Source organism: Epinephelus fuscoguttatus, linkage group LG5, assembly GCF_011397635.1.
Source record: "Epinephelus fuscoguttatus linkage group LG5, E.fuscoguttatus.final_Chr_v1".
Lineage (NCBI taxonomy): Eukaryota > Metazoa > Chordata > Actinopteri > Perciformes > Serranidae > Epinephelus > Epinephelus fuscoguttatus.
This window is the reverse complement of record NC_064756.1, coordinates 37,058,494-37,346,832: the sequence shown is the minus strand read 5'-3', so window position 1 is coordinate 37,346,832 and position 288,339 is coordinate 37,058,494. Positions and strand designations below refer to the sequence as shown.

At 40.8% G+C, this 288,339-nt stretch overlaps 3 protein-coding genes across 5 annotated transcripts; 2 read left to right on the top strand and 1 right to left on the bottom strand.

The window, feature by feature from the left end:
• Window positions 1-1,521: 1,521 nt before the first annotated feature.
• On the top strand, window positions 1,522-91,681 carry tyw1 (tRNA-yW synthesizing protein 1 homolog (S. cerevisiae)). Its single transcript, XM_049577520.1, has 16 exons — window positions 1,522-1,656; window positions 1,904-2,031; window positions 3,260-3,388; window positions 3,920-4,021; window positions 6,458-6,652; window positions 6,962-7,252; window positions 10,137-10,259; window positions 21,674-21,806; window positions 26,601-26,653; window positions 26,737-26,855; window positions 30,471-30,580; window positions 41,091-41,268; window positions 46,251-46,386; window positions 57,764-57,874; window positions 76,818-76,985; window positions 88,403-91,681. Exons 1-16 carry the CDS (start codon window positions 1,593-1,595, stop codon window positions 88,622-88,624), a joined length of 2,262 nt encoding a protein of 753 aa, XP_049433477.1. The 5' UTR covers window positions 1,522-1,592; the 3' UTR covers window positions 88,625-91,681.
• Window positions 91,682-122,841: 31,160 nt separating this feature from the next.
• LOC125889489 (calcium-binding protein 8-like) lies at window positions 122,842-230,185 on the top strand. 3 transcript variants are annotated; one of them, XM_049577527.1, is made up of 6 exons: window positions 122,842-123,481; window positions 142,642-142,763; window positions 160,270-160,413; window positions 170,841-170,953; window positions 218,254-218,410; window positions 218,550-219,798. In XM_049577527.1, the coding sequence occupies exons 2-6, from the start codon at window positions 142,649-142,651 to the stop codon at window positions 218,711-218,713; spliced, it is 693 nt and encodes a 230-aa protein (XP_049433484.1). In that variant the 5' UTR covers window positions 122,842-123,481; window positions 142,642-142,648; the 3' UTR covers window positions 218,714-219,798. The 3 variants fall into 3 exon arrangements, with proteins under 3 accessions (XP_049433484.1, XP_049433483.1, XP_049433482.1); XM_049577526.1 differs by lacking the exons at window positions 122,842-123,481; window positions 218,550-219,798 and adding exons at window positions 124,767-125,152; window positions 227,633-230,185; XM_049577525.1 differs by lacking the exon at window positions 122,842-123,481 and adding an exon at window positions 124,767-125,152.
• An 11,630-nt stretch (window positions 230,186-241,815) lies between these two features.
• galnt17 (polypeptide N-acetylgalactosaminyltransferase 17) lies at window positions 241,816-284,840 on the bottom strand. Its single transcript, XM_049577522.1, has 12 exons — window positions 284,160-284,840; window positions 283,675-284,032; window positions 281,855-282,038; window positions 277,360-277,526; window positions 261,671-261,845; window positions 258,009-258,206; window positions 256,436-256,553; window positions 254,627-254,812; window positions 254,143-254,280; window positions 253,017-253,112; window positions 251,458-251,619; window positions 241,816-243,043 (listed from the first exon to the last, which is right to left on the bottom strand). The coding sequence occupies exons 2-12, from the start codon at window positions 283,913-283,915 to the stop codon at window positions 242,909-242,911; spliced, it is 1,800 nt and encodes a 599-aa protein (XP_049433479.1). The 5' UTR covers window positions 283,916-284,032; window positions 284,160-284,840; the 3' UTR covers window positions 241,816-242,908.
• Between the last annotated feature and the right edge of the window lie 3,499 nt (window positions 284,841-288,339).

Sequence of the window (288,339 nt, the reverse complement as noted above, 5' to 3'; positions counted from 1 at the left end):
GAAGTACAACTGCCCCAACATCTCCACTGCCCCAGCACTCAGCTTCCAAAGCTTTCACTCAAGACCTCCTTTGAGTACTGATCAGGCCAGGTCTGGTACACAGTGTTCGTACTAAGTGCATTCGAGCCTGGGTGACCCTGACCCTGATGAAGGCCACAAGTAAGACCACGTTGGTGTTGTAGTAAAGTTGTAAAGGAGTTTCGACGTCTCCAGGTCCCTGATGTGAAAGCCCTATTAGAAGAATGAGTGCTATTAGAGCTCATATCATAAACATTCATTTGGTTTGTCTTTGTTTTGCAGGAAGTCATTTGTAGCGTAACAGTAACAGGCAGTGTGCTTTGCTTTATCATGTGGTGTTTTATAATGCAGCCTTATTATAACTACAGTTTTCTGTTTTTTCTTCTTCTTCTTCTTAAAAGATATAGATGTAAAACCCAGTCCAAAAGGCACCACTCAGGACCTGATCTGTGGATGATATATTGTCATCTTCATCTCTTTCCGTAGACATTCCAGAGACTACAGTTTGGAAATATTATTTATTTCATTTCCATCCATTTCTTTGGCAAGCTGAAATGCACCAAGATTATTTGAGCCTAGGTCACATTATATTTGTATTACCTAAGTATTTGTATTTTTATTGTGATCATAATCATTGTGGAGATTTTTTTTCCTCTCTTTTTTTGCACAAAGTTTTGTCTATTTTCTTTTATCACATTGTCGTGATGATATTATTATTATTATTAATAATAATAATAGTAGTATTACAATTTCTTAATTCCTTTTAGTTCTTTTAGTTTTACTTCTTGTAAAGTCTCAGGGTCAGTCAGTTCAACAAAAGGCTGGCTGCACAAGATCTTCAATAACGTTTTAATGTTAGAAATAAATATACACAAATACACAATATAAAATGTTTTTCTTATTATTTTTAGATTCAAAGGAAATATGAGCTCCTCAGAAATGACCCCCAGCCATATGCTCTCCTGTCACAATACTATTGCTGTGGCCACATAGTATACAAACTCTTAATAAATAAATAAATAAATAAATAAATGAATCCCTGACTTAACATTTTGTACAGTGTACAGACCTTGAAATGACAGCCCCAAGGGACAGGTGTTCTTTATATATATATATATATATATATATATATATATATACTGACACATCTTTTGAGACATATTATTGAAATGGGTATCTATGTGTTATTTGTATTTAAAGTTAATATTAGATCAATATTAAATTCAAAATTAAGCTGGGTTAAATGTCCAAAATCAGGCCTAGGGACATAGAAATATAGCAAAATTCACACGAAAAAACGAGTCAGTCATTTGATTTTCTTTTGTTTGTGATAAATAAAAAAAATCATAAACGTTTTGTTTTTATTTTTGAAGCAGAAAGGGACATAACGCTCACGGTAGCTGAAAGGACTATTAGAAATGAACACTGGAGGGCAGCAGTACGCCATTGTAGCGTGTGGTCTGCCGAAAGAAGAGAAAGAACTACACTTCCCAGCATGCTTATCGGCCAAACAATATGGTTGCACACAGCTTTAGATTCTGAGGACTGTGTCTTATAACTCACCATTTATAACAATGCTGAGTTTCTGTGTGATAGTTTTGCTTTGCATTACTCGTGTGTCTACCACGGATACTAAAGGTGAGCTTTTTTAAAATGTAACGGTACAGGAAACTCACTTTTATCATGTGCGTAACATTGCTAGCTAGTATGCTAGCAAACCGCAGTTGATTTGCTGCAGGTGACCTGAGGTTAGGTCCCTGCTGCCCCTTGCCTGTTGCTGCGTTAGGATTAGGAGGGTTGCGCTGCAGTTGTACACGTAGTGATTTTAGACAAGTTTTCTTATTCGTTTCACTTGAGTGACACTGGATGTGTTTTCTCCCCCCAGTCTCTAAAAATGCATACAGTCCCAGTGAGAGCTATCTCATGTCGATATGGCACAACAGGCTGTACTTATATTCAGCTGCTGCTCTCGTCTTTGGAGTCTGGTTCTCCCTGAAGGTGGCACTGAAGAGGGTGAGTTCTTGTGTGTGGTCGTACACATGCTGCCACATTTGTATTTCTAAATGTGCTGATTTGTGTGCTGATCTGTGTAAAGCTGTTCACTGTTCATGTTTTCAAACATTAGAGATCCCTTTCCTTGCATGAAGCTCTACATGCAAAGATCACCTGCCATTGATTGGTTTTTGTGTACACGATCAGTCTCAAAATTAAACCACTGACGGATGAAGTGAATAACATTGATCATCTTGCTGCAGTACAACGTCCTGCTGGGTCCTGACATTCATGTGGATGCCACTTGACATGCACCACCCACCAAAACACTGCTGCAGACCAAGTACCCCCCTCATGGCAGTGGCACTCCTCAATAGCAGTGGCCTCCCCAGCTGGACGATGCATAATGTCACACGACAAAAAATGTTCAGGAATGGCCCAAAGAACGTGACAAAGAGTTCAAGGCATCGACCTGGCCTCAAAATACTCCAGATCACAATCTGATTGAGCATCTGTGGGATGTGTTGGTACCCTGATTTGTATTGGGGCCTCCTTGGATCAGACTTGGCTCTGACCTTTCGAAGACATGGACAATGGACATAAGACCTCTGGGGGTGTCTGGCACCAGGGTGTTAGTGGCCCGACCTGCCCAACCAGATTTTGAGTTGGTGAATATGACGTCCAGGGCGATGCCTCGAGCTCTTTGTCGTGCAGGCCATTTTTGAACAGTTTTTACAGGTTAGCATGGTGCATTGTCCTGCCGTTGTCATGAGTGGTGCACTTACCAGTGTCTGTAACATTGTTTTGGTGGGTGGAGCATGTCAGGTGGCATCCACATGAATGTCAGGACCCAAGGTGTCCAGCAGAACTTTGTATTTTAACAAGATGACCCTTGTTACTCACTTCACCTGTCACTGGTTTTAATGTTTTTGCAAATTGATGTAAATCTCTGCTTGGGCTGGTTCATTCTTATCTGTGTACATTAATCTGTAATTACCAAAATAAATATGCATTGGTCTGCATTCTCCCAATATTCTACAGATGTTGGTCCCCAAGGTTTAAAAAAGTTTATTTTTTGTACTGTATTTGAACTGGGTGTTGTGCTTGCCCATTTGTGGCAGTTTTACTTGTCTGCTTGTGTTAATTGTTGTAACGATGTTTGTGCTGTCCTCCTGTTCAGGTCGCTCCTAAAAAAGGGATTTTTGAATAAAGGATATTTACATCTCGTCTTCCTCTGTATACTTTTCAGAAAAGCTTTTCCAAAGATCTAAGGCCGTGGGTCTACAAAGCTGTGAAGAGCAATGACAGCCACAGAGATGCTGTGGTTCACGTGTCAGGGGTTAAAATCTTCTATGGCTCTCAAACTGGAACAGCAAAGGTGAACATCCTCACTGGCTCATGACATTAACGTATAGACAAGTTGAAGCTATAATACGATGATACGGACCTACAGTGTTGATGATATTCTACCTCACTGCTTTCTGTAAACAGGAGTACATACATTTTATAACACAGTCAAGTGCAACTGTGCCCCAAACTGTGGTCTCCAGTATAACCACAGAATTTAATCAATCTCTGATACAGTCCCAACAAAATATAAAAATGATAACTTTAAACCCTTGAACCCTTGAAAATGTATTATCAACCCCACTGTATTAATAATCCATACTGGTAACCTGTCTTCTTCACAGAAGTTTCCCTCAGGATGAATACAGTTTTATCTTAACAAAACCAGGATTTAATTCTGAGTTATTTCACAGGTGGGCCTTGAGTGCAAACCTGTGCAAACCAATAATTCACTCATAATCAAAAGTGAGATTCCAGTCATTGATCAGTTCAAGACAGACTGGGAGCTCACATGATAATTGTACCATTCTGAGATGTCTCTATGTTTTTTGTATTCGTTCAGGGCTTTGCAAACGAGCTGTCAGAGGAGGTGAAGGCTTTGGGTATACCAGCGGAGGTGATTGACATCAAAGACTACGATCCAGATGATCAACTTATTGAAGAGGTAGGCCAGCCCAAAGAAAGGACGCTTTGTCAGAAACATACAAAGTCCTTAATAACTTCATATAATTCTCAGAGTTTCTGCAGGTCCTTTAAATGTGTTAAATTCATTTTTATAAATATCAGTCTGTAAAATCGTTAATTTTTGAATTTGTTTTGAGGTTTTAACTGCCACAAACATACAACATTTTGTAAAAATGAGTCAGGCTCTTCTGCATGAAGTCCACATTTCTGATGTTACGAATCTTTAAACTCACCACTGAACTGAATGCTGTCCTTTTACTTTATACTTGCACTTACCTGTTAGCAAAATGTATATTAACCTAACTCACCCTAATAACCATATTCCTGCCTAAAACCTGTGGACCACACAGGGTACGTTCACATGCACACTAATATTCCACTATTATTCCCAATATGACAATATTCAGAATTTGATGCAGCATATCCTGTTTGGATATTACAAAATAGGCTTTATTCTGAGCGAAGCATTTTCCAATTGAGACCTGGGATTTGTTGGTAGCACAGTCGGAATATATGAGTCTCAACTGGGGGTTTTATCGCAGTTTGGGACACACCGCATCTTGTCTGTTTACAGTCAGCTCTGGGGGTTGTACACAAACCAACTCACTAATACTTGATAAGGCTGTAGATGCATGCCCAAAAGAAAACATTTCTGGTCACAAGGAGAAATACACCTACTTTTAAAGATTGTAATAGACTCCGATATCAGCAGGTTTTTGGATTTGTTCAAATATTGTTATGCTGACATTTTTAAGAGGGTGGCTGAAGGAATGAAAGAGGGAGGCTGTGTTCACATGGTCGAACAAGCCCGCTACTGCTGGAAACCTTTGCAAACACCCTGGGACAAGGGACAGCCATTCCACTTTTCCCTGTTTTGACAAAAATGTTATGACACATTAATCTGAGTATGCACGGCTGCATGTAAACGAGAATATTAGTGGAATATTTATTTTCAATAGCTATGTCAACAGCTTAGTAGGAATATTGTCTTTTTTTAAAAATAAGGGCAAAAACTGGAATATTTTTTTGCAGGTAAACTTTCTCATATATATACTCCTGCCTTTATACTTAGCTTCCGTCTTAAATTTGGTAAAAAAAAAAAATTATCATAAAAAGCATTAAATTTAAGTGTCTGATACCTGTAGTGACCCTGATTATTATTATTATTATTGTTATTATTATTATTGTTACAGCCTGCTGTGTATGATAAGAAGTGTCTCTGTTAATTAGATCTCTGAAATATAATATCTGGCAAGACTTAAGCAGACCAAAATTAATCAGTGTAAAATAAATTATAACAATGCTTTTTTTCACTGAAAGCTTGACAACAAACAATACAGTAAGCATCACGTTCTGTATTGTTCCTGCTCAGCTTTCCCTTCACTTTTTGCACTGTTTTGATTCTTCACACTGCTGGCACAGAGGACAAATGTGTTAGACGAGTCCTGCTCAGCTGATGAAAGATATTTCGACAGTGTTCCCCTTTTATTTTGTGGGCACAGGAACCGTGAAGTGCATTGAGAGATGAATATGAGATTGAACACAGCAGGAGAGAAAATAGCTGTTTATTCAACAGGACAGCGATGAGACATCTCTACAGGAGAAATGGCCGCAGGCATCAGTCACTCCCTAGATGCAGCTGATCCTTGACTATCAGTCAAGAATACATTATTTGTTGGACAGGCCCTGTTTACACAAGGAGATGATGTGTACTTCCTTCAGATTTAATCTATGTTGATTTTCTGCTGTCCTTCGTATGAAATTTTAGTCTTGGAGATGAGTCAGGGGAATCAATTTTGTGTAATCTTTCATCAGACAGCTTCGAAAAGAAGTAATTGGGAAAAATGCGTATTTTTGCAACCTGTCTTTCCTCTTCTTCTTTCCTGCCTTAATTACTATTAAAATGTCTTAAATCAGTCTGTCAAAAGTCTTAAAAATGCTAAAACATGGGAAGTAGGATTTTATGAACTATTTCTTTCTGATGTTGCATTGTAAATTATTAAAATAATTGGTAACCTCTATTTTTTTTAAATACAATTTAAAAAAAAATGCCTCTCACATTGACCTTGCTCTGATCAAGATAGCAGAACCAACAACACTCAGTAAGCTGTCACTGTACCCTGGATGTGGATATGGGGAAGTGCACATTCAGTGGAAATTATGTATTAAACCACATTTCACAGTATGGCTGAAACCGGTGGAGGAAACTCATACAAGCCTCAGTGTATTTCATAAGAAACACTTTTCAATGTCAGTTCGATGGAAGTCAAGTCAGGGAAGTCCCGTGTGCAGTGTGAGACAAAACAATGTTGTCAATGTTGTAATCTTACTGATCTTAAGCTGTAGGAACTTTGCTGCAGTTACGAATACCCTAACCCTATGAAATGCACTGATGTCATTGTTTCTCTCTATTTAGTGCATCAACAAGTCAGTCTGTGTGTTTCTTGTGGCCACCTACACTGACGGACAGCCCACAGAGAACGCCGAGTGGTTCTGCAAGTGGTTAGAGGAGGCATCCACTGACTTCAGATATGGGAAGACCTACCTCAAAGGCCTACGATACGCAGTGTTTGGCCTTGGCAACTCTGTTTATGTCGGCCACTATAATACAGTAAGAAATGGATTCCATAATAAAGGTCCAGTGTATAGGATTTAGGGGGGATATATTAGCAGAAATAGAATGTAATATAATAAGTATGTTTTCTTTAGTGTATAATCACCTGAAAATAAGAATTATTGTGTTTTTTTGTTACCTGAGAATGAGCTGTTTATATCCAAATAATATAGTGAAAGATGAGTTATTCAATGAACATCCAAAGGTTGACAGCTGTAGCATCCGGTAACTATTACAGAAGCTAAGAAGAGCCAGACTGTATTTGTTGAAACCCTATTTATCCGTACTTTCTTTTTGCCTCACCAGGTGGGTAAAAACTTTGACAAGTGGCTTTGGATGCTGAGTGGCAAGAGAATTATGACCAGGGGAGAGGGTGACTGTAATGTGGTGAAGAGCCGTAATGGCAGCATCCAGGCAGACTTCCTGGCCTGGAAGGTCAAGTTCCTGATCCGCCTACAAGCTTTGGCCAAGGGCGAGAAGAAGAGCTGCAGCGGCAACTGCAAGACTGGAGGCTCGTGTAAGAACAAGAGGAAAGAAGGACAGGAGCAGAAGGAGAAGGAGGAGGAGAAGACAGCTCTGCAGGGTAACAGCTCTGAGGTAATGACAGAAAAGTTTATTTCACCATTAAATTTTTGATGACATACTGTGAACATTCTTATTTTGGGGCAATAGATTGACACATAGAATCTGTCCAGTTGAACGACAGGGGTTAATGACCTGCTGGTGTCAAGCATTTGTCCTGCTGATGTGTCCTCGAGCAAAAAGCTGAATGCCTAGCAGCAGCCTGGAGCAGTGTTCTGGACTACGATGATTATTTCTTTATAATAGGGAACTATAGATCACACATTATATCTCGAATTATGACATATCAAGACATAGGCATTGTTGATCTCGTTAAACTAAACATAAACACAGTTTTTTGGCACAGTGTTGTGATCAACTTGACAGGGGCACAATGACCAAAGATCAAAATGTTAAACTAGTAAAGTCCATAACTGTTACATCACAGGTCAGAGAGACAGGTGGTGTTTTTCCATACATGTGCACTGGCTTTGCCCAATTCAGTTTGACTTGGCGTGTCAGCCCAGCTCAGCAGGGATTTGCATCTCCATTACAACAGGGCTATGTGCTTGGAGATTTAACTTAACTGATAATGTGCTTGTCTTGAGTGATGACATTCAAAAGCAGCGGGATGATCCACGGCTTAAGTCCCCCGTTATTTTGCTGTGTGTGTTTTCCAGCACACAGCACGGCAGGTAAAAGAAGTTTACCTGTTGGAGGTGTGCTGTTTGCAGAGGTGTAGTAAGAGCCTGTTGTCTGCTGCTCCTAATATAACATCTCACTGTGGCTGTTTCTAATTGTACTCTTCCTCCCTGCTGTGTCAGTAGACTTGTTTTTATTAAGGAAGTGCTGCTAACAAAGCTCAGCTTATTCCCGAATTAACACATTTCATTTCCTATACATTCCTAAGCAGGGAAGCAGCAAAATAAATGAAAATGTTGAGATCACATCAGCAGTAACTTAAAGGGATAGTGCACCCAAAAATGAAAATTCAGCCATTATCTACTCACCCATATGCTGATGGAGGCTCAGGTGAAGTTTTAGAGTCCTCACAACACTTGGGGAGATCCAAGGGGAGAGGAGGTAGCAACACAACTCCACCTAATGGCACCCCAGATTCAAATGTCCAAAAATACATAATTGAAACCACAAAATATCTCCATACTGCTCGTCCGTAGTGATCCAAGTGTCCTGAAGCCCTGACATAAAAAAATGTTTTGAAAAACTTTATTTGAGCTCTGTTTTTAGCCTTACTGTAGCCTGCAGCTCTAACTGCCTCCTGTGCACTGCGTTCACATGTGCGCGCTTGCGCGAGACCGTGAAACATGGGCACCACGTTCATGTGTGTTCACGTGCTTTCGCTGGTCTCGCGCCGTCAGCCTCCATTAGGTGGAATTGTGTTGCTACTCCCTCTCCCCTTGGATCTCCATAAGTGTTGTGAGGATTCTAAAACTTCACCTGAGCCTCCCTCAGCATATGGGTGAGTAGATAATGGCTGAATTTTTGGGTGCACTATCCCTTTAACATGACTCCTATACAGCTGAAAGCGAACATGAAACAGTAAAATTAAGCAGATATCTGAGGTACAAACAGGGACGCTGGAGAGATACCAAACTCCAAAGAACAGAGATTCAGTTAGAAGGTACAAGAAAACTGAGAGATGAATACACACAGACTTTTAAAAATGTCTTTATCTCTGGTCTCCTGCACGCACAGACATATTTTCAGTCTCGTTAACACGCACTTGTATTAGCGGGAAAAGTGGGTCGTCAGGGGTTGGCTGCAGGCGAGATGTCACCGCTGCCTGCTTGAAGGCAGTCAGCGCACAGTTGCCCTGACTCCGGAGATGGTCCATCTCGGGCACTGGCATGGCTCTTATAATAGGAGGCTGAAGTGGGCTGACTGGGCTAACTGCCTCCTGTTGCTCTCCAGCAATGTGATTAAAATCTGATAAGGACTCTGACAGACAAGTGTTACTCTCAGATTATCAGGTCCTTATTTAGTACCACTGATGTCTTTCATTTCCAAGGGAAGGCATGGTGTTATAAATGTTCTGCACATGAAATGTGTCATCACTGTCAGTGCTGTCCATCATGTCAAAATATAAAAATAGCACTTTTTTTCACCACCAATCACAGAAATTACACATTTGACAAGAGAGGCAGGTGTGAGCCCGGCTGTGGCTCAGGAAGTAGAGCAGGTTTTCCGCCGATTCCAGTGTTTGGCGGTTTGATCACCAACTCCTCTTGTCCATATGTGAAAGTGTTTCTGGAAGGACACTGAACCCCAAATTGGTGTGTGAATGTGGGTGAATGGGTGATGAGAGGCAACAGTTGTAAAGCCTTATATATTTATTTACCATTTACAAACACATCCATAAATCTCAGACACAGATGAGCAGTTGTCATGGTAGCAGGCACCTCAGAGCCAACTCTAGCTGAGACTTCGTCACCTCTGTCTGCAACATTGATTCCGCACAGCAGAGGTGACATTCAACCGGAACCAAGAGTGGCTGAGAACTGTGCTGAGGGGACCATCATCGTGATTTATCTTCCCACTGTACCACTGCATTTTACCCTGATGCTTCACGTGGGCAGAAGCTTAAACACTGGGCACGCGTTGTGATAAATCCTCTTAAACCCCATTAACATGTACATGGTTTTCTTATTTAATCAGGCAGCCCAAGAGGAGATAAGGATGTGCAATAAATGTGTTCCAAATGGGCTCCCTTGCTTAATCAGGGACAAGTTTTTAATTGATAATGAGCTGGAACATAGGTGTGTTTCTCAACATTGGAGGATCATTTGCAGTTTCCACTCGATCATATGTTTCACCATGTCCTCGACTTATTTTCTTTTAGTAAAAATGTTATTTTATTAACCATATTTTGGGGTTTCTGTTGTCGTCTTTCTGGTTTCAGGACGATCTAATGGAGTCCAGCAGTGATGAAGAAGAGTCTGGTCTGCAAGACGAGAAAAAAGCAGGTTCAATGGTTGACATGGAGGATCTGGGCAACATCATGAACAGTGCCAAGAAAGCAAAGGTCAGACTCTGTTTATCACCACTGTTGCACCACTTTTAGTCATGCAAACACATCTTTTTCAGTTAGCCTATAGCTTGTCCTCTATAGCTAAGAAGCTGATGATAATTTCGGTTACTTTATTCCACCTTTTCGTCGCTTCAGAAAACCATGATCGCTCAGGCAACACTACAGAGAGAAATGAAATAATGAAAGTGAGCATTTAGAAATATTGTACTTGTAAATGTGAGTTAGATTTACAATACTTAGCTGCCTGCGTTACAATATTAAAGTAAGTTTTTCATTGAATTGTTTGAAGCTGGACCTCCAGTCATCATCCAGCAAGTTTATTTCCAGTGTTTCCCCTCTGAGGTCTATGAGCGGGCGCCATCATGGCATTAAGCTTCCACCACCTTAGTCCAATCCAAGTGTGTTGAGTAAGGAGAAAAAGTGGTGTCATTGAAGAGAAGTGGCAGATGGGTTGATAGACACCAGACCCCGGCAGGCGAGAAGTGGAGGCTTGCGTAAGAGCGAGGACGCCCACTTCACAGATTTGTGAGGAACGAGTGACTCAAAAGAAGCAGAAAAGATGAGGAGGAAGAGTCATTATCAGTCTCCTTTGTAGGCTGTGGAGTAAGGGCTATGGTAAAGATGTGAGCTGTGAGGGTGAAGGCAGTGGAAGGAAAAGCCACGGAGGTACTCGGTGTACCTGTGCTTTGATGTATATCATGGTGGAGGAGTCACTCGTGTGTGTCGCTAAAGCCTTCCAGAGAGAATGATGGCGATTGTTGCTGCTGCAGGTTCACTGTCTGATGTAATGGAAAAACCGCAAACAAACTTGATCTTGATTTGAAATTTAAATCATTTTGTGTTCCCATAGAAAATTAAGTTTTCGTTTCTGCTCTTTACTTTGTGTCTATTTTGGCTGCATGTCTACATAAGCATGTTTTTGTCAGCTTTGGAGATGCAGCGTGTTTTTTAAGGCTCAAGAGAGGGCTGAAGCACATAGGGAGAAAAGACAGACCCGCTGGTCTGTGCGGCTCCATGAGAGGAAACATACATTAATATATGTACAGCACATTAACACATTTCTCCTCCATTGTTGTTGTTGTTCTGCGATGTGACGGTTGGTCTTTGTGTATTTGTCCCAGCTCTCCTCCACTGTCATTGGACACCAAAGTAAAAAGTGACAGTGAAGGCTGCAGTGTTTTACTCAAAGTTGAACATTTTTCACCTCTCCTCCGCCATAAAAAAAACTCCAAACACACAGCGTACAGCACAGAATATACACTCACATGTAATGAATGTCCCCTTACTTTAAACCACAGACCACTTTTAAATGATCTCTGCCTGCATTTTGTTTAGCTCTAAAGTCTGACATTGTAATATTTGATCTTCATTTTACCTTCAATCAGTGTCTTTTTCCCACTTTCTCCTCACAGCAGTGGTGGCACCGCATTGACATTGTACCATTACTATAGTCAGTAACATTACGCATAGATTTTAGGACATGGCTGTTTCTCAAACCAAAAAATTGATAAGCTGTTCCTCTCTTTCCTCCACCTGAAACAGACATTTCAACTGCAGTCAGTGTTTTATTATTAACATACAATTGAATTTTCCATAAAAGAAAAGTTACAAAAATGTTTGCACATGCTGTCAATTGTAATTCTAAGAAAAAAAGAAAATCTGAATCGGCAGGTCAGACTTTTTAGATTATTGGAAATCAAAATCGACTGAGAAAATTGCAATCAGTGCATCTATTCTTCTTCTTTGTTCTCATGAAAGCATATTGCTTTAAATAATATTGTGCTAACAGTGGTGGACTGCAGGAGGAGTTTCCATGTCTCACGCAGACACAAACAACAGATTCTCCCAGGCTGATCCCTTCTCTTGTGACATGAATAATACAGTATATTGTGTGTAAACTCTATGAGGGTTGGACAGGCCTTTTTGTAAGCCCTACATAAATGTGTTTTATATGTCAAGGCTGGGAAAGTTAAAGAGGCATCAGTGGATGACGTGATGAGCCTGAGAGACTCAGTTCTTTTAGTTAAGACTGCCACAGTGGAGCAAACCTGTTTTTAAAATTTCACGAGGTATTTTAATTTAGTTTTATGACGAAGCCATTTGTTCCTATTGCCATTCTTTGCCCTGAGGATACTCCTATTTATATCGTCTTAGATATTGTCTTAGATTGTGGATATTGTAATATGTAAGTGTGTTGTCTTTTCCTGGTTACAAAGGCTGCATTACAATAAAGTGGAGGTATTGGGTCAAAATATCCTGATATTTAATTATCTTCATATCATTCAGCCCTGTTTTTGGTGGCCAAACGCAAAGAAGAACACTGACTTCCATTTCACCTGCTGCAGAGTATTCTAATGGTAATTAGTCTAACTTGTCATGTAACAGTTGAGTATAATTATTTGCTGGGATATCATCACACTTGCTGTTTGTCTTTTGGAACAAATTAGTGTTGTTTTTGCATAATTTGGTCACACAGAGCAGGCAGTCAAAGATGTAATTAGCTTGTAGATTAAACATTTTTCCACTGCCAAGAGACTCCAAGTATTTGGACAAGCTGCAAATTAGGTGTGATCAAGGAAATTCCCTCAACTGGAATATGTTAGTCGCTCATTTACAGCGCAGAGCCAGCTGAGGTCCAGAACTTTAACATCTGTTTACTATGAATCCCTGAACTTACTTCTCAGGTTATAAAGGCTGAGTAACATTTACTCTCAGTGTTGCAGTATTCCAAAAGGATCTGGAAATGAACCGCACGTGACTGCAGGTGGGAGCACACTTTGGCGGTATTTGACCACTAGGTGATGGCAGAGACTCTCAGTTGTCGGCAGCACACATCTCTAAGTGAACCACTTTAACTCCATGCTATCATTATACTGCCAAAGCTATTTGCATGAATTCTCTGTGCACATCAACAGGATTTATTTTCTCTTTCTGTAACCAAAGTGAAGCTTAATTTTACTGACTATCTGTATTTAAGCACTTTAAATCAGGGTTGTAAAAAGTGAAAGATTGTCCAGGTAGTTTTCTTACACCCGTCAAACAAAAATTCAGAGAAACTAATTATGATTCTCCCTCTATGGTATAGATTACTGGCTTTTACTGCACTGAAGGTTTCTGTAAGTGCTATGTGCTGCTCTCCAGACATTTTGATTTTGATAAAACTAGTGCAGTGCCATTCAAAACAGGCCTGTTTAAAATGGGCCAATTGCTTTTACTACCATTTTACCACTGCATGTACATGTTCAGAGACATGTCACTGGTTGTGTTGCAGATTCTGGTCTTACTTGCAAAATTATAAAAATGAAAATATGATGGTTCACTAATGATCAAAGTATACAGTATTTTATTAGAATCAAAAGCTCCAGCATGAACAGACATGAAGTAAATGAAAGTACATTGTGCTGATAATGGCTCTCTTTCCTTCTTCACTTTAAGTTAAACTTGCAGGACTTTTACTGTGTGGTATTAACAGTTTTACTATAACTGTGTATTTGTACTGCAGAGGAAAACATTGCTCCACTACATTTAGCTGACAGAGACATGTTACTAGTTAGGTTGTGGAGTCAAACACCAGCTAAATACACTAAGGTATTAATTTCCAAATAGGTGTATTAGTTGCGTACTTTACAAAGTTTATTAATATTGAACATGTTGTGAGTCCACATCGCACCATATTCGACACTGCATGCTCTTGGGTCCCCAGCAACACACCTGCCAAGTGTGAAGTAGGTCAGATGAACAGTTTTTGACATATGTGATTTACACAACAGACACAGACAGAGATCCCTTCTTTTGTAGTTAGTTAGATGGACACTGAATAGTTTTCAGATTCAGTATTTTACAAGTTGGCACATTTCCTTACTTGTCATAGAGATTTGTTTACTCAGTATATTTATTTCACATCTACCAGTATTTAATCCCCTAGAACTAGGGATGTCCCTATCAAGTTTTTTTGCCCCTGATCTGAGTCATTGGATATTGAGAACCTGCCGATACCAAGTCCTGATCCGATACTTCTAGTTCCATAGCTGATACACACAGTGCACACATTAAGTACATTAAAGTTATTAAACTCAAGGAGAGGAGAGAGGAGAGGACCTGATGAAAGCTGATGTAAAATAAAGGACCAGATCCTCTATATAGCTCAATATAGCTGATCCCGATCAGTTAAAAAACACCTTGTTCAGCTCCGATTCCGATCTTTGAGATCGGATCAGGACATCTCCACCTAGAACTGCACAAAATATTAGCTTTCAGTAAACATCAGCACATTTCCATTCACTGGCACTAATTACCTCTGCCAAGCAGGTTACATTTTGAATTTGGTTTATTTGTCTATTTATCAGCAAGATTACAGAAAACTACTAGGGCTGCAATGATTAGTCGACTAAGCAATGACTAATAGACTATTAAAATAATCGGTGACTATTTTAGTAGTCGACTAATCGGTTTGAGTCATTTTCCATAGAAAAGTACTGTAAAAGTGCCCCAAATTTAAATCTGCTTATTGCAGCTTCTTATGTTCAGATATTGGCAGCTTTACACACTCTCCCATGACGGTGAACTAAAACCCTTTGGCGTGAGTACAAAACAAGACATTAGATGAAATAATTTTTGGATTTGGGAGAGATAGACCAACATTTTTCAGCATTTTAACACATTTTTCGATAAAATGATTAGTCGACTAATTGAAAAAATAATCAACAGATTAGTTGACAATGAAAACTACAGCCCTAAAAGCTACTGGCCAGATGTTCATGAAACTTGTTGGAACGGTTTTGCATGGGCCAAGGAAGAAGCCATTAAATTTAGCAGCGGATACGAATCACCAGGCGGATAAATGTATTATGTAATGTATTATTTTTCGCTTTCAATAGTATTGCAAGATAGAGCATTTTTCCTTGGTGGAGGTCTGCTCTCGCTGAGTGCGCTTCTAGTGTGTATGTTGAGGCTTTGCTCCTTTAGACCAGCAGTCAGTTTTGATCCTCTTTTCATGGATCCTGACTGATCAGATTGTAGAACATATTCTCTTAAAATTCAGTCCAAGAAGCGTGTAACATTAATTGTTCAAATGTAATATATTCAATAAAGGGATGGTTTTGATGGCTTTTACATCCGAGACTGAGAACACAAATTTCTTACACTGAATAAAATACTTCGTACACAGTACTGATCAGTCAGTCTGTCTTTGTACTTGGCTGTTCAGAGATTATGGGTGTTTTTACTCGCTAATGACTTTCATTGGTTGTGGAATTTAATTCTCTCAAACTTACTGAATTCTAATAAACATCAGTCTCTAATGGAGTTTTAGCTTAAACTTCCTGAAAAGTGTCAGTAGCTGTGTACTTTCTACACTAATCATCTCTCATTTGGATAAGTAAGTTATCCTAAACGAAATGGGTTTTTTTTTTTTTTTGCCATCATGTCTGTTTGTTGAGGCTGAGCCATAAAAAGTAAAAGGCTGTAGAGCTAAATGTAGCACAGATGGATTTGTCTCTCCTGATGTCATCCGCGCTTGTAGCCAGGTGGGAACGAGGATGACTGGATCATTGCTACACTTGATAACGATACATGTTTGCCACAACTGTTTTTCTTCAAGTGCACCCAATGACAGATTGCCATGCATGCTGCGAGTGGCTGCCAGAGTGCAGAGTTTGTGTTGCTCAACCTTAGTCTGTGTCAGTCTTTGGCTGTAGTTCCACTTGTACTCTGCCAAGTGCCATTAAGCTTAGTTTCCATAGTTTCTCTAATTGATTTTGCACAGATGTTCATTGCATTGGCATCTAAACTTTGTCCTGTGAGGTTTCTGTTGATGCCAGAGTGGTCCGTTTCATGCAGTGGGACTGTTGCCAGATGGGAGTTAGTGTGGAACGGATCATTAACCCCAACGGCCACAGAGCTTCCTGGATTTGGTTTTGATGTTTTCAGCTCAGTGTCCAGAGGGAGAAAGCAGAGATGAAGATGCTTCTTTGACTTGTGTAGGATTTAGGGGTATTGAGTGGCAGAAATGGAATATGAAATAATAAGTATGTTTTCATTAGTGTAGAATCACCTAAAAAATAAGAATAGTTGTGCTTTTGTAACCTTACAACGAGCTGTTTTTATCTATATAGGAAGCTGGTCCTTGTCCATAGAGTCCACCAAGTTGCACCGCTGCATTTTAATAGTAGTCCAAAATGGACAAACCAAATACTGGCTCTAGATAGGGCCGTCCGTGTTTAGTGTTGGCCACTGTAGTTAGTACCTGCTCCACAATGAGTAGCATTGGAATAAATACAGATTTTTTAAATAGTGAAACTGTTTTATTCAGTGTTTTTACCGGTTTGAATCAATGGGTCCATTTGTTTTGGATAGGAAGAGACCTCTGTGGATAATTTGGCTCCCAGTAAAAACCTCCTTAACGTCAAGATCAGACAAAAGGTGAGCGCACATTAGCAGGCGCTGAGTGAGTGTACGAGAAACATGCCCACGCAATGTGTATAAAATGCAAATTAAAACAGAATGAAATAACTTGCAAATCCGTTTTAACATATAATTGGGGAAAAAGTATTCAGTACATCAGTTTTTTTCCATTACATTTACTTCCTATGCATCTATTGAAATTTTGAGCAGATACTGGTATTAACACCATAAAACTACACTGATAAAGGTATTTTTCAACATTTCAGTCCATGAAATGATGTGCAATAAAGTGGAACGACACAGGAAAAAAAGTATTTAACATGCAAAGTGAAATTCATTTGATACTTGGAGAAACCTTTGCTTGCATTGCCAGCTTTACTAATTGAATTTCTTCTAGGAATTTTGTCCCATTGTACCACAGACAGACTTTCAAACTTGAAAATTTGGGGGTGCCTGTTTGTGAATCCCGAGAAAGAAATTTCTCTTCCAAAACATCAACAAGTAGTGTCCTTAGTTCCCAAACACTGTCAAAAAAATGTGATGTAACTCCAAGAAGCTGTGTCCCAACTTTTGAGAATGGGTGTGTATTTACAAAAAACAATTATGTTTATTAGTTTGAACCTTAAATATCCTCTTTGCACTGCACTCAATTGAATACAGGTTGAATAAGATATATAAATCATTCCGTTCTCTTTTTTATTTATGTTTTACACAGTGTCCTGCTGTTTCTGGAAATAACACCATCTACATTAAGTGACCAGATAAATACAACAAATAGATAAAACATAAATTACTTCACTTTGAAACAACATTTTTGTCCGTAGTTTTTTCCCTCAAAAAGTTTAACTATCTCATTGGATATTTGATAACATATTTTCCTTAATATCTCTTTGAATGCTTTTTACATTATTGTAATGAATTTGATGAAATAATGAATATAATTAATAACTTAAGGCAGCACTGGGGCAAGGGTAACTTGGTAACAGGTGGACATTATTCCAGTGTATTACACAAATTTAGATCTCAGTTTTTATAGGTTTATCTCTTCATTTTGTTCCCAGTTCCTCTTTTCCATTTTCCACCTGACCCTCTCTTTCCCACATGTCCCGTTACATTTGTTCTGCGATCACCTGCTTGCTCTGTGTGTTATCGCTGCACTGTCCGTCTGCATCGGCCCCATGTTGTGTCATGTTTCCAGAGCACAACACGGTGCTGTGAGATGTCCCAGTTCTGTTAGTCCAGACAGGCCGGGCATGACTGGATGTCTGTGAGCTCTCAAGCGAGGGTGAAAGGGGAGCAGTGGGAACCAGTGACTGGGGCCAGAGGAACGCCAGGGCTGCACGCAAACACCACAGGGACAGATTGTTGCACTGTTGGCTACATGTTGAGAATGCTGTCAGAACCTTGCATGTCACGGATGCAGTAAGTGATGGTGGACATTTGTGCTGGCTGAGAGTGATAAATTTCCTTTTTGAGGTTTAAATTGCAGGCTACAGAATTTTCACCCCCAATTTACATATCTGGCAAACTTAAACAGCAATGTGAGCCACATCCTCCTGATGACTGTACGTCTGAGTGGCTGATGCTTTCCCAGATTGTCTGCTTGTGAGAGTTACTGTACGCCTGCACTGATAACGGGAATAGAGCATGCATTATAGCATCCTTTAAACCACCCAAACCAAAGCAGCACCCCAGATAATTTACAGAAAGATGAATAAAGTTTCCAAATGCCATTCAGCATAATGCCAAATCCTTTTCCACTTGAGTATGAGATATGGGAGGATTCTGACACGGCACAATGGCTTACTCATTCACAGCATACCCTGTCAACAAAGGAGAATCCCAGGGAAAATTTGTCATACCTACGCACACATGGCGTCAGCTGCACAGAGCAGATAGAGCTGCTAGATGGCTACATGGGCTCAGATTCTTCCAGGTGGAAGGTGAAAGTACACCATTGTTAGGTTTGTCAGAAAAAACAGATGGGTTCTGAGCACCTGAGGTCATGCTCAAACATAGGCTCTGCATTTACTCCTCTAGGCGATGTGCAGTCTACTTTTTATGCACATAAAAGATTTATTTCTCTGAAGTTTTTGCTGTAAAAATCTGTGTTAGCGAGCACTTCTCCTTTTCCAAGAGCAATCACCCACCTGACAGGTGTGGCATATCAAGGTGCTGATTAAACAGCATCATTTTGGTGATTGCTGGCACTGAGCTATAAGTTTTTCCCCATTCTTGCATGAGGGACCCAAGCAGCATCGCGTTTATAAAAGACCGGAATATTTCAGTTGACAATCACTGCCATAGACTATGTATAAAGATGGATGACATGATGGCTCCTTAAAAGTGAAGCCAAAATATCATGAATGCTCCCTGGTGGCTGGCTGCAGTATAGGCTGTAAAGCCTGTCCCCGTTATGTTATCTGATTGGACATGAGCCAAACGAAAAACTCAAAGTTCACATCAAATTCATTTTTCTCAAAGCCGGTGTCTGTCAGGTAGCTCTTATCACACTGCTTTATGTTCAAGTGTTGGTTTTAATTTTGGTTTTAATTTGTTATTAGATGCTATAAAAAGGGGATTTGACATCATGATTGACAGCTGCGTGTGTCAGTTGGTACTTGCTATCAGTGGCACTAGGTGCAAATGGTCGGATGGTGGTAGCTCCTTACCAGATAGCGCTTCTGCGCAGACTCTGGCACCATATGTTGTTAATAATGCAAGGTGGCAGCAGCAGTATCGGTGATATTTTGGCTTCATTTTGGATAGTGGAAGGAAGTGGAGGCACATTGTCCAGTGTTGCAGACTCTTGTCTAATAAAAGTAGCTATCTCTAGCTCCAGAAGTCACCGGATGATGTCACACACTCATTTATATATTGGAGACATCATCATGCATTAATGGAAGCATTAAAACTTTGCTGAATTAGATTGAGTAGAAAAATCCTCAACAGAAAATTTGAATGGTATGAGAGCTATGGCACTTAAACTATGTTACTGCACTTTCCCGCACTTCCAATCCAGAGAGCGAGGGCATCAGTGTAACCATAGAAACTCACTACAACTGAACTCCCATGGCCAGCAGTATCTCTTCTTCTCCTGCCTGTCTCATATCTACTGCACAGTACAAGAGGAAGAAAGGGGAGAGAAAGTTTGAGACTCTGGTCGCTCCAAGTAGCATGAATGCTGCAATATATTTCTCACTTTTTCCCTGATGGTTTGAATAAGTTGATAAATTTGTTGCTAGTTGCTTTTTAGAATTAACATCACCTAAAGAGTCTGAAAAGTCTAAATCTAGTGAGAAAGTCGCCAAGTTGGCAACAGTGGCGTTGTCCATCTTAAGAAACTGTCATTGGTGTAAACTGACAGATTGGTTTCAGAATGTGGCAAACTGGTGCTTTGCATGTAGTTGCGAGTTTTAACTCTTCTCGTTGCCAATCTTTGGTCTTAACCAGCCTGAAGACTCAGGAGCATCCAGTGGTAGCATTTAAAACCATGCTGTCAGAGGTCTAGGAGTAGCACCCCAAATCAAGCTGCACAGGAACCAGTGAACTGAAGTCTCATTTCTTCAGGAATGCACACATCCAAACATTCGTCAGCGTTTGCTGACAGAGTATCAGGCCCCTGTGAGTGCTGCTGTGCTGAGGAGGTGACATATAGATCCCTATACGAGCTGAACCGTGGCAGCTACACAGTAATTGGGTGGAGGCGAAGCTGTCACTTATCATTGTTAATCTCAAAGGCACTTCGCCCATCATGCCTTTCTGAAAGTAATACCTGTTCCCATACACTCGGCAGGTTTTCTAGCAGGAGTTAATCAATCTTGTGTTGTATCTGTAAACAGCATTTCTCAAAGATATTTTGATTTGCATACAAATGCTATACTCTGCAGTAATGTAATCTGGGCCTGAAGGAAGTAGTTAATCTTTCAAAGGAATAGGCTACAGCAGCTTTAGCATCAAAACAGCCGTTGTGGTATGAAGTCCAACAATTGTTATGCTGTAGAGCTTGTGTTGCATTTCACTGAGCGCCTGAAGGGCCTTAGACCAAGATTATTCTGTACTGTCCGGACAGGATGATGTCCTTTATTCAAAAGTGATCATGTCATGCAGTGGTTAATAGTTACATCGCACACAAAGTCATACAACGACTGCAGAATCACAACCCGTGATCTTCAGTCATGTCCAACATCAAACACTTTGGAGGAGATGTTTAAAATTTCTTGCTTTTAACTTGGTGCCTTTAAGTTGTAAGCATCAAATCATGTGGCATTCATACTGGCTGATCAAGCTTTTCTGGATGCTGTGTCCTACTGTTAGAATAAAGAAATACATACAATAAATACACTTTAAGTGTCAGGTGACAGTGACAGGTGTGATTAATGGGCAGGTTGCATAGCTTGGGTTGTTTAGATAGTATCCATTAATACGTGGTGATGACAGTGTAGAATGTTTGTGAATTGATGATCGCAAAAAAATATAATCCTCTCTGTTATAGGTTTAATCTTGGTGTCTAGGCAAATGTTAGGTTTGCAAAAAACTTTTTAGGTTGTCCAGAAAGTGATGAGACAACCCAGTGCTTGAGACAACTAGAAAAGATAGTAACTGTCAGTGAATGTCAGTTAAGTAATTAAATTCTCCCACATTCAAAGGTGGTTTTTAATATCACTGTTTGAAGCCTGGAAGCCATATTGTGTCGACATGTTCTGCCCTTGTCTGATGCATATAAAGAATTATGTCTTTAGGAGGGTCGTGTCCTCGTAAAGTAAGTCATTGGCATGTGGTTGGTCTGCGAGTTATTGAATAAATAGATTTTATTATTGGCTGAAACACTTAGTACATTACATTTTTTCTACATGAGCAGTTTTCCTCCCCAACATAAAATTTACAGTTCATGATTTTATAGTCGTGACAGACGCCAGACGCAACACAGCAACAGAGCCTGCTATTTCAGAGATGCCATTATGGTTATAAACAATGAGTGACTCTGAGTTTTGTGTCTGCCACAGAGCAAAGAGGAGAGTGGAGGAGACGGCCAGACGGTGAAGCTGTCCAAGTTGAACGGAGTGAAGAAGATTGAAGATGAAGGGGAAAGCAGAGAGATGATCACCCCTGCCCTCAGAGCAGCGCTGACAAAGCAAGGTGAGGAAAAAGGCGATCTGGATTCAGTCACAAATTATCGCTCTAACACAAAATACAACAAATTAGACACAAGATGAAGATGACTGACACCGCTTCAGTTGGCTGTGAAATTTTATGAGTTGTTGACTTGTGTAAAACTGTGTTGCCATTTCCAAGAGAACATCTGCTGGTGACACTGGGGACTGTGGATAATATATTCATATTATCTAGCTGTACTGCTTTGCATTAAAAAAATCACATTACAGACCAGCTGCTTGTCAGCATATCCTCAACCTTTCTCCTTCCACAAGGGCAGCAAAGTTGTAATTGACTTTAAAACATGACTTACGATCTATGCCATGTTTTAAATTTCGGCAGTAAATCTAACAAACATGCACAAGTTAATGGGGGGAGTCAATTTAGATTTTATTTCTATGAAGTATTCATCTGTTACCAAAGTCAGTGACAGAAATTGTCTCTTCTCAAAGTTGTAATTCTGTCTCAAAAGCTATAATTCATTCCCATGCATGCTGCAGGTGGTTTGAAAGCTACTGTGTTAAGCTAATTAGGAGACTGGATACACCACCCAAATCTGTGTTAAAGACAGAGTTAATAAAAGTAGCTCAGAAGTGTGTCATAGCAAAGCTAATGTTCACTGTTTCATGTAAGAAGCTAAAACACTTAGCTTCTCAGTCCAGGAGGTATAACGGAATAAAAACACAAATATGGATGGTCTGCCCCAGTCTACTAGTTAGCTGATTAGTCACAGTAACTAGCAGACAACTAATCTTTGATATCATATATGCAATTTTACTATTCAATACCAAGTTTCCAGCAGCTTTAAAGAATAGTTCCAAATACGCTGAAAATTATAGATCTTAGAAAGACAGCCAATTTGAATCAGCCAAACCTGCACTGACTTTAAAAACTTTAAAAGTTGGTTAAGAAGATTGCAATCAATTCATCTCTGCTGTTTGTTGACCTCAAATACTGATTATTTTGGCGTACACGCAGAAAAAAGAAACACACTGGAACCTCTTCTTGGATGATGTTAGAGTCAGTCAGCTGCTGGGATTGCATCCTGTGTTCCAGCCTTTTTCTTCAACATTCTGACAGAGAAATTAAAGCTGGTCAGAGGTGCTACATGAGGAGAGGTGTGGTGCCGGGGAATGTGTGTTGTCTAATGGCACCTAATGATGCATTGCAGTCCAATTAGCGTCTCTGCCTCCTCTTGTCCTCAGGGTGCATTCCCAAGAGTCTCACTGCTCTCTCCTCCCACGCCAAAATCTCAACAAAGCTACAATACTCTGAGCTGGTGTCAACATGGTAGTGTTTACAAATTTCCTAATTCAGTCACCTTAAAATACTACAGTTTTTGCCTGTTGTCTCATTTGAGGACCAAACATTTACTCACCAAAATATCTCTGATTACACATGCACAGACAATGATAAAAAATGATGTGAGATTTAAATTTGGATTAAGAATATGTGAAATTATCTAGTCCTGCCTTTGTGAAAGTGGATTTACTGAAGTGGGGCATGGGAATGCCAGTTGGAATGCTTGACATGGAGTATGGCTCAATATTTATGATACTGCACATGGTGTTTGGTAAATGAAGCTACGTGTTGTGTATGCATATGTTCTCTGTGTAGGTGTTGCCTCTCACAAAGCCTCAGAGTGTCAGCTACTGACTCATTAGTTCTGTCTAAAACATTTTACTATTTCTTTCTATTTAGTCCATTTACTAGTATAACACATGCCAGTAACCCCCCACTGTTACTTTACACAACACCCTATAAATAGGACTCTGTGAGCAAGACTTCACTTCATTTGACCAAATGTTGACCTGCTTCATGGTGTTTATGTTGGCAACACTCGGTCCCGGCAGACGGTTTGTTTTATTTGAAATAAAAGAATAAAGGATGAAAGTTTTGGCATTGTTTTAATGATATTGGGTCTTGAAAGGCTGTATTTCCTGAATGGCCTTTTTCTGGCATAACATGGATATACAAGTCACACATCTATTGAAACTCCTGTGAAAAGTCCAAGAAAGTTTTAACATAGTACTCCACATTTAAAGCTCCAGTGTGTAGGATTTAGGGTATATATATATATATATATATATATATATATATGTATTGGAAGAAATGAAATGTAATATAATAATATCTTTTTAGTGTATCATCCCCTGAAAATAAGAATCAATGTCTTATTACCTTAGAATGAGCCGTTTATATCCACACAGGGAGTGGGTCCTTGTCCATGGAGTTTGCCATGTTGCACCACCATGTTTCTACCGTAGCCCAGAACGGACAAACCAAACACTTGCTCTAGCTTGGCCCATATGCGTTTTGTGTATTGCATTTTTGCATTGGCTACTGTAATTTGCAGCCCCTTGACGATGAGCCAAGCGGCATCTGAAAAACACTGATTTATAACGCGAAACTACTTGATCCAGTGTTTTTGCTGATTTTAATCACCTGATTTGTCTGTTTTGGGGAGGAAGACACGTCTGCGGGTAATTCAGCTCCCGGTTAATATCCCTAGAGCAGTGAACACTGAGGGAATTTAAAAAAAATGTATGTTTCTCGCTTCTCCAGACGAGGAGCTGCTCCTCTTCCGGTGAACAGTCAGTTCAGCGTCAGCACTAGCAGCTAACATCCAACACCCAACCGTTAAACCAAACAAACTCTATCCTTAAACCCATTAATAACAGTTGGGTGACGTTAGCTATGTGATGCTAACAGTTAGCCCTGTCACTGTGTGTGTGTGTGTGTGTGGCTGATGGACACTCCCACCTGTCCCCTGGCGTAGAGCTCACACTCCCAGCAGCTGCAATCCATACAGTCTGTGTTGTGGTGAAGCTGGAGCGGTGTATTTGACAGAGTTGGTGGTTCAGCGTTCCAAGATGCCACCAGAACATTCGAAAGTATGGCGATACTACACACCACTCCATTCACATTATTGGTATTGAATGCTCTATTACTTGAATTGGATTCTCTATTGGTATCTGTATCACTTTAAAGGTACTGGTATTAGTACTGGCATCATATTTTCTTAAAACGATACTCAGCCCTAGTAGTGACCGGGTGCCAGTAACCAGCAGGCATCAAGAGACACAGCACCGGCAAAACGCCAAACGAGACCTAGTCTGGGATTGGCTTTTACTTTCACTTTGGCTGGCGAGCATGTTTACAAACTGTAACCGACTATCCCGGATAGTATACCTTTTAATTAGTTTTTCTTCTTTTTGCCTAACAGGCATCACACAGGAGCATACACACACATATATGCATTTGATTAACTGTTTTGTCATCATGCTTTATTGTTTTTGTTATGATTCCTCCTGGCAAAGTGTTTGTTATTTTCCCCTTGTCTCAAGTATTGATGCCTTGCACACTGAAGTACAAGTATTCATAGCACATCTTGTACTTTTTCAGCAGATGCCATTTCTCAGGAATACCAGAGAAAGGAGAAATACAAAGACATTTCTTTTCTTCTCACCATCCACCTCCCCCTCACTTTGGCTCAGTCCTCTCCCCTGACACATTGAAGGACATGGAGGCATTGGAAATCAATTTCCCTAACAAACACAAGAGGGGGAACATTGCTTACATTAAGATCATTAATGGTTAAATAAACTGCCAGTGGGTCCAGTTCTTTACTGTGGTTTCCACAGCCGTCTTGGCCTGGGATTGTATATTGTTATGTGTCTTGCATTTGCTAAGAGCGAGGTTAGAGGAGGACATATGCTAAGTTATTTTCAGGTTGGAAAACAATTTGAAGCTGGTCAGCATGTTTTTGCCCCAAAGAGGAAAAGGCACAACAAACATTTGGTGTTTGGGCAAAACAGAAATTGGATTCTGTGTTGGTGCATTTGTGGTTACAGTGATTTTTCTGCTTAACAAAAGAACACCCTTGATAAATGGCAAGCTTTTTCATTCAGGTGTTAAATCAAAAATGAGTCCTTTCACCATTTAGCTTTTTCTCCTAATATACTCTAAACAGCCTTGATGAATACAATTTGTATTCGAGTCATCTAGCATCAAACCTGAGATCTGTGAAAGCTGTGAGAGCTCACACACACCCTGACACAAATCCCCTGCTGTGTTTCAATTAGATATTCCAACTACAAAGGTTTAACAGCAAAACACATAAGGTTTCAGAATAAAGAGTTCCTACCTGAATTCCATGTCAGGCTGTTTCTCCGCTGCATGGCTTAACCAGAAAGTCTCTTTAAATGTTGAGACTTTAAAAGTGAGCCGATCCTGATTCCCCATAGAAGCAATCCCAATAACATGTTCTGGTATTTCTGGGCAGAATAATTGAAACAGATGAAGGTGTTCTCTTTGACAGACATCACAGAGGAGGATATATAAAAATAAAAAAACAGAGCAGCCTGCCAGGACTCATCCAAGCATGGCCATTCATAGCCAGTGGTATTAGGCTGTGGTAATATAAAAGGATAGAGAGGCTGACTTGTGAAGAAAGTGAACTTGAAGCATTTTATCCTCCTTTTATGCTCAAAGTGAATTTGAAACTACATCCCCTCCTTCCTCCTGCTGACGTGCCCTTGAGTTGCTGCTAGTCACTTTATTGGTGGTGTACAGTGGCAGCAGAGGACTGAAAATGGATATGACTTTGTGAATGTTGACTGGGGCTTTGTTTATGTACCACACAATGAAAGTGTGATCTCCACATTTCTAAGTATCAGTTGTGTGCTGCATTTGACCTATGTGGTCCTGGGTCAAAGAGGTGTTTACTGACTGAGAGCCTCATTCTTCTCTCTTGTTGTCCTTTCTCTTTGTGTGCAGGGTACAAACTGATTGGAAGTCACTCAGGAGTAAAGCTTTGTCGATGGACCAAGGTAATGGAATTCACTTTTCTCAATAAACTTTTTTTGCAACTGAAAGCATGAATCACATTAAAGGTGTTTTCTCTGTTGGTTAGTCTATGTTGCGAGGGAGAGGAGGCTGTTACAAGCACACTTTCTATGGTATTGAGTCCCACCGGTGCATGGAGACTACTCCCAGCCTGGCCTGTGCTAACAAGTGTGTCTTCTGCTGGAGGTATGTACCTGAAGAATAACATGACTGCATGGTTTCAAAGAGACAGACTTTGATTATGGCTCTGATCAGATTGATAGTCTAGTTCTTGACTATCTTAAAGGTGCAGTTTAGGGTCGGGCCACTGTAAAAGTTTGCAAACTGGTTTGATGTTGCGCCAAACCTGGACAGGTATACTACATTTTACCACCAGGTGTCGCACTTGACCCAGCAGCCCCCCCTGAGTGGGATGGAATTAGACTGTATCCTAACCACAAACAAGTGTCCAATATATGCACTGTCATATATCAGCTCTGCGCTCGACTGGAAACATAACCACTTAAAAGATGGATAAGTACTTGCTATCTTTATATCTTTGTATTTTTTAAACAGAGAACACAGATTTTATATTGTGATATTTTCTGGAAAAGACATATAGTATAACCAACAGCAAGTAGGTTGTTATTAGCAATGGTCGTTTACCCGAAATTTACCCGAATTGACCACAGGTATTGAGTACCTCGCTGAAAACGTGTTTGTTCTCAACTGTTTTTTGGTCTAACTCCCATCAATGCCACTTGCTCCCAAAGTGGCTGCTGTTCAATGAAAGTTAACAGGGTTGCTTAAATGGTAGTTTATCAAAGTTATTAGTCCCTCTGCACATCGACCAGAGGCTAGCCTTCCCTGTAAGCCCCAGCTGGTCATCTCTATGGCAGCATTGGCCTTGCAAGGTTCATGGATTTAAAACAGTAGATGGCGTGTTGAGCTGTTTTCAACCCGAGAAGAAATATGTATTTAATCAAATTTGGTACGAGGTGTCACACCAGCGTTAATGTTTTTTCATTTATATCTTTTAGTGTGCATTTCAAAAACAAGTTTAAGTGTGCAGCATCTCTATATTAAATTGTCCACTGCTGTGAATGATCACTGCGTGTCAGGTCCAGGTCAGCACCTCTAACATTATGGTATTTATTGGTATCCATTTTGCTATACTCCTTTACTGATTTTATAAATACTTTAAATCACATTAAAACTGTTGTTAAAGATTATGTTTTTTAAAAGTGCAGCATGTTGCTACTTGAACCATAGTGGAATCTATCACAGGGGAGCAGGGTTCTCAGAGTTTTAATAGCTTTTGAGGGTTATTGCATGCTTAGTTTTTCCTTTTCTTGTTAAACCTAACATGTTTACCTTGTTAGTCAGGATCACTCTCACATTGAGTGATGATCTTTCTGTGGCAAACAAGTTAATGATTTAGGTGCAGAAAGTTAATGGCCAGCATAACTGCGAGGCCTAAAGGTGGACACTGATTCATCACGACATTGGCGAGAGACTGGGCCTTTTACCGCCCTCAAGTTCCATTTGAAAAGGCGACTGTGTTAAGCACTGAAAGGTCGCTGTCAGAATGTGCTGTGGTAAACTGCCTCCCTGTCACCACAGATATGCCAGTTTCCCCTCAGGCAGCTATGTGGGATGACAGGAAGTAAGCAATTTAGGGCACAGATGTATTGTTGCAGCTGCCATCACCATCCACCTCTTTGTAACAACAGGTGGAATGAAATTTGTTGTGCAAGGCAAGAATGTGTGGTGTGAGCGTGTGCATATGCATGCAACAGACTGTCTGACATTTGTAATGCCTGAGAATTTGCTGTTGCACCTAGACATCACACTTAGACAGTCATAAGGTGTTATCAACACCCAAAGGAGGTGTATTTTTTTACAGTATAATGCACTCTTTCACTTTATATGTTTTTATAGTGTGAGAATTTGCGCAGCCCACTTTTAGTCTGATAGGGCTATCACAATAACTGCTGTATTACAAGACAACCACAGGGGATGGCAAGCAACTGCCACAACTGTTTATGTTTTGTCTTTATTTTTCATTGGAGCGCTGCGTATTTACAGTATGCGACAATTCCAGTAGCGATTCAAGGTCCTGAGCGTCCCTTCTGTGCTGAGCGCTGCATGTTTGCCATCATTTCTGGTCGTCTAGGGTAGAAAACATACAAGTTTGGGTACAACATTGCAGCAGCTCATCACTGTCACTTTTTTACCCAGTTGTTCAATCACAGTGGAGGAGGGGTGGGACAAATACCACAAAGACCATCGTCACATTGATAAACAACAATGACATTGGAGGAGAAATTAATACCCACACAGACTGGTGGGTCTGTCTTCTCTCCCATCATGCTTCATCCTTCCCTTATTCGATTTTAAGGTTCTTTTATTAGTTTTTAAATGTCTTAACGGTCTTGGGCCTTCTTACTTATGTCACCTGCTTTTACCATATCAACCCTCGCGGACCCTGAGGTCCTCTGGCACCGGCCTTTTAACCATACCACAAGTTAGGACTAAAACACACGGGGAGGCGGCATTTAATTATTATGGCCCCCGATTGTGGAACAGCCTGCCGGAGAACCTCAGAGCTGCAGAGACTGTTGATGTTTTTAAAAAGAGGCTCAAGACTCATCTTTTTAATCAGGCTTTATCCATCTATTATCTATTTTTTATCATTTTTTATATTCTTACCCTTCCTCTTTTTACATTCTTATCTCATTTAACCTTTATCTTTTGTTATTTTAGTTAGCCTATAGGTTTTAGTTTTGATGCATTTTATGTCTCTATTTTAGATCATTCTTACCTAGCTACTAACTCAATTTTATGAGCTAAATAGCTTTTTGTTGGGTGGGAGGGTTGGGTTTTCTTTTTTCTTTCTGTTTTCTGTTTGGATCTTTGTTATTTTTAACCTCTGTGAGGCACTTTGTGTTACTGTTGTATGAAAAGCACCATATAAATAAAGTTGATTTGATTTGATTTGATATTCCAGAGCAGTACCTACCTTGAGCTGACATTTTTACCTTTGCAGATATTCTGTCATAGCAACTCGATGCAACCAGAACATCTCAGCTGAAAAAATGCTGCACTCCTTATTGCACCTTATTGCCCCCCTGTGTTCTGCATTTAACAATGAATTTGTTTAAAAACTGTCATCTTTGTCATATAAAAAGCAGCAACCTGATGATAACAGTAAAGCTTAAAGCACCAAAATCAGGATAAATGAAGTTATTCACAAAGACAACAAAAAATGGCAGCTGTTGAGCCACGCTTAATCACCGTGGGGGAAATTCCTCCACAGCAACAGCTGTAATTTATTATATTATATTTCTATATATATTTGCACCTTGTTAGAAGGATGCTCATCTGAATCAAGTGAAATGTGTGTTAGACAAATGACCCCAGCTAATAGACTAAATCTGTCTAAATTAGAGTAGTGCCTTGGAGTGATACTGGCTTTGAGTTTGTACCTATGCTTACTTTTGTGCCTGTGCATTCTGTGTGGGCTGGTGCATGCACCTCTTGCGTCCCACCTCTGGGCTCTGATGTCCATTCAAACTTCTGTGGCGTTTGCAGTGCCTTGCATGTAGACACATCTTTCAGGAGGTGCATATCTGCAGCTCTCTGCGAGTCCTGCAAACCACCTCTGCGGCTCTGTTGAAGCTCTGCGCAAGCTTTTTCGCAAGCTTTTCCGCATAAGTTTAAAGCAGGCATAAATGATCAAGCTGTATAGTAGCATTTCTGAGTGGTTGCAGTATGTGTGCTTTTATTCCTTATCTGTTTATCTGTGTGCCCCACTAACAGACACCACACCAACCCTGTGGGCACAGAGTGGCGCTGGAAGATGGACCCTGCTGAGAAAATCCTGCAGGATGCCTTGGAGAAGCACCAGAGCATGATTCGACAGTTCAGAGGTTTGTCCTTTAAGCAGGTCAAACATGAGTATTCTGTCCCGTTCCACCTCTCAGTATAACTCTAGCAGTCTGTCTGGCTATTTGATTATCTATCCATCAGTCACACTGTTGAGTTCACATCATAAACTTTAATCCCTTCCTGTTCCTTGTAGGAATAAACACGGACATATTAGCACACACTTTGCATCTTCATTTTACTGCTCATGACTTCTTGTAATGCTGTGTGTAATGAAGCAGAGTGAAGATCTGATGCTTCGTCTGCTGTTTCATCACATTTTTGCTCTACTTCCTCATCAGTCACTTCCCAACACACACAAACACACACACACAATTTAATTTCCCCATCTGGCACCTCCATTGTGTCAGTGTCACAACTACACTATATTTTCTTAAATCCTATCAACATATGAGCTGTAACGTCACTGAGGGTTCTACAGGATACCAGCTATATTGGAATTATAGTTTATAATGGTTTATAATAAAAGAATTAGCGCTGTAGCCACACTTTTGGGGCTCCAGTATTACTACTTGCAGTAATACTGTTGGCATTTGGGATGTATTTTATCTGGCTGCTACCAGCACTGGCTGAGGATAACTAGTTGGACTCCCAGAGCTCAGTGAAAACCGAATTTAGTGATCATAGTGTAAATATTCCCTCAGCAGATTCTCTCTGAGAGGTTTTGAGGAAAGTTGTCAAAACATGGTGGTGACACTTTTATCAGACATTTATTAAAGCAAACAAGCACTGATTGGAAAAATGTTTGTATTCCAGATGGATTTAAGGGTTGTAAACAAGATCTTCACTGCAGCTTATGTTTATTGTTCTGAAAGATTAATCTAGTTCTATACATTTTTCGGTTTAACAATGAATGATTTAATCTTTGAAATGTCCTGACCGACCTGAGGTGATTACTTACTTACTGATATTTTAAAAGACAGAATTATAAACCACACACATAAACAGCATGAACAGTTGTCACCATCTCAGCAGTGTTGTATTTTGAGCCTCTTTCACGTGAAAGCTGCAGTACAGCAGTACAACAGTAAGCACTGCACTGCCCCAGTCCAAATTACATCCAGTTTTTTGTTACAGGTATGCTGCAAAGTTTCAACACTTACTTTTTGTGACATGGCTGTGGCTGTGCAGCCTGTTGAGATTCAGAACTAATTTATCCTGCAGACCCCTGTCCGCACAGCCAAAGCCACAGACGCACACTCTCACACAAATACACACACCACTTCTGTTAAGCCCAAACTCAATTTGCCAAACTGTCTTCTTTTCAGTTCAGTTGATGCTTTTTGTTTGTTTTTTGTTGTAACTAGTAAAGGACCCAGTACCAACACTTTTCTTTGGAATCCATAGTCTACACTGACCGCCATTGTGGCCTACTTTGAAGAGTTCACCTATAATGCAAAGCTTTTAAAGGAAACCTTGACAATTTGTATCATAACAGTGTTGGTAGTGTGTGTAAATGAACAGTGGCCAGCGCCCAGATCTCACTGCTCATTTCCCAGTGAAAATCATCCGATCAAACAGTAAAACTAGGCAGTGCTAAGTAAATATAAAGTAAGATTGGGTTATTGCATTGTCAACTTAGGCAATATGACGAGTTTATTGTTCAACACAACAATGGATGGTCACAACAGTTGTCCTCAGGAGTCCATGAAAACAGAATGCTATTGAATTATGCTAGGCGTGTTATGAATTCTGTAGCGTATCAAAAACAGGTAACAGCAGACTAACATATGTCTATCACTGTACATAATGACCCATGTAATGTTAGCCCAGGCTGTGTTCACACTACGAGTGACAAAGCAACAGCGTGGCAGCTACATTATACTTGAATCTCCTTTGAAATGCAGCAGAAAAAAAGACTACAAATGTGCCTGTTTGGCGATTCTTGATTAAAGCAAAAGAAAAATGAGAGCCAGAGAATGTGAACAAAGTGATTTGTAAGTTCTGTGGTAAACAAATAGGGACTAAAGATTAAAACACCACAGATTTCAACTCTCATCTTAGAGCTCACCATCCAGCAGAATACACAGATCTGCCCCTGATGGCATCCACAAGGAGCAGCCAGAGAGAAACTCCTACTACTGTATGATGAGCAATAGTGGTGTGCCATACAGTATCATCTCGTTCATAATAATACCGGCATCATTTTAATATGATATGAAAAATTCATATTGTGATACTCGGGAAATTTGACTTGTTGTTACTGTGTAGCTGAAAGCAAAATTATTATTGTTATGTTGATAATGGTGTTATTCAATAAAAATGACCTTACCAGTTGATTCATCTGATATCTCTGTAAAATAGCACTTACTGCCTGTACATTGTGGCCACTTACCGTTATTGCACCTTATGCATCTCTAGTCCATAAATATTTGTGCCTATGTGTGTCTCTCTCCTCAGATATATTTGGACAATAATTTTGTACATTTTTGTTTTCCTTAAAGCAATATTGTCAACAGGGTAATTTTAATATCGCCCAACCCGACTGCATTTTCTGATTCTCTCCTCAAATGTTTTCAGAAACATATTCAGCTTTCTGTGTAACTGTAATAGGAAAACGTTTCTTACCAGCTGGCCGCCGTATTGTTTTCTGTGTCCAAACAGAAGAGCTCGCATAATGGTGTCCACCAGTGAGAGTGTTTATTGATACGGTGTAGCACATTGCATTCTGGTAGTTATAGGTTTTCTACCTACTCTTGAGCCAAACGGAATGCCACACTGATTTTCTCTGTTTTCTCTGGTCATGCAGCACCAATTTCAAAAGTATACAGTACAGGCCAAAAGTTTGGACACACCTTCTCATTCAATGCGTTTTCTTTATTTTCATGACTATTTACATTGTAGATTCTCACTGAAGGCATCAAAACTATGAATGAACACGTGGAGTTATGTACTTAACAAAAAAGGTGAAATAACTGAAAACATGTTTTATATTCTAGTTTCTTCAAAATCGCCACCCTTTGCTCTGATTACTGCTTTGCACACTCTTGGCATTCTCTCCATGAGCTTCAAGAGGTAGTCACCTGAAATGGTTTTCCAACAGTCTTGAAGGAGTTCCCAGAGGTGTTTAGCACTTGTTGGCCCCTTTGCCTTCACTCTGCGGTCCAGCTCACCCCAAACCATCTCGATTGGGTTCAGGTCCGGTGACTGTGGAGGCCAGGTCATCTGCCGCACTCCATCACTCTCCTTCTTGGTCAAATAGCCCTTACACAGCCTGGAGGTGTGTTTGGGGTCATTGTCCTGTTGAAAAATAAATGATCGTCCAACTAAACGCAAACCGGATGGGATGGCATGTCGCTGCAGGATGCTGTGGTAGCCATGCTGGTTCAGTGTGCCTTCAATTTTGAATAAATCCCCAACAGTGTCACCAGCAAAACACCCCCACACCATCACACCTCCTCCTCCATGCTTCACAGTGGGAACCAGGCATGTGGAATCCATCCGTTCACCTTTTCTGCGTCTCACAAAGACACGGCGGTTGGAACCAAAGATCTCAAATTTGGACTCATCAGACCAAAGCACAGATTTCCACTGGTCTAATGTCCATTCCTTGTGTTTCTTGGCCCAAACAAATCTCTTCTGCTTGTTGCCTCTCCTTAGCAGTGGTTTCCTAGCAGCTATTTGACCATGAAGGCCTGATTCGCAGTCTCCTCTTAACAGTTGTTCTAGAGATGGGTCTGCTGCTAGAACTCTGTGTGGCATTCATCTGGTCTCTGATCTGAGCTGCTGTTAACTTGCGATTTCTGAGGCTGGTGACTTGGATGAACTTATCCTCAGAAGCAGAGGTGACTCTTGGTCTTCCTTTCCTGGGTCGGTCCTCATGTGTGCCAGTTTCGTTGTAGCGCTTGATGGTTTTTGCGACTCCACTTGGGGACACATTTAAAGTTTTTGCAATTTTCCGGACTGACTGACCTTCATTTCTTAAAGTAATGATGGCCACTCGTTTTCTTTAGTTAGCTGATTGGTTCTTGCCATAATATGAATTTTAACAGTTGTCCAATAGGGCTGTCGGCTGTGTATTAACCTGACTTCTGCACAACACAACTGATGGTCCCAACCCCATTGATAAAGCAAGAAATTCCACTGATTAACCCTGATAAGGCACACCTGTGAAGTGGAAACCATTTCAGGTGACTACCTCTTGAAGCTCATGGAGAGAATGCCAAGAGTGTGCAAAGCAGTAATCAGAGCAAAGGGTGGCTATTTTGAAGAAACTAGAATATAAAACATGTTTTCAGTTATTTCACCTTTTTTTGTTAAGGACATAACTCCACATGTGTTCATTCATAGTTTTGATGCCCTCAGTGAGAATCTACAATGTAAATAGTTATGAAAATAAAGAAAACGCATTGAGTGAGAAGGTGTGTCCAAACTTTTGGCCTGTACTGTATGTGTCTCTCCACTTTATAGACAGCCCAGTTTTATGAAAAGACCATTTTTTCAGTAGTGAACTTCTTTAAATTTGACAAAATCTACAGAGGGTTGACATCAAAGATTGCCTAGCCGACGTGTATGAGTGTACTTGCAGCCAAAGTATTCTGGGGGCCTGCGACCTCACAGTGAGAAAGCTCCCTCTCTAACCTCAGAAGCCACTGCTGATCCCATTATAAAACAAAGAAGCAATAGTACTCAGGAAATGATATAAATGCCAAATGCTGAAAGCTTTTGAGACATATCTTCTTCAAAGGGCTTCTTTATAGCTAATATCATTCTCAGAGCAGTTATTCATGATGTAGTGTAATGCGTGTCATCACAGAAAATGTAATTTCCTGATGTTATTATAATGGAACAATAGTGCACATAAGCTTATATTGACAATAGGCTGGTTCTTAGTTCACTTAAAGTGAAAATAATGCATTTGTCACAAAAAGGATTACAGTTATGGCGCTTTGTCCGGAAAATAATGAAAAGCCCATTTTCAGATGCTTTTATAAGGCAAAGCTTTGCATTTATAATTAGAAACATACCAGAGCAAAGCACAAGCCTATAGTGTCATTATCATCTATAATTTTCTTTCCAGTTGCACTACAGAATCACATTAGGCAGCCTTCAACTCCATTTACCATTGACAGCGATACGTTTTGTAATGTCTGGCTCAATGAACAATCCAGACAATGCCTCTGAAAACCCACAGTGTGATGAAACAGGTTGGTTTCTGCTGTGATAAAGTGAGGATGTACCGCCTAAAAGGTCTCATCACATGGCTGTTTTCTGCATCATGCAACAGTTTATAATGAGATGTTATTGTCGCCTTTTAAATACATTAAAAAAGCAGTTTTTTGCCCTCACAGCTGTCACTTAAGTTTGTCATGCCCTTCTCTCTGTAAAGACTTCAGAGTGATCTACATCTGAATCCTGCTATCTGAGTGTAGCAATCTAGCCAAGAGGCTCGTAGTAAGAAAATGCATAGAAAATTCAATAGAGTGTTGTGTTAAATGACATTCTTGTCTTCAGGCAGGTGCACAGATGGTGCCCTTTTAACCTCTGACATGAAAAGTGCCCTTTCTGCAAGACATTTTTTCCATTTTCTTTTAATAATTTCTTATTTTAGGTTTTAAATTTGGCCCATGTAATTAGTTCTCAATTGAAAGCCTGTTGTATGCCTGAGAGCTGCATACAACTTAAATTAAAATAATATTTATGTCTCCCCGCCATGGATCTGATAATTCATTCAAACAAATTTGACATGCAGTTTGGTTGTGCATGAACATGCCATGTACAAAGAATGCAGGAGGAGGAGTGCGAAGCTGCAGCCGCTGAATGTGTCTGTTCTCTGAGATTCTTTAATAATATTTAAAGCTTAATTAGAAGATAATTATAAGAATTAGTATGTTACCATTTAAAAAAGAAAGAAGAGGAGAAGAAAATAAGGGGAGGAGGAGAGTGAGTAGACCAGAGGAAAGCAGAATGAACACAGGCCTTCTCTCGTTTGGAGGGTAGATTGGTTGGTTTATTGTTTTATTTATTCAGAGAGCAGTGTAAAGATTTGTTGTTTGTAAATGGCCATATATTGTTTAGACCATTAAAGCATGCACAATGTGGCATTGTTTTCGTTCTTGTTGCCTGTTAAACATAACTAATAAATGTAGAAAGTGAATGTGTAGCAGCTGTGAGGTACATATGGTATTGATCTTGAGACCTCTAAGCTACACACATATTTCCTCTACACATTACTGTGCACAAATGTATTGTACATACTAAGGCCTCAAGAGCCCTTCTGGTGCTGGCAGACATATGGAAACCTGTCAGCAGGGCATACTTTGCAAGGGCATAAACTTTTTTTTGCCGCCTGTGTGCACATCACTTGAGCACTTGTTCCACAAAATGTGTGAGCACGACACTGCTTGTCTATGTTAACCCTTAAAGACCCTGTGTTGAACTCCTCTTGACACAAGATGATGTGCTGGGATATTACACTGTTAGAGATCTTTTTAAACTATTACATTTTTTAGCAGTTGTTTGTTTGTTTGGTTTGTTAATTTTTACATTCATCTTTTCTTAGGATGTAATACAGTATATGCTGTTTGGTTGGCAGTTAATTCTAACTGTCCTGCATGCATTTGCGCTCCAGGCAATATGATAAAATTCACATGAGCCTACATTATGTAGTGCATTTGCATATGTACAGGAAGAAGCTTTGGTGATGTTCTAACTTTCGCAGCTAAGTCAACTTATGAATTAAATATTTTGTCTTGTGATTCTCTTAGTTACAACAACAAAGGACTTTTAATTTTTAAAATGTCTCACTCCAGTCATGCATACTATGCTAAAAACACTACATCCTTCCATCCAAGCCCCCATGTCCTTGTTTGATTTTACCAAGTGAATGCATTGAGGAGGCACCAATCAGTACCACTGGGAAGTGTTCACTGTCTTGTAGAAATTACGTTTGTAAGTTACTAATCTTTCTGAAATATGTTGTTATGGCAATCGCTGCCCACCTATTTTTCCAGACAACATTTCTCTCACTTAACAAAACACTAGACATAGGTAATTGGAGAGGATGCTGGGTGAACAAAGTGCAGGACTTTGACACCAGAACTTTGGGTTTGCACCCAGACCCCTGTTTTAGGTCTAGGCAACAAAAGCACTTTGGTTATGTTAAGGGAAAGATTGTGATTTCAGTTAGATGGTAATAAAAAGACTAATAACGAAAAATACTGCTGTAATCACTATGAATGGATACTGTATTGCAAGGTTGCTTTTACTGGCCACAAACAGCTGAAATTCGTTTTCAGTGAACTTTTGTGACTTGCCACATAAGCTAGTTGGCAACATTTCCTAATTATGTTAAAAGAAAACGGCTGGTAATTGGCTGGTTTTATTTTTCCTTCAAAATGTGCTTGCTGATTTAAATTAGTTGTATATAAACATAATTTCCAGGAGACAGGGCTGTCTAAAGGCCCAGACACACCTAACGGACATCAAGGAAGTAGTATCAATAAAGGCTGACTGTTGTGTTGCCTCACGTCACCAAAAAGTTGCACCTAAACACACCGCAAAGACTACAACCAACTGCCAGCTAAACTGCATGTTCTGTGCCAGTGTGAAAGGAAGTAATTTTAATGTGTATTTGTCATTAAAAAGGGCAACTGGAAGATCTGCAGGATGGATTCAAGACGCTAGTTAACCAGTTTGCACGTTAACACAACCCGATGTTGAACAAACAAATTATATTTACAGTAACATAAACAGTTATAAACCATTTCTGCCAAAGAACTGAATAGCTAACAAGTAATATTTCCTAATATAACAAGTTAGTTTTGATCTCAGGCCCTCTTGACTTTAGCAGTTTGTTTGTTTTCCTCACTTCGGTTTCTCTTTAGTTGCACTGAGCTGAACTTCCAGTCATAGTGATTTCATTCACAGGTTCTGCTGTCTCCGATGTCATTTCAATATGCTGAATCGGCCGGAAAAAGACGAAGGCAGACTAGTGCCAACAGTGCTGGACACACTGCACAAACTAGGGCGACAGATGCTCACTGACTGCCTGACATTGACCAGCGGCTGACCGCTTGGTGTGTCAGGGCCCTAACTCACCATGACCAAATTAAATGGAGAGAAGTGTGTAAAACAGAGGATAAAACCTTATTAACCATCTCCTATAAATCTTGATGTCTAACCAAAGATAATGCAGGTCAAGTCCAGAGGACATTTCACTGTCAGGTGTTTACTTATAGTTGTCTTCCCTTGAATCAATTCTGCAGCTTCTTATACAGTAACAATCTTCATGATAAAGGCTAATGTCCTTGCTGATAGACTTCATTTTTATCTGAGATATTCACTTCAGAAACAGAGAGCCGCCCCCCCCAAATGATAAAAAAAAATGATAAGATCCATTTAATGAGATGTTAGACTCTTAACACACTTGCTGCATCCTCCCAGCTGGTTGATGTGAACAGAGTTAAGTGGGATTTCTCTCGGGGGGACAGTTTGTTGTTTGATAACTTTGCAGCTGTTTCGAGATGCGATTTGTCCTTGAAAGGTGGCACTGAAACACTTGCTTTCAATGGTTCAACCATACAAAATGCTGCAAACTTATCAATAATTCATAGACTGTGTTATAAAGCATATGAAGGCGACATTCCAAAGTTTTATTTAATTAGGATTCAGTGCAAGTACTCTCAAATCAAATGGCATCTGCTGTCGCTTCAGCAGTATCACATTAAATCCCCATGACAGGGTATGAAACTTTCTCCCCCAAAGCTTTACTATTTGTTTATTCCCTGTCTCCATCAAATTCTTGCCATGTCATACAGCACTTACTGCTTTATACTGCCAGAAAAAAAAAAGAAATTATATGATCTGTTTGGCTGTTACTTCACTAGACGCTGTCTGCCTCCCACCCTGTCCTCCAAACCCCAAAAATCAGAAGGCTTCATCCACACTAATATTTCTTTAGCAGAAAGGGTTCGTCATTTTTTGCTGTTTACGTCCAGCATCAACACTACTGCTGTGTTTTCTGTAACCCCTAAAACAGAGACCTTTGAAAACGCTGCTGATCCCGTTTTACTTTTAAAAACAATGACATAGACACACACCTTTGCTTTGCATTTTGGTCTTGTAAGTCACATGTCAAGCAAAACATTAAAGGGATAGTGCACCCAAAAATGAAAAGCGGCTAGCACACCTAATGGCATACGGTGCCCCAGACTAACGTCCAAGAACACAAAATTGAATCCACATAGTATCTCCATACTGCTCATCCGTAGTGATCCAAGTGTGCTGCAGCCACGACATAAAAAGTTGTTTCGAAAAACATCTTATGAACTCTGTTTTAGCCTCACTGTAGCCTGTAGCTCTGACTGCTTCTCCGTGCTCCGTGCTCACGTGTGCGCGCACTCAGGGTGATCGGTGATCTCTGAAGGGCAGCAGTCTCGTCAGTACTGATGTCCAGATTCTCAAGTGCAGGCATCGCCAATTCCCAGTCTGAGCAGCAAAGACTTTCGTCATCCGTTGGCATTGCTTTGCATTTGAAACAACTACACCACCAGGTTTCCAGTGCTCGGCTCCGGTATTCTGCGGCTGGCTGAGGCTCATGAGCTGCGGCGGCTGCTTCGTCCAGTAGCCTGAGTTCCGTCCATATACTCGGGCTCAAACAAACACGGCTCAACAAAGAAATGCTGTTCCTCCTCAATTTCAAAGTCTTCAGACATGTTGGGCTGTCCTTTGCTAAAAGACCGTAGTGCAAATTATCTTTTAGCTCTGTGGTTACATTGTCTCTCCCTGCGGTGCACGTGTCACGTGACGTAAACACGGGTGAGCAAAGCTCATGCTTTGTTGCATGTCACGTTGTTCAACGATTGTACCTTTTATACAGAACAGCAAGGCAGAAAAACAGTGAGACAGTCCTGCCTTTAACAGGCAGTGTAAAAGAGGCTTGAGACTTTGAAGATTCCTTACTCTTAAAGTAATATTTTTGGGTCTGATGCCTATAGGTTAGGTTTGTGCTGTTAAATGTTTGTTCCCATTAATAAGTCGTTTCCTTTTTTATTACTTTTGACTTATAAATCTCAAAGTTTAACAGCAATAGCCTTTTAAACTTTATAACATTTCTTCAAAATAGTCAGGAACTTATGCTGAGTCTATTTTTACAGCCCCCTGTAGTTTGTGCTGATGAATCCACTGAACATCGGAAGAGTCCAAGACCACCCAGTGGAAAAAGAGGAGAGAGGGAGTAGAAGAGAAAGAGACTGGGCTTCAGGCCCGGCTCCCAAAGCTCAAACTTTCAGCATCTCTCTTCTGCTCATTTTTCATGAACACCACACGTCTCTCTTGTGCCTTTTTTTGCTTTATGTAATTACTCAGTTTGACCTCACTTCACAGCCTGACCTCATGCTGTTACTTCCCACAGTTTTTTAACTTGGAGCTGTCTTGATTTGTGCTTCCACATGTCAGGCCACTCATTTTATCGTTGGGAGGCATTCATCAAGTCAAAGGTGGAATCAACAACAAAACTATCATTTATTCATCCACTGACCTCTCTCCCTCCAGGTGTCCCTGGAGTGAAGCCCGAGCGGTACGAGGAGGGCTTGGCAGTCAAGCACTGTGCTCTCTCCCTGGTGGGTGAGCCAATCATGTACCCTGAAATCAACACCTTCGTCCGCCTCCTCCACTCCCACCACATCTCCAGCTTTGTGGTCACCAATGCACAGTTCCCACAGGAAATCAGGTAGGGGCAAAAGGAATCACACAATTGTTTGTGTGGTTGTTCTTGTTTCTCTCTTCTCTCAAAATATACATCCCAGCCTCTCTGTTTTGGCTCATTATGGTTCTGTGGTATATTTTTATTCCCTGCCTTCGCAAGCTCTTCTCTTTGAAGTCCGGGGGGATGAATTGGAAAGTAGGGAGTAGGAGTGTGTCGCAGTAGTTAGGTTCCTTCCTCGCAGGAAGGATCAAAGGTTTACTATCCACGATCATAAGTGCCGTGTGTCCTTTTAACAAGGAGGGCACAACACAATGGAAGAGTTTGTTAGGCTCAGAACACAAAAAAAGTCAGCAGTACATTGTTAAATTAAACTTTCAGTGCTTTGAAACAGAACTCCAACTTTATTAGGAGAAGTTTCAGAAGCAGACTTTTCAAAACCTTTGCAAATCAAACTGAAACTCTGCATAACTTTTGCTGCGTTTACACCGAGCGTCCACACTATTCGGCCCCAGCCTTTTTGAACCCCTAACACGGCGACCTCTGAAAATGCTCCTGAACCGGGTTTAGTTTATGGGGTTGCATTTTAGACTGGACAGGCAGAAATGGAGACATGAAAACAATTACACAATAACCTTCTCTCGCAACCTGAAAGGGTCTCATCAGTCACTCTGTGTCAAGCCAAAACATTAAAGCTAAAATTCTTCTTGTATGGGTACTCCTTTTCTGTTGCCAAGGTTTCCTCCAGTGATGGATAATGCTCCCAGTACTACTACTTTCATCAAGCAGCAACCTCTGGAGCTGAAAAATGAAGCATGGAAAAACTGCAGTTCATACAATGGCCACTTGAGGCTCGCTCTAAAACAGAGTCAATCCCAGAGACCCCCATGTTAAAACACCCAACTTTACAGCAGAAATAAACATGTTTACACCCAGGAAAAAAGAGCAATTTTGGTCTCAATAGCTAATTTCAACATTCATGAAAACTGTACAGAGGGTGAATAGGGTAAAGTTTGGGATATTTAGGGTTGGGGTCGCTTTGAGTGACAGGCCGTCTGCGAGGTGTTGCCACAGTCCATGTGTCAGATCCACCCCTTGCCCCTCCACATGTCCACCCTCTCATCCAATTACAGTTGCTTCTGGCTCCAAAAATCCAAGATGGTGATGGCTGAAATGCCAAACACAAGGATTCAGAACAGAAGTCCACAAACCAATTAGTGACGTTATGGTAACTATGTCCACCATTTTTAACAGTCTGTGGCTTTAATATTTCTCAGGATTTGCTTTTTGCAGCGACTTCTGATCTTCTTTCTGCTGCATTGACCGCCTTATACTCATGTTACTTTGAGCAGCAGTTTCACTTGTTGTTTTATGCAAAGACATCTTTTGTCTTACCTTTTGCCAGCTCAACAGTAGACAGTCTGCTTCCTGTTGACAAAGCCTGTGCTTGAGTGCTGAAACACGTGTTCGCTCTAATGACTTTACAAAGCTTTTACAAAAGGAATGGAGAAATATCTCAACTTCTTACAAAACATAAAACCCAGTTATTTTCAGTGATTGACCTGCAGGTGATGCTGCATGTCAGTTTGACAATGGCTTCTCTAAAATGCTGCATTTTAAATCATAACCCAGCCACAAGAGTTCAGGTCTCCGCATTCTGCATCCATGTGTGTGTGACAGGAGTTCACCACAGGAACAGTTCCTAGAGGCATGTACATTATGCATCTACATTAACTTTATGAAAAATTCATAAAAGGCAATGCCACGTCAGATGGCTTTATGTGCAGCAACACACACACACACATACACACATTCAGGAGGGTTTGTGAGCATCAACATGAAAAGTTTTGTGTACTGAATGACCTCAGAGTGTCATTATTTCCTGCACTACAGCTTCCACTCAGCACTCTGTCAACACAAGAATGTGCCTGCAAACCCCACTGACATCCCTTTGTTTGAAAAATAAAACAAAGCCAAGTACATCCATCACATGTACAGTAAGTATAAAAAGAACTTGCTGAACGTGTTTTTCGGGCAACATTGCCATGTGCTAAAAACAGCATTATGGATCATTTATACTCCCTTTACATACAATAACAGATACGTCCATTGAAACGTTGTAAGCATCACTGCCCTCGTACTTCCATGTGTCCTTTATGTTGGCATCAATAAAGCCAATAGATGACACTTGAGGGCAGAGTCAGATGTTTCAGACAGCAACAGCAGAGGCAATGGTGGTGGAGGTCGTAATAATGGACCTTTTAACGGAGGCAGCGTTGTAGACGGCAGTGACCTGTGAAGCCAATAAATACATCACCACATGTAGACAGAGAATTCTTTTCACTATAATATCAAGTTGTTCCGTTCCGCTTTCGTCGTGTCCTACGGTCATGTCTGTCTTGAACTACGCTACGCTGCCTGCATGATCTCTGGTGGTACTGCTCCATTTCCTAAAAATAATACATATGAAATTGCAAAAATTGTAAAGGAGTGTAATGACATCAGAAGATTTGAGAAAAGTTGAAGAAAAATGGCTGTGTTATGCCTGCCCCGAAAGGTGCATGGTAAGGAGGGACGCAACGCCGGGTTAAAGGAAACAGGAAACAGGGACTTGCGTCAGGGAGTCAGAGAGAAGATAGGCAGAGTAAGAAGCCACTAATATAGACCCAGCCTACACCTTCACAGGTGCCCTCAAACAGTCCTCTGTCATCAGTGAGTGAGTCAGTGAGCTGCACCTGGAACACATAGAGCAGACACACACACAAGCAAAGCAGCCACATAACATGTAACACTCCCTTCCTTAAAATTGCAGCCATACTGGGGTCATCCAAAGGTACATGTGAGAGAGCATCAGCCACAACATTGCCATACCACTTTTTGTGTCAGATTTCTCTTGTGAAGTTTTGGACCATAAGGGCCCAGTGCATCAGCTGTTGATTACTGTTCAACATCCAATTTAGAAACACAGGAGAGGTGTGATCTGTAAAAACTACCACTAACAGTGGAATCAAGCCAACGTAAGCCTCGAAATATTGGAGGACCCAGAGCATTGCTAAGGCTTCATTTTCCAGTGTGCCGTACTTAGGCTGGGCTGCAGGGAACAGACTGGGTGATCAAAGCCAAAGGAACCTCCTTTAGCAATACAGCACCAGCTTCACTACCACTCGCTTCAACCTCCAACTTGAATGGCACTGCAAAGTCTGGAGCCGACAGCACTGGAGAGCTACAGATAAGACTTTGTACAGTGCTGGTATTTTAACTCCCAAATCAAACAAAGTGGGGATAAGGAGGTCTGTCAGAGGGGAGACAATGGAAGTTAAGTTAAGGTAAAACTCTGGATTGTAACTCAAGAAAACGGATGGCAGATACCTCAGCATCTACTGGCCACACTTGGTCTTGACAGACCTGCTCGTTAAGATAAGTGATGGTAGCCTTAGGGAACTCACATTTAGCAAAGTTCAAGGTGAGAGAAGCTTATTGCCAACACTGAATCAGCAGAGTAGACTTCCACATCATTAAGATATGTCTCACAGTTTGCTGCTCCAGACAACATCATCCACATTAGGCGTTAAGAGGAGGCTGGGGCATCGCACCATGACTGTGTACTGCAGGAATAGTCTGGGTGAACAAATGAAGAGCCCCAATTATGTTAAGGCTGGCTTGAAAACCGCAACATAAGGAAGGATGCAGCACTGGGTTAAATGACAAGATTAACTTTTTTTTTTTATTTATCAAACAAAAAGCAGAGTCTTGTGTCAGGGAGTCAGAGAGAAGGTAGGTAGAGTAAGGAGCCACTTGTATAGACCCAGCTTACACCTCCACACAGGTGCTCTCGAACAGTCATCTATCATCAGTGAGTCAGTCAGTGAGCCACACACACACACACACACACACACACACAAGCAGTAACATGACATAGAATGACACGTAAAGCTGTTTGTCACTTGACTTGTTTGTAATAAATAGTTTTCATGTTCAGATGTTTACCTTGGTTTCCGTCACTCTACATGCCCTCTGACCTTACATCTCAAGATGCCTCTCTGTCCAGAAGCCTTGCAGGTTGTCGTCAAGACATTCACTGACACAGGCGATATGTCAGCTAACTTGCCTGTCACAGGCTGACTTGTCATATCCTCATGGAGCAGGTGGATGGCAAGGACAGCCATCACCTTTTTTTTTCTGTCTGCCAGAGCCACCTGGTTGGAGATGAGCTGTTGCAGTGTATTGATTTTCTGTTCCAGTCCTGCTTTTGTGAGAGGGAACTGTTCATTTACTGTAGAAAGAGCTGAATTTCCAAACTTTCTGTCTCATTGCTCATTTGGCTAATTGGTTGTTTTTGTGTCTTTACATAATTGCCTCTCTTGCACAGCAAATATTTTTTATCCTCCATCTAAAGACACATGAAAGGGTAGTGCTCCTCTTGTTTCAGTCATGTAGATGTTTTACACTTTTCTGGTTCTGTTTACTTCCCTGGTGCGTCCTCCGGCTCTTACGGATTGTGCCACAAGTTATGTCTTTCCTTATTTAAAATTGATGAGAAGCAGTGTAAATAAGTAATGTAAATAAGGTAGTTTTTCACAGCTTCCTTGTCGGCTGCCCCCTCATTTTGCCATCATCCGTCTCTGCGATGAATTTGTTACTTAGAGCACAACTAGACTTTATGTTGTTGCATGTGTAATATTGAATGGAAGAAGAAATGTGTACTGAGTGGAGCTGAGCAACAGATACATTATATTCTATATTCAGCCCAAATATTTTCTGCCTTGTCTCACACTAAAGGAGAACAACTGCCTTCCTTCAGAGAGCTGACACAAATACACTTGTGATGTGGGAGTATGTAAAGTTTCATGATATTGAGGGTGACTAACTTGAATGTATTCTTCATATTTTGTTTTATTTTTTTCAAATGCTCCAAAGGTTTGTACTTCACCTCTTATCAGACTCTCTTTCTTTCTCAGACTGGATCATTTTTATCCTCATTAATCCTCTATATTTTCTATCATTTCCAGGAGCCTTGTACCTGTTACCCAGTTGTATGTTAGTGTGGACGCCAGCACCAAAGATAGTCTGAAAAAGATCGACCGACCGCTTTTCAAGGACTTCTGGCCCCGCTTCCTGGACAGCCTCAGGGCCCTGGGAGAGAAGGTAAGCTGCACGCTAAGCTAGTTTGGTTTCCAGTCATCAAGGTCTAACTGTATTTTACTGAATATTTGCGCAGTCAAACTTTCCTGTTCAAATATGGTAAAACAAATATGGTAAAACAAATGCTCTACATTTGCAAAATGCTAAAGCCGTAAATTTATAGCTGAACCACGCAGAGTAGCTGTCATTGCATGTAAACTGGTAAACTTCCCTCCATCTTACCAGCACCCAGATCTCCCTGCTCATCTCTCAGCTCGCTGGCTCTTGGGCTGTTGCTCAAACTACAGATTGTACTTCCACATTTTTGTATGCCCGCCACCACAGACACAAAGAGTACAGAAGTGGATTGAAAGGGAGAGCTGCCCCTAACTCTTTCTTTCTCTCAAACTTTGAACAAAAGGTAAAACTAGGCAGTGCTGATTAAATATAAACCAAGACTCCATGATTCTTTTCTTATTTTCTTTTGCCAGTGTGTCCTGTGTATCAGTCTGTGTTCCTCTCTAAATTCGGAGATTTTGGACCCACATTTGCAGTTTGTAGAGTTTTGAGTCACAGCGTGGATAATTGATAAGTCGATGCGGACAGAGTTGATCTAATCAGATCAGATTGATGGATGAGAGGAGCAGCCGTTTGTGAGTGAAAGCAAACTTTAAGACCTGTGAAAGATCAATATCCGTCCAAGTGGACACTACACACAGTGATCCGTTAAATCCGTTCATGTTCACTGTGCTTCACCGCTGCTCCGTCTGTGCCCAGAGTACTCTGCGTGGGAAGAATGTGACGCAGTGCATAAGCGAACGTTACATATGTGCTATCAGCAGGTTTTAATAATAAAGTTGGATTTGGGCCAAAAGAAGATTTGTGCAGCACCCTGAATGAAGGGTTTGTTTGGTAAATGTGCAGAACCCAGGACAGGAAAGAGCTGACAGTTTTTACTATAAAGATTTTCTGTCATCTCTGTCACTGTTGAGCACATTTGTTTTCCCAGGTCAGAACAGCTAATAACCTCAAGCTTGATCAAGTCTATTTAATTACCTTGCCTTAGTATTTCTGCATCATAAGTACACAAATTGAATGGTGTTTTTTTTTTTTTTTGAGCCTGTAATTAAGTGTAGAACTAATTAGGCTATCCCCTGGAAATTTTGCTAAGCTTCATTACTTGCATTCATTTTACTATATTAATTTGATGGGTATTTTCCTGCTGCTGCTGCTGCTGCTGCTGTTGCTGTTATTATTATCATGCCACTGTTTGTACCCAGCTTCAGAATCAGTGTAACTGAGATTCACAGAGACACGCTCAGACCAGGCGCCCAGCTTTGTTTGAGAGATTGTGTTGTGTATGGTCATTTATAAGTAAATGAAAGATGCAGCACCAGTTTCTTATTCAAAGTGATACTGTGTTTTTGAAGTGGGGCTGTATGAGGTATTAATCTGTAGTCAGTGTATTATATACACTTGGTGGCAGTAGGCACGCTCTCAGTTTAGGGAAACAAAAGGGACTAGCTCCTCAGAAGCTCAGAAAAGTATTTTAGCCACCTAGAAAAAAGGCATACTTTATGTGTAGAGCCAAAAGAAAGGGCTGTCTGACTGCAAGGTAAAATGGTCAAAATATTGTAAATATAGCATCCACTTAGACTGATATTGATCTTTTTAAGCAGGTGTTTTTTAAAGTGGCTAGAATATGTTTTGCTGCTAATCCCCATCCACAGCAGTATGTTGCTGAGGTTCTGTGGTGGTACTACTAACTGCCTCTCCAAACTGCCGTCTACTATATGTGATACACTGATTATAGATGAGTATCTCATGCAACCCCACTTCAAAAAATGAAAACTATCCCTTTAAGAGTTTGTTGGTAGTGAGAAACATTTTACTCATATCTGGGAGTGTAGAGAAACGTTTGGGGAATTGGTGACAGGTAATGTTTTTATATGATTAAACCTTTGAATAGAAAATAAACTTTGTCAGGGGTACAAAGCCGTTCTTAAACTGCTGTCTCACCCTGTCCTGAAAATACACTGAGGCTCCACACCAACTGAAGATCACAACACAAGTTCATTACTTGGTAAACTGTGAACACAAATATGCGGTTGTGGTGATTTTTAACAAAAGTGATCTCTTATCTTCACCTCACTGTCAAACTGTTGAAAGTGACAGATTCTTACCTCCTGTGCAGACTCATCTTTCTTGTTTTGTTTTGCGTGACTCAGAGCAGCTGATAAAAAGCCTGATTGATTCCTCTCAGAAACCACAGATTGAGATGCCCTCTATATTCACTGAATTCCTCTGCCATGACAGCAAGATGCCATAAATGATAGAGAGCACTTTAAGCCTTTAACACTTGACTCAAGTGGGGAAGAGTGGCTTTTTATTGATTCTTGAGACTTTTAACAGTTTGGCTCTATAATGCCACTGCCACCACTGTGGGGATGAAAACATCCAGAGGTGTACGTTTCTATTAAGTGTGTGATCTGTGTCCATGAAAAAGTGTGTGCATTTTGTGAGCAGAGAGGAAGAACATTATCGTAGCCTGCATCTAACCACCAGACCTCTAGTGTGAATTGTTCTCCTGTAAGTGTGTTTCCTAAAAAGCCAAAGTAAGGGAAAAGAAATAGTGTTTGGGTGCAGCGGCAGAGCGACCTTGAGAAAGATGTGGGCTGTGAAGTCTCTCAGAGGGAGCCTTTGTTACACCTATGTGTAATGGGCCGGCTTCCTCTTGTTTAATGCTTTAGCAAACTATGGACAAATTCATTATCACTCTGCTTGAGGCAAATCACTGGCGATGGATCATTGCACTCTGATTGCATCTAGAGCAGCCATTTTCACCCCATGCCAACAAGTTATTATCAGTGTGAGGGAACTGCAGGGGTGGGCAAAATAAGAGGAACATCTCAGCTGAATAAATCAATACGTTCTAATAAATACTACCATGTGGTGTTAAAGGCATACTTTGCTGATTTTCAACCAGGCTTGTATCATAACAGTGTGGGTGGTATGTGTAAATGAACTGTGGGAAACTTCCCTCCATCTTACCAGCACCCAGATCTCCCCACTCACCTCTCAGCTCAAATCTTATTGCATCTCATGTCATCAAGCAGATTTTCGGGGGTCTAGGGCTGCTGCTTGAAATACAGACTGTACTTACTTAGACTCACAAGTCAGTCTTTAGACACTTTGCTTAACTAAAGACTGATGTCTTTCTCCCTGATTTTGTGTTTAGATGGGCGGATACAATTTCAGAGTTTAAAAAAACTCCCTACGTTGCAGAACCAATAGTAAATCTGCAGGGCAGTCCTTCAGTGGCTCGCTGAGCTGTTGTGCTTGTAAACATAGTCCGACTAGAAACACGTGTAGCGGTACAAAATGGCTCAGCTGCGCTCGCAGAAAACGCCGTCAAAGTTAGTGGATATTTGTCGCGTTTGCGGCGAGACATTCTCGCCAACTAAAAGAAACAAACATAATCTTTTACAAGGCCATGACTCATCCGTCCGGCCGGACTATAGAGGGAATCATCTTGTTGTTTACAAATACTTGTTTTCTACCCGGATATATATGTGTATATATATATATATATATATATATAGAGAGAGAGAGAGAGAGAGAGAGAGAGAGAGATAGATATAGATATCTATCTATATATATGTATATATATATATATATATATATATATATATATATGTATGTATGTATGTATGTATGTATGTATGTATGTATGTATATCACATTTTTCACATCACTGTATCACCGTTTAAACTAACCCGATATTTGTAAAGTCTATAAACACAATGATTGAACAAACATTACTCTTTCTAAGCCGTTAGCGGTGTCTGTAATATGTAATAACTCATTAAACAGTCCGTGAAAAAAATATTTTTTCCAGCAGATATCTTAGTTACAACATGATTGACCTAGCAAAGCAGTTTTGTGTTGCTATGTGTGGTATTTATTCAGTTTTGGGAAATCATGATGTCTAGAAAGTGTCAGTGGCTGCAGCTGACAGGGACAGCTAACAGCAGCAGCAAAGCTAACAGGACGTCATCTGTTAAAAGCCACCTGTTGTCGGATACGACATGAAACTACTCCAGTTAGCTCAATCATGTTGTAACTAAGACATCTGCTGGAAATAATATTTTCTTCACGGACGAGCACACGTTTGATAAAACGGAGTTAAATCTCTCGGCATCCATTTTCAAGCTCTCTGTGTGTTTGTTTCCTTGTGGACGAGAAAAGGGGGAGCGCACATTTCCTGCAGGGCGTGTCCTTTTCAAAAATGCAAGAGGCGTTGCTTTGTTACCAGCCGTTTTCGCCGGTGTGTTAAACACACTTTAGAAAGGAGTGTCCCCACTCTATCAGAAGGCGGAGATCTCTGATTGTCTGGTGATGAGACTAGTACTTACTCATTCTTGTATGCTCACCACCATGGACACAAAAAGTATAGAAGCAGATCAAGAGAGAGCTGACCCCTTCTCTCCATCTCTCTCCATCTCTCAAACTCAGACCAAAATCAGATCAAACTGTTAAACTAAGCAGCGCTTAAATATGAACCAGTGTTAATTCTGGTAGCTATTTTAGATTAAGTCTTAGTGTTAAGATGAAAATGCTCATTAGTTTTAGTCACATTTTTTTAATCTTTCATTGTTTTAGTCTAGTTCCAGTCAACAAAAAGTCTTTGCATTTTAGACAAGATGTCTAAATGTGTCTTTAAACTAATCTAATTAGGCTAATACAGGTACCACAAAAAATGAAACCAGGGCGACAGGTTTTATTAAGTGTTGAAATTTCATTTAGGCATAATTTTTTCTACAACTGCAAACAATTTCGACAATTTCTTCAGCAGAGTTTTTAGGATAATTTACAAGTACACACTGGTCATCATTTGAAAAGCTCCAAATCTCAATCTAATTTGAGACAACTACTTCACTGTAAACCCTGACTTATTGATCTCATCTCACCATAAAACTTAATTTTAGTGCAACTTATTTCTAAATTTGTTTGTCTGGAGGTTTAAACTCCTGTCCTCTCACAGTGTCTGTGATTAAAACTGGACTGTTTGAAGGCTGCTTGCTCTGCTGCATTTCAGCAGCTAACAAGAAGAGCTAGCTGCTAACAGCTGCCGCTACAACTAACACACTCCACAATCTATCCAGCAGCTCTTCTATCCAGAGTCAGACACACAGCTGCTTATTAACTGCGGAAGTACAGCTCACAACTCGTGCCAAAGGCTGACGCTGCTCTGGTGTTAACACTTTGCAGACTAGCGAAACATCCTGGCACTGACTATTTACTGGCATTTACCATCACGTTTGTGCTCTGATCTCATTCTGTTCATACAGCATTAGAAAATAATTGCAAGCACGGCCTTTCTCTGCATTATAGTTGAAACATTTCTCTCGAACTTTTTATAAAATAATCTATTTTCTTGTTATCTTTTCATTTTAAATGTCCGATAGCCCACCACAAACATTTTAGTCCCATCTCCTAAGTGAAAAGAAAACATACATTTCATTTTTTTTTTTTCTTTTGGTCAAAGATCTATTTTTATCTTGTCACTGTCTCAGCATCGTCACTGGATAAAAAAAGGTTGTTGACAAACATTTTTCATAGTTTTCTTTATTATAATTAATAGAAATATAAAGGTTTATACACTGTAACTGTAATGCAAGATCCTTTAATACCAGCCAGCAGCCATATTCTTTCTGGACGAACCAGCAGGAGCATTTATTGGTCCAGTGCGCCACATTGCGTTGTGGTAGTTGTGGTAGGTTTGGTAGTTGTGGTAGAGTACTTGCATCTCTCTGCTGCATAGACAGCCCAGTTTTATGAAAGACCATCTTGCCAGCGGTGAAATACTGCTTTAAGTTAGTTTCAATTTCTGTTAGTGCTATGTGAAGTCTGTGGTCATTGTTAAGGGAATTACAATAAGGGAGCCAGTCACATTTGTCTGAATATGTCATGATACATCGTCCTCTATCTCGACTGTAATTACTGACATATAGTGACATTTTTAAAACTACATGAATGGAGAGTAAAGGCCTTTATAGCGTTTGCCATTCTTATAACTCACTATGCCATATATGTAGATGAAAAACCTTCATTCAAACAAACAACCTGTGGACTTCAGACATATCCAACATAGGTTGCTGGTGATCAGTGGTATGTCAGTATCACTGGTTTTCCGCCCTCTTAGTGACTAAAGGGTTAATTCAGTCAGTACAAGGGCAGATGGGTGACAGTAAAGTCCTTCTGGCCCACAAACTGACACTTTTGCCCGCTGGCACATTCACTGCATACTCACTGGAATCTCATTATTTTCGAATACTGCATCACAGCCTGACAGTCAGAGGAGCCATCAATCTCAATAATTACTTTAAAAATTGATGTCAAACAAAGGTCTAATGATAACAACTTGTTCTGGCTCAGCATTCTCATGTGCATACCACATGTTGGACGTGCCGAGGCTGACTCCACATGTACAAGCTCTGCATTGTGAAAATGTCAGTAACATCAATTACATGCACAGATCACAGTCATGTACTATATGGAAACTTTATGCAGCTTCTTTTCTCTGGAATCTATTTCTGTATGGAAATATTATTTATCTTATCAGTTTGTCAGATACAAAGACCTTCTATACAGTACCTAGAGCCAGTCAGAACAACTTGAATATCACATTACCAAGGCATCATGTGTAGTTGGGTGGGAGCTAGATAGAGGCGCCACTCATTTTGCGATTACCGCTGGTAATGCCATCCTGGTGGCGGGATGGCGTAGCTGTGGAAACATGATGCCCACCTGCAGGTCTCCTTCACAGCTGCTTCAGTGTGTAAGCAGCTTAATTTTAAGCTGCAAATGCCCTTTGGCATTGTTAACTACTCTATGTTAGCACCACTAGGCATGCTGACACTGCTAAGGGTGCTAATAGAACTAGTGCAGAGCCACCAGAGCTAGCTAACCAGTGGAGAGTGGTGGGTAGGCACTATGTTTCCACATGTTAAACCAGCTAACCGACTGTCTGTCCCCCACTAGTTCTGAGTGGTGCACAGTGCAGTAAACTGAAGAGTGGCCAAATTAACCTACAGACCGATATGCGTAACCGTTCAGAAATTTTCTTGGCTTGCCTGACAAATGTCAATCAGTGTTTCCCAAAGGCCAAGACAACGTCCTCAAATGTCTGGTTTGGGCCACAAACCAAAGATATCTAGTTTACTGTCACAGAAGAAGAAAGGAGCCAGAGAATATTCACATTTAAGAAGCTGGAATCTGAGATTTTTTCTTCTTAAAAACATACTCAAAGGGATTAATCGATTATGGATTTAGCTGGCGATTAATTTAATAGTTGACAGCTAATTCATTGATTAATCGTATTGATTAATAGCTCTTTTTGACAGCTGTGTCAGAGAGTAAGGATGCACAATATTGAATTTTTTTGCCAATACTCTGATATGCCAATATATAGCAACTCATTTGGCCAATAACCAGTACTGATTTTGACACATCCACTTTTTTCCACAGCACATTTTATTGATGTTCAACTCTCCTCTGTGGTGGAATTAACATCATATTATGCATGCATACTCTTATTGTTATGGCCCACCAACAGATGGAGACATGAAAAAGGATTTTAATGTATGTAAAATTCATTCATTGTGCAAAATAAGGAAAAGCATGTTGTCTGATTCTCATAGTTAATTTTAAAGCCAGTATTGGTTGATATCAATAACATGCCAATATTATCAGCATGTTGGCTGATTCCAGTAGTTGATTTTAAAGCCAATATCGACAGATACCGATGACAGATGACGATTTGAAGCACTATAAAGCAATAGAGGAGGTAGAGGAGTGTGATTTTTTTTTTCTTACAGATTATCTGTCTCATTAAGTGCTGTGTGAATATATTGATAGTTTCAACAAATACGTCAATAATATATGTTTTTTTTTTAATAAAAGTTACCAAATACAGCTTTAACATGATTATAATTTGAACATGTACTTGTGTGTTTGCACATGTACATATCAATGTGACATTATGGTTTGCCCGTATATAGCTCCCTAGTTTCCAAAAATAAACGCACTCTTTCTGTTCCCATCACCCCCCTCTCTCCTGGTCTCTGCTCCATACTGCTAAGTCTCCATTTCATGGTGGGCTCTATCTCCATCCTTCCTCAGCGCTTATCCCTCTCTGTTCTCCTCCACCTGGTCTCCCTGACGGTGCGCTGGGGGATTGATAGAGTTGTGCCTCAGTGTCGGATTTGGAATACAGTCAGCTTGAAATACCTCACCTCCATGCTTCCACTGGCCAATTATCCCCCTCCCTGCTGGGCTGAAAGGACCTAGTGTTACAGATAACCTTCCAGTGAGAGTGGGAGAGAGTGAGGAAGTGAGGGAGGGAGCGCACTCGCTCCTTCCATTGTCAGTCACTTGTTTCTTTGTATAAGGCGTTTCTCATGTCCTCTGTCCTCATCATTCCCCTTCTTTCATCTCCCTGTCTTTCCAAATCTTTTCTTCCTCTCCATCACATTCTCAATAATCCTCTTTCTTCTGCTATACAGCAACAACAATAGCGTGAATCTACACCATTGAACTGTGAGCAGGGCGCTTTCATTACTTTTTTTTTTTTTTTTTTTTTAACCCAGGGAAAGTTCACTGAACATTTATAAAGAGTGATGTCCAGATCAGGTTTTGTTGACCTTGATTCAAATTTGTATATATTTGCAATACATAATGCAATCAAATACATGTTTTCTTACATTTATGTATATTTTCTTAATAACACGATTGCACATTGCAGACACAACATAAAGTAGGCCTACATTAAACGTTTGTGAATTGTAGAAGGGCATAGAGAAAATATAGCCTCGGGTCTTATTATGTTTTTGTCACTGTGGACCTATTATAGCAGCAAGGATGAAATAATTTGCTTCTCTTCAGCTACAGAATGAGCAAAATCCTGAAGTACAAAAGTTCAAATGCAAATCTGAATTATAAAAACAGCACTTGAGTCATCAGGCACCTGCAAATTGTTACGTTTAAATTCAAAGTTCTGCCTACACAGCTTTTTTCCCCACATCCTTACTTAAAGGTGCTGGTTGCTCTTTACTTATACATCTCAACACACAGTTCTCTCCCTTTTCACACGCTGACAATGCTCTGGAGTTCCAGTATTTTGCAGATGAAGGTTGGAACATTTTTGACAGCAAGTGTACCTGCTGTAAACAAAGTAATGGAAATGCAACTGGAGAAGGTGTCATGTAGTAGATACTGTCTCATGAAAAAATGCCGACATCTTCATCCTTCAGATCAGGGAAAACCTCAACATATGCGGCTCTCTTGCAACACAGCAGTTGTTTGAGCATTAATAAACATGCAAACCTTCCCCTAACCTCTCTGTTATCATTCAGATAGAAAGTGGGTGGGTGACAGGACATCTGTGAGCTGCTGTATTGCCAATTGAGGACAGATGTTGGTGTGTGTCCTGACTCGAAATTTTCTTTTGTGGTCTCTTAAATTTTGTTGTGTGTTAGAAATTAAAAGTGTCCTCACAGAAAGATATTAAAACTTGCCTCCTTTGTGCTGTGTTACGGTGCTGGTGGTAGGCTAATCTGTAAAAAACCTTACCGTAAACCGCTGGGTGGGTAAACACTCCAGTTTAAGGTAAAGATCAGAGAGTCAAAGTCTATCAGAGACAGCTAGCGTCCTCTGACGGAGGGTTAGCTTCTATCTATAGAAAGTTCATAGATGTATAATAATAACTAGACAGCGGACCCCAAGATGGCGTTTGTACAGTGTAATGGAGTTGCTTGCCTGGCACATAGGCCAAAAACGTTTCTAACTTCCATTTTGTAATGGTGGTTTATAGGAAAATTCTTTTTGGGCTGCAGGGGATTATTTCATTGCAATACCGCAAATGGCCTCTGGGAAAATCTGGAAGCAAGGCTGAGTGGCGTTCCTGAAGGGCCTGGAACAGTTGAGGTTGTTAGTCTATGCGACAGGTTTAGATGTGCTCCGAAGACAGTTTTAGAATGGTGGTGTATTGTAGTGCAAGCCATATAACAGTAGGTGGATCCCCCTAATGCAGACGTCACAATCACCAGCCAGTCAGGATTGGCGTAATGACATAAATGCTTCTGAGGAATACGCAGAGAGATGAATCCTGTTTTGAGACATTGAAAATAGTCTATGAATGAGAACTGCCTTGGTCGTCCATTAAAAAAGGGATAAGTGCAGAAATTTGAGGATTAGAATTTACAATAAGTTATCAGCACAGCTGTTATAGCTATAGCAAGCAACATTCTCTGAAGCAACAACTAGTGGTAGAGGATAGCATTGTGTTTATTTTTGTTTGTTTGGGTTTTTTTTTTTTTACTTTTTTTATTCCCAAAGTGAACTATAATATGAGCCTCAATCAAGTGTGCTGGGGAGGTTTTCCTTTGCCCTGTTACAGTTGAGACGATGATGAGACCACCTCATCCAAAACAGCAAACATCTAGCTTATGGCAGCACTCACTGTTAAATTCTTTATGTAGTTCAGTCTGTCACAGCGCCCATGAAATTTTGAGAATTCAGTTGTAAAGATGAGACCTTTTACTACAGTAGACATTTAAATTTCCCATAAAAATCTATTTGAAAGTGTTGTACAAATGTGTTGTTGGCTCAGAATCAGATGTGCAGGAGCTGTTGAACACTACTTGCATAAGGTTTTTATGTTCATGATATGTGAACAGTTTGATTAAGAGATAAATGTCCTCATTGAATGTGGTTCTTTTAAAGGTCCAGTGTGTAAGATTTAGGAGGATATATCGGCAGATATTGAATATAATATAATAAGTATATTTTCTTAAGTGTATAATCACCTGAAAATTAGAATCATTGCTTTTTCCTTACCTTAGAATGAGCTGTTCATGTCTACATAGGGAGGGGGTTCTCATTTATGGAGTCCGTCATGTTGCACCACCATGTTCTTACAGCCCAGAACAGACAAACCCAGACACTGGCTCTAGATCTGGCCATTTGTGTTTTCCCATCAGCTATTGTAGTCTGCAGCCTAACAGCCTCGCAGAAACACTGATTTGTAACACGAAACTGCTTTATTCAGTGTTTTTACTGGATTAAATCACCTGGACCATTTATTTTGGTGAGGAGGAATGCAGGTAATTCAATTCCCAGTAAAAAAACCCTCCTGAACAATTAAAACTGAAGGAATTATAAGCAGGAGTTCACACAGTCTCAGCTGGTTGCAGTCCTCACCACTAGATGCCACTAAATCCTACACACTGCTCCTTCAAGAAGAGGAATATAGAAAAAGCAGACCTATATTATTTTAAATAAGCAACATTAATACAACATTATATTTATACCCTCACTTTCCAACCTTTTCCATCATCAGAGACAGAGGACGGTGTACAGACTGACGCTGGTAAAAGCCTGGAATGTGGAGGAGATGCAGGCCTACTCAGAGCTCATTGCTTTGGGCCAGCCGGACTTCATTGAGGTCAAGGTAAGGTTCAGCAGCATGTACTTTCTATCTCCTTGTGTTTTTAGCTTTCCTCTCTCAGTTGGTGTCTTATTTATCAGCAGTTTCATGGTGTAATAATTGTCTTCATACTTGAGCCAGATTCCCTTCTCTTTATTTCTCTATTGGTGTCTGTTTTCGCTTTACTTTTCTGAACTGAGCTTTGATGTGTGCCTGGAGTAAAGCCTCCTAATATCAAAGCCTTTGGCATTTGTGCCTCATTAATGAGTTTTCTGAAAGTAAATGAGCCAGTGGCGCTGGCCACCAGGCTGGTTTTTATAGCAATTGTTCTTCTGGGAGAAAATCTCAGCACATATCTCCTACCACAAACACATTATCTGTGAGCCTAAACGTCTATGAAGTTATGACATTATGTAAGGACTGCCCCTGTCTCAGACATGGAGTGTTACTGTATTCCCAGCTGAAATGAAACAAGTAGAATTAAGTTAACATTTGTATTGTATCAGTTCAACAGCCCGTTTCAATATTTCAAATGAAAGCGAATCAGAAGCATCTTCCTCGCTTGTCTTTCTGGCACTCCACCAATTTATACATCAAGGGAGCAGCCTGCACAAAAAACCTGCTATTCAAACTGAGAACTTTGTGCGAGTCATGTATCATTTCTAACTTTTATTTTATCTAAAATGAAAGAGCCATAACAGATCCTATTTAATATGCTCCCTCTCGCCAAGAGCCAAAAAGACTTTTGTTAGTTATTTAAAGCTTTTATCATTTAAGAACTTCAGGGTCCTTTGCATACAAGCAAATTTATGTTTGTCTAACATTATGAATTATTGACGTTGTCAGTAAATAGTCTGTTCTGTTAGTGTGGCTGATTTTCTGGGTGCTTTTGTTGGTGAGGGATTTAGTTTGTGAGTTTTCCATTAAACTAGTTAGATTACAAGTGACAGAGCTATCTTCTTGACTTAGCTGCTTTAACACCTACCAATTAAGGTCAACATATGTAGCTGTGTTGCAGAAGGGTCATTGTGATGCTTGATTTATACAGTAGTTAGTTGCACTCATACAAAAATGTATTGACCAATATAAATACACTGACCAGAATGACATCTAGTTATTCTGTCCCAAACACAACCACTGCTATTGTGCTAACACCCAGCCTGCAGGATTTATGTTGCCGAATTTTGTCCATCTAAACGTGTGTGCTCTGCATCAACCCTGTCACATTTGGCAGACATAGTATAAATAGTATGGGAAGGGACTCTTGGTGGTGATCTAGCTATGGTTGTCATAGTGACAAACTCGCCTCAGTCTGTGTTCATTATTCAGTGCAACACATCAAGCTATGATCTCAGTAGTAATAACAGTTGTAGTAGTGACAGCTGCTGCAGCCCTCTCTCTTCATGCCTGTCAGTGACAGAGACTGAGATTTTTTAAGGCTGAGTTTAAAGCCCTCATTTTTATTTTGCTCCAACAGTCTTTGATAATTTTGGCCTTCAGAGTGTCTTACACTTTTCTTTTATGATTTTACACTTCTGGGCAGGGCCGCATCCCTCCGAAGTCTTTAGAGATCAGTGTTACTAGAGTATAGAGAGACTAGAGGATTCAAAACCTGCTATTTCCTCTTTAAAAGGTGAAAAGGTTTTGGGGGATTACCTGGGATGACACTTGTGCAAGCAAGTGGCATGCAGCATGATATGACGTATAAAATAGGGAATCAAGTGCAAAAATGAACACATTCATGGCAGCACCTGCACAAGACCTTCCCACAGCTAGTTTAAGTTATCCTCAATAACGGTGAGAGGGTTTTAATACTAACTTATCCTTATCTTTTGTGTCCATCTATATTGACACTGAGATTTGACCCGAATTGGTTGATCGAAGTGCCATAAAGTGATTTAGGTCATGTTGTATTTATTTCTATTTTCACCTCACACACGAGTGTCTTCAGCTTATTTGCCAGTTCATGTGTCGTATGAAATAGATTCTCAAAAAACACCAGTCTAATTTCAGCACTCACACAGTGTGTTGTGGCTTCATGTCCAAAAATAACCTGAAATAATGGCAGAGGACCCAAAAAAAGACCTCTGTGGATAATTCAGCGCCCACTGAATTATCCATAGAGGTCTTTTCCTCTCCAAAATGAACAGACAAGATGATTTAAACCGGTAAAAATACTGAATAAAGCAGTTTCAAGTTAAAAAAATTGCGGTACAGTGCTGTTTGGCTAGTTGAAGAGGGGCTGATAACTACAGTGGCTGATGCAAAACGCAAACATGCAAATCCCAGTTTGGTTTGTAGGTTCTGGGCTACTGTAGAGACATGGAGGACAAGGACTCGCTCCCTATGTAGATACAAACAGCTCATTCTAAGGTAACAAAAACACATAAACTCTGACTTTTAAGTGATTATACACTGAATTTCCTCAGTGTTCACACACTTATTATATGATGTTCAATTTCTGCCAATATTTCCCCCTAAATCCTACACACTGGATATTCTTTATTTTTGCACGTACAACATGTCTTCCCCTTTTTTTAGTCTCTGTTTCCTTTGAACATAAAAACACTTTACTCATAGGGAACTTTTTGTTCTTTGTTTTGGTAATGTATTCTGCCTCCTCACACAAACAACTGAACGTGAATTTGCTGTCTGGTGCAGTTTATCCTGTTCCTTTTAAACAATGCCTGGACTCTATAAAAAAATAGGCCAGCACAATTAATTGTCTCCACCTCAGACAGCAGAGATAAGAGAGAGCCCTGACCTTTGAAGTCAACTAAAGTGAGAGAAAGTGAGGAGGTAAAGAGATTCAGTTGTGCTTTATTTTCATTCCACTGCAGGGGTGCAAGCTAATTGGTGTGAACAGGTGATCTGGTCATTTGTCAGACCTCATCCTGCCTCCTCACACACACACACACACACACACACACACATGAATACACACACACACACACACACACACACATGAATACACACACTGAGGCACACCTCATCTGTTACCTTGTGGGTCCCTTCACATGCATTCTTATCCTAAATGTCCTGCTATAAAAGCAGCAGAACAGGTGAAAGGCTTCCCAGAGACAAAGTCGGTATTCATGAAGCACCTCTGTCCACGTGGGATTACCTCCGTACATCCTCTAATTCATAATCCAGAGCACATCTCATTCCTGCGCTACCCACTAACACAGTTCCATCACTAGCCAGTCTCCACTGGGATCCCACTGCTCCCAGCTATTGCAGTTATTACATTCTTTAACCTTCATTTTTTTCCAGGTTTACTGAGCTGAATGGTCTTTTTCAGCAGCCTGCTCTCAGTTACACAGAATCACACCAGGGAACTGCTCAGCGCAAACAGTCTTATCCAGCAGCAGATAGAGGGCATTTTATTCTGTAAGGTATACTATCCAGGATTTTCCTAAAAACAGTTTATAGACTCACGCAGAGGTAATCCCTCTTAACTATCACTAACAATGAAGTGCGTGGCGGTGCATTTATCTGCAGACACTCTGCCTGTATTTCCTCAGTATGCCACCGCACCAGTGATAGCCGTGGCTGAAGGCATTATGTTTTCGCGTTATCCGTGCATGCGTCCATTCCATTCTTATGAGCCCGACATCTTAAGAATGCCTTGAGGGATAAGGTAAGGTAAGGTAACTTTATTTGTACCCGAAGGTAGATTTGATTCACAGTTTAAGTGATGATTTGGCTTCATCCACACAAATCCACACAAAACAGACAAACAGGTCAAGACACAGTAACATAATAACAATAAAAAGGTAAAGTGTCATCAGTGCGTCAATTCAAAGTGCAGGATTAAAAAGGGCATGTAAAACCATTATAATACCCAAAATATGAATTTTTTTATATCCATATTTGACACAACTGTCCATTTGGACTCAGGGATGAACTCATTAAAATTTGGTGGTTGTAGGTCAATGGTCAAGTTCACTGTGACCTCGTCCGTCTCATTCATGTGAATGTGATATCTCAAGATCACTTTGAGGGAACCTCCTCAAATTTGGCACCAACATCCACTTGAACTCAACGATGACCTGATTAGAATTTGGTTGTCAAAGGTTAAAGTCGCTGTTACCTTTGTGCCATAACTCAAGAATTCACTACACTAATCATGACACAATTTCACAGACATGTGTAATGTGATAAAGTGATTACATTGCTATTTTCAAAAAGTAAAAGGTCAACTTAACTGTGACATCATGATGTTTTGCAAAAACACTTCACTGGCCATTATTCAACATTATAACTCAGGAACAGAAGAGGTTACATTTATTTAGATTCTGAACTAGTTACACTAATCTTGGGTTTAAGCCTTAAAGGTTTAAAGGAGTACTTAACCCTCAAAAAGACCATTTGTAAATCACTAAGTCATCAGTATGTTATCTCAACACATTTGAAATTGTAATAATATTGTATCGTGACTTAGGTATCGTGATAATATCATATTGTGGGGCCTCTGGTGATTCCCAACCCCAGAGACAACACTAGTCTCAATGCACTTGCTTTACATCTGCATCTGAAGCGCCATCATCTCTGAGAGAGAGTGAGAGAGAGAGAATAATGATGAAATTTAATTACAAAAGAACACAATCTCATGAATGTTCCACTGAAAATATGCATTTAATCAGTAGACATTGTTTTTCTGTAAAGCAGCAGGAGCAACTTTTTAATGTACTCTCTGTTTCTATGTTGCTTTCCCTCTGGTGTTGCATCATGGTGCTGCTGATGGTGCAGAAATAAGAGCCCACCACACACTCCAGAATCTGTTATGACCCAACTTACTTTGTTAAAATTGTGCAGGGGCATACAGGACAAGAGGTAATAATGTTGTTGCCTTGAGCAGCCTATTGATTTAACTGTTCACACAGGAGACTTACACTATCTGCAGATAATCAGCTAGCCAACAGTACAGCATTGTAAACGGGGAGGCAGACCTGTGTACGGGTTACATCTGTAACAGGAAACCGATGGAATTGGGAGCCGGCGATGTTTTTATTCCCACAGCTGGGGAAATCACAAGTTCTCACCATTTCGGTATTCCTCTGTTTATCTACAGCAGCTGACGAGGGTGTGTCGTGAGCCTGAGCCGGTGTTTACACTGTAGTAGTAGGTATATATAGGGCTAGTACATCTTTTTCCTCACTAATAATAGCCTACTGGTTCTCTGTTGGAAACAGCCGATGAAGTTTTCGTTAGCCGTTGCTATCCTGCGCACCTGCACGGCGTGGTGATGAACTGTCTAATTGATTTCTGTTGGCGTGCTGTCTTGCCGACTTGCACGGCGGAGTGATACTGGCCAGAAAATAGTCCCAATTGATAGCAAGGTCTGACGTAATGCGGGGATGTTTTAAAATTATTGAAATAGTCTAACAAAACACATGCATACTTTTTTGTAGCTTAAAACCTTTTGATTACGTGTCCCCCGTACATCTTCAGGACTACTTTTTCTCCGGTAAGCTACGGGCCATTTCTCAGAGCAGGAGGCTCGTTGATAGTAGTGACACCGTCACATCAGAGCTACAGATGGTCAGCGTTTCACACAACTTCATGTCCAAAAACCTGAACTATCACTTTAAAAAGCATTTTTTGTTATGTTTTCCTAAATTATCTTTACATCCCGATAGCAATCCATTAATAAAATGCTCTGAAAAGAAAAAAATCTGTAATAAATCAATCATTTCATTTGGGCTGAATGAAATGATTGGATAGCCTACCAGTCAGTCAGAGAGAGGACGTTCCTATTGGCTGCTGTTGCATCTACAAATGTTAATGAACATTCATGTCCCTTTAGTGAAAGCCTGATTTGATGGCAGATAATCCTGCAGAGAAACCTGCTATTCCAGCATTGGCAGCAACTGCCTACACTGCAGAGCAACCCAAAAATGGAGGACAGAGTTATCAAGAAAAGAGTATATAAGAGAGTCTGAAAATAAATTAAATAAAACGAGTAATCAACAAAACATTTCACACCTAAAGGCTCATGGCTGCGACTTCATGATTAGGTTTATATAGCTAACATTAGCTAGAGCCTCCAATCACAGTGTGTCTTCCGCCTCACTCCCCGCCATTACAGACTACCTCACTCGGAGGAGAGTGGACAGCAGCTGCGCAGACTGATCCCCAGTCAGCAGCCATAGCAACACAAACCAAGCCAGTGTAAACCCTAGCTCCAGGGGACTAGAGCTGGGGTTTGTGCTCTGGTCGGACTCCCTGCCACATTAGCAGTTTAATCCCGTGCTGCCACTTGCCACCAACCCGCTGTGACACCCAACACTGGGGGATTTGTGCTGGCCAAATTCAAGCCACCATTGCTTCTGGCTGAAGATCTGTCTCCCAAGCTGCTGGGTTACTGTATGAGGCACATGCATGTGCCCATGGTCATCTGGTGAGAGGGGAGAGCTGCAAGAGAAGGGGGGTGCTTTTAAATTAAGGAACAGATATGTTTTCCTGTAGATTTTTTTTTGTAAGAATTTCTTAGCATTACACAGTTCATCATTGTTTTTTGCACTTAAATCTGACACATATATACACTGTGTATCTGTATCACAGCTCTGTATGCGTGTTACAAATTAACATGTTTTGTGTAATCAAACAACACATTCAGAGGACTGTGCAGCCAGAGTTTGTACATTTCATTTAGAATGAAAACACATCCTTTATTTGGCAACTAGGTGTACAAACCAAATGCATCAAACAGTTGATCACAGAAATGGAGAACCACATTCATTCTAACATTCAGGTGCTCTACAGAAAGACTAAAACTCTCAGCACTGTTAGAAAACTGCAGCACTATGGTGTTTTTCTAACCTATATAATGAGATGAGTGCGCTGTAGCTGTAATGAGGGTTCCTGCAGTGGGAGGGCCGAAACATGTGGTGTGGAAACCACATGTGTGTGTGTGTGTGTGTGGTTCGTGGGTGTTTGTGTGAGGAGGTGCTTTTCATTTCCCCCTAATGAAGTGTTTTTGGGAATGTTGTTGGGCTGCCAGCGTGTTCCCACATTAACACTAACAAGCCAACACTCCCATCAGTCATGTCCCCTGTTGTGCACATAGAGACGCATTATTTGTCTCATCTTATTTTCTTGCCACTTTTCCTACATTGTCCACTCAGTATAATATTTTTGCACCCATTCATAACCCAAACACAAAATGGAAAGCCGTATTATGTCTCTAAGAGATACACGTAAACTAAATACATCAAACTAGATACACCTACATTTGCGACACTACACAGAGGTTTGACTTTGTGCCGCCCGCAGAAGCATTTATTTATTTTCCATTTTGAGTTGGGGATAAGGTTGGACAGTTTGTGGCGCAGAGACACTGGTGACACATAGTGGGCCTCATGAAGGAAGTTATATGCCATCAGATTTTCTGGTCCATTTTATGTCCAGGATTTGCTCTTATTTTGTCAGTTCCCATTCATTTCTGGGATTCACCAATGTTTTCTTATTTTTAATCTTGTATTAGGTAGAGGACATTTTACAAGTGGTTGAAAGGAATATAAAAAATGAATGAATATTACATAATCAAATTTAGATTATTGTGTTATAGAGTAACTATTATAATGAGTTTATAAATTCCATGGGCTAAAGAAATATTGTGCTGACAAGTAGTGAAATGTAGTGTAATCATTGGTAAGAAAATTAATCTGCAACTATTTTGATCATCTTTTACATTATTTTTCATGCAAAATCATTTCATGGTTCCAGCTTCTCAAATATGAGGACTTAGAGAATGGTGCTGCATGAGTACCAGAGTCTGTAATGTAAACTGAGCCCAGTTCTTTTCAACTGGCTGATGCAGTTTGTTGCTGGATAATGCTGCTCTGAGTTGCTGTAAGCGAGAGGCAAGCTGATGATAAGAGAAAAATTAAAAGCACGTCTTGGTGTTTTTGTGATTTTTGAGGTCGTCAGTTGAGCGTGCTAATAAGGCCTCTGTCTTTGCGCTGTCTGAGCCTCTTTTGAAGCTGTAGTTGTAGTTACAGCACTGCTGGGGGCAGAAGGATGCAGCCAGGCTTAGTGAGGTGTCAGTCTGGAAACAAGCTCACAAACCATAGAGGTGTACATTACATCAGCTCAGATACACACAGAGGATGGTGCAAACTTTAGATTCACACAACCAGTAGCAGATAGAAGAATTCATCCTTGTCCGTCCTCAAGTCGAGCCAGTTCCTTCTCTCTCCAAAGATTTTGTTTTCTCTTCGTAATTCTCTTGGAATATTAATTGTTTTAGTGTTTAATTTATGCTCCCTGTCTCTTACGCCATTACACTGTAGTGCAGTGATGCTCAGCTCATCTCCTTTTGTTTCCCTCTGTCTCTCATCTTTTTTCTCTGTGCCTCTTTCCATTCTTCTCATTGTGTTCAAAGCTGCTCCTGCACTCAAATTTGTCATGTGTTGTAAATGTCAAAGCTTTCTTTTCCTGCCATCTGTGCAAAAATGAAATTGAGCAGCTGTGTGACAATTAAAGGATCCCCATCTTTATCTCCTCTCTTTCTTCTCTCTACATTAAGCTAATCTTGCCTACTTACATGGTGTGTTTTATTGCTACTTAAGTAATCAACAACTTGCTTGAAGCAAGTCTTGTCTTCATGATGGGGTTTATGATGTGCTGTTAATGGGTGAAAAACACACACTTCTGGATCTAAGCTGTCCCCTGAGGCTTGGCTGGCTTTTCTATTAAAGATTTTTCGTAGGAGTGTGTATTGATCTACCATTACATGGCATTTCATTATATCAGAGAGCGCAACAGTAACAAGACAGCAGGGAACATTGGATTGGACAGAGATACCCATCAAATCTGTCTGTGAGCACTCACAGACTTTACACAGGAACTGATGTGTTAATATAATTAGGCTCCACTTTGTTCATACACTGCTTCCTTTTATCACAGAAAAAGAGCACAAGGGCAGAACACATCAATTCTTGATATTTTTCTTATGCTCTGGAGGATATAAAAATGGATACCAAAAAGCATACGCACATAAAAAACCTACATGAAAGTCAAAGACACTTTTATTGTCCATCATTAGATTCATCAACAATTATATTAATCAACCAATTACAAGTCATTTATTGCACTGTTGGTTGGACAAAACCAATTTGAGAATGTGACTTTTTTTATTTTACTTTTTTCTTTTGAAATTTCATAGAAAATATGATTGGTAGAAAACTAACTGAAAGATTAATAGGGGTGGAAGAAAATATAATTACCCTTGAGTATTGTGATGTTATGTTTTGTGATACTGTATCTATTCTCAAAAACACAAACTATTGATTTTTCAGTACCGTAAAACCAATCAAACGTAGAGTCCATTTTAGTAGCCAGGTGTGGCTACATGTTTTAAAAATAAATCACATTCTTTGGATGTTTCAAACCTCTTAAAGGTCACTGGGTTGTCGGCTTCCTGCTTGAACTACTTAAGCCACCAGGCTAGTCACACATACAAATATAAATGTTAAAATCTTGATCTCTATGGACATGCTACACATCATTAGCTCGGTTAGATTCTCCATAGGCAAATCCTGTAGTTCATTTTAAGAAAACCATGAACTGAGTGTAATTCAATCAGATTTACAGGCATAGCAAACAAGAGAGATTAAAGAAAAGTGCTGCCTCCCTACCTCTGAAGTAGTCATAATGTTCTGAATATGCGCCCATTCCTCGATTATTTATATTACTTTTTTTTTAAATTTCAATTTAATTTTATATACTTTATAAATCCTCCTGGGAGGAAATTCATTTTTTTCACTCTTTTTGTCATTAACACACAGGTCCGAAAGACACACACATGCACAAACAAGACCCATACACGCACAAAGTACAATTTAAAGCTTTTTTACTTAGATTTTATGCATATGGTGGTGTATTTTCCTAAAATTTGATATTTAAATATTGCAGTATATAGCCTTGCTTACAGTATTGCAATACAATGAATCATAACCCCTGTATCATGATATGTATCATATTGCCAGATTCTTGCCAGTACACAGCCCTAGAGATTAATGTAACATCAGCAACATTAGTTTCAGCTCTGCTCCTTCACAAATGCATGTGATCAGGTGATGGTAGTTGTGGCAAAGTATTTCATATTATCATATCAAACTCTGACCCGGCATTTACCCACAACTCTGGTGGCAATGCTTAACCTACCCGCCTTTATAAATGGTATAAAGTGTTTTATTTCCTCAGAGTCTGACCTTCAGAACAGTAAAATCACAGTAAAATCTCTCTCTAATCCTGACAATCAATTATTTAAGCCGCCTCACTGGCACAGGTAAAGGGTCACTGTCAGGGTGAACTCTTCCTCTCTCTCTCATCTCTCTTGTCTTTCATCTCTAAATTATCTCCTATGTCTCTCTCTCTTATCTCTCTGCCCCGCACTTGCCTTCCTCCCGCCTGTAAGCAGCATAGCGTCCTTCACTGAACAGATGAACCCCTCTGGCTGCTGAGCTTTGGGCAACTTATCAGCTGCAACATCATGAGCTCAGTAATTAGAGCGTCCCAGGACAGACTGGTGACAGTTTGATAAAAGGAGTTGCTCTATCATATTACCAGCTCTCGAATTAGCCCTGACTGAACAAGCATTAGGTCTGTGGGATGGCTTTTCTGGTAATAATAATGTCAACTGTTACATATTCTTATATTTGTATACAGCATGCTTGAGATGTAAAAGAATAGTAATAATCAGACACATGAACAATACATTTAGCAGCTGGGAAAGGCTCAGTTACGACAACTCAGCTCAGGACTTTAAGCATAAATCATTCCAGGTGCAAATTCACAGACATCTTTGTCTTTAGTCTATTTCTAAGGGACTCTAAGGAAAAACTGTTTTGCGAGAGATTACAGGTTGTACAGAAGGGATGTAGAAACTCAAGTCATTTTAATAGAAGTGGGACAAATAGATGTTTGCAAAGTAAGATTTTTAAAAACAATTAAGAAATTCCTTAATGCAGGAATGGTAAACTGCAGGGTCTTCTGTTGGTTTAGTTCAAAGTCTGTCTGATGGGTTTTAATTTAGCTCAAGATGAAAGCGTCATGCCCATGGCCAGAGAGCTAGGAATTAAAATAATCATATTGTGGCAAAATGAAAGCATCTGAAAAGACAACAAAACAGTATTATTCATTTTCTGCAATTGTCGTTAAAGTCTTCTCTTGGAGGGATTTTTGGCATTGAGGCCATTTTTGTCCTCCAGATTATTTATACAGATAAATGACAAGTAAAGCTAGGAAAACCAACATAAAGTGAGCACCACAAGACACAAGAGAAGATCCAGGGCTCCTCAGCAGAGATACTTCAGGTCTCTTGAACTCTACTACAGGGATGGACTCTGTTCTTCCAAAAGATGATGCTGTTGGTGTTGTTAGAGAGCACTTTCCAAAATCTCCATGAGGTGTTAAATGCAGTTGAGGTCTAATTTCTGCATTGGCACGTGATAGTACATGAATTAAATTATTTTTCACACTCATTAAACCATTCAGTGGTCCTTAGGGTTATGTACAGTTCAGATTTGAAGCGATACTGGCACCAGTATCTGGTATTTGGTACTTGTACCCAGCAGAACCTTTTTTCAGTGTCTCACTTTCTCTGCAATAACAGAAAATGTGGCTTTTGAGGGGTGACGTAGTAGACTAAAATGCAAGTCTGCTCCTCTGCTCTTTTCTAATCACACACAGACATGTGTGTGAATATGCATGTCTGCTTGTTTGGCAGTGATACTAGGCTATTACTAAAATAATAGCGAAAAAACATCGAAACCATTGCAACGGATCATTGCTACAGCTCACTGGGAATCTCGACAGAGTGGCCAGCTTCCCTTCTTCAGGGCACTTTTGCCTCCTGTCTGAAATGAAATCCGACGGCTTCGTGGAGCACTGTTGCAGACCCCAGAGCTCCGTGGCATGCTTCCAGGCTTTGGGGTGCTTCATGGCACTTCCACCTATGGTCTTACGTTAAAACCCAGCATTCTCACCCAGACGCGCTCTCATGTACCGACATTTGGCACCAATGGATTTAATGGGAATGGGTACTTGGTAGAACCAATGTTACTCAGTCAGTACCCTTACGAGATCAAAATGTTTTATTGAACTGTAAATCAGTCCGAATAACTTTGTATTGATTTGCAGCGACCTCTCCACTAAGGGGACCAGAAGGAATATACATATATATATTTGTATTAACCTCATACTGAGATGCTGTATTGAGGATGTATTGTGTGTAGTGCACATCATTTAGGCAGCACTCAGATGCCATCATATGCCATTTGAGTGTTTGCATGCATGCATTTTATCAAGATAAAGTGTGGTATTGCATTGGTGTGTGAGTGTGAGTGTGTGTGTGTGTGTGTGTGTGTGTGTGTGTGTGTGTGTGTGTGTGTGTGTGTGTGTGTGTGTATCCATTGCCAGCAGCAGGACCTTTGTTATGGACCCATTAATTATTAGTCCATCATCTTCTGTGGTGCAACACAATCTGTCTGCACAATTTACTCTCCACTGTCCAATTGTTGTCCAATGTGTGATTAATCATCACAGTGTTGCATCAATACCACTTAACCTGCCACCAGAGAGTGAGAGAGAGAGAGAGAGAGAGAGAGAGAGAGAGAGAGAGAGAGAGACAGAGAGAGTTTTGTTCAAACACATGTAGCCAGATGTTGCTCACAGGGAGGGGGCCTTGAGGATCAGCATTTATGATTTCAGTTAAAGATAGATTATTTGTGAACAGGTAGAGGGCTCTCACTCTTTCCCTCCGCTTCTCTCGCACTCTCATAACCTCCTCAGTGATACAGTTCATTCATTCCCTTCGTATATCACAGCGATCTTTTCCCATCTCCTCCTATCGCTCCCTCCTCGTGACTGGCCCATTCCTGGTGATTTATACTGAGTCCCAGATAGTTGATCTTTATTCAGCGGGCCTCCAGGCAAGGCTGATAACACCAAGGTCCCTCATCAATTCTGTGCAGCGCCCCTGCCCTGCCTTGCCCCCCAGCAGCACCCTTTCTCTCTCACAACCCCTAAAGATACAGTTCACTTTCTGTTTGTGTTAAATTTCCAGCGTGCGGTGAATTCACAAGCAGCCCGACCAAATGTATGTGGTTCAATTACTGGAGAAATAGCTGCAGTTCACAACTGGAGGTACAGATCCCCTATGGCTGCTGAGTGGACAGGCTCAAATTGATGCGAATGGCACTCTCGAAATAGCTGGGCCGATGGGAGAAAGAGATCAGTAGTAAGAATGTTTCTTGTGTAACCTGCCACAGAGGACAGCAAGTAAATACGACAAGAGGAGTAAGTCTTCTGTTTTCTAAGATGAACCACTTCTCTCATACTTATAGATTTGTTCTTATTTGATTTCGGAAACTGGCCTCAGCCATCAGACTGGTCAAGGTCTGATGTCTTGCTCCTGGCCAAACATTTGATATTTCATCTTCCCTGGCCATGTGGGTTTTTCAGTGGTCATAACTGTTTAACCTCCCAGAGTTCAGCATCATAAAGATTATTTGCACAAGTCAGAATAGTGTTGAGGGAGGGCTGTTTTATAGCTTCATAAAACAGTTTTAAAGGATAACTTCGGTATTTTTCAACCAGGGCTCTATTTCCCAATGTGTATGTGTGCGTATGATTCATAGGTACAACTCGTTTTAAAATTGGTTCAGTATTGAGGGAGGCGGATGCAACTGGCAGCCGCGAGGTAGATATGGGGGCTAATGCGTCCCGTATAAGTTTGCGCATTAAAAGTGCTTTTTTTTTCGCCACTGATGGGTTCAGATCACCAGTGCTATCTCTGTAAATAGCATACTGAGCGTTTCCCTGACCCTTCACTTCCTCCTGGTTGTGTGTGACGTCATCTCGCGAGAGCTTTGCTTGTTGCCAGAAGAAAACAGGGTACGATATATACGAGGGCAAAGTACACAACAGTAAATGTGCGTCTTGGAGACAATTCTAGGTATCAGTATTACATGCATAAAGACATATTAGTTATACTTACTTGATGGATAGTTGATCATTTGGTCCCTGTGGTTTTGGCCGCCTCCTCCAATTTATTTTGGGCACATGAAAAAAGGTATCCAGCACTGCCCTGTTGATCAGAGGGGGGAAATCCTCTAACGTAGTTACACAGTATTTGGTAGTTTCTGTATCATCCCAGGACACATCGAGACCATGAATATTGGGCAACAGGTCCCACTCGTTGCAACACAGACATTCTTCCTCTGTGGGCATGGAGTCACAGCAAGGAGCACCACCAGTCCTCAGAGATTTGCGTTTGTGCAGCCGCAGCTTCACCCTCGTCTGCTCGTTGGCCCTCTCTCTCTATCCTCGTCTGCTCTTCAATTTGTAGGAGCTCCTTGTCCGTATACTCGGGCTCAAATAAGTGCGGGTGGCCATTGTAATAAAAGTGCTCATCTTCATTCTCGAAATCGGGTAAATATGCAGCCATGATACTGATGCAGTAAAACTCTCAACTGTACTCCGGGACAACCAGCACCAATCTGAGCGGCGCTCAGCATTGCTCCTCTGTTTTCTTCCGGCAACAAGCAAAGCTCTTGCGAGATGACGTCACACACAGCCAGGAGGAAGTGAAGGGTCAGGGAAACGCTTAGTATGCTATTTACAGAGATAGCACTGGTGATCTGAACCGGTCAGTGGCGAAAAAAAAGCACTTTTAATGCGCAAACTTACACGGGACGCATTTGCCCCCATATCTACCTCGTGGCTGCCAGCTGCATCCACCTCCCTCAATACTGAACCAATTTTAAAACGAGTTGTACCTATGAATCATACGCACACATACACATGGGGAAATAGGGCCCAGGTTGAAAAATACCGAAGTTATCCTTTAACACTATCGAAATGATTCAAGTAGGTAAATGAGAGATATGAAATAATAACTACAGCATTTTTTCTGTTTAGTTGACATACAACAACCAGAATTTTAACCAGAGTTATCAGAATAATATCAGCTTATGGGACATATAGTGTCAGAAGAGATCTTTAATTGGTTTCAGTGCTTTTCATCAAAGATTCTTTTTAAGCAAACAATGTTTTTGAGAGCAGCTAATAGTCACAAGAATATGAATACAGTATATGAGCCGTGAAGCTGTAGAGCAGGGGCTGATCATGAATGGCTCACTGGAACAATGGGCTTATGCAGGTATCTTTACATATACAGTACCAGTCCCCTCAGGATTTTTGTGGGCTTTTTTCAGTATTGTTGCAGTCTGAAATGGCTATTTTCACCGCAGCTTTTCTAATAAATTGCAATGCATATTGCAGTGTCTTAGGCTTTTTTGTTTTGTTTTGTGTTTTAAATCAAAGGCAACTTGTTCCAGTGGGGAAAAAACTCTTTTGAGTTTGTGGTTTATATTAATTTATGTTATTATACTAATCTGCATATTTCATTTCACCTTGAGTCTTTCAGCACGTGCGATACAAAGGTGTTTGTCAGTTGATGTTTTTTGTGTTCCATCACAATGTGGCATGCAGTGTGAAACATTTTTAGCCTGCTCTCGTGCAGAACATCAGGGAAGTGTCTTGCACAGTTTGGACTGCTATGATTGGTAACATTTGCGGAAAAACTGTTGGAGAAAACTGCAGGGTCGTGCAGAATTAAGGGAGACTGGTTGAATTTGCATTAATTGTTGCAATCGCGACGTCGCACCATCCTGAAGGGGTTCATTTACAGGGCAGAGCTTTTTGTTTGCTGCTGTTTTTGGTGATTATACCATTACCAAAGACACAGAGGAGAGAACTGCGAAATGCTTGACTTCATTTGTAACAAGCTCACAAACATTTTCTTCCTCAGACATGCTCACACACTCATAAACACGCAGACGGCTGCTCTTGTTTTTCTTCCATGCGATACCTGGGTGAGGATCAGACAGTGTTCCTGGCCGACACTTCAGAGAATTACGGTAGCGCTGTAGCAGCTGCTGCCTTGGCTCTATTACAGCACACTGACACACAGGTGGTGTGTGTGTGTGTTTGTATGAGTATGTGTGCATGTTTGTGTGTATAAAGATTGAAACTTGGTAACAAATGTTGAATCAAGTAAAACAAATTTGACTGATTTAAATTCAGCATGTTTGCACCAAAGGGACATGATAACACAGTGTTACTGAGGATCCTAAACAAAACATTGTACCCGTGCGTTACTTGAGCACAGAGGTTAGAAAACACCTGCAATGCTCCCTGGTCTTTTAGCACACACCATATAACTTTTATAGAGGGCAGCTACAGTGTGTGCATCCTAAAGAACGCCCACCATAGTTCACTAAGGCAGCACTAACTGCAGAAAGAATATTAAATATGCACAAACTCACACATATACACACAACCTTCAAAACTTCTTTTCAGTATGTAGTGCACATACAACCTTTGGGGTTGACCTCAGAATAATATATCTGCTCTTTGCAGACAATGTGGTTCTGTTGACATCATCACACCGTGACCTCCAGCACACACTGGTTTCAGTGTGAAGAGGTCGGGATTAGAGTCAGTACCTCAGTAGTTTGTTGCAGTGTCAGTGGTGATGTGCACATTGCACAGGTCCATTGTGGTGAAGATGGAGCTGAGCTAGCAAAGCTCTCAATTTACCTGTCCATCTACGTTCCATCCTTCACCTGTGGTTTAGAGCTTTGGGTAGTGTCCGAAAGAATGAGATGTAGGATGGCAGGGCTCAGCCTTAGAGATAGGGTGAGAGGCTCAGACATCTGAAGGGAGCTCGGAGTAGAGCCTCTGCTCCTTTGTGTCCAAAAAGGCCAGCCTTGTGTTAGAGGTTTTCCGGACATGCCAAAGTGCTAGGAGGCCCTGGGTTAGACCCAGAACACACTGGAGGGATTATATATCTCACCTGGCCTGAGAATGCCTCAGTATCCCCCAGGAGGAGCTGGAAGGTGTTGCTATAGAGAGTGGTGTCTGGCCTGAAAGTGGTTGAATGGTTGAACAACCATGCAACACTTTGTGGTGACATTTCTCCAGCGCTCTATGATATGATATACCGGACATACTTGGTTTTACCCTCATATAAAACTACTGCTGGTTTAAAAGTCTTAGGAATCATCTTGCAGTTGTGTTAGTAAAGGAACACGCCTGCTGCATGTCATCCCTCTCACTGTTAGGTCAGCTTTACCATCTCGCTCATCGCTCAGCTGTTTAAAGACAAAAATAGGAGAAGGGCTGCTGCTGTGATGCATCTGTGAGAGCCCCTGTCTGGTATTAAAAAGTGCTTTCATTCCAAAAACGTGTGCATCCTCCGCCCACATTTTCCTCATAATTATTGCCCCAAACACTCCTGATATCTTAAGGACACCACTCTGCCTCCCTTGTTTCTCCTTCCAGGTTTGATGGCTCTGAGAAACTACCTGCTCGCAGCTGTACGATATTTTTAGGGTTTGAAACTGAAAAGTCCAAATTCTCTTGACTATGTTGTTGCTCAGGTTAAAAAAAATAGGATGATCAATCTGATAGCTGATGCAGCTCTTGTACTGGAAGGTACTGATTTGGAGCCTGCTGCAGATACCTGCGTTACATACCACATGGACATCGATGACGCTCTCCCTTTATGACTCCCTCACACCTTCCTGCTCTCAGCCCAATTCATCAATAGTTTGTCTCTGCCACAGGGAGCTCTTGTTCTCCCCTCAGTGCTTCTCTTCATTCATTGCTTGTAACCACAGCGCAGATTTGCCACTATTGATCAGAAAACACTCAGCGTCCAGCCTGCTGTTTGATTGATTTTATGGCCAAGACCAGATGGTTTTCCACTTCCTACTTCATTTCTCACACCCGCTGAATGGAAAAATATGTGTCAGCTCCGTCTTACTGGTGATAATCAGCAGTTGTTGCTGTGTATAAAGCCTTTTTGTCAAGTGAACACTCCAGACTACCAGAATGTTTTTTGAAGTAGAAGTAGTTCTTTAATTTCATTACTTTAATTATGTTGCTCACATGAAAGCTTTAGTTTACGTGATCCAATAATTTAGATTAATGAATTCCTGCATTTCATGTGGGAGTCTATTAGTCATTTACCCTCATCATGCTGCAGCACAAGATGCCTTGTTTTTTTTTACCGTAAGGGCAGGTTACGTCAGATTGCAGCCCAAATAATCACCTTGCCAAACTACTTTAGTGTGAGCTGTTATTGACTACCAGTGAGGGTAAAGCCCTCGGTAGAGTGCAGTATGACTCACTGTCAGTCACTGGACATAATTGTTGTGTTTAAACTTCACAGTGTCAAGTAGCAATGACACCAGATACCAAGTCACCAAATTTGTCCAAACATTGAACCAATTTTTATTTTTTAAGTTTGTTTGTAATGCAGTCCTCCCAGGATGTTGTGATGTGGCAATCACAACAATGCAGATACTACCAAACCTTGCAATTTTGTCCAATCACAGCAACTTTAATGCAAATTTGACCAATCATCGCAGTGTCCGGCGAGCTTCACCAGTCCTAACAGACCCTCGCAGCGTCACCAAACTCACCTCCCTGTTTCTAGTGCTGGTGAAGATGCAGACATTTGCTAACATCTCACATTTACAAACTAAATGTTTAGTTAAAGATCTAGCAAGGCAGTTCCCCGATGCTCTGCAAGAAAGTGGGGAAAAATGTTTTGAAGTGCGTGTAACAATGTGGTTGAACACACGCATTTTCTATCACAAAACACACCTGGAGGACAGCTACAACATGTGGTCAACAGCAAGACAAATCACCATGACACAGAATATACTTTTATAGTACACATCTATGTCATTAGATTTTATTATCAAAATGTACTATTATGGTTGCTGTTGCTGTTATCTTTGATTCTAAAAGTTAATGCCAAAAAATATCTATCACTTAAGCCCTAGCCCTCACAGAGATGCTTTCTTCTATGGGTGAATGCACTGTAAAGCCTGTTTTGTGTATGTGTGTGTGTGTTTCTGACTGTGTGCTTTTGTGTGTGCAGGGAGTGACGTACTGTGGGGAAAGCTCTGCCAGCAGTCTGACCATGGCTAATGTGCCCTGGCACCAAGAAGTGGTCGCCTTCGTCCAGCAGCTGGCTGACATGTTGCCTCAGTATGAGATCGCCTGCGAACACGAGCACTCCAACTGTTTGCTCATTGCACACACCAAGGTAGGAAGTCACTCATACATAATTCAACATACCATATCTGCAGCCTGAACCAAATAAACATAGACTTGTTCCCATCACAAGCAAATTCGGCCCATTTATTTATTCTTAATGTGACACAGATTTTTTCAGACCAGTGAGAACACAGAAATCAGATATTTTTCAGTCAGACCTGGGCTACTTTCATACGTGGTCCTAAATCTGATACAAATCTAATCACTGGCCATGCAGCTGCCATCAGCATGGTCACATTGCAAGTCCCGCGTGTTTTTCCCATACAGATATATATTTTACAAGTCCTACTTAACAGAAGGCTGCTATAGCCGTACCACTGCTGTGGTAGGCTATCCCAGTCACCTACCAATAGAGCTCGACTGCCAGACGCTTTCTGACCGGGACAGCTTGCATGAGGTGCTGACAGAGATATTGGAATGTAGCCCTGGACATCCTAAGGTCTGGACTAACTGTTCCTCTGTGAAACCTTGCAAATCGCAACTCAACCACTCCGGACTCCTCTCCCGCATCTACACCTTTCTGCTCAAAAGTACCAGCAATAGCTGCTGATATAGCCATATTTGGCTTTTGCTTTAGTCCTTCTTCGCACCCTCATGCCATTTTTTTGATGGTCTGTAATGGTCTGTCAACGGTATATGAAAAAACCATATACCGTATGAATATTGATGGTTATCATACCAATTACATTGGCTTACCTACAGTATTGGGGATAAAGGCAACTGGACAGATCATCTCCACTGCCATGTGCATCTCTTTTAGCATCTCAACAGGCTGAAAAAATTACAACCTGAACCAAACTGACCCGTGTGAGTTGAAGCCCGAACCCAGCCTGTATGAGATCATCACATAAATTACTGAGACCAAGCCCAACCCCACCAAAAAGCACTAGTCAGTTTCTAATGCCCGGAGCAAACCACTGTGTGGCGGCGCAAGCGATGCGTGTCTCCAGCGGAAAATGGACCAGCTCAGTGGATCGCTGACTCTACACATTATATTTCCCCACCAGAAAAGCTCCCTGCTCCGGCTGGGAGGAAGGACAGAGAGCCAGGACACAGCCTGGCTGCTCCCTCTCCTTCTGGCCCTGCCTGCAGAGCCAGAAGGAGAGGGAGCTGCTGTCCAGTGCTGAAATGGATGAAGCGGTTTAGGAGCTGTTCGGTCAATCAATCAGTATATAATATCTATAATATATATCACATTTTAGATAATAATAACTAAATATATGAAGCACAGAGTGCTCACTTTCTAATATATATTTTTTTTTATTATTATTTTTTAAACAAAATAACAATTCTCCCACAGCCTGAGCCCTGTCCAACCCAATAAATTGGTGCACATTTTCCGGCCAAACCTGGTCCGACCTGTCAGGCTTATTGGGATCCATCAGGTACGGGTTGAGATTGAGAACTCTGATCTTTTGCTAAAGACAAATTCTAAAGTAACGCTCACACTTTGCTCTAGATTTTTGCTTGCTGTCAAGTAAGTTTGCTACTAAATCATTAAGTCAGGCACAAGAAATAGATTTTTGGCCATAGGGGGCTACATTTATACTTTCAGGTCTAATATATAGGCTAGTGGTCTGTTTACCTTCTCTACCTTTTAAGATGAGCCAGAAATCACACAGTAATCACACTAATCAAAAATCGTCTCTGTGTTAAGAGTTACAGACTGTACACTCTAATTTAAGTGCAGGTGCAACAGTCTACTGGATATTTGCAGCATTAGATGCAGCTTACCGACTGTTTTTGTATATTAGCATTTCTAAGTTATCAGCATTATCTGCAGACCCAGTCAGTGGATACCACATTAGCATCCCTTCACACATAATAATGAATAATGTGTACCTGGTGAGCCGCTTTGCATCCGTTGTGATTCTGCAGCAGCTCCTTTGAGACACAAACACACGCATCCTTCATCTCCATTTTCTCTCAAAGTAGCTTTCCAGACAGCTCAGAAAATCACTGCAGGTTCCTGGTTTCTGAATCGGTGTTTTGATTTAGTCTTGTTCTATTATTTATATAATTTATATAATTTAGTCTGCCTTCCTTTTCAAAATATGCAACCATCAGTGTGGTTTATCCTGACGGAGGCTCACCCGCCCCAGAAAGTATCAGTCAGTTGTGGGTTCTGCCAAGGCAACTGTCCGTCAATAATTAATGAATGATGATTAATTGCCATCTTGGCTCTCACTGATAGAGTAGAAACTCAAGCCAGCCAACCAGGCGCCCACACCTCTCTATCACACACATAAACAGTGTGCTAGATGTGTAATCACAGTTTATTTAAGCACCCAAACTCCTTATCCTCCTTTGTTTTTATTTACTGGAGCTTTGTTTTCATGGGACGTGTTACAGATTTATTTACCTCTGTGGTGTCTGTGTTCTCTTTCTGGGGCCCCCAGCGTCTGCAGGGATAACAGGAGAGAGAAAGAAGGCACATGATGTTTATTGTTTATTTCACAAGTTTTCTGCTGCACAGTGAAATGCTTATTTTATGTTTTCACATAAAATGATGCTCAAGTTACTTTTCTGAGGAACAAAAACTTTACAAGAAGCCACAGTTCAGTACAGTCCTGCCTCTGTTATTCAAGATCTCATTACAACAGGACCGGACAGGCGTCATATGATGGCTGGGACAGAGCCATAGTTGAAGAAATCTGGATATTTTGATAACAAAAACAAAACAAAAATAGATAAATGTTTATTTTTTTTTAATTCATTGATAACTTATATGGTGGCTGATATAGTGATTTTTTGAGCTGGAGTGAAAATAGATCTCTCGTGTGTGGACTTTGCACTGATATTATGACGATGCAGTAGGCGATAGAGGAAAGAACGTTTTACTTAAGATGGACGTTTTTTAAAATTATTTAAAATGTAGAGATAACATTTCATTTTAACTGATCATACATTTTCTGCATAAAATAGATCTGAAAAGTGACTTGTTGATAAAGCTGTGACATAAATGTAGTGCAGTAAAAAGAGCAGAAGTAGCAGAAAGTGGAAATACTTAAGCACAGTTCCCCTTAAATTATACAATAATTAATTATAATATTAAACTTATTTGTATCGCACTTTTCAAAACACACAGTGCTTTACAAGACAAGATCAAATGGTACACACAATTAAGACAAAAACAGTAATAACATAAATGAAAACAAATAAAAACACTGAACAAAGGCTAAGACGAGATGTGACCATTGTATAATATAAAAATATCAAAATTAATACAATTGATAAAAGAGGGATAGAAACTAAACCAACAACAGATTAACTGGAAAAGCCGTCCTGTAAAAGTGTGTTTTGAGGAGTGTTTGAAAGGAAGAAAGTGAGTTTGCTAACCAAATGTCCTCAGGTAAGGAGTTCTACCGCTGCAGGGCTCAAACAGAAAAAGCCCAGTTTCCTTTTGTAAAGACAGTCCTACTGTGTGATGATGACGTGGTATTGTCTCTTGGAAGTTGTTAAAAGTCTGGCAGCTGAGTTTTGAACGAGCTGGAGGCGGGAAATGACCTTTTGGCTGAGCCCCAGATACAGGGAATCACAGAAATCCAGATGTAGCGACATTTGAATGATAACGATTAAGGCATTAAAAATTAGTATAAACCTAAATTGTGGTACTTAAGTGAATCAGTTTTTTTCCCCCCCGCTACCATTACCTTGTTGGTGTTCACACACACACACACACACACACACACACACACACTTGCCTAAGACAAAAATGAGTGTAGAAAAGCTAGTTGTTCACTTAATTCCTCACACATTTTCTTCATATCTTTCCCCTTTCTGCTCTCAGTCACGCAGGTCGCAGTATTAGTGCCTGATGCTCTGAAGCCGGCCCCATCTGCCTGTTAACTAATAGCTCTGGCGGAGCCTCCATGAGGAGAATGAACAGCATTTTGCACTCACTTCATCTTTTGAGGCTTTTTAGTAACCACAAAGGCTTTTTTATGAAAAACCAGAGCAGAGGGGCGTCAGTCTCACACACAATATACACCCTCCCCTGTGTGTGTGTGTGTGTGTGTGTGTGTGTGTTTCTTTATGTGACAGCACATGCACATAAACAAGTTTGCTTATGTACAGACATTGTTAAAAACTGTTCAGGGAGAAAATGTTTCAAGGTTATTACTGTGAAATGACAATAAAATCAATTAGAAATAAATTATAATATGGGAGAGATATATGGATAAAATGATGGAAAACTTTTAGTGACAAAATCACTTGCTGCAGAATTAAACATAAAATTGATTATCTTTAGATTTTGATCACCCTGATTATTGTGGCTAACACAGATACTGTTGACTTTCTTTTTATATTTTACAACTTCATTATACACTGCATACACTGTACAGTTTAAACGTTTCTGACCCCATTTTTGAGCTGCACAACTCATTTTAGAGCCAGACTGAATATCAGCTTTGTTGGGTGCCATTGGCCATGCAGTGTACAAAGGAGAGCGCAGACTGCGTAGCTTCTCCCGATCAGACGTTCAGATGAATTTCTGACATGTCAGAAATTTTGGTTGGCCGTCGTCAGGCTCTCACACAGTTGAAGCAGAACCACAAGTCTCCCAGGATCACTGTTTTTATCCCCCTCAATCAATGGTACAGTTTAGCCGATACCCAGCTAGTTTGTCGGTACAGCTAACTGCTCACTTCCGTGTGTGTCTGTGCATGAGCGAGAGGTGACTGAGAGAATGGGGGGAATCAAAATTGGACTGTTCCATCTTGTGCAAATTTGACTTTTAAGCTCTTTTGGGGGCACATGTCTCTACATATGTGAATCATACCTCCGTTAGCAAACAAACTTCTACCTGCCGCAGCACCAGCAGTTTTTAAAACAACCTTTTCTGACAGTTGTCAGTAGGTAGAACAGTCCGTGGGTACCAAGGGACTGTGTTATTGTTTATTTTACACATAAGCCATTTTCTCATATGAACTCCAAACAGCATCCAGGGAATCGGGTCTAGACGATGTCCGCAGTTTCTGTGTCACACGTGTAGCACACAACAGGGGCTGTCTGTGTCAGAAGTGTTCTCACGTACTGGAAATGCTCTGTTCAGTTCAGGCAAGGGGTGGTGCCTTGGCAGAGCGTGCAGGAGGCAGGACATGATGTGGATTACACCGCGGTCATGGTTCATAACTTGATCATAAACAGCAGAGTCTCTTGCTGTTCCTTGAGTTTGTCTGATGATTATGGCTTCAGCGCATACCGACAGAAGGTCCCAAATCTCCTCATCTTTCCAGTTTGATATTTTCGTCGCCGTCAACATGTAAATGACCCTACTTATTCGCCCACAGATTTTTTTTTTTTCTAGTGGCGTGGAGCCTCTTGATAGAAATGTCACAAACACACCCACTTACTCGCTGTGAACTCTCTGGACAATTACCTGCTGTCTGCCGTCACACATGGGCTCAATCAGACGTTACATGTACTCTGTTCTAGAGAGCTGGCAGTATAAAGTCTGTTTTATGTCTGATCCAACTGATTCAAACATTTGCATTCTGACATACAGGTCCTCCAGGTAATGCCTAGATCATTTCAGGTTTGCAGTCCATGTGTGAAAGGGGCTACTCGGTGTGAGCAAATAAGTTGTGAGGTTTGGCTTTATACCGCTGAGGATTTACTCGTAGAGTGAGAGTTGGACTTAAATAACAACATTTCTTAAACAGGCTCAAATAATCATACAGTGTATTTATAAGTTTTATTCTTTTATTTTTGAGCAGTCATGAATAATCCAGCAGAGTTTGGGAACTGAAGGCATTTTTAGGTTCCTCCTGTGAACGGAGAGAGTCTGATGTTTTTCTCTAAAGTGTCTTCAGCGTGGTGAATGTCTCCGTGCAGCACAGTCTCAGCAGGATGAGAATCTAGATGAGGTCCTCCTAGTTTTTGTGTTAACTTACGTAACAGCAGAGTTTAAAATGCATCACAGGAAAGTACATCAGTCTCATTTTGTGTGTGAGTGTGTGTGTGTGTGTGGGGGGTGGGGGGGTGGGGGGGTGCACGCTTACTGCACAGTCTTCTGATCTTCTAGTTCCACTTGGATGATATCACCGTTTGATGTAGTCCTTTAAAAGACATCAGAGCTGTGCCTGTGCATGTGTGTGTGAGAGACAGATCACTCTTTAGCAGCAAGCGATAGATCCTCCCTGCACTGACACATCATCATCATTAGTTTCTTTTTAACCCCTGGGATCTGATGGGCATTTCTCTACCTCTAGTTTTACTTTCTCTGCCAGCATTTTCTCTCTTTTATCTCTCCTCTGTCGTCTCTCCTCCCATTCCCCGATCTTTTATTCGCCTTTATTCTCTGTCCTCTCTCACCCATCTCAGTCCCATTTCTCTCAGAGGACGCTGTAATGAAAACAGCACAGTCACAAATCTCCCAGAGATCCCTCTGAAAGACCTGTTGACTTACAAATCAGGAGACTTGTTGTGTTTGTGAAGTTTAGCCTTTTTGCAGTCAGACATCCTATAAGATGTGTTAATATTTCTTAATTCAGAGATGCTCTTCTAGCTGACATATTATGTCAACTACCCACAGTATCTGCACTTTTGCTGCATTCAAGGCCTGAATGCAGCAAAAGTGCTGAATGCTGCTGCAACCGAATGACATTTTTCGCATTCAATATGACTGCCATTGTTAGCTTCATCAGAAATGGAAATTAAGCCTTAATATAATTTTATCATTTTTAGCATATTACATACTGCATTTATAATAATTAATTAACAAGTGGAACCTGATACAGCATACAACTCAATGTTCATTGTTTAAATCAGCTATGTAAAGGCCCATAGACACCAAATTGGCATCAGCGAACTAGTGGCAACAAAGGCCAACTGTTGCATCGCCCGTGTCTCCACCAAAAAGCCGCACTTGAACAGACTGCAAAGACTGCTGCGTGAGAGCAAATAATTCTTTACCCACAGGCAGTGGAAGTTTTTGCTCATCATTCAGTGAGGGAAACCAGAACACTGACGGGGCGCATTCAAGACGCTAGTTAGCCAGTTAGGACATTAACAACACAACCTGATGGTAAAAGAACAAAGGATATTTACCGTGCACTAGCGAACGGTAACACAATTACAAACTGTTTCTGTGAAAGAGCTCAATGGCAAAAGAAATAATCTCACCTTGTGTAACAAGTTTGATATGATCTCATGCCTTCTTGACTTTAGTGGTTTGTTTGCTCTCCTCACTTTCATTTCCCATCTGCTGAGCTGAACTGCCAATCAGATTTCTGACATTGCCCAGCGACAGACTGAGGGCTCGGTGCGTCAGGGTCCTTGTTGTTGATATTTGGTTTTATTTAGCTGTAACCGCTGCCTGTTGTAGTTTTGCAGCCATTTTTCCAAGTGGAGGAAATTGTAGCGGTCTGAAATTCTCTACTGACTTGTAATTACAACTAGATAGCACCTTTAAGGCTTTTCATCCTTTGACATTTGTCTGGTTACCCTTCTACCTGCACAGCAAGCAGGTATAGCTGCGAGACAACTTCAACCACACGCAACCAGTTCCTTGCTGCGTCCAGCCATCTGTCATCAGCTGAAGTGATGTGTGCATTGAAGATGATGGACTCACTTTAATAGTGCAGCTCTTGTTCAGAGCTGTGTGGGAAACAAAATGCCCAAATTGCTTCACATTTGGAATTGAGCATTCTGTAAATTGCTTGTAGTCAGAGAGGTGTCCAGGCGAGCTACTTTCAACTATTTAAGTTATGGAAATGAGTTCAGATGTACAGAAGTTGTGGAGAAGTTTTAAAGACTTGATTGGCAATAATGTGTGGGGACCCTGGGTTTAGCAAGCCAATATGCAACACAAAATATGTGTCCCTCCCTGCTTAAATATAAGAAGACCGCATTGGCTTAAAAATAATTTGAGTTGCAGTGTGAAGAAAAAATGTATGTATGTATGTATGTATGTATGTATGTATGTTGTGTATTTCTATGAAAACAACAGCAGACACAGACAGGGCGTGCCATCACGAAACAGAAACAGAAAAATAAATATATTTATATGTACATTTCTCACTATAAGGGCTGAGCGAATCTCATATACAGAGCAGATCTCTATAGTAGAAAGAGCATGCAATTTAATTTTCTGAAGACAGAGAAAAGATATGATGGTCTTCCGTCAGTTCTCTGTGAATGTGTATTAAAGTACTGTGCAGCTCATTGGCATGTGCACATACATGACGACACCTCCTGTGGTGCTAAGTGAAGAAGCTGTCCTCAGTGATCCTCAGCAAAGATGCTGTTAGTAAAAACAACAGGCCGTCTTGTTCCCATCTCAGACAGCAAAGCTTTGTTTTGTTGCTTGGAGACTGAAATTGTTTGCCGAGATGCCGGCTGAACAAATATCATCCCTTCTCATTACCAGAAACATTAACTCCCAATAGGTGCTGCTTTCATTTCCCCCTGTTTCTCAGGCCTCATTAGCAATGCAGTGGGTAGCTTCTCTCTAATGACAGAGGCAGGCGCAAGGCGTCTAAAGGCTAACGCTCAAACACTTAATGCTGTGACTTCCTCAATGGGTCATCAGCTCCAGCAGGCAAGTCTTTAACTCAGCAAATAAATGTTTCTCCGTCATGAGTACATTTTCTGTCATTTTGCTGTTTTTCTGAGAAAGTCAGTGATGTAACGCTGGCTCCTTTTTCCCTCCTGTTGTGTGAATTACAGATGTAGAAGCTGTTTGGTTTAAATTTGAAAGAAGCGAGCTGCAGTGCACACACAGGGGTCCGGCCAGAGCAGCCATGAACCTGAAAGAGCTTTTAAGCGCTGAGAGCTAAAAGCACAGCAGCCGTCCCCAGGGACAACTTATCACAGTTTTGCATCCAGTCACAGCTTATCGAAACAAAACCCACGAGTGAGTCAAAGTCATCAAGGAGCAATTTAAAGAGCAGAATTTGCTGCCATAAACAGACTTTAGAGGAAAAGTTGGGTTGTATGTATGCCTTCTTGTCAGTCTTTCCCACCTTTGCAGACAACAAAGGAAACGTGATATTGTATCAGCTGTACAGCTATGCTGCATGCTGGGAAAGTAGAGGTCATAGTCTTCACCCTGTGCACTGGCTTGGGAAAACAAGCAGGATTAGAGAGGCAGAATGATGTTGGAGGCTTTTCCCTCACTGTCAAGCACTCGAGCTGTTTTCTCCCTGTCTGGTCCTTGGTGTGCCTCTCACAAATCAACACACACACACACACACACTCCTCTCAGCTTGTCGCTCTCTTGTTTTCTCTTTAGTAAGACGGATGGCGAGTTGAGTGAAGAAGCAAGAAGTAGTGATTGATAAAAAGAGAAATGAGAGCAGAAGGGAGGAGGTGCAGTTGGTGAATCTGCAACCATTTAAAGAAAAGCTAAACTAACAAAAAGTGGCAGATGTGGAGCAACAAGCTCTTTAATCACAGCTGGTCTTTTTGATCACATCTTTAAATTCTTTGTTGTTTAAATTCACAATACACAACACGCTTCCATGTGGAAAAGTGTTAACTCCCTCAGTGGTTGTCCATTTGTTTCTCTCTGTGTCTGAGCATATGGGTTTGCATCCTTTTGTATGAACTGTACTGTACAGATAACAGAACAATGTGCTTTAACTGTCCCACGATGAGGCCTGTGTGTAAGAGAGATCGTGCCTTTATGGTGGCTGCTGCAAAGCTCTGAAATAGCTCGCCGCTTTCAATCAAATGTTCTTCCTATATTGAGTCTTTTAAGACAAATCATAAGACATACATGTTTTCAATGGCCTTTGGTTGCTCTTAGTGGTTTTAATATTTTAGTATTTTGTAATCTTTTATGTATATAATCTAGATTTCCACTTTTATTATTTTTAAGGTTTTTAGATATAATGTTACTCTGTAATTTGTACTGCTATTTATTGATGTTATTGTTATTTAAATTATAACTACTTTATGTGTGCCATTCACCTGGTACAGCACTTTGGTCAACTCTGGTACTTTTTAAACATGCTATATAGATAAATTTGGTTTTATTTGAACATTTGATATTCTGTAGATTTTGATTGACAGTTTATGTGCAGGACCATTCAAACATTTGTAAATTGAATAATCTAAATTTCAGGCTGTGAAATGATCATGATGTTCCAGAGACAGTTAAAGAGATCTAATTTTCCCACCATGCAACAACAGATGAGTACATGTAATTAGATGGAGGTAATGATGCAGCTCTCTGATTAGAGCATCACAGATGCCAAAATGTAATTTGTTAGATTTATTTGCTGCTAAGGCCCAGACACACCAAACTGACAGCAAAGAACTAGTGGAAATGAAGGCCAACTGATGCCTCACGTCACCTTTGTCTCCGTCAAAAAGTTGCACTTGAACACACTGAAAAGACTGTACCCAACAGCCAACTAGCATGTACGTTCTGCGCTTACGTAACAGGAAATAACTCTCCATGCCAGCAGGAAGCGGTAGTCTGTATCAGAGTGTGGATACCGGAACAGAGCCCGACGAGTCAGAATGCAACACAAGTTCCACTCAGCGTATTTGCTGTGCTGGGCAGCGGCGTGTTTGACTGTGCGTAACTGCAGTTTATTGATGGTCATTTACACACTGTCCATAACAGTAACTATGTCAGGTAACAAACTGCATCGGGCTCGGGTTGGGTTCGGACTTAAAAATCAGAAAGGCTGTCAGGTTTGGGCTGCGCTGTCATCTGTATTTGTTAACTTGGACTCAACTATGAACTGATTAGGTTTTAGGGGACAAAGGTCAAAGTCACTGTGACCTTGCATCTATCCCATTCTCATGAATGCAATATCTCAAGAAGACCTCAATGGAATTTCTTCAAATTTGACACGAATAAGCTGATTAGAATTTGGTGGTTGAAGGTTAAAGATCATGGTCAGTGTGACCTCATAAAACATGCTTTTAGCCATAACTCAAGAATTCCTAGAATAATTATGACAAAACTTCACACAAATGTCTATTAAGATATAATGATGATGTGATGACATTTTATATCCAGAAGTCCAAAGGTTAACTTCACTGTGACATCATAATGCTCTGCTTAAAACACTTTCTGGCCACTACGCAACGTCATATCTCAGGAACAGAGGGCGAAACATTTGGTCAGATACTGATGACTGTATAGATCTTCTGTGTTGCCGGTGAGGAAGATGTATGTAAAGCATCCATGTTTTCACAGACCTGGATGTAAACTGTAAGAGAAATTGACTGGTGCACCGAGGTATACAACTGCGGTGTGGTAATTCTGGTTTTAAAACCAGATTTTTCCAGATATCATAACAGATGTCGTAAAAAGTCTTAATGAATGGCTTCCAGAATCCTGCAGGTTTAAACATACATACATCTGCAAACACCGCTTTGATAGCTGCTGCTCGCTCACCTACCACCCTTGTTTCTTTCTCCCTTCTTTTTGCATGATCTCAGTTCAAGGTGGATGGTGAGTGGTGGACATGGATCGACTACGAGCGATTCCAGGAGCTGGTCCAGGCTTTTGAGGAGAGTGGGGGAAAGCAGAGCTTCTCAGCCTTGGACTACATGGCCAAGACTCCCGGATGGGCTCTGTTCGGAGCAGATGAACAGGGTTTTGATCCCGCTGACACACGGTTCCAACGACGCAACAAAACCAAAGACATTTCAGGATGTTGATAGATGCGAGAGAACGAGAGGCACTGATCGAGTACTGATATCTATAGCAAATATAATTTTACAAATTAGGGTAACTGTTTTTATTACCATCCTCTTTGAGTTTCAAAGTTTCGTGCTGGACAACTTTGTTTCTGTCCCTAGCTGCCCTCATTCTCATATAACCTTCAACTCTCTTCTTGTCTGTCATTACTCTTCAATTTGGATCTTGCGTTTTATTGGCTTGAGCTCTGAGATCAGCCAAAAACTGTCAGAATCAATTACTTTAAACTCACTTTTTAGACATTCCCCTTCACATTTACTTTTAAGCATTTCTTTTGCTTTCTGTATGCACATAGATTTTTGATACTTCACTCTTTTTTTTATTATAAATGTCAATAGCTTTGATCTGTGAAACCATCTGGTAGCACTTGGGGTTTACTCTGTTAAAAGCGAACCTGGGAGTGGTTTCATCATCATCAGTTCTGACATGCATTCTAGTTAAGCAGCTGCACAGCTCAGGTCATGATTAGGATATAAGGAGTAGCGCTTCTCCTCATGTCGTCTGTGGGAGCAACACTTTCCCAGACACCTTTCCTCCTGCTCATTAGGACAGTGGTTGTATTGACTTGATAGTGAGAGACTTGAGAGAGGCATCAAGGCTGCATCTCCACTGGGAGAGTCAGGCTGGTATTGCTCTCTTTGTGTGTGTGTGTGGTTTTTTTCTTTGCACTGTTACACATTCTCAGCAGTATCAGCTTTGTTTTCTTCTGGGCTGGGATGCAAAACAATGTGACAGCTTTTCAGAGAGAGTTCTGTCATTCTGGCAGGTTTACTGTGGGTTTGTGAAAAAAAAAAAAAGTGGCCAATATTTCCAAGAATTAAACATACAAGTAGGGATGCATCGATTCAATAGATTCGGTATCGCCAGATATTCCACTTTTTGACCACCTATTACATTCACTGATGGCAGTGGCTGATGTTTTCCTGTTCCTGGGACGTACCCTGCTACACTGTAAACAACAAATCCTTGTTAAAATTAGCAGGAGGAAAGCTAGTTAGCATTAGCTGTTAGCAGTGGTGACCACAACAAACAGCTCACGGAGGTTGCACTGAGTTGCATTATGATGCGTTAAAGCTCTATTCAGAAAAGAATAAGTGTTTGGCGAAGCTAATATGTAACATTCTCATGATATGTTCAAATGTCATCTTGTATTTTTCTTTTTTTGTTTGTTTGTTTTTTGGCGAGGAACCTGAGTATACACAGCTGTTTGAAAGAGAAATTTGTTGATATTTTCACAGCAGTATGAAATAGATATTAGAGAGGGAATTCTGATATTTTATGTATAGTGAAAAGGCATTTGGAAAAAAAAACAAAAGGAGGGAATTATAACAACAGACTCAAAATAAACAATGACAAGAAAACACTGCTATTGGCTATCTGACAAATTGTTATTTTAAACATCGTTATTGGCCCAGAATGTCCCAATTACTGCATCCCTACATTAGATAATAAAGTTACTTGAGTAACTTTATCATAAATCTGACATTTTGGCTAAGATTGTTACTGCTTTTGCATATTTGAGCTAAACTATGGATTGATGACAGTTCAAAAAGTCACAAGAAATCACAAGTGCATCGCTGTTTTGTACTGCAGTAATGCTTTAACACAGAATTATGACATCGTGTACTCAGACATGTCAAGTCTCCTATCATTATGTCAATACATCTCTCAGATCAAGTTAAACAGACAAAACACAAAGATATATAAACTGTTACTGCACCACACATTTAAAATATTCCTCCACCTCCCAAGTGTATGCTGTCTGATCTACATTCAGACGCCATCCAGGATCAGGTATGAGTATGAAGCAGAGCATCATGGGTGGGGATGTAACTTCATATCGAGTCCAGCCTACCTGAATAAAGCCTTTACTGATACTTTGTTAAATCCACATGTAAAATTCAAGTCACTTATATTTTCTTTTTATTTGAATGTAAATCCAGATGTGAATATTAAGTCCATTTTGATTTGTTTTATTTGAATGTGAATCCAGATGTAAACATTTAAAGGGATACTACAGATCTTTTGAAGTGGGCCTGTATGAGATGCTCATCCACAGTAAATGTATTACCTACAGTAGATGGTGGTCGGCACTTTCCCACTTTGGAGACGTAGGCTGTAGTACCACCAGTAAAGATAAATGCACTGCTATGGACGGGGGCAGCAGCAAAAGTATTTTAGCCACCTAAAAAAATCAATACCAGTTTAAGTGTACATTATGTTTAGAATTTTTTGCCGCCTTATCTTGCTGTCAGATGGGGATGCGTGATGGAGAAATAAAGCCTTCATAGCACTCTCTTCAAAGCCAGACTCCATTGAGAAAAACAGTGATTTAACACTGCTGAACACAGGAGCTGCTGGTCAACTGCTGCCTCCATCAGTTAGTTTGTTTGTGTTATTATGTGACTTTGGTGTTTAAAAACGTTAGTTTGGATTCCCCAAAGTCAGACAGTAACACAGGCTAACTAACTGATGGAATCAGCGGTAGACCAGCAGCTCCTGTGTTCAGCGAGCCAAAAAGACCTTTTTTGACAGTGTGTAGTGGCTTTGAAGATAGCATAGATGTGGAACTTAAGACTTTAAGCAGCTTCCCTGTTGAAACGGGCTGTCTGATGTAAAGGCAAACAGGTGAAAGTACTCTCAATATAGCGTACACTTAAACTTATATTGATTTTTTTTAGGTGGCTAAAATATGTTTTGCTGTTGTCTCCATCCACAGCAATACATTGCTTAGCTTTTCTTATTGGCACTTCTCCAAACTGGAAGCATCTGGAAGCTGACATCTAGTGTATGTAATACACTGACTATGGATAAAAACCTCATACGGCCCCACTTAAAAAAATCAGAACTACCCGTATAAGTCAGTTTTAATTTGTTTTATGTTAATATGAATCCAGATGTAAACGTTTAGGTCCATTTTGATTTGTTTTGTAAGGCCTCAAATGTTGCAGTGACTCCTTGTTGGGAGAAACAGCAGGTGTGGGGATATAGCACTAAAATAAATGTATGTGGAATAATCTGCTTTGTGATTTGTGAATTTCACATGCAGCACACAGACACACAAGTGCATTAAGGCATACTTGTCATACTGTAAATCTGAAAGACATTGTAATGTCATTTTACTTTCTTTTTCTTATTTCTGGCAACAAAGTGGGAAGCTGACATTTTAAGACTAGGATAAATATGGAGAAAGCTTTCTGGGCTGCACTCAGAGGCCAACAGAAGAGCTCTAATTGAACAAGGCTGGAGGCAAAGGTAAAGTTCAAAACTGATACACCAGTACAGTAGCACCCATTGTTCTTTGTAAAGTTTGCTTGGATGTAATTTGTTGTTACTCTTGTAGTTCAGAACTATGAAACTGCAGTAGAGTTAAGTAGTTGTGATTGATGCAAGGCAAAGTCGGTTTTGTTTTCACTACAGTGTAGAATTACAAATCCCACTGAACACTATCTGACACTGTAGAGACGACTTATTTGATTTGAACTATTACATCATAATAGGGTAAGGCACACGAACTGTTCATACTGTAATGGCAATGGCAAGGAATTGTATTAAAGACAGATTTATCAAAAAGAGTCTGACAATAAACAAAACATCATTATCAGCGAAGTGTTTAACAGATGGAGAGAAAATATTGCTAATAGTTTAGCTTCTGCTAACTGGAGCCAAAGGTTCAAGGTGCACATTCGTGTTCATGTTTATGTAACCAATGTTAGCCTCAAATCACAGTGTATCCTCCACCTCACTTCCCGGGGCTGCACCATTATTGTGAGATACAAAAACAATGTGGTTGAACTTGTGTTTTTGATGAGCTGATTTGAAGTAATACTTGGAAGTGACACAGAATGATTTTTCAGTTCTGTTAAAGAGAGCAGAACCAACTTCATGTGCCACTCTGATGAAGAAATAACAGAGAGAGACAGAGTACTAGCATCCCCTACACAGCAAACAGTTACTTAATCATAAGAAATGTTGCTGCACATCATCATCTAACAAATTTAACAAACAGAGGCAGTAATCTGGAAAATCTCAGCAAGGATACAGATGCAAACTGTCCCTCATTGAGCTGAAATTGTCACACATGAGTTTCAGTGATGTGAGATTACACAAAGCGAAAGAGAAAGCACTTTCCTCAGTGGGTAAACCGAAGATGATTGAGGTTGTCAGGTGTGAATTCATGTAATTATAAATATGCAGCAGGGAGGACAATGCTTATAAAAAAACAAGGCTGGGAAAGTTGACGAGTAAAACTCTGATCCTGCAACTGCTATGCCAAAAATAAACAAACACACAAACCCCTCTTGAATAAATAAAGGTTAAAGGAAACTGACTCTGCTAGTTTACAGGAGGTGTATCCAGGTCCCAGCTGTGTAGTGAGATAAATGACAGGAGCAGGTTGCACATCTCGGGAGAGCAAACCTACCTGGAGATGGTAAAAAGGCCCTGGGGGATGATGGGTAATGGTTCTAGTGTTAAGTCATTTGCCTCCATTTATAGATTAAAACTTTTACATGCACAAATTACTTTTGATTATTTTGGTTATAAATTGCTTTGCCCTTATTCCAAAAAAAGACAACATTCCTACTAAGCTGTTTACATGGCTAATGAAAATGAATATTCTACTTATATTCCCATTTATACACAGCTGTGTTTGCTCTGATTAACATGCCCTTACCTGTCGTTGATCATGTCAAAATACAGAAACGTTTTTCACTGGTAGCAGGCTTATGGAATGTTTACCAGTAAGTGTGTTCCTCCTTTGGACCAGAAATGTGGGCTTTTCTTCTGGGCATGTATCTCTACCCTTCAGTAATATCAGCATATCTCACGTGTCATAATCAGAAAATGCTACATTCAGATCAAGGCCTAATTCTGAATATTCAAATGGCATATGCCGTTTACATGACTCGTCTTAAATTAGGAATATTTTCATATCTAGAATAGTAGTGGAATATTTGTGTGCGTGCAAACATACCCACATCACTTCCTGCCCGAGCACCAAAGAACATTGAATTTTGGCGAGTCACCATACTCTTGCACAGGAAAGAAAATGTTTTTAAGTTTGAATTTTTTTCACAGCACCCTTTGACAGAGTTGATAGTGCCTAGTTTTGTTAGTCTTGTAATTTAAAATCTACAAAGATAAATGTTAATGCCTGTCAAATAACCATCCATTGTCAGACAGTACACATAGCAAAACACGTGTGACTATAAAACAAATATTAGCTCATGTGGAGAACATAACAAGGCCCTTCCTCTGCTGTAGATTATTTATGTGATTATGTGTTAAGGGAAGTTTGACATGTTAATGCAGAACATGACAGAAAATGTATTTATGTCCACAGTAGAATGATGAAAATAAGTGTAGGATTTAAACGGCCATTATCCCATGACAGACATATGCAGTCTTGCATGTTTGGGGTGTTTTGAACTTTTGCATCCAGTTAAAGTCACTCTGAGTGCTTTAGCTAAATGACTGAAATATATAAATGATAAATGGGCTCAGTGTTACTACACACAACAATACAAATTTAACTGTACAAGAATAAAACATCCTCAGGGTCAGAAAAATAAAGTTAAACTCAGAGGACAAAGGAGAAAGACAAGGTCATGGCATCACATGTTCTTGGCTTCACTCTATTCCCTGTTATTGTCACATACAGTACGCTGCACTGTCACAGAATACGGCTTTATCATCCACATATTTTTCTGGGTGCACACCACAGTCCCCAGAAGTGTTAGATGAATTTTTCATAATATGAATGCATGCAGTGATAATTTTTGAATGAGGAATTTGTTTTTATCGTCCTCCAGCAATCCTCCCCTAACATCAGAGAGGCAAATAATTAATAATTGAGACCAAGTGAAATTGAAAAGACTACAGTAATTGTTTTTTAACAGAGACAGAGTACATGTTTGTAGGAGGGCTGAGAGAGAACCAGAGAGAGGGGAACGTCAGATTTTTGTTGTCTGTAAATTTGAGTGATTCTCTTCATACAAGTATTCATCACAAGAACATTGCTGAAGGCGAGATTTTTTTTCACCTCAAGGACTGGATCCCGAGGCCCAAGCCCTCTTAATAAGCATTTAGTCAAAACATATGTGAAGCTTAAAACACACACACACTTGGCTGTGCCCAAACAAGGACAGATGGAGACTTAAATGGCTTCACTTCATCCAAAAAGCTTTGTAGCGTAGTTCCTTCACTGAATTTGCTGCCGTGTGAAATGCCATTTAAGAGAAGCGACACAGAAGCGACCGGTACAGTTTGGGACTCCTTAGACTTCATTCTGCTAAACTTAAGGCCCAGACACACCAAGTGACCTCAATGAACTAGCGACAATGAAAGCCCCTGCTGCACTGCCTGACGTCTCCTTGTCTCTGCCACAGAGTTGAAAATGGAAACACCTCAAAGAGCTGATGGCCAACTAGCACATATGGTCTGTGCCTGGATGAGATGAAATAACTCTCCACACCAGCAGACAGAGGAAGTCTACAATCTTTATTTAAAAAGGGAAACCAGCAAACCATCTTGAAGCTAGTTAGCCAGTTAGCACATTAACAACACAATGCAGTGTTGAAATAAGAAAGCATATCTATCATGCACCAGTGATCAGCAGCACAAACCATCAGGAAACTGGTAAAGAGCTCAGTGGCCAAAGAAAAATAATCTTACCTTATGTAACACATTTGTTTTGCTGTCGCCATCACCAATTTAACATGTTGAATCAGCAGGGGGAAAAAAGCTGATGGGGCCGAGGAGGGGCAGTGATGTGGGACATACTGCACCGCCCAAGATGACAGATGCTTACTGATAGCTCAACATTGACTGACAGCTGACCATCAGGCTTGGTGTGTCAGGGCCTTAAGACCTGTTGTCCTCATTTTTGGACACTTTTATGTGCCATCTACTGGTAGCAGTGGTACCTAATCCATGTAAAACTACAGCCGATTCTAAGACAAAAGTGGACAAGATACAAAACCTGATCAAATTTTATGACTGAAATTTGTTTATTTACACTTAATAACGGATGACATGGTGGTGTAGTGGTTAGCACTGACACCTCACCTGGTGGGGGAGCCCTTCTGTGCAGAGTCTGCATGTTCTCCTGGAGTCAGTGTGGATTTTCTCCAGGTAGTCCGGCTTTAAATCGACCGTAGGTGTGAATGTGAGCGTGAATGGTTGTTGGTCTGTGTGTGGCCTGACCAAGGTGTACCCTCCCTCTTGCAGAGTGTGAGCTGGGACAGGCTCCAGCCCCCCGTGACCCTTCACAGGAAAAGCAGTTCAGAAAAATGAATGAATTCTCAATACATAACATTTATAGTTTGAAACTGCATAAAAATCTGACCAATTTTAGCAATAGTGAAAAAGCTTAGACACTGTTAATTAGAAAGTACTCATTTAAGGACTTTGGGACTTTTTTATTGTATCTTCACAGCATTTTAGGCTTTCAGGCATTCAGATAAACAATTTTATACTTTATTACATACTTGTAACCATCAAAAATAAACCCATGACCTGATCATGATCTTTTTTTCAAAAACAACTTCCTGGTAATTGGTAAATACAGTGCTATTTTTTTAAATACTCATCAGGTCCTACTAATCCCAAATAACAAGAAATTAAAAATGCATACCAAGCAAAAGCTAGGGTCTCAGGAGGTTTAAGGTTCAGTATGTAACTTTTTACCAGTGTTAGCTAATTGTATTACTTATGGGTGAACAGGTATAAGGTAACTTAAAAAAATGAGACTTGATGTGACATTGCATGCCTTCTAAGTGTCTTGCCTCTCTTCAGCTCCGTCACACCAGTAACATGTGCCACGGTAGCTAAGAAATGGAGTCTGCTGACGTAAACAACCAGCACTCACCATAACACAGACAGAGGGTCCACAGGCTGTTTCATTTGTTGAGAGCCCCATATCATAAATACAGAATTTAAATTTTAGCTATTCTACATGGTTGCCTTTAACTGACACTGGTAATGTAATTTGCAAATGGTAAGCTACTCAGTATCATGGAGCTAATTGTCCTGATGAAATAAAGGAACATTGCAGATAGTAACATTATTCTAAATATGACTGAAATGCATTTTCTTCTATCAACATGATTACAGCCACTGTAACTGTTTTGACCTGTGTCCAGGTGTTGACTGCAATTATGGATTATCTAAAATGTGCCCAAAATGTACACCTAATATTCTCACACTTTGACACGTTGGGTCAGCCTTGTCATTTGTCATTAAACAGCAGGGTGTCCACTGAGCTCAGAAATGGCCACTGTACTCATAGAGACTTCTAAAAAATGTTGTAGCTGGTGATGCTTTCCCTGCTTTTGTCCCAGAGGCTTTCTCATCCATTTTTAAGCTGCGGGTGGTGTGTACAAGCTTGGAGTCAGCCTGTGATGCTGAGGCTGTGAACAGTTTGTGTGCGAGTCCATGTGTCATGCTGCCTGTCAGCTTCCGCTCTGCGCTCGGACTCGGGGATCATTTGTGTATTTATAACGGCAAGTCTGAATGTGTGCCATAATGAGCCTAAAACTCAAGGGTATGTGAAAGTGATAATGGTTCTTGCACATGGCTGGTAAATGTGTTGGAGGATGTTATCTGTGAGAGTTTGTCAAATAGAGATGGGGGGAAAAGTCTGTTCGCCTGAGTGGAGAGTGTTCACAGACTGCTCTGCGCCAGTAGCAGCTCAAACCATTACGCCATGCCCTTCTTCACCTCAGCTTCTGTGTTTATGTGCATGTGTTTCTCACTGTGTATTCATGTGCATCTGCATGTGTATGTGTGTTCTGTCTGGGCCAGATGTCCAGAGAATCTGGGCTCCAAGCAGTCCTGCAGTCATCAGCTCATCCTGTCAGTGTCCATCTGTAACCCAGCACCCCTCTGGGCTGATGTGGGTGGTCTCCATAACCTGCTCCTGCTGAGCCAAGCCTTTGATATGATCACTGTCAGCAAATGGCTGGGCGCTACTTCAGTATTATTGTTTATTCACTGTCTGTGGGATTGCGCTGTGACGGTGTGATGATACTGTGCATCATTTTCCAAAATTTAGTTATCCAAATTATGATTCCTAGCTAATTTAATTGAAAACCAACATAATTATTATTGTTGTAGTTTCAAAGTAGTTTCAAAGAGATTTCGTAATCATTACAAGGACACATTGTTCATTACACTAAACCTCATCTGGGCGACTGTGGCTCAGAGGCAGAGCGGGTCACCCACTAATCAGAAGATTTGCAGCTCTTTCCTCGGCTCCTCCAGTCTACATGTCAAAGTATCCTTGAGCAATATACTGAACCCCAAATTCTCCCGATGATGCTTCCATCGGTGTGTGAGTGTGTGTATCCGTCTATCTGTGTCTAATCTCACAAACTGCTAGACCGGTCAGCCTTGAGTTTTTTGTGCGCAAAATGCTCAAAGATCTCTCATGGTTACAGTTATTGAATATTGTCAAAAAAAACTGTTTTATTGACTGTTTCATACCGTCACTGACTGTTGACTCCTCACTCCGCTAAACCAGCTGGTGGGATCTGCAAGGTTTCTAGACACCAGCTCAGAGAAAAACAACACACCTTACCATCTGTTGCAGGACACATTTTGGCCTTTGTCATTGCTCAAAAACTGATATCCATAGAAAAATTTGGTTTCATTTTGAAGCTTCAAAGTATCTGTAGATTAATTCTATACCTGATATGTTATAATCCATTAAAGTTAGGCACAATAGTAGATAAATCAGTCCCTGTTTTCGTTGTCTTTGCCACCAATGGAGCCAGGAAGGAAAATTTCAGCAGGTGCAGCTCTCTACAGTCCCATCCTCCACACAGCATCATACCACACAGGAAGCATTTCAGAAACGAAATGTCTTACCTGCCCAGTCTTGTAGACCTGCAGTTTTTGATGATTTGGTAATTTTTTCATGAAATTTGTGCCTCAGCCATAAGTAAGTCAGCTGGCTGTGTAGTTAATGGGTTATTTGGTCTATTTTTGTTGTATTTATTATTGTCATGTCTCCCTTGCTGTAGCCCACAGAGACAGTTAATACAGTTCAATGTCCAGTTATGTGGCGGTTCTGTCAAAAATAGATGAAGCGTGTATTTTTCTTAGCTTCTGGGAGCTTCTGAAACACGTCTGCTGGAATTTAAAGCGTTGTCTTGCGTAGCTACAATCAGCCCTGGCAACCACTTAGCCACCTGGCCTAGTTTTATATGTGATGTCGATGGATGTTGGATTGGTTTTTACATTGACCATTTGATTTATATCAGTATTGGACCACCAATTGTGTTAGTCTTGTGCTAAATGTTAACACCAGTTTCTGCTATATGGGACTTCCCGGGACACATATTTGTTGTTTTTCCTGTGGGCCTCTCAAACAAAACCTGTACGCAGTGAGTTCTCAGCTGGATGCAGTGTGTGTGTTTGTTTGGGTGTATGTCCAGTTTGGTCTACACCTGTGTGAATCAGTGCTTGCTTATGCGTTCAGGTGCCTGTGTGAATTCATATCTCTAGTCCACGATGTCTGAAAAGAGCGACCTACAAACTAGATGAACTGTCCGCATCTACGTGTATTAATGTCTGTGCCTGTACTTTTAGATGCCTGTGTGAATGCTCTCTCTGTCTGCACATGGATGCATTCAGACAAACAGTGATGAGCTTGTCGGCACTCTGTCAAACCAGCAGATTCTAGCGGAGCAGGAGCCAAATGTTAAGCTGCCTCTGCCAAAGAGGAAACTGCTGAAAATGACATCAACAGTCCAAAAATTAGAACACAATGGACACCCTTGTCTAGTGCCACACTGCAGAGACACCAGTCATTGTTTCATTGCATGTGTATGCAGTGGACGCTGCACTCTGCTGTAGCTTTACATTGCATTTCCTTAACGAGCATCTGAAAGTGCTAACATCACAGAATTAGCATTAGCATATTATATTATAGCATATTATATACTGACATATTACAACTTAAACATTTATCATTCGAGTTGAATTCTAGTTTTTTGCAATCCTATTAATATTTTCCTATACAATAATGTAGTAAATAATAGATGTAGTGTAATAACATGCTGTAGTGGAAAGGACGGCTGCCACACCGACAATGTGTTTGTAATCACAATGTCTCTGCTCCAGCTGTATTGCTGCCTCTTTGTCCTGCACCACAATCATTTTTCACGTCACTTGAAGCATCAGTGGAGCTCAGCTGTGGTTACAAGTCAGCAACACAAATGTTCTGTCAACAGACAAACACACCTGACCTCCTACGCTGTGGGAGTTCATTCAATTAATTTTGCTTGCTCACTTTTGTCATTTATCATCTGGTCATAAATGCAACTGGCTCAGAATTGACATTTGGCCCCAGAAGTGTTGGCCTGCGACGTCGTTTTCTGCCTTCAACTGCTGCCTCTGTGTGAGACAGGTGCTGTGGGGAATGACCTTGATTAGCTCATGCTCTGATCCCCTCTTTAAACGACGCGACTCAATTAACCAAATGACCAACTAACGAAGGCATCGCCTCGCATATTGATGCTTTATTTTCGAAGGAGGATTTGCATTCTAATGGCGTAATGAATTCTCGCCTGACAACTGACTGGTGGTAAATCACACAGGAATGTGATGAATCATAGAAAATCTGTCTCAATAATGAGTGTTGAAATGCGTTCGGAGTGCGGAGCGATTAGGAGAGATGTGCTAATTGCCTGCTGTGTGTCCTGGATCATTCTTTCTGTCCTCAGGCTCAGCTGTCATATGGTCTGTTTCACAACTCATTGAATAAAAAGGGACCATGTAAAAGTTTTGCACAATCAAAAGCAATTAAAAAATCACTTTAAAGTCAAAGCCCGTCTCTATTGTCTGTGTATTACCTGCGTAGGAAGGTATCTATTTTTTCTTTGATAACCAAATGTATTCAGATTACTATTTCTCCCATGTGGCTAAACTGACATTATTGATGCTGATCTAATAAAACATCAGATGCAGATGCAGTTGACTTTTGTTTAGGTAAAAAAAAAGCACAAACAATGTAGTACCAATAAAAATAGAAACACCTGCATCACAAGATGCAATACAAAACAATGATCTGAATTACCTGAATTAAAATGAAACATTACAATCCTATATGTTTATATGGCTGTAAGGTTGGGCAGTGAGCATCTGTCGCTTTAGTTTATGTGTTGTTGTGATTTTGATTGTTATTTATTGGGAAATTCAGCATGTTGAATTGGTGTCGGAGATGTCAGAACCCGTCTGTGAATGAAATCACCCTGGCAGTTCAGCTCAGTGCACAAAAATGGAAGTGAGGAAAGCAGACAATCGGGTTGTGTTGCTAATGTGCTAACTGGCTAACTAGCGTCTTGAATCCGTCCTGTCAGACTTCCAATTTACCTTTTTGAATGACAAATGCAGAATACCACGTGCTGGTACGGTGAGTTACTTCCGCTTACGCAGCACCCTGTGTTAGTTGGCTGTTGGCTGTAGTCTTTGCAGTCTGTAGAAATGCAACTTTTTGGCTGAGACATGGGCAATGTGAGGTGATGCAATAGTTGGCCTTCATTACCGGTGTGTTTGGTGTGTCTAGTGTGTCTGGTGTGTCTGGGTCTTAGGTTGTGGTGTTGGTATTTGATTGCACTATAGGAAAAGTTGGAAAGTGGCAGTTTTGTGTACATGTGCTGAAGGAGTTCAGAGAAGATACAGCATGTTTTCACTTTGGCTTCCTTTGCATGATAGACACCAAAAAACAATGGACCAATTTAAACCATCCCTGTGAGGGTGTCACTTGGACATCAGTAGTGAATGTTTATAAGACATGTAAATAAGACTTTCATTTTGAACCCAGTGAGGATGTCATCCGGATGTCAATACTGAATGTTCAAAAGACATCTAAAAAAGGCGTTGCAGTATAATTCTTTCTGGCTCCTCCTTTAACTACTTGTTGATTATGAGTAGTTCAACAGAGTGGTAACCTCTGAGCATTGATGACCACGTTTGAAAATATTTGTAACATAATTGTTGGTTTCCAAAAACCCTTGAAGCTGTAAGTGATGTGTAATTATGTTTCCTTTCTCAATTATAATCTTTTCTTTTTAACTGTAGAAAGCATTAGAATCAAACCACTGAATTTAACATTAGTGTAAAAACAGTCTGTTACATAAGAATTTGTTGGTGTGCACTGGGATCTGGAGAGATGAAACACTTGGAGAGAAAGAGAGGGTCAAAAAAATACAAATGACACCAAGGAACCTAAAGAGGTGAATGAAAACTAAATGAGATAAAGATTGAAAAAGAAATTCACTTCTTAAATGTGAAGATGTTACTGTCCCACAGAGAGTGCATGTGTGTGCATGCGTTCAGCTCCATGGGTATCAGGTGAAGCATATTCTCTTGTAACCTTTATGTCCTGTGGTCTGCAATGCTGCTGAGGCCAACGCGTTGACTGATGAATGAACAGCAGGCAGGTTAGCAGGCAGGAAGCCAGGTCGGTCTGTGAGCTGAATGGCACTGAGCTGATTATGATCTATCACACGGACAGACTGAAATAAAGACCTGTGACACTCAAATCAGCTCTGGGTGAGGGTGTTTTTTTTATTGACCCTGATACTGAAAAACTGTTAAAGCCACTTGTGTGGTACAGGGGCTGTGTGATACACAGATGTGTGATGCTTCCTCCACTTAACCTCTTGTATAAAGTACAACTATGACACAATATGAGTATGTGTGCATGTGCGTATCCATAGCGCCACTGATGAAAGGCTGCTGAAAAAGGAACTGTTTGTTCTGAACATTTTTAGCAACACATCAGTAATCAAAGCTGTTTCCTGGTGCTGGTCAGCTGAGGGGAAATAAAATGAAACACACTTAAATTTCACATGTTCAGGCAGTCAGGATCAGGAATGTGTCATTCTTTTAGTTTAAACCTCCACTGATTGTGAATCAGTGAAAGCATGTTATGGTATATAAAAATGGTTGCTTGTAATGATACACTCATTGTACACTGCATACACAGCACCAAATTGCAGGCTGAGTTTAGTTGGTGACTATCTGGTGAATGCATTCAGCAGCTAAAGAGCCAGATATTTTCTACAGAACGAAAACAGAGCAAAAACAAGAATGAATATAAGGCTTGCGTTCATGATCCATCCATCCTTCTGTTTTCATACCCTAACCCCCAACATACTAACATCATCTGCAAAGAGAAGAGATACAATTCTGAGGTCCCCGAACCGGACTCCTTCCTCCCCCGGCTTCACCCTCAGATCCTGTCCATGAATATTACAAAGAGATCCTGAAACCAGGGACAACCCTGGCAGAGGCCAACACCCACTGAAAATGTGTTTGACTTTGTGTTGAGTATTCGAACACAGCTCTCACTTTGGTTATATAGTTACCAGAAGTGTTTCTGTCCATCTAACGAATGTTTTCCGGTCCTTGTGCAACATTCATCACCTGAACAGAAACACTTCAAATGAATGCTAATGTGTCTGCTGGACGTGCAAAGAGGTGGTTAGGTGTTCTCTAACACTTTCACAATAACAATGAGCCAATCATTTGTCAGGCCTTTGTGTCCATTAGCTTTTTGTGAAGCTCTTCTGCCCCCCACGTTTCATATGTTGGCAGTGTAGTGAGTTTATACTAGATTATTCTACTTCTTGTTGCTATTGTCAATTAAAGCACAACTATAAAACTTTAGCCTTGTGAGCATGCAAAAAGCCATCCATCCATCCATCCATCCATCCATCCATCCATCCATCCATCATCCATCCATCCATCCATCATCCATCCATCCATCCATCCACAGTTTTAGTGCTTATCTGATGCATGTAAAATTGACAGTAGAGTAGCCAAGACTTTCCTTGCCTTTTACCCAGCCATGTCTCACAGCTCCTCCTGGGGATCGCACCCAGACCAGATAGGATTTGTAGTGCCACCGATGCGTTCTGTGTCTGCGCTGGGGGTCTCCTCCCAGTTGAACATGCCCAAATTTCCTTGATCTCCAGCTGTATAAAGTCATAGACGTTTGGGCTAAAGCATATTTACCACTAACATTTATTTTCTCCTGCTGCCTGTGGTTTGGCATGCAGTCTTCTGTACATGATTGAATATATGGATTTCAGAAGGGCTGCCAAGCAGAAAGCCAAGCCTTAGAGTTGAATCACACTCTGCTGATCAATTCAATAAAAAAACAAAATTAAGACATATTCACTGTCACAATTGACTGGGCAATTGTCAACTGAAATCTGACATGTGATGCCACAAAGGTGAAAATGAGCAGGTCATCTGTGTAATGTTGCAATATTGATGCCTCACTGCATTAGAGGTGCAACTGTTATGCAATATATTATAGTTACTGCGGTATACGTGTTGCACATTATGCTATGGATGGGTAGCTGATAGCTGAGAAGACTACACATGGGAATTACCTGCACTCCTGCTCACCTTTTCCTGAACTCATCTGAAACATGCTGAGCTGTGTATTTGCTTTGGTTTGTGGATTGGCAACAGCCCAAAGGGTTTCATTTGAACTGGAAAATATCCTCACAGCTCTCACTCAGGACTTTAACAGGTCTATTTATGTAGGGGAAAAATAGGACAACAAAAACATGGCATAGCAACGATAAGATCCTTCTTGTGGTCCAGAGCAAAGCCTGGTCCAGGTCAGATACGTGTGCTTTAGAAAAGGAATATTAGTATTAATTAGATGAATGGCATCACTAAATAGGCTAACTGGTACACAGTATATATACTAATGTTACTTTGATTAGTAAGCACATAATGTAGACCAGTGTTAAATGTGTGTATTATATGTAAATACTCTGTCATTACCATGCAAATCTGTAAACAGAAAGCGTTAATCTGCAAACAGCAGCAGTCAGCAGAGGGACATTTACTTCAGTCTAGTAGGAGCAAAGTGTTCACTTAATGAATCTGTGTTTAATCTTCAGTGTGCTCTGATGTCAATTTACCTGCATCCTGTTCTTTGTTCTGCCATGATAAAGTTTCATTGGGATCTATGCTTGTCAGCTGATTGTTTTCTAAATGTGTGGCACTGACACTGCCATACACTGCCATACCCTCTAAGATGCAAAATGGTTTAGTCCGCTCCCACACTAAAAGCAGCACGAAACACCAGTACAGAGTCAGAGTGCCCAGTCTTGGAGTTTCTGGCCAGTGTCCTGGAAGGGGTGCCAGTTGGGGACTCCATAGTTCTTCTGGGGGACTTCCACACTCACATGGGCAATGACAGAGAAGCCTGGAGGGAGGTGACTGAGAGGAATGGCTTGCCTGACCTGAATCTGAGTGGTGTTTTGTTATTGGACTTCTGTGCTAGTCATTGATTGGCCATAACAAACACCATGTTCGAGTATAGGGAGGCTCATAAGTGTACCTGGTACCAGAACACCCTCGGCCAAAGATCTATGATTGACTTTGTTTTCGTATCAGCAGACCTGCAGCCATGTGTCTTGGACACTCGGGTGAAGAGAGGAGCAGAGCTGTCAGCTGACAACCACCTGGTGGTGTGTTGGATCAGATGGTGGGGGTGGGTGCCGGACAGACCAGATAAACCCAAATGTGTAGTGAGGGTGAACTGGGAATGTCTGGCTGAGGCCCCTGTCCATGAGGTCTACAATTTCCACCTCTGGAAGAATTCCTTGTGCATCTAGGAGGTTGGGGACATGGAATCCGAGTGGTCCATGTTCAAAGCCTCCATTGTGGAGGTGGTGTATACATATAAATATATATACATATACACTGAACAAAAATATAAACGCAACACTTTTGTTTTTGCTCCCATTTGCTCCCTCAAAGATCTAAAACATTTTCTACACACACAAAAGACCATTTCCCTCAAATATTGTTCACAAATCTGTCTAAATCTGTGTTAGTGAGCACTTCTCCTTTGCCGAGATAATCCATCCCACCTCACAGGTGTGGCATATCAAGATGCTGATTAGACAGCATGAATATTGCACAGGTGTGCCTTAGGCTGGCCACAATAAAAGGCCACTCTGAAATGTGCAGTTTTGCTTTATTGGGGGGGTCAGAAAACCAGTCAGTATCTGGTGTGACCACCATTTGCCTCACGCAGTGCAACACATCTCCTTCGCATAGAGTTGATCAGGTTGTTGATTGTGGCCTGTGGAATGTTGGTCCACTCCTCTTCAATGGCTGCGCGAAGTTGCTGGATATTGGCAGGAACTGGAACATGCTGTCGTATACGCCGATCCAGAGCATCCCAAACATGCTCAATGGGTGACATGTCCAGTGAGTATGCTGGCCATGCAAGAACTGGGATGTTTTCAGCTTCCAGGAATTGTGTACAGATCCTTGCAACATGGGGCCGTGCATTATCATGCTGCAACATGAGGTGACGGTCGTGGATGAATGGCACAACAATGGGCCTCAGGATCTCATCACGGTATCTCTGTACATTCAAAATGCCATCAATAAAATGCATCTGTGTTCGTTGTCCATAACATACGCCTGCCCATACCATAACCCCACCGCCACCATGGGCCACTCGATCCACAGCGTTGACATCAGCAAACCGCTCACCCACACAACGCCACACACGCTGTCTGCCATCTGCCCTGAACAGTGAAAACCGGGATTCATCCGTGAAGAGAACACCTCTCCAACGTGCCAGACACCATCGAATGTGAGCATTTGCCCACTCAAGTTGGTTACGATGACGAACTGCAGTCAGGTCGAGACCCCGATGAGGACGACAAGCATGCAGATGAGCTTCCCTGAGACGGTTTCTGACAGTTTGTGCAGAAATTCTTTGGTTATGCAAACCGATTGTTGCAGCAGCTGTTGATAGTCACTCCCCCCTCTGAAAAAAAAGAACAGTCCCTGAAATGACTCTGTTAAATAAAAAGAATGCCAGAGTGATCATCTTTGTGTGTGTATGTGTGTGTGTGTGTGTGTGTGTGTGTGTGTGTGTACAGTTTGTAGAGATCTGTCAGCCTCTAACACTGTGAAGCTCGTCTCTGCACATGGACTCAGTGTTAAACACATGACCAGTCACAGAGCACACATGCCTCACATGTGGTTGTTGTCCGGAGAAACTCTGTGTACTGTATGTACTGTACGTCTGTGAGCAGAGAGCTTGGCAGAAATATGATTGGTCAAATATAGGAGCGAAAGGATTATGTGATTGTGAGCGCTATTCACCAGGCGTGATGAAAGTAAAGGAAATGTCATTATAGTAAAGGCTCCAGCTGGTGTCAGCAGGCAAAGCTATGTAAGATACCATCGTAATATCCTCTGAAATCATGATTGTTCCAGCAAACGGATGAAGTGGCTGACATTTTCTGCTAAACACATTCTGAGCTCTTGCAACATGTTGAAATGCAACAGCTAATCTCGAAAAACACCTCTTTTGTAGGCTGTGTAATTTAACACAGGATGACGGCCATCACACAGACTAAAAAGCACAGCCTTACTGAAAAATGACCGCAGTGATTGAGGGAGGAAGCATCAAATTTCTTCCGGCTGTTTGGGATTTTTTGTGTGTTAATGGCAGAGAGTGACCTCTGGGGCTCAGCCCAGACTCAGGCAAGAGGATATTTTTATTTTGTAAAAATATACACAATGATTACAGTATCTTTAAGGTAAGGTAATTAATGATCTAATTCAGCCCTCAGTCAGTTCAGTGTAACAGGATAAAGATGGTGTGCCTGCAGATGTCAACTTTTTTCTTAGCACTCTTACTATTTGCAGTCTTTCTACTTTGTATTGCAACTGCTGCACAACAACTTTACTCAGGAAAAGTAAAGTACATTTTATCATATCTCATCTTATCTGGCCCGGACTCACCATACCGACATGAAAGAACTAGCGGCAATGAAGGCTGATTATTGTGCTGCCATACGTCACCTGTGTCTCGGCCAAAAAGTTTAACATGGACACATCGCAATGACTACAGCCAACAGCCAGCTAACATGTATGCTTTGCACCTACATGAGAGCAAATATCTCCCCATAACAGCAGTTGGCAGTAGTCTGATTTTGTCATTTAAGGCTGACCGGTCACCCATCATTCAACATGTTAAATAAGCCTAATGGGGCTAAAGATGGATTGGAAATGTACAACAAAATTTTTTGCCAACACTGGATATCAAACAAAAGCCAGAGACTGGGCTGTATTAAGGATATGTGAACTGTAAATGTATCATTTCCAAGCAGAGGACAGAAGATATATTATCACAGAGACTTACAGTGGAAAGTTTCTCCTCATCTGTGCCGCCACATCACGTCTGCAGCTGTCTGTACCAAAGAGTAGTGTAAAAACAAAGAGCTCTCCCTCTGCAGCAAAATCCGGGGACCAAAACGTCCCCAGAAGTACACTGCACAGCACATTCACTAAAAAAAAAAGAAAAAAAAAAGACTGCTTGACTTGAGGCACTCTCAGCCAGCTGAGGGGTTTCCAACAGAAGATTTGAATCTCTGACTTTAAAAGGGCAGCCCTACGGGACACACTGCAAAAGCCAGGGCGACAGATGCTCACTGATGGCCTGATATTGACCGATGGCTGACAGTCAGCTAGTTAGGGCCCTTGTTATCTTACTGCACTTTTAGGCTTTTATATAAGCACTCTTTATATTTGCATTCTACAAACTTTGTATTACAACCACTGCACAGCAATTTCCCTCAGTAAGTTTTATCTTATCTCATCTTATCTTACAAGATCTTAGCTTATCTTTAATCTCACAAGAGAACACACACAAAACTGCGGGAGGAAAAAAAGGGTGGGGGGAAACCTCATGGGAAGGAAATTCAAAGAAAAGATGGAAAGTGAAATACTAGAAATTCAGAGTTCAGCAGAGGTACAAGTCCAGATTAGATAACAATACTAACCGAATGACTATAATTAAGTAGGATGAAGGTCCATGACACAATCCAACAGCATGTCTGCTCCCAAAATGCTTTAAATGTTGTAAACCAGGGGCTGTACTCACAAAGCTCGAGTTGCTCCTGGTGACAAATTCTAATAAAATTCTTAGAATTATGAGTTTTCTGAGAATTTAAGACTAGTTAAGACTAGGTCCTTGTGAAGATAAAAGGTATTTACAAAGCATCTTAGCCCTTGAGAGAGCGCCTAAGGTAAAAAAAAAAAAATGGTAGGAGTAAAGAGGAGGACTTGTAAGGTGCTTAAGAGTTCTTTAAGCAGACGGGGAAATGGCAGAGAGACAAATAGGTAGGAGAAATATTCTCCAAACACTGAATGACATTGAGAATATTGCTTGCGGTCAATCTCTTTAGACTCACATCTCCCATCCAACGCAACAATGCCAGAAATAAAGTGATCAGATATTTGGCAACTGTAAAAATACAACAGTGCTGCAGTGATGACTTGGCTTTGTCTCTGCCCTCCATCAGCAGTGATCACTAACACTAGGTGTGTTTACATCCACCTCTTTTAATGCACATGTTCAATTTGTGCATTAAAAAACAGCAGAAATATCAAATATTCAAAAAATTTTTCACACTTGGGGGAGGTGGAAAACTTTTTGTACCGATAAAAGGTAAACCAAATTTCAATTTAATTGACATGTACAAAAATAAGGATAACAAGAAACATGTTTCAACATTATACTCAAGTATTCAATCCATTAAGATTGAAGATTGTTCTTTAAACAAACCAAATGTAAAATGTGTACGGGCAGGTGATGTGGGAAGGGGTCTATGCTGGAGGAAATGTGGAGAACAGCTTGCAGACCATTTCCATATATTTTGGAGCTGCCCAGCTATTAAGTGTTACTGGCAAGAGATAATATGGGCAACACAGAACATTGTTGGTGACAGAAGTAATTGCTCATTCACTACAGTCTATTTGGGAAATATTGTAGCTAATGTATTTCTTCATTTATTTTGTGATGTAGGTTCATTAAAAAAAAAAGAGAAAAAATAGAAAATCCATTTGAATTACAGGTTGTAATGCAACAACAAAGGAAAAACAGCAAGGGGGATAAATACTTCGCAAGGCACTGTTGCTAAAATATTAGTTGTTCAAATCTCTATTTCCACTGTTCAGTGTGCTCTCTGTTATTATACATACTTTGTTTTCTTTACAACAATCCTGTTTGTCCTCGAATCCTGTTTGAGGTGCAGCCAGGGGGAGGAAGGGGTCCGGTTTGGGGACCTCAGAATTGCATCTCTGCTTTTTGCAGATGATGCGGTTCTGTTGGCTCCATCACACCGTGACCTCCAGCATGCACTGGGGCATTTTGCAGCCGCGTGTGAAGCAGCTGGAATGAGAGTCAGCACCTCCAAGTCTGAGGCCATGGTTGTCTGTTGGAAACCAGTGGATTGCCCTCTCCGGGTTGGGAGAGAGTTACTGCCTCAAGTGAAGGAGTTCAAGTATCTTGGGGCCTTGCGCACGAGTGAGGGTAGAATGGAGCTTGAGATGGATCAGCGAGTTGGTGCGGCTTCTGCAATGATGCGGGCACTGCGCTGGTCCGTCGTGGTGAAGAGGGAGCTGAGCCAGAAAGCAAACCTTTCGATTTACTGGTCCATCTATGTCCCAACCCTCACCTATGGTCATGAGCTCTGGGTAGTGACCAAAAGAATGAGATTGCGGATACAAGTGGTGGAAATGAGTTTCCTCCATGGGGTGGCTGGGCTCAGCTGTCGAGATAGGGTAAGGAGCTCAAACATCCACAGGAAGCTCGGAGTAGAGCCACTGCTCCTTTGTGTCGAAAGGGGTCAGTTGAGATGGTTTGGGCATCTGACTGGGATGCCTCCTGTGGGCCTCCCACTGGAGGTGTCCCGGGCACGTCCCACTGGTAGGAGTCCTCGGGGCAGACCCAGAATACGCTCGAGGGATTACATATCTTGTCTGGCCTGGGAATGCCTTGGTGTCCCCCAGGAGGAGCTGGAAAGTGTTGCCAGTGAGAGGGATATCTGGAGTGCTTTGCTCGGCCTGCTGCCCCCGTGACCCGGCCCTGGATAAGCGGATGAAAATGGATGGATGTTTTCTTTAGTTTGAGGTTTGACTCGTGCACTATTAATTACGACATCTCATTTTACAGTGGCCCCTGACTGGAGAATTAGTGCCACCCATTGCTTATCACGGTGAACTGAGTGGCTCCTATAATTGCATAACAGTATATGATGTTGCCGAATTTATGAAAATTCAGTTAAACTTTGCGTTAAATTTGGACGGAAACCAAGCTAATTTCAGCACCATAGTCTCATACTGTGACACAGTACATTTAATTTCAACTGGGTGTCCACAGGCTTTTTAAAGACAACCAATCACGTCTTTTAAACAAATGCATCATACCTAACAACAAGGTCAACCACACCTACTCACTAAGGTAAAAGTTTCCATCCCTTCTTTGCTCAGAATTGCTCTGAGAATTTTCCTAAATCACTTCTAAGATAGGACTCCTTGCTCCTTGCTAGGGATTTGAAGGCTTAGTCAGGAGCTCTCTGAGAGTGTCCTCAGAATGTTAGTGAATACGGCCCCTGGAGGCTTTCATCATTTCATTTGTGCACCTTATTTGTGTCATTTCGGTCAGAACACACCTATAGCTGTATGTGTGAACAGCTGAGCCCCAAGGTTTATGCTGCTGCTCTTATTTTTTTGGCACATTATAAAAACAACATTGTCCTTATAAAGGGAATATGTATGAAAGAGGCTTTTGTGACCTTTGCATCTCTGGACTGATGTTGTTGTTTTCCTGTCGATAAGTGACAAGTGAAGAAATAACATCACACTATGAAATAGAAGAAATACTGCACCAGAAAAACTGGCAATATTTTGGACTGAAGTTAAGAAGAACTTTCTTTTCATGTCATTGCCGTGGGCTACTGAAGCAGCAGGAGCAGCTAGACTGATGCTCGGCTGCCTGAGGACACCTTTTTCTTTTCTGAAGCTGCTGAACTGTTGAGTGCATTTTATCTACTGGCTGATACTTTGAGAAATAAACAAAGGAGGTTTGTCGCTAGACAGTAATGTGTGAGGACTGTGTTTCTATAGTCCAATAAAAGAAAAAAAAACAGTCATCTGAATTAATATCTGAATATTTTATCTTCTTGAGGCATGCAATGGAATTTTGAATCATCGTGACAGACAAAATGTCTGGTGCTAATATTGACTTCTGTTGTGGCTGTTGTATATAATTCTCAGTCCAGTATAGTAGTTGTGGTACTGTAGTCAACATGTAAAGATTGCTCCCATTACAACTTTTTTTTACACACATGTGGTGATTTTGTTTTGGTCTGTTCTCTCTCTATATGTCAGTGACACAGACACTACAATTGAAATATTATGGAAGAATCACAGAGCAGGCAGTTTAGAGTCGCCAGCTTTGGACTGTGGGAGGAAACTGACACTGAACACTCTAAACTGTCCATAGGTGTGAATCTTAGTGTGAATGTGTTTGACTGTCTGTGTGTGAAGGACTAGCGACTTGTCCAAGGTGTTCCCTGCCTTTAGCCATTGCATGCTGGGAAAGGCTTTAGCCTCCTTCCACCTTTAATGGGAGCATACAATATTCAGATTGGTGAAGCATGTATTGTTGTAGAAATGTTACTGATCCATATTTAACTCATTTTACTGTTATCTAATTGAAGTGCGGCCTGAGCACCAAGCCTTACGAGGAAGGAATTTAATAAATATAAAAAATGAATCACCTTTTTGAGGGTCTGAACATGCTCAAAAACGCCTGACACTTTGGCAGCTCATGAAAACTGGTGAGAAATGTTATACTGTAGGGGTGTTATGCTTGGGTGAGAAAAAATTACTCAACAGTGCCCCCTAGAATATTTCAACGAAGCAGCTCCTGCAGTATGTTTGACCCGTTTGACCTACAAAAATTGGGAGGCATGTATAAAATCCCCAGAAAAAAGCGAGCAAAATGGCTGGACCCACCTAAAAGCTGTTGTAACTTGACACCACATGGTCATATCTTTTCAAAAATTCATACGTTTGATGACAGCTCAGCCCTGAAGACATCAACAGAGGAATTTTGAATCTTGCTCATAGCACTACGGGCAAACAGAAATTTTTTATATAATGATTTCTTCTTTACCTTCTTTAAACCTCAAATTTACCCGGAAAAGTCACGAGACCTTGATAAAACTCAGAGATGAAGCTTTTCAGTTTTCATCATACACCATTGCCGTGCTGTCACATTATTTGCCGAAAAACAGGAAGCTTGTTTGAGGGGCTAGGGATGCTTGGAAACTCCCGAAACTTGGCATACACATCAGACGTCCTCAAATGTGTTATCTGACGTGATTTTTTTTGCTTTGGTTTGCCAAGGGGGCTCGGTAGCGCCCCCTAGATAAGTTTAATGAAGCAGCCCCCTTGGTGAAATGAAGACTTACAAAATAAAAGTCTCTTGGAGCATGCCCTAAACCCAACAGGATGTCAGCCATTTTGAATTTACTTTTCATTTTTAGGCCTTTTTATTTGCAATTTCAAAACACTTGGAGTACATGGAGCATCATAGTTTGATGTTTAGGGCCACTGACGCAGTGTCAGTATTTGACAAGTCGAGCATGAGAATTTGTTCATCGCCAAACTCCTAGATTTTTGCATGCTCTGGGGCATGGATGCATAAAGAGCAGTGGATACAGCATTGGAGGAGGGACCTTATTCATTCCTATCAAAAATGCTCAGTGGTGCCTTAGTGGATAGAGCAGGCGCCCCATGTACAAGGCTGTTGCCGCAGTAGCCCGGGTTCGACTCCAGCCTGTGGCCCTTTGCTGCATTTCATTCTCTCTCTCTCTCTCTCTCTCTCTCTCTCTCCCCCTTTCATACTTAGCTTTCCTATTGATTAAAGGCTAAAATGCCCCCCCAAAAAAATCTTTAAAAAAAGAAGTTAAAAATAGCTCAATGGTCCATGAAGCCAGATATGTTGCTCTAATGATGGCACTGCTTCCACATCACTGGGCCCATAGAGCAGGCGTACTAGAGACTTCTACTGGCCAAGCCAGTTACTTCTGGTGATTAATACAGTAGTGTGGTTCCTCTAGTCTTTCCAAATCTTATGATCAAATTCTTCATTTAGCAGGGGTTGTGATGCTCAAAACAAACATCCACCGATTTACAGGTGTCGCTTTTCCAATTTAAGTCTATGGTTGAAAAGTTTTTGGTGCCCAGTGCATCATGTGACAGACCTGGAAGCTGTAACTGCATTGTTTGGCCACTACTAACATTGACTTACAAGTCTGCAGCACGGGCGGCACGGTGGTGTGGTGGTTAGCACTCTCGCCTCACAGCAAGAGGGTTGCTGGTTCGATCCCGGGCGTGGGAGCCCTTCTGTGCGGAGTTTGCAAGTTCTCCCTGTGTCAGCGTGGGTTCTCTCCGGGCACTCCGGCTTCCTCCCACAGTCCAAAGACATGCAGATTGGGGATTAGGTTAATTGATAACTCTAAATTGTCCATAGGTGTGAATGTGAGCGTGAGTGGTTGTTTGTCTCTATGTGTCAGCCCTGCGATAGTCTGGCAACCTGTCCAGGGTGTACCCTGCCTCTCCAGCCCCCCCTGTGACCCTCAAGAGGATGAAGCAGTTAGAAGATGAATGAATGAATGAAGTCTGCAGCACTTCCAGGGGCTTAGTCAAAATGGATAAGCTTGCATTATATCATACACCAGCATGAGCATTTATTGGCCTGGTGTAGAGTATTATTAGTAGTAGTACCAGTAGTATTCTGGTAGTTGTTTTCTACCTCTTAAGCAAAAGCGAATGCCACAGCCCTGTTTTCTCTGTTTTCTGTGGTCATGTGGCACCAGTTTCTAAGGTATTTGTATCTTTCTACTGCATAGACATCCCTTTTTAAAAAAAAATTCCAGCAGTAAAATACTTCTTTATGGCTTCCTTTTACTTCAGAAGGTAATATTCCAATGTACGTACATGTGGTAGCCAGGATCACAGCTTTGACAATTATCATTTAATGATCACTGTGTGTCACAGTGGTGTTGGTTCAGTTTTTAAAAGGAGATCCCTCCGTTTGTCCCCTACAGAGATTTTCAGCAGCCAGAAGCTTTGTGGTCCTCAGCAGCTGTCAGGCGGTATTAGTGACGACTTTAATGTCATTGCAGCAAATCCAGAACAGACTTATTGACTCATTAGATTCCCTTTTGAAAAAGTTTGATGAAGCCACAGCAGGAACAGAGACACTGTGAGTCATTCCATCAAGAACACACACACACACATACATCAGACATGCAGTCACACTCACACGTGCACATAACACACGGCTCATGGTGATGAGCTTTCAGAGGCTGAACTGGTGGAGGAACTGAGCACAGATTGGATCTGTGATACATGGTGTGTACTGTATGTGTGTAGAGGTCTGGATGAAAGGAAGAGATTAGAATAGCTCACAGTGTTCCTGGCATGAAACACATATGAAACCCAAACCTGTTTAAACTGCTTAGACTGGAATTTATTTCAGTGTTTTTTTCTCTTAATGCATTTATTGAAAGGTTTGTCTACTGTCTCCTTAACTGACTATAGTTATGTACCTTATTATGTATTAGTATTTATTGTGGAAAACATAACATCATTATAACCATTTACAAATGAAGGCAATCCTGATTTAAAAGAGTGTTTTAGTCATGTTCGACACACAGAACCTCCTGTCCTTTAGCCTCCTGGAACAAACCACACAGCTGCTGGGTAGATCTAAACAGTAGCATGGTTGAACAGAAAGCATTTCAAAGTTACAGATGGTTCCTGCCAAAAATACTTTATGTACATATGCTCTCATAATAGCACGAGGGTCACATGACTAAATCAACCTGCGTGTAAATAATAGGCCTGTGTGATTGGAACCTACAATCAGGCAAATCAGTGTGTTTTTTTTCTCCCACTGTATGCTCTGATTACAGTGCACAGTACACTGTAAAAATGTAAGTGTTATATAAACAGTAAGATAAAATGCACATGGTGGATTTACAGTACACTAAGCACAGAAGTCTTACAGCATCAGAACAATGTGTGTCTGGAACGTTTATATCTCTCTTCGCTTCTATTTCTTGCATCATGCGTTACAAGCTTTACAAGGCAGGGATTGTTTTAGCCTTGGCTTCTACTTCCTCTACATACTGCACACAGAGTTTTTTGGTTTCAACCCAACCCAGTTGTCACAAGAAGTGTTGGCATTGTACGTTTCTGCCAACTACAGACACAGTATGTAGCCGATACGGAGAGAGTTAATGTTTCAGTAATGCTGTGGTTAAAGGTCCAGTGTGTAGCATTTAGTGAGATATAATGACAGAAACTGAATATAATATAATAAATATGTTTTCATTATAGTATAATAACCTGACAATAAAAAGTGTTTTTGTTACCTTAGAATGATCTGTTTATACCTACAAAGGGAGCAGGTCCTCATGGAGTCCATCATGTTTCTACAGTAGCCCAGAATGAATGAACCAAACTTTGACTCTAAATAGGGCCATTCACATTTTCGACCCCTGTAGTTAGCAGCCCCTCCATGATGAACCTGAACCTGATGCTGAATTTTTTTTTATTGTGAAACTGCTTTATTCAGTATTTTTACAGGTTTAAATCGCCTGGTCTATTTGTTTAGGAAAGGCCTCTGCCGATAATTCGGCTCCCAATAAAAACCTCCTGAAAGTCTGAATCTTAAAGGGAAATTTCGGTTTATTTCAACCTGTATCCTATCATCCTAAATTTGTTTCAAGTGACTAGTGACATAAAAGTAATAGTTAGCATGTTAGCTGTTAGCCTAGATACAGCCGGGGCGCATAGTAGCGTCAGACCTGTTAAAACGTAAGTAAAAGGGCAACCTTCAAGTGCAAAGTTAGTCCACTAAACAAGCTTTTTTTCCACAAAGACCGCCTCATATCATAAGGTGTCTCATCCTCGGTCACATCCAGACCTTGAAAATAAGGCTGCAACCGATCCCATTCCTTGCAACAGAGGCATTCCTCTTCTGTGGGCACTGGGGCACAGCATCCACAGGTACACCACCAATCTCCAGAGCTACGCAGCCTTGCACCAGCCATTCCTCCTCTCTCATCCTCTACCTGTTTTGCCTCTCTCTCTCCTCCTCCTCCATTCTTCAATTTCACGAAGCTCTTCATCAGTGTGTTCTGGCTCAAATAAATAAGGGCGGCCATCAGACTCTGCAAAATCAAATTCCTCCTCCACAAAGTCGAAGTCTGGCAAAAAGTCAGCCATTATTCTATAAATCTTTCATAAAATAAATGAATGAACTTTTCAGGCTACTGTCCGGTTCTGCCTTCCAGCTGTTGCTGCTTGTTCTCGCGAGATTTCAGGCACGGCATGAGATTGCTGCTTGTTCTCACGATATTCCGGCCGTGCTTTGGAAAGCAGAGCTAAATGGTAAACAAACATGGCAGCACACCGGTAAGGTAAGACAACACGTTTACATGTCGTTTTCTATATGTTCTCTGACATTTATCCTAACAATATGAGGCGGTCTTTGTGGAAAAAAGTTTGTTTAGTGGACTATCTTTGCACTTGCTAACATGCTAACTATTATTTCTATGTCACTAGTCACTTGAAACAAATTTAGGACGATAGGAGACAGGTTGAAATAAACCGAAATTTCCCTTTAAGTTATCAGAAAAATACGATGAGTACACATGAGCAGGTGCTGGGTTAGTGGCCTGTCTGCCACCAGCCAAACAGGGTGGGAGAAACACTGCTTTATAACATGAAACTGCTTTATTCAATGTTTTTACCAGTTTAAATCACCTGGTCCATTTATGCTGTAGAAGAGAAGACCTTTGCAGACAATGTGGCTCCCAGTAAAAACTTTCTGAACAATGAACACTGAAGGAATCCTCACCGAGAGTTCATGCTTGGCACATGAAAGAAGTTCAAACCGGTTGCAATTTGCAATCCTCACTGTGCCATTCAATCCAACATACTGCTCCTGCAGTGTGTGATCAGGTTTAGGCACAAAAAACGCTTGGTTATGGTTTGGAACAAATTATGTTGTGACATAAAATATCTAATATCAATCCCATCTGGAAAAGCAGCGATGTCTTTGTAGAAAGCGGCCGCCTTTCATGCCTAAAAAGCCACAGGAAACACAGCAATGACTCGCTGAAACACAACCAGTTTTGTTGTTTATTGGTCTCGAACAGTGAGTCTGCAGCTTGGCAAGCATCTCACCTAGATGACACATCATCCACCATCCCCTCCACTGCCTGAGGACAAAGTTAGCTCTTATACTACATCACTCTGGAAATGTTGATATGATGCATATGAAATGTGCAATGTGACATATTTGTGGTTTGTACGATGCCAACATTTTCTTCTGGCAACTGGGCTATAAATCCACAGTTGATACTTATTTTACTGTGTCTTTGTTGTTTTATATGTTCAATCTGTGTGGTATGTGATTGTGAGTAAAGTATCTGTAAACTTGCCAAGACGTTCTTGAAAAAGAGATGCATGCACACTGACCTCAAGAGGCATTCCTGCTAAGATAAAACTCATATAAAGTAACCCCACACAGCGAGCCACTGTTTGCTTTGTAGTGGGCTCTGTGTTGTCTCAGTAAAAGGTATTTAGTGTTGGAGAAAACTACTGTTACTGGATCCACACTATGCCCAGCATGTCTGAGGCTATACAATAACTAAAAGGTCACAACCACATATGTATCCACACCTGAGGTATCTGACTGCCACATGCTGACTCACACTGTCACACTTGGTGAGAACCCTTTAAACGCCTTTGAAATGTGAAAAATAATTGTTGTAACCTTGACAGTAAAAAAAAAAAAAAAGTGGGATTTTTGGCAGGGCCTTTTTTGTCCTCTGGCATTCCTAGTGGGCAGATTACCCTGAATCTAGATTACCACCATTAAATTTACAATACCCTGATAGACATAGGCTTTCACTTGATTAGGCCTACAGGAGGAGGTATAAAGAAAGAGAGTGGGTGTGCACAAAGTGTTCTGCCATTAGGAGAAATCAACCACTGGCGTCTAGCAGACATTTAACAGAAAATGTGTTCCACTCATTCTTCAAGACTTTATGTTTTGCTAAATTTTGGTCACACTTTTTTTTTGATGAGCATACTTCATACAGTAACCATACATTAATTTATTTTATTGTATTTCAATCTAGAGTTGTTTGTAGTGCATACACTCAGACCCTCATTGTCCCGCCCTCTCTATCTGTTTATCAGACCACAAATGACACTAGAATTACTTAGCTACCATTAGCCACCCCACCGTCCCTTTGACTCACTCCCCACCACTCTCCACTACTTCCCCAGGAGGAGAGCAGGCTCTGCAGACAGGCAGCTGTAGTAGCTCAAATTCGGCCAGCACAACTCCCCCAGCACCGGGGTCTACTCTGGCTGGATTCATGTTGCTGCAGCCGCTGACAGGGGGGTCAGCCTCTGGAGCTGATGCCTGCTCTCCTCCTGGTGAGGTGGTCTGTAACGGTGGGGAGCGAGGCAGAGGACACACTGTAATTCGAGGCATAAATATGAACAAGAAGCCACAGCCCTGAGCCTTTGACTGCGGTTAGCGAAAGGCTAATCTATTAGCAACATTTTCTCTCCATCTCTGAAACGCTTTGCCGAAACCAACGTGTTTTATTTAATTTACTGTCAGACTCTCTATTAGATTCTATTTTTGATAAGTCCGTCTTCCTTTTTTTGTTTTGCTTTGCAATGTAGGCAGTTGTTGCCAATGTTGGAATAACAACTTTTTCTGCAGGATTCTCCGCCATTGAATGAGATAATTGGACGGGCTTATTACAGGCTAGCAACAGCCACAGACATTGGGTTTCTTTTCTTTATATTTTCAGAGCATTCCATGTATTGATTGGGATGTATAAAGAGAATTTCAACAAACATAACAAAAAAAGCTTCTAAAAATAAGTGGCTACCTGAACTTGAAACATTTCACTGATTGTACTTCAATGACTACACGTTGAAATATAATCACTGAAATGCTGTTGCTGTTGCTCTCTTTCACATTTCGTTCAAATTTCTTGATGATTAATGAGCAGCCACAGCAGAACCATTCATTCATCTATTCATGTTGCATTTCATACAGGTCAAGGTAAGGAGGGTGAGTAGACTAACAGCTAATTCTTCCTTCCAAACAACTTCCTCTGCCTCTTTTTCATGTACAATCACCAGATATTGTTCACACTTCCTGGGAGATATTCACCGTGTCATAAATACCGTAGGTACTTGTAAGAATGTCCAGAAGTTAAAATCACATCAGTTGAACCTTCCTTCACATAAATGCACATCCATCGTGAGAAACCGACAGCATGTTTTATTCATCATTCCACATGAACAAATCAGTTATCGTTTTGTCAGCTATAAGGACCCTGTATTCTTCACTGTCCTCAAAAAAGTATCAGATAACTTTTCATTCTGCAAGAGCAGGTGTCACTTCTTGACTCAGCTCTATTTCGAACAGAACTCATCACTTACAGAAATGCCACCAGCTCCAAAACAGGCCCTTTTATCCTAAGAGAAACACTTACCTGCAGACTGTCAGAGGGAGCCTTTCTGATTTATTCAGTCATTCATCATGGAGTTGCTGGCTGGTCCGACTCATCAGTCTTGTTTCTGGCTCTGGTAGACATCAGTCAGTGTACAGGAGTCTGAACTAGGGCATGGATCATGGGAATAAGGCAGTTTTCAGCTGGAGTTTTCACCTTAAAATCAACACAGTGGTTGGTAAAGAAAACAAACAAGGTTTTAAAAACTGTAGTTAATATTGTATTTAATGCAGTTTTATTGTCCTTGTGTCTCCCTCTCTGAAACTGACCCATGTTTCTGCTATCAGCAGATTAGAGCCAACTGGAGATTCATGTTTTTGCTATTAGACCAAGGCGTGGAGTCGAGTCATATGACTTGGACTCATGTCAGACATGAGTCTGGGACTTCAATACCAATGACTCGTGACTTTACTTGGACTTGAGCCTTGAAAATACTTGATGGCTCCCTCCCAAGCCCCAAAATTTAAAAGAAAGTGTGCCATGAATCGATTAATATCCCTTAATTTTCTGAATCAACTGACCTTAACATTATTTATTCCCAGCAACTCCCAATCAACTTGTTTTAACTAATAAATACAAATCTTTTAAAGCATTCATGTACATATGTCCATTAATATAATGCCCTGTTACTGCAATCTAATTATATTTGGTGAAGAGCAAACAATTCCTAAACTTGCAAAGTTCAGGAATTGGGACTTGTCAGTCTTGACTTGGAACTTGAGTGTGAAGACTTGAGACGTGTGTGACTTGCAAAACAATGGCTTGGTCCCATCCCTGCTATTGAAACCCCACAGCACAGTTGTTCAAAGGGAAACCAACCAGACTTTGGCTATGAGAGTGAATGGAATCCTGAAAATAGGTTGTTCAAAAGAAAAAAAAAGGATTCTGAAATACAGTCTTGGTTTTGATCTGAATCAGACTTTCAGTATGTGTTGTTCAAATCGTTTTAGTATGATTAGGGTGTCTTTAATCCAAAAAAACAGGATTATTGTGATCCCAGCAGAAGGTTGGATTCAGGCTGAATTTCAGGAACAGAATGAAAACTTTGAAATTGGTAAAATGTATATATATTTCTTTATATTTAGCACTTGATTTGTTTGATTGCTACAGTGATTAAATCAATAAAGTAGTCATTAGGCTACCTATTAAGCTGTTCAGCATGGAAAAGTAAAAAAAAAAATTAAAAATAAAGGAATTCTCCCCAATAAAGTAATCCCCCAAATAGCTGTCAGCACCAAACAAGAACTGCCAAATTTTAACTTTGATTTATCACTTCATATTGATTACAATGACACAGTTAAATGTAGTTTTTAACAGTTGCAGCTCCCATGCTGTTCTCTGTTTCTTCAAGTAAAAACACCTAGAGCAGGGGTCTGCTACCTTTACTATAAAAAGAGCCATTACTGGCCAAAAACAAAAAAAAATCTGTCTGGAGCTGCAAAACATCTTTGAATAAAGGTAAGTGGCTATTAAGTCTAAATTAGCCCATTAACATTATGAATAGGTCTTAGGTGGCTACTCTGCTGTTGGCTACTTATAATTATTTAGTACTTTAACTCTGCAGTGTTGGTGGTGAAAGAAAATTAATCTCTCCACACTATTAAATCCTCCATTTTCCCCCAAGACTTTTCCTTTGTAGGATTTGGAAACCATGGTTGGCCTTGCTAGAGAGACCCAGGCTAGCTGCCGCTACTCGCTACTGAAGTTCAGCAAAATTTAGAGGACCTGGTCGTAGACGTATGATGAACATTTTAGTTGATGAAACATTAAAACATTTTTTCATTTGCTGTATAGGCGACACACTTATACACTTGCAGAGAGCAATAACCACTCTCAGCCTACAACACTGACAAATGAAAATTTCAATGGAAAAAAATAATTATTATTCATTTCCATGTAATTTTATGTCAAAGCCACAGGGAGCCAATGGAGAGTCTGTGTGTTTTACTCCTGCATGGAGAGGTGTGGGGGCCCTTTGTGTATCTGTGCCCAGGGGCCTAATGTCCCACAATCTGCCCATGATTCTTTCTGTTGTTCTTTACATAGCAGCCTACACTGTGATATGTAGTCCCAAGCACTGGTTATCCTGGTTTGTTAGTCCTGAAAAATTTCTATCTGGATCAGTGTAATCCAATCAAATGTGGCTCTGAGAGACAGGGACAAAAGTAAGATGGATAATCTGATCCTGGATAGCCAAACTGGCACTTCCAAGACCGGATCATTCTGATCCAGATTCTTTTTTTTTTGTTTTTGGCCCTGGCTGTAAATGAAAGTTGTGTGTGAACTGGTGAGGCAAACAATCACAGACTGTGTTCCTCTATGCAGTCTATGATGAAAAATATGCCCAGCAGAAAACAGGTTATTGGAACTCTTAAATATTAAGTGGTGCTATTTGGAGAGAAGCACAGTGAGTTTCGTAAAGCTGCACAGAAATAACGAGAAAACCGGAAACTGTGCAATTTTGTTTGGGAAATAAAATTGTAAAACTAAACTGTGTGAATATGGAAAGCAAATAAATAAAATAAAATCTCATTAAAATGACCTTTTAAATCAAATGTGATGAGAAATGATGATTGTTGGAATACTACTAAGACGCTGTGTTTGTGTAGTCGGCAATAAAGGCATTATTTTGAAAGTTATCACCGGAAATCATAATCTTGTTTCGTCTTACTTGACACAGGTTCACTCCATAAATTTAGAGCTGAGGGGGAGGCGGAACAGTCGTGAAAGAAATGTGTACGGTAATAATTAGTAAACAGCGCAGGTAGTTTGTCCGGTTCACTATGACACAATTAATCTATTAAGGCAATCAGGAGTAAAATCAGCCAATCACTGCTCTCCGGTTCGATTGCGTATTGATTTGGGTTGAAGCGTCTCCTTTGGCCACCGGTCTGCGCTCATCAATCTTACCGACGCTCAGGACATGTGTGTGTGCGGGATCTACAGTCCATGGATTGTAACTTTGAGTCGGCGGACCCGTGCAGTGAAAGGTGTTTTGTATGACTAGACGTCGCTGTGACCGGATACGACGTGGAATGACAGAAGAAATTAAAAAAATGAGATGAGAGTTTGGCGAAAAGTGCAACTCGATTGAACGCGCTGCTGCTGGACTTCATATTAATTAACAAAAACACCTTTCATCTCTTAAAGATGGGAAGACATGTCTGCACTGCGCTCCCAAAATAAAGGAATAATTCACCAATAACACAACAGGCAACCCGGATCGATCAACGAGGCTGATTGAGGATTCCACCTCAAGTCTCTAAACTGGATCCTACTGCTCGCATCGATCAGCGGATTTGATTGATCACCTGCAGACACTCAACACCCTCAAAGGTAAGTTGGGGAAATTAGACAATAAATTACCCTCAGTGGGAAATGAACAGGCTGAGGTCATTATTACAGCCTGTTGATGTCCGCATTAAGTCACACAGGTGCTCCCCTCAGGGCCCACATCTGTTGTTCGGATCGGTCATGACCTGCGGATGTCACCTCACAAGAGTCAGTGTTATTGTCTGCTGCTGTCTGCATTGTTTTAAATATAGCAGACGGTGTGTGAGGAAATGAGTCAGAATAATATTTTACTTTCACTTGCTGTGTAATGAGATTCACACTGCAGCAGCAACATCGACTGATCCGTGTTTCATAAAGTTTTAAATTAATTATTGACCGCTGACCTGCTTAAGATAAATCGTCCTAAAATTCCTTCATTTCCAGCACGACATGCTGCTTTCAGAGACAGATACAAGCTTCATCACTCACTCTTAAGACAACATCTGAGCAGAATGTCATTTAATCAGAACACGACACTGGCAGTGATGATGGAGTTTGTTGCATGAATGTCAATTCTGTCACACTGATGACGAGCAGCTCACAGAAAGTGTGTGCGCGCATGCTGGGGGTCGGTGTGATGTAGGCTACCGTAGCCAACAGAGTTCTCACTGTGGACCCCCCGCCGGGACGCCGCCACTCCCCTCCCCTCCCCTCCCCTTCCATCCATCCGCCCACCCACCCACCATCACCATCCTTCCTGTCCTTTGCGCAGCGTCCAACGCGCGCCCTTGCTCCACACGGTGGCGCACGCTGTTACGCACGGCGCGCCCTCCCGGAGATGTGTGGCTCTCTATGTGATGCGCCTTCAGTCTCCCCGTGTTAACCTGCAGAGCGCACTGTGAGCTTAATCCACTGGGACATAAAGGCTGTGTCACCAGCTACCTCTCTTCTGTGTTCACCTTATCTGTCATCCTGTCTTCCTACTTTCTCCCTGTCTTTTTCTTTCACGTGGGCTCCTGCTGGTCTGTCATTCTGTATTTGTCCGTCTGTGTGTCTACACCCTGCTTCTATTCTTCTCTGTCTGTCTCAGATTCTCTGCCTCTTTCTCTTTTTGCCTCTGTCTCTCTTCCTCTCTCTCTCGCCTCTCCCTGTGTATTTTGTGAGCACAGCCGCAGGCAGGCAGGCGGGCAGGGCTGAGTCTGTCATTGGGACTCACTAATGAGCCCTCCACTCTGTCTCCCCATGTGGAGGAATGTTTGCACTGGAGAGTGAGTGAGAGAGCAAAGGGGGAGAGAGGGAGTCACAGGGAGGGAGGGAGGGAGGGTGGGAGTGAGTGAGTGAGGAGCCAAGGAGTGGAGCATGAGAGGAGCTGTTGTACCTGCTGCTCTCACTGCTCAAATATTAACAACGGGTTTCTGGGAACCGATGCCGCTGCTCTGGGACAAGCCCAAACTGTGGAGGCAGCCGGGCTCAGTGGTTTGTGGACAGGCAGTCTGTCGCTGCTGCTGGAGGCACCGCTGCATCTAAGAGTCTGATGGAGGAGGAGGTCACAGAGCCCGATCCTCAGACGGTGGAGCCCACCGGCATGCTGCCACCGCCGGGGACACACTCAGAGGTAAATGGAGACTTGCCGGGCAACCCATACCTGAGGGATGGGACAGTGGACGTGATGGAGAGTCCGGCGAGGGAGCCTGTTGTGCTGCAGTATCCTGCTGACTACAGCCACCAATATGGGTAAGAATCAGCATGGGAGAAACAGAGAGAAAGAGTCTGTTGCTGCAGGCAGCAGCTGGTAATGTGTGCAGAGAGGTGGCACTTCTGTGGGACGCTCTCGTCTCTTTTCTCAGTTTGGAGAGCATTTGACTCCTGATTTGCAGTGATGGTTTGACGAATTGCCTTAACACCCAGTTGGCTGCGTTTTCAAGCACCCTGTGTGCCTGTGCTGCACAGTCCATAGCACTGGAAAGTCATTTAACCGTAGATTGCTCCTACAGAAGGTTCAGGCATGTCTTAATGGTCCATAGTATTATATTTCACCTTATTATTTACATTACAGGGACAGACATTGGGACACATTTGCATGGTTGGGTGGTCAGAAGCAGTTGGTGATTAATCCATCTTCATCATGACTTGCTGGATGGAACTGCTCTGTTTTTACATTAATGATTGTTAGCATCTCATTTGTATGTTTGCTGTAGCAGAGTATTGTCAAAGGCTCGCTGTGTTTACACACACAGATCCATATGAGTGGACAGAGTCGTCTGATGGCACAGGGCTGCCTGACAACATGGAAGCGCTACAGAGTCTCAATAAAATCAAAGTGTGACCAGAAAACCTCACCTCTGACTTGATTTAAAGTTTATAGATTCTACGAAACAATAATCCACTCAGCTGTTTTAACAGTGCTGTCAGTTTCTGAACTGGTCAGGTTTTATGACCAGTTGGCTGTTTGTACGTTGTACCTTAGCAGTGATGGAAAACTGGAGAAAAAAAACACACTGAAAATTTTCTCTCTCTGGGTGGAAACTTTTATTTTATATGGCCACACCCCAATCTGTGATGTCAGAGCAGGTATTTGCTTTTGCTCTCACGTCTCTGATGGTGGTGTGATCAAAAAATAAATCTGAACGGGCAGTGCAGAAGGCTTTAACAGCCCTGTGTGATTGAGTGTGGATTTACCTTGATAGCAAAGCTCACTTCTTTTGGTTTTATAGTTCAGCACTTTTTCGTTGTGATTGGAAGGAATGCCCATTCGTCAGTGTGCCTTGAAAGGAGAATTACATCCTGCTTATAAGTTGGTGTTTATGAACTCCTCTAGTGAGGGTGTAGGTTTTGTTTCAAGCCTGGGGGGCACATATGAAACAGGGTTGGGGGGGTCCTCTGCCAGGAAATTCTGTGCATCAAACACTTCATTTCCTGCATTCTGCATTTGTTTATGCACCAATCTGTGCATTTTCTGGATCAGTTCACAATGTAAATATCTTTAATTAGAAATAAAACTCCTCTGCTACTTTTCATCATCGGGACAAATGCACATGTTCTAAATATTGAGGAAGATGTGTCCCCTGCGTCCCCCTGAAATCTACGCCTATGATTTTTTGACCACCTCCTAATGATGTCACCATGTCATGGTCCTTTTTATGAAGTTGATTTTGTGGCCAGAGTGTCTGCTCCCAGTACACAGTGTTCTGCTCGTGTCCCCCTCAGTATCGGCCCGTTGCTATTGGCTGTTGTGCTGCAGGGTTTGATGTGAGAAATCGCCATCTGGCTTCCTTGTCATGCAGAAAGCTTTGAATAAAGCTGTGCTCTTTCATCAGGTTGCACACTCTTCAAGAGTCAAGACTCAGAACTGAGGACTGGTTTGGTACTCTGGTGTGGTCGTGGGCTGATTAGTCATTTCTTATAGAAAGAGGGAGAGAGAGGTTTGGCACTCGCAGGACTGACTGACATGCAGATATATTAAAAGGTTTCAATACAGCAAAGATCAGTCTCTACAAGTAGTCTGTTTACTGTCAGACTGCACACTGTCTGCTTGGACAAAAAACATCTAATGATTACTGTGATGTGTTCAAAGACACAAGATTAAATTATCTTTAAAGGTATACTGTGCAGGATTTTCCTAAAAACATAAAATATAGACTTGTACAGAGGTAATCCCTCTCAGTCATCACTTATGACCCACTCTCAGTGTGTGTGGCGGTGTATTTTTCTGCAGAGGCTCTGCCCTCTGTCTGGAGTTTCTTATTCATTTCTTATTTTCTGTGTTTGGGATGTTTATAGACGTGTACCTCCACAGCTTTCAGATGAGGTCAGGGCTTTTTGAAAAGGTAGCGACCAGGTGCCAGACCATAAGCAGCAAGCATTCAACACCGTTGCGAGGTGAAACCCCGAAATGAGAGTAAATCTGAGGTTGGCTTTTACTTTGACTGTCACTTGCAAGCATGTTTATAAAGAGTGACTGACAATCCTGCATAGTATACCTTTAAGAATGAATTTCATTAATATTTTCAAACAGCCTGTTTGCCTCATCACATGGAAATGAGTGCTGGTCTCTACGAGATCTTGTTTTTTTCTTGACCATTTACAGGTACTTTTGACGTGATCGTCACCTTATAAGGAAGTGTACCATATTTTGAACTGTGGTGCTATTTACTGTTTCTAGGTTCTTAATTGTGAGGATAAATCTGTTTTTTTCCCAGTTTTGTATAATTACAAATGTAATTGTTTTTGGATTCAAAGGTATACAGGATTGTCGGTAACTGTTTGTGCTCGCCACTGAAAGTGAAAGTACAAACCAACCCCAGATTTACTCTTGTCTGGCATTTCGCCTCACTATATTTGCGTTTTTTTTTCAGTGTTGTGTCTCTTGGATGCCTGCTGCTTCCAGTCTGGCACCTGGTCACTACCTTTTTATAAAGCCCCGGCCTCACCTGAGCACTGTGGGGGAACTGACCAATAACTGTCCCAAAGACAAAAAAATTAAAAGCAAAAGAGAAACTCCAGACAGAGGACAGAGTCTCTGCAGGAAAATACACCGCCATGCACGTAGAGTGGGTGATTGAGAGGGACCACTTCTGTATGAGTCTATACATTGTTTTTTTTAAAGATAATCCTGCACAATATATCTTTTAATGAGGGGCTTTTGACTTTTTATATTTTTACAGTTTAACAAAATAAATGATTCATTTAAGGAACAAAAAGAGACAGATTATTTTAAAACTGATGGCTTTCTCTTTCTCAGTGTCCTGATCTCCATGTTGTATGTTAGAATTTGACACTAATCTATGATGTCCAGCTGCCGGACACAAAGAGGAGTGAGTTCATCAAGTCTTCCCGCTGGTTCTTTGAGGACATGCAGCATTTTAATGGCAACAGTGTAATTGCGGCTTATTGCTTCTTCCTCCAGGGTCAAAGCGTTTTGATTAGTCATGTCATCTTTGTCTTATCCTTGAGGTGTCAGCACAAGTAGTGCTTTCCCCATATGCCATGCACACAACTTTAGTGGAGGTGGTTTTATTTATGGGTCTGCTGTAATTGGGTTCAGTTCTGCTGTGACCCAGCCTTAACAACACTGGAAAGACCTAAAAGGACTATAATGATGCAATAATAGTTTGTCTACTGTCAGGCTACCTTGGAAAAGTTTTATTAGTGGGTGACTGGAAATGCACTTTGAAAAGAAAAGAAGCCGACATGTCTCTGAATGGTTTTTACTTTCTCAAGTTTCTAACAGAAGGTGTCTTCTTAAAATTAAATTTGTACTCTACACCCACACTACAGGAAGCATAGTTGATGTTTAATTATCATTAAATGCGCAGCCATCCTCTATGTATCATTTTTGGGTCTAATCACTGTCATCCATCAAATAAAAAAAGAAAGCTGAGGCTCTGCGTGCTGTGTACTGAATTTGTCTAAACCCCAGCTTCATCAGGAACATTTAAATATGTTGATGTGTATGTGTGTATGATTTTTATCAGGTAATTAGATCTTCTGTGTAAAAATCTAAACTGTCTTCAGAACCTTCTCCCTCCATTATGCTTTGACCTTTCACTCTGTACACATGTCATGTCTGCTCAGGTGGATGTTGTTACATGTATATGGAAGCAAAAAAAAAAAAAACATTGATATTTGAATTATAAGAGCCACTGAATACATGACATTTCCCTTTGAAAACCATTTATCTAGAGTTAGCTGTCCTGAATACACCTCCATGAAATTAAAATATGGAACTTCTTGATTTGCAATTTCAAAATCTGAATCTGAATATATTTATTTCACAATGTTCATAAATTCAGATCTGAAAATAAAAGTTTCAGAATTTCAAGGAGAGGATGGGCAATTGGGCTTGATTGTTTTGACTAATCAGAGGCCCCACCAGCCAGTTTTAGTTCTTGTTAAATAGTTAACGCTCTTTCTTAAACAGAGAATAAGGGTGTGTTAATAGTCGGATGTAATGTTAATCAATAACCATAGCAACAAGACTGTAGCTACAGTAGCTTGGAATACAGCAATCTGGCACCTACTTTGATTCATTTACTGTTTTTTCAGAGCACAAATGAGACAACAATTAACACTATAGCACTCTCTCTTTCTTACCATCTCCTCTTGCTGCAGCTGTTGGTTGTAGTGGCGAGGCGCTGGCTGGCAGCTGCAGCACCAGGAACCTGCACTGCTGTATGCCGGCCACCGTCCAATGAAGGAAGGATAGATATGTTGCCAAGGTCCACTGTTTGAAACAAAATTATGGGACACTTTGGAGGTGTACCGTCCACCAGCATTAGCCACTCTCACCTCAGCTCAGCATCGACACTGCCCCGAAAAGCACTGTGATTTTTTTTTTTTCTAATGGGACTCTTTAACTTTTTGACTCGAAACTGCATTTCAGATGGTGGACCTTGGTAACATTGCTGTCCTGCACTGCAGTGTGCTGTGACTGGGGTTGTGTTGTATTATTTCTGCCAATGGGATCTTGCGTAACCACTGTGTTGGTTGCAGCCGTTCACTGCACATAGGCTACAAATGCAATTATGGAAATAAACAACACAGTAAACTAAGGTGTAGAGCAACTACACAGAGATATACTTAAGGCTATGATGCCACAATTATGGTAAATTACAAGATGAGTTGACTAGCTAGCTTACAACAATGTGTATAATGTTTATTACAGTGCACGTATGACTTGCAGATTCTACTATAGTCATATGTTATCCAAAAGCAAGAGCAAAAAACTTAAGTTATTTGTCAAAAGAACATTTGGTAAACAGTGTGGCTAATCAACATTGTCTGGACATGACTCAGTTAAAAATGAAATATCATAAAAACACCCAAATACACTGTAGGAAGGCTTTAAAATTACCTGATGTTTTATATGAATTTTTCCAATGTGAGTTCTTGGATCTGAATCTGACTTATCAAAGTTTGGCAACATTTTATTTATTATTATTTATTTTATTTCTTATTTGTACAACTTGGATTTTTAGATCTGAATTTGTGAATGTTGAAAAAATCTATTTGCATTCAGCCTTTGAAACTGTAAATTAAGAAATTTCCGTGTTTTAATTTAAAAGAGGTGAGTTCAGATGGGTTTCAAAATGAAATATGTCAGTGCATTCAGAATATTCAGAGGCTGTTACAATTCAAATAATTTTGTTTCTTATTTGCTTCCTTAAATGTGGTTTTGGGGGACAATGGAGGAAAATTGTAAGATTTAAAAGTCTGTAATCAGCTGTTTGGAGGTGCACTGTCCATATTGCTGAAATCAAATTGACCTTTTATCTGCGGCCACCTTTTTCTCAGTTGTCAAACTTATCCGTCACTTCTAGTAACTCATAACTCTAAGGTGACAGGTTGATCATGGTGTGGAAACATATTTGGGCTTAAACTGGGAGCAGAGAAACAGCAGAGTGTCAGGTTGTCCCCTGTGATTAAATGCCACAGGTCCAATCACAGCTAGTGCAGCCATCAACAACCTCTGTGTCCTGCCAATTCGACATGTCCTTGAGCCGGACACTGAATCTAGTCTTTCTCTCTCGCTGAAAGTTACTTTGGATAACAGCATCAGCTAATGGCCTCCAACATGATGTAAAATGTGAGTTACTATCTCATAAAACAAGGGCAGGTTTAATCTGCTTTTAGTGTCATAAGCATGTGTGACTTTACACTTGCAATGTTCTTGTCAGTCTAGATGCAACAGCTTGACTACAACAATTTACCGTAATAAGGCAGGAATAAGGCACTGAATTTAATCATCTGAAAATAAGGCCTTAATTGGTATTAAAATGTCTCAAAGAATCTTTCAAAAGTCTTAAAAATGCTCAGATGTGGGAAGTAGAATTTGTTTTTCTGATGTTGCATTGTAAAATCCCCAGATAATTGGAAACATTGTTACTTGTTGCTGTTTTATTTGTAATTTACTGAAGGCTTCTTGTATTAAGGTCATGCAGAGCAGGATAGTGAAACCAACACATGGTTGGGAAGTTCAGAGCAGATGGATTAGTGTACCCCTGATGATAAGGGGAAGTGCAAATTCAATAAAAAACTGATCATTTAACCATGATATTGTGGCACTGCTTAAACCAGTACAAGGTAATGCATGTGAGGGTCAGTGTATTATATGCAAAAAGTTTTTGGAACTCTGCTCGAAGGGAATCAAGGCAGTGGAATTTCACATGCAGAGTGAGAAACACAACATCAGGAACTAGAGCTGCAACAATTCAACTAGTCTATTGAAAGAAAATGAATTGCTAACTGTTTTGATAATCCTTTTATAGTCAGTCATTTTTCATGCAAAAAAGTCAAACATTTGCTGGTTCCAGCGACTTCAATGTGAGAATTTGCTGCTTTTCTTTGTTATTTATTATACGAAGTGAAGAATCTTCAGGTTTTGTACTGTTGGTAGGACAAAAGAAACAATTTAAAGACGTCACTTTGCGCTGTGGGATGAGCATTTTCAAGCATTTTTTGACATTTTATCGAGCAAACAATTAATTGATTAATCCTGAAAATAATTGGCATATTAATTTATGATGAAAATAATTGTTAACTGCAGCCCTAGTAGAAACTGTGTCAAGTTGCCATACTTTCACACAAGATATCTTCTTTGCAGTCTATTACAATTAGTTGATTCACTGATTAGTGGGTGGGCTCTCAAATATGAAGATCTGCTACTTTTCTTGGTTTTATTTAATTGAGCATAGCGTTTGTTCAGGCAGTACATGATGTCACGCTCAGCTCACATCCCAGCTCCATCAGCTTAGGGCTGGGTGGTATGACAAAATTTTCGTATCACATTTTTTAAAAAAAATTCCGCCGTGTGCAAGTGCAAGAGAATTGTAAACTCGTGACCACGTAGAGACAGAAATAACATGCCATCATGTAAATAAGATAGATAGCATAAGGCTATTTAGTTTGTTTAATAAAAGGACAAGGTATAGACCTGTTCTATAAGCCTGGATATGAAGCGTCCGTAGTGCCAAATAATATAACGGTAGTTTCTAAAGAGCTAAGACACAAAAAAAAATCAGCAGCGGCGGTGTGCCGTGAAACACTGCTCTTTTTGGTAAGAGTTCTTCTGGGTCCTCGTGTTCTTCTTCAGCAACGCGTACACGTTCCGTTCCGGACATTGTTTAGGCTATTCACCGGTGTTGCGGTATATGAAAAATTCATATCATAACGAAAATAAATACCGATTTTCGGTACGAACCGGTATACCGCACAGCCCTACATCAGCTGATCTAAAACAGCCAGATTAACCGAGAGAGGTGTGCTCTCTCTGCCTCAGGCTTTCCCTTATTTACACATGGAAGGGCAGACAGATGTGCTTTCTCTGCCTTATGCTTTCCATGTAGGCGCGTGGAAGAAGCTTTCTGCGAGGCCCCAGAACAGAGCCACACCGCCAAATATAATACTGCAAATGGAAATAAAGTTTTCTTTGACGAAAGTGTTCCTGACTGAAATGGTAAATAGGGTTTTAGACTTTTTGTCAGACAAAACAAGAACTTTGAAGACATCAGTTTGGACTCTGGGAAACTGATGAGCGATAAGCATTTTTTCACCATTTTATGATATTTTACAGAATATCTGGATGGATGGATGCAGAATTCGTCAGAGCACCTTGCTCAATAAAATACTGAGGTACCATCAAGTGATTTTATCTTTGAGTCATTCCTATGGCTCATTTTTGTCATCCAGTCAATCTGAGTATTATATCCCAAAATCCTCGTCTCTTCTTCTATTGAACTGATATATCACAGTGTGCAAGGAATAGTGATGTGATGAAAAAATAGATGTGGTCTCGGTTGAGGCTGTGGTGATTACTTCCTAATTTAAGTGGTTACTGTATGTTGTTCTGCTCCTGAAGGGCAAATTAGCCTGTTCAGCTGAGACCTTGATCAATTTAATCAAGTGTAATGATGCTGAAGGCTGTGAACAGCTCTGTTCAACACTGTCTTCCTAAGGGCATGGAGATCAGATGTTTTACTGTTTCAGCACATTAGCTCACAGCTTATCTCCTGCATTGATAAACATTGTATACTTGGGAGATATTATGGTAAACATTGCAGTAAAATCTTTCATGTGCCATGCCCTGTCTATACTCATAAACGTGTCTACGTCCTTGTTTGTTTTCCAGTGATGTCAGGTTTCGTGCTCCTTGGTGCATTTGCTCTTCTAGTTATTGGCAAAGAACAAATATGTCAATACATGTAACTGATGTTGCTCAGTCCATAGGGACTTGGGTTGGGAACCGGAGGGTCGCCTGTTCAAGTCCTCGTCCGGACCAAAATATGGAGCATGGACTGGTGGCTGGAGAGGTGCCAGTTCACCTCCTGGGCACTGCCGAGGTGCCCTTGAGCAAGGCTCCGAACCCCCATGCCCCCCACCCCCCCATCGCTCGGAGCGCCTGTCATGGGCAGCCCACTCTGACATCTCTCCACTTAGTGCATGTATAGGTCCAGTTTGTGCATGTGTGTGTTCGGACCTGTGTGTAATTGACAACAGAGTGAAAAACTGAATTTCCCCTCGGGGATTAATAAAGTATACAAAATTAAAAATACTGGAGATTTGTTTTGTGTAATGGAATCTTATGAAATCAGCTCATCTTTGCTGTCAGAGGTCCAAAGCAGCAAATCATTACACAGTTAGATTTGGCAGAAATGCTTTACTTTTTGAGGGAGCTCTCAAGGAGTCCAAGCAGCAATGTTTATGTGCACAAAATATTGCAGTTTTTGCCCTTATTCTGAAAAGGGCAATATTCCTACTAAGCTGTTTACATTGCTAATGAAAATGAATATTCCACTAATATTACCGTTTTCATTGTAACATGCTGTGCTCAGGGATTGTGCAAAGATCCTGACGGGAGACATACGTAGCTCTTTAGTTAGCTTTATTTACACGTTCATTCAATCACCTACATACTTCTGGTCTGTCTTCTTGTATGTTCCCCACGTAACTAGGTACACGCATACGTTCCTACTACACATCTGCTCCCACTACATTCATCATGGACAGATTATTAGACAATAGGCCCCGGGCACAGTTACATATGTGAATCTGCGTCTCCTACATTGGTAGCTTGGTAGTCATTTTGTCTCTTTGCAGATCCTGTGCAGTGCCGGCCTGTGGCATAGGCAGTATAGGTGAATGCTAAAGGCGCCGTCATCCATGGGGGGCACCACAAATGGAGGAAATGAAGAAAAAAAAAGAAATCAAAATATTTATCTTTTTTTTTTCACTAATGCTACAGCGTTTATTTTGAAATATTTCATAAGGCCACAACAACATAACTACATAGCAAAGCCTACTTTTCTGACGTCATGTGAACCCTGAAACATGCTGTATCATTATCACGTCAAAATGACAAAAGCTCTCAACTCAACTACCACAATACTACTGAGAGGAGTGGATGTGGGGAGAAAGAACATGAAATCAACAGGAGAGCTAGTTATTGTTACCTATAAGCAGCCAGTGGCCTCAACGAACAGCTCATAGAGGTTGCATTGATTTACATTGTAAAGCATTCAAACTCTGAAAATTAGTATTGGGCGAAGGTACATTATCATGTTCTCATGATGTGTTCAGTGTAATGTTGTAAAACATAGCTTTAGGTGGGAAACTTGAATAAATCCAGCTGTTTGAAGACGAAATGTGTTGGTGTTTTCACAGCACTATAAAATAGATGTTGGAGAGGGAATTAGGATGTGTCATATATAGTTAAATGGGTGGCACAGTGGTATAGTGGTTAGCACTGTTGCCTCACAGCAAGTCCGTTCCTGGGTCAATCCCAGGTTTAATCCGTTCTGTGGGGAGTTTGCAAGTTCTGCCAGTGTCAGCGTAGGTTTTCTCTGGGCAGTCCAAAGACTTAAGTGGTGACTCTAGATTGGCTGTAGGTGTGAGTGTGAGCATGAATGGTTGTCTGTCTCTATGTGTCAGCCCTGTGATAGTCTGGCGACCTGTCCAGGGTGTACCCTGCCTCTCGCCCCATGTCACCTGGGATAGGCTCTTTTTGTCTCTATTTGTTTTCCTTTTATTTTATTTATTTATTTTTTGGGGATAGATGGTGCCTGCTTATTTCAGTGACATTTTACGGGTGAAGCTGAGGGAGCTCCAGATACTTTTGAGCCCCTGGGCTGGGTAGGCCATTCAGTAATCCATCCATGGTTTACATGCAGTCGTTCATATTCTGATTAACGTGCCCTAACATGTCATTTATCACGTCAAAATATGGAAAAGTAGAATGGCTGGCATCGCTTGTACCATTTTGCTTCTTTGCATCACAATGGGATTTTATTTAAGTTTTACACTGGCTGCGGACTTGTTTGACCATGCAAAAATCAGCCTCTTTCTTTTGTTCCTTCAGCCACCTTCTTGAAAGGTTGGCATTGCAACATTTGGGTATATCCAAAAACCTGTCGTTATCCAAGCCTTTCAAATGCATGTACTCGGGAAGTACTAAGCATATGATGAGTCTTGGATACTGCACAAGTTGTGTGAGAGTTTAAATGGATGTTTTGATATAGTTTTGTTATTGTTTGACCTGGTCACTGATCAATCAATAAATAAAGTATGTTCACCATTTTCTGGAGAGGCATGCAAGAAAGACGCTTTCGCCATGATGAATTCAAGGTGACACGACATGACGAGGGGAGGGGGAAGTATTCCTTTAAGAACAGAACAGTATTAAATCAACCTTGTGGCTGAGATTGTTTTCTCATTTATTTAAGTGATTACTTAACAGACTTGTTGAGTAATTTTCTGTCAATCGACTAATTGTCGATTAATTCAGTTACTTGTTTCAGGTATTACTTAGTACTGAAAATACTTTCCAGCCCCCAAACTTGTTACAGTACATCTTTGACCCGTCTCCGTGTCATTGAACAACATTCTGGTCCTTGTTGGGAAAACACGTCTGTCCTCTGCTCGGAGCTGGTCAGTGCAAGCTCTTAGCTGGATAAGGAGATTACTTAAGAATGCAGAGCTGAAGTGTCAGAAACGTGACAAAACTTAGAATGAAAGCCAAAACTGCCCTCCGCGCTTAGAGTTCACATACAAAACATTTGAAACACACTTACTGGCTTTTGCCATTATGAAGGCAGTTGAGCTGCATGACATTGCTTTTTTATTGTAGTCAGCTGATTTTTTTCTCTCCAGGCTCAAGTTATCTAACATTGAATGCACAGTCTGCTCCTGAAGAATTTACTGTAGTGACATGTATAGTCAATTCTGTCCCTGCATGGTAAATCATTCTGATCAGTATTTCTTTATGTTGGCCACAGCAATGCAAAACCCAGGATAGTTATCACCTACGTCAAACAGCTGATAATATATGGGTTTGCTCGTAACAATAATATGGAAAGAACGGGCAAGAGTGATGATCATATATTCCTAATGACAGCTGACAGGTGACTGAATAATTGATGAATTAGGAAATGAAAAATCCGTAAATTACGTGTGAGCGAAGCTGTTTGCAAGAAAAAGCTTCAGGCGTAGTTGAACAAGTCTTGATGTGCATGCTTATTAAACTGACAAACAAGAAAGATGCGGGGACCAGTTTTCAATTTGTGAGGGTGGCTGGCAGCTCTAACCACTGAAACATGAGCATTTGCAGGTGCTGGACAAAGTGATGAAAAGGGGCTAATGGTAGTAAAAACAACAACTTAAGATCCACCAAGTTCAGTTTGTTTGTCTTTTGGTCCATTTGTCAGCAGGATTATAGAAAAACTACTGACTTGGTTTTCATGAAACTTGTTGGAAGGCTTTAGCATGGGCCAAGGAAGACCCCATTTAATCTTGGAGCCAATCTGAATTACAGAGCAGATACACAAATTATTTTTTTTCCCTTTTGTTAACATTGCAGGATAGAGCATATGGGTTTGGCAGGGGTCTGTGCTGCCTGAGTATCCTTGTTGTTTGTCAGTTATTGTTCAGATTGTCCATAATTTCCTTTCACTGTTGAGAAATTATTTAAAAAAAATGCTGTATTAAATGTAAATAAATACAGTGATAATTTGCAAATCCTTTTTGACCCATATTCAATTGAATGCAGCACAGACACAAGATATTTATTGTTCAAACTCATAAAGTTTGTTTTTTGTAAATATATACAGTCATTCTAAATTTGATGGCTGCAACATGTTTAAAAAAAATTGGCATAGAAGCATGTTTACGCTGTGTGACATCTCCTTTTCTTTTAATGAGACTTGGCATTTGGGAACTGAGGACACTAACTGTTGAAGTTTGAAAAGTGAAATTCTTTCCCATTCTTGCTTGATATACAACTTCAGTAGCCCAACAGTCCAAAATCTCCTTTGTTGTGTTTTGTGCTTCATTATGCGCCACACATGTTAAATGGGAGACAGGTCTGGACTGCAGGCAGGTCAGTCTAGTACCTGCACTGGTTTACTACAAAGCCACGCTGTTGTAAGACTTGCCGAATGTGACCTGGCATTGTCTGTTTGGAATAAGCAGGGACGTCTCTGAAAAAGACGGCGTCAGGATGGCAGCATATGTTGCTCCAAAACCTGTGTGTACCTTTCAGCACTTATTTGCACCTATTTTCACTCCGATCTCGTCACATATTGACGCTTGATCATGAACTTTCCATGTTGAGATATGATGTGCAAGGTACCCTTGGTGTGTTGGTTGCTGATGTTCTGGGACACCATGTTAACTTCTGTCTGTTACAAGCATTGTCTGTTTTCAGAATACAGTTTTACAGGAAATGTACAGTTTGCATACAGTGTCTTTCAAAATAAAGACATTATGTTGGTACAACACCAAGAATGACATTGGTTTCCTTCAACAACAAAGGCACGTGGTCAGGTTTAGGCAACAAAAGCACATAGTTGGGTTTAGGAAAAAAGAAAAGGGTTTGGCTTTACAATCTTATAGGAGGCAAACATCAGCTTCTTGGGTGAAAATCGCTGGTTGTTGAACCTAACTGCCCTGCTTGGATTTCTGCTGCCTTAACTTTCGTTGTTGTCATGTTGCATTTGCCCCTGACACTGCCAGGAGCCATTAAACAATTTAATGGCGACCAGCCGTGCATCATGCCAGCATTTTTCATTGGTGTCTGACACCGGAAGTCATTGACCAAGCGCCAGTTTTCGACTCACTTCAGAGTGGGAGCAGATTGTCATTAGTGTTGGCCTGTCTTTATTCATCAAAAAAATGTTGATTTAATAAAACAGATGACCTCATTTAATCTGATGAATCACTTTATCCAAGTTAAGGATTTTGTTTGAGGATTTTTCATTGTTGTTGTTTTGTTTTTTGTTGGGTGATGACGCTGTAAAATTTGACGACAAACATTCAAAGCTTTATTGGAAAACCTAAGTTGAACCTTAGAATGTAAAAAAAAAAAAAAAAAGAAAGACATTTTAGCAACCCCATTAAATGTACATCTCCACTCTGCATAGGAATTTAAGAGCAAGCTAAAGGTTTTTTACGAGCCAAAAGCCAAAGGGATTTTTTTCAGCCAACTTGAAACAGATAGGATTCTGTTTTTTTTTTGTTTTTTTTTTGTTTTTTTTAGCTTAGCGCCACCTAGCATCACTGGTGTTGCGTCACACTGTCGCAGCGACCAAATTGACCGTGTGGATCAGAGAGATAATCAATCATATGACTCTATGTATATGTAGAATGAGAAGGTGTGGGGACACTATACTAAATAAATGAGTAAAGAGACCGAGCAACAATTATCAGATTAATCTGAAGAAAAAACACATAATAATGTAAATAATTATAGCAGAATGCACAGTACCTGTACAGCTCACAGTAAATTATACCAATATGTACAGTATCAGTACAAACAACAGTAGACACAGTGGAATTATACCAATATGCACATGTAAACAGTCCCCATTCTAGAATAAACGGTACCATATGGAAACATTACGGCTGGTTGGAGCTCAAATTGAATGAGAAACAAAGTTCAGTGTTCACTTAGCTGGACGATGTCCGTCGATAGCTGCCTCTGTGAGAAGAGAACAGAAGGAAGGGAGGGGGGTATCATTGTCCGAGGGCTGCTATAGAATGGCAACGAGGACATCAGCTGACCAACACCCTGCTACCCGGTCCCTGGTTGTGGCGATTTGCGATGCTGGCCAGCTAGGAATGAACTAGCAGCCAGTACAGTACAGTCCTCTCTCGTCTAGCTAACATTTAGCCGTGTTACTTACTGATCCATTAGAAAGAAAGCTAGCTGGACACCGGTTTTGAAGCCTCTTTGGTCACGGAGCTCCCTCCATCTCTTGAACGCCTGACTGAGGTTTACTCTTGTTTTTCCTCTTCTTTTGTCACTCTTCTTTTTGTGCATCCTCGCCTCCTCAGACAGAGGAGCTTGTTTTCTTTCGCTAGGCTGTTTTTCACTTGTCTCCAAACTTTGTCCGTCTGCCATTGTGCTCGTGACTCAACTATCTCATGCCCAACTCCTCATAAGGACCAGCTCCAGTCTCTAATTGGCTGACCGACCAATTTCGCAATACGTGACGTGTTTCCTGTCGTAAACCAGATTTTTTTCCACGAAATTTCGGCACCGGTGGCAGAAGCTTATTACAAAGATTGCAAAGCCACAAAGTAACCTGTGTAAATGCTGATAGTCTGATTTTACTGTGGCCACTACCCTGTGCAACCCACATTATTTTCATAATGATATATTTAGGAAAAGATGCTATCTGTTGCGTCTTTAAGTATGCCCTATGACAGAGCAGTACGTGTAGTGCACAGATGATTCACCTGGCAAATGTGCACTATATATAATTGTTTTATTAAGACATTGGTACGAGGAAACTAACAGCCTTACAAATTGAAGAATTAGAATCATTCACCTCGAGAGAGCTGTTAATTTGGTTAGCAACATGGAACAGCAGCCTGGATGTGTCATTCTGAGCATTACCCTCATAAAACTTCAGTTTACTACTGCTGCTGGAAACCCAATAAAAAAAGAACTGCTGCACATCTAACTTGTTTTTTAGATGTTTGTGTTGTCAGAGCTCTTGTAATTGTGAAGCCTATTTGACTCTGCAGAAATATGATGTCAGGTTCAGCTGATAAAAGAGAGCAGCTCCGTGTTCTGCACTGCTCTCTTGGTGTAATGTCTCAGCCCATTTTGAACCCCTCGCTCTGTCTCAGAAGCATCTCCTGAAAGTGCTCATCGAGACGAAATCCAATTAGAGAGAAGGAAGTAGTCGCCCAAATCTCTCTGCTCTATGTGCTCTTATTTTCCTCCAGTGCCCTTGGGCTTTCGATTTATTGAATAATTAATTGCCTCAGTCACATTTGCACATACAGTACAGACGTGCATGCTCTCACGCACACACACATTTCACTACACTTACCTCCAGTTATACGAGTCTCCCTAACTGTGTTGACTTCCCATTTAGCGAATGAGTTCTGCTTCATTTATGGAGCTCGTTTATATTGTGCCCCATATGATGTTAATTTGTTCTACTTCCACCAATATCACAAACGGGCAAACCAGCTCCCCGTTGCGGATGAAGGGGTTTACATTTCATGTTGTTTTTTACTTAAAGGCATACTTGATTTACATACCCGATTTTCAACCAGCACTGTATCATAGCAGTGTTGATAGTATGTGTAAATGCACTGTGATAAACTTCACTCCATATTTCCAGCACCCAGATCTCCCTGCTTTTGGATTTTTGCTGGCTCTAGGGCTGTTGTTCAAACTACATATTGTACTTCCTTATTTTTGTATGTCCGCAGCCACCATGGACACAAAGAGTATAGAAGTGGATAGAGAGAGAAACCCATCTCTCTCTCAAACTCAGACCAAACTCAGATCAGACTGTGAAACGAGGAAGCACTGATTAATTCTGTTACTGTATTGCCTATCTCTCATCTAAAATGTCTTAAAAAACATATTTCAGTTTACTGTTTGGCTGTAATATGAGAGTTTGTGAACAGGAAGTGGGCGCCATATTGTTTCCTTTAGTGTAAAAGGTTGACACTAAAATGGATTGTCCGGAGGGACACTGTGCCACTGTGCTGTGATTGGCTGAAGTGGGATCATCCAGTCATAGCAAGCAAACACTCGGAGAGCAGGGGCAGGAAATCCCAGAAAAATTACACAATGTCCAGAGCTTCACATCCAGGGGTATGACGCTGGAGAAAAGCTGACAGACGGTCCTTTGCTGTGGGCATGGACCGCCTGCTGCCCTCTGGCTCTCTCTCTGGTCCTCTGGTGCAGGAGCAGAGCACAGTCTGGATTAGTGTGACATGCTGGGGGCTTCACTGGGGCAGGAGAGGTGGATGAGAAGGGAGCCGTGGCCCCATATACTGTAGCATATTGGAGGCTCCACATCCAGGGTGCAGGGACTCTTGAAGCCAGCTGACAGTGGACACCCAGTTGTGGGCATAGACCCCTGGCTTGACTCTCAGCCACCTGGCTGTATCCCACAGCTCCAACGCAGAAAGTCAGTGAGGCCTGTTTCCATGGCTGTGGGCCCTCTGTCGCCTCCCATCCAGTGTCCATGTACCGTAGCTGTGGTAGAAATCCGCACTTGCCTCACAGCAGAACAACCAACCACAACAGTGTAGTTTCTCACAGTGCCTCCAACGACCCTCCAGACCATCCAATCTAGCTTCAACCATTTTAAAAATGGCTGAAAAAACTGATATCAACCGGTAACACGACAAAGCGCTGGTTACTGCATTGCCTATTTCTCACCTGAAATGTCTTCAGACGCATGATTTTAGCTTACCCCTTAACTGTAGTTTGAGATTGTTTGTGACCACCTAGCTGGCTCCCATATTGTTAGTTGGTAGTTATAGGTTTTCTTTCTCTTGAGCAAAAACAGCCCTTTGCCTCTGCTTTCTCTGTTCACGTAGCATCAATTTTAAAAGTATTTGCGTCTTTCTACTGAATAGACAGCCTGGTTTTATGGAAAAGACCAGCTGTGAAATACTTCTTTCATTTCAAGTTGACAAGAGGATTTGTGCACCTCATAACTTTATTCTTGATAAATGGCTAATATGAATGAATGCCTGATAGTCGGTCTTATGTACATTGATGTTGCAGTGATTGTAAAATCGCACATGCGAGTTCCCCCTGCTGATAAAGCTTGTTTAGAAAGGTGTGTAATGTGTGGAGCTTCGAAACTAGTGTTTGTATTCATAATTAATCTTCCAAAAAACCCCAGGGAAAAATCCTCCTCAGCTGCTGCCTCTCCTTCACTGCTGTCTGAATGTTTCCGTCTGTTGTCTCTCAGGGAGAAGATGCCATTCCACCATGTGACGGCAGGCCTGCTCTACAAGGGGAACTACCTGAGCCGCTCACTGTCAGACAGTGACAGTGACGTGCTGGCCAGCATCTCTGTGGAGGAGCTTGATGGTAAGGCTTCTCAATAAATTGTCTGGCTGCTGTCCTGCCTTATGCTTAATGTCCATTTAAAGTGATTTGGCTGCTGCTGCTGCCTGCCTTTCAACCCCCATATTGGCAACATTTTACTTCGGATGAAGATGAGCAGATGATATTTTAACATCTAGTGTATGTTGTTTCTGTAACCTGAAAAACATAGTTGATGGATTTGTTTGAAGATGACACATGCATTTAGTAGCATTTTAGTAAAAGTCATAATCTAAACCAGGGGTCTTCGGCATGTTTCAGGCCAACGACCCCTTGGCTCAAAGACAGACGGAACAGAGACCCTGCATATTAAACTGGTCCTACAATAACGTGCAAGGCAGCCTAAAGTGCCATTCCTTTTAAGGGTGCATACAATACTAAGCTATTAAATTAACTATTGGCAGATTCATATATTTACACATAATGTTTTAATGTTAGGCATACATGTGGAAGGCACAGTGAATCCTTAACTGTATTTGTGGATGGAAACGTCAGTGAGATGTCTGATCCTGGTGTTCAGGACTTTACAAATCATGAATATAACTACCATGATGGAACCCATTGGTCTGTGGACTGCCATTTTGAAGCTTCAAGTTTGGCATTTTGGCCATCGCCATCTTGTTCTTTTGGAGCCAGAAATGACCAAATTTAAATGAGAGGGTGAAGCTGTGGAGGAGCGAGGGGTGGATCTGACTCAGACTGTGGTAATGCCTCACAGAAAGCCTGTCACTCAAAGTGGCCCGCTCTTACTGTAATAATGCAAAACTTTTGGCCTTAACAAGATTTAAACGAGTGAGTTATATAGGGTGACCATATTTTGATTTCCAAGAAAGAGGACACTCGGCCTGGCCACGACATAGCCTACTTAAATGATACTTGCAGCTTACTCAAAGATGCCTTATAATTTTAATATATTGAAAGTTTATATGTATGGATAGAAAATTCAGTTATATTACAAAATAATATCTCTCAAAGACAGAAATTCAGATAGGCCCCTATAGATAGGGGACCCATACACACACTAGAGTGTGGCGATCCGAGCCCGACAGTACCCGACGGGTCGGGCCTGGTTTGGTCAAAAATGTATAAATTGTATTCGGGCTTGGGTCAGATTCGGTCAGCTTTCAGTGAAAATATAGTGTAAAAATAAATAAAATCCTATTGTCTGTCCTGTTTATTGCTTGGGCACTGTTATTTACGTGACAACACCTGAACATAACACACACAGACACACATTGGCTGTTTGTTTCTACCTCTCCCCTCGCTGGAAGTCCGCCTTGATTAAACGATGAAAATAAAATAAAAGAGGGAGACAGGTTTTTCCTATTTTATCTTATTTTGTTATATTTCTCCCTCTCCCCTCGCTGGAAGCCTCGGACCTCCCACCGCCCGCCCAAACACAGAGGTCTCCCTCTCAGCGGAGTTCCCACGGTGCACGCGCAGCCTGTTAAATAGCCTGTAACTGTAACAACTGTGTGACACAAACTCAGTGCTTTAGTCATTAAATAATGTCGGGCTGGGTTTGGGTTTGGACATAAATATGCAGCCCGTGCCGCACTCTAACACACACACACACACACACACACACACACACACACACACACACACACACACACAAGGAAAACTGGACATTATCATCAATTTATAAACACCCCCCGGACGCCCCGGACAGGACCTGAAAAGTGGACATGTCCGGGCAAAAGAGGATGTTTGGTCAGCCTAGAGTTATACAAAAATTCACCCCCTGTGCAGCTGTCATGAACGGGGAAATAAGCCATTGAGCTCCAAATTGTTTTTTTGTACGAGGATGTAAACATGTTTATTTCTGCTGTAAAGTTGTGCATTTTAACAGAGAGATCTGTGGGGATTGACTCACTTCTGGAGCCAGCCTCAAATGGCCATTTAAGAAATTGCACTTTTCTGCACTTGTAGGTTGGCTTCATTTTTCAGCCCTGGAGGTTGCCACTTGGTTTGTGCTCACTCGTAGCTGCTAAGTCAGCAGCAGTTGTAGCATGGCTAGATGTGTTAGCCTCACCCTCTGTATTTCACCGGTAGTTTCTGAGGTGGTCAGTGTGTCAGATTCTCATGCTTGAAAAGTTACAAAACTATCCTTTGTGGTTCACAAGAATGTTTGTATTGTTGGAGTAAAAATACAGCTATCTGGCCAATGTGGTTTTATAGTACCTATCGGTTAGCTTCTAGTTATCTTGCCATTGTGGATTGGTGACCCACAGTGATTTATCCTCAGTTAGCTCACATGATTGCAAATCATCAATACTGAACACTGTAAATTAAATGTTGTTTTTTTTTCTTTCTTATGAATAGGCCGATTTGTGTCTGTGCTAGCAATATGTTGGATTCATGTCAATGTGTATTTTTAGAAATATTTAAATAACAAAAACTGTGCATGTGCTTTGTTTCAGCAGCAGTCAAAGCCAGCTTCAGTCTGCTTTAATTTTTAATTAATTTATCTTCAAATAAGCTCAGAAGTGCAAGGACAAAAACAAAGTTAGAGTAAAATACTTGCACCTGAAATATAGTGCTGCATACAAATTATATAAACTCACTGCAGCTTCATGTTTAGTTACGCTTCATGGCGGCTTGAGGGGAATGTAGAACCAGAACTAAGAGAAGCGAGAGAAAATAAAAAAAAACAACAACACTGGCTGCATAGATGTTGAGGATTTAGTTGACTTTACAGTGTGTAATGATAAAATGTAAACAAAGGTTAGGAACCAGAGGACAACAGGAGAAGCTCAGCCTGTCACATGACTTTAAGGCAGATCAGACGGTCACACTGTGGGAGCCACTGCGTAAAAATGACTATTTTGGGCAACAAGCCTGTACACACTGCGGAATCCCAAACCCATATGGAGCTTCGTTTTTCAGAAAATATTTCCAGTTACTTAACAGATCCACAAATGATGTGGCATACAGGAGGGCAACAAGCAGATAAACTGGTGACAGGCTTTGTTTTAAAGGACATGTGCTGATTTCCCAGTCGCCCTAGTCAGTTTTATAGTCCGTAACATTTTTAAAGAAGATACAATGCTCCAAAACCAGCAGCAGCATCCTCATCTGAGCCAACAAAGCACAATGATGCATTATTCTCTCTACATAGTTTATCTCACCGGGAGCATTCGCGGTCTGCTGGCTTCTGACTTCAAGTCTGTGCTGTTGCTGATTCTTTGTTTTTGAACCCATTGTTTTCGAGTCTGTCTGGGAGTAATCACCTGTGTCTGTAGAACACAAACCTGATCAATTACAGTCTGCCAGAGTCAGCAGTGGCAGTCTCACAGGCAGCAAACAAACTAGACTCCCCCAGACCTCCAAAATATTAATCCATTGATGCAACATTAAGCTGCCGCCTGGAAAATTGGCTGCACAGCACACGGTAATAGCCAGATAGTCTGTCAGGGTCGAGTTTTAATATGCATGGAGATATTTGCAGCATATGAATTTCTCCTTCTTGTTTCATATCGTTTTGTGAGTAAGTAGCTGCTTATGGTTAGAGTCCTCATGAGGTCAACTAAACACTGAAAGTGACAAACTGTAGCCTGTCAACACTATAATTACTGTATGAGTATTTACTACACACTATGTGTTGGATGAGTGGTGGTATCGCAGTGGGCTTGCTGCTAGAAGGTCAGCAGCAGTTTGAATGTTTAGATTCTCTGTAGTTATCCCAGATCTGAGTGGGAGAAATTAGTCATTCATGCCTTAACAGTTATTGAAGTGCTTGTCAGCAAGGCACTTAATCCATGAAAAATCACACCCATTTTCTCAGTGTCATAAATCAGTCAGACCACAGTGCACAGATGTCACACACCCACGCTCTGCTGGGATCACCACATATTTCTCTCCTCAGTGATGTCCATTGAGGATTAAATGGTTGTGAATTGACTTGAAGATCGTCCTCATAAGATCTTTTTTATCTTTTTTTTTTCAAAGTTTTAATCAGCCGGAGTGCAAACACATTGCTACTTAACTGATGCCAAATAGGCTAAAGAAAGGGACTCACACTGTACTGAGTCCATGGCATCAGTGTGCTTCCAGTTTGAGTCCTAAGTATGGCAGTTGTAACACTGGAACCGAAAACAAATTCATTTGAAATTGAAATAAGAAAATAAAAATAACCATTTCACACCATCAGAACATTTTCTGACATCCTAAGTCTCAGATTGTTCTTATTATAAGGTTAATCAGTTAACTGCAAATAATATATTCGACCAACAAGAGTATATTTATGCACGTTTGTCTGTATGATAACTTTGCTACTCATCGTGCTCCGCCCTGGTCTAGATGGAGCTAGCTAGCGACACCACTTGTTCTGCGATTATCACTAGTAACACAGTTCTGAGCCAACAGCGTTGCTGTGAAGCATTTTTCCTGACCTTTCGGACTCCCCCCAGATCATCCCGATGAGTAAGTGGCTCTATTTTGAGTTGCAAACTCCTTTTAGGAGTTAACTTTGTTAGCAGTGTCAGCATGACTGGTGGTGCTGAAATAGTTAATGCTAAAGGAGTTGCGCTTACTCACCAGGGTGTCCTGGGGGAAGACAAGAGGATGGCCACCATGTTTCCGCAGCAGTGCCAGGGGTAATCGCTGTATGGGCAGCGCTGCTAGGTAGCTCCCATCCGACCCACCCACTAGCTAGCTTCTTCCCGACCCAGGTGCAGCGCAGAGTGGTCAAGGCTAACGTTAGCTAAACAATGAACCTGGAGTCTGAGCAATGGGCACTGTGCCTCTTAACTCGGCTAGCCTAATGTCAGCAAAACCAATATATAGTTAAGGTTAAGGCAAGACATATACAACACAAAACATTGAAATGTCACCATCTCTAAATGGATAGCACTTTGAAATGCAGCGCCAAAGTTCACTGAGTCAACAGAGTGCCAGACCAAAATGAAAGGCCCCTTTTATTTTACATCATGCCTTTCTCTCAAAAATTAACAGGTTAGTTACCGCATAATGGGTGCCAGACTACTGAAATCAAAATTAATCAAAACTGATATCCATAATTCTTACATACCTGGAACACTGACATCCTCATATATGTAATCATATTCTGATATTTTTTTTGAATCCTTTGGATACACAATCAAAAACATAAAACAATTTCCAATTAGACTTATAAAATCAAAAATAATGTGCAAACAATCTGGACATACAAGGCTTTCATCAGACACCATGAGAAACATTCTTACCTGTGTTGTGTATTCCAGACTCATTAGAAACTCCTTACGTCTCGCTCCGACTCCTTTCCCCTGCTGTAGCTCACAGCCTCCAAATTCTGCACATTCAACACTTCTGCCTCACAGTATTTAAAGAGGCTATTTACTGTATTTGTTCAGCGCCATTTAAAAGCTTGCAGCAGTGGGGTGAGCTGTGACACGACTGGGCGTATGGAATCAGTCAGATGGTGTGTTTTTGTAAATGTCTAATATCTCAGGAGAAGCTGTTGCCTTTAGGGATTCATAAAGAGACAAACTGGCCCTCAAGTTTTTGTTACTGTATGGATAATATCTGAAGATTCATTCAGTCACGGAGGTAGGAGGTAGCTGGGTGTAGAGTTAATTTGCAGCAGGCGGTTGTTTACCAGCAACTGTAGAGCAAAGATGGGCAACTTCGTAAGTGTTCTAAAGGAGCAGTGTTAAGGATTTCATGGTGTCTGGTAGTGGGGATTACAGATTGCTACCACCTGAAACTTCTCCTGGTTAGGATTTCTTCAGTGATCATATATACTGGAAGCCAAATTATCTTCAGGGATGTCTCCCTTTTCTAAACAAATGGACCTAGTGATTAAAACTGGTAAAAACACTGAATGAAGCAATTTCATGTTAAAAAATCTGTGTTTTTCCCACGCTGTTTGGCACATTGCGGAGGAGCTGCTAACTACAGAGCAGAGTCCTGCACGGGTCCAGTTTTCAAGATCCGACCCGACCCGACCCGGCGACGTACAAACCTGCACCCGAACCGCAAACCCGCGCATCAGGCCAATTAGTACAGCAACCCAGTCCGACCCGTTCAAACACGACCCGCAGCCCAACCCAGATTTAAAGTAATCATTTTGAGTCATATTGGCTGAATATTGAACAGCATATTGCCACAGTTAAGATGCCAGTAAGTAAACAACGACCTGAATGAAGCAGCTCTCACAATAAAAACCTGACTTCAGCTCCATCTTCAACCCTCTGTGTTCTTCTCCCATACGAGTGTAAAAGCACTCGTTTGTTACGTTTAATGCTTTTAAACTTTTAATCTATGTAAAGGAACTTTACATGTGTAATAATAGACTTACTTTCTGTCCAGAGCGACATTCAACAGTTACGAGCTGTCACATGTTTTTAGAATCCATCGAGGAGAGAAGTAATCCATCAGGGAAACACTTCAGAAACATTATAAAGTGATAGTTGTACGTTTTATCCACTTATTTCTCAAATACCTAAATAATCATTTACCATTTTGGAAGCGGCGCTTGTTAGACGGTGGCAGTCATGTTGATTCTGTCGTCCAATCACAAATTGTGTTAGTAGATGGTGAAACGCGTGTAAACAGCTGAACCAATGACCGTCGCGAAATAGCGGAGGCGATCCTCAGAGAGTAAATAATGACCAAGATAGTTATCTGTAGTTTATCGAACTAATGACTGATGTGTTTTTCTAAAACCCGCGATCTGACCCGCATGTTATTTTTTCCACCCAGATCTGAACCCAGGAAAAAATGCTTTTTTAAAAACCACCCGCAAATCAGCTGTTTTTGCGGGTACCCAACCCGACCCAGTGCAGGACTCTGCTACAGAGGTTGTCACAAAAATGCAAATAGTCCCTTCAGAGCCAGAGTCAATTCTGGGCTACTGTAGAGACATGGCCATGCAACATGGGGACTCTGTAAACGCGGTCCTGCTCACTATGTACATGTAAACAACTCATTCTAAGGTAACAAAAACACAATGATTCTTATTTTCAGGTGATTATACACTAAAGGAAACACACTTTGGTAATAAAATAATAGAAAAGGGGAAAATAATTATGATAGTTCTAATAGCTACATCAATTAATTAAAATGATATTGATAATAACTGATATACTATTATACATCACCTGCAAAAAGTTCTTGGCTACATATCAAAGAAAACTAAGAGACGTCTAAACCATAAACAGCCTTCCTGTTAATTTAATTTTTTTTTAACTGGTGTGTCACATTCAATGTTACAGACAGGCCAGTAAACAGTAAAACAGCATGGAGGTCAGTGTTCTTTTTTTTTATCTGTCCATCAATCAATCAATCAATCAATCAATCAATCAATCAATCAGTCAATTTTATTTATAAAGCCCAATATCACAAATAACAGTTTGCCTCACAGGGCTTTACAGTATACAACATCCCTCTGTCCTTAAGACCCTCACAGCGGATAAGGAAAAACTCCCCCAGAAAAAAACCCTTTAACGGGGAAAAAAATGGTAGAAACCTCAGGAAGAGCAACTGAGGAGGGATCCCTCTTCCAGGATGGACAGACATGCAATAGATGACAAACAGAACAGATCAAAATGATAAATTAACAGTAATCCGAATGGCAAAATGAGACATAAAGAGAGACAGAGACAGAGAGACACCGAAAGAGATGCAGGACAGACAGCTTACAACAACATTAATTTAAGTGATAATATTACAATAATAAGGTAGGTATATATTAATATCTGATAGTATATGTCTGTGACAATAATCATATGTGTATAATAACAGTAGAAGTATGACTAATAATAACAGCAGCAGCAGTAGGAGGCATCTGGCAGGACCACGGCAGCAGCACAACCACACACGTCACGCTGTCCAGGCACCGCTGCAATATGAGTTAACCTGCGAGACAGTGGAGCACAAAGGCTCCGGAGAAGAAGCCGAGTTAGTGACATCCAGTAGAGCTGAGTTAGCGAGATGCACTAACAGGACATGAGTGTCAGCAAAGGAGAGAGAGAGAGAGAGAGAGAGAGAGAGGGAAGAAGAGAAGGTGCTTGGTGTATTATATGGGGTCCTCCGGCAGACTAGGCCTATGTCAGCCTAACTAGGGGCTGGTCCAAGTCAAGCCTGAGCCAGCCCTAACAATATATCATTTTAGTAACTTTATATTTTGGGACAAAGACAGCAGCTGTAAATTAGGTAAGTAAATTACCTTCCACTTTGCGACTTTGTAATGTGAGCTTTTTGACAAATCCGTTGCTTCACTAACAATTTACACCAGTGCAGGATATTTGAATTTAAACTTGATGTAGAGTTGGTATTTGTTGAAACAGATTTCACATGATATTCCATTGATCTAAGAGATTTCAGTCAGTATTTGTGACCATGACATGAACGTACTTCCTGCCGAGTCTGGCTGCAGAGGCACTTAACTGCAGACTGGTTTTGTAGATTTAGTTTGAGCATTTACGTCCAAATGCTTATTTTGGTTAATCTAGTGTAACTTCATTAACACTTTCCCATTCCCTCTGGAAGTCATGACTCAAATTTATGATTTTATCTCTATGGTCACAGCTGCCATTTGTTTATCTTAATGTGGAACATGGGTGATGCCATGCTACACGGCCACATTTTAGCTTTGTTCCAGAGATGCACTGCCCTTGCTTCATGGCATGAGCATGTCCTTGTACCCTCTGAGAGCAATTTGCACATCATTTGTTGCGGCTCAATTGTTAATTTAACAGTTATAGTCTTTTTCATTAACAAGTTTATGCAAATTGAGTGACAGTATGGTCCAGGCAGGGTGTGCAGGACAATAGCCTGCTCCTGACTAAATGCAGGTTTCAACAATCCCGTTTATTCCCTGTGTGCTTTTTGGTCCCTTCTTAGATTCTTGCAGCAGAAACTCTACATCATAGACCAGACTTGTATCCTCAAAGAACAATCTAAGCCGTTTGTACAAAGACTTACTGTAATGCCACATTTCATGACCTACAGTAATTTAAGGGCAGTGAAGTAACATCTACTGTAATTCCTCTTTGTTCAGTTTTGTTATATCCTGTAGTGGGCACTCTTCCTCATATATATTGTGCTTTCTTAGTCATGCTGTTGCTGAGTGAGGATTGTACTTAACACCAGTACACATTGTACTGGGATCATGCATTTGGTTGTGTTTGTGTATCTGTCTGTCCAAAGCTAATCTTGTAAACTACTGGACCAAGCAGCCTAATATTTTGTGGGCACATTTCTGAGTTTGCTCAAGAATTGTGGTTGCAGTGATTCATTAATGTTGAAAAACCTCATTTATTGATTGTTCTATACTGTCAATGACTGCTGGCTGACTCCTTACTCCTCTTAGCCGGCCAATGGAGGGTGCAAGTTTACCCGAAACTGGATCAGCTGAAAACAACAAACCTTGCCATCTGTTGCAGGACACATTTTGGCCTTCCCCCGGCTCAAAAACTGACATCTATAGAAAAGTTTTGTCTTGTTTTGAACCAGAGCATCTGCAGATTAATTCCATACATGATGTGTTTGATCCACTAAAGTTTTGCATGGAACAAGATGAATAAATCACCAGTTTTGTAATGTTTGCTGCCATCTTAAGGGAGCTAAGAGCGATAATTCCACCGGATGCAGCTGCAGTTTTGTTTATTTGGTCATTTTTCCATGATATCCTTCTACCATAAGTAAGTAAGTAGCCTATGTAGTTAAATTCTCCTTTTTATTGGTTTTATTGTGTTTATTGTTGTCATTTCCTTATTTGTTGTGCTGTAGTTGATAGACAAAGTTAATACTGTTAAAAGTCAAGTTATGAACAACATGGATCAATGAGTTGTTGCTGTAGTTTAGTTATGAAAAAAAAAACATTAATCCTCATAATAATATTGTATCTATATTTCACATTCAGTGTCTCTTAGCAGGAGAAATCAGTTTGCTCTTTGCAATACGCTGCTGCTATGTCAAAAATAGATGAGGCGTGTAGTTTTATTAACTTCTTAGGGGCTTCTCCGATACACTGCAGAGTATCCGTTTAAATGACAAAAATTGACAAAAGTGGCCACGAATAGCTCGGGTGGCCACCTGGTGGAGATCTGCACTCTGCTGAACACACTTTATTAGTTATACTTGTTATATACAAGAATAGTGGGAGCTCCAGTCTGGCTCTAACAGCAGACTGCAGCAGTCAGCATCATATTTAAGTCACTCAAGTAGAATCTACACACTCCACCACATGTTGAGCTGAATCTGTATCCACAGTGGTAGTCCAGGGTGAATTTCAGGCAGACTTCTTGATAAAGAAGTCATAGAGTCGGGCTTACAGCAAAAAAATAAAACAGCTATTTTATTAAAGGTTTAGTGAAAGGGCAGCTGAAGTAAATTTCCTAGTCGGCATGCAGACTCTTCTTTCATTGAGCCTGCTGAGCTGGACGAGACGGCTGTAAGCCTGCGGGGAGGTTTGTGTCTGCTCAGCCCACCAGCGGTGAGCTTTTCTTGAAGGAGAGAAGGAGAAGGAGCAGGAAGGCTGACGGGCATCAGCATTAGGCAGCTTGTTTCCGCTCCATGGGCAAATAAACAGCAGTTCCCACTTGGCAGATTCTGTGCTTATGCTTCATAGACTCATATACACATTTAACAAGCTTCGGTACCTACAGGACTGGTTCTGGGAGTGAAGCCGCCAGGTGTACTGTATATGCTGACCGCCTGCAGGACACTGACAGGATCACACTGACTTTCAATAATCAACTTGTCTTAAGAGTGTGGGGAGCTATCCAGGGTGCTGGCGGCCATGTATTCCCCTATCTTAAATCCCCCTGAGACATTACAACACCTAAAGTCATTGATAGAAGTGGTACTAGGAGCCAAATACAGAACAAACTTGTTTTCAGATCTGACACAAACTAGAAATCAAAATTAAAAAAAAGTCACTATCAATTCTGTGTGTACATATACATCCCAAAAATCCCCAAACAAATAAATAGCAAGAAATGTCCACATATAATAATAAGAATATAATGCTAAGAATATTTTTGACTGTTTACACGTGTCAGTCTGTTGGTCAATGTTGCTTCTTTTAGCAGTTACCACTAGTAACACCATCCCAGCCCATCAGTGTTGCTATGGAGACATTGTGCCCACCCTCGGGTCTGCCCCGAGGTTGCTCAGGTGAGTAAACAGCTCTGTTTGGAGCCGCAAACTTCCTTTAGCATTGTTAACTATGTAAGCACTGTGAGTTCTGTTAGCACTGTTAGCAGTGTCAGCACTGTTAGTGGTGCTAACATAGGTGACATTGCTAAAGGGGTATCATGGCTCAAAATGAAGCCATTTATTTGCCAGAGGAAGACCAGAGGATGGCCGCAGGGTTTCCACAACAGTGAGATCCTGCCAGCAGGATAAATGCTGCATTCACATGCTCCTCGGATGGTCGCATTTCCCGAGTTGGGGAAGTGTTTCCTCCGGCTTTAGCGTATTTAGCGTTAAATTGTAATGTGGAAACAACATGGATGCTACAAAGTGTTGAATTTTACTGCTCAGAGCATTTTAACAACACGTTTAACAGTTTGAAGCAAAATGATTATAAAGTAGTACATTCCCTAAAATCACTAAAATATTGCTAAACCTGAATAATGCTAATTATAACTTATCTAACTCATCTTGGTCAATCTACCTGGACAGCAACTAAGGGTTACAAGCTAATACCATGTTACAAAGTACATGTGAGCCAAACATTGACATGTCAACTAATAAAGTTTATTACCATCGATCAAACATTCACTTTTGTCCACAATGTTTCTACATGTATGACGTAAACTCAGCAGCTTGTTGTTCCAACTTGAGGGGGCATTCATGTGAATTTTTTCGAGTTCCCAGTCTGATCTTTCTGACATCACCTGAATGCAGGGGAAGTTACCAGCAATAATCACTGAATGAGAAGTGCCACGAGCTACAGTAGCCCCTCCCGAACCAGATAGTGTGCAGTGCAGAGTGGCCAAGGCTTACGTTAGCTGTCTAGGTATAGACTGGTGGGTGGGCAGTGGGCAATATGTTTCAACGTGTTCAGAAAAAGAAAATGAAATAAAGGCAAGACATTTACATCACAAAACAATAAAATATCCCCACCTCTAATTGGTTAGTGCTTTGAAATGTGATGATAAAGCTCATTGAGTTAATGGAGCACTGGGCCAAAAGGAAAAGCCTCTTGTATTTCACCTCATTTTGCTTTTTTTTTCCCTTAAAAATTAACCGGTTAGTTACAAGATAATGGGTGTCAGGTTATTGAAAGCAAAATTAACCAAAACTGACAACTCCTAATGTAACTGCAAAAAATAATCCTTTACAAGTCTCATTTTTTTCCAGTTCTTTTTAACAGCCTAATCCTGTATGAGGTTCTTAAATAATAAACTAAACTAAAGCTAAAACAATTTTTTGATTCATTCTTTAGCGTATTGGTGAAGACCTAATTACTCTTGTGATTCCATATGCAGAGAAGATTCTATTTGGTATAGCTGAGTGCACCTTTGAGAGCTGGGCATCTGTCATGTGATCATGTTTTCATTTTTCCTCGCACTTGTGTTACAGTTGTGTTACTAAAGTCACTGTTGTAGGAAATGTGCCAGCTGTGTCTTTGTTGACGCCAAGCATCACTGCTGTATCTGAAAGGTCAAGTAGAATGTGGCAGTGAGCAGATTACATAATCAACAGGCACCAGCCATTCAAGCATACATAGCCGTGGACACACTCAAATTAAACACATGCCCTCATAAACATTTAACACTGCGAGACAAAATTTGCATACAAAATTAACCAGCGTGGCCACTTTTGGATTCTGCAGCGTCTAAATTTGAGTTTGCTGTGACGTCTTTTGTTACTTCTGTTCTTCTGGTAGAAATATTGCTGTTCCAAATGTCAGATTTTGAGTTGGAAAGCAGCTCAATATTCCCTGTGTGTCATAAGTCTTGATGGATGGGAGCATTTGTGCATGAAATGGACTGAGTCATTTTGATATATAAACCTAGTCTCCATGTTGCTATTCTCTTCCAACACACTCCAGACACAGGAAGGTACTCAACGCAGGCCTGAGTCACTGAGAGATTTATTCATGAGATACTCATTTCATAGCAGGGAAATAATTGGTATACCTTTCATGTGTGTTTGTTAGCGTCTCTGTGTGTGCATCCCAGAAAATATTATCTCTAAAACAAGAGTTTGTGTTGTTACAAATGATGATGGTGCTTTATTTACTCAGGAGCAGCTGCTCGGGGAAACAGTGACATGCTGTTTTGATGCAGGTCGCAGACTGTGACCCTTTATTATCTACTATAGGTGCTCAACACAGTCAAAACACTGTTCTCCATTTTTTATGAGACAATTCATAATTAACGCTTCATTTAGGTTTTGTTGTTCCAAATCATTTGCCAGCAGACTGGTTCAGACTGGCAGCAGTGCAGCAGATAATGAGATGATTGATGAGGTCATTTCTTAATGACGTTTTCAGTTCAGTTTGGCAATTTCTCGGTTCAGGCAGTCAGAAAATGCTTTAAGAGCGTGTCTGTACACTGGCAACAAAAACATTCAATAGTAATACATTTCCACTTTTTCCATTTTTCCATTTTAACATAATGCTGTGGTATTGTCTGTCTCATTGTTGTTTTTATGCACCTATGAGACCACAACAACAACAACAATTTCGCCAACTGTTAAAGATTTTGTTGCATTGAATTTTTTAAATTGTTGGGGTCAACATATATTTACCTCACTAGGCGGCACCATAAATGTTGGGGTCAACACCTTAGGCTTCACCTGGAGGCATCAGATATGTTGGGATTTAATTGGCTATTGGAAATAATTAATAATTATTATTAATAATTAATAATCATGTTAAATAATGTGACTTAATTAACATTAAATCACCTCGTGGGGCACCATTCCCGTAAAGGGAGAAATGATAGCCAGTTAAAGATATCAGCCTCATAAAATGCGCTAAACTATTCATTTGGAGTTTGATTAATAATTAAATTAATGACAACAACCAAAATTAACAGTAACGCCTAAAGGATTTCGGAGTTCTTGATGCAGCAGAGGTTGACTATTCATTCACCCTTGTGCAACATTAAACAGACAGCAAGCATGATTCCAAAGAATTATATTTATTCACAAATTAGCAAAGCAAACCAAAACATACAAATTCTAACTAACTATATACAAGCTTGGTGTGTATATGTATGTGTGTGTGTGTGTGTGAGAGAGAGAGAGAGAGAGAGAAAGAAGAGAAAGACAAAGGTGGGTGTAGTGATCACGGAGCCATTTGGCCTACAAAGCAAAATGGCTGACAACAGAGAACTACCAAAATGGCCGAATCAAGGCTGGCTTCAGTTTCGGGGGAGGTGTTTGTCTGACCGTGTGGTCAGGACAAAGACAAAGGAAAAGAAGCGGGAACTTTGAGATACCTGTTTGGATGTAACTCTGTTGAAAGCCTGTTTGTTAATGAGTCTATGTAAATGTGACTTGTGTTGCAAACAATCTGGATTAGTGCAGAGATTGTTTAGTTGTGTGCAAGAATCTGTTTGTGAACAGTATTAGCAAACTAAACACTTAGCTTTGGCGAAGCCAACTAATCAATGACCTAACTGCAAACTATCACAACAATAACTCAGTAAACAGCATCAAATCACGTAGGCCTACAACAAGTTGAACAGTCTTGCTTAGCCTGTAAAGCTGTGATAAGCTATGCCCTGTTGTTACATTACCGATCCTTGAATGGATGGAAGAGTCACTTGGTGGTGTACTGCTTTGTTAGCCGGCAGAAGAAGGCTGGGAAGGTGTGGTTTCTGCTGCAGTCTTTGTTGTGTCCTTTGTTCCAAAGGTTCTGATCCGAGGAAGCTGGTCGCTCTGGGTCCTTGCAGAGTTAGACGCTGGGTGCTAACTCACTTAGTTCCTTGTTGCTGGAAAGCTAGTTGCAATGGCCTTGTGTTTGCAACAGAGTCTGTGGTCGGTCGCCCTCCCTTTAGTGGTTTGGGGCTATGGAGCCAGAGTCTGGGCTTCTGGGTGGTTCCAGGCCCAGCCGGAGAGAGATGTGAGCTGTTGAAGCTCCAGGGCAAGAAGAGAAAGTTCTGTGGAAGGGAGCAGATCTTGTATAGATGCCTGTGACATCACAGAGTCACATGTCACTGTAAAAGGTCTTGTCCAATCAAGTTTTGGGACTTGAGTCTCACCAAGGTGTGAGGTGAGATCTCCTGTGGCGATGGGTGTCGCATAGCCCTCTTTGTTTGAAGACAAAGAGCATGCAGAGGAAAAAGCCTTTAAATTGTCCAGTGATGATTTTACCAAATGATAAACCATCTGTGGTCCTGTGAATCCCAACAAAATCTTGGATCAGTTGTAATTAAATTTATTTTTGTTGCTGTTGGACCCAACACTTTTATGTCCTCTGTATGTCCATTGAAAGAAAAGACATACCACCTCTATGGTTCCTGGGAAGGATGGAGTTAAACCATCTACTCCACTTTCCAGTCTGAAATTATTCAGTGCTCAACAGTGTGCTCATGCATGTCATGCAGTCATAGTGTTCTTCAGAGGAGTGACATTCCACCTCTATTTAAAAACACCAGATGCCTGTCAGTTTCTCTCTCCTTTCTTGCCATACACCCTCTCCTGTCTGTAGGCACATTTATGAAATATGCATTTATTAAAGCACATTGAAGCCCGTCGACTCCTTCCACTGATGACATGATCACACGTTGAGCAGCTAGTGAACCAGCTGCTGACTCAACTATGTACAAGTGAGGCATTTTTGTCTCTGCTGAGTGAGTCAGTTGAGTAATATGTTGCTTCAGCAGCACAACATGTATGCTACGTTGTTAAAGGTCCAGTAGAAATTAATGGGATATATTAGAAAAAAAATCTCTTTCTCTTGTGAATGATGACCTAAAAATAGGACTTGTTGTGTTTACTTACCTTAGAATGAGTCATTTATATCTGCATATGGAGCTGGTCTTCATCCGCAGAGTCTGCCATGTTGCACCGCTATGTTTCCACAATTGTACAGAATGGACAAACTAAACACTGGCTCTAAAGGGGCCATGTGCGTCGGCCACTGTAGTTAGCAGCCCCTCCACTACAGTCAGCATCAGAAAAACTTTTTACGTGTAAAACTGCTTTATTGAGTGTTTTTACCTGTTTAAATCACCAGGTCCAATTGTTGTTATGTTTTTTTGTTGTTGTTGTTGTTGTTGTTGTTTTTTTTGTGAAGAAGAGACCCCTGAGGATAATTCAGCTTCTGGTAAAAACCTCATGAACAATGAACAGTGAAGTAATTCTAACGGGGAGTTTCAGCTGGATGCAATCAGTAATCCTCACCACTAGATGTCACTAAATCTCCCTAAATCTCACACATTGCTCCTTTAAAACACCACACTTAAGACATAAATTAATGTTACTGCTAGGGATGTAACAATATATCAAACTCTGTAATATCACAATAAAAAATGTCTTGATACCATCATAGCACTGTTACAATATCTGCAAAGACATTACGTGGTTATTTCACTGGTATGGCTGCATTGTACTATATCTCCTTGTTGAGAGCTGACGATGCTTGCTTATATATATCTTTCATTGAGACATGGACTTTGATATGTATTTATCATGGAAACACAGACATTTTAGAGAATGTATGGTCATGAAGATTCACCTCAAAGGCTTGGAAAAGTCATGGATATTTTTGGGCAGAAATGTGAACCCTGAATAAGAACTGAGGGGATTTTGTGACACATGTTCACTGTACAGAGAAGGAATGGTTATTTATAGAGCAGCATCAGAGGAAGAGATATTTAACAACAGTGAATAGCTTTTAGTGATTGGAGGAAAGCCCAATATCCTGAAGGTCACAGGTTTCACCCTGACAACAGACAAGTGCTCCTAAGCAAACCTCACTGCTATAAACTGCTAACTCTCTGAATGCCGCTATAGATGCTGGAGTTGACTCAATGAAAGATGGAAGAAAATACTATAAAATACGAATGAGGAAACAAAAGACAAAGAGGATAATGGAACAGCACTGAAGGGTTCCTTTTGGAGAATGTGAATGTACGTAAGCGAGCAAAGGTGACAGCGGCTGTGACAGCAGGTGGAGAAAATGAATCGATGGGTGGAATTGATCTTGTTAACTTGAGGCAGCGGTGCGAGACCAATTGCATAATGTGCAGACCAGAGCTGGGTCAGACAGGAAGACAGAGAGGGAGGGAGGGAGAGAGAGGTTTGCGAATGATGATGAACGAGGGGGAAGGGTGAAATGCCAACTGACTTCATTAAATGCAAGATGAATTCAACATCGTGAGAGGTGTATCACTGCCAAAGAAAGGAATCCCAAAAAATCCAGAGGACAGTGTGAGGAAATAATAACGTGGATGTCTGGCAGACCAATACACAGTGCTGTAAATGGACATGAATAAGTGTTTGTGTTTGTGCAACTTGGAAGCAAGAGGGGTGGGCATTGTTCATAGATGCTGAGTCGATTTCCTGTTTGTCTTGGCAGAGATCCGGGAGGCGTTTAAGGTGCTGGATCGTGACGGAAACGGGTTCATTTCCAAACAGGAGCTGGGTATGGCCATGCGCTCTCTGGGCTACATGCCCAGTGAAGTTGAGCTGGCCATCATCATGCAGAGACTAGACATGGATGGTGAGTTACATGTACAGCTACACACAAATACACTAACACACAGGTGTGAAAATATACTGAGCTATTTTCCTGGGTTCCTCCTCTTATGTGTTACAATATACATGGATCTAAAAAGCACTTTTTCTCCATCATAAAAATGTAAATCCCCTGAGGTGTATGGTCAAGTCATATTTAGAGGGATTGCTCTCTCAGAATGGACAGATGTGCAATAGATGTTGTGTGTATGCAATAGACTAACAAATTCGTTTGATAATATAGACAACCCAAATGACAGACAGTGGATCAGACGGTGCATAGACTATTTACACTGCTGTTGTACACTTACCGGAAATGAGGGTCACAAGATTTGACAGCTTTTCTTCTCCTACGCATCAAAGTGCAATCATTATCGCCAACATTTGATGAATGGCTGTCATTCGCCAACATTTTGCCTAATCTGAAAAGTGAACATGCTTTCACAGCACATTTCTATATCTATGACTGTCTGTGGCTGATTCTGACTGGCTATGTCACCAGCCCACAAGCCCATAAGGCCACAGACCATATAGCTCATGCCAAAACCAAGCGGCACCCTCTAGGGCTGAAAAATGAAATCAACACGGAAATGCCAAACATTGCAGTTCCTTATATGTCCACTTGAGGCTGGCTCGAGAAACCAGTCAATCCCCACAGACACCCATGTTAAAATGCCCAGCGGTACAGCAGAAATAAACATGTTTACAGTACAAAAAGTAGTTCATGTATCTAGCTCATTTCCCTGTTCATAATACAATTTATATATTACTCACCTGTTGGCATTTTATTAAGGCTTAAAGTTACATATAAGAGCTGGCCACTTGAATGACAGGCTGTCTGCCAATAGTTTCCTTATCTTCTTAGTCAGATCCAGCCCTCGCCCCTTAATGGCCTCAGACTTTTGCTTTAAAAAAACAAGATGGTGATGGCCGAAATGCTGAACTCAAGGCGTCATGGTAGCTATGTCCATTATTTTTGTAGTTTATGGCCAAGACACGTGTAACGACAATGCCTGATGATAAATCTCATGTCAAAAATATCATTAGCATTTCTGTTATAGTTTGCGGTACCACATTATTATAGAGTTAACACAATAAACAAACTGATGGTTTCTATCAGACAGCAGTATAGTGGTAATGAAAAATACTCAAGGATATGTGTACAATGCTATATGTTTACTGTGGCAGTCGGCCAACATTTCACAAGTTTAAAAAGATTTATGGTCCCGCCCCTTACGCTACATAGGCAACATGGCGACTATTGAGAGTAAGTAACGTTCCACACTCAACTTTTTGACCCTTATGAGTAGGGTTGGGTACCGAAAGTTGGTGCTTACCTATACAACTGATACGTACTGGGCCAAAACAAAACGCACATTACAGTGCCTCCTTTCGGTGCTTTTTTGTTAATGCTATGTCTCCTTCTATTGGACGTTACACATAACAGAATCATTCATTCATTCATTCGTTCATTTGTTGAGTGTATATTATTATTTAAAGGCACGCTGAGCACCGTTAGGCGTCACTTCTGTTTACATTCAACAATGTTATCAAACACAACAGCGATAGCTGCCCCCTCCCCAAGAATGAGCTCAATGAGCGATAGCTGCTAGTTACCCTGGATTTACACACCTGTTCAAGGGATAGTGATTCCAACATGAAAATTCACCCATTATCTACTCACCCTCATGATGATGGAGGCTCAGGTGAAGTTATAGAGTCCTCACAACAATTGCGGAGATCCAAGGGGAGAGGAGGTAGCAACAAAACTCCACCTAATGGAGGCTTACAGCGCCCCAGATTCAAACGTCCAAAAACACATAATTGAAACCACAAAATATCTCCATACTGCTTGTCCGTAGTGATCCAAGTGTCCTGAAGCCCCGACATAGAAAGTGTTTGGAAAAACATCATCTGAACTCTGTTTTTAGCCTCATTGTAGCCTGTAGCTCTAACTGCCTCACTGGGCAACGCATTCACGTGTGCGCGCTTGCGCGAGATTGTGAGACATGGGCACCGCGCTCATGTATGTGTGCTTGCTTCCACTGGTCTTGCGCTGGCTGGTTGGTACAGCCTGGACACAAATGTTTTTGTTGCAATTTGCGGAGCCTGGGCTGCCTACAGAGACTGGACTTTAATAGAGTTAATATTATTGTAATGTTAATTTAAAAAGTGTTTTTTATTATATTTTAAAACTGTTAATAGAGTTCATATACTGTACCTATTTATTTCTAGGTATTTCTAATTTGCCTCAGCAATAAATAAATAAAAACATTGTTTTTATCATAATTTAAAACTGTTATACAAACTACTCACACGCTTCTGAAAGGTGGCCCATTTGTACCACTTTTCAACCTCCATAAAAAAAAAATCATATTTAGAGGTATCGGTTGAGGCTCCATTTAAGCACTGTTACCGTTTTAAAAGTATCGGTTCAGCACCGGTATTGGAAAAAACCCAAACGATACCCAACCCTACTTACGAGTGCAACTTTCAGGTACTCGTAGTGCATTGCAGTATGCAGTATGCAGTGTGATTGCACTCATGCACTCAAAATAGCATAAGTACAGACAGCGGTAGCTCATAGAAGCATCTGATTTGAGACACAGCATTGGAAACAGGACAGGCTACACATCTCAACAATGGGCAGCTTTGAAAAAGATTTACAGTAAACAACACTGTTTTTCTTTGCACTCTTGCATGTTCAGATGCACATATATATTCATCTGTGTCATGCATAAAACATTTAGTCATGCATGCCTGTATGTGTATTCATTTCAAACTCTACCACTCGCTGTTTCTGCCTGACACATGAAAGCACCGAAGTGAAACTCCTGCCGGGAGAACAACCTTAATGAAGAAATATGATATTACCAAAACGTATGCACACATGACATGTGGATAGTTATTGTAGATCAAAGTGGGTTTTCTTATTGGTTGTGCAACTAGGACAAAATAACTGTTATGATGCATGTGGTGCAGCAGCTGAATCTGTGAAGGAATGTCTCACAAAGCTGTGGTATAACAATACATCCAGTATTTATGGTTCCTGCTGTCAAAACAGTGAGATATGAATCGGTTTATTTCTGCAGTACCATCCTCACCTATGACCTTTAACCTTTTGTCCTCTAATAGAACTCTGAACAGCAAGTAACCACAAACACAAGCAGTCCTTCTTCTTCCAGACAGCGTTTGTGCAAAGCTGTCTGCATTAACTGTGACTGACATTTTATAAAGGATAGACTCTTAAAATTGTATAAGGCTGGGATGGGAAAATGCAATATGCAAATGTCAGATCACTGGAAAAAAAAAAATCAAATTCTTCATGCTGCTATCAGAGCCTTTGATAAGTGCTTTTCAGTTTCACTGTGGAGAGAAAAATACTATAAATGTTCAAGGCTGAATATTAAAGTTTAAGATGTGAGGCTCCCTTTATTCCTCTTCTGACTCATCTGCTTCAGAGTCTCAGGGGACAGTAGCTGCTTTCGGGCCTGGTCTTGTTGCATCGTCTGCTACAACTTGAAGAAGCAGACGAGGCTACTTTCGGAGCTGATGAAGGTCACGACAGCTTTTGTCTCAGGAAGTCTGTGAAGTGTAATGCTGTTTATTTATTTATTCACTTGGTTCCCATTGTTCTTTTTGTCTGTGTATTGAATCTGAGTTTGTTGGAGTTTAGTCTGAAAAACCTCTTTCCCATTAAATGACCCAGGTCACCTTGTTTGTATTGATTGATGTCATTAGCAAAATACTGTGGGTTTGCCCCATTTAGGAGTTATTGAATCTTAGCATTGACTGGCTGCTTAGCAAGGGCTGTGACTTTGTGTTTGTTAATGCGTGAACCTTCTGTTTGATAAAGACAGCTCACTCAGATATGATTCAACAGGTTTAGACAAACAGATGAAGAGAGAGGCCTGTACACTGACTGGTCCAGAGAGGCTTTCAGGTGCAAAGAATTAGTCTGATTTACATCATAGGCAATAAACAGTGACAGAACTAACATGGTGTGTACCAGATGAGATACAACCAGCTGCAGATGGCTAGCAGGAGGCAAAGAGAGTGCTTCAAATTGCTTCTCACATGCAGGCTTTGGCTATTGCAAGCTATAACCAATCCTTAAAGCCTACTTCTGTACAATTTGGAGACTCTGGTGCCAGCCACTGATGAACATTGTAATCCCCCTACACACATGTCTGACATGGGGGTGCTGAGCAGAATTGGCTTAAAGTAACACACAGTGCCCAAACAAAAAATGATACCTGTTGAATATCTTGAAAGATGCTATAATCAAGTAAAACATTCTTACATAAATGCTTTAATGACAGTTACAGATATTGATCCATCCATTCCTCCATTCGTCTGTCAATTTCCATCTGCTTATCTGGGGCTGGGTCGTGGTTGCATCCCTCTTCCCAGCAACACTTTCCGACTCCTCCTTAGTAACCCTGAGGTGTTCCCAGGCCATATGAGATTTATAATCCTTCCAGCATGTTCTGGATCTGCCCTGAAGCCTGCTACCAGTTGGACATGCCCAGAAAAAACCCTGATCAGATGCCCAAAACCTTCTCAACTGGCCTCTTTTTAAGTGAAGGAGCAGCAGCTGTACTTCAAGCTCCCTCTGGATATTTGAACTCCTTACCCTATCTCTAAGGCGGTGCTCAGCTACCCTATGATAGAAACTCATTTTGGCCGCTTGTATCTGCAATCTCATCCTTTCAGTCACTACCCAAAACTTGTGGCCATAGATGAGGGTTGGGACATAGATGGACCGGTAAATCAAAAGCTCTGATTTCTGGCGCAGCGGTCTAATGCAATGCCTGCATCACATCTGACACCGCACTAAACTGCCTGTCCATCTTGCGCTCCATTTTACCCTCATTCATGAACAAACCCTGAGATACTTAAAACTCCTTCATGTGGGGCAGTGACACTCTCCCAACCCAGAAGGGGCAATCCACCATTTCCCTGCAGACAACCATGGCCTCAGACTTGGAGGTACTGACTCTCATCCCGACTTCTTCAAACTTAGCAACTGACTTTCACAGTGAGTGCTGGAGGTCACAGTGTGATGCAGCAGAACAGAACTACATCATCTGCAAAGAGCAGAGATGCAGTTCTGAGGTCCCCAAATAGGACACTTTCCTCCCCTTGGGCTGCACAGTTATCAATAGATACGTTAAATAATGACAGGTTCAATGATTAATTAAACCAAGAAGTTAATTATAACATTCATGGAAATAATGTAGTCCTAATCCATTCATTCATGTTCTTCCACTTATATTGACATGAAAACACAGGGGTTGAAAACCAGTTCCATCACACACTGATTGGAAGATGTAAAAACAGGTCTTTACAACATAGAGTTAAAATGACAAATATGAAGTGTGAAAAATCTGGGCGTTTTTGTTATTTACACAGCAGTTTGTGAAATGATCTTCTCATATGCATGTGTGTTGACACAATAACAGTGAACTGGTAATCAAAGGGACAGGGCATGGAGGAGAGGAGGGGTGTTAACAGATGAATGAGAATGGACGGCAGTGATTGTATCTTGGCCAAGTGGGCAGCTGTGAGGATTGGATCTTCAGTCACAGCCATCGATTCTGAGCCCAGGGGCCAAGTCCAGCTGATCTCCAGAAGATACTGATAGGTTATCTACTCTGCTTGTCTCTGCTGTCAAGCCTGTCTATGTGATTGTTATTGAGCTACGTATGCCCTTGATGGAGAGGTGTGACTTCTCTTCTTTGTTCTGGATCATAGCATTCCACCAGCCTTTGTTTTTTAGTGAAGATTATGATGGTTCTTTTTCTTTTGGTGTTAATGACCTTGACAGCATGTCTCTCTCTAAATTTGTCTCTAATCTCCATGTTTGGATCTCTGTAGGCATGTATTGAATAAATAAGAACAGAGACCAACATTTAGTTTTATTCCCTATTGTCTAACTTGTTTGTAACTAAAGGGAGCAGGATTTCGTATTTCTTCAATAATTCATTGTTCTATTTCAAGCTGAAACAGGATGCTTGGTTGTGACATAATACAGGAAGAGACTTGTCAAATGCAGTTGGTTCAGGCTTTAACAGTCACAGAAAGTGACTCAGTGACTTTGTGCATAAAGTCAAGGTGTCACAAACTGCAGGTGCATCAAAATGAGAGCTGGCACGCATGCAGCCATGATGTGTTAGGAAAAGCAAATGGGGCTTTTATGTTGAACCCCAAATATTCAGCAGTGTCACCCAATGTTCAGGGGCGTTTGTATGTTTTAATTGGAACTTTTTGTTTCGATGCACTAAACCAACAGATACTGATAAAGATATTAATTAAAAGTGTCATTAATTACAAAGCAGGTGCAGTTATCAGTTGAAGCAAATGTGGGGAGCTTCATCATATCACCTAGAGCAGAAAAATGTGGTATGACTGCCAATAACTGGTACTTTAATCACTGTTTTATTAATTTATTTTCTTTACCCATTTATTTCCACTGCCAGGAGGCCAGAGCTTCAGCCAGCCCACTGGACGTTGTGTGGAATATGTATGTTATAGTAGGTCATCTGGAGAATTATTAAACAAAACGAGTCATTTTTTAAAATTTCATTATGAATTTAAAATGGTCAATTGGCAGATAACTAAGAATTATGAGAACAATGCCTGTACATCTAGCAGACACAGAGCAACATGAGCAGCAATTTACCTGTTTTTGTTTGTTTGTTTGTTTGTTTGTTTTGTGTTTTATCTCCACCAGACATAAGCATGTGTTGGGTCATGTGTAATTGCGTGTGTTATATCTCAGCAGCCAATCTCAAAAACTACTGGATCAATCAACCTAATATTTTGTGTGCACATGTATGACTGTATGCTCAAGGACCTCTCTGGGTTGCGGTGATTCATAATTGTTGAAAACCTCATTTTAAACTGTAGTATCTGCAAATCGATTCCATACCCAATATGTTATTATCCACTAAATTACAGCAGATTACAAGATGAATTAGTCCCTGTTTGTTATCTTTGCTGCCATCTTATCTGTGAGGGAGCCAGGAGGGACAATTACACCAGGCCCAGCTGTGACCCAGTTTTGCTCTGTCCGCACTGTGTTGTACCACACCAGGAGCCTTTCAGAAGTGGAACACTTTGACTGCCTGATTTTGTAGACCCAGAGATTTTGTCCATTTGGTAATTTCTTCCATGATATTTGTGCTATCAGGAGTTTTTTTTAGTTTGGCTTAATTGTGTTTATTGGTGTCCTTTCCTGCTTTGTTGTGCTGTAGTCTACAGACAAAGTTAATATCATTCAAAGTCCAGTACCGAATGACTTGGAATAAGATTACGGGCAGTGTGTTAGTCATTTGTAATGCATTCATCCTCATACAGTAGTTGTATTTCACATACAGTGCCTGTTAGCAGGAAAACTCTGCTCTGTGCAACGTGCAGTGGCTCTGTCAAAAATAGACAAGCCGTGTATTTTTATTAGTTTCCCGGACACTTCTGAAACACGCTGCGGTGTGTCTGCTGAAGTTGTCTAGAGTGGCCGCAAACAGTCCCCCGCCTGGGGAAGATCTGCTCTCTTCCACTTTCTTTTCTACTACTCTCCTGAGAAAAATATCTGCCCCCTTAGCTGCTAGACTTTATAGTTGGTAGATCTCACCAGTTAGTCTCTAACTTTGTTTGTCTGCTGTTTGGTGCTGGGCAGGTGGCACACCGTTGTTTTGCCAGGAGTTGTCGGCTGCCTGCTGCTCTAACCAGGGTTTATGAAAGCGGTGAGACTGAGCCACACAGAAAATGTGCTGTAAAAACCCTTTCACGTTACACTCCATCATTTGTTTTACAGAAAATATAAAAGATATTACTTGGTGGAGCTTTAAATAACTCACTTGTTAGGTGTAACCTGGTCCCAGTACACATAGCACAACTTCTTCATCCCGTCGTACCTTGAACCTGTTCAGCCAGTCCGCCCTGCTCTGCTGTCATCCATCCATCCATCCATCCATCCATCCTCCCATCCCAACATCCTAGGATTTCAGCACTGCTTCATCTGGCCCCACAGTCCTGCTGAATATGCATGGATACAAGTGCAGTCAGCGACATTAAACGTTACAGTGCCAGCATGCCCTGGAGTGGCCTGTGCAGTCAGAGAAGCAGCAGAGGTACCGAAGGAGAGGGCAGATTGAGTCGTCCTGCATCAGTAACTTTCCTTTGATAAGATCCCAGCCTCATCTGCAGATACAGGAAGAGCAGGTGGGAAGATAAAATGAGTTAACAACAGGGACACCGAAAGCATGAGGCAACTAAAACAAAAGAGAGTGAACAAAGTATGACAGATTTAATAGTAATAAAATTACTGTTTTCTCTCACTGTAGCTTGGAACTTGGAATTCAATTATATGAAAGCCAGTAAGCTGTCTATCTAATTATTTTCAAACCTAAAGATCTGAATTGTCAGCTAGCTTCACTGTATTTTTTATCAGTCGTTTCACAATATCCAAAGCAAGAGCTCTTATTGATTCATCCAAACATACAGGTAATAAAACCAGACAACCTCTGCGTGGGAGATAAAGAAACCTCATGAGGCTTATGAAAACATTCTATTCAAAGAGAATAAAAGGAAAAGGTTGAATTTGTTGCTGTCTGCAGAGTTTTGATGCTTTGTTTTGGCAGTAGTTTCAACAACTATCAGCAGGCTCCCAGATCAGTGCTGTTGGAATCAATGTGCACCGCAGGAACTCCATGTTGTGAGTGATACAGTAGCTGTAAACTTTGATCTGCTTCACATCCAGTGTTATGGAGCTCGTCAGACCTCATTGTTTTTAACTTTTTCTTGTCCCAGCGGTAAATGGTGCATTGAACTATGAAATCTGACGTGCGCTGGTCTTAAATTATGACAACAAAGATGCAAACACCATCCATATTTCCCTTTAAACGTAAACATACCATGAAATGAGTTTCTACAAACACATTTTAGGAAGTAAAACCTGCAGAAAAAAATTACAACCCCAAGGTCTTTAATCATGTCTGTGCTATACTGTACCTGTTTAAAGCTAGGCGAGGCAGACATCTGGAAAAGCAGCTCTCCCGTCTCTGTCCTAGGCCCCGCTCACCAGATGACCACAGGCATATGCTTGTGTTTCATACAGTAGGCCTAACTCAGTGTTTCCCATACGCTGATTTATTTAATCTTTTGTCATTGTAGAGTTGTACCCAGCTCATTCACTCAGCCCCTCTCTGCCCTGCTCACTCTCTTTCTGTTTATTAAACCACAAATGAGACAAGAGTTAGCAAGCTAATGTTAGCCACCTCACTGTTTCTTCATCTCACTTGCTGCTATTAAGGATTTCTTCCCTGGAAGGAGAGCAGGCAGCAGCTCAGGAGATGGATCCTCGGTCGGCAGCTATAGTGTGAACTCTCCAACGCCAGGTGTCACAGCAGGCTGGTGCTGTGTCTAACCTGTTAGCCGATGTGGCGGGGTGTCAGGGCTGTCCTGTCCCACAGAGTGTGTGTTGCACTGGCTGGCTGGATTCGGGTTTCTGTGGCCACTAACGGGGGATCAGTCTCTGGAACTGCTGCCGCTCCTCTCCTGGTGAGGTGGTTTGCAGTGGTGGGGAGTGAGGTTGAGGACACACCTTGATACGTGGCTCTAGCTAATGTTAGCTACATAAACATTAATTTTTGAAGCTGCAGCTGTGAGCCTTTGGCTCCAGTTAGCAGAGGGCTAATATAAGCAACATTTTCCCTCCATCTCTGCAACACTTCACCAATATTGACATCTGTTTTTTTTTAATTCTTTTATTGTCACATTTCCCTTTTAGACTCTCTTTTTTGATATTTTGCTCTTCCTTTATTGGGTTGCTTTCTGTAGGATTTTCCGCCATTGAATCAGGCATTGTCAAAGGGACATGTAGGCAATTCTACATTAGTAGAACAGACAATAGAGACACCTTGTCTCTGACAGACAGGTAACCTATCCACTTATTTCATTGCGCCCAAATGAGATGATTGGATGGGCTTATTACAGGCCTGCGACAGCCACAGATACCAGATATTTAAAAAAAAAAAAAAAAATTCAGAGCATTTACTGATTGCTATCGGGATGTAAAGAGAATTTCAACAAAAAATGCTTCTAATATAAGTTGCCTACTCTACTTCTAATCCAAGAAAAGTCCACTGCTGTTGGTAAAAACAGGTTGCTTTTCAGTTACGCAGCCTGGATATTGCTCTGCAGTTCAAGGAGAACCATTCATCAGATCATCAGGTGGATAAGGGTTGAGTTGGGATGAGTTTTACTTAGTTACATGTCACCATTTCAAAAGTTCAGGATGGTTTTAGTGTGTCATTTACAAACAGCAAGTAAATTGACAAAAGCTGCAAACAATGCAGATGTCAGTACGTTCCCAACTATCTATAATGTGTGTTTTTTCCATTGTGTCAGGTGATGGACAGGTTGATTTCGAGGAGTTTATGACCATCCTTGGACCCAAACTCCTGTCCTCTGAAACGAGAGAAGGCTTCCTGGGCAGCACAATAGATACCATCTTCTGGCAGGTAAAACTTTATTCTCTTGAACACATCTGTTAAATTTGCTGAGTCATGAATTGAACAGGATATAGAGAAACGGTGCTGTATGTCTCCGCTGAAAGATAATAACTGCAAAGTGGAGCAGGAAATGGATCATGATTATTACTTTCATTTTTCAGCCTCCAGAGGTTTTCTCCTGGAAACCAAGGGCCTAACATTTTGAAAAGTTTTTGTCAAATGAAAACTGTTGCAATATCCGGTTGTGGTTCAAAGAAGCAGTCCTTTCTTTGCTGCACTAAAAACTGTGGTAATGCCTTCATGTTAACAAACTCGTGTTTAATTCCTCTGTATAATCCACCAGATGTAAAAACCCTACGGACCACATACATCAGAAATAGGACATATGATGGTTAAATGTCAAGATATTAAGAAGTTCAGTTCAAATTGTGGCATTCCCAAAAGGGTTGTTTTTATCTGACAAGAACTAGAGATGGGTCTCACCATTCACAAACAATCGAGGATGCGTTTGCAACACAGGGATAGAAAACACTTTAACACAATGTCATGATAGCTTAATTATAGACTAAGTATTTAGAAATAGAGCACCTTTTTGTAAAACAGTAGGATTACCGTTTAATTTGTATGTGACACTCATCCTAGCATTTCCAAATCTTTATTTTCTTTCCTTCTCGGAATAATGAACATTTTCCACCCATGTCTTTTGCGATTTGTGCACTTGAAGTCCCAAAACCAACTTCATCTTGTACTCCTTCGAAAAGCTATATCTTGTTTTCTCCCTCCATCTCACTGATGACATTGTTCAGAAACCTATCTGTAGAAGATAACAAAACACAAATGGTTAAGAAAGAAGAGCTGTGGTGTTGCACAGTCAACTTAGAACTCAGAGGATTTTTTGTTGCTGAAAAAAATATTTGTGCTCAGAGGAAGAAATTATCCTGGGACTCACATAAGTCAAAGTGTGACTAGGCCCAGGAGTCTTCTCTGCTTCTCTGTACTAATGCAATCCATAAATCTCGTTAAAGGAAGTACTACTTTATTTGACTCAGTTTCCACTTGGCTCTCACTGTTTCTGTACATCTTTGAAGGACAGTGCAAAATAAAAGCTTTATATAGAGCATCTCACTGAGTGATATTGTGACTGATGATGGTAATGTGTGACCCTGACAGATGTACCTAAAGGGTTCTGAGAATCTAAAGAGAGTCAGAGTGACAGAGGAATCAGTGGCATGAGAAACAAATGAGAGAAGTCATGAGAGTGATGAATGTGCATGACAATAGAAAGAGTGAGAGAGCATGAATGGGAATGATGACAAATGGAGCAGGTGTGAGGGGAAGTATGGACATTTGGCACTGATAGTAACACTTGGCAAGCCTGTCCTCTTGATGTAATCATCGGCTTGACCCGGGCTTTTTCTCTGGGTCAGGAGCTTGTGGTTTACACCATGAGGACATGAGTCTTCGGAGGTATGAGTGCAGACTGGGTGAACGTGCTGCCAGCCCCATTTGGCTGCTGCAATGACCTTGGTTTATGCAGGAGAGTGCTTGGCCTGAAAGGTTTTTGTTTTCACCTCTCCAAGTGAGGCTGATGGTTGTGGGTTGGCCGGGTTGGGATTTGTTACTTCTACACTCACAAACCCACATTTTTCTGTCTGATGAATTCATGCATAGAGGCTGGAATCAGCAGCAAACATCTCATGGGTGGAGCATATTGAGAGGGGAAAAACACTCAAATGTTGATTTGTCATGATTATTTCTCCACATGCCCCACAGATGATTAGTTGCTTGAGGTATTACAGTTTTGTGCTTAGTTTAGTTTGTTAATGGACTGAGGTGTGTGACTCAGCCACTTCCTCATTTTGTGTTTTGTCATTCTGCTTGAATATCTGTTGTGAAGTCGAAGTGTTTCTAACATATTGGCTTACATACTGGTTGGAGGATACCATATGCAATTTTACCAATTTGGCAACTTTCTTGCTAGGTCTAGCAACTTTTCAGACCCTTTTTAGCAACTTTAATTCTACAAAGCGACTTGTGATAAATTTTGTGACTTATTCAGACCATCAGGGAAAAGCAGAAAGATTTTGTATTGTAAATCATTTCCTTGCATGCAGCAGACCATGGCTATTCCGCGGTCAGCGCAGGAGTCTCTCCTCTCACCACTTGCGCTGTGCAGGAGGTGTGGGACAGGCAGGAGGAGAGAGCATGCCGCTCACTGTGGGACTCCAGTTGTTGTGAGTTTCTATAGTTATGTTACTCCCCTGCTCTCTGAATTGGAAGTGCCAGAAATGGTGAGAGACAGGTGGAGACAGAGTAAACTTTACTGCTACAATGTAGCACAAATGAAAACATCAGAACAAAGTTCTTAACAAAAAATTCAGTGTAAACTCCAAGTTAAATAATTAATACACTCTCTGACCAGACTAATGCAACATCTACTTAGAGAAAATAGTGTCAGCGCCATAGATGCAACAAGATATGTCAGCGCATGTTACAGTCTAAGAGACAACCAACACACACACACGCAGACTCACACACACCAACAACACATAAAAGCTGGAGTTCATCTCTTTACAGCTTACCGTCTGCTTTTTATTAATTCCTACTCCATGTTTTTTTGTTTGTTTTCACACACAAACACATAAAATGTGGTCATAGGTAACTATATATGAGACATGTGAGATATGCATGTCTATATATGTGCTGTCATTAGTGTAAACAGTTGTAAATTTTATTCAGTACCTTTTAATTGTATTTGTGCTTTGGTAACACGTTAAACTTTTGGAGGTCCTCCTTGCTACTTTTATTTGAAAAGAGTTGGCAACACTGACCATACGATTGTCCTGTCATCAGCCATCTTATCTTCAGACAGTGATATCTAATGAAATAGCGCCTCATGAATGAAATACGTACTTAACATAAAGTTACCTAGGTGAGGTTTAGGCAAGTAAAGTTACATAGGTCAGGTTTAGGATGGTGATGACGGAGGTTGAAATGAGACAAAGTTCACTTGGTTTCAGTCTGTTCCAAACACTGGTCTCCTGGGGAGGAGTCCTGTGTTGTTTGACCCATCCACCACCCCAACCTGCCTCCTTACACGGACTACTTCCTCTTTACTCCCATCAGCGTACTGGTTGCATTGGTCGCAGCCTTCCCGATTACATGGATTGCATACAAATTGTGGTGCATTATTTTTCTTATGTACAAACAGTGCATGAGAACAGCCAGCCTCAGCTCGACAATCTTTTTTTACAAGGCAGTCAAAAAAGGAGAAAAACATTACGTCTGCTCAGACAGAATGGTTCATGCAGTGTAACTTTTGTGCAACAATAGAAGAATGGAAATGATCTTAGCAATGCAAGTATACATGAAGAAAAATAACACTATTTGCTCAGAAGCCCACCCAACAGTTCAGCAAACACTGAATAAACCATCAGCCAGGACGACTCATGCTGCTGGCTCATTATGTCCCACTCATCAAAATTCAGAAACTACACTGCCCTCACAATCAGCAAGTGTTGCATGCTTGTAAAGACGACTCTTCCTTTGTGTCAACTAACAGGATACAAGAAAATGTGTATAATATGTTACACAATATATAGTGTATTAAAAATGGATTTCCTTCCTGCTCCGCCTGATATCAAAGAATTGCTTTCTGGTTTTATGCTTTAAAGCTGCACTACTCAGTGTTATTGTAATATGAAATATAATGAATGTGACTATGTGCAGACTTATGGAATAATCGTCAGTTTGACAGAAGACACCAACTGAATGCTAATAATGCTATGTGTCTGCTGGATGTGTGAATAGGTAGTTGTATGCTAACATGGTAGCCATAATAACCAGGTGATAATATGTCAGGTGGTGGGTTTGTCAGTTTGTTTGGGAATGATCTGGTCCATCGTGGCTTCATCAGGTTCAGATTAATGCAGTTAATGTTGTGGTACCATTGAGAAGAAGCTGGAACAACCAGATCAACAATTATTGGACAGGTAATTAAACCTTCAGTCCATCACAATGAAGTCACAAAAGCACATTTTAAATGGTAAATGGACTGTGCTTGCATAGCACTTCTCTAGTTTTCAGGTCACTCAAATCGCTTTTACACTACATTTCACATTTACCCATTCACACACACATTCACACACTAGTGGCTGAGACTACCACACATGGTGCCAACTGCTACTCAGTAGCCATTCACACACGCTTACACACTGATGGAACAGTGATGGGGACCAATTTGGGGTTCAGTTCCCAAGGATACTTCAACATGCGGGCTGCAGGAGCCGGTGAATCGAACTACCAATTTTCGATTAGTGGGCAACACGCTCTGAGCCAAAGCCGCCCCAAATCTATACAAAATAATTGTAATATTTCACGATGATGAAACCACAGTAAACTGACTATGTGAATGAGGGACAGTCAGCATCATTTGACCTTTATGTCATTTTTATGAAGATTGCTTTTTGGCATCATTGGGCTTTAAGTGCAGAGAGAGCAGTGTTGATGTTATTGACCTGGCAGGAAAAGGAATGCTGGTCAAGTCATTTTTATTAGCTTTGTCCAGCAGCTATAGCTCGCTCTGCCAGTCGATCAGTCCACAAAATTTCCTCACCTTTTGGCAGCAATAGTTTTTGCCCTAGGAGGCTGAAATTTAGTATGGAGGTCGAGTGTGTGTGTGTGTGTGTGTGTGTGTGTTTGTAAAAGTTTGTGTTTGTGTTCATGCCAACAGACCCAATCACTGTGACGTTTGGCTAATAACAACAATCACTCCCGTGACTGTAACGTCTAAAGATATATGGTTAAACACGCTGGGCCAACCTGTCTGACATTTTTGCTGTGCTCATTTTATTTACAATTTTGCTTTGGTAGCGTCTTTAATAAGCCACATCTAAAAGCACAGACTCTAAAAATGTACCACTGTAGCTCGCACAACACCCAACTAAAATAAATATATCTCACTATGAATGACTGATAATATTGATTGAATTATGTTGAGGAGGGCCATATATATATATATATATATGCCACACCCCTTTCATATTTCATGAATGGTTTGTGGTAGACTCTTGTGGGAGACATCACTTTGTCTGTAGCTTTGCTTCAGTGTTAACCAATGAGCACTACACCAAAATAACAGGTTAATTTAAGTAAATTAGTCTCTGACTTTGTTGTCGTTTTTCTATTAGAACTCTACAATAATACTGAAATGGTTTGCATAACTTTTTTATAAAGGAAGAGTTTACCATCCTCTTTAAATTTTTGTCGAGTTTTATTTCAGCACATTCATTTAGCACATCTCATTTTAATGATCTGTCTTTGAAGACTAAAAACCCAATAAACTCCTCATGAAGGATGGCCACAGTGCAGTGCAGAGTTCTTAGAAGCTCTGCAAGCAGTAGGCTAATTGTTGTTTTTCTTTAGTTTCAGATCTGCAATAACCTTTACAGTCTTCAAAGACACTAAAGAGTAAGAACCAGATGCTTGAATCAGCTTAATAAATCCACAAAGCTCTGTAGCTTTATGACTGATCAGCTGTCTTTACAGAAAAATTCTAGTTCATTTGAATACCCAGCCCTCTCCATAAAACATGAATCACGACAAGAATACAACAATGATGCAACACTGAAAGCATTTAGCTGGAGGGGTTTTGTGTAACCCTTATTAAAATCCACAGTTATCAAAGCATTTGACAGTGTTTCACAGATTACATTTTCCTCCATCTGGCATTTTGTAGGATTTTACAATTAAGTATTTATTTTCCCCAGCCGAGGCTGTCGGAGTTTGTCTCCATCAGAGCGGAGCAGGATTCACTCAGCAGCAGTGTGACACAGGCGGACCCTGGCTAACTCAAATGAACCTCATGTTCTGGTTCCCTCTTGTTGAACCATGAGAGCAGCTCAGTTCCTGTCGTAGCTGAGAGATTTTCTCATTCCACTAATGTCAGGCAAAGTGTCACATCCTCACCAGCTGGAGTGATGGGATAATGATTCACTCGATGTCACACACTCACCTTCCTACTCACTCGTATCTGCTCTTGAACAGTTTGTTAATGTATCTAATTATCTTGTCTGGATAATTATGAGCTTGTAATTGAACAACTGCAAACATTTTATTTTTCTTCTGTTTGCTAATCATCACTGGCAGGATTAGCCAAAAGAGGGCTTTATCAATAATAAACACACCACTCGACTTTCATAAAGACAGTAACATTTTATGTTGCAGTATATTCAGTCTCTTTAATATGCATCTGTTACATAAATTTAACTAAATGTCTCATAATAGCACAAGGTAATTCTGTGATTTTGTTTCAACACCTTTGCTTCAAAGGACTTTTTCTCAGGCTGGATGGACATTACTTTGTCATGTTAGGAATTTCTTCCTGTTTGTGTAAATATTGACAGTGTGTGAGCTAGACATTTTAGAAGATCAAGGCTCCTCTGTGTTTTTAATTACAGAGCAGTGTCACTTATGTAATTAACCCCTGTGCAGGACTGTGGCTCACTGTTAAGATGCTAAGTGACCTGAGTACAGTGAGGCACACAGCAGCTCTGAATGAGAGTGGAGGAAATGTTGATCATATAAGTGGTGTCATAATTCAGAACTTGTGAAAACTCATAAGCCATTACTTGTCGATACTCGTCAAACACAGTGTGTGCCATCACTGTTTGCTTGAGATTTACTACATGAAACTGACTGGGTAAATGGGAATGTTCAGGAACAGACCGGCCATTGGGAAGAACGGGAAGACTCACGAACAGCCGGCCCATTCCAGGCCCAACTAGCTGTTGGTCTTAGAGTTTTTACTTTTCAAGCTCTTATTCTCATTAGTTACTATATGGCATGGGGCAACCAGAGCCACGCTGGCACTCACAGCTGCAGACAGAACAGGGTGTAATGCTGCCTGTCAGATTGGACCAATAGGATACAAGCGGCTCCTTCCAATTTGGACAGATCCTCATTTTTGTTGGAATCTGATTGGCTCAGTCAGTTTCATCATAAAGAGCTTCATCCTTCTTAAGTTATGTGGTAACTAATTAGCAGATGAAAAAGCAAAATGTGGTGCTAAAAAGCAAAGTATGTTGCAAGAAGCAGCTGAATGTGCCAAACTGACAGATCTTTTCTGTGGCGGAGGGGCCAAGGTTTGTGGTCACTGTTAGCAAGGCCACTGATGACTGCTGGACTGTTCTGAGACTTTCTGGTGATGTGAGGGAGGATAATCTTCATTTGTTTGCTTACATAATAAAGCATCAGTAAAAGTACAATAATGTTGTAGAATAATATACCAGCAAACCAAGTACTTTACTTTGATATTCAAGATATTCTTGTACTTGTTATTTTATTTGTTTTTTTGCAGCTGCATTGTAATTTTTGATTATATATTGAAAAACACTGAGTATATGATTGAATGTATTTCAGTACTCTATTGACTGAGCGTATTCATTGCGGTATTCATGGTGTTCCAGCTCACTATGGCTCACCTGGTCTGGTCTTCTTTTAAATCAGACGTGTTCAGCAAACTGAAGAGGCAGGTGTCAGCTAAGCATCCTAAAGTGCTCTGAAAGTCTTGAGCATTATGAGATTCTTTTCGTATCACAAAAACTATATTAGTGTTAAAATTACTGCCAAAAATGATCTGCCCCTGCCCTTCGGGTGCTCGCATAAAAGGCCTCTCTATCTCAAAGTCCTGGGCTGAATTTCAGTCCCAGGACGTCCCTGGGGATTTGGGGACTTCTGCTATCATTTTAGATACACTGTATGTAACATTTGAGCCTGATATTCTCTCTCTGTCAGCTACTAAAAAATATCATCATTATCTTGTTGTTTTCTCCCCTGTATTTTTTAGCTTCTCTTTAAAGTTGGACATCATTTGTATGGCAGGGATTGTGTCCAAAACAGAAAGAAATATTTTGAGGAGGTTGCCTGAACACATTGTTCCAAAATCAATACTGGGTGCTTATTCAATGCACTGCATGGCGCTGTGGAATACTACTCTTTAGCAAAAATGAACCCAGAGAAACTGATGGTAATTTTCCTTAATTTGTCATGAACTATGCAAGCAGTGGGGGTGGGGAATATCATGAAGACATTTATTAACACTTTACAGTATGGTTTGCACATTTGTGGGTAGTTACTATGGAAACCCGGTGATAATTAAAGCTGCAGTAGAAAGCTTGAAAGCGGTTGATTTTTGAGTCTCATCTGAGTTAGGTTTCGTTCGTCTCCACCCTGAGCCCCTCCTACCACACGAGCACGCGAGTATTTTATCCTACTTGGTTCTATTTCTCCCTCTCTTGGGGAGCCTCGGCTCTCCCTCACCACGCAGCAGCCCACCCCATCCCTCCCTCGCGGCCCCACACATACTCCCGAGCCTCGGCTCTCCCTCACTGTGCAGCAGTCCGCCCCACACATACCCCCGAGGCTCGGCTCTCCCTCTCCGCGGAGAGCCCTCGGCTCTGCTCCCACGGCCGACCCTTGCGCCCTCCGGCTGGGCCCGGCCCCACCTCACCCTTCCCCTCCCTCCGGAGCTCCAGGGAACCGAGTTCTGTCTTCCTTTTTTTTATGAGAGAATAGACTGAGACGTTCTTTACTGATCAATTATTATTTCTTGATGAGTTCATGAATATTTGTGCATCAGAATAACGACCACTTTATTCATGATAAGAAGAGAGATAAATGTATTGAACAGAGTTTGTAAGTATGCTTTGAGATTTGTCCATGGAGCTTTGTGGAAAGGTGGTAACTTCAAACACAAACCGCTTTCACAATCTTTCACAATATTTACTTTATATATTTACAAAATGTCTCAACATCTAGCAAAAATAACCAGCAGAAAAACAGAAAAACTGAAAAAAAGTCAGAAGGATTAGCTATTCAGTGAAGCGACAATGTGTTGATGATTGTTAAATTAAAATTTAAATTCCATGATCCATAACAAAATGTTCTGATTTATCATGTGTGTAGATGGACAACACAGTACAGTCCTATCATAGGCAGAAAGTTTTGGCAGTAATCAATCAATCAGTTCAATCAATTTTATTTATAAAGCCCAATATCACAAATCACAGTTTGCCTCAGAGGGCTTTACAGCATACGACATCCCTCTGTCCTTTGGACCCTCACTGCGGATAAGGAAAACTCCCCCCCCAGAAAAAACCTTTAACGGGGAAAAAAACAGTAGAAACCTCAGGAAGAGCAACTGAGGAGGGATCCCTCTTCCAGGACGGACAGACGTGCAATAGATGTCGTACAGTAATATTAACACTAATACACTTTTTGTGGTATGACAAGAATCTCATGATGCTGAAGATTGTCAAAACACTTTAGGATGCCTCAGAAAACATGTCAGACCAGGCCAGGCAAACCTATGTGAGCTGAAGCACCATGTATGCCTTGGTAGGACATGGGAGAGATGGGAAGAAAAAAGGAGTTCTCATTCATTATCTGTAACTGCTTATCCTAGTTTAGGGTCGTGGGGGGACTGAAACCTATCCCAGCTGACATTTGGCAAGAGGCAGGCAGCCATTCACACTCATATTCACACCTACTGGTAATTCTGAGGCACCAATAACCTAACCTGCATGTGTGAGGAAGCCCACACTGACATGGGGAGAACATGCATACTCCACACAGAAGAGCCTAGGCCAGCCGGCTGGTTCAAACCCAGAACCCTCTTGCTGTGAAGCGACTTGAACTGTTGCCTGAATGGTCCAGTAAGAACTTTCAATGTGTAAATGCTTTCCTCTGAAGGTCCATCGGGGCTTGACAGACCTGTTTAGGCAGAACAAGCTGAGGTTAAGTGTCTTTTTTCACATTTTATCAATGTGAGTATTTAGAAAATGACTACTGCAGACCGAAGATCCATCAGTCGATCTTTGGGCAGAGGTGTTTGACAGTGGACCGTGATTGCACTTTCTGCTTAAGAGTGTGGACTGAATGGCCACAACGGTCAAATGCAACTTTTCCCAGGGCTGCCTTGACAATTTATATTCTTGCCAAAATATTGCCTGATCATTTGATATCTCAGAAATGGGGGCATTAACAATTGGACGCCACGTGCAAGGGCAAAATCACTGTCATCTTGTCACAGCAGTACTTATTTACAAAATAGACATGTAGCTATTTGTACTCAAATGTCAGATATGTTCTCAATATCCTACTGAGATACCTGGAAAAGTATGGAATTTTGAAATTGAAAATTTGTAGGAAGTCAGGATAGCTTAGGGTACATACATGAATGTTCCATAAATGCCCGACACTGCTTAATGCAATTTAAAATACTTCACAGACTACACTATTCAAAAACAAAACTGCATAAGATATTTCCTGAAGTATCACCTCTGTGTGAGAAGTGTGAGTCCATGGAAGCTACCCTGTCACATAGTTACGCTCTGTGTACAAGACTTCTGATGTGAAATATTTCTCTTTCTCTCTATGATTCTTGAAGTCCAGATTCAACCAGATCCTATCTTAATTATTCTTGGAATATCTGAAGACCTTAGGAAACTAAAGGTAGCACAACAGCGTCTCCTGGCATATGGTATTATAACGGCAAAAAAGTTGATGTTACTCTTCTGGAAAAAGAAAGAGGTGCCCTCCTTCAAACACTGGCTAACAGACTTGACAGATACTCTTCACTTGGAGAGAATTAGATTCATCCTGAAAGACAAGCTAAGGGACTTTGAAAACATTTGGCAACCTTTAGTCTCTCATCTTGACAGAGAAACCAACAAAGATAGCACTCCTGGGGAGGGAGGGAGAGGTTCTGGGGAGGGTGGGGGATGCTTGGGTACTGTACTATGTGCTTGTGTTTTTTTGTTGTTTTATTTCTCTTTTCCCCTCTGTTGGTGTCCAGTTTATTGTGCCCTGTCTACTGTTTTCATTTCATTTGTAAGAACTCTGAAAATAAGTTTTCATTCCATCACTGCATCACATCTCTGGTCTCTTCAATATCAGGATTGGTGATTACAAGTGACTGACAGTTGGCATGATCACTTTTTCAAGATTCTGGTCTGAAGTTTTGCACTTCTTGACAGGGGATGACTGTCAGCAGATATCTTCTTCTTCTTCTGTTAAAAACATTTCCTTCAGTTTGGAGTTTTGGCTTCTTTTACATGATTGTTGTGAGGACATTTGGCAGAGTCCCAGATTATCTTTGACAGCATGTCTGTATTTGGATGCACACATTTGTCTCTTTACCCTCACAGTCCTTACAAACCATAATTTATGACCACCCTCATCCTTTCTCCTGAGTCAGCTTGTCCAGGATTCACTAGTCCAGTTTTTAGTGTTACCAGTCTAGTTCCCAGTAATTTCCTCATCCAGTTAACCCATGATGCTAAAACTCAAACTTGTCTCCTAGAAATTACTTTTGTATGTGACTAAACTGCTTTCCTTATTATGTTGTGGCAACGTAATCACTGCCTGGATTTTTTCCAGAGACGTTTCTTTCAGGTAACAAAACACTGCATTCATGTACTTCATAGGCTTGGGAAGGATGCAGGTTATGGAGGATGGCAGATGTGTAAAGTGCAGGACCTTGACACCAGAACTTCAGGTTCAAGTTCAGACTTTTGTTTGTGGTTTAGGCAACAATGCACTTTTGTTAAGGTTAGATGCAAATAAAAAATGTTAAATGTTAATAAAAAAGGTACTTAAAAAAATAATGCTGTTGTCACTACAACTGGATACTGTATTGCTGAACTGAAATACGTTGTCAGTGAACATTTTGCTGATACAATCAGTATCAGCATTTTTGTGACAACATTTCCTCATTATGCTAATCACACACATTATATGCTCAGCATTATGTTTCACTTAAAATGTATTTGTTGTCTCAAATTAATTGTAATTGGGAGGCAAAGCTGCAAAACTACAAGCGTCTGCGTAAAAACATTACTTCCTCTACCTCAACCTGTCCAGCCTTGGTTGTCTGCAGTTTAAAGAATAATCTTGTGAATACAAGCCCATACTTTACTTATCAAATGGAGATTGATGCTCATAACTTCTACATGACATAAGTAAGTACATAAGTTTACCAAATATTTCTTCTTAAAATCACAAGCATGTCAGCAGAGTTTGATACACTCAGTTACACCTTTGACGTCACACTGTTTTTTTGTGTGGGCACTGCAGGGCTGGTATAATGGTTTGAAAAATGGGCTTTCGGATGTGCATTGTTCTGTGGAGACCTGTGTTTGTGTGTGTTTGTATGTGTGTGCGCGCTCTCTAGAGCAGTTGGTGCCCTCTCAGCAGTGTCTCGTTTATTATCGACTGGTGGTTTGAAAACTTGGATTATCAGTTTTTGTCTGCGCTTATGAGGAAGACACAGCACTCGAGGGAAGAGAGTTGGAAAGGGTTGTCATCACCTCGAGTACTGTAACTCTGCTTCTTGTAATTAAAAATGTAAGAGAGCATTTTCTCTCTGCACAGTTTTTAAAAGCAGATGCAGAAATGGAGTGTGCCAGGCTTGTGGTTGTTTTTCAAAACTCAGATTAACTCAGACAATGCGATTGAATGTCAAGATAATTCATCCACAGGGGTTTGATGGAAGCGTTTCTTCAGATGTGTACAGCTACCAGTAACAAAAATTATGTTTGGTTTTAGTCCATGAGAACCAAAGGGCTTCTTTCTAAGCTCATCATTTTTCTGATGTTGAATAGTCACACTGGGAGGAATCCATCACAGAAGAAGTACTGTATAGTAGCTGATAGTAGCTTCAGATGAACACAATCCAACACAGCAGTGGCATTTGGCTTGAATGAAGGACCTTGGTCACCATCATTGATGTTTCTTGATTTTCACAACCTGCGAAGGGTTCTGTTTTGTGTATGGCCCCCTTGGTAAAACTTTGCTCTGGTGCCCTCTCCTCAAAGCTACCTAACATTTTTATCATAAAACTATAAGATCATAATAAGCACAGAATGAATGTTGCTTCAAAACAGATTTTTTTTTTATTATGCATGATAATTTGCCACCCATGTTGTAAATAAAAACTTTGATCTATCCCCTCCTCTCTCAGCCCCCTGAGCCTCTCTGGCACAGCTTCAGCAGATATTTTCAAAAACTAATGTTCTCATAAAGTCATAAAGAGCAATAAATACATGGATATCATTACAAAAATCAGTGTTCCTAGCAGCCAGAGGATGGACAACACTAGCAGGGTGGGGATAAGTACACAGATGTGTACTTGAAAGAGTACCCCACCAATTTAGCATTGCACTCTTACAACAATGTCATACTTACAATTAGTGATGTCAACCATTAATTGTTGAACTGCAGAGAAAGTTTTTGACCAGTTATGCATGTCGGTCTGTAGGTTAATTTTGCTACTCTCCAGTAGGATAACAACTGGTAAGAGCTAGCGAGCGGTCCTGCTCATTTGGCTCAAGACACAAAATGGCCACTCTCTGGTTTTCCCCATTGTCGCTCCGATGAGTGAGCGGCGCAATTTTGAGTCGCCAAACCCTTATAGCATTGTTAAAGGGGAACTACGCCCACTTTCAAAATTCATACATGTTATTCTTATGGCCTTCAACAGTCAAAAATAATAGTAAACACAAACAACTCAAACCAAAATCCAAAAACTAGAGTGCTAAACCTCAAATGTATGATGCAATTGGGTATAAAGTCTGGGGCTACTCCATGGACAGTGAATGGTGAAAGATGTTCCAGATGACACTGAGAGGACCCAGGAAAATATGGGTCCATTTTTTGTTTTAGAACTGAGAAAACTACAATAAAATGAAGCTCATTTGGGTGTAAAAAAGAAAACAAACATTCGGTGGGTCCACAAAAACAGGCTCTCATTGATTGTCTATGGAGCAGCTTACACTTAATGACATCACATCTGCTCTGGTGTCTGGCTTTTAGAGAGAGCAGCTCATGTTCACAAATATTGACTGAATTTTCGTAGGCCATGGAAATAACATATATGGATTCTTAATTCAGGTGGTGTTCTTTAACTTCTGTTCGCTCTGTGAGCACCCGTAGTAGTGTCAGCAAAGCTAGTCATGCATACTTAGTAAACAATTCTTATGGGGTTTTGTGACTCACCAGGGCAATCTGCAGGGGGACCAGAGGTGGGCCACCATATTTTTCACAAGTAATGTGCAGATCAGGGTTTTTAAAAATCCACAGCAAACTGGCCCATTATGAGACCAGTCGGCCCTGCTCCAACTGTACTGGGTAAGTGCATCAATCAATAAACCAAACCCAGCTCACAATCCGAAAAAACTGAAAGTTTCTGGTGATGACCATTACTAATAACAACCTGTTAGCTGTTGGCTATATTGTATGTTATCGCCAGTAAATATCGCTATACAAAATGTTTGTTGTTTTAAAAAGTACAATCAAAGGAAGGCAGCAGGTATTTACCCATCTTTAAGTGGTTACGTCTTAAGTATGATCTCGAGTGCACAGCTGATAGGTAAAGTGGTTTGTTTACATGACGGTAAAGAAGTGCATATTTAATGGATTGTGCCAGACACACACTTGTTTGCTTTCAGGACACAGTTTGAGGCCTACATATTTGCAGAGGGAAATATTTCTTTGTCTGACTTACGAACAGATTTTCCTGGTCAAAAGATAAATAACAGAAAGCCTGAGTGCAGCAGTGCTGATGATGAAGATGCTTGCCATGTGAGAGTGATGAAGAAGGATGCAGAGAGGAGAAAAAAATGTGAAAGGTGGATTATTGCATGTTTATGTAAGTTGTTAATAACTTATTCAGAGTGGTGCTTCGTCACTTTGACCTTCTGGCCTTAAACCCGTGATATTTTCTAAAAAACTTGGGGGGCTGTGGGTCGGTAATCATCAAATCAGCAGTGCCACCAGCTAGCTTCCACGCGACTGGAATGGTTCACAGTGCAGTGTGGCTAATGTTAGCTAACCATTTCTTAAAAAATAACAGGTTAATCAGTCCCTCCAGGATCTTGCAGCGAAAAAAACCCTTGAATTTGCGACCAATTTTGTCAAAAATTGCGATAAAAATTCTGGCATTTTTATGTGATTTTTTTAAAGGGAAATTGCGGCAAATGACAAAAATTGTGGCTAATGACAAAAGGAGAAAAAAAAATGTGATTTTTTTTTTTTTTTTTTTAGTTTCTACCTCCAAAAAAATTAGTCATGTAATCACTTGCCATAAGAATCATTCTGAATATTACATATTCTATTCTATTATATATATTATATATATATATATATATAATAGCTGCAAATGTTTTTTATAGTTCTCTTCTTTAGTTTTATTGAATTAGTTTCAAAACATGGACTCCAATAATGTAGTATAATGTATAATGTAGTGTAGCTCTCAGACCAGACAATGTGACTGTAAAACAACATGTAAGCTGCATCTTCTGTAAACATAACATTTTAATACATTCAACACGTATTGTATGCATTTAAATAATGCAAATTCATATGTCAGTACAGAGCGTTTCTCCATACTGCAACGCCATTAGTGCATCTGATGACGCGTCTGATGACGTTTCAAATGACATCGTGTGCACGATGACTTCCAGTCGGCCGAAAAATGCGGAAAAATCGCGGGACTTTTAAAGAATTGCAAGCCGCCACAAATATTGCGGACTTTCGTTGAATTTGCGTTAATTATTGCAATCGCAAGATCGCAATTTTCTGGAGGGACTGGTTAATTACTGGATAATGGGTGTTTGAAACTAAAACTAACACCCCTGCGCGCAGCAAAAAAGGCTTGAGACAACTTTTCTCACATATATAGTAATACTCTCCAAGACCTGTAAACAGATTCTGATGTGTAAAATTATCGCCCTTCCCCTTAATATGTGTCTTTTTTTTCCCAAAGTAAACTGAGCAAAGACTAATGTGCTTGTTGTTGAGTTTGCCTGCCCATCATATTTCCCACAGGTCAACTGACAGCCAGGAGAAATGACTGATTAGGGGTTTCATACCTTTTTGACAGAACAGCATTTAGGGGAGATTATTTTAGAGCTGCTTGCACTATAATCATTCAGTGTGCTCTCTTACTGTACGCCCACTTTGAATAAGATGTGTTATTGCAGCCCTCGGGAGGAATATTTATGGAAAATGAATTTCCTCATGCAACAACAAAGTTGGATAGTTAATGTTTGATTTTTGGTGGATCACTCACTCTCTTTTTTCTTCTTAAATATTTTAGCACAATACACAAAGCTTGAAACTTCAAAGATTAGTTATTGTTCTGATTGCACTTTTGTTCATTGTGATTTGTTTGCTTCAGCTCAGAGGACACAGTGTCCCTTTGTATTTACATTTAGTCATTTTAGGTAGGGAAAATATCTCCACTGCAAAGCAAAACAAAAAACTAAACAAAATTGGACTTCTCATTATTTTTTTTCCAAATGTCTCCACTTCATCTTCACTGCAATAACGTACAGATTTATATGAAAATCTTACATAATAAAACACCTGCTCTCCTGTGGCTTTACCACACATAATTCATAGTCCGGTTAGCTAACATAAATTACAAAGTAGCCATTTTCTATGTGTTTTATTTCCTTTGTTCATTGAATATGCAGCAGCCCAGTGAGTTAGGTATTAGGCAGCCTAGTTTCTGAAATAATTATGTTTTAGAAAAATGATAAAGATACTGGAGCCCAGCTTGGCAGTTTTTAACCAAGACGTGTCACAAGGCTTCTGAATGTGTTAAGCAAGTGTAATTAAAACAATTCCGTCTGCAAAACTGTCAGCGAATCTTTCTCCAAAAATACAAAAACACTTTTACAAGTTAATGAGGAAAAAAGGGGCAGAGAGTCTGGAGTTTGTTTCTCTGAGTTTGGAGTGTGTTTCGGACAGCAGATGTTAGGAGGAAGAAGTGCACACAGAGGTGTGAGGAACCACAAGTCTAATGAGCACATTTTCACTACTCTAAGCTCACGGTGAATGAATCAGCCAGGAGTGTTAAACTCCGTTTACATTTTGTCACTGTCAGGTGAAAACATTGCATTTAAATAACATGACATTTAAACATGACTTCTTTTTTTTTCATTCCCTGCCAAACTGCCATGAAATGATCACAAGAGCTTTTCTGTTGACTACTGAAATACAGGGTTTGACATGACAACAGCAAAGAAATAAAGCAAGCTGTCTAGACAGTCAGATTTCTTTTTTGAAATGTAAATGTATTGTAGTTCTAAAAGCTGTCCTTTGGTCTTACAACACTGCAGGTGTTCAGTCTTTTCATCTCCTCAAGGACTGATTTCCTGATGAATTGAACAAACTGGCTATATAAGTAGAAACATATATATTAATATATATTAGTATACATATAGCAACTAGTATACATATAGCAACTATATTACTACTACTATAAAGTTCGTCTGTGAGGTTACCTGTAATGTGCTGTAGTGTGAAAGGATGTGGACATTAGACACATGGCCTGTATGAATATGAAACCTCTGCCTCCTCCAAGCTTTAGAAATGTAGACTTTCATCCTAAATGAGATTCATTAATCTTCTTTTCTGTCCTGTGTGCCAGGGCAAAATGTTTGATTCATAATGACTTTGAAAGAACTCTATCTATGATGAATAGTACATAGGCCACAATGAGTTTTCTAGAGAAAGGTGAGGGCAGGCTAATATTTGTGTTGGCCCCTCCAGACTGAGGCTAAGTGAAGAGAGTAAGTCATGTGCTCTGTAACTGTCTCTGTGCTATGGCTGTTTTAAGGGTGTACATCAAATACATGCATGTTCATTTTCTGCCCTCATTCTTGGAGAAAAATGAATTGTAATGTCCAGGAGATAAATCCAGCTCAAACTCTTGTGAAATACATGCATTTACTTTGCTCCATTTTACTCACTTTGCATTGCTAAAGGTCAGATCAAAATTACCTGTAAAAAGCTCTCCTTGGATTGGCGATAGCCAGGGGTGTAGCACTAAATTCTGGGCCCTATGCATAAGCAGTCTCTGGGGACCTCCTGCCCTTTTCTCTCTGGAGCCGTGTCTCAGTCACACACCTTTGAAAAGATTTTTACAATGTCAGTTTCCATTTGTTCCCTTTGTTTTCTTTCTTTTTTTCTTTTTTTTTCTTTGTGCTTTAGAATCCTGATTTCTCTTTCTTGGAGAAAGACAGGTGCGTTGATCCAGCAGTATTAGTAGTCACTCACCCGGCTCTAGCTGCATTTAGTGCAGGGGTGGACTTAACCAATTTGCACCTTAAGGGATGAGAGGGGCCTCTCGCTATATTTTTTATACAAATTCCAATCTTTCAACTGATTTATTCAGACAGTTTTACTTTAGATATGTTTAGAAATACTTTGAAATAAAAAACTGAAACAAACTCCAACTTTTCATTCCAGGCTTTTCAAGGGCCCTCCTCCCACTGGGGCCCTGTGGGGCTCACTGTGTTTTAAAAGATTGTGCAAAGGAGCAGAGAGGAGATGGCAAAAGTCTAAACTGCATGTCCATTATTTGTGAATGAAGGACCTTCTGACTTCTTAAAACAAATGAAAGATGCAAGAGCCCATTACTACAACTACTAACCAGCATAATACTGGATTCTTTTTCAAAACCAGTAACACTTTACTGACAACCCTCCATTTTGCTAGCCTCTTAAATGCTGAATGTGAAATGTTTCTTTTTTCAAACAAAAAGTCACAGACATTAAGTCTAACATTGCGTCTGCAATCATTGTTGTTGCACTTATTTCTGATTGTCCTGCCAGTCTTGAACAACTGAGAAGTTTTCAGCAAAAAATCTCTTCCTGAGCTCAAAGGCCATTTACACGTTGCCGGCTATTTTCATAAACGGACATTTCACCGTCTCCATTTTCAAACGGACCTGTAGGTGGCAGTGTAATGAGAAGCTCAAGCCTTCCATGTATCCATTGTCACCATAGCAACATAGGTCACACTTTTGACACAGGCGCAAGTTCCGGTGCATACTGTGACGTCAACTGCCTATAACTCCGTTTATCTCAGTTTACATACAAACGCACAACCGGAGTTTTCCAAAATCTCCACTCTGGCAGGAGTTTTTAGAAAGACTTGTTTTCAGGGGAGAAATCTCCGTTTGCGTGTAAACGAAGGGCACAAATGAAGGAAGATGTCTCCGTTTATCAAAATCACCGTGTACATGTAAACGGCCTCTCAATGATGCTGTGTCTCACATGTGCTCACAAAGATGCAAAATAAGACAAACTACTCCAGTGGTTCCAATGTTCTATATTTTTATGTGATAAACGACATGTTAGGGGACATTATTAGTATGCAGGGCTGCATGTAAACAGGTGGAATATTCATTTTCATTATCTATGTAAACAGCTTAGTATTGTCTTGTTTCAGAAATTGCACTAAAACATGACTATTTTGTGCATGTAAAAGTACCCATTGTTCATTGTTCCCTTACTTGATTGCATCCCTAATTATTTTAAGTAAGCCAGCATTTAGCCTTCATTAAAAAAGCCTAACCTTGATCAAACTCTTCCACAGAACTAGGCCTATTTTTAAACTCCCTTTCTTTTCCAACGTTCTTGAAAAGGTGGTGCTAACTGGAATAGTTATTTGTGTTAAACAATAATAACGTCTTTGATTAATTTAAGTCTGGGTTACACAAACGATATAGCACCCAAACTTCTCTCCAGAGGGTCATAAATGATTTACTGATGAGTGCTGACTCTGGGGAATGTTCCATTTTATTGCTTCTTGACCTTAGTGCTGCATTTGACACTGTTGAACATTCTTATGAGTAAACTAAATGGGTATATCTGAAACTGATCTTAAATGTTTTGAGTCACATCTTTGAAATAGATTTATTTATTTATTTATTTTTATTTATTTTTTTTACTGTTTCTATTTGTAATTTGGTTTTATTTTCAGCTCCACCGTTGTGTGGGGTGCCACAGGGATATATTCTTGGTCCCATTTTGTTTTTCCTTTATATGCTTCCATAAGGAAGCATAGTCAGTCTCTTTAAAGGGGTATCCTACCATTATTACGCTGATGATATCTCCTTGTCCTTTAGGGCAGATAGCTATTAGCTGCCTGAGCACTTTAATGGAGTGAGTAACTGCTATCAAGAAATGGATGACTTGTAATTTCCTGCCGCTGAACTCAGACAAGACAGAAATAATAATCTTTAATTTGGCCCTGATCATCTAGCAAGCAAATTAAACAGATTATTGATCCACTGGTGACTAATATAAAATCTACAGTCAGGAATTTAGGCATGACATTTAATACCCAATTAAAGTTAAAACCGCATGTAAACAATCTTATTTAATCCTGCTACTTCCACCCAAGATATATTACCATAATAAATCAGCTGTGTCTTTTCCTGACCTAGAAAAGCCTCAGTAAATCTTCAGTGGCTCAGCTTAGACTTGTACAGAATGCTGCAGCTCGAATTTTAACTGGGGAAAAAAATCACAGGTTGCGTATCACCCCAATCCTTGCCTCCCTCCATTGGTTGCCAGGGAACTTCAGGAATGATTTTAACATGCTTTTATTAACTTTTAAAGCTCATCATAGTTTGGCCCCAGCTAAGCTTCTGACTCCTTATGTTCCAAGTCATGACCTGAGATCCTCAAGCCTACCCTTGCTAGTCATCCCTAATTGAAGGGCTAATAAAGGTGACCGGGCTTTTGCCATCAGGGCTCCAAGGCGGTGGAATTCTCTGCCTGAGGTAATTTGGCTTGCTCGCACATTACCTGTTTTTAAATCATTGCTTAAAATATATTTTTATAGGAGAGCTTTTCCTTTTAATGCCTGATCTGTTCTTTTGTGATTTGTAACTTTTGTGTTTTACATTCTTTTGATTTGTTTTTGCCTCTTTGCGCGCTAATTTTTTGAGCTTTTAACGTTGTTTTTAATTCTTGTAACTGCTTTTATTTTTTATTGTTTATTTTCATTCACTTTACAGAGCACTTTGTAATCTTGTTTAGACAAGTGCTGTACAAATTAATTATTATTACTTTTAATATGTTGGCTATATAATGATTTCAGTTTCCTGAGTTTCAGGAGCTAAAGAATATTTTCTACCATGACTGTCAATAGTTTTCTATTCATTTGTTTTCCGTTTATTTCCTGTTGTTTTGTATTCTGCGTTTTTCCTTTATCTAGCTGATACTCGATAAAGAGGGAAACAGCCTTGAGAGCGCCTTGGTAGTCAAGTGGTTACAGTGTATGCCACATTACTGCATTGTCCTGGAAACAGCTGATAAATTTAGCCTAGTTCCAGTCAAAATTGGCCATTAAAACTACATTAACTCAGAATGTGGTACTGAGATAATATGAGTCTTTACTGATCTCCAGAGGGGGAATTCAGGTGTCGCAGCAGCACAAGGACAGAAACAAGAACAGATGAATAGAGAAGGGTAAAAATTAAGAATAAGTATTGTACAAACAGCTATCATAGAGTAGAAGTAAAAATAGAAACTGTACAAGAGCAATTAAAGACAGAGGTCAAGTGAGGATAGCCTGGTTAAAGGGATACTTTGCTGATTTTCAGCTAGCTTTGTATAATAACAATGTAGTAAGTATATGTAAATGAACTGTGGTAAACTTCCCTCCATCTAACCAACTAGTTGTAGGTGTTCAGCCTCTGAGCAAAAGCGAATGCTACAGCCCTTTTACTCTGTTTTCTCTGGTCATGTAGCACCAGTTTAAAAAGTATTTGGATCTTTCTACTACCGAGACATCCCAGTTTGATGAAAAGACCATCTTTCCAGCTGTAAATAACTTACCTAAAGCAATACTTCACCCACAAAGTGACTAGAGCTTAGATCGGGACCAAAAAATGGAGCCCGACCCGGCCCGAGCCTGTGCACGTTGTATCCGGGACCGTCCCATCCTGTCCAATTAACTGTAATTATGGGCCCGAGCCCGATTTAAACCTGACATTTTTCAATAAGTTGGCTGTTAGAATTAAGAGTGCCTGGGCACACACAGGGAGTGCGTTAGTACCATGGAAGTCCTGCAAGTGTACTCGCAGGTGCTTGACTGTCCACACAGGCAGCGCATTTCTCCTGCGCTCTCCGCGCCGGTTAAACATCGACTCCACTTGTCTGTTCCTGTCAGTACTCATTTTTTCACTTCAACAGGTCATTTTAAACAAAAACAACAATTCTGGACATTTGAATAACAGAAATATAGGATCTTAACTTTATGTGTCATACAAAGTGTGGTTTAATTTTACTTTTTATAAAACATAGCCTTAACATTTCATTATCAAATCATAGCTTTTAAAAAAAAAAAAAAAAAACGTCATATCTGACCGGGCCCGGCCTGGGTCCCAGCTTGGGCCCGCAGGCCAGGCTCGTATGTATATGCATAATCATATTCTCATGTATCCAGTCATTTGCTTACTCAGTATGCCCCAAACACATGAATTTTCAGCCAAGAAAAAAAAAACTTAGTTTGGGAGTCTGGCTTTGAAGAGAGCACAGATATGTTTTACTTTGAGTTCAGATTTAAATAGTAATATTTTAGCGAAAATGCATGTGTTTGGGAAACACTGAGCATGTGACTGGGTAAATGAGACTTGGTTTATACTCCATGTTGTGTGTGAGTTTGTAAACTGATGTTTTGTTGTAGTTTTGCTTTCATTAAACATGGTCCTCCATCAGTCAATAAATCACTATGCATTCCTTTGAAGGAAATGGCCACTTTAGAATGAAAATACAGACAGTACTTACTGACCCTCATGCCGACAAGAAGTCCAGTGTAGTTTTTTAATCCACAAAACTCGTTTGGGGTATTGGAGGATAACAGCTAGCCAGAATAACAGCTACACTTGAAGTGCATGGAACCCACATTTTAAAAATGTAACTAAACTCCGCTAATGCATTTCAAAAACATCAGAACGGCTCATCCGTCGTAATCCAAGTGTCCTGAAGCTGCTGCATGCAAAATTGACTTGAAAAGACGTAATTTACACCACTTTAATAGCATAATTTCTCATTGTGGTCAGTTAGCCTGCCCTGCAGGTCCTCTTTATATGTATCATATACCAGAATAATATATGATGTGATTAAATAATGATACTTAGTAACTAAAATATGGATTTTTGTTATATATTCAAACATGTAGGGGTTGGTAAAATTGCTTAAGATTATATTAATATGCTGCAGATGATGTTTACAATGTTCATGACAGCATAGAAAAATCCACCTTATTATTTATTGTATGTTATTTTGTTTTATTATTAAGGCTGAGCCGGTAAAGTTTGCCTGTTTGGTTGAGCTGCTACTCCTTTTATGATTTTTGGCTCTTCTTGTTCTCAGCTGGGAGCTTCTCTCTTAGATGACAAGTTCATTGTGATGCCAACTTTTGCTCCTGCTACACTGTTTGAGCGATTGGTGTGATTTTATCATTTACCTCCACATTACTTCCTGTAGCCATTCAGACATCTTTCCATCTCTTGGTATTGCAGCAAGGTTACACTGACTTAGGAGAACTTCTATTATTCTTTGACCGAGTAAAAGATTTGACAGTATTTGGATATGCCAGTGTGATACCAAATGATACTTTTAATTAAATTTCTATAATTATCATATTTTTCACCCTGGTCTGCCAATGTAGGCATAATTAAAGTTTCCCAAACTGAAATACTGAATTGCTGTAACTCAAATGAAAAGTCCTGCTCCAGGGAAGTAATATAAGGGGAGCCAGTACTTCTGTGACAAGCAGGTGCTGAGAGTCTGCTGGATTCAAGGCTGCCATGCAGAATGTAAACACACTGTAAGGGCATTCACATGCCTGCTGGAAAGGCAGAGCAGGGAGAAAAATCATATTCCCTTCACCAGGCATGGCCTTGAATAGCAATGAAGGTGGCACAGAGACGTGACATTACAGACAGCTAATCAACACCCACACACATGCACACACAAGCACACGTCCTCTCTTCCCCTCCCTATACCTAATCCCCCTCCTTCAAACAGCCGGATCTGCTCCGAGTATCGTCCCTTTAATGTGCTCATCCTCAGATTCCAGCTCAGAGGTTGGGTGCTGAATTATGGAGGGTTATCAAAGTGAAAATGACTCCATTTGTCTCTATCGCGCCAAGCGTTATAGTGCTATTATGCCAGAAAAAAAGCATCATTCTGATCCTTGGCCATAGTTTCCTCCTCAGGTCTTCACTCTCACTGTGAGACAAATATGCTTTCATGATGACCTGCAGATGTGTTTTACAGTGCTAACTTTAAAAAAAAAAAAAAAAAAAAAGGTAATAACAATAACAATAATAATAATAATCTTTATTTATAAAACACTTTTCAAAACAGTCACAAAGTGCTTTAAATGGATTTAAAACAATCTGTAGATTAAACTGAGGTACAGCAAATCAAACAATTAGAATAATACAATTTAAAAAGAATACAATAACCGATAACAACACAAGATAATAACAACAGAAATAATCAAATGAGACATATATAAAATAAACAGTGAGCTGAAATTATTAAAAGGCTTTTTTTGAAAAGATAAGTTTTAAGAAGCGATTTGAAAGCAAACCTCACTTGTGGTTTCGAGCCTGGACTGAGGAACAGCTGACAGAGCCCTGCCTGAGGACCTGAGGCTGCGCCCTGCCTCATAGAGGAGCAGCAACTAAACAATGTAGCTGGGGGCTAAGCCATGAAGTACTTTCAAAGTGATCAGTAAAACCTAAAAATTGATTCTGACTGTTAACCAGTGAAAAGAAGCTAAAACAGGACTGATATGGTCATTTTTTGCAGTGTTTGCTAAAAGCTCAGCAGCTGCATTTTGCACTAGCTGAAGCTGTGAGATTGCTGTTTGAAGAAATGAAAGCATGGATGACCTTCTCAAGATTGTGCCTGAGAGAAAGGACCTGATTTAGGAAATGCTTCTTAATTGATAGAAACAGGACTGAACAACGCTTGTAATTAGTTTTCCAAAGGAGAGGTCACTGTCAAATATCACTCCAAGGTTTTTGGCTGCAGGTTTGACATTTGCAGATAGGAGGCCAAAGTGAATTTTTAGAATAGTGATGGATTTTGGAGGATTGAAGAGGAGTATTTCTGATTTACTGTCATTCAACTGGAGAAAGTTTTGGGACATCAAGCATTTAAGGTCAGTTTTTAACCGAAGATATATTTGTGTGTCATCTGCATAGCAGTGGTACTGGATATTGTGTTTATTTATGATGTGGCAGAGGAGGAGGCATTGCCAATGGTGACTGAGAAAGACCAGTTCAATATGATCTGAACAATTTTAGGGCAGTGTCCTTGATGCCAACCCACTTTTCAAGACGATCCAGTGGGCTTTAATGATCAACAGTGTCAAAAGCAGAGCTCAAATCTAAAAGAATTAAAGGAGCAATAAGTGAAATTCATCATTTCTAGATTGAAGGAATTAAAAAATTGCTATGTGAAGAACTAGAGGTGTAATTTCATCTGGAGTATAGCATGACCTCACACACCCTCTCTCTGTGTTGATCTCCAGCCCATTGTTTACAAGCCGGTCCAGCTGCGCGTTCATGTATGTTCATGTGAATCCCCCCCCCTCCTCCTCCTCCTCTCGGAGCCCTTGGCCCTCCCTCCCTATAAAAGGCTACAGCCAGTGAGCGATGACAGCGCGTATTTTCGAAATGAAATGGCAGAGAGCGGAACGTCCACCTGAAGATGACCAGGATCTGACATTACCTCTAAAGAAACAACGGTTGTTGGCGAAGAAGTTGTCGGATAAAGAAAGGGACAGAACTCGGATTAACATTGGCCTTGCATTTCCAATGTTGAGAGCACTGCAAGAGCTAAAGGGGCTACAATCTGACTCGGAGCTAGCTCTTCTTATCCTGGACAGGTACAACATTAAGTCAAATGTCTGTTTTAATTAGTGTTACAGTAACGTTAAACACATGTCGCTATGTCAATTCAATTAAATTTAATGTTACAATCATAGCATGGGTTAATGTCCGGAGCTTGAGTTATTAGCGGCTCGGTCCCAGCAATGGGTCAGGCGTTACGGTTGTGTTAGGTGAGTAGCCCGGCAGCCCAGCTAACATTTGCAATTAGCATTGTAAAATGTAGCCCGGCAGGCAGCCTGGCGGCTGTGTTTAGCTATTCTCCTGCCTACTTCAATGATGATGGTACTTGTAATAAATGTAATGTATTTGCTGAGATGGAGGCGATGCTCAGTGACTAGAAGAGCTGGTATAAGCACTCCATAGCTGCAAGCTACTCCAGTAGCCATAGTAGCTCTAGTGCTAACTGTGGGAGCTAACGCTAACATTCCTCTCTTCTCCGTGAGCCAGGCTCACAGGTTCACGGAGAAGAGTTGGAACGTTAGCATGGCAGCCGACTAGTGCTAACGCTAACGTTCCCACACTTAAGCAGGCTCCCGGAACGTTAGCATGACAGCCAACTAGTGGTAACGCTAACGTCCCCACGCTAGAGCTCGCCGGAGCCAAGAAGCAGGCTCCTGGAATGTTAGCATGGCAGCCGACTAGTGCTAACGCTAATGTTAATGTGGGAAGAAGCAGCGGGTATATCAGGCAGCTGAGTGAAGCTGAGTGAAGCGGAGCCTGCCGAAGAAACACCGGGACCGTCTGGATGTGATAGTCCGTGGAGATGCTGTGGTACTCGCCGGCACAGACGAGGCGAGTGGGGGGGGTGTTGGAGAGCAGAGGTAGAGGGAGGAGTGGCTCATGACACACTTTGTTTTGCTCTAGAGGCAGTGCACAACAGCGAACCTAGCAGTGAAACGATTTCGCTTATTGCTTCTTTAAAATGTAACGATCACCAGTATCGGCTGTGAGTAAAATGTCATCAGCAATTTTAATAAGAACAGATTTAGTGGAATGACGTGCACAAAAACCTGATTGAAACTTGTCAGAAATGTATGCATAAAAGAAGTCAGGCATCTAGCCTGCCTTCCTCCCTGTTACAGGACACATGTTGGGCTTTGGCATGGCTCAAAAACTTACATCCATTGAACGGTTTGATCTCATATTGTACCTGAACATCTACAAATAATTCTACACCTGATATGTTATGATTGACCAAAGTTAGGCACATTAGAAGATAAATTAGTCCCTGTTTTTGTTCACTTCACTGCCATCTTAACTGAAAGGGAGCCGGGAGGGACAATTCCACTGGCTGCGGTTACACTGTGTTCCAGCTGCCATGGCTGTGACATGGTTTTGTTCTGTCCTCTGCACATTGTCGTATCACCCTGGGAGCATGTCATCAACAGAGTGTGTTTTTGTAGACTTGCAGATTTTTTTGATTTGGTAATTATGCCTCAGTGCCGGCAATAGCTGTGGATGGAGGCATAATGTTTTGAGGCAGTCCGGCCATACGTACGTCCATATGTAGGTATCTATGTATGTCCGTCCCATCCTTGTGAACACGACATCTCAGGAACGCCTCAAGGGAATTTCTTCAAATTTGGCACAAAAGTCCACTTGGACTCAGCAATAAACTGATTGACTTTTTGGTAGTCATAAGTCAAAGTTGAAGGTCACTGTGACCCTGTCTGTCTCATTCTTGTGAATGTGATGTCTCAAAAATGCCCTGAGGGAATTTCTCCAAATTTGGCACAAACTTTCACTTGGAGTCAGAGATGAACTTTTTACATTTTGGTGGTCAAAGATCAAGGTTACTGTGACCTTGTCTGTCTCATTTTTGTAATGCAATATCTCAAAAACACAGGGAATTTCTTTAAATATGGCACAAATGTTCACTTGGACTCAACAATGAACTGATTGGATTTCGGTGGTCAAAGGTCAAGGTCAGTGTGACCTTGCATCTGTCTCATTCTCGCAAACACGATATCTCAAGAACATCTTAAGGGAATTTCTTTAAATTAAACGTCCACTGTTGCACAGAGGCATACAACTGCAGGATGGTAATTCTAGTTTTTTCTTGATATTCGTGCTTCAACCGTAAGCGAGAAGGCTACGTAGTTACATGGTTTCTTTATTTGTCTGTTTTTATTGTGTTTATTGTTGTTATTTCCTTCTTTGTTGTGCTGTAACCCACAGACAAAGTTAATACCGTTCAAAGTCCAGTTATGAATGACATGGATCAAAGATGTGTTGCTCTGTTTTAGTTATTAAAAATACATTAATAATCATAATTACATTTTGTCTTCTCAAACACACTGCGGTGTGGCTTCTGGAATTACAAGAATTTTCTGGAGTGGCTGTGATCAGCACAGCTAGCTGAAATGCAGTTGTCTTGCAGAGATCTGCACTCTACTGAATACACGAATTCTTTTGTTGTTGTACTAGGAGCAGTACTGTGTTTTGCTCATTTTCATCAACAATAATAACACATATGTTTAAACTGTACAGGCCATACGCTGTAGCCTTTATAACTGACTGATGCTTTCTGGCTTTGACATCTTACACAACTGCAGCTACCATGAACGGAAATGTAACTGGGTTACTCCTGTATGTTAACATATAGTCTGCCAATATATGCAGTGTATTTGATAATATCACCTAGCTTCTGAATCTGGACACACTGATAACTGTTCCTGGGACACAACACATCATGCTGGTGTTGATTGGAGACTGACAGGTTACTGCAGGAGGATCGTCACCCCTGGGTGCTGGAGAGACTCTGTATTGGTGAATAAATAGACAGAAATGAAGCAGAATATATACAGTGCACACAGTAAGAGGCTTATCCAGATTAAAACCTTAACCATTTGAGCTATTATGCAGAATGCGGTGTGAATGTTAAATCAGTCAGTGTGTGGTGAGAGTGCTGAGCAGTACAGTTACTTACTGTACAAATCAGTCTTGTGTAGTTAAGTCAGGCTGATAGCTGTCCGTCTCCCAGTGCTGAGAAAACATGGAAGATGTTTGAAGTTCTGCTGCTTGTGGAGAAGCAGCAGCATCAGCAGCACACGTCAGGCGTCCTGACAAGTGAAAGCTCAACTGTTTTGTCTCTGTGTCTTATGAAACCTCTCTGTGATGATTTTTTCGCGTATACAGTATGCAACATTTTTGTCCTGACCCCTCCTCCTTATGTTCCATGTAGCTTTAATTACACGTGAGTCAGCTTGGCTACCTCGGTGAATTACTTCATTACAGCTCTTTCTCATGCAGGCCGCAGCTCTGAGAAGTGTCAGCGACACATTACTGCGTTTTCTGCACAGTCGCTTAACTTAAAACACACATGCTTGCACACACACACACACACACACACACACACACACACACACACGCACACACACACAGGAGGCTCATTTATGCTCCTGAGTGCCCAGAATTTTAATGATGTGTCTGTCAATCAAAATAAATGCCTCTGACTACATTATACTGACATGCTGGGTTTCCCACAGGGAAACTTCTTCATTTTTATCTACTAAGTAATCACAGTGTAGAATCCTATTTAGATGAATGGAGAAGCTCATTTGTCAGCTAAAAGCAATAGAAAAGACATAGGCCCTTTCGTCATTGTTCATCATTTCACAGCGTTGTTTGGGGCTGAGATGTGGTTTAACCTTGTTTCTACGCACTTCACTTCAAAGTCTCATCAGGGCTGCACGATGAAAGGTGAATATGGATGTGTGACTTCAAAAGATTTAGGCCTTTTGGTCGTCATTCATCATTTAACGTTTAGTTTGTTAGCATTTCCTGAGATAGTTTGAGTTCATTTTTTTCCTGCAGCTCATAATACTGCATGAATTAACATTTTCCCACTGGCTGTTAAATGCAGGCTTTGAGTCCTCGGGAACGCGATCCTTGACATACTAAAGCAGAGCACCTAATGTGACATTTCTGTGAGGATGATTTTAATTTCAGATATGCAAGTTAGCAGGTGGGTTGACGCATCTCTCTGCTTTATCTTGCATCTCACGTGCAATGTTGTGTTTTTTGGCCTTAGACAGAGGAAAAAAATGTCAAAACAGGTTAAGTTCAAGGTCTTCACTCCAGTGCTGTGGCTTGAAAGTTTGATCTTAAGCCTGAGGTTCATGCTAACAGTGATTACTTTTACATATGTTTACCTCAGTATTTGAAAATTTGGCCATGTTTAATAGAAACATCCCTCATTGTAACATTATATATAAGACACAAAATATAGAAAGTAAAATAGGTGTCCTTTAAGAGGAAAGAAACACATAGGTGTATAAGCATATTTTTAGAGACCAGAGTCTGATGCCTTGATCCTGTTCTGGAAGCTGATCAGATCAGATGCTTTTGGGTCGGACTAGACTAATAGGGAACAATGTGTAAGATTTAGGGGCATTTATTGACATCTACTAGTGAGGATTACAGATGACAGCCAGCTGAATCTTCTCTCAGTTAGAATTCCTTCAGCGTTCAGGAGGTTTTTACTCCAAGCTGAATTATCTGCAGAGGTCTCTTCCTCTCCAAAACAAATGAACCAGGTAATTAAAACCAGTAAAAACAATTACTAAAGCAGTAACATGTTAAAAAAGTCTGTTTTTCTGACGCTCTTGTTGTGGTGGGTCTCCTAAATATGGTGGCCAACGTGAAAATGCAAATGGCCCTATCCAGAGCTAGTGTTTGGTTTGTCCATTCTGGACTACTGTAGAAACAACATGAAGGAGTCTGTAGACAAGGACCTGCTCCCTATGTAGATATAAACAGCTCATTCTAAGGTAACGAAAACACAATGTTTCATATTTTTGTGCGATTAAGAAAATATAGTTATTATAGTCCCCAAAATCCCACACATTACACCTTTAATTAGGTTTTGGGCAAATTGAAAACACAGAAGTTTTGACCACTTTAAGCTGAGAAATATTGCATATCATTGGTTCCAGGTTGGGTCCTGTTGACAAAAGCTTCTGGTACCCTTTGGGCTTAATTAAACTGTGTGCTGAATACTTTTCAAGTTTGGATCGAACTGCAATCGAATGTTAAACCTCCAAGTAAAATTGTGCCCAGAATTAATTTGGTCTTCCACTTTTCTCTCCACCTCTATAGCCCTGTGTGTGTCTCTTGCTAACCTCGACTCATTCTTCTATTCACCATTCCTCTTGCCTTCTGTCTCATCTGTTCCTCGTTCTTCTTCAGTGAAGGCAATAAATTTCATGAGGCAGGGTGTATAGATCGGCTGAATCCTGCTAATGAGGGTTGTGAACCTCGGGCAGCTCCTTTAGCCTGCTCCACTCCTGGGGTTAATGGGTGTAATTTCTCCTTGATTAATCATACTAACAGTAATTGGCAATTGATAGCTTGCTCAATGGCTTTAGGCAGTTCCCCTTCATTCCTTGCTTTTCTCAGATTGTCTCCAAGTTAAGCCATCTAAAGTCTGCTATTCTTTGATTTGCTGCTGGGACGGGCATCATGTCATTGTGCTTGCAGCAAATGAAAAGTGGATGTAAAGTGGGTGAACCTCTTGAAGAGAGACTGCTGCCTTCTGTACGGAGATTCAAACTGATTTCCCTGAAGGATTTAAATACCTGATAAGATTTTTCTCTTTTCGTCTTGTGTCTGAAGAATCCACAAAAATACTTGAGGGCCCTGACACACCAAACTAACGGCTGGCCGTCAGTCAGACGTGGAGAGTTATTTCCTCTCACACAGACACAGAACATAGCTATGTGCTAGCAGGTTGTTGGCTTAAGTCGTTGTAGTGTGTTCAAGTGAAACTTTTGGCCAAGACACAGGTGAAGTGAGGCGACGTAAGTCAGCCTTCATTGCCACTAGTTGTTTGATGTCAGTTTGGTGTCAGTCTGGGCCTTAAAATGAGGTTGTGTGCCACAGCATAATATGTTTTTGTTGTGTCTACCATTTGTTGATCACCGGGCATTAATTACATTACAGAGTTTACTGCAGCACAGAGGTTAGAGACCTCAACAGAGAGGTCTGGCTGTATCCCTCAGGGTTGGAATGTGTAACGGTTTTGTCCATAAAAATCGAGCTACAAGTCAATTTTCATCAATGCCCCATGTGGCCAATGTTTCTGTCACTTCCAACATTCCGGTGACTGGTTTGTGATATGAGCCTCAATTCATTTTTCTGCCTGTTGTGACTCTCATGGCGCTTGTTATGTTTTCTCTTTTTTTCTCAATTAATCTTCCGCCCTTTGACGGCTGGGTGACGCAGTGGTAATGGAGACATAAATTTCTCCTGAAGGCTCGGGGCCATTCAGGGGGGATGGATAGGCAGAGATCGATAAAGATGCTGAGCATTAATTTTAACAAGGAGGGAAGGTGTGCGTGTTGGACCCTGGCATTAAGCGCGGATAGGGGAGGACATGATGAATATACTACGCTTAGTTGGGCGTCATTACCTCTGGCATGTCCTTTGAAAAGCCTGTAGAAATACACTTACACTGCACAGTTACAATGTACGATGGGCAGTCGTGTAATTGACTGACTTCAGATACAAAATTGCCATTTGTATATCAGTTAGTTATGCTGTGTCACCTTGAATTCATGAAAAGAACCTTGGTTGTCTTGCGTGTCTCAATGGAAAATGGAAAATATATTGATGTATTGATTGACTGGGGACCAGGTCTAACAACAGCAAAAGTATGTCAATGTCTGTTGACAAACTTTGACACAACTCTTGCAGAACAATCCCAAGTCTCACTTATCCAGTTATATGCTCAGTTCTTCCCAACCTTGTGCATTTTTGCTGAAGTGTGACTATTTAAGTCTGAACTGGACATAAAACTTATCTATGCTCTCTGCAGAACCAGACTTCTATACTAAGTAGCTAAAATGCATGTTGTAGCAAGCTAGCTATAATATCCTGGCTTCAACATTAAACCAGGATATTATTAATAAATATGCTAACTTGGCTGTGCAAGTTTTCTTGTCCTTCTTATGCCTGGGCCAGACTGCTTGTGTGGACAGCGCATTTGTGTAGCTGAACGGCTTGTAATTTTTTTCTTTGGCACCTGTGTTAACAGATTAGAGCAGCGCAGCTAAGCGTGGCTCTGTTGCTGCACAGATGCAGAACATTAAGAGAATAGTCTTGCCTATTTTTTTCTTCATGACGCATGCATTTTTCAGCAAAAATACTGTCAAAATGTTGTTTTGATAATCAATTTATATAATGATTATAAGCACAATAAACCAGCTTTCACTACAATTTTCATTGCCTTTATTTGTACATCCATCCATCCATTTTCGTAACCGCTTTTTTCTCTTGAGGGTCGCGAGGGGGCTGGAGCCTATCCCAGCTGACATTGGGCGAGAGGCAGGGTACATCCTGGACAGGTCGCCAGACTATTGCAGGGCTGACACATAGAGACAGACAACCATTCACACTCGCATTCACACCTATGGCCAATTTAGAGTCACCAGTTAACCTATATGTCTTTGGACTGTGGGAGGAAGCCGGAGTACCCAGAGAAAACCCATGCTGACACGGGAGAACCTCAGCACCTCCTGTTTCTGTTTCAAAATAAAAGTGACATTGTGACATTCTTTGGGCAGAATCCATTCATTTATTCACACAAGGCTTTTTATTGTGAAATATTTCCAGGACTGTGTCGTGTCAGTGACAATTAAGTCCCTTGTAGGGCTCAATAAATGAGTGGAGTACTGGCTTTTAATTGTGAAAATACAGTTGCCATAACACCAGGGAGCTTTGCCACAGTGCCACAGCAGCAGCAACACTGTATTAGTGAACACCCCATGTGTGCGAGCCACAGCAGTTAAGCGAGGTAGCCGTCACGGGCCGCTCACTCAGGCCATGTGGCCCGTGCAGAACAGGAAAATGGGTGACAAATTGTCGCCCTCTGTTCTCCCTTTCAGTCCTTTCCGGCCTGTCTCTCTGTTGCCAGATTTTAGTTTTGAGTTTGATATTCTGTCAGAATGACAGCAGGCACTCAATACATAGACCACACATATTCATGGAACTGGAGTTACGTCCAGTAACTACTATTTTCCATCATTCCTGGCTTGTGAGCACAGCGGTAGGACTGGACCAGTTCATGCTGACCACAGTGGTGTGGCAGGATATCTGCATGATTTTAGAAAAAAGAGAACAGAGAAACATGGCATGACTTTGTTTCTGAAATACAAAGTGGCAAGCATATTATGTTAGGGCCATAAATAATTTCCTTGGACAATTAAAAGAGCAGTGTGTAAGACTTGGTGGCGTATAGTGGTGAGGATTACAGATTGCACCCAGCTGAAACTTTTCTTATGTACCAACAAAAACATAGCAATTCTTTTTTTCAGGTGATAAACATACTTATGGAATATACTTAAGATAGTATATTCCATTTCTGCCATTAATGCCCCCTAAATCCCACGCACTAGGCCTTTAATGTGCTATGTTCATGTAGTACTTTTGAGGGCCCTTAGAATTATACTAGCTTTCCCACCCTTTACAGTCCCTTGAGTACACATGCACAGACTTTAAATATAAGAACTGTAGACAGAGTAAAAAGCTAAGACAAGTATGTTAGAGACAGAGAACATGTATATTCTTGAGACTGAGAAGTGTCGTCATGGGAAAACTCAGAAGCAAATTCAGATACCGTGAATAATTTAAGAGACTGCTTTGTAAATAATAAATGTCCCAGCAATAAATATTACCAGCTGTAAGCAGGAGAAAGGTTTGCTAGATGGATGTCCTGAAAAGTGATAGCTCAGAGATTTTCTGATGGAATCAAGTCATGATGAGTCATGACTTTATGATTCCTCTCACATGCAGCAGCTGATGGGGTCAGTGCTTTCTGCCTCATAGCTGTGGTAACCTGAGTGATGATGCATAGAATCTCCCATTTAAGTTCAATAGGTGGATGGAGCTGTTTTTCCAGTCACTCCTGGATGAATGGTGATGCAAGCAGGGTCTGCACAAAATCTAAAGGAAATGTTGAAATTGTAAAACTGACAGCTGCAACTTTCCGAAGTGCAAGAGGATGCAATTTTGTTCAGAGGGAAGAGAACTGTCATCCTCTCCTGGATGACAAATCAATGTGCCGAATAAGATTTTCTTATTCCTTCAGCTTTATTTTTTTTACCACTCATATTTTTTTTCATTTTCTGACAATATAGTGTCATCTTAAAGACATAACTGTATATATAGGTGTTTGTTTACATCAAATCTCATCTCAAAATTGTCTGTGTGATCTTTTGTAAGCACTGTTTAGCTTTGGGACTTCATATGTCTTTGTCGTAGAACCGATCTCACAGAATCTGATGCTTTTCCTCCAGAGCTCCAGAGGTGATGCCAGGTGTCTTTGTTCATTATAAGTTTGTAGGTTTGTGTTTTTAATTTACATCCCTTTGTTTACCTTGTGAAAATATACATTTCTGTCTGTAACACACTTGTTGCTCTTTCCCTTGGCTGTCAAACTGTCAGAGCTGTGGTTTCTTTCCATTCAAACACATAGCGGCAACATCTACAAGTTATATTATAAGTTTGTGTCACTGTCATAGTGAGAGAGACTGAAGTGCAATCAGATCCCCGCCAAACACCACTTCACACGCCTTAGACACTGACAATGAAATACGTGGCAGATTTAAATTTACAGTGTGTAGGATTTAGTGGCATCTAGTGGTGAGGATTGCAGATTGCAACCAGCTGAAACTCCTCCAATGTGCCAAGCCTGCACTCCCGCTTAGAATTCTGTCAACGTTCATTGTTCAAAAGGTTTCAATTATCCACAGAGGTCTCTTCCTCTCCAAAACAAACAGACCAGCTGATTGAAACTGGTAAAAACGATAAATAAAGCAGTTTCATTGTTTTTCTGACACTGTTTGGCTCATCACAGATGGGTCCCCAGCCCAGCATCTGCTAATGTGTGCTCACCTTTTTTTGCTGATAACTTAAGATCCAGACGTTCTGGGGGTTTTTACCAGGAGCTTCATTTTAATTTCAGTGTTTTTCCAACTCTGCTCATTGCGGAGGGGCTGCTAACTATGGTGGCTGACACTTAAACACGAATGCGGTGAACTCCATAGAGGAGGACCAGCTTCCTATGGGTATTAACAGCTCATAAGATCTTATTTTCAGGGGATTCTACACTGAAGAAAATACACTTATTATATTATATTCCATTCTTCCAAATAAACCCCTCTCAAATTCCTACACACTGAACCTTTAGAGAGACAATGTATTTTACAAAAAGGGTATCAGGGACTTGTTGAAATGTCTGCAGCTATGTAATACATTGTTTTGTATTCAGATCCAATGACCTTCTAAGACAAGCTTTTTCCCAGCTGCAGCATGTTTCAAATGCATTAATATTTATGCCATTTAAAAACAAAACACTTGCCAGCCTATTGCATTCAAATTGAGATTAGCACATGCATATAATTGGATTCTACAGTGTGTGCAGAGCATTATCTGTAGCTGTGTAATTTGGCTGTAATGCAAACGGCTGAACTCAGCAGATGGATGGATGCTGGCTCTTGGCACTTTCTCACCGCCTCAATGTGTGAGGAGCTGAACATGCCTCATTTACAAGGGTAGAGATATACAGAGATTTCTCTTTCGGGTGACTCCCCTTCCTCATCTTAAACCCCCGATCCACTTTGCAGTGTGAGGAACAGGCATACACCCAACTGGGAAGAATGAAGTTCATGGTTTAATCCAAACCTCAATGCATCTCTAGACTGAGGTTGATACTCTTATGATAATTATAGTTTTTATCGGAGTTTGCTGAGATTGTTTATGTTGATCATGTGTTTTTATATATATATACTACTTATAGAATCTGTTCTCATTCACATTTTCTCGCAACACAGGCTCCCACAATCTCCACACATAGAGCCTGATAAAGTACTGAATACAGTATAAAAACACAATATAAAATACAGATGGTAGAATAAAGACCATCCATTTGTTAGTGAGCAATTTGTATTCCTAGTGCTGACATCTTGATCATGGTACACTCTGTTGTAAAAGGTCTAAAGTTATGCCGATGCAATATATTATGCTGTTTCTTTTGACAAAGGTTTGAAGGTTGTAACAAAAACTGGGAATTTGTCATTGCAGTCAAACTGCTCAGGCCTGTAGTGGGCCAGCCATCATTCCTGCCAAGCCAACTCTTCCAAGCTAGGACTGATGGTATTGTGGTTGTAAAATATAAAATTATGGTATTCTGACTAGAGGAGATTACAATGTAGATACACCCTCTGTGATGTCATGTCACCCATATCCATTTGTTGAGATTTGTTTTCACTTTCACAAAGTGTTTTTTCCAGTAACTCAGAAGAAATACTTATTAATCTAAGAAAAGAAAAGCTCTTATAATGTTCACTGTGATTCTGTATTAGAATAGTGTGCAAGTGTGACTGCTGACTAAAAACAGTTTAGTCAAAATGAGACCAGCGTCTTAGATATTCCTGTTGCTATATAAGGGGTGCTTATGCCAGTGCTACAGAGTGGAACCAACTGCCTCTTCTAATAAAGGAGGTGCAAAATCCACAAGCCTCTAAGAAAATGGAGGCTGGATAGCATCTCCAAATAAGGTCATAGTTGTGCATTGAAATTGTGTTTCTTTAAAAAAAGAATATACATATGTGTATTGTGGTTTTTTTATTGGCATGTACATCTGTGGGTGCAGTCGATGTGTATAGCTGTCTCTGTCTTGCTGTGCAGTGGAGGGTTGGATGGACCATCAGGGACCATGACTAAAATAAATCCTTGACTTTGTCATGTCATCCTTGACAATTTCACGTATGCCTGTGTTTGCTTTACTGCTGTATTTGAAATCTTGTCAAATGAACTAAATGAAATGATACATGGATCTGGATGTATCGATTCTGTGATCAACATTCCAGTATCATCAACGTAAAGTAAAAACACAATGCTTATCATCTTTAAGAAAGATATGTCCTTATTTTGAATTTTGTAGCTAGATAATGGCAAGCTGCCAAGAAAAATAACAATGAGGATATTTACAAGGTTTGTACCGCAAAGTTAGAAGCTTGATTAAAATTCCAAATTTACGTTCAAGTCCTTTTATTTTATTTGATCTATTTATTCATTTATTTATGTATTGCATCTTAATCCTGTGAAAGTATTTCTGCACAGTTCCCACCAATATTATTAGTAATATACTATTTGTAGAATTAAATTCCAGTGGTGATTGTGTAGGAGGGGAGTCCAAAAGCCAAAATTTAATGGAAAAAAAGATAGATGTATTCATGTCCAAAATACACATTTGTATCTAAAGAAATATTCTTTAATCCATATTTGTTGGTATTTAGCCTTTCAAAAACTTTATCATCGCATAAAATATATTTATTCATTAAAGAAAGTTCATTTAGTTTTTTCTTTTAAAAAACAATAATTTAATGCAATAAATCACTCTATTCAAATTGAGGATTTTGTTCAAGGATTTTTTTTTATGTATTTTTAGGGTAATGATATCATAAACTATGACAGCAGACATTCAAAGTTTCACACCAAAACCTCACCAGACACTTTGAATGTAAAAACAAAAGACATTTGTCAGAGCCCTAATATTTACTGATATTGTCTCTTATGGATCACAGGCCTCTAAATTGAGTCAAATTGTATCGTGGCAGACTTTGTGATATCAGTAAGTATCATTGTGAAAAGAATGGATATGATATTGTGCTGTGATGAAACTAGCAATTTAAACCCCTATCAAATGTTATAGATTAGAGTTGGAGTCTTCTTTATCTTGTTGATGTTGTGGAAACTCTTTTAAATACACGTTGATGAGTAAATCAGTTCAGAGAAAGGAGATTCAACACTTGAATCTCTTTGTGTGGGATTCTGTGTTGTTTCACTACATGTGTCCTTCTGAGCTTTAACCACAGCAGGTCTTAACAGTATGTGACATTTCCAAACTTTTCCAGAGTCTCCATTAAAAGCCCCTCTCCTTGAGGCATGTGATTATACTTAGGACTGAACTTCAGTCAAGATTGTGTTACAAAGAAGAGTACTGCAGGTTCCCTCTCTGTGCATGGGGTTCAGTATAAAACTATAGGTCACACAACACTGGGGGTCCTACTAAAAATCTTTTTTATCTGCGTCACTTCAGGTCCGCAGGCGTCATTCTTTTCTGCTCCCCTTTCTTTCACCATATCCTCCCATAAAGGTCACTTCATGCTTGAATGTGAATACAGTCTGAGCAAGTCAGTGGGATGTGGAAGGAGAAAATAAAATGGCTTTTTCTTATCTGCCACTGGAGTGCTCAGTGAACGAATCTATCCTCCAGCTCGTCCCTCTTTTCCCTGGCAAATGAAGCTCGGGCAGACTCTTGATGTCCGCCAGCGATGGCAACGTTAGCAGCAGCAAGGTTGCGCGAAGGGCAAGTAAACACAATTAGGTCGCCGACCTGTCTCCCACAGGGGGAAGTGACATGGGAGCTGGCTGTGACTTTAAGTGGCAGATGCTGCAGGATCGCTCAGGGTGGATGTGTCTGTTTAACGTTTCATTCTTTCTCTGTTCCCCCGAGGGAGATGAGGGGAGAAAGTAGAGCTCTGTTGTCTGTTTCTGGAAAAAAAACAAAAACATCTGTTTTATGATGCTTCACATGATGAGTGAAATAAGATAGATATGAACAATTACACACACATAGACCCTATGGGATTTATGCAGAGTTTATGTGTCTGGTGGTGGATGTTGAGCTCTGGGGACCCAGTGATGATTGTTATCTAAACAGTGCGCCGCAGCTCATTAGCATCAGAACACCTTCACTTGAATACTGATTGTTTCACTGTAAGACATCTTGTGATGTAAGCGTGTAATGCCGTCATAAAGTTTAATACTCCTCAGTAGACAAGGGCAGGGAGGTCTCTGGAAGGTGTTCAACTATTAATCCAAGTGTGTCAAAGTTTCTAAATTTTATCAAGTGTGATTTTGTGATTTGTAGACATTAGTGGAGTCACAAAAAGCATAATAGTCGCGCATATCCAAAAACCTTTTAAGGACCAATGAAAATGAACAGTCTCAAGAGGAGCATTAGCATGAAACATCACTCCTGGATGTGCTAACAAATTGCAGTTAAAGGAGCTGAGGTTTTCCTTGTTTCATTAGTGGAGTCAGCAATGCAAGACCTGTCAATATTATGGCCAAAAAATGTATAGCTTTTGATCACCTCAACCCTGATACAGTACTACATTTAATCCCAACTGTACCACTCTTTTAAAAAAGATCAATACTGTATATGTAGTAATCTTTGTCTCAGCAGCAGCATCCAGTTGCATCACATTTTTAACAAAAGGCTTTACAGAGGAAAAAGATGAAACTTCTGTCTTTCCTTTAGCAGTGGCATGGCAAAGCAGTTTTTTTCTGCTTAAAGGTGGCATGGTGATGCAGTGGTTAGCTTGTCATCTCAGAATAAGAGGGTTCCTGTTTTGATCCCTGGGGTGGAGGAGCCCTTCTGTGTGGAGTCTGTATGTTCTCCCCGTGTCAGTGTGGGTTTTCTCCAGTTACTCCAGCTTCCTCCCACAGTCCAAAGACTTGCAGGTTAGGTTAATTGGTGACTCTAAATTGCCTGTAAGTGTGAATGTGAGTGTAAATGGTCATCTGTCTCTATGTGTCACGACCAGCCCAGGGTGTACCCTGGACAAATCACTGAAATTACTAAAGATTCTTACACATAAGGTAGGGTGACCATATTTTGATTTCCAAAAAAGAGGACATTCGGCCGGCCACGACATAGCCTACTTAAATGATACTCGCAGTTTACTCAAAGATGCCTTATCATTTTAATATATTTAAAATTGATATGTATGGATAGAAAATTCAGTTATATTAGAAAATAATATCTCTCAAAGACAGAAATTCAGATAGGCCCCAATAGGGGACCCATACACACACTAGAGTGTGGCGATCCGAGCCCGTCGGTACCCGACGGGTCGGGCGGGTTTGGTCAAAAATGTAGCTATAAATTGTATTCGGGCTCGGGTCAGATTCGGTCAGCTTTCAGTGAAAATGTAGTGCAAAAATAAATAAAATCCTATTGTCTGTCCTGTTTATTGCTTGGGCACTGTTATTTACGTGACAACACCTGAACACAACACACACAGACACACATTGGCTGTTTGTTTCTACCTCTCCCCTCACTGGAAGTCTCGGACCTCCAGCCACCCGCCTCCGCCTTGATTAAACGCTGAAAATAAAATAAAAGAGGGAGACAGGTTTTTCCTATTTTATCTTATTTTGTTTTATTTCTCCCTCTCCTCTTGCTAGAAGTGTCGGACCTCCCGCCTCCTGCTCCCGTCTCAAACACGGAGGTCTCCCTCTTTGCTGAGCACGCCCGGCCTGTTAAATACCCTGTAACCGTAACAACTGTGTGACACAAACTCAGTGCTTTGGTCATTAAATAATGTCGGACTGGGTTCGGGTTCAGACAGAAATATGCGGCTCGTGCCGCACTCTAACACACACACACACACACAAACACACGGAAAACTGGACATTATCATCAGTTCATAACCCCCCCCCGGACGCCCCGGACGCCCCGGACGGGACGTGAGAAGTGGACATGCCCGGGCAAAAGAGGACGTTTGGTCAGCCTACATAAGGACAACTTACCACTCATCTAAAGTTTGAGGCAATGTTACCTTTTCTTTTGGTTGTCCCAATAAGTTGCTAGCACTGTGATTCCAGGTATGCAGACACAAACAATATCTTGTCTTCTTTCTGCTTCCGTGAGACCCATTATTTGCCTGGCCAAAGCCACGCAGCAACTGCCAGAAGTTCAACATGGTGAACTCTTCGCAGCAGAGCAAAATCTGTGTGCATTTGTGTAAGCATGCAGCAACCACTTACCCGAGTCCGATCTCACTCTGAAATCGTCGAAAAGCTGCATGACACGCAGCTGGTTGCCACTGTAGTTTAACGGCACCTGGCAGTGTCGAGGGGTAAACGCTGTGGGACAAGGATGAAAGCTAAGTTGGCTAAAGTTCAGGTGTGGTGGGCAGGAGGGTGATGAATTAGTTCAACAAATACCAACTTTCACCCAAGAGAGCAATGTTCACGAAAGTATAAATCAGAAGTATATCTTGAGAGAAGACTACGCACATCACAGGCAGAACTTGACATGGTGTCCCAGAACATCAACAACCCACGCACCCAGGATATCTTGCACGTCGGGGAACTGCCTATTGGTTCGACATCCCATTGTTCCGACCATATTAAACTCATTGTTCCAAAGTCCATTCCGAAATCATCATGATGCCCTGTGGTTAAGGTCTGGTTAGGTTTAGGCACAAAAACCACTTGGTTAGGGTCAGGAAAAGATCATGGTGTGGGTTAAAATGAAAAAGAAAGTGACCAACACATTAGCCGTGAGCCTGCTCTGCTTCAAGCCGGTCGCGGCGCACCATACGCCCGCCATGAGCTGTTCAGCACCACGGACAGTCAGACTAATGGGATGTCGAACCAATGGGCTGTCGAACCAATGACATGGACCCGTACATCGTAGGTGGACATGGAACGTCCATGACCAAAATCGCAATATGTGACGTGGTCAGAGACAGAATGTGTTGCATACCTTTACCGTCCTGTTCAAAACCTGCTTCACCTCTGCCACCGTCCCCTCATTTAGGTGACTGGAGGCGGAGAGTTACTGTGCAACAGTATGGACACTCCTTTGGGCTGCTGCAAGGGGTGCACATGGAATGCAAAAGTTTCTTGGGGGAATGCAAAAGTATTTATCTTTTTTATCAACACATTTATTTTTTTCTCCCCCATTTTTTTTTTCCCATCCAGTGTATTCTCCCAGTGCCCTCTTAGGGGGTCCATATACTAGCACTAATAGGTTGAAGTGTAATAACAGTAGTAGTAGGTAATAGCAGTATCACTTCTAGACATACCTGGAGTTGCAGTAATAATGTTTGAGAAAGGAGTTCTAATGATATGTTGTTTGAATGTTCCCCTATACTTTTTCTGCAACAACCTGCAGCAGCAACATTTTCTTCAATCCAAAACTAAACACACGGTCCTGTCTGATAGACTCTGCAGAACTCCTTTTAATGTTAACATATGCATGTTGATACAGCCGACAGGTGGAATAATCGTTGATCGTGCTCTTCATTTACATTTCTCTAAAACACATGTGATTTATGACTCCATTATTATGTGCCTTTTATTTTACCTTCGTCTTGCCAACATTTACATTTACTTTCTCCATTGATTAATGATCCGGCTAACCAAAGATGAAACGTTGACCCCCAACTTTTAATTAGCATAGATAATGAATCTTTATGGCAGCTGATTAACATTTGAGGCATGATTGGTGTGTGTGGTCATTAGCTCACTCTGAGTTCGAGAGATAACAAATGGTGTTGATGGTAAGTGTGATTTATGTCCAAGTGTGATGTATGCAGTGATTTATGTAATTATCTACCCAGTGGGCTTGCCAAGAAGCAGAGTGAATGTTATGTATGTTCTTTCTCTGTTGGATGTGCATCGCTCATTGCAATATTGCTGAGTGCTACATTTGTACTCTGAGATTTTGAGATCACAATGTGTTGAAATGTGGATTTTTTATTTTTTTTTTTTTTTACCATGAGGAATTAAATGGATTCAAGTTTATTCTACCTGTAAAAATTCCAAGGCCATTCCATCAATAGGCTATAATCATCAGCTTATCTCTCAAAGCCAGGATGTCCATTTCAGTCTATGTAGATCAACTCCAGAGCTGCTTGAGTGGAAGTCTAATTCCTTTTACACGCCAGACAAAACCTATTTCAGAAGTATTAACTGTCAGTACGGAGCTTCTCTTGGGTCACATGTAAAAAAACAACCAAAAAACTGAGTAAACCTGCACACATAGTTTTGTCATTTATTCCCTCGGATTCAAAATCCTTGGGAGCAGTTTTGTCAATCCATATCCTCGGTATTTCACTACCCGTGCAGACAGTTTTGTTAATCTGTGCCTTTGGATTTTTGTTTCTCTCTACCCATCAGCGAATGGGTTCTGAAGACGTGTGTAAACTATTATCATTAGGCTATTACTATTATAGTATATAGCATAGTGTTATGCTAACGTAGCTCCAAGGCTTTTATTAATCTTGTTTTGACAATATAACTTGTGACAACACATTGACAAAGGTTTGAACGTGTATGGCTGTTTATAGTTTAACTGGCTTTGTTAAAAAAAAAAAAAAGAAGAAGCTGAATAGTAATTTTATGGGTTATTGTTTTTTGTAAGATCACTCTAATGGCTAACGTTAGCTGGCACATGGACTTTCAACCAGGAGACCACTGTCTATGTTCCGCAACTACACACAGTACTTTACACAGGTTTATGTCTCTTACATACCGTACATAGATATCAAAACCAAAGCCATGATCGTTTTTTTCTAAATTAACTTTATTTTTTATTTTTGTTTTTAACAAAGTGTTTTTCTTTCCCTAGATTTAACTGTGACTGTTTAACAGTGAATCCATAACCATTTGAAACAGACTTTGCATTCTTTTCATATTGCCAGCACATAATTTTCACAGATTTCATGCCACCAACATGTAATGCGTTGTTCAGAGGTTGTATTAATTTTATGCAGTTCTGTGAGACTACGTTGAACTGTTAACAGCTGTAAAATGTGTCAGTATTCCCAACTGTTGTAATACTGTCATTGCCAGTGCATTCATCTTGGCCTATCATTTTTTACCTTTTTTTTTTTTGTTTAAAGAAGTGTTCAAAGATTTGACTTGATATCACAGATTAGACTCACTGACTCTCTTTCAAAATTTGTATTAGACTTTCAATTTCAATTCAGTTTTTCTTTTTAAAGCCCAATATCACAAATCACAGTTTGCCTCAGAGGGCTTTACAGCATACAACATCCCTCAAAACTGGCTCAAAAAAAAAAAAAAAAAATAAGATTCTCAACTGGCTCCAGTTAAGAACTGGTGCCAAATTGTTTAATCCGTTTGAATCATGTGCCTCCGACCTTATCAGTTTCTGTTTTTTTTGTTTTTCTGACAGTTACACATTACAAAATAATGATGTCAAACTCATGCTTCTATGCTGCTGAAAAAACAAGAAGGAATCACGGTGGAGAGGAAGAAACAGTCCAAATTGTGGCTTGATTTCACAAATAAAGATGACAACAGTGCAGCCTGCTCTGTCTGGAAAATGATAATTTAAAGTAAGGATGGAGACACCAGCAATATGCTAAAATATCTTTCTACACAACATGGGCTTAAATACAAGAAATACCATGTATTTGACACTCTAGTCACAGATAAACATCCTGTGACAACAACGTTAGTGCCACGCAGGCAGGCTTAGCAGAAAACAGTTAAACAGTGGAGCTTTTATTTTCTACTCTGTGTTCGCACTCATAGATAATAAAACAGTTGTGTTCATGCTGAAGGCCTACATTTTTTTCCCCACACAGAACATTGATTGGGAATCAATAAGGAAACCGATTAAGAGTCATACCAATGCACCAAATACATAATGGCATTGGTATTAATAAAATCTTATCAATTCCCATCCTACGCCTGACAGCAGTGATAAAATAAAAGGGATTTAAGTTTCTATATGTACAAGCGGCGTAAAAGCAGTAACACAACAGAGACAACGGGCTTCAGTGGCAGGGAAATGAGCTAATGTGATACAAACCTGACAGAGGATGAACTAAATATCATCACAAAGTCCAGAAGCAGTTGAAGGGCCTGAATTCCTCTGAATCACTCTAAATGTTGGCATCAACATACCCTCTCATGATTACTGACTCAATAAACACAGCTCATTTTATCAGGCTATTGATGAAATGCTCTACATGCTGTACACACCAGATGACTCGCTGATAATAAACACTGGTTGTTTGCTTTCCATGATGGTTTATAGATACAACAGAATTAGCAAATAAGTCCAAAGCTGTATGCATGACAGAAACCATTTCGACAGGTTTAGTACGAGGGAAATATCGAACAAGAAGACATCAGGACTGACGTCACACAGTGGAGGAATGGGCCATCTCTGACTCCTGATTGGCCTGACAGGCTTCCAAGAGACATGGACTGATTATTTGGGACATCTCTATCTATCCCTGAACGCCTCTCAACCAAGCAGCAGAGTGGCTGCAAGGTTAAAACACACTGGCATTGAACCCACCAGGTAGCTGGGTCTTTCCTGTGCTCTGCTCCCATAGTATTAAGTAGCTGTTACAGTCCCTGCCATCTGCCCAGTGCATGCTGGGATGGCAACTATACCTCCTGCGACCCTGAACAGAATAAGCTGTACAGAGGATGGATGGATGGATATGCACAACAATGACTGAGTTGGACCGGTGAAGCCTGTAAAGCTGTGCCAGGTAGAGGAGTGAGCTGAGTCTAACCGAACAGGACAGTAGGATCAACATTCACCTGTCTCCACTGAAAATGGATAAAATGAGAGAATATTTGTACAGCTTTCATTTTCATTTAGATTTTCATAGTTAAAGGAAAACTCTGCTAAGCCTGCCTGCGTTGAGCTAATGTTATTATCACACAATATTTACCCCTCTGTAATGGATGTGCTGCTCGGTTGGGAAGCAGTGGAATTCGTGCATAGAGTGTCAAATACACGACAGTCCTGGAATGTAAGCCCACGTTGTGTAGAAAGATGTTTTAGCATTTAGCATGTTTCTGGTGTTTCCTCCTTATTTGAAACGATTATTTTACAGACATTACAAGCAGCACTGTTGCCATAGTTTGTCATGAAATGAAGCCATGCTTTGGACCTTCTTGTTGCACGTTTCTAGCAGCAGAGACACATAAGTTTGACATTGTGTTGCAACTGTCAGAAAAACATGCCAGCATCTATAAAAGGAATTAATAAGCTCGAAGGCAAAGGATTCTGATTCCAATTTGGAATCAGTTCCCGATTCCCATGCCGTCAGGCCCTTGGTGACGTGAACTTCTGAAAACGTAATAGCTGGTCTTTGCTTTCACCTTCAAACCTCTTTTTTACAAGTTGTGGTGTGTCTGTTTTATGTGTGTGTGCCGTTGTTTGAATTGAATTGTGTGAATGCTGAAACTGAAGAATAAATCACTCACTCTCAGGCTATAACTCCTGCGCATTCAATTTAATCAACGCATCAACTTCATGCGACACTCTGATTAAATTGAAAGCATTAGAGCGATGTCTGTAAGTGGTACTGGAATGTGCATGGTAAGAATTACTAGAACATGCGTAATGATTTATGCATCTGAGCTTTTTTTTTATATACTTACAGTGTACATTATTTACTATAAGATGTTGGCAGCAGAATGCACTGAGATTTTTGTGTTGCACTGCTCAGGGTGACACTGTGATGGAGGCTTTATTTGTGTTGGTTTATTGAAGCTTGCACTCCAGTTCTAAAACTGTGGAAGAGTTGTGTCACACAAGTACGCCAATTATTACTGGTTTGGTTAATATGCCACCCCGCCAGGCATACTGCAGAACTACACACAGTTTATTTTTGTGAAAGGAAAATGGTTTTTCTTTTTAAAAATATCTCCTCCTCTCATCTCTGTCCCCCTGCAGTTCGACATGCAGCAAATCACCCTGGAGGAGCTGAAACACATCCTGTTCTACGCCTTCCGCGATCACCTGACCATGAAGGACATTGAGAACATCATCATCAACGAGGAGGAGAGCCTGAAGGAAAACTCTGGAAACTGTCAGACGGAGTTTGAGGGAGGTGAGCGAAAGTCCCTGAGCCTACTTCACACACAGACACTTACACAAGTGTGTGTACCTGTGCGTGCATGTCAGTGTCATAGACGTACATTCTGCGGTGTGTGTGTGTGTGTGTGTGTGTGTGTGTGTGTGTGTTGTAGGAGGAAAAGTAATCGACGCTGTCAGGAAGAATTTGAGCTCTCTCATCAAGATCTACAGCCAACAGAGTCACAGCACATCTGCTGATTTAGTGATTTGGGACGTTGGTGGGGACCAGCGTCAGCCGGTCACCAGTTCAGAAGTGATGCCGATGAAATATGTATGACCTCACTGTGCAAAACTAGCCATCCAAGGTTTATAGATATCACAGCAGCAGAGGGTATTCTAGGACTTCTTCAATGTCTCACTGTAACAATGGGAAGTTTTTTTTTGTTTTTTTTTTAAGACATTTTAAAGAAGCACTGTGTCAGATTAAGAGGCATCTTGTGATGAGAACTGCAGATTGCAACCAGGTGAAACTTCTCTCATGTGCCGAGCGGGGTTGAAATGATATGAAATGATGTGAGTATTAAAGAATTTATCTTGTTATCAGTCAGAATGACGCTTAAAGGAATACAAATGGATGGATTTTCATTGGTTAAACAAATGTATTACTGTAATCGAAACTTGAAACCATTTTGCCATTGGCAGTATGTGTAAAAAGTCTCCTCTTGGACAATAACTAAAATGAAGGGGAGGTTCAACATCCAGTTACATTTTTTTTTCAATATTGTAGATAAGCAAATGTACACGCTATGATAACTGTCAACTTATACATCACAGTATACCTTGAAACCGGTATATTGCTGCAACCCTAGTGCCAAGCGTGATCTCCTGGTTAGGATTCCTTCAGTGTTCATTGTTCAGGAGGTTTTACTGGGACTTGAATTATCTGCAGAGATCTCCTCCTCTCCAAAACAAATGGACCCAGTGATTTAAACCAGTAAAAACACAGAAGAAAAACAGTTTCACAATACAAATCAGTGTTTTACTGAGGCTGTTTAGCTTATCACAGATGGGCCACTGCTAATGTGTGCTCACCTGTTAGCGCTGATAACTTAAGATCCAGACGTTTAGGAGGTTTGTACCTGGAGCTAAATTAACCTCAGAGGTCTCATCCTCTCCAAAACAAACAGACCCAGTGATTTAAACCAGAAAAAAAACACCAAATAAAGCAGTTTCACATTAAAAAAATCAGTGTTTTTCTGACTCTGCATATCGAGGAAGGGCTTCTAACTGCTGGAGCTGATGCAAAAATACGAATGACCCTATCTAGAGCCATTGTGTGGTCTGTCCGTTCTGGGCTACTGTAGGAACATGGTGGGGCAACATGGTGGACTCTGTGGACGAGGACCCACTTCAAATGTAGACATTTACGGCTTATTCTAGGGTAATAAAAACACAATTATTCTTATTTTCAGGTATAGCAAAGTAAAGCATGTCTTCTATTATATAAAGAAAACATACCAATTATATTATATTCAATTTCTGCCAATATATCCCCCTAAATCCTGCACACTGGACCTTAAAGTATTTCTGTTTCATGTGCCTGGTTTGAATTCGGATTCACTGAGTCAGCCTTGTGTGTCTTTTGTGCTTTGTCTTGACAGAAACACATTTATTAAAATGATTGAAGAGAAAGAACAAAAATCAACGAGATTTATATAAAACATTCTAGAAAATAGGTGGCCTAGTGTCACAGTGCTCAGTATGCGGCCCAGGCAGTTCCATATTAACAACATATGTGCAGGGCTCCATGTTAACGAGCATCTGTTTGGTTTCAGCTGAGCAGATGCTTGTTGCTGTAAAGCACCTGCCAAGAGATATGTTCAAATCAACACTGTTACTTTAATTAATTTACCTCTCACTGCCCTCTTAACACGTCCACGCACGTCCCGCCGTTCGATCTCCGGTTTGTTGTCTCAACCAGGCGTAAGCCTGGAGGGGGTCATGTGTGTGAGTGTTAGAGTTTGTATCCATCTGTCCATATCTCATCTTGAATACTTCAGGGCCAGTCAGCCTAATATTTTGTGTACACATGTGTGACTGTATGCTCAAGGACCTGTCATGGTTGCTGTGATTCACAATGGTTGAAAAACTTGTTCTGGTGACTGTTTTATATCGTCATTGAGTGCTGACTCCTCACTCCTTTTAACCAGCTGGTAATGGCCGCAGGTTTTCTAGAAATCGTCATGGCTAAAACAACAAGCTTCACTGTCTGCTGGAGGACACATGTTGGCCTTCATCATGGCTCCAAAACTGACATCCACAGAAAAGTTTGGTCTCAATCTTAAGTGGAGCATCTGCAGATTAACTCCACATTCGATAGGTTATGATACACCAAAGTTAGGCACATTACGACATTAACTAATTCTTGTTTTTGTTGTCTTCTCTGCCATGTTTACTGTTAGGGAGGTGGGAGGGACAATTTCACGGATTTCAGCTGCAACCCAGTTTTGTTCTGTCTTTTGCACAGACAAAATTAATACCATTAAAAATCCAGTTATGAATTATATGGATCAAAGATTTGTGCTTGTGTTTTAATTATTAATATTAATACACACATTAATACACACATTTAGCCCCATAATTATATTGTGTCTATATTTTACAGAAAGTGGCTGATAGCACAGAAACTAGATCTGCTCAGTGCAACACACCATAGCTTCATCCAAAATAGATAAAGGGTATATTTCTATTAGCTTCTGGGACGCCTCTGAAACATGCTGCTGTGTGTCTGCTAAAAATCACAAGATTTGTCTGAGGCAGCCACGATCAGCTTGGCCAGCTGCTTGGTGGACATTTGCACTCTGCTGAGGGCACTTCTCTAGTTTCTCTTTGTTGTTTACCAGTAAGACTTGATTGGAAAGCCTCAGTATTAAAACAGATCGATCATGCTGGTGATTACTGAAGGGGGATTTTTTTATTAATGTGGAGATTGTAAATGAGAAATTTAAAATTTAAAGTATTAATCTTAATTCTTTGCCCCAATTGTGGCCCTCTTTTTCTCATTTTCAGCGCTGACTAATGCTGTAGAAATAATGTCACACTGGAAAATGTGCATGTTAAGCTGTATTTTGTGACACATTATTGATTGCGTGTCTACCTTGACTGATGATATGAGTGTTTTGAAAGCAGCCTAAAAAATGCCCTGGCATCCATTTTGTTCCAACACTAATCACATGAATTTGGGGTGTAGGAATGGCTGAGTCATAACGTTCCCAGTTCCCACATATCCTGAAGGCAGCATGGTCGAGCAGGGTCCCAACCTACTTTGTTATGCAGTGTGACTGTCCTCATCAGAAGTGTTTGCAGGATTAATAATACTGAATGTGTGAAATTCCATTGCACTGAGATTTTCTCTTCTAGTCAAGGTCGTGTATATTTTTCATGTGTTGGCTAAAATGATGCTGAGAGGCCGAATGGTTCCTGATGTCCCTCTTCACCAAACACCACCTGCCTGTGAATCATCCTACAGGGAATTTACTTGGCTAACACCAGTGTCAATGAGGAATGACAGAGATTGCGCCAGCACTTTATCAGGGTCTTAAAACTGGTGTGGAGTGATGACAACATGATGTTCCTATTGGGTTTATGATGAAAACTGACCACTGCAGGATCACACAGAGCAATCACAACTGTTTGGCCCTGGATCCATGAGCACCACCTGCCACGCAGGGACACCAAAATGTGCTCAGTCATGCAGAAATCAATACATCGTGTCACAGTGCGATTCATACTGAGCACAATTCATCATGCTACTCTGGTGCTTATTGCTTCAGCTTACTGGTATATAGGTAGCATAAGAGGCACTTGATTTCCCTCTGGCTTCAGCTCGCTCTGGAATCAATATGGTGTGGAGCTGAAAAACAACAGAATAAAGAGTGTAACCACCGATCCATAGAAGTTCACCAGGCACTGATTCATTGCTGAGCAAATTACACCAATAGCGTAAAGCGCAGAGAAACATGTAGGAGTAGCAGCTGTCCAGGGAGTGCCTGGCAGCCAGACGCAAGTGTGGAAATCAACTTTGATCCATGAATGTCACAGTTGCCATACAGGTGCATAGATTTAAGAGCCCCATCTCAACAATATGTTCAGATTGTACATGTTTGTGATCACTACAATCTGGTATTGTTTTCGCCTTGTGAGTCTGTGTGTGTATGTGTCACCAAGACAAAATGTGTTCCCGGAGAGCAGGAACTACCACAGAAACCGCTAGACATTGTCATGAAACTTAACGGGTGTGCAGTTGAGATCACGTTTAAGGCCGAATTTGAAGATGGGTGTGGTCCGAGTGCAAGGACAATGGAATTAGGGTAGCAGGAAGTAGGGAAGGGACCATTGGCCGTGGGCGGAATATGAGACGATTGGCCCCTTGGCACAGATATGCAAAGGACCCCACCACCAAGAGTTTTACGTCTCTTTGTAGTCAACATGCATCTTTTTGTGGTTGTTTTGTGTCTCTTTATTGTTTTTCCAGTTTTTGTGGATATTAGTGTGTCTCTTTGCAGTTCCTTTGCATCTCCTTGTGGTCTTTTTGAGTCTCTTCCTGGTCAGTACCTGTTCATCTGAGTGACATTTTGCAAGTTTGTTTATCAGCCAGGTTTTCAATCAGTCACCATATCAATACATTAGAGGTAGTTAATATCTGTACACTTTTTACACAGTTGACTAAGCTGTAGCTCAACTGAATTTGGAGCACAAGTGAATGTCGACAGCCATAAGTCAGCAGCCTGGAAACCAGCATCCACCTCATTACCTTCATGACCACAGTGGTCTACTGAAGAAAACCCTTTGTGGATATTTGGCAGTGGTGTGGTTACTTTGGGCGGCTGAGGAGGTGTTTTATGAGGCTGACAGCAGGTTCAGGCGACTGGACTGAGAACTAATGTCTAGACCACAACTCTCCTCCCATCTTCACAGTCCAGCTAGCAGCTGAACACAGCTGCTCTTTCCATTGACACTCTGTTCAACTCACCCTGACTTATACAACTATAGATAGATACTTGAAATTTAAACCAGCTGCATGAGTATCAAGGAAATGACACAAAATCCTAGTAAATTCTTGAAAAACTTAGAATTATAAAACAGTTACATAATGTCATCCCAGATGGTTTGACTTCTGTTAACCCTTTAAAAACAGCTGCAGGCGATTGTTGTATAATCTTGTTTAAGTCAATTTAAAATCAAAACCATAATAGCCAGAGCATTCATTCTGTTCGCAGCAGAAAGGTAAGGCATTTGTCTCCTGGGTCATCAACTCAGTTATGTTACCGTGGCCTATGTGTGGTGCAAACATGTTGACAGCAAGCAGTGGCACCTGTGTTTCCCAGTAACGGCTGCAGGATATCAATGCTTGCATAATCGTGTAAAATGAAAGATATAATATCTCTAACATTCATTCTTGTTGCTACAGAAAGCTAAGAATCCTGTCGTTTGTGTCATTGCATTGTAAACTTGTGATGATGTCATTATGTTACATGCCATGCAAAAGTGTGCAAAAATGTGTGGTGTCAGAGAAATAAATGAAGAAATTAATCAAAAAGCCTTTGCAATCTGTTCATTAAAAAAAACACATCTCAAAGAAAACTAAATATTGTAAATAGTTCAATTAACTTAAATAATAATAATAATAATAATAATAATAATAATAATAATAATAAAGGGTTTTTTTTTAGGTGTTTTCAAATTTCATAATTTATTGGATCAATGTGTTTTGTGTGTTATTTTGTGAAATGTGATGAAAAAACATCAGATGATTTTTTTTTTTTTAATCTGTGACAAAATTTCTGTACTTTTTTCAAATATTATGGTTTATTGACTTACGTAACCATTTAAAGAGTGTAAAGGCTCTCCAAGAAATGACATCACACTGAGCAAAATACCAGTGTAGGCACTGGCTGACCACCCCTTCTGCAGAGTTCAAATGGCAGGTCAGTATCTCCAGAGCGCTGTGGTCTAGAAACATAGTTTTAATGGCCTTTGCTCCATCTTTTTTTTTTTTTTATTCAGTCTCTTGATATGGAATTGGGTTAGTAGTATACAACTGTTTTTTATTTTTTAACACAATGACATCGGATCAGAACTTGGTGTCAGTAGATACACAAGTTTAGGTATTGTAATCAGGAAGTAAAAAATGATATTGTAACATCTCAAGTTTATGGCTGGATGTTTGTGTCGTCTCACAGCAGCATTAGCCTCAAAATCACCAGATTATTAATATTATTGTATAAATTAGGGAAGCAACTTGCGACTGGGAGATCACTGCTTCAGTTTTTACCCCTGCAGGATGTGACTGAGAGGAGAAAGTGAAAACATGTCTACTTCCTGCATTTTGAAACTGTTGCTCCAACAGCCAACAGATGAGACTGTGGTTGTACTAGTCAGCTTCAAGGTGTGAATATGAGTAATTACGAGTGTGAGCATGGGATTCCTGAAAAAGATATTTGCAAAACCATCCTGGTTAAATTCAGGTCGAAAAAAAAACCATATTGTTAAGCATGACTTGTGTACAAACATTGACCAAAATAAAAGCTTCATCCAGTGCGGAGTTACATAACCTTGCTTTTTGGCTCAAAGTTCATTCTTAGATAATCCATTTGGCTAAAACATCACGTCACGTCATGTTTTATACGATGTGAGAGTCTGGAATAGTATTTTTTTAACAGGAGAGTGCCAACTAATGACACTGCCTCAGTGCCTCAGCCAAGAAAGATGTAGCAATTTCTGTCCTACTTTCCACATTGCATTTTCTTTGGAACAGCAGTCAAGAGGCATTTTTGATGACTTCAGTGCTTCTTGAATTGAGAGTTAAAAATAGAGCAAGTGAGTGTGTGAGCCATGTGGCTGTGGCTCATTGGCCCAGCTCCCCTAATTACCACGGCCGGGTAAAATCATTTCAGCCCCGCGCAGTCCGACGACCCACTGCAGGGAGGAAGAGCTGCTGAGTTACCGGTTGGTGCCGGAGGTTGATTGAACCAGAAAATTATCTCATAGAGAGGGTCTGGACTGCTGTTGTGTGAATGTGTATGACTTGGATTTCTGCATAATGTCTATTTACTTGCACTCCAGTGTCTTTCGTCTTTATGGAGACAAAGAATTGATGTCTTGAGGTGGATGTTGCTGTCAAGTGTTTGAGTGCTGTTCAAGAAGCATGAAGGTGATACTCCTCACTGCTTCACCACCTCTAGTATTTAGTCTGACTTGATTTATGTGTTTAACCCTCTGAGACCCACCATAAAGCCATTGTTGTCTTTTTTTAAGAGGAATAGGGCATCTTTATTGGGAGATAGCAGGTCAACAGTATATGCCACAAAGAAGTTTGAAGTTTTTCTAGTCATAAATCTGTAATAAAGACTGTGTTTTGGTCAGATATAGATTCACATTTTTAAAGTTTAGCATCCATAGGGGCTTAGGACATTATGATGGAAGTATTTGAGGACCATTCCCATCCTCACAACAGTTTTTAGGTTGATACCATTTGTTACACAGATTTGGTGCTAATACCTCTCAAGAATTTATAATGGCCACAAGTCCTCCAGAATACTACATGAAGACACCAAAATCTTTAGGAACACTATAGAAAAATCCATTCTGTGATTTAGTATCAAAAATGTCTTTCATTTAGAGATTTTTGTAAGAATTTAATTTTTTGGCTATTTGGATGGCAAACACTTCTGTTCTGAAAACTGCTGAAGAAACCCTTATTGTCAACATCTTCTGAATACCCAAGGTCTCTCGTCTGTGGTTGTAAAGTTTCATGAGGATGTGATTATCCTAGAGATCACAAAAGGTCTGTTTACAAAGTGATGTCAAGTCTCATGGCTACTCTGGGACTTAACATCATTACACATAAATAAAATTGGGCTCATTGAATCCACAAGAGCCTCAGCTTTCTAGTCATACTCAATTGATGCAATTACAAGACTGTTAGGGGACCCCAGTATGCAATGTGTCATAAACTACATGGGATAATCATAAAGTGAGTATGTCTGCAAAGGGGAGACTCTTGTGTACCCAGAGGATCAATTTTCATTAAGATATTTTGAGGTGAGAGGCGAAGGGACCTCTGTGGTGTGTTTTCGTCACCAAAATTTAGCCTAACTTTGGAGCATCATATGATGCCATCCCATCACAATCTCCTATATACACTAATGTTGACCAAGATCATAATGCACAAGCACACTCTCAAAAATGACCATAAATAAAATTGTAACCTCAGGTTTGCCTGTTGGCCTTGTGATGTTCACAAATGAACACAGAAGCTCTGAAAGTTTAGTTTTAGATCTCTGTATTGTAATATTGGCTTTCTGTTAAAAGAGCTCTAACATTAGGATTTCTTTTCAGCATCACAGAGCACTTAAATTTTGATATAGCACACTGAATTTGATGGATTCGCTATTTACCAGACCACAAATGAAACCATAATTAGCTAGCTTTCATAGCCTGTGGACCCTTTGCCTCACTCCCCGCTGCTAGGACACGAATTTCCCAGTAGGAGAGTGGACGACAACTCAGACCTTAGCCACTGTAGCAACTCCAGGTCAGCCAGTGCAAACCTCAGCCTCAAAGTTAACAGCAAGCTAGTGGCCAGTGGCAGCGAGGGGTCTAATCTGTGTAACAGCAGTAACAGAAAGTTTGGTACAGCAGAGACTTGGAGTGTTTGAGAGGGCAGTCCAGGACCACACCCCTGGCTCGGTCTCACTGAATGAGAGTTACTACAGTTCACAAAGTGAAAGTCCATTGCTTTTTGAGGCTGCAAAATATGTATATGAAATCACAGCACGTGTGGACTCTGTGTTGTGGTGGGTGCCCTTCATTTGTTGACACTACCGGTACATTACAACCTGTTCACTCATTGGCAATAAAAAACAATTAAAACATTTCCAAACTAACAACAAGCAAATCTCTTGATAGAGGAGCAAGACATTTTTTTTCTTCTTCTCTAGTGCATTTTCTGTTATGTAAGTTTGAATGGAATAATTCTTCGCTCAGGGAGAGCAGTTGACCATTGAACCAAAGGAGTAAATAAAGTATAAATGAACCACTCCAACTGCCTGGTGTTAGTGCACTCTGTGTTTGTCTTCATTATATTCTCTGTCTGGGGGCAGAGATGATAAATTCAAAGATGTGTCAGAAACAGAGGTGTTATCATCTTTTAAACCAGCACTTTCTGTTTGTCTCCTTCTCATTTCTCTTTCAGTTCACCCTTCAAAGAAGAATCGCCAGACGTGTGTGAGGAAGAGCCTCATATGCGCCTTTGCCATGGCATTCATCATCAGCGTCATGCTCATCGCAGCCAATCAGATGCTGAGGAACGGCATGGAGTAGCTGAGCCCACTGTGAACAGGGAACAAGCCAGCCTGCATGTGCATGCCAGTGGGTGAGGTCATATCCCTGTTGATAGGAAAAGGACTACAAGGAATAATACTCAAAATAATCGACAAAATCCATTTTTAAAGTTATTCTTAGTTTTTTGAACGAGTGGCGCCTCTCCATGCGACGTCCAGTGAAACCGTGAAGCCAGCATGAGGAGTGATGCAGGACTCCTCCCCCTTTACTCTGACAGGGACACTCAAGGGCTGACATTACACATGATACTCTGTCGTGTCTGTTTCCCTGATGCAATAAAAAAAATGTAACAAAAAAAAAGTGCAGGAGTTCAGAGCTGCTTGCTTTTCCAGCAGGCGAGACGTGACGTGTGTGTCTGCAGATCTGTCACCCACCAGGAGTCTGATGAGCTACCAGAGCTGCAGTCTGGGCCCCGAAAGAGAACAATTGCCCTCTTATTATAGTTCCTGGAGGCATGATGGCAGCGCTCGCCGCCACTCAAGCAGAAGGATCTGTACGCGTCAGGCGGACAGCTCCTGGAGCTCCCATGGTGCTACGATACTTCAGCTCTCCAACTTTCTATTTTCAACTACTGTGACTGTGGGCTGGTATGAGGTGCTGGCATCAGTTCATCGGCCCTACACACCAAGCAGTCAAGCGAGCAAAACGTTAAATGTTAACTCCAGGCTGGTGTTTTGGCCTGTGATATTCATGAATGAACACAGAAGCTCTGAAAGTTTGAACACTGAACACTGTTCAGGGTGCAAAGAAAAGGTTTCTGTGTTCTGTTAAAGGAAAGAAAATCCACCCTTTTAGTGTTCACTCTGTTCTATATCATCACTCTGTGGTGTTCAGTGCACTCCAGGAGTTATTTTGCAAGGTGATTTAATTCAGCTTTCTCTCACTCTGCCTCGTCTACATCTGCCTCAGTTGGTGATTTTCTACATTTCCCCAAATGACTTTGGACAACCCCCAGAGATCAAGTGTGAAACCATTGCATTCAAAGACAATGGAGGAGCAAAATAACAAGGTTTTCCAATCGACAAAACCTGAATAGATTTAGTCTAAATCATGGATGCTCAACTTGCTCTGCCCAGGGGCCACTTTTGCAAAATATTCACAAGGCCAGGGAAGAGTTATTAAATAAACATTAATAATATTTGTCAGATTAAATGAATGGACAATGCAAATCCAGTCGCAGCAGCCCTGCATGGGTCAGATGTAGGCAAGGGTGTTTCTAGGATTTGAGGACATTCAGGACCTCTTTTGGGGGGTCTGGGGGATCCTTCCCTGGCACTTTCTTTTCATAATTAAGCTCTACTTCAGTGTTTTGTATTAACTAAGGCACACCAGTTACAGTCTAAGTACAAACAAATTTTTTTAGTGTGAATCAGTTTAATACCATTGTGAAATAGAAAAAAACTGGCGGGTCCTCCGGCTCCACTTCATCACATTTTTCCTATTTTCCTATTAGTTGTTGAATATATGTTGCCACGTAATCTGGGTTTGGCCAGTTGTCTGTTAATATAAAGGCCCAGGATCACCAAAGCAACATCAGAACTTGCGGCAATGAAGGCCGACTGTTGCGTTGCCTCAAGTCACCTGTGTCTCGGCCAGAAAGTTTCACTTGAACACAATACAAAGATACAGCCAACAGCCAACTAGCACGTACGTTCTGCACCTGCGCAGGAGGACGTAACTCTCCGGCAGCAAGTGGCTGTAGACTGTATTCATCATCCAAAAAGGGAAACCGAGAGGCCAACAGGACGGTTCAAGATGCTAGATAGCCAACAACACAACCTAACCTTACTAGTGAACAATAACACAATTACGAACCATTCTGCTAAAGAGCTCAGTGGCTAACAAAAAAACTTACCTAGTTTAACAAATTTGTTTTGATCTCATGCCCTCTTGACTTAAGCCATTTGTTTACTTTCCTCACTCCAGTTTCTCTTCTTTTGCACTGAGCTGAACTGCCAATCAGAGTGATTGCATTCGACGACTTGCTCCGCCATCTCTACTGATGATTCAACATGCCAAATCCACTGCAAAAAAGCTGAGAAGGGCTGATTAGTGCCAAATGCTACACACCGCAGAATTAGGGCAACAGGCGCTCACTGATGGCAGATGACATCTTGGTGCGTCAGGGCCCTAAGAGAAATTGACTTAGGAATGTACGGTACAACACCATCAACGCAGAATTTTTTAACAGTGTAAGGGTGGATTTTTCTTTGTCCTTCAAATCACGGTGATTCAAGTTAATGAATTATGACTGCGCTCAAGTTTCCTGCGCAAGTTATTGCTGTTACTTTTAAATCAAAAAAATTAAATGATCTGTGTTTATTTTATCATTTTTAATGTAGATGAGTTGTAATGAGTTAGTTTAATATGTCAAATATACAAATGAAATAAAAAGGTGAGCAAAACAAAGGTACCATTTAATTTATCTGTTGGTTTTTGTTTTGTTTGTTTTTTCAATTTAAGAACATTTTCTGAATTTGAATCCATCCTGCAGTCAAATTCTGATTCCACTGTTGCTTTTGTTGGTTGTAGATCTGATATGGTAAATTAATCAGTTATTTGATTTTAGTCACTTGTCTAAGCTAAAATGTAAAAACATCAGTGTGTCATGAACTTACATGTACTTATGTTAGCACCCTTTATATAGCCCTTGTTTTCATTTTAAAACTGTTGCTGTTGTGGGATAGAAGTTACTGTGTGGACCAGAGATAACACATTTCTTGACTTGTTGATTCTGAGGTTGGCTATGAACTCCTGCACTGACCCTCATCTCATGTAAACCCAGCCAGGGGTCAGAAACACCCATGTTATTGAGTGCATGCAATCAAGTCAGTGTCCTCTGTAAATACCGTAACCCACGTCTGAAGTGTCTCAAGTGTCTGCTGAAGGTGTACAGTATGTCTGTATGTGCATGACTGTCGGTGCTCTCTGCTCACTCGGGTTCAGAGGTGCAGGGAGGGAGATCAGCGGATAGAGAGGCAGCCGCTTCATCACAAACATGTCAGACACAGGCGGTGAAGGCCCTTTCTGCTCCCTCTCAACCCTCTTGCCAAAGCCATAGAACTCCGCAGAGGTGAACCAGACAACACAATATAGACGCTTTTCCCTGTCCCTACATGGAAACACGAGATCTGTCTGGCATTTTTTGGCAGAAATATGTCTCTCATGTATGATTTGGTTTGTTCCTGTTATTGTTTTTGCACTGTACCTGTTATCCATTCCAATGAAATGACAAGCAGGGCTGTAGGTTTGTACAAGAGTGCCATCTAGAGGAGAAGTAATATAACATTGTCCATGCTGTTGTCTCACGACGGTGTTTGTGTTTCTCAGTCTCTAAGCACCACAGGAATGTGATGTCAGGCAGGACTCTCACAGCATTATATTCACAATGTCTGGCAACTGTTGATCTTAATGTTAAAATATGAGGATTTTTATGTATGTATCAATTGACTATGATCTACCAACTGCAGGTAGAGCAGCACTTGTATTTGAACACGGTGTATTTATAGGAATAGATTTCTTGTCTATGACAGAAAAAGTTGTTTTGAACCTGTAAAAGGTTTCTCACGCAGATCAACCATTACTATTACATTTCGGAGACTGAAGAAAAAGCACTTTGTGCAAACAGTCTACAGAACCTTGTAGGTCACACTGGTTTATTATTTTTTTTTTATCAGAAATACTCACACTGATTAAAATTAGTTTTGTTCTTTTTTAACCTGTCAGTCATTTGGTGGAAATTTCCCACAAAATTCACAGCTAGTCACTGTTAGCATGTAGTGGCTAACTGAAAAAGAGTTTTATTTGTTCTTTTAGAAGAACGTTGTCTTTTAAATCTTATTTTCATTTTTGAATATTTTTTTCGGGATTTGAGTAAAAGTTACTGTGGTTACAGTTTTCCTGTAACCAGACTGCCCCTGCAGAGTGGTTGCATGTATTGGTAGTTGAAGAGTTTTATTTTGGAGGGGAAACGCACAGTGTCTCTTGAGTAGCATGGTGATTGGATCCCACGTGTTTTTGTTATGTAACTTTGTACATAGCTAATAACATAGCATATGTATTAGACAAGCACACACTATACATACTTTGCATGTGCAATATTTAAACATGTAGACTAGAGAAAGAATTTCAGTTGTACTATTTATTAGAGGCATATCAATTATGAAATTGTAAATACGGAAATCTGTACAAAAGTTAAAGGATCAAGCATTGATGCAATAAAACAGTGTTTTTTAAATGGTGCTTTATGTTTTATTTTGCACTGGACTCGTGCTCATTGTGGCGGTCATCAGTTCCTTACCAGGTCCCAGGTGCCTAGGGGGGTCTTAAAAAGTATTAAAAGTTGATTAATTAATTAAGTGACAATTAAGGAACTCAAGACTTTAAAACTTTTTAAACACTATTTTATGAAGTATTAGATGTTGTAGCATGTTTCAATATGTGTATTTGTCCATAGAGGTTGTATGCTAAAGTTTGCATAGGGCTGGGTGCACATACACAAGCCTCTTTTCCTGTCCCAAAGGTAGATATGAATGGAGACTGTATAGTTATCCTTAAACATCAGTGTGTATATCAATGGTTGTGCCTGCTCCTTCTCTCATTAGACCTGTCAATGACAAGGACAGCAAAGAAGAAGTGCAATCTCACTAACTGTGTCACATCGATGAGGTTCTCCAACAGCACCAGGGCAGCTGTCATTACACAACTGTGGCATCAGCATTTATACCACTAATTCACTGCATGTTCCTGAAAACCAGGTGTTAAGTTGTGCCAGTTTAAGGAGCCACCATGTGATTGAGGGCACATATAAAACAAAATAACTATTTCATCTCACTTTCACATCAAACTACCACTGAAATCACATTAGCTCATAGCATGACAGAGAGTAATAACTCTCAATAAACTCACCTTCAACCAGCACATCACAGACATCTAGAAACGTAGTCACCAAAGACAGTATTGTCAGAGCAGCAGAGCAGTCATGCTTCATGATAGCTCCTGAATCAACCAGTTGTTTTCTGTCGAAAAGTTGGATGAACACAGAAGATTTATGAGAAAATTGTAAAAGGAGTGATGAAAATCCATCAGAGGAGAGAAAGAGAGCAAAAGGAAGAGGAAGAAAGAGAGGAAATACAGTTGGAGGAAAACTTCAGAGAGAGAGAGAGAGAAAGAGAGACATCAAACAAAGGAAGAAAAAAGCAAAACAAACCAAGAAGGAAGAGGAAGGAGAGGACAAGGAAAGTGACAGCAATCAGCCAGCTACTGGACACTGAAATCAGTGAGTTTTGTCAATTATATCTATAAAACAAGCTCCAACTGAAATATTGAAGCTAACAGCTAACAAGCTAATCCTAGCTAAACAACAGTTGGCTGTGTGTGGTTGCCTAGCAACGGCATCAATAGCAGCAGCAGCAATAGAAGCCTCCTATTTCAAGGCAAAACATACAGATACTTGAATATCAACAACTGTGTCAAGATGTCTACCTGCTCTGAAACAATCGATTATCCTCCAGCTGTTAAGAGCAAAACAGCAAGGAACAAATATAAACAAAAAACACTGCGAGACAGACCAGAAACCCTGTTCCTGGACCACTACAAAGATGGCAGGACCTGCAATCTAATCTTCTGGACTGATGAACCCTATGCCTGGCTGAATGTCATCAGCTCTTATTACTCAACAGTAAAGAGAGCAGGCATTTGTAATGGATGGAAAATCAGTATATTGGAAGACAATGATCCAGACTCAACCAGAACAACAATCAACCTGTTCAAAAATGGAACTGCCATGATACAAGGATACCTTGGACAGTTTGAGCACGATTTTGCTGCTATGAAACCAAGTGTTGAGAAGGAGAAAGAGAATCTCACAGGCACACCAACAACCCTGGGAGTCAAAGCGTCCTGTTCTCCTCCGGCTCCAGACAAACGGCCGACAGATGCCAACAGCGAGTTCATCTCCTAGAGCGCTCTGAGGACCTGGACTGCATGAGGGAACAGTTCTCCCAAATGGAGATCGAGTTAGTCCAGCTCAGGAGCAGATGGACCAACAACTAACTCTCATCCCAAAAATGACATCGTAACAACACTCAAGAGAGAACTGGACAATGTCAACTCACAACTGAGAGAGATTCAACAAGAAGCAACCAACCAGAGGAACCAGCTGGATCATCTCAGGAAGAGGTGAAGGAACTACAGAAAGACAGAGACGACTGTAGAGCTGAGCTGGCCACATTGAGAGAGGAACTGAAGGAGAGGGACAGAACATTGTCCAGTCAGCAAGTAAGACTGAACTCTATACAGTCCCTTATGTCCACAGACCCCCCTCAGATCCAGACCAGGTCCAGCCAAACTCAGACTACACCGGCTGAAGAACAACATAGTCTCTCCTCGAGGGCTCACTCCCTCCAACGCAGCCGAATGTAGCCCCTACTCACCTTCCTCTCCCAACCAGCTCCCCACTATACATATACCAAGTTCAACCTCTAGTCACACCTCGGGGCAAGTCCTTGACCCAACCACCAGCCAACCCCATGTCCACTGGAGACCCAACCTGCAGCTCTGGACCTGAAACTACCGCAGCAGCAGGAACAGCCCCACATCCAGACACAGCCCAGAGTCAACAAACACTCCCAGGCAGAAGGGCTGACATCCTCCTCCTCATGGACTCTAATGGAAAGTTCCTGGATGAAAAACCCCTGTTCCCAAGGCACAGAGCAGAAAAGATCTGGTGCCCCAACACGAAGAAAGCTCTGGAGCTGCTGACGGTGCGTGAGCTCGGTGAGCCGAGCCACATCATCATCCATACAGGCACCAACGACTTAAGGCCCCAACAGGACAGAGTGGCAGACTCTCTGAAGAGAGTGATCGAGAAGGCCTCCACCACTTTCCCCAACAGCAGGATCGTCATCTCCACACTGCTGCAGAGGAGAGACTTCCACCCCCGCACCATAGACAGAGTGAACTTCAGCCTCGCCAGGGACTGCGAACTCAAAACCAACGTCTTCTTGGCTCAACATCCAACTCTAGACCTGGACTGCCTTTATGACAACGTCCATTTGCACAAAGAAGCAGTCCCCATCTTTGCCAAGACCCTGAAAGACGTTGCCCTCAGCAGGAACCCTACAGATACCCCAAGGAACAACCGCACAGCGCAGATCCCACGCAGACCATCAAGATCTCTTCAACCCTCCAGACCACCCAGACCCCCACGATACACTCACCCCAGAGCATCAGAGAGAATGGCCGGCCCACGACACCCGCCGCATCACCACCATCACAACGAGCAGCCTACACCACAGCTGATCCAACACAGACCTCCAATACCCAGCCGGAGAACCACCCTGCCTGGAGGTCCCGTGCACCCCTCCTCCCAACAGCAGAGACGAGACTACAAGAGCAGCAGAACATCGGACGGAGCTACGCTGCAGCTGTGAGAGGAGCATCGGCCTCCCCTCCTCTGGTGACATCAGGGACATACAACACATGTTAAACTTGCTATGCTCTCGCCTCATAGGGACGTGGTAGAAGAGCCCAGAGCTTAATGAGCAAATAATAGTTAAACATGATGTTTAGATTTTTAAATTGATTGTTAGAAGAGCAGAGAGCTTAATGATCAAATAATAGTTAACTGTTAAACATGATGTTTAGATTTTTTTTTTTTTTTTTTTTTTTTTAAGTGGTTTGTTAGAAAACAACAATTCCTAACAATATTTCAAACCACATATTATCAGTTCACTTATCATATATTATTTCACTCCTTTTATTTATCTACACATGATTTTTCTTTTCTTTCAGTGTTCATCTTATGCTTTTTTTAACAGATCACAATTACAGATGAAGTCACTCACAATAACATGTTGGAACATTCAAGGTCTCAGAACTTCTGCTTTTGGTCTAAAAGCAGAAACTCTGACTTTATTAGAGAGTTAAAAGACTCTGACATCATTGTCTTACAGGAGACATGGTGCAGAGAAGACGTTTCCACTGGTCGTCCTCAAAAATACAATGAGATTATTATCCCATCAACAAAAATCCCACAATCACACAGGAAGAGACTCAGGAGGCATGATTATATGGTATAAATCAGAACTCATTCACTCATTAGAAATAATTAAAAAGCAGAATCATATATTTGGCTGAAAATTAACAAACAGATGCTTTGTGTTGAGCAACATGTCTACATGTGTGCAGTCTACATCCCACCATCAGAGTCCCCATACTATAACCCTGATGTTTTTTCTATCCTTGAGGAAGATATTAACCATTATAAAAGCATGGGAAATATTCTGATCTGTGGAGACTTGAATGCTCGAACAGGGGAAAGAGCAGACACTCTGAACACCCAGGGAGACAAACATTTACCTGGAGGGATATACTCCCCCCTGAATGCCCAACCAGAAAGAGCTTTGATAAAGTCACAAATACAAGTGGCATCCAGCTTCTGCAGCTCTGTCGTGCACTGGGTCTGTACATAGTCAACGGCCGGCTGCGGGGACTCTCTGGGTCGCTACACTTATAGTTCAGCTCTGGGCAGTAGCACAGTAGACTACTTCATCACAGATCTACACCCAGTGTCTCTCAGAGCCTTCACAGTCAGCCCCCTCACACCCCTCTCAGACCACAGCAAGATCACAATCTATCTGAAAAGGGCACCATCCAACAACACAGTCCCCGACCATGTCAGCTTTATAACTGCACACACTCATTCAGATGGAAACCAGACAGTGTAGGGAAGTACCAGGAGGCGCTGGAAAATCAGCAAATACAGAGTTTAATTCATTTATTTCTGTCTGAAATGTTTCCTCATAATAACATTGGTGTAAACTTTGCTGTGAACAAAATCAATTCAATTTTTCATCATTTGGCTTTATTATCTAATTTGAAAATCTCCGAACAAAAACATAAACAAATAAACAACAACAAATGGTTTGACATCGAATGCAAAAACTTGAGAAAAACTTTAAGAAGATTATCCAATCAAAAACACAGAGATCCAGATAACCAGAACATACGCCTTCAGTATGATGATGTTCTGAAACAATACAAATATACCCTAAAAACAAAGAAAGAACAGCACACCAAGAACCAGCTCTGTGAAATCGAGGAATCCTTAGAGTCCAACCGGTTCTGGGAGAAATGGAACACCATAAACAAAAACCAGAAAGATGAACTGGCACTTCAAGATGGCAATACCTGGACTAATCACTTCAGAGATCTGTATAGTAATATCACAAAAATAGTGATCAAAACAATATCTACAATAAATGGAAAACCCTGGAATCTGCGCTAAAGAAAACCAAAACCCCTAGATTACCCAATAACAGAACAAGAACTCACAGAAACCATCCAATCCGTCAAAACAAAAAGAGCTGTGGAGTCGATGGAATATTAAACGAAATGATCAAATACTCAAACAATAAAATTAAATCGCGATTCTCAAACTATTCAACATAATTATATCAGTTGGCACTTTTCCAGACATCTGGAACAAAGGTTTAATAACTCCAATTCATAAATTTGGGGATAAATATGACCCAAATAACTACCATGGATCTGTGTCACTAGTAACCTGGGAAAAATATTTTGTAACATCATTAATAAACGAATAGTAAATTTTCTTTCTGAACATAATGTTTTACATAAATGCCAAATTGGATTTTTGCCAAATTCCCGCACAACTGACCACATATTTACTCTCCACACCTTAATTGACCAAGAATTAAATGTAAAGAAAAGAAAGGTCTACGCCTGTTTTGTTGATTTCAGAAAGGCCTTTGACTCCATCTGGCACGAGGGTCTTTTCTACAGGCTCCTTGAAAGTGGAATTGGGGGGAAAACATACGATTTCATCAAAGATATGTATACAAAAAGCAGATATGCCATAAAAATTGGAGACAAACAAACAGCCTTCTTCTCCCAGGGCCGGGGGGTCAGACAAGGATGCAACCTCAGTCCCATCCTCTTTAATTTATATATCAATGAATTAGCAAACCAATTAGATCGGTCCACAGCACCTGGCCTCATCCTGAAAGACACAGAGGTCAAAAGTCTCCTATATGCAGACGACTTAGTGCTGCTCTCACCCACTAAAGAGGGTTTGCAACAGCACCTGAACATCCTGCAGGACTTCTGTCAGACCTGGGCCCTGACTGTAAATACCACAAAAACAAAGATAATGATCTTTCAAAAGCAATGCACAAATCTAATGAACACACACAATTTCTATTTGGACAACACTAAATTACAACAGACAAAAAACTACACATACCTCGGCCTAAACATCACATACACAGGAAACACCAACATGGCTGTGAAGGATCTGAGAGACAAAGCCAGAAGAGCTTTCTGCGCCATAAAAAGAAATATAAAAACAAACATTCCAATTCGAATCTGGCTAAAAATATTCCAATTTGTAATTGAACCAATTCTCCTGTATGGAAGTGAAATCTGGGGTCCTAAATTAAATCAAAATTTCGACAAATGGGACAAAACAGTCATAGAAAGTTTCCACACTGAGTTCTGTAAGAACATCCTACAGGTCCAGAGAAAGACCCCAAACAACGCCTGCAGAGCAGAACTCGGACAATACCCCCTTATTTTAAAAATACAAAAGAGATCAATTAAATTTTACAACCACCTGAAGTCAAGTCACCCACAGACATACCATCACAAAGCCCTCAGCTGCCCAGAGAAGAGTCCCCTCGGCCGGCTGGTCCTGAGGCTCTCTGCAGACCAAAACACCAACCCAATCAGACCCAACCAAATGATAAACCATCAGAAAGAAAAATACATTACATATTGGAAAGAAACAACCAAAACACAGAGTAAATTACAATGTTATCTGGCCCTAAAAGAGAATACACGTTAGCAAATTATCTGAGCACAATCCAAAGTGCTTCAGTGAGGAAAGTGTTGGCTATGTACAGACTCAGTGGACACAGTCTTGCCATAGAAACAGGTCGCCACAGACAGAACTGGCTGCCAGAGGAGGACAGACTCTGCTCCCAGTGTGACAGAGGACAGGTAGAGACAGAGCTCCACTTCCTCACCTCATGTCCAAAATATCAAACGTTAAGAAACAAATATTTCACACATATAACACAAACATGAATTTGAATTTAAAACAGACACAGAGAAACTCCCTTATTTACTGGGAGAAATCCCCAAATGTTTAACGACTGCAGCAAAATTCATCTGCTGCTGTAACGAGCTGAGAACGACCAGTGGACACTGAGATACACAACTAATACACACACACACACACACACACACACACACACACACATGAACACACACACACACACATGAACACACACACACACACACACACACACACACACATAAACACAACAATGTAACACTTCAACCCCCTCAGACACACATACATGTATATAGTTTAATGTTAAATTTTATATATCACTTGTTATTACTTATTATTACTATTATTTACTACTACTTTTACTACTAATACTATTACTATTATTGTTGTTATACTATTTTTACACTTATTTTATGTTATTAATTCTCTAAGTGCTTTGACAATATTGTTATTATAACTTTCATGTCAATAAAGCAAATTTGAATTGAATTGAATTGAATTGAGTTATTCCTGTTTAATTAACTTTGTTATGGTATAAAATATATAGTGACATTTTTTACAACAGTTTTTATGACATTTTTTATGTCGTACTGAACTATAACTTTTTAAGATTTTTTTTATAGTATGCTAGACTATATTTTGTTCTGGTATACTAGACTATGACTTTTTATGGTGTACTATTCTAGGACATTTTTTAGAGCACACTACACCATGACATTTCTTGTCCTGATATATTATGGCATACAGTGCTATGACATTTTTTACGACTTTTATAGAATTTTATATACATACATATATACATTTTAATGCATATTCTGTGATATTTATGGTATTTATGGTTAACTATAAAGTAGGGTAGAGCATGCACATCCAAAGTATCACAGGTGCGGGACCAACAAGCAAACAGTCCGCACACTGTTATAGCTCCTCAAATGTTTATTGTAAGGATCAACATTTCAATCAACATAGATCTTCATGATGAAGATCTATGTTGTAGTTAAAAGTGGAGCTTCACAGGACTGCATTATTGGAGTGTTTCGAATTTGTTTGGCCTTCACATCTGCCTGCAAGGAGACAGAAAATAATTTGGAGCTTTGTAAAGATGGCTGTCATGGCAGGGCTGTTGTACTGGATTGTATTAGGTTGTACAAGTATACCTCAAAAAGTAGTTACTGAGTGTATATTATCTTTGTGACCACACTTGAACCACAAGAGGGTAGCATTGGGCACTAAAATGGTGAGGCTGAGTGTCGTACTGACACACATACACTGAAACAGTAACGTACATGGAAATTCTTCAATACCTCCACATACAGAGGATCAGGTAGATAAAATTATTTCCATTTTGTAACCAACAGATACAACTTTCTCCTTTAAAGATAAGCTTGAGTTGGAAGTTTTCACTCAATTACCTTTTTCAGAAGGAAGACATTTAATTTGAAACCATATCAACATTTAAACTGTTATATCATGTCTGAAAGTCAGCTGGTAGCAGCTGCAGCCACTTACAGCAAACTGCACATGTTTATATTGGAGCTCAAGTATGTTTCTGTCCAATAATGATAATGTCTGTGGGGCGATTTTGCACAGATAATTTTAAGTCTGCATCCAGAGACACTCATAATTAGAGAGCAGGCAGAGATGACAGGTCTGCTGCAGGGACACAGACCTGCAATCAGATAACCAAACACTATATGGAGCAAATAATGACATGATCATTTCTGATAACACAGTTTCTGTTTTCTGCTCAACACAGAGATACAGAGCACTGCTGGTTTGGACAGTGCTGACAATATGGAAACTATAACTGATATTAATTGATTTTACCCACAAATAATGATAAAGTATTGTAACCAAATTAAGATTTGACTTTCAAAATAAGGTTAAGAACTTATTGCAATCATTTTACCTGACTAGCATAGTATCATCATATAAAACTATTAGTTTTTTCATGTTAAGATCTACAAAGTGAGCTATTTCCTGTCCTCATAGGATCCACCTGTGTAATATAAGAGTCTGCTAAGTTAATTTGATCAGACTGTCCTTGGAGTTATTTACAGCAACTGTTGGCTGACATTTAGCAGGATTTTAACCAACATATAGTAATCCTATTTCACGCCAGCAGATGATGAGCAGGCCTGTCGTTACAGAGTCTGTTCAGCGCTCAGTGTTGTGTTAGCATGCAGGCTCTGTCCTCCAGAGCCACGCCATCCTCTCCAGCTCTCTGCTAGAAACAGGCCCTTGTGCTCCCGGCAGGCTCCTCCTGTTTCATTTACATCTTAAGCTTTTAGCTGATGCTTCATCCAGAGCAGCATTTAGTGAGAGTAAGCAGTAGGAGTTCAACATCTGGTTCAAGGACACTTCACAGGACACATTCCATTTATAGGACAGTCCCTTTAGAGATGAGATGAATGAACATATTACAGCAACATATTTTATTACAGTAAAAAGTATTTTGTTTGGCTTGTCAAAGTGTTGTTGTTTCCTCTATCCTGATCTGTGTGACGTTAATACGGGAGGCATTCAGTAAATTAAAATTAAATAATTAAATTAAAAAATAGATATTACTAATATTTTTGAGATTTTACAATACATTTGATTTTTTCCCCACAATATCCCACTTCCCATGTCTTAGCATTTTTAAGACTTTTGAAAGACTGATTTGAGACATTATAATACCAATTAAGGCCTAACTTTTAGATTAATGTATTTAATGACTTTTTAAGGATCTGCAGGAACCCTGCAAAAAAAATCCCACCCAATTCATCAGATTCAAAAACAGCATGTCTATCCTCAGAAGCAGTAACCATGAAAAAAAAAAACAGGAAACCAGTTGTTTATTGGAAGACAATCTTGAGAGCAAAAATCCAACTGATAACATTGAATTAATTGAATATATGACATCATATACATCTCAATACAATAATAATACTGGCCTCGAAGGCCTCCAGCATTTCCCCCGTCGATACACCTGTGCACTTTTCCATTCAATCACTAGTCATAATTCAATGATTTAATCTTCCTCTCATAGTCTGCAGTTCTATCTCTGTGCCCAAAAAAGTGCTTCAGGCTGCAGCCTGTTAGTTTGGGCTGTCTGCAGTAGTTATGGCACTCAGCAGGTAACACAATATATCAGCTCAGCTCAACTAAACTTTGTCCCTAGGTGCATTCAGTACTTACAACCATGCTACAAGATGTACTGCATTTGGTGCTATCGAATGCTTTGAGTAAAAATGACTATAAAAAAGACAAATGCATCCACAACATATAAAACCATGATTTAGCCCAGTAGCCCTCGACAGTGTGATTTCTGAGATGATATACAATATTTATTGTTAATGCCTTTTCCTTCAAATTATAGATATTTACAGGGTCTATGCTTCTGTTAGAAGAAAATAAAATTCACTTTGGGCATTAATGTTTGACTCAAATTTATGCCTGTCATATGCAGGCTGTCCTTAGTTTTGTCAGTTGGTTTAAAAAGTCCAGAACCGCTAATGAAGCCTATTAAAAACTAACAATAACTCTGGTCAGTGCATATTACTGAAAATTCAGTTCCAGGTGTTTTATTCTTTTACACATCTTAAAAGACATAACATGATACAGAATGAAATCATGTAGAAACATTTTGAGGATGAAGATAGAAATCCTATTTCCCCCACACACATAAGACAGAACAGTTTTGGCTGATCAAATCTCCATCCTTAAACCTAAAAACATCGCAGAGAAGTGGCACAGGAATTATGGCAACGTCACACTGAAATTTTGTCAAATTTAGATGGAGAAAGAGAAACAGTCTTCATGCTAACCTTGCATCATTTTGAATGTCTGCTTTGTAAAAAACAACCATTTTTCACAAAACTTGTATCACTGAGATGTTTGCAGCTCACGTCTCTTTTAAATCATCTCCGTCTTCTCTTGCAGAGACCAGGAGCCTGCACCTCATCAGTTGTCCTGAGCCGAGGTTTAGGTGACAGCTCTTAAAAGTGACCTCTGATGTCATTGGTCCCAGTAAAGTTAGCCAGTTATCTACGGCTTCATGGTGTTCTTAATGGTCCACTTCTGTCCAGAGCAGGGCTGCAGAACCAGCAGGTGGCCGAAGAAAGCATTAGCCGGCACCACCTCCAGACAGCGTCCCGTGGCTCGATTTACGATTGAGTCATTCTGCAGGGCAGAAGGAGAGACAGTTTTACATAGGACCTGTGTACCACATGTGACCACATGTGACAAGACCCAGGGCTGGTGTGGACAGATATTTGACATGAAATCCTCTCAGATAATGTATTAATTATATTTTGTATATGTGAAAATTAAACAGGATTTTTTTAAACATTTTTTATGGCAAACTGTGATTATTTATGACATAGTATATTATGACCTTTTTTATGGCATACTGTACTGTGGTTATTTTATGACACAGTATACTCTGACTTTTATTATGGCAAACTTTACTATAACCTTTTTTAAGGCATACTACACTATGACTACTTTATGACATACTTAACTATGGTTATGTCATTCTATACCATGACCTTTTTTCTTTTTTTTTTTGCAATTATCTTTTTTATTTGGAAAAGTCAACAATTTAGCATACAGATTTTCTACAATTTTTCATACTGTAGCACACTTTTCCAGTTTTCCATTTTGCCGTTCTCTGCATATGTACAAGAAAGAAACTAAAAATCACAGTCCTCTTATGCAGAAATTCAGTCCATACAGACCTTTCAGTCCTTCACTCCCATGGATGAGAATTCAAGGAAATCTCATTAACCATTCATCTTTATAACACTGAGCGTGCTCATCTGTGTTCTCCCACAAAACATCAATTAGCCATAAATCCAACGAATTTCTACCTTACTCTGTCCGCCATTAGGTGTTCCATTTTCACACATATGCCCAACTCTCATTCCAGGAAATACTAACTATGTACAACCGAACTGAAGGGAGCTTACATTTTTACATTTTTCACAACAACGGGAAGAAAAGGGGTTTGAAACATTAATGGAGTTATACAAAGTCTGCTCTCATTGGGGTTATAAATTCAATCCATTTGTGCCACATTTGGAAGAATTTGTCTTTTTGAGCTCTCAAGGAATAAGTCAATTTTTCCATCTTAAATATTTCTAAAATTACATCCTGCCAATCTTCCACTATAGGTGGTATTGTATTTAGCCATTTTCTGGTGATTGATTTTTTACTAGCAGCCAAAAGGGCCTGCAGCAGCTTTGTATCCTTCCTCTGTTTCAAGCACACAACATGGCCCAAATAAAGCGTCTCAATATTCATGGGTAACTTAATTTTAAATACCGTGCACAATGTCTTATGGACACCTTTCCAATATGAACTCAATTTAGGACATCCCAAAATATGTGGGAATGGTTTGCCTCCATTGACCCACATTGTCTCCAACACCCTGAACTTTTAGTGTTATATTTTTCTTGGTGTGGGGTCTTAAAAATCTTACTATATTTTTCCAACATTGCTCCCTCCATTCCATAGAATTAGTTGAGGACCACTGAAAGCTGCAAATTTCTCCCCAAGTCTCCTCCGACATCCTTATTCCTGCTTCTTTTTCCCATTTTTCCTTAATATACAGGGCGTTTTCATTTCCAGCCAGAAACAGAGCATTGTAGAGCTTAGAGATTGATTTAGAGGGAATCGAAACAAGGGCCGACTTTAAAATTCTGAAGAACTCAGATTCTGCTTTTGAAAAATCAGCAGGTCTGCACTTCTTATTAAAATAATGTCGCAATTGAAGATACCTGAAGAAGTCCCTCTGCTCTAGGCCGTGTTCATCTTGTAAATGTTGGAAACTCTGTATTGTGTTTTTGTGTAAATGAAAGATAAGTTGTAAGCCCTTTCTGTATCCAGGATTCAAATCTTTTGTCTACTCTATTGGGAATAAATTCTGTATCGTAAGCACACCATCTAAAGAGCCTGAGCATGTTTTGAATTTCACATGATTTAACTACTTTCTGCCATATCCTCAAATGTAATACTGATCCAGGGGTTATTTCTCCCTTCTAATTGAGCTATCAAACCTCTATCTGCAATTACAGCCTGCAGAGGGAAATCTAAGCTGATTTCAGATTCTAGTTCCTTCCATCTGGCTTTATATTCACTGTTGCACCAATACAGTAAAGGGGTTAGCTGTGAAGCATAGAAATATTTTTTTAAACAAGGAAGTGCCACTCCTCCTCTTTCTTTCCTCATCTGTAAAGTATTAAATCGAATTCTGGGTTTCTTTCCTTGCCAGATAAATCTAGAAATCCATTTATCCCACTCTCTGAACTGGTTATCACTTACTTCCACTGGTAAAGTCCGAAAAACATATAATAGCTTTGGGAGAGTGTTCATTTTAATTGCGTTAATCCTTGAGCTTAAATTTAGGAAGGGAATGAGATTCCATCGATGTAGGTCTGATTTTATCTTCAATGATAATGGCCCATAATTTGCTTGTGACAATTTTGAAAGGTCTTTTGTTAGCGTTATTCCTAGATATTTTAATGATTCAGCGTCCCAATCAAGGTTATAATTGTCTTGCATGCTCTTTGGTGGAGTGAAGTTTAAAGTCATAACCTGTGTCTTTAATATATTGAGCTTGTATCCTGAAAGGTTTCCATAAACGGCCAACAGTGTCATCAAACCCAAGAAGGACTTCTCTGGCTCGCCCAGAAGAACCAAAACATCATCTGCAAAAAGCATCACCCTCTGTTCAATCCCCCCCACCTCAATACCTCTGATAGCATTACTCTGTCTCAATAATTGTCCTAGGGGTTCAATAAATAAAGCAAAAAGGAGGGGGGATATTGGGCAGCCCTGCCTTGTTCCTCTCCAAAGTAAAAGAGTCGGAAAGGTCTCCGTTAATCTTAATCCGTGCTGTAGGCTTATCATAAAGGGTCTGAATAATTTTTATAAACTTATCTTGAAAGCCAAATTTTCCCATAACCTTATATAAAAATAACCATCTAACGGAATCAAAGGCTTTCTCTGCATCTAAACCTACAATCATTGCTTTTGTTTTGTCCTTCTTTATCTGTCCTAGAACATGTAAGGTTCTTCTTATGTTATCTAGAGTCTGCCTGTGTTGGATAAATCCTGTCTGATCTAAGTGGATGAGATCAGGTAAAAGTGTCTCTAGTCTGCGGGCTAAAATAGATGTAAACAGTTTGTAATCAACATTGAGAACACTAACCGGCCGATAGTTACCACATTCTTGTCTATCTTTTTGCTCTTTGGGAATAACTGATATAATTGCTTCCTCCAAGAGGGTAGAAGTTCTCCTTTCTGCAAGACCCAGTTAAACGTATTAAGTAGTAATGGTGATAGTTGTGGTTTCAAGACCTTATACCACTCTGGAGTAAAGCCATCAGAGCCCGGGGACTTACCAACCTTCAATTTAGAAATGGCTAAAGTCAATTCTTTTACAGAAATTGGTTGAATAAGCTCGCTCTCTGTGAACTGCTAAGTGTAATTCTAATGAACTCAAAAATGAATCTATTTGAGTTTCATCGGGAGCCTGGGGTTGAGAATACAGCTCCCTGTAAAATATTTCAAAGCTCTCTTGAATTTTCTCTGTTGTATTTTCGACAATTTTTGTTTTTTGATTCTTAATTTTATAGATTGTATTTTCCATTTGTTGTTTCCGTAGCCTATATGCTAACAGTTTTGCTGATTTGCCCCCTATTTCATAATTTCTTTGTTTCAAGAAAACACACTTTTTTTGGGTTTCCAGTGTAAATATATCATCAATTTCGCTTTGCAATTTTTTAATTTCCTGTTTCAAATTAGAGTTTATTTTATTACTGTCAGCCAATTGTAGCTTTTTTAATTTCCCCTGTAGGTCTGCTAATTTTTGCCCTTTAAGTTTCTTCATATATGAAGTAATGGAAATAATTTTCCTCATTACAGCCTTTAATGTGTCCCACAGTGTTGCTGGTGATACTTCCCCCGTGTCGTTAAGGTCAAGAAAATCTCTGATGTCCTCCTTTAGCTTCTCCAATACTTTTGTGTCATTAAGTATGGAGGAATTCAGCTTCCATATGGGTTTCTTTACTTTTCTTCCTAGAGCTAATGACATAGAAATAGGGCTATGGTCTGACAGATCAATTGTTGCAATATTACAATCCCTAATCTTGAATCTCTCAGAGCTGAAGACAAAAAAATCCAACCTTGAGTAAACTGAATGCGGGAAGGAGTAGTGTGTATAATCTCTACTAGTAGGGTGTAATTTCTCCACACATCTATAATGCCCAACTCTCCCATCAGAGCTTTCAGTTTCCTAGTCAGAGACCGATTCTGTATAGTCGCTTTTGAAGAATCTAGTGCTGGGTTCAGCCTGATGTTAAAGTCCCCACCGCATATTATCACTCCTTGAGAGTTAACCATTAAGTCAAAGACATGTCTGTACAGTAACCAATCACTTCGGTGGAACATAAACATTCAGTAAAGTAATTATAGACCCCTCTATTCTCCCAGTGATCTTGATAAATCTTCCCCCTTCATCTACAGTCTCTGATATGTGTTCATAAGCAAGTGCATTTGATATAAGGGTAGCAACACCTCTCTTGTGGCCTGACTTAAATGAGGAAGAAAATACCTGTCTAAAACCCAACCTTTGTAATTTTGCATGTTCAGACTGACTCATGTGCGTCTCCTGAAGGAAGGCTATCTGTGCTTTTTCTTTTTTCAGTTTTGACAAAATCTTATTTCTCTTAATTGGATTCAAAACCCCATTCACATTATAAGAAATTATTTTCACAAGTCCACTTTGCATTCAGTCATAAAAATAAAAAAATAAAATAAAAAATATCCCCTCTTCCCCTCTATGTAAGTAATAAGCAGTCCCTTCTCATTAGAATAACAGTAACACAAACTAGAACAGAAACATTGAACGTTCTTAACAAGGAACATTATAAATTTTGTCCACACTTCCAATCTTGAGGCTTTTTCACTCACCAGCCTCGGTTTTGAGGGATAACCTTTCTTCCCTAACTGGGATAAAGGGCCCTCCGCTGTCTCAACAGCCACAAAAAATCTCTAAAGTGTCTCGACTCCTCTCATAGTGAATTAAATTGTTCCGTCTTGATTATAGCGACTATTTATTATTCAACTTTTACCTGCTTGGGGGTCGATCAATCGTGCCAGTTATTTTTCCTTCAAATTAGTCCTTATCTTCTGTTTGATCCCGTCTGAATACCTGCAACTTTTCTTTATATCCTGGTGCTCCACTGGTCCGCGTCGCTCGCTGTGCCCTCGCTGGTAGCCATGACCTCCGCTGGATCCTCTCCAGAAGGGATACCGGCTGCGTAATAACTTTTACCGGTAGTCCCCGGGCTGCAAGATCCGAGGTTGCCTCCTCCGCCGTGTTGTAGGTCTTTGTCCCGTCCTCATAGTGAACTCTCAGCCGGGCCGGGTACAGGGTCTGGAACTTAATGTTTTTTTCTTTCAAAGCCTTCCGCGCCTCTGCGTATTCCCTTCGTTTGGTCAGGATAAAGCGGTGCATAATCTTGGTCGAGGTTGATTTTGCAGTTTTTCCACATGAACCCTTTCTTTTGCCATGCTAGTTTTAGCACCTCTTCTTTCGTTCTAAAACTGAGGAATTTAACAAGGATCGACCTGGGTTGGGCACCTGCCGGGGGTTGCGGTGCCAGTGCTCGGTGGGCTCTCTCTATCTGTAGATCCTTCGAATCGGGTATGCCGAGGTTCTCTTTAAGCAGCTTATCCACGAAGGAGATCATTGTTCTGGGCCCGTCTTCCACACCTTCGGGCACTCCATATATCCTCACGTTTTCCCTCCGTGCGCGTCCCTCCTGGTCCGCTAGCTTCAATTGGAACTGCTCCTGTAGAGTTAGCATTTCTGCTAGAGCCTCTTCCGCGTTTTGCAGTCTCTCTTCATTCTCCATAATCCTTGCTTCGGCTTCGTCCAGCCTCGAGTTGGTCTTTGTGATTTCTCCTTTAATATCTTCAAACTGTTTTTTGCTGTCTTGTCTAAAATCTCGAATCTCTCTGAGAATCACGGTCAGGCTCACCGACTCCTCTCCTCCTCCCATATTATCGCTGCCGTGGCTAACGGGGTGTGAGCTACCGTTAGCATCACCGTGTTGCTGTCCTTTGTTGCTTTTTTCAGAGTCCAGAGCAGGTTTTTTACTCTTAACTTTAGACGTCATCCTCGCCCCTCTACTTTATATAATGGCAGTGAACCAATTAATGTAACACTTCAACTTTGGGGCAAATTTCTATTTCTTTTGTCGAGAGCGCTTTCCCTACGCAGCCATCTTGTCGGTGACCCGGAAGTCCTCTCCCCATGACCTTTTTTTATGACATTTTATCGCACTATTGCTGCTTTCCGAATCGCATACTTTGTGTTTTTACTTTTAGCAGGTTGGAATTTATGTTATATTTCATTTATAACGGTGACAGCAATATCTGTTCCTGGGTGCAGATGGCTCCTCCAAGGGCTTGAATGACTCATCTCATGGGCAAGGATGAGTCTCAAGCCTGCCAAATCCAGGTCTCTGGTCCTGAAGAAAAGTAGAGTGGCTGGTTGGTTCCGCTTTACCGTGGGACGGACACCAATTCCAACGGTGACAAAAAGACTTGTCAAGAGCCTGGGGAAGATCTTTCACAGTTCCTTGAGGGATACAGCCACACTCCAACAAACCAAGAGCGAACTAACAACATGGCTCACTGCGATCGACAAGTTGCGGCTCCCAGGAAAATTCAAAAGCCTGGATGTACCAACATGGAGTCCTGCCAAGACTTGTCTGGCCCCTTCTTGTCTATGAGGTGCCCATGACCACTGTGGAGGTGCTGGAAAGAACCATCACCCAGTTTCTCCGGAGATGGTTGGGGCTCCCTCAGTCCCTGTGCAGTATTGCCCTATATGGGCATTCCACTAAGCTGCAGCTTCCCATCAGTGGCTTGTCAGAAGAATTCAAGGTCACACGTGCCAGGGAGGTCATGATGTACAAAGATTCCTCTGATGTTAAAGTCGCCTCAGCAGGAATCCTTGTAAAGTCCGTAAGGAAGTGGAAGGCACAGGAAGCAGTTGACAGAGCGGAGGCACGGCTACAGCATAGCATTTTGGTCGGCAATGTGGCAGTGGGGCGGGCAGGACTAGGCAGTTTTCCCAAACCACGCTATGACAAAGCCAGAGGGAGGGAGAAGCGTCAACTGGTGCAGGATGAGATACGAGCAGAGGTGGAGGAAGACCGCCAGACCAAGATGGTCGGCATATCAACAAGGCGCCTGGACTAGGTGGGAGAATGCTGAACAGCGTAAGATCACCTGGTCAGAGCTCTGGAGAGCCGAACCTCAGAACATCAACTTTCTCATCCGGTCAGTTTACGACATTCTCCCCAGCCCAGCCAATCTGCATTGCTGGGGCTTGGTAGACACTCCAGCATGCCAACTGTGCCAGAAGAAAGGCACTTTGGAGCACATCCTCAGCTGCTGCTCGAAGGCACTGGGGGACAGGCAGTACCGCTGACGCCATGACCAGGTCCTTAGGGCCTTGGCAGATACCATCAGCAGAGCGATTCAAAACAGCAAGTACCAGCACACGCCCAAGCAGTCCATCACCTTCATCAGAGCCGAAGAGAAGACACAACACCAGCCAAGCGCCTCCGGAGGGCTTCTTGTCACTGCACGGGCCGGGCATCTCCAACTCGACCTGGGAAAGCAGCTCAAGTTCCCTGAAAACATCTCAGCCACTTTGCTCCGCCCAGACATGGGCGTCTGAGTCAACAAAGCCAGTGGTCCTAATGGAACATACTGTCCCCTGGGAAGACCAGATTGAAGAGGCCAACGAGTGGAAAAGGGCCAAATACACAGAACTGGTGGTGGAGTGCAGGAACAATGGCTGGAAAGCCCGTGTCGAACCAATCGAGGTTGGGGCACAGCTGATTCACTGGCCAGTCATTGTGTCGAACCCTCAAACTCCTTGGAGTAAAGGGTCATCTGTGCAAAAGAGCCATCAAAAACATCCTCGAGGCCACTGAAAGACCTCATGATGGCTGTGGATCCGGAGGGGGGATTATAACATATTATATTCTTGAAAGTAAAATTACATATGCACTTCTTTGTCATTGTTTATTATGTCATTTTGTTGGTGGTTATCTTCATGATTATTTTGTTCACTTAAACAATTACTATTCCTACTTTTACTATTCGACTGGTCATCAGTCACTTGAATTTGCTTTCATCCGTCATTACGCCCTCTGACAGCTGTCAGCGAGATGTCAAGCTGTCATCTGTTTGTGGCTCAGTTGATATGACGTATCTTCCGCTGTGCAGAGGACTGTGGGTCAGAATAGCCAGAAGAGCATGCTGGCTTGCATACTGCAAAATCTGACCGGAGGCAGTAGGACATCCAGGTATTTTTAGCATACTTCTTTTTACATGCTATGTATTGGGACATACTAAATCTATTTCAGGCATATTTAATAGTATGGTTGTATGGCAACTTGACCACAAGGTTAAAGTTAAGTCTTACTCACAAAAGAATGAAATTATGCTTTTCTTGTGAAGAAACAATATATTTCACCAAGGAAAACAGTTTTCTTTCTGCTTCTTACCTGAGAGAAATTCCATGTCTTCTGCTTCACATTGGTCACCTTCTCACAGTTGAGGAGCTGAGGAAACTGGCTGATCTGATCGTCCACCACACAGCGAGTTTCCTCCCCTGTGCTTCCCAGAGGACCCAGGAACAGCTGACCTTCTTTGGTGTAACGTCCTAACTGAGGAAAACACAGAGACAGCACTCATACAACAGCCTGAGAGGGGTCGCAAACATGGCACATTGTGTTTACTGTTAATGTTGGTGATTTTCAACCAGCTTTGTTGTACTACATACTACAATGTGGGTAGTATGTATAAGTGAACTGTAGTAAACTTCCCTCCATCTTAAAAGCACCCAATTCTCCCTGCTTTTTGGTTTTTGCTGGCTCTAGGGCTGTTGCTCCAACTACAGATTGTACCTCCACATTTTCGTACGCCTGCCACCATGGACACAGAGAGTATAGAAACGGATCAAGAGAGAGCTGCCCTTCTCTCTCTCCCTCAAACCAAACAGAAGAAGAATTCATTCATTCATTTCCCTAACCACTTATTCTGTTAGGGGTCACAGGGGGGCTGGAGCCTATCCCAGCTTATATTGGGTGAGAGGCGGGGTACACCCTGGACAGGTCGCCAGACTATCACAGGGATGACACATTGAGACAAAACCATTCACATCTACAGGCAATTTAGAGTCACCAATTAACCTAACCTGCATGTCTTTGGACTGTGGGAGGAAGCTGGAGTACCCAGGGTAACCCACGCTGACACGGGGAGAACATGCAAACTCTGCACAGAAGGGCTCCCACACCCCAGGTTGGAACCAGGAACCCTCTTGCTGTGAAGCGACAATGCTAACCACTGCACCAGTGCTGATTAAATATAGACTAAAACTCTGTTACTGCGTTGCCCATTTCTCACCTAAAATGTCTCCAGAAAAATATTAAAGCTCATCCTTTAACTGTTATTTGAGATTGTTTGTTACCAGCTGGCTGCCATATTGTTACCTGTGGAAAAACAGCCCAGCTCCTGTTATGCCTGTTATGTTTATTTGTCCAGTGTGCCGCAGTGCATTATGATATTTCCAGCAGTGAAACACTTGTTTAAGTTTCCTACCACATACCCAAATTTTTACAAGAAACTTAAATCTAGATACCGCTTGTGGTTTTGTCTGAGGGATAACTGAGAAATGCAACTTTGTAGAAAGGGTTATATTGCGCTGCACTCACTCTAACAGAACCGAAGTTTAGCTCTTCTAGCTTTTAGCATGCTCCCTGAAGCACCTGTTCACCACTGCGAGCTAGAAAGAGATGCCCTGCAGGCCAGAGGGCTGAGGAGCTGACACTGGCTGACTCACTGCTTCAGCACAAAAAGTGCAACACTGAAACATTTTTATCCTGACAGCAGAACTCTCTCCTAAGAGGATTACAGCTGAGCCTTTGTGAGAAACACAGCTGTAAATCATGTTACTGGTGAGAAGCACTAAGGAGTTGTGTGTGTTTTCAAGAGAGAAGCAAAGACATTGGTGAGAGATGCACTCTGTGGCTAACTGGCGGAGCCCCTCGTGTCTGTGTTGTACCTGAGGACCCCAACCATGGCAGGGGTGCAGGGTGGCCGTGTGGTTCTCCTTCAAACCCTGATCCATACACAGGTGGCTTGCTTTAGAGTTACGGGTCTGAAATCAAAAAGAGTTTCTGAAAATCACACTCAGTTTCACTTCTTTTTCACAGTGTATGAAGATTCTCAAACAGTATTTTGGTATTCTCAAAAAATCATGGCCACTATCAGCATTACTGCGTGTGGGTGCTATGAGCAAGGTAGAACACAAATTTAAAAAATCTAAACATTATTTCATTTCACTTTCCAGGCATGTATTAGTAAAATCCTTAAAAGTTTTAAGAAAGTCATGAAATTTTGTTGTGTGTATGGAATTAATGGTTTCATGGATAACCATGTAGTGTAACATAACAGTAAATTTTCTGACATAACACAGTTTTAACATGTACTGCTGCATGACAGCATTTTGTTTGACATCACATATGTGTCTTCATTTTCTCACTGCGTTTAGTCTTAGTGCAAACCATTGGCTGCTTACTAGGTGTTAGCATTTTTGGGGTTTCTCTGCATAGACCAATTTAAAAACAAACAAACAAAAATGGTGAATAACTGTTTATTTGTTGTTATAGGCAGGCACATTCATGTATAAGTGTGCATGTGTACTTGTACTGTATCTTCCCTCTCCTGACTGCCACGAAAATTCGAACACTGCCTACACACATATGTTGCAAAAGTGTTTTTCACACTTGCATCCAGAAATTGGTTTATAATGAAATGCATTAAACATACACTGATAGTACAACTGCCTCTGTTTCCTCTCATGCTTGAAAGCCAGTGCCAGACTGATATGAGTTCCTTAAAAGGATAATGTATTGACTGTGCCTGAACATGAACATAACTAATTGTGAGAGTGGAAAAGGTCGTCGTTTAATTTTCATATGTAATTAACATTTGGAGTAAACTACTACACAGTTCTAATTATGCATTTATAGATTGTGAATGGCCTTGGACATTTAATTATAGGTCCTTGAAGAGTCATATAAGGGTTTGAAATTTTGTCCATGAAAATGTGTGGGAACCCTGCTTAGACGTACAAGCTTCTCTGTGTGGTCTCTTTCTGCTTCATGTCAGTTTGAGTGTTGTCTCACCTCTCCGTAGAACAGCGTGTTGTTGTACCTCCTCATCTCTGGGTAAACATTGTCAAGGTACCACTCAAAGCTCTTACACTTTAGACTCTTCCTCAGTGCAACTCTCTGAGAGATGTCTCCGTAATCAATGCCGTGGTTCTGCAAAGGCACAAAGAGTCATTAAGGGACGTCGTTGCAATACAGAGGCATTTCTTCTACATTAATACTTAAAATAATATAATTATATGATAATAATTTTAACATTTTTACTCAAATGTCCATTTTGCTTTTTTTCTTTTGATTACTAGCACAATAATAATTAAAATAATTCCAAGTTTATAAAAGTTTGTACTTCACTTATTCAAAAGAGCTCATGTAAAGAATGATTTCATGCACAGAAAATTAATGCCAATAGTTCATGTGCAATAAACAACAGAGGAAGAGCACAGTCGCTAGCAACATCCTCTCTGTAGGAGTTGTTGCCATAGCAACAGCCCTCTCTCACCTCCATTGGGATGTTCCAGGCCAGGTAGACAGTAGACTTGTACTCATCCATCCAGACCTCAGCCACGCGTAGAGCGTTACGCCGTGTGTGAAAAGCTATGTTACTGTGGTAGGGTTTCTTCATCCGTGCGATGTGAGCGACCCTGGAACAAGGCAGCACCTCCATACTGCCTCCACATAGCCACACCTGTAGGAAGATAGCATTAAAGAACAAGGGAATTAACTAGAGGGTAGCAATAATATTTGTTTTGCCACTAGAGGGCAGAGAATAAGAAAACTAGCTAACAGACGGACAGCCACCACAAATATCCCTCACTTTTAATGTTGATTGGTGGCTAACAGCAGACATTTATTTTTCTGATCACCTGATAAATCCTCTGCGGATAAGTCAGCTCTCAGTAAAAACCTCCTGAACATCTGGATCTTAAGTTATAAGAGAAAAAAGGTGAGCACACATCTGCAGGTGCTGGGCCAGTGGCACGTCTGCAACAAGCTGCACTGAGTCTGAAACTGGGACTGATTTGTAACATGAAACTGCTTTATTCGGTGTTTTTAGTGCTTTAAATCACTTGGTCCATTTGTTTTGGAGAGGAGGAGACCTCTGCGATTGATGTGGCTCCTGGTAAAAACCTCCTGAATAATGAATGAATTCTAACAGGGAGAAGATTCAGCTAGTGGCAAACTGCAATCCTCACCCCTAGACACCACTAAATCCTACACACTGCTCCATTAAGTCCAGCGTTCACTCTCTCTATAGCTCTGGTTTGGTCTCCACCAAGTCTGAGAAAAACATCTATCTCTCGATGGTCTAGCTTGAAATACATGCCTGTGGTAGGTAATGAGTGGTAAGACTGAATTACATGTGCCATAAAATAAAAAGAGTTTGGTATTCGTTTTATGATTACAGCTAACAACATCCTCTAGCTCAAGGAAGGAATGCAAAACAGTAACTTTTGGCATCAAAAACTTAAATCTGACATTACAAAAGAACAGTGTAAAAGTTCCACTGGAAAAAAAACAAAACATAGATATTTAAAAAAATATTTAAATGTTTATATTTTTGCATTATGTTGTGTTATTTAAAAACAAACTTCTGTTTTTTTTTCTTTTCATGTCACTCTTTTATTAGTTTTAATTTTTCTTTCACTCTTTTTCAGTTTCAACTTTCTGTCACTGTTTTGGTGTGAAGAGTGAGGGGTTTAAGGGTTTCAGGGAAGGACAGTGGGATTTACATATAATCTACATACTAGAGAGAACATCTCTTCTGGACTCAAAGTCCTCCAAGAGTGACATGACCAAAAATTCAGAAGATTGTCATTGAAAAACACATCAAAATGCAAAAAAACCCAACAATGATAAAATAAAATGTATTGTAATGTAATGTGTATGTAAAACTTTTTTCAATGGTAATGGTTCATTTTTCAATGCCAAATTTTATTTTCAAAGCTTAATTTTAATGTCACTGTTCTAGCTCCATTATTCGGTAGAAATGTTTAATGCACTACTAGTTATATATGGTCCCTGAGAGATTTGGAAAATGTCTGACATTCTTCCATCTGCCTTTTAGCAAAAACAAGGAAACAACCCTGCAGAACAAGTGTACAGCAACAAACTCCCCAACGTTCTCACTCCATGTGACCTATTTATCTCCATTGCCCTGCTGTGAGCTGCACACACAGGACTGGTCCTCCAGGACTTTTAATGGGGCCTCATTTATCAGCGGTGCCACGCTGCGGTGGCCACTGCTCTACTTAAACCTACAGGGTTAAAGAGGGAGCAGGAACAAGAAGAAACTGGGTGACACACAAACCTTGATGCCCAGTTCGATGTTTTCCCCTCCATAGACGTCCATGCCTGAGTCAAGCAGGCCGAGCTCTCCGAAGTAGTTGCGGTTGGCCACGAAGGAGCAGCCAATCATCGCAGGAGTCCTGCAATGATGAAACACAACAACATTTGTATGATTCTATATACAGTATACATGCAGATGTGTAGCATGTGAATCTGCACATTTTTGCACACGTGTAAACACAATGTATTTTCAAATCCACTTATCATCAGAGTTTATTTGGGATTTTTTTTTTTAAAATGGATGAAAATCAGAATAAACACAAATATCCTGGTGAAAATAAAGATCTTTTTTTCTGTTTTTCTGTCTGGTACTTAATGAACAGCTTATTTGTAGTTTTCCTCTAATCATTTTTCCCAAATTGTAAACTTTTACTAAAGGGAGGACACAAAAGCTGCTTAAAACTACTGGATTATAGTATATTTAAATGAAAATCATAAAGAACTTATAAAGAGAAGCCTGTGTGTCTTTATGTGCAAATGCAAACATGAATCTGCATCCTTGGAAATGTGTCTGTCCTTTTTAGCCAGCAAAGGCCGGTGCTGTCTACACCTTGTATTAACATGATCCTGGGTGATGGGATATAAAGTGGACAGCTCTAGTGTTGAGGCGTGAGTGCACCAAATGCGTTCTCAATGCGTCTTGAGATCTGATCACACAGACCACATTCAGGTGTGGTCTGGGCCACATGTGGCCACATTCTTTCAGAACCATGTACGCTGATGTGTCCCGGGCCACATTGAAGGATCATCTACACAGCAGATGTCCTTGCTTATCTGACACCCCACCACATAAGAAAACTTCCTTTCAGTGCATTTACGCAGAGCTGAAGGACCATCTCTGGAGCTGCCCTACTCCCAGTGAACAGTCAGTTCAATGTCTGCCCAGTTAGCACAAGCTAACACAGCAGCTGTAAAACAGTCCCAAAAATCTTACACCAACCATAAAATGGCTCGACTCCATTGTTAACCCCATTAATGACCGGTAATGTTTGCCACATGATGCTAACAGTTTGCCCTTTCACTGTTTGTGGCTGGGCGGACTCTTACCAGCTGTCCCAGCAAGGAGCTCACGCTACCACAGCAGTAATCTCCTAGCAGTCTCATTTTAAACACACAGAGTCAAAGAGAGAGAGAATAGGGCAAAGAAGAGCTGTCAATACACCACGTTTAGCCTTACTATTAAATAAGATTTCACTTATTTTAAATATTGAAGGCTGTAGGTATGTGTATAACATGACAAACCTCCCACCGGTTAAAAACAACGATACATTTGGTCTTTGCGAACAGATATATTTCACATGTTAATTTGCATAATAAGCGGGTAAGTAAGATACGATCGCAGGTGGTCACTCGGGACACATGTGGAGACACATTCTAATGACAGATTTGTACAGACCAGTTGTGATCAGATCACTCAAGATGCATTTTAATACCAGCTGTAAACATGCTAAAATATATGGCCGATTTCCACTGTTGCATTCTGTTTGCGCATAGCTTCATCTAAGTGTACGTTAACATAAATGAAGTTGACGTGCCTGATAGGAGCTGATGTGTCTCCATCATCCCACCACTGTTTGGGTGGATTGATGTACATGCACCACAACTCCCAGTTGTAGCCATGGCCTGAGTTCTCGTAGCGTTCCACCTCGAATGTGTCGTGCTTGATGTTGTCGATGGAGGGTAGGATGATCCTCTTGTGGTCCTCTTTTATTCTGGTCAGAACCGGCTCGGCCCTGACAAAAGTGTAAACACATACACATGTACACACTTTACAGACACAAACTAAAAGACAGAAGGCACAGAGCTTCACTCCAGATCTCCACTCTCTCACCTACTTCAGTCAGCTATAAGGTCCCTCAAGTTGTACCAGCATTATTACTAATTCTATTTGATTCAGCTCAGTGCAGCTCTGCAGGGCATGTGTCTATTTATGCTGAGTGAACTGGGTTGTGTATCTACTCTAAAGTACACACTGAGTTTGAAAATGAGCAGGAGACCCACAAAAAGGTGTCAGTGGGACAAAGCAAAAAGTTGTAAACAGTCAACTGTTTACATCTGGAAATGTACTTTTATGAGCAGGCTTCTCAGCAATATCTGATTTTATTGCTTGTTTGCAATCACGTGACTATTATGATGCGTAAAATTCAGATGGAGGGTAGGAAATGATAAATCCATATACTACCTGATCTGGAAATAGAGTTAAGTGATTACATAAAAGGGTTGGACGAACCTGCAGGCAGCAGGTATCATCAGAAAACTGAAACTCATGTTGGACATGATCCTTACAAAACAAAGACAAATGATTTTTCCCACAACTTAACCAATTTGCCCAGTGTGGACACGATCTTCATTACAAATGACAGCGTCATCAAGACCTGATGTTACTAATGTTCTACTGTAACTATTTTGTGTGTGGTATGCAGACATGGGGGAAAGTCACACATGTGCAAGTCACAAGCAAGTCTCAAGTCTTTACCTTCAAGTCTCAAGCAAGTCCCAAGTTAGTTGTGGTGAGAATCAAGCAAGTCAAGTCAAGTCCCTGCTATAAGTCAAGCAAGTCAAGTTGAGTCATTGCTCAGGTCAAGCAAGTCACAAGTCAAGTCATATGTCACATACAGCAAACACCTCCTCACGATCCGCTAGCTACATGTCCTCTGAATATGCTGTGAAAAAGTCTGGTCTCTGTAGGCAGCCCAGGCTCCGCAAATGGCAACAAAAATGGGTCCAGGCTGCACCAACCAGCCAGCGCAAGACCAGCGAAAGCAAGCACACACACATGAACGCCGTGCCCATGTCTCACAGTCTCGCGCAAGTGCACACACGTGAACGCGGTGCACAGAGAGGCAGTTAGAGCTACAGGGTACAATGAGGCTAAAAACAGAGTTCAAATTACGTTTTTCCAAACACTTTTTATGTCGGCGCTTCAGGACAGGGGAGGAGCTAGCTCCGTTGTGTTTGATAACATTGTTGAACGTAAACAGAAGTGACGCCCAACGGTGCAACGGTGACTTTAATACTGAATTAAAGCCAAGTACCTCTGAGTCATCTGTCTCAAGTCAAAGTCAAGTCTCAAGTCATGAATACAAAGTCAAAGTCAAGTCGAGTCTTTTATCAATGTTAGTCAAGCAAGTCTCAAGTCATCATATTTGTGACTCGAGTCAGAGTCAAGTGACTCAAGTCCCCCATCTCTGGTGGTTTGGTCCAAAACTTAAATGGCTGCCATCTTGTTTTTGGCCAAATGAGTGAAGGTTCTTGAGTATTCTTGACATTAATCTGAAGATGAAGGTTGTTGATCCACATCTGCTGCTGTTTCTCAGTGAGGGTTTTTTTTTTTAAAAAAACATTTCCTCTTTATGTCCTGATATTTTCAGGACTTAAAGTCACCCTTGTTTTTTCCCAATTTGATCAATTAGAACCATAGACTGTATATAAAGATGGACGACATGACGGCGCCCTAGAAGTGAAGGCGAAACATTTCAATCACACCCTGGTGGCTGGCTGCAGTATAGGTCATAAAGCCCGCCCTTTCCATGTTAATGGATTGGACATGGGCCAAACTAAAAACTCAAAGTAAACATCTAACACATGTTTCCCAAAGAGGGTTTCTGTCATTTAAGGTAGTTTTTATCACGCTGCTGTATGTTCAAGTGTTCATTTTTCTTATAAGTTGGTTTTGTTTAGTTTTTTAATGCTATAAACATGCGTTTACAATTTGATTAACAACTGTGTGAGCCAATCGGTGGGCTCACATTCAGTGGCGCTGCTCGTGATTGGTTGGACACCCGCAGAGATCGCTACTGCACGGATTCTGGCTCCGAATGACATCACCAAAGCAAGAGAGCAGGGTACAGTGGGGGTATATATACAGTCTATGACTGCAACAGCCGTAGACAGCGTCATTCATAGGCATTTGTGCAGCGTTAGTAGTCTTTGACTCCATCTGGACAGCATACCAATGTCTGATGTCATATGCTTTATGTTTTGTTTGTTATTTGATGAGTTATACACTATTTTCAAAAGTTTGGATCGCTTGCCATAAAAGCTTGATGGGTCCAGTCAGATCTCTGAGGGGACTACTCAATATTTATGAATGGTCTTTGATGCTTTTAGGTTGTAGAAAGTCCTTTTAACAAACATGCTATTTTCTATGAAATCTTTGTGTTGTACATGTAGGTTAGTTTAGGGTTAGCACAACAACTGGAACTGAATCAGTGAATATAAGCTGAACATACTATGGACTAACAAATCAGTCTAAATCTCTTCAATCTAACCACTGAGTAGAGTGCATGGGAAAACACAGTAGCTCAATATTTAGTGCCCAGTTGCACCGTTGTGGTTCAGTAAAGATCAAAGGTCACTGACGCTTTTAAATTTAAAATCCAAGTTCATGGCTCAACACTCATCCATTTAGTCAATGTCCCCAACACTGTGGGGACATTGACTAAATGGAAGTTTGATTCATTTCAAAAGTGCAGTGTGTAGGACCACACCACTTGAAACTTCTTCCATGTGCCAAGCGTGAATTCCCTGTTGATTTCCTTCAGTATTCATTGTTCAGGAGGTTTTTACCAGGAGCCAAATTATACACAGGTCTCTTACTCTCCAAAACAAACAGATTCTGTGAGTTAAACCGCTAAAAACACTCAATAAATCAGTTTTATGTAAAAATAAAAAAAACACTTATTTTTAGGTGATTACAGACTATAGAAATCATACTTATTATATCTCATTTCTGCCCATAGATCCCCTTAAATCCTACACACTGAACATTTAATACTTCTTTGTTGGGCCAAAACTATTTCAAATGTAAATAATACATTTGGTGTCTGTTTTTATCTCTATTAAAATACTTGTTATTGAAGGAAAGAAGAAAAAAATCAATATAACAGCTAGTTCCAAACTTGTGAACAGCAGTGTCTGTCCTATGGTATCTTTTAATCCTGATTCTACAGGCTCAACCCTTCTCTTTCTCTCCTTATCTTATCCTTATCTTATCCTTCAATGATTCTGTAAAGCACTCTGTAACAGTCTTTAAAAGTGATACACAGAGTGCACTATTGTAATGCTGTTACCTTATCATGACTTGTAATTCAGTAGGTCTTACAATATTTGGTTCCAATATTCATAAATTTAGCCAAGTAAAGTTCACTTTACCCAAAAAGAGAGAGGGGGATCCTAAAATGTCAGACTTGCTCACCAGGATGGGGTGAACTCCACATGGGCGTCAAAAAATCCAGTCACCTCACCGGTGGCCACCTTCCAGCCCTCAATTCTGGCTCGAATCAGCCCCTCTCTCTTCTGGTTCCTGACAATCTTCACCAGGCCGGGGTAGCGCTTGTTCACGTACTCTTCCAGTGGTCCTTTCAGCTGCTCTGCAGTCCATATAACAAAGGTTACACACAGAACAAAACAGATGTCGGTTAGAGATCACAGCATCATCCTTTCTGCTGATGTGTCCATCAACAACATATTACAGCACAATACAGTAGCTGATCTTGACCTTTGACCTCTCAAATCAAAGGGCTAAAATAATAGGTAATTTCTCTAAAGCTCTCAGTGAAATGCTTTTGATTGATTTGCAAAATATTTACAGAAGAAAAAAATGACTGAGTCCATCATTTCATAAACTGTAATGAACCAACAAAGAGGCACGTTTAACACTTTTTAAAATTATTTTGTTTATTATTGGCAGCCAGAGGATTTCCAAAAGATAATTACAAATGCTTTACTACAAGCCTAATCTGATAATTATAAACCACAACACTATTAAGTATTTGAAGGAAATTAGCGATTGGAAAATAAACAAGCCCACAAAACAAACAAACTATAGACTAGTAACATGCACTCAGCAGAGTGCAGATCTCCACCCAGCTTCTCGCAGCCACTCCAGACAATTCTTTTAATTCCAGCAGACGCTCCAGAAGCTCCCAGAAGGTAAGAAAAATATGTGCCTCGTCTACTTTTGACTGAGCCATGGCAAAACTGGACTTTGAACGGTATTAACTTTGTCTGTATGCCACAGCAAAACAAAGTAGGACATAACAATAAACACAAACAATTGCCTCAAATTTATTTTGTCTCTGTAATGTGCTATTTAAATAAAACTTGCCTTGCCCAAAACAGACAGAAACAATTTAAAGGATAACTTCGGTATTTTTCAACCTGGGCCCTATTTCCCCATGTGTATGTGTGTGTATGATTCATAGGTACAACTCGTTCTAAAATTGGTTCAGTATTGAGGGAGGCGGATGCAGCCAGGAGTCGCGAAATGAGCTAAAACGGTAACGGGGGCAAATGCGTGCCGTATAAGTTTGCGCATTAAAAGTGCTTTTTTTCGCCACTGACCGGTTCAGATCGCCAGTGCTATCTCTGTAAATAGCATATTGTAGCGACCCTGGGGCAGTGGTGAGTGTGGTATGAGTGGAGTCAGCTGTCAGTCAGCATTGAAGCAGAGAGAGGGAGGGCTCAAATAAACGGGCCTTTTTCCCGAACGCAAGAACAGGATGTCGCGCAACAGCCCGTAAAGCTTAAAGCTTTCATAGGCTGCCTTTGTCAGATGGCGAGATGCTGAAGTTGTGGCTAGTTGTGCTACAAATGGATGCTAACACTCCTGTCCAGACACTGCGCCTTGCAGACCATCGGGTCTGCAGTGCTCACTTCTCCCAAGATGACTACTGCCAGCCGAAGAAGAGAAGACATCCAATCCCAAAACACCTCTTCCTCAAGAAAATGGCTGTCCCGCGAATAGAGAGAGCTACAGACACAGTGGAGCAAAGCTCGTGACATCACACAGCCCAGAGGTAAGGGAAAGGCTAGTATGCTATTTACAGAGATAGCACTGGCCATCTGAACCGGTCAGTGGTGAAAAAAAGCACTTTTAATGCGCAAACTTATACGGGACGCATTTGCCTCCGTTACTGTTTTAGCTCGTTTCGCGGCTCCTGGCTGCATCCGCCTCCCTCAATACTGAACCAATTTTAGAACGAGTTGTACCTATGAATCATACGCACACATACACATGGGGAAATAGGGCCCAGTTTGAAAAATACCAAAGTTATCTTTTAACTACAGAGCCTGCTTACTTGTGGTAGAAATATAAATATCAAGAAAAATTGACCAAATCAATAAAATCTGTAAGTTTACAAAAGTGGAAGACAAAACACTCCACTTCTGAAACACTCCTGGTGTGGTATGACACCAAAGGAAAAGAACAAAATCAGGTTGCAGCCAGACTGCAGAGAGCTGCGACCAGTGGCACTGTCCCTTGCCCACAGTCAAGATGGTGGCAAAGATAACAAAAACAAGGACTAATTTATCTTGTAATGTGCCTAATTTTAGTGGATCATAACCACTGGTGTAATCCAGTGGTTCCCAAACTTTTTTCATATGTTACACACGCCCGGATCCTTGCCATACATATTTTAAAAATGTTCTATACTAATGTACTCATTTATTTTAAATAAAGGAATAAGATTTTAAAATAACCCTTAAATGTATTTGTTTTTGACACATAAATGAATTAAATTTGACATATAATGAATTAAAATTATTACACCCCTTAAAATCAAGAGGGCTTCGTGACTCCCATGGCTCTTTAGCTGGTTAGCTGTGGCCAGACAGATACACAACTTACACTTGCACACACACGACCAAACGCATGATCCCCTCCAGACTTAGGCCTGGTGGAGATCAAAAAACAAACAAAACAAAACAAGACAGCCATCTCTGTTATCTGAGCAAATATTTTACCCCACTTTTGTTTTGCTGTCCCAAAGTCATACTTTGACCAATTAGTTCCCAAATAAAAAGAAATTTAATTAATTTATTATTCATTCATTCATTCATTCATTCATCTTCTAACCGCTTCATCCTCTTGAGGGTCGCGGGGGGGCTGGAGCCTATCCCAGCTACATCAGGCGAGAGGCAGGGTACACCCTGGACAGGTCGCCAGACTATCGCAGGGCTGACACATAGAGACAAACAACCATTCACACTCACATTCACACCTACGGACAATTTAGAGTCACCAATTAACCTAGTCCCCAATCTGCATGTCTTTGGACTGTGGGAGGAAGCCGGAGTGCCCGGAGAGAACCCACGCTGACACGGGGAGAACATGCAAACTCCACACGGAAGGGCTCCCACGCCCGGGATCGAACCGGCAACCCTCTTGCTGTGAGGCGATTAATTTATTAATTCAATTAAATCACAGTGGAAATATTGCATAATCTATCGAGTTCTTTCCCCACTGGCAGTATTTCACCAGCATTACCTGCTGCTACCAAAGAGAACTACACACATTACAAAACAAGTGGAAGGAATGGCAGTATTCAAGATAAAGTATTTAAAATTAAAAAAATAAAAAACTGAAAAAAATGCACGTGTCTCACGTAGTCTTGATGTTGGGGTTTTTATAAAGTCAGTCCACCTTGATCATATACTGGTGAATTTATCTTGGTGTGGGGATATGTCAGTTTCTCCACTGTATATATTTGATGAACTACGTCTATCCAGTCCTCAATGGGGCCTGGGGCTTCAGCTATTTATGAGTTATTGCCTTTTTTTTTTACATACTGCCAGCAGAGTTGTCATTACAGTTCTATCTTTGGAGTTTATCTCTTGTGGAATATTGCATAAGTACAAGGACAGTGGTACTGAATACCTCCTCTAAAGTCTGATGGATATTCTTCCAGTAAGCTGCCAGAACAGGGTAAGACCAAAATATATGATAATGGTTTGTATTGTTGGCCTGCCATTGCCTCCAACGACATTTAACACTTTTAATTGTTTAATTACAGTTAATCATAGCGATTAACTATGATGATACAGCAATGTTTACAGCAGCCAGACTCTGGTGCTGGTACACTGTCTGGGTCATTACCAAAGGAGGGCAGGTGTATGATGCTGGTTTGGCGCAGGAGAGAGAAGCATGCATGTTTACAGTTTGTGTTTCCCAGCAGTACTGGTGGTCAGACCTCTTACTGGCAGTGATGCTGTGTGACGGGGTGAACATGCAGCGAGTTGTTGCTCCTGTACCTGCAGATATTCAAACACACCAGCTGTTGCTCGCACTGGAGCTGCCAAGTGGCTGGCAGTTACCTGATCCAAGTTTCTATTAGTACATGGAGAAGAGCTGCACTGATGTGACATATTAATAAGTTGATATTCAGTAAATGCATTTTACAGATATATATTAACTAATTGTGCAAAAAGGACATTATTGCTTCAAAATGCTTCATAATATTTCCCTTTATTACTCTGCATCTAGAAACACAATGTTTTATAATTGAAGTACAACAGTACATGGTATAACAGCTTATATTTTTCTGCTTTTATCTCTTAGCATGCTGTCTGTAGCAAAAGAATCCAGCAGCTGCAAACAGCAGCAGCAGCCGAGCAGGAATAGTTACATAAAGGATGTAGGAAACATACAAGGTGTTGTCTGAGAGAGAGACTGCAAAGGAAAGAATATTACTAAGCATGATGTCTTTTAAGAGGACTTTAAAATGTTGACCTTTATTCTTGAATAGTTAGGGCATTTCACAATACTGTAACTACTTTAAAGTCTAGTGTGTAGGATGTAGGGGCATCTTTTGGCAAAAAATATTTTCATTAGGTTATACTCACCTGGAAATAAGAATTTTGTTTTTGTTGCCTTAAAATTAGCCATTAAAGCCATAGTTGGTAATGTTGGAGAGCTAGCAAGATTTGAAAGCTGCACCTCCTCTAAGCTCCACCCCCTGCTCCCCCTCCCGTCAGTGCTCCGTCCAAAGCCTTGGCCCCACACAAACTTTAGGCAATCAGGCAATACGAGACATGAAGGCATCTAATTGGTTCTTTCCTTTCACACCGAATGGCAGGGATTGGTCAGAGTTTTTACAGGCCTGCAGCTTTCACAGAGGTCGGATTTTTTTCATTCCTTTTTCTGAACACATTATGTATTGACTACTCTCAGGATGGAAGGACCATTTCACCCAGTATAACAAGAAGTGTTTCTGAACAGGATTACCAACTATGGCTTTAATATCTACATACAGAGATGGTGCTCTTCAGCAGAGTCCACCATGTTGTTCTACAGTAGCCCAGAACGGACAAATTTAACACTTACTCTAGATTGGGCCATTCACATTTTCACTTTGTTGCATTTTCAACAAAGCGAATCATAGCAGCCTCCAGACTTCAGATCAATAATGTATCATAAAACATGTGATATAAAAATGAATCATAAAAAATCTGGAGAAGACCATCCTTAGGCTCCCATTTAGAAAGTGCTAACACACTTTGCACACAAATGATCATTGCTGCGCAGTAAACAGTTTTGTCGGCTGACAGAACTGAGAGGCAAAGTCCCACCCCTCCAGTGGACCACCACAGGATCTTATTTCAGACAAAAACTGAATGGTAGTTAATGGCGACAGACATTTGAATTGTGCCATGAATTACATATACGATGTTCTTCAAATTAAAAGATAATTTTGCGAGTCAAGAGAATCACAGTGCCACTGAGTTTTGTGTGAAACCGCAGCATAAACTACATCTCTCATCTCACGCTACATACGTCACCAGGAATCGAATCATTAACCTACTGATTGGTACACGACTGCTCTACCTCCTGAGCCACCGCCTCCCCTACATTTTAAATGAGTAACACACGGAAAGTATTTTGCATAATGTAAGACACGTTTTGGGATGTTTATAAACATATTTTTAACAATAACACAAACAATGTATATTCAAAATTCACCAATATCTTCCTTAGTTTTTCTTTTTTATTCTTCTCAAGAAAGCCCTAAGACAAGTCTACATCAGTTTCCCTCTACAAAAATGTGTGTGTGTTTGAGAGAGAGCGAGAGAGAGAGAGAGAGAGAGACAGAAAGAGGGAGGAAGAGACAGAGTTAGAGAGGGGGAGACAAGGTGGAAGGAGGACTCTTCACACAATGTTAATGTAAGTTAATAACTTCATCGGCATGATGCTTTGTCCCTTTTTCTATGTGATATTTTTTAGCGTCATCAATCACAAGTTATTAGATGGCAAATAATTATTTTAAAAAATACTCTAAATTCTAAAAAATAATAACTTGAATTTATGTGTAATTCATATTTCTATTTAAATATTATAATGCTATACAATTGTAGAATTAAAGGAAATGCAATAACCTATTACTCTGCACAAACATGTCAGCACACAATGTGCATAAGTGTGTGTAGATTCTGTTCTTACCTATGAACAATCAAAACATTGGTGAATGTCAGAATCTTGGTGAAAACTGCGTTAGCGGGTTTTAAGAAGAAATCTCTTTACAAGAGCGGTTGGTGAATGAGGCCCATTCTGTTAATTCCAAACCAGGATTTTCATGACACCCTGCGTTACAGCTGAGGTAGGGCGTCACAAAAATTAAATAGCTTCACAGTAGTTATGTCCAATTTATCATATTATCTTTTGTCTAGGGTTTAAGAAGATCACCACTTGTCTATACAACCACTTTTGTCATTATTTAATTATACTACCCAACCATCAAGGCCTGTAATTAATATCATCAACCAAATGAAAATCTCCACCATAAGTACACATTTTTCACTTTAAATAAAGAAAAGACACGCAAATGGCACACCCACAGAAAGATGACACGGATCTGCTCTCTCTGTTTGCCTGCGGTTGTTTTGAGCTCCAACAGACTCCAAACAACACCAAACAGGGTCTGCTGCTTCCTGAGCGTCAAAGACTGCTCCACCTTTGATCTCTAAATCAACTCATCAGCACCCCCCCCCCCCCCCCCGACCCAAACACTTGCAACCCTTCTTCCTCTGCATCACACACACACACACACACACACACACACACACACACACACACACACACACAAAAATTCCCTTAAACAAAAACACATTTCTCATGCTCTCTGTGTTTTCCATCTCTTTCTCTGTGTGTCTTTTCATTTCTTTCTCACTCTTGATCACAAACTCATTTCCCATGCTGTGTCTTCTCTCTCACTTTCTCACACACAAACACACACACATCACACAAGCACACGGGTGTGTACAATGTGAGGCCGCAGAGCCAGGTGACTCATGCAGGCATTGAGAGTGGTGAGTGTTATTTGTTTGCATGCTTCGCCCTCTGCGCCGCTGCGGTCTCTTCCCCTCTGTGATGGATAGCTGGCTCTCAGCCAACCAGCAATTTCAAGTGAGAGAGGAGAGAAGCACTGGTGGTGGGGTTCAACACGTTCCTCAAACTTGTATTTGAAGGTCCAGTGTGTAGGATTTAGGGGATTTACTGGCAGAAATGGAATATAGCATAATAAATATGTTTTCTTTAGTGTTTATTACACGGCTCTATTAAATGCTGTATTCTGATTGGTCAGTTGCGGCATTCAGCGGTCTGATATTACTGTGTAATGACCGTTGCTAGTAGCAACGGTCATTACACAGTTGCTATGTAGCCCAGCATTGCTAGGGACGCTGTCCTGCAACACTACAGCTGTCAAACAACTTCCAAGGGAAAAAACAAACAGAAGTTGCTGATTTTAACATTTCTTTTAACTTATTTGGAGAGTAGCTACAAGGATTTTGAGGAATGGGATGCCGCTGAAGAAAAAGAAATGGAGAAGGAAAGAAAAAAATCAAGCGAAAAACGGCACAAGGAACTGACACCTGAAGAGCTTCAAGTGATTGAAGAGGAGAAATATGAGATGAATACAAAAAAGACAACAAAATGTGCTACTGTACTATGCTGTACTGTACTACAACTACTATACTGACGGACTTTCTCTGCCAAAAACAAAAGAACACGGATTTGAATACACACTCGGCAGTCATGCTTTATGACATTTTACGCAAATTTTATGCCTCGGTTCAGTCCACTAAGCCTGGGTGAGTACAAAACTTTCACCAAAAGTTGTCGAATCCGGTCGGTTTTAATGCACTTCGCGGAGGCAGACAACATTATTTATTTAACTGATAATTAGCCATGTAATAAGCGGGATAATGTACAATGTATAATGAGGAAAACAACTCCCTTCAGGGAAGGGAGTTGTTTTCCCAGTATTTACAGGCTCATTATACATTATCCCTTACATAATCACCTGAAAGTAAGAATCATTGTGTTTTCGTTACCTTAGAATGAGAAGTTTATATCTACATAGGAAGTGGCTCCTCCTCTGAACAATCAACACTAGAGGAATTCTAACCAGGAGAAATCTCAGCTGGTTGCAATCTGCAGTCCTCACTGCTGGATGCCACTAAAAAAAATCTTACACACTGTTCCTTTAACCACTTTCTGTGCTGATTTTATTTGATGAGTGTTAATTAATTAATTTTTTTATATTTCAAGCATTAATGCGTTGTTGTCTCAGCACATCTGCAGCAAGTATTTAGTTTGAAACACACGTTCCTTATAAACTGTATCAGTATTCTATGTGATGCTCACATTTCATGAGTTAAATAATTCATATAAACATATGTTATTGAACCAAGGACTGGTGTTTGAGGTATGGGTGCTGTTCTGACTGATGCACTGTCGTTGCGCACATCCATTCACTGTCTACCTTCATGAAATCACCAGAAAGGACAACAGGCTGCTACAGTTTAACCACACAGACCTCACACATCAGGTTATAACTCGATATTCTGCTTTTTTTTATGAAGGAGACATCTGGTTACCAGGGCCCATTTTCATCTCATCAGACATTTCCTGAGGTAAAGCTTTCCATTTGTTGGGCTCATTATCACGTTTAACGGTGGCTCAGCTGTTACAGAGTTATGAGCAGTGATGTGACTGGCTGAGAGAGTATTTAATTATCACGACACCCGCTGATCTAGGCTATATTTACTTTCACCCTGCCCTTTGCATGCTGTGCTGTGGGAGGTGCACAATGAGACTTATAATATTTCTCAGCAGAGCACAACAGTATTTGTCTTTTTTTTTCATCCATCTATTTTTTTGTCCCCCATGTCCCCTTAGGGGCTCCATATAAAACTGATTTGGGTAATAATCTGTCATTGCACAGGTAGGTGCACACGATTACAGCACGAAGAATAGGTCGAAGTTAAATCAGAAAGTCCATCTCTAAGCTGTGATGGATGTTTACACTGGACAGTCTTCTACTGTTCAGCTTTGCAGCTCTGTTCAATCTTTTCCAGTTTCAAGTAACAAAAAATGAAAAGGGCCTAGAGCAAAAGTTCATGGCCCTACATGGTCAGTGCTCAGTAGCACCCCCTTTGGCAAGTATCACAGCTTGTAAATGCTTTTTGTGGCCAGGTAAGAGTCTTTAGCCCTTTTTAAACAGGAATTGTGCAAATTTGCAGGAAAGCCCAATCAGTCTTTTTTCAGCATTAGCAGTATAAAACAAAATCGAGGAGGGCGGCAAAATGCCGCCTACCTACTTTTGTTTATACAGAATTTGCCTTTTTTGTGGTAATGGGGGGCGTAAGCAAGTAAAAAAATGTGTAGCTCAGCGTGTGACGTAAACAGTGACATGGGAGGGAAGCCGCGGCTAGTCAGTCCTTCGGCAATCCTCTCGTAAGTCGGCCCATTCTTCACCGTTCCTGCTCATCTTTACAGTGTCTGTCAGGTTTGCTACTAGCTGCTCACCAATTCCTGCTATCAGCTGTTTCCTGTTTATCCACCGCCAGTGGATCGCACCTGTAGTGTCGTCAACAGCTCCTCCCACAAGTCATCAACAGCCCCTCCCGTTGCGGAAGGCTGCCTTGGTCTTTTTAATCTAAAAGGGTTCAATATGACCATACGAGGCAGAAAATTGGGCACCTCGGATCAACTCGCCAATCCGGCTCTGTGTGTCTAAACACTCGCAGCTTGCTGGCAAAACGGCCCAACATTGACGGAAAATCTGGCAGTGTAAAGGGGCCTTTCAGTTCTTGTTTGGGGGATTTTCACACATTCTTCCTGCAAAAGGCTTCTAGATCTGTTAGATTCGTGGGCCATCTTGCATGTACTACTCTTTTGAGGTCTATCCACAGATTTTTAATGATGTTTAGGCCGAGGGACTGTGAGGGCCATGGCAAAACCTTCAGCTTGTACCTTTTGAGGTAGTCCATTGTAGATTTCTAAGTGTGTTTAGGATCATTGTCCTGTTGTTTAAGCCATCCTCTCTTCATCTTCAGCTTTTCCACAGATGCTGTGATGTTTGCTTCCAGAATTTGCTGGAATTTAACTGAATCCATTCCTTTTTCTACCTGTAAAATGTTCCCCGTGCCACTGGCTGCAACACAAGCCCAAAGCATGATTGATCCACAGCTGGACAGGTGTTCTTTTCATGAAATTCTGCGCCCTTTTTGTCTCAAAACATATGTTTGCTCACTGTGTCCAAAATGGTCTAACAGTGGTTCAACAGTGCACCACCAGACCAATCTTCCTGCAGGTCTTTTGCAATCAAATGGGGATTTTGATTCGCCTTTTTATCAATCTTATGAGAAGTTCTCTCAGAGAGTTTTCTTGGTCTTCCAGACCTCAGCTTGACCTCCATAGTTCCTGTTAACTGCCATTTCTGAATTACATTACGCACAGAGGAAACAGCTACCTGAAAACACTTTGCTATCTCCTTATAGTCTTCTCCTGCTTTGTGGACATCAAGTATTTTAGTTTTCAGAGTGCCAGGCAGCTGTTTAGTGGAGCCCATGGCAGCTGACTGTTATGACAAGGTTTCATAAGTCTTTCTTTATAAAGCTTTTAAATTAGCATCACCTGGCCTTTCCTAACGATAACTGTGAACAAGCCAGAGTCTGAGAGCTCAAATGCTTTGGGGTGGCCAAACTTCTGCATGGTGTCTCTTTCATGTTTATCATTCTAAAATTGTAAAAAACAAAAATAATACACTAATGTTGCTTAAAATGTTGAAAAGTATGTTACATCTTTAACGTCATGCCTTTTGGAAATCACTTCATCTTCTACTTACTTAACTATTCAAAGTAAATAGAATTTTGACCAGGGGTGCCTAAGTGTTTGCATGCCACTGTATTTCCTATAGTACATTTGCTAAAAAAAATACTGTGCTCAACGCTTTTGTGAAAGCATTAAGGCCTTTCTTTAAAAAGGAAACATATATATATATATATATATATGTCTCATATATATATATATATATATATATATGAGACACTTCAAAGATTAAAAAAAGATAGATGTCTTTAGTAGAGACCAAAGGGGTCTGGGGCTGAGTGAGCAGACAGGATAGGGAAGTCAGAAAGTGTTGAGTGACAGGTTAAGACAGTGTTGGTTTTGGTCTATTCGTGAAATTTGTTGACAATAAGAGAAATAGAATAATGGCAGCATTATCCTTAAAAGCCTCAACTCATCTCTCTCTTCCCGCGTCCTCGTTATTTGTCTTTGCTTTCTGCTCTCTCAGATTGCTCCCTCTTTCTCTCTCTCTTCCGGATATCCATCGTCTTGCACTCTCTCTCTCTCTCCTCCCTGTCCGACCTAATTTATCTTAGAACCTCTCTGTCTCTCGTCCTTTCCCTCTCTCTTTCTGCCACTCTCTCTAATAGGCTGGTTTGCTCTTTTAGCCTCTCCTTTCATTCTCTGATGCCTCTTCATCTCCATTTCTCCTTCTCCCTCCTTTTCACTTTGCCTATTTTCAAACCCTTCAGCCGCCTTTTACTCCTCGTTCTTTTCTTTCTTTCTTTCTTTTAGTTTCATGCCTTCTTCTCTAATTTCTCTCCAGCACCAGCCTTTGCTCTTTATCTTTCCTGTACCTCCTCTGTCCTTTTCGCTCTGCCTGCCTTCATCTCCTTCCCCTCCTCTCGTCTCTCTCTCTCTCTCTCTCTCTCTCTCTCTCTCTCGTCTCTCTCTCTCTCTCTCTCTCTCTCTCTGCCCCTTCATCTCACAAAGCCTGGCTTGGCAGCCCTGCCCAATAAATAAGACAGGGACATCTCTCCCGTGACATCCAATTGTGGTACTCCGCCTCTATCTGCCTGTCTGACCTGCAAAAGTTTGACACCATCAGTCACCTCAACAAATGCTGCTCCTCATAAGCAATGACCACGGCTTTTGTCAAGGAGATGCTCATCACCTTGTCACCACAACAAAGCCGTATCACAAGTTTGATGCCTTTGTCCTAACCACATCACAACATACCTGCAGTGTGAACACAGATTTTGGTATGTTTGGAGTGTGTAATATGTTTTGATTCCTACTCTTTGTATGCAACAGATGAGATCATAAATCTTAATTTTAAAGTATTCCTTCAAAATGAAACAGAGTTTAGGATGCTGCTTACGCAATTACAGTAACTGTGTTAATGGACGTGTCAGGAGCCTGTATGTTTAGATGTGTAGTCAGTTTGTTTAGATGTCCATAGGCAAAAAGATCTGTTGTGAAGAGAACTTAAAGATAGATATTTTAACGTGAAACTGCATTTTTCCATTTTTTTTTGGTTTTAATCCCCTGGTCTGTTTGTTTTGGAAGAAGAGACCCTCTAGTAAAAAAAAACACTCCTGAACAATGAACACTGAAGGAATTCTAACCAGGAGATGTTTCAACTGGTTGCGATCTACAATCCTCACCACTACATGCCACTAAATCCCCCTAAATCTTACACAGTGGACCTTTAAAATGCTATTTTTCTATTTTTCCTTATTAAAACTTTTTAATCAGTGACCTGACGGAGGTTTCTGCATGATGCAAAACCACATACTGCTGTGGATGCCAGGTTTATTCAGTTCCAAAAGTCAAACAATAACACAAACTAAACAATTGAGTCAGAGGTAGACTGACAGCTCCTGCGCCCTGTGAGGTAAAATTACTTTTTCTGTCAATGGAGTCTAGTGGCTTGAAGAAAGCATAGGTAACAGCTTCACTTCCCTGTTTGAAAGGGCTGTCGGACAGTCAGTACTTCAATGCTTTTTGCTAACAGTTGTGTGGGAGTTTCTATTTAAAAAAACAGAGCAGAACGCAGATTCCTTTAAAGGAATAGTTTGAAATTTTGGGGGATATTTGTTTCTGGTGGACAGTCTCTTAAAAACTAGCTGGGACTAGTAACTTTCCAGTGTCTCTGTGGCTTGCCATAAACTGTAATTAATCAGTGAATAAATGTGGCACATCTAACACTCTTTTTTGGTCAATAAATTACTGTAAAACTTCAATTAATAGCCCGGGCTTTTGTTTTGCTTCTGTCATTAAACTCAACCTGTGTATACTTGGGACATGCATCTATATGGGACAGGCCTTTAATTCCTTTCACACAAAACTCTTGCTCAGTAAAGATGGTAAATACAATCAAATTGTTTATTTACCTGTATGAATGTTACCTTTATAAAAAAAAAAGTGTCATACGGACACATCTCTTTACCCTCTTAAAACAACATTCACAACTTGGATTAAGTGAAAACTCCTTTTGATTCTTCTGATCGGTGGACCCTTACGGACTGAAGGAACATGGAAACATAGGCCTATTCAGACTTCATGACTGCTTCAGATATAGAGGATCACCACCTTTTATGTCACCTCTCATGTTTACTATGTTACTGGTAAATCTGAATGAATTATACTTTGGTGCTCATTGTGTCAATAAAATGAACTGAACAACTGAATTGTGGTGAATCTAACAAAGCTAACAGTGTGTAGCATTACCATACTGACTAAAGTTTAAACATTACTTTGCATGTTTGATCTAAGCAGCTTAAAATTAGCTCAAGTGGGAAGCTGACAACAAGGTGGCCTTTAAGAAATTTTATACAGTACAGGCCAAAAGTTTGGACACACCTTCTTATTCAATGCGTTTTCTTTATTTTCATGACTATTTACATTGTAGATTCTCACTGAAGGCATCAAAACTATGAATGAACACATGTGGAGTTATGTACTTAACAAAAAAAGGTGAAATAACTGAAAACATGTTTTATATTCTAGTTTCTTCAAAATAGCCACCCTTTGCTCTGATTACTGCTTTGCACACTCTTGGCATTCTCTCCATGAGCTTCAAGAGGTAGTCACCTGAAATGGTTTCCACTTCACAGGTGTGCCTTATCAGGGTTAATTAGTGGAATTTCTTGCTTTATCAATGGGGTTGGGACCATCAGTTGTGTTGTGCAGAAGTCAGGTTAATACACAGCCGACAGCCCTATTGGACAACTGTTAAAATTCATATTATGGCAAGAACCAATCAGCTAACTAAAGAAAAACGAGTGGCCATCATTACTTTAAGAAATGAAGGTCAGTCAGTCCGGAAAATTGCAAAAACTTTAAATGTGTCCCCAAGTGGAGTCACAAAACCATCAAGCGCTACACGAAACTGGCACACATGAGGACCGACCAGGAAAGGAAGACCAAGAGTCACCTCTGCTTCTGAGGATAAGTTCATCCGAGTCACCAGCCTCAGAAATCGCAAGTTAACAGCAGCTCAGATCAGAGACCAGATGAATGCCACACAGAGTTCTAGCAGCAGACCCATCTCTAGAACAACTGTTAAGAGGAGACTGCGAATCAGGCCTTCATGGTCAAATAGCTGCTAGGAAACCACTGCTAAGGAGAGGCAACAAGCAGAAGAGATTTGTTTGGGCCAAGAAACACAAGGAATGGACATTAGACCAGTGGAAATCTGTGCTTTGGTCTGATGAGTCCAAATTTGAGATCTTTGGTTCCAACCGCCGTGTCTTTGTGAGGTGAAAAGGTGAGCGAATGGATTCCACATGCCTGGTTCCCACTGTGAAGCATGGAGGAGGAGGTGTGATGGTGTGGGGGTGTTTTGCTGGTGACACTGTTGGGGATTTATTCAAAATTGAAGGCACACTGAACCAGCATGGCTACCACAGCATCCTGCAGCGACATGCCATCCCATCCGATTTGCGTTTAGTTGGACGATCATTTATTTTTCAACAGGACAATGACCCCAAACACACCTCCAGGCTGTGTAAGGGCTATTTGACCAAGAAGGAGAGTGATGGAGTGCTGCGGCAGATAACCTGGCCTCCACAGTCACCGGACCTGAACCCAATCGAGATGGTTTGGGGTGAGCTGGACCGCAGAGTGAAGGCAAAGGGGCCAACAAGTGCTAAACACCTCTGGGAACTCCTTCAAGACTGTTGGAAAACCATTTCAGGTGACTACCTCTTGAAGCTCATGGAGAGAATGCCAAGAGTGTGCAAAGCAGTAATCAGAGCAAAGGGTGGCTATTTTGAAGAAACTAGAATATAAAACATGTTTTCAGTTATTTCACCTTTTTTTGTTAAGTACATAACTCCACATGTGTTCATTCATAGTTTTGATGCCTTCAGTGAGAATCTACAATGTAAATAGTCATGAAAATAAAGAAAACGCATTGAATGAGAAGGTGTGTTCAAACTTTTGGCCTGTACTGTACATCCGAAGAACTTCTATAGAAAGAAACTGATGCAAAGTATCAATGGCAACCGGACCCAGTTCAAGATCTGCATTTATTTGTCAAAACATGCAGTTACACCTGGCTAGTAAAAGGGTTTTAGGGAGTGTAGGGAGGTGGAGAGGGAGACAAATAAAGAATGGAAAGATATGGAAATGATTTAAGAGGTGCTAGATTATTTACATGACATTATCATATGTGTATTATTTCATATTCTAAATATCACAGTTATCGTTAATACTGGTGTATCGCAACACCCCTGGGATCAAGGAATTATTATTTCTCTGATTCTAGTGACACTTTTTTGAGTATTTAATAATACAATTTTGAAACAAAATATTACAAGGATACTGAATGATTACTTGACTTGTGGTTTGTTGCTTCCCCCCATTACTGTCAGGAGAGTACAGGCCTCCTGCCTGAACTCTCTTCATCGGCCTCTACAGACAAATATTGTCTTTAACTTGCAACAGATTCATATCAGAGGGAGTAAAAGATATTGTCACATTGGTCATTTGGAACTGGGAAAAGGAAATCTTCCATTTCTACTGACCGTCATCGCTGTTGTCGTCCACAAGGATGATTTCTTTGAGCAAGTGAGCCGGAGTGTGATTGACAGCTGAGTGGACTGAGCGCAGGATCACCGACAGAGCCTCGTTGACGAAGATGAAGATGAGGGAGATCTGGGGGAGGTCTCTCGGGTAGCTGACCTTTCTGCATCTGCACAGAGACACGCAAACACACCACACCATCTGTAAAAATAAAACCTTTCCATGCCTGCCTGTGAAGCCTACATTCTGGGCTTTGCACGCTCTGCTCATCCTCCATCATTACTGTAAAAGACCAAACTGCCTCCATGGAGCTGCTGACATCTTGTTCGCTGAGGCTGAAAGGCGAACCACATGCGGCTTCCTGTTCAACCAACCAAATTGGCCTATTCACTGTGTGTCTGCTGCAGATAGGAGGCTGTTTTGTTTAAACAGCTCTAATGAAGAGGAAAGAGGCAGGGTGAGGCTTTGGCTCTGAGAGTGGGAGAAGAAACACCTTCCTGTACTTGTCTCCTTTTGTTGTCTTAATTCCTTTTATCAAAAAATATATTATCCATGTAAAATTAAAACTTGGGTAGGCAACTTCTTTTAGAAGCATTTTCTGTTATTTTTGTGGAAGTTACATCCCTATAGCAATCAGTAAATTAAATGTGTTGAAAAATTAAAGAAAAAAAAAGGTATCTGTGGCTGTTGCACGCTTTTAACAAGCTTGTCCAGTCATCTCATACAGGCCGAATGAAACGATTGGACGTGCTTACCCGTCTGTCTTTTTTATTGGCTATTCTACAAATACAGATCTGCATGCACGTCCCTTCACTGAGAGCCTGATTTAAAGACGGAGACTCTGCATTGGCAACAACTGCCTACACTGCACAACAACCCAAAAAAGGAAGACAGACTTGTCAAAAAGAGAGTCTAAAAGAGAGTCTGCCAATAAACAAAATAAAACGAGTATCTGTGAAGCATTTCAGAGATGGAGAGAAAATGTTACTAATAACTTAGCCTTCTGCTTACTGGAGCCAAAGGCTCGCGGCTGTAGTTTCATGTTCACAGTTATGTAGCTAACGTTAGCTAGAGCCTCAAATCACAGTGTGTCCTCCGCCTCACTCCCCGCCACTACAGACCCTCTCACCGGGAGGGGAGTGGGCAGCAGCTTTGAAGACTGACCCCCAGTCAGCAGCAACAGCAACACAAATGCAGCCAGCACGAACCCCAGCTCAGTGGAGCAGACAGCCCTGACTCCCAGATGGATTAGTTAACAGGTCAGACCTGGAGTGGCCGCTGTGACACCCGGCGCTGGGGGGCTTGCACTGGCTGAATTCAAGCCACTACAGCCAGCGACCAAATCTCAGTCTATCAAGCTGCTACCTGCTCTTCTCCCAGGGAAGCAGTCCACTGTGACGGGGAGCGAGGCGGAGAGGTGGCTAACATTAGCTAGCCAATTCTTGTTTCATTTGTGGTCTGATAAACAGAGAGAGCAAGAGCGGGGCAACGAGGGGCCAAATGAATCAGCTGTGCGCAACTCCACACTGAAATAAGATTAATTATATAAATGTATGGGAAACACTGAGTACTGTATCAAGCTCCTGCATATAACCTTGGTCGTCTAGTGGGAGGGGTTTAGGACAGAGAGGGGAGAGCTGTAGGAGCAGGGGGTATTTTCAAATTCTGCCTTTTTTTGCCTATTTTTAAGAGTACTGCCTACCCCAACTTTAAGTATTAATACAAGCTATTCTATAATAGATCAAGTGTTTTCATGAAATTTCAATAAACTTTTTTATTTTCCCTTTTAAGATATCTGAGAGGAACTTTTCACTAGGAAAAGGCCTCAATTCTAAATATTACAAACATCATGATGGAGTATATGTGTGTTAAAATATATTTCTTTCAGAGACACAGCATTCAAAGAATTTAGGACTATTTATTTGAAACAGATGGACAGATAGTTACATAAAAGGCACTGTGTTTGAAAAAGCTCCCCAAATGAAACCAAGCAGCAGTGCAACAGTTTGTTTAAGAAAAAAAAAACGCCCCAAGGGGTCTGCAGAGAGAAACCCAGCAGCTACATATCACACTGGAATATGGAAAACATGTACATAATGTACAAGGCAAGAGATGCCACAGCAATTATGGTAATAAGAACAAGAGGGGGCAGGGATGGTGCAAATCAGTGTAACCAGTAACAGCAGTGTGTAGCAGCATGAATGATTATGAAGTGAGAGAGTGTGAACTTGTCACATTACAAGTACAGCTTCATTGACTAATCTGAATGTAACCATAAGAGTCAGCTCGTTTTCTTTTGGCATTTCTTCACTGCAGGTTCTTGTTACTGATCAGCTGATAATACGTCAGTGCAAATGATAAGTTGTGCCTTTGTATCAGTCAATTCTTACTACTGTATATAAGTAACACATTGGGGAAAACAGGCTTAGACAAATAAATGTAATATCCCTGAAAAGCAGATTTACAGTACATCCCCAAAACTACTATATTTCTTCTTTAGACTACTCATAGTTTGACATTTGATCTTTGTTTCTTTCCATTTGTCTCTCCCTCTCTCTTAGTTTTATCACCTCCTCCGGCTCTGCAATGTAGGGGACCTTCAGCCAAACATAGCAGACTCCTCAGACTCCAGCTTACATGCTGTTGCTAAGCCTGAAGATATCACACCCCAACACGCTTCACACGCCACTTTGATCCCAGCAACATAAAAGACCCCCCTGAGTGACAAATGAGAGCGAAGGATTCTGATCCCTCCACTCCACCACCCCCAAAACACACACACACGCACACACACAGCTGGTGGCAGCGATTGGCCGAGGGCTTTCTCATCATCCCTGACTTTCAAATAGATGGGCTGTTTCTCGCTTAACTAGCAACGTGGGCCAGAGACAGACTCTTTAAAGGAGCATTTATGGAGACGGAACCCGCACCATGCATGCAGATATAACATACTGCACAGAGCTATCTGGAAGAGCACGGGCTGATGCACACACACTTACGGACATACATAAGGATGTGCACATTCATCAATGATGTGAAAGCACATCTTGAAACGTACCTTTTACACCTGCTAATCCAAGCGTGTGTGTGTGTGTGTGTGTGTGTGTGTGTGTGTGTGTGTGCGTGCGTGCATGCGTGTGTTTGTGTATGTGTGTGTCCATGCATGCCTGGAGATTGATAGCCAACCTGATAGTGCAACTCAAATATGAGAGTAAGAGGCAGAGTGGGAGAGAGAGATTTATAAGAACAGGTGAATTGCCCTACAAATGAACACTACATGTGCACTGCAAAAAGTGACAGATGACAGCATGTCAGCCTGCTTTTGGACTTCACTGTAGGTAGTGGATGATGAACTGTCAACCAAACGTTAAAGGTCCATTGTGTGGAATTTAAGGGGATATATTGGCAGAAATGGAATATAATATATTAAGTATGTTTTCTTCAGTGTATAATCACCTGATAATAAGAATTGTTGGGTTTGTTACCTTAGAATGAGCTGTTTATATCTACATAGGGAGCAGGTCTTTGTCCACAGAACCTGCCATAATGCAGATTTCTCCTTGGCTGAGCTGCAGTGTTTGCTAGCTCAATGCTGCTGGATGAGCTAGCAGTAGATGCTTCCTTCTTCACAGTGATACGGTTGGTTGGTGTAGATCAGTAAAAAGAAAATAGTTCCTACATGAAACCGCTCACAACAAGGTTTGTGGATTAGTGAGTGACCGGGTCATGATTTCTGGAAGGAGTCATTGCTGTTGAGTTTTTCAAATGTATTTCTTTGGCACTTTGAGCACCACAAGCTGAGCGTCATCTAGTTCCATTATAACCAAGAGAAGGCAGGCATCTCTACGGCCGACATCTCCAACATTCACGACTCCCAAAACTAGATTGATTAATAGCACTATAGGTAAGAGGAAAAATATGTTTTCTTGGGGGAGTGCAAAGTCTCTTTAAGCAATACCTAAAATATAATAAGTAAGGAGGAGGTTGTGGTGGAAGGGGGAGCTGCCATGAGCGTACCAGCAGAGTAATAGGGAGAAGTGTCAGCTTATAATGGCTGCAGTGTATACCTACATGAATATGACTGGGTGTGACTCGTCGGCTGATTACCACACAGCTGTGAATGATCCAGTTATTGTGGAGCATGAATGAAAGAGCTGACGCCAATCAGCTAATGCAAGTGGGACTTCAGTGCTCTGCCTAAACTATCGTTATGCTCCATTTTAATAATTCATCAGCAACATGGCTTTAAATAAACAGTATCAGGGTCTGTCTGGTTAATGGACAGAACACACTGTTGAAACCACTTTCTACCAATAAAGTAGTTCCAGTGAAAACAGTGCTGATAAATTATTCATATGTAATTTTACAACACAGTTTGCATCACAAACAAAATTCAATTCATCTCCAATGTATTGGGTGGAGGCCAAAATTTAAGAAACAGTTGTGAAAAAAACGTGAAGGTGAAATTTTAAGTTCATCCATGTAACATGTACTTACTTGCTGGGCCGGTGGTCTGGTATGGTCCGATCCAGGGAGATTTTGTCACTGAGGTAGGCATTGTAGCCGTACTTCTCCCTCAGGTTTTTAGCGTCGCTCTCCTCAGCTGGCAACAGCGTCGCAGGGAGGCCGCCTTTACCCCGACCCCCGAAGCCCTCAATCAGGCCCAGAGATTTGGACAGACCTGGGCGAGGCAAACAAGAGAAGATTACATGTCAAGAGCCTTTAGTGTGGCTGAGTCACTCTCCTCTCAGTAACGCACTCTGTGGCTTACAGCTGATAGCCTGCCTCCCCATCACCGCTCCAACCTCACATGAGCATACAGTATGTAGTCAGTGGCTGTCAAAACAGGTGAACATCTGAGCTGAATGCCCATTATGAGAAGTGGTGGCAAGATTCACACAGAATACCTGAGGAAGGGATACATTTAACAGGGGTGTGTAGAGTTAGGCCTATTCCAGGGTTTCTTACTCTGAGCTCAGTAATTCCTCTGTATGCTGATGAAATAATATACTATGATTTAAAGGAATATTTTGCCAATTCTCAACTAGCTTGTATCATAACATTGTAGGTAGTATATGTAAATGAACTGTGGTAAACTTCCCTCCACCTTACCAGCACCCAGATCTCCCTGCTCATCTCCCAACTCAAAATTATTACTGGCTCTCAGGCTATTGCTCAAACTACAGATTGGACTTCTACATTTTCATATGCCCACCAACACAGACACACAGAGTATAGAAGTGGATCAAGCCCCTCTCTGTCTCAAACCCAGACCAAACTCTGATCAAACTGTAAATCTAGGCAGTGCTGATCAAATATAAACCAAGACTATGTTACTGCGTTGCATGTTCCCACCTACAGTGTCTTCAGAGTCATATTTTAGCACACTGTCCGGCTGTAACACAATAATTTGTGAACAGGGAATGGGAGCCATTTATGGTATTGTGAAAACCAATACTGAGATCAATTAGTAAAACTAAGCAGTGCTGATCAAATATGAACTAAGATTCTGTTACTGCCTTGCCCATATCTTGCTTTTAATGTTTTCAGAAACATATTTTAGCTTACCATTTATCTGTAAGTTGAGATAGTTTATTACCAGCTGGCTGTCATATTGTTTCCACTCAAAACAACCAAGCTTGCATTATGTCACCCTCCAGCAGGAGCGTTCATTGGTCCAGTACAGTGCAGTGCATTCTGGTAGTTAAAGGTTTTCCACCTCTTGAAAGACCTTCTTTACAGCAGTGAAATATTTTTCAAGTCAAACACATTTTTGTTTCCAGGTTGCAAGCTGCTAATGAAGCCTTGAGGCTGTCATTATTTCAAATTAGCGGTAAAATAAGGTTCTTCTTAGTGTGACTGGACGTGGGTGGCAAAATAAAGTGCCTCGTTGAGCTGTGTTCAAGCCTCTGGTTTGGCAAACATCCTGCTGAAAAGCTTTGGCTCTGCTGTCCACCCTGACCTCACCTCCCTGATGAAGTAAAGACATTGTCCTTCAGTGACAACTTGTCACTGAAGGACAATGTATTTTCTTCATCAGTCTATATATTATATTATAATATAGGCTACTTAATGATTAGAAAACCTTTCTTTTTTTAAGATAGTCATCTGCATTGGGAATTTTGAATTTAACTTCAGTCAGTTGAAGTGGTTTAAAAAAAGGTGGTCTTGGAGAAAAAAAACATTACAAAAATGGTAACATATCTTCACTCATTAGACTGCTTTATTACATTTTCTATGTGAGGAACCCATTAGAAAGAACTTACACAGATTCCTTGAGGAAATTTTTTTTTTTTCCAGTTTAAATGTTACCTTACCATTTAGCTGCCTGTACACCACATCCTCCAGCGAGCTGAGTCTCTTCAGCAGCACCTCATGGCTGATGCTGGGGCCCTGCGCCGTCCCGTTGCCCCGGGGCCTCTTCCCGTCAGCCGGAACCTCCGGACCGGCGGCTCGGACGCTGCGTGTGTTGCACTTGGCCCAGTAAGTCATGAACCCCGCAACCGCAAGCACGTTCAGCACCAGTAAAACCCTCCATCTTCTAAACACAAAAGCCATTAAAAAGTCGCCGATATCCGGGCTCCGACTGTTCGGGGGCCAGCAGGGGGGAGAGTCTCCGGAGAAGCCGTATGTGTCACAGATTCAGGGCTCCCTCGGTTTGCGATGTGCAGAAAGCTGCAGGGATAATTCAGCATGCGGGTTAGACGAACACACCTTATAGATAAACAGAGAATACCAACAGAGACAATACGACAAGTCAGTTCCATTGCACTGATTGGTGGTCAGACACCTGCTCTCTTACCATTTGGCACCGGGGTTATTTTAGGTTGCATCCCCCTTCTGAGGAAATTTGGGGCGCCTGGCCATCGGCTTTCATCCGTGTCAACGCCACTTCAAGCCTGGGTTTAAAATCACGCACGGAGGATGTAAGACAAAGACACCAGCATATGTTGATCCTGGGGAACAGATACTGCTAAATAATTGAACACTGAGGGGATTATCAAGTCTGTCTTTCCCCCTCCTTTGCGCCTAACACAAGTCGGCAGTGATGCGACCGAGGAGGACTGCGCGCGGAAAAAAAAAATCCTTGCAGATGCTCAGGCAAAACCTCCTAAACGTTAAGTCAACCTATCTGCTCCCCGAAAGCCTGTTCGCACATAATCTTCCAGCCGTCACACGCTGTGAGATTCACAGTGAGATGCAGTTTAGGAGGCTGCACAGATTGTGAGCAGATAGCAGCGGATGAGGAGATGCAGCATCCTCCGCTCAAGGTACAGATGATGCTCCGGGAACGCAGCAGCAGCGGCAGCAGCATAGAAACACGTCCTGATTTCTGATGTTCCTTCACATTTTCTCCTCATTCAGTCAGCACATACCGATGCTTTCCTGTTATTCTGCACGCCCTTCTTGTTTGTTGTGCCTTGTTATTTCCTCTGATTCTCCCACACAGCGCTTAATAAGGCGCAGGGAAAAACGTGGAGTGGATCCGGTGACGTTTTACTTCGCAGCAGGTCAGGGGTGGTGGGTGGGGTGTCTCCTCACTGACAGCCAATTATCTACAATTAGAGAATATTCAAATATTTCACACTGTCCCACAGTGGGCTTCTTGGGTCTATTTGTAGCCTAGTCTTCAGGGGAGATTCTTTTTTGTCTTAAATACTAAAAATGTGTTTTATAGTTCATTTCACGAGAGGTAAGCCCATGGGATGATGTTTGACGACTATATTCGGAGATGTCATTACCCTCACAAAGCTGGTGAAGACAGTAACTTAATTATCCATTATATACAATTGTCTCAGACTGTGTTCCTCCTCATAGGGAGAAATCACATCAGATTAATCTGATAGATCATCCTGTGATTTGTCTTTGTCCCCTGAGGGAATTTATCTGGTGAAATGAGCTGTGGTGGCAGAAGTATTCTTACTTTTGTGGAAGTGTTACACCACAATAGATGAATACTCCATTAGGAATGAAAGTATTGTATTCTTTAGGGTCCATTGTGTAGGATTAAGGGGCATACTGGTAGAAATGGAATATAAAATAATAAGTATGTCTTCTTCAGTGTATAATCACCTGAAAATATGAATTACTGTGTTTTTAGAATGAGACGTTCATATCTAGGGAGTGGGCCCACCACCGAGTTCGCAATGTCTCACTGCCATATAGATAGGGCCATTCGTGTTTTCACGTCAGCCACCACAGTTAGCAGCCCCAGTGGGATAAGTCAAACAGCATTGGAAAAACAGTGATCTTTAACATGAAACTGTGGCCCCTCACTGGGTCTGTTTGTTTTGGAGAGGAGGAGACCTATGCTGATAATTCAGCTCCAGGTAAAAACCTCCTGAATGCCCGGATCAGAGAAAATAGGTGAGCACACATAGCAGCTGCTGGGCTAGCAGGTAGCACCAGAGAAACACTGATTTGAAAAGTGAAACTGCTTTATTTTATTTAGTGGTTTTAACCCAGTCTAATTACCTGGTCTGTTTGTTTAGGAGAGGAGGAGACCTCCACAGATAATTCTGCTTCTGGTAAAAACCTCCTGAACAATGAACACTGAAGGAATCGTAACCAGGAGTTTACGCCTGGCACACAGCAGAAGTTTCATCTAGTTGTAATCTGCAGTCCTCGCCACTATAGATGCAAGTAAATCCTACACACTGCTCCTTTAAAGCCATTCCATTTTCCGTTCCATTTCCAACCGCTTATATGAAGCAAAGTCACAAGGACAGCAGGCTGAGCAAAGAACTCCAGACACCCCTCTCTACAGCAACACTTTCCAGATCCTCCTGGGGGATCCAGAGGCAGAACTCCTTACCCTATTTCTACAGCTGAGCCCAGCCACCCTTCGGAGGAAACTTACTCTGGCCTCTTGTATCTGCGATCTCATTATGGCTGCAAACAGCCACAGTGCATGCCGGAGGTCACAGTGTGATGAAGCCAATAGAACCAGCCCCTGTATGTAAAATAACTAATTGATCCTACACTCCATTTTATTATGACAGACTTAGGGAGCCTAAACTTAACATTTTGGGAGTTATTTCAGGTCACTGGAATGATCTGTGTGTGTGCAGGCACATATTTAGTGTAGCTTTATTTCCGATGGCTTCAGTGTTGGTGTATAAGGTTTGGGGTAAATGAAATTGGTAAATTTCAAGTGTTTGTAGGGATATCTGACATAGTGTTCTGTGGTCTGACGTCACAAACTGGTCTATTTGCTTACTCGCCATAAGCTATAAACTTTGCAATTCTTTCACCAGTGAGGTGATCAACTATTGGGACTGAACATTATGTCCTGGTAAAGAGAGTTCTGATGCTGGGGTTGGGTTTTCTAGTATTTCCATTCAGTAGGATTTGTTGCAGGAGTCTTGTACAGCTAAATAGAGGAGTTTTATTCTCTGGTGTCACAGGTTGAAGGACAGCGTATTTACCTGCTTGAATTGTGGTTGGTTTAGAGTGTGTTTAGTCTGTTCTTCATACTGAGGCCTTCTTCTACATGGAGGGCCAAGAATAGACCTTTGTGATTCTCCATTTCCACTCTCCGTTTTCCAAAGGCTAGATTTATAGATCTATAGTGAGAAAGAATCTCATGTTGGTGGTATAGGTATATTGTTGAACTGATGTGGTAAAACACTTTACAGTACTTTTTATTTCACAGCATGAAAATGTGTGAGTTTGTGCAGAAATGGGTCACCCAGATAGCGGGGATGAATCAAGGAGCTCAGTAACTCTGTAGCTTACTGAGAGACATGCCAACTGTGATCTGCAGGCAACCCAGGAGGAAAGAGACAGTCTGAGAGTGTGTGTGAGAGAAAAAGGGAAAGAGAGGTATAGTGAGATCAAAACCAGCGCTAGACAGTGTGAGACGAATCAAGAGACAAACAGAAAGAAACATCAAGGGGGAAGAAGAGACAGAGCATCAGTGAGACGCACACAAGGAAGCAGAGATACAGAGAGAAAAGGGGAAAAGAGAGTTTTCGAAAAAGGCGGGAGGAGAGCGCACACGCTGGGGAGGAATTGAAATTCAAAAGGAGAAAAATTCCTAAAGCAGTAGAGAGAGACACGCTGAGATGCAGGAGAGAACAAAAGAGAGAAATGTAAGAGCAAGAGATTGTGTGACAGCAGTGCAGAAGACAACAGAAAAAAATAAGTGTAAGAGTAGATTTGACTTGATTTTTGTTGAAGGGGTGAACGTGATATTCTCAAGTACTTTTGTCAACCCCTCAACTTGCTATAGAGGAACTAGTCAAGTGATGGACAGTTCATGCTTCAAGTCGGCAAGTTGAACTAAATTCAACCCTGGAAAAACGTAAAAACTCTGAGGCTGGTTGTGCTCTGGGGATACAATCAACTGAATGTTTATGTGTGTCTGTCAGCGTTTATGTTTGCTTTAGCTGTTGAAGTTTGCTCTGCATTTACCCGCGAACAACTACAAATCTATAGCTGCTCACGGTGCAGTTTAATTGGAGGCTTTACAACACAGACAGAGCTTGAAAAATAAAAATAAAAATGGACATGTGGTAGTGCAAAATAAAATGAACTCAGCAAAGTTCAGCTAAACGTACAGAAAAGTTTCATAAGCACTTCTTTATATAAAATACATATATCACAAATAACGGTACTCATACATTAGCACTAGACTAGGGCTGCATGATACTGGATTTTTTTTCTGTTATCCAATATGCCAATATATAACAACTTATTTGGCTGAGAAACGTCATTGATATATCCACTTTCCCCCACCTAATTTGATCATCAAGTCTCTTCTGTAGTGGATTTAACATCATATTATGTATTCATATGCTCACCATGATGGCCCACCAGCAGATGAAGACATGAAATTGAATGCTTTTCAATGTATGTAATATTCATTAATGTACAAAATAAGAAAAAAGCATGTTAGCTGATTCTGATAGTTCATTTTAAAGCCAATATTGGGTGATACCAATGACATGCCGATATTATTGCACATCCCTAAGCTAGAC

Coding starts and splice junctions, on each gene's coding strand:
- tyw1 (XM_049577520.1), top strand. CDS start 1,593: ATGCTGAGTTTCTGTGTGATAGTTTTGCTTTGCATTACTCGTGTGTCT. Junction 26,654..26,736: donor AGCTTTGTCGATGGACCAAG/GTAATGGAATTC, acceptor TCTGTTGGTTAG/TCTATGTTGCGAGGGAGAGG. Junction 26,856..30,470: donor AAGTGTGTCTTCTGCTGGAG/GTATGTACCTGA, acceptor CCCCACTAACAG/ACACCACACCAACCCTGTGG.
- galnt17 (XM_049577522.1), bottom strand. CDS start 283,915: ATGGCTTTTGTGTTTAGAAGATGGAGGGTTTTACTGGTGCTGAACGTG. Junction 256,554..258,008: donor GACACATCAGCTCCTATCAG/GCACGTCAACTT, acceptor TCATCATTGCAG/GACTCCTGCGATGATTGGCT. Junction 251,620..253,016: donor GCCATGGTTGGGGTCCTCAG/GTACAACACAGA, acceptor TGTTTTCCTCAG/TTAGGACGTTACACCAAAGA.
- LOC125889489 (XM_049577525.1), top strand. CDS start 124,953: ATGGAGGAGGAGGTCACAGAGCCCGATCCTCAGACGGTGGAGCCCACC. Junction 160,414..170,840: donor GCAGAGACTAGACATGGATG/GTGAGTTACATG, acceptor CCATTGTGTCAG/GTGATGGACAGGTTGATTTC. Junction 170,954..218,253: donor TAGATACCATCTTCTGGCAG/GTAAAACTTTAT, acceptor GTCCCCCTGCAG/TTCGACATGCAGCAAATCAC.